The sequence below is a fragment of the Gorilla gorilla genome, chromosome 11 (assembly GCF_029281585.2).
Source record: "Gorilla gorilla gorilla isolate KB3781 chromosome 11, NHGRI_mGorGor1-v2.1_pri, whole genome shotgun sequence".
In the NCBI taxonomy this organism is placed as follows: Eukaryota; Metazoa; Chordata; class Mammalia; order Primates; family Hominidae; genus Gorilla; species Gorilla gorilla.
In genome coordinates this window covers 84,350,788-84,600,512 of record NC_073235.2, presented here as the reverse complement: position 1 = coordinate 84,600,512, position 249,725 = coordinate 84,350,788, and the positions used below count along the sequence as shown (strand labels likewise).

General features: G+C 36.4%; 2 protein-coding genes, 1 long non-coding RNA gene and 1 pseudogene across 9 annotated transcripts; 2 read left to right on the top strand and 2 right to left on the bottom strand.

Moving 5' to 3' along the window:
* Nucleotides 1-11,056: 11,056 nt before the first annotated feature.
* On the bottom strand, nt 11,057-142,121 carry PPP1R1C (protein phosphatase 1 regulatory inhibitor subunit 1C). The gene is made up of 5 exons (XM_004032912.5): nt 141,818-142,121; nt 140,117-140,198; nt 72,607-72,644; nt 70,293-70,353; nt 11,057-11,532 (listed from the first exon to the last, which is right to left on the bottom strand). Exons 1-5 carry the CDS (start codon nt 141,896-141,898, stop codon nt 11,444-11,446), a joined length of 351 nt encoding a protein of 116 aa, XP_004032960.1. The 5' UTR covers nt 141,899-142,121; the 3' UTR covers nt 11,057-11,443.
* On the top strand, nt 78,286-83,176 carry LOC129532128 (uncharacterized). Its single transcript, XR_008677756.1, has 3 exons — nt 78,286-78,661; nt 81,378-81,461; nt 82,065-83,176. It is a non-coding gene; the product is annotated as an uncharacterized lncRNA (long non-coding RNA).
* A 23,140-nt stretch (nt 142,122-165,261) lies between the features above and the next one.
* On the top strand, nt 165,262-166,690 carry LOC101140227 (keratin, type I cytoskeletal 18-like; annotated as a pseudogene).
* A 30,347-nt stretch (nt 166,691-197,037) lies between these two features.
* Nucleotides 197,038-236,168, bottom strand: ITPRID2 (ITPR interacting domain containing 2). 7 transcript variants are annotated; one of them, XM_019022570.3, is made up of 18 exons: nt 235,621-236,168; nt 235,240-235,285; nt 231,815-231,864; nt 230,930-230,986; nt 228,963-229,002; nt 228,770-228,868; nt 226,982-227,190; nt 225,413-226,113; nt 217,915-217,987; nt 213,955-214,043; nt 211,463-212,674; nt 208,932-209,009; nt 208,725-208,852; nt 208,161-208,311; nt 206,953-207,018; nt 205,203-205,667; nt 199,184-199,301; nt 197,038-198,215 (listed from the first exon to the last, which is right to left on the bottom strand). In XM_019022570.3, the coding sequence occupies exons 1-17, from the start codon at nt 235,829-235,831 to the stop codon at nt 199,197-199,199; spliced, it is 3,780 nt and encodes a 1,259-aa protein (XP_018878115.3). In that variant the 5' UTR covers nt 235,832-236,168; the 3' UTR covers nt 197,038-198,215; nt 199,184-199,196. The 7 variants fall into 7 exon arrangements, with proteins under 7 accessions (XP_018878115.3, XP_030864526.2, XP_030864525.2 ...); XM_031008666.2 differs by having other exon boundaries at nt 206,965-207,018; nt 235,621-236,166; XM_031008665.2 differs by having other exon boundaries at nt 208,725-208,840; nt 235,621-236,166.
* Between the last annotated feature and the right edge of the window lie 13,557 nt (nt 236,169-249,725).

The window sequence follows — 249,725 nt, the reverse complement described above, 5'->3', positions numbered from 1 at the left end:
CCCTGACAAGATTCTCTGATCTTCTATTGTATCATTCTCCACGTTTTACCGAGCAGAAAACTCGGTTCTAGAGTGGTTAAAGGACTTGCCCAATGTCACACAGCTTTGATAAAAAGGAGACGCTACCTTTTGCAATATTACCGTTTTATTTCCTTCCAGAAACTTATCATTATCAGAAATGATTTCATTACTTTATTAGTTTACATGTATTTGACTGCCTTCAACCACTAAAATATACACCCATGAGTTTAAGGACTCTCACTATCTTATTAATACCTAGAATCTGCAGCACTTAAACAATGTTTAGCATGTCATAGGTATTCATACATATTTATTGAATAATGAACTAGAATTTTGGTCTTGTGTTTGTAAAGGATACCTTTTAAAACTTCACCAAATAATCCTATGAAAAACAGCATAGAACAGTTAATAATATCTGACTGGTTCTATCCAGCCCGTATTACCTAATATATGCATTTTTAATTGACAAAAATGTCTACAGAATGTTAATATTTTTAACTCCTTGACAAATATGAATAGTCTGTGGTTCATTTAAATGCCTTAAGGAAGAAGAAAATCCCAAAACTCTGTTCACTTGGGAATCAGATACTGCTGAACGTTCAACAAATACCTATGCTCACTTTCACTATGAGAACCCTAATTTAGCTGGGACGTGGCAAGGCACCTGGTTAAAAATATTTACTTTCTCCAACACCGTTGCATCAAGGGATAGTCCGGTGACACAGTTCTGGCCTACGAGACATTAGTTCAAGATTTCTGAAAAAGTTTTGCTTCTTTGTTATTGGTTCTTCCCCTTTTCTTCCCACTGTTCTTTCTAGTTGGATCGACCAGATGCCTGGAGCAGCAGCTTGGTTGAGATGTGAGTTTACAACTCTGAGAATGTTAAGAAAAATGAAAATTGCCTGTTGCTTGTTGGTGTCTTGATTCACTATTCCAGTCCTAGACATTTTATTTCTTGACATAAACATATCTCTACACCGTTGTTTGCTGGTTTTTCTTTTATTTGCTGCCAAATAATTTTCTACATGACACAATTTTGAACTTTCTAAATGTAAATTTGAAGAAAAATTCTCTAGGCCTCACTTTTTCTACCTGTAAAATGAGGGCCATAGACCAGAACTGTGACTCATTTTCCAGCTCAGAAAATGCTAGCCCCTCTAGACTGCTCTCACCTCTTGAAAACAAAGTCATGGTAATGTGCTCCACAAACCTTACAAGTTTATGTCACCAAAGTTCAGCTGGACTTCTGGTAACTGTCTGCCTTGTAAGTTAACACTTTGTCTGAAGAATTATTTGCTGAATATACTCTAATATTCTGTTACTTTCAGGATTCTAATGTGGTAATTTTATATACTGCTGGGATTCTCACTATGTTCGTTCCTTCAAATTAGCTTCATTGTTACTGAAATTCAGAGAAAAGGGAAAACCCTGTTAAGTCATGTTTATAGCGTAAGAAATTAAAAACAAAGATGAATCCAATATCATTTTAATTTACTTCATCAAGAATTTTTCCCTTGTCTCCAAGTTACAAATTCCCTCCTTTACCTACTTTTCTCTCTAATCCACTCTCTTGTTCATCTTCCCTCTATACACCAAGTCTCCATTGCCTGCATGAAATATATTATTATATTCAGTAGGGGAAGTGGCTGCACCCCTACACACAATGTCTGTGTCCACAAAATAAATGTCAAGGAAACACCTACGGTTGAGTGGTAGCCTCTTTACAAAATGTCATCAGGCACCTATCATTCATGTAGATTATTTCAGAATTTACAGGACAATGCTGCATTGCTGTGTGAATTATGTGAGATGTTTGCATCTCACATATTACGTGAGATGTTTACTCACTTAAAATGTAATTTAAAACCAAACATTCCCCCTAGCATTTTTATAAAGCTCTTCTCTGATATAGTTCTTCAAAATGTTATGATGTTATAAAATCTAACAATTTAATTTTGTTAACATAGACAAAATAGACATTTCAGCAACATAGACATTTCTTATTAATTAATGCAACTAATGGAGCTTTGAGGACTGGTTTTTGGAATCACTGAGTTAGAAAATAAGTAAAGGCATTTCTTCTACATTCTGCTTACTCAGAGAAAGCAAATATTAAAAATTGTATATGTATATAGACACTTTAACGTAAGTAGACATGCTTTTTCTATTATTCATTTTGCAATTAAACTGTTTGCTTTTTGATAGTGGCCAAAAAAACATATAAAGACTTTTAAAAAAATACAATATACATGGTTTATTTATGAATGCATAAATCTATATCACAATTAAATGAACTCTGTAGTACTTACACTTAAGTTGTTTGCTATGACAATATTTAAAACCAGTGCTTCCCTAAATGCCCACATTAGAAAGTGGGAAAGATCTAAAATTGACACCCTAACATCACAATTAAAAGAAGTAGAGAAGCAAGAACAAACAAATTCAAAAGCTTGCAGAAGACAAGAAACAACTAATAGCAGAGCAGAAGTGAAGGAGATAGAGACACAAAAATCCCTTCAAAAAATCAATGAATCCAGGAGCTGTTTCTTTGAAAAGATTTTCTTTGAAAAGATTAACAAAATAGATAGACTGCTAGCCAGACTAATAAGGAAGAAAAGAGAGAAGAATCAAATAGACACAATAAAAAATTATAAATGGGGTATCACCACTGATCCCACAAAAATATTAACTACCATCAGAAAATACTATAAACATCTCTATACAAATAAACTAGAAAATCTAGAAGAAATGGATAAATTCCAGAACATATACACTCTCCCAAGACTAAACTAGGAAGAAATCAAATCCCTGAATAGAGCAATAACAAGTTCTGAAATTGAGGTAGTAATTAATAGCCTACCAACCAAAAAGCCCAGGACCAGATGGATTCACAGCCAAATTCTACCAGAGGTACAAACAGGAGCGGGTACCTTTCCTTCTAAAACTATTCCAAACATAGAAAAAGAGGGACTCCTCCCTAACTCATTTTATGAGGCTAGCATCATCACGATACTGAAACCTGGCAGAGACACAACAAAAAAAGAAAATTTCAGGCCAATATACCTGATGAACATCGATGTGAAAACCCTCAATAAAATACTGCCAAACTGAATCCAGCAGCACAGCAAAAAGCTTATCTACTGTGATCAATTTGGCTTCATCCCTAGGATGCAAGGCTGGTTCAACATACACAAATCAATAAACATCATCCATCACATAAACAGAACCAATGACAAAAACCACACAATTATCTCAATAGATGCAGAAAAAGGCCTTTGATAAAATTCAACACTCCTTCATGCTAAAAACACTCAACAAACTATGTATTGATGGAACTTAACTTATCTCAAAATAATAAGAGCTATTTATGAGAAATCCACAGCCAATATCATACTGAATGGCCAAAATTCTACCATTCCCTTTGAAAACTTTGTCTTATGCAAGACAAGGATGCCCTCTCTCACCACTCCTATTCAACATAGTATTGGAAGATCTGGCCAGGGCAATCAGGCAAGAGAAAGATAAAGGGTATTAAAATAGGAAGAGGGGAAGTCAAATTATCTCTGTTTGCAGATGACACAATTATATATTTAGAAAATCCCATCATCTCAGTCCAAAAACTCCTTCAGCTGATAAGCAACTTCAGTGAAGTCTCAGGATACAAAATCAATTTGCAAAAATCACAAGCATTCCTATACACCAATAATAGACAAACAGAGAGCAAAATCACGTGAACACCCATTCACAATTGCTACAAAGATAGTAAAATACCTAGGAATGCAACTTACGAGGGATGTGAAGGACCTCTCTAAGGAGAACTACAAACCACTGCTCAAGGAAATAAGAGAGGACACAAACAAATGGAAAAACATTCCATCCTCATGAATAGGAAGAGTCAATATCATGAAAATGGCCATACTGCCCAAAGTAATTTATAGATTCAATGCTATTCCCATCAAGATCCCATTGACTTTCTTCACAGAATTAGAAAAAAACTACTTTAAACTTGATATGGAACCAAAAAAAGAGCCCGTATAGCCAAGACAATCCTAAGCAAAAAAAAAAAAAAACAAAAAAAAAAAAAACAAAGCTGGAGGCATAACACTACCTGACTTCAAACTATACTACAAAGGTACAGTAACCAAAACAGCATGGTACTGGTACCAAAACAGATATATAGACCAAAGGAACAGAACAGAGGCCTCAGAAATAATGCCACACATCTACAACTATCTGATCTTTGACAGTCCTGACAAAAACAAGCAATGTGGAAAGGATTCCCTATTTAATAAATGGTGTTGGGGAAAACCGGCTAACCAAATGCAGAAAGCTGAAACTGGACCCCTTCCTTAAACCTTATACAAAAATTAACTGAAGATGGATTAAAGATTTAAATGTTAGACCTAAAACCATAAAAACCCTAGAAGAAAACCTAGGCAATACCATTCACGACATAGGGATGGGCAAAGTTTTCATGAGTAAAACACCAAAAGCAATGGCAACAAAAGCCAAAATTGACAAATGGGATCCAATTAAACTAAAGAGCTTCTGTATGGCAAAAGAAACTACCATCAGAGTGAATAGGCAACCTACAGAATGGGAGAAAATTTTTGCAATCCATCCATTTGATAAAGGGCTAATATCCAGAATCTATAAGGAACTTAAACAAATTTACAAGAAAAAAACAAACAACCCCATCAAAAAGTGGGCAAAGGATACGAACAGACACTTTTCAAAAGAAGACATTTATGTGGTCAACAAACATATGATAAAAAGCTCATCATCACTGGTCACTAGAGAAATGCAAATCAAAACCACAATGAGATAACATCTCAGGCTAGTTAAAATGGCGATCATTAAAAAGTCAGGAAACAATAGATGCTGGAGAGGATGTGAAGAAATAGGAACACTTTTACGTTGTTGGTGGGAGTGTAAACTAGTTCAACCATTGTGGAAGACAGTGTGGTGATTTCTCAAGGATCTAGAACCAGAAATACCATTTGACCCAGCAATCCCATTTCTGGGTACATACCTAAAGGATTATAAATCATTCTACTATAAAGACACATGCACACGTATGTTTATTGTGGCACTGTTCACAAAAGCAAAGACTTGGAACCAACACAAATGTCCATCAATGACAGACTGGATAAAGAAAATGTGGCACATATACACCACGGAATACTATGCAGCCATAAAAAGAATGAGTTCATGTCCTTTGCAGGCACATGGATGAAGCTGGAAACCATCATTCTGAGCAAACTAACACAGGAACAGAAAAGCAAACACCACATGTTTTCACTCATAAGTGGAAGTTAGACAATGAGAACATATGGGCACAGGGAGGGGAACATCACACACAGGGGCCTGTCAAGGGGCGGGGGGCTAGAGGAGGGATAGCATTAGGAGAAATACCTAATGTAGATGACAGGTTGATGGGTGCAGCAAACCACAATGGCACGTGTATACCTCTGTAACAAACCTGCACGTTCTGCACAGGTATCCCAGAACTTAGAGTATAATAATAAACTAAAATAAATAAATAAATAAATAGTGCCAGGAAAAAACAGAGACAACTCCAGAATGTAGGACATCTCACAGTACCACTGACCTAGTTTCTTGAACACTTCACCTACTTGATTTATCTAACAATATTTTTTCTTTTTTTTCTTGCTTGCTTTATGTCTGTTTTGGCTTACGTATTTAAAAGTAAATCTCACACATCATGCCATTTTATCTTTCCATATTTAAATATGCATCTGTTGAAATGGGTGCATCGTCCCTACAGAGCCAAAGTGGTTAGCTAGCAATCCCAATAAAATTATCATTTCCTCAAAAAAAAAAAAAAACTAGTGCTTCCAAACTTTCGTTCAATTATATATTACTTTTTTGATTGGGGGTACCACTTCTACTAAATTTTTCTTTAAATAAACCTAAAATATACTCACACTTTAAACTTGCCTCATCTTAAGCAATAATAGGTATGGAATCATGGATTTGGGGTTGCTGGATATGTATTTCTTCTAATACACATTATAATCATATTTGTAACTATAAAAAAAAGGATTTTTTCCTGGCCAACCTAAAATTATATTGTTCTCCATAATGTATAAAACATTGGCATATATTAAATTAACACTAAAAGTGAATGTTAAAAAAAATTAGTGAGTAATTTTTTTTATAAATACCCTTACCTTGGATAACTCTGGGAAGAATAAAGGGTTACAAAATTATCGTCCAATAGAAATAACTCTAGTCAAGAATCCTGCCCGACTCTGCCACAGTCTGCCTGTTCCTCACGTATAAGAGGGTAGAAAAATAACCCCTAACTTATTCACCTGACAGCCTTTCTTAGAGTCAGTTAAACAACTAAACAGGATCCAAAAGTGAGTGGCCAGGAGGAGAAGAGAAGTTTGGGAGGAACTGATGACATTTTATCAAAGAAATGACATCAGAATGTTCTTTAATATCTGGAGTTTTCAGAGATGAATCAAAGAAGCAGGAAAGGTGTAGAAGGGGAGAGTTTAACACACAGAAGAACAATCAGAACTTTTGGTTGGCTTGGAACTGGAGTTATTCAAGAATAAGTAGGGTAGGCCGGGAACGGGGGCTCACGCCTGTAATCCCAGCACTTTGGGAGGCTGAAGCGGGCGGATTATGAGGTCAGGATATCGAGACCATCCTGGACAATATGGCAAAACCCCGTCTCTACTAAAATACAAAACAAACAAACAAACAAACAAAAATCAGCTGGGCGTGGTGGTGGGCACCTGTAGTCCCAGCTACTTGGGAGGCTGAGGCAGGGGAATCGCTTGAACCCGGGAGGTGGAGGTTTCAGTAAGCTGAGATGGTGCCACTGTACTCCAGCCTGGTGACAGAGCGAGACTCCATCTCAAAAAATAAATAAATAAATAAAAATAAAAAGTAAAGTAAGTGGGGTGATTAATCACTTGTTCATGATGTTGAAGAGGATCATGAAGTAGATAAAGTTAAGATAGAAGGCCTCTGAGGTCCTTTCTAACTCTAATAATAATAATACCAATTATTAAATGCTCACTAAGCTTGGCTAAGTATTTTATAGGTCTTATCTCATTTAAGCCTCACAACAACCCAGCAGGTTAGGTATGACCGTACCTATTTTACAAATGAAGAAACTGAGTCTGAAATCTGGTAGAGCCTGGAGTTGAATCCAAGTCAGAATGACTCAAAGTCCAGCTACAAACAATTATATTATAAATGTGGTCTGGGAAATATAGTTTCTGTTTTGTTTTGCTTTGGTCAGTTTCTTTGCCCATTCTGCCAAACTGAAGCCAAGTTGGCTTCTAGAAAAAAATTTTTTTGAAAACTATAATTGTGTGAAAAGTAAAGTGAAAAGCTATTATCTCAACTGGTTTCCTTCAAATTTCTGAGGAAGTCAACATATTTCTCAAAGAAAACTTAAGCTTTTAATTGAATTCTCTTTGTGTTTTGAGAGTGGAGAACAGAATGGAAGAAACCACCACTTCCCAAAGAAAACTTATGCTCTTAATTTTGATTTCTTTGTGTTTTTTTTTAGGAATGGAGAACAGAACAGAAAAATCCAGAAGCTATACTGTATATTACCCTAAATGATGTTACAAAATCAGCAAAAGCTTTGGTTTCTTTTTGTTTGCCTGAGTCCCTTTGAAAAAGCATTTTAAAAGCATCTGTTCAAGGAAAGGGAAGGGCAATGTTATGTTTAGCACCTCAGGGTGTCTCAAATACTCTCAAGGGGCATTGAGATGTTTTCCAAACACAAGTAATTCAAAATCACTTAAAACAAATAAGGGCCTTAATCAGGTTTTAAGTAGAGAGAAACTTGAGAAATAAACAAAGAGTCATAGCAGGTGGTATAGAAATTCCAGAAAGTTTTGGCTTAACAAAGAAAAAGTCAGGGGATCGGTGGTGATATCCCCTTTATCATTTTTTATTGCATCTATTTGATTCTTCTCTCTTTTCTTCTTTATTAGTCTTGCTAGCGATCTATCAATTTTGTTGATCTTTTCAAAAAACCAGCTCCTGGATTCATTGATTTTTTGAAGGGTTTTTTGTGTCTCTACTTCCTTCAGCTACAAGGCTACAGTAACCAAAACAGCATGGTACTGGTGCCAAAACAGAGATGTAGACCAATGGAACAGAACAGAGCCCTCAGAAATAATGCCGCATATCTACAACCATCTGATCTTTGACAAACCTGGCAAAAACAAGAAATGGGGAAAGGATTCCTTATTTAATAAATGGTGCTGGGAAAACTGGCTAGCCATATGTAGAAAGCTGAAACTGGATCCCTTTCTTACACTTTATACAAAAATTAATTCGAGATGGATTAAAGACTCAAATGTTAGACCTAAAACCATAAAAACCCTAGAAGAAAACCTAGGCAATACCATTCAGGACATAGGCATGGGCAAGGACTTCATGACTAAAACACCAAAAGCAATGGCAACAAAAGCCAAAACTGACAAATGGGATCTAATTAAACTAAAGAACTTCTGCACAGCAAAAGAAACTACCATCAGAGTGAACAGGCAACCTACAGAATGGGAGAACATTTTTGCAATCTACTCATCTGACAAAGGGCTAATATCCAGAATCTACAGTGAACTCCAAAAAATTTACAAGAAAAAAACAGACAACCCCATCAAAAAGTGGCTGAAGGATATGAACAGACACTTCTCAAAAGAAGACATTTATGCAGCCAACAGACACATGAAAAAATGCTCATCATCACTGGCCATCAGAGAAATGCAAATCAAAACCACAATGAGATACCATCTCACACCAGTTAGAATGGCAATCATTAAAAAGTCAGGAAACAACAGGTGCTGGAGAGGATGTGGAGAAATAAGAACACTTTTACACTGTTGATGGGACTGTAAATTAGTTCAACCATTGTGGAAGTCACTGTGGTGATTCCTCAGGGATCTAGAAGTAGAAATACCGTTTGACCCAGCAATCCCATTACTGGGTATATACCCAAAGGATTATAAATCATGCTGCTATAAAGACACATACACACGTATGTTTATTGCGGCACTATTCACAATAGCAAAGACTTGGAACCAACCCAAATGTCCAACAATGATAGACTGGATTAAGAAAATGTGGCACATATACACCATGGAATACTATGCAGCCATAAAAAATGATGAGTTCATGTCCTTTGTAGGGACATGGATGAAGCTGGAAACCATCATTCTCAGCAAACTATCTCAAGGACAAAAAAACCAAACACCACATGTTCCCACTCATAGGTGGGAATTGAACAGTGAGAACACACGGACACAGGAAGGGGAACATCACACACTGGGGCCTGCTGTGGGGTACGTGGTGGGGGGAGGGATAGCATTAGGAGATATACCTAATGTTAAATGACGAGTTAATGTGTGCAGCACACCAACATGGCACATGTATACATATGTAACTAACCTGCATGTTGTGCACATGTACCCTAAAGCTTAAAGTATAATTTAAAAAAAAAAAGAAAAATTCATGGGAGGGGTGGAGAAAGACAGAGAAGGAGAGGGAGAAGGGGAGAGAGGGAGAGAGAAAAGGAAGAAAGAAAGGAAGAGAAGGAGGGAGGGAGAAAGACAGAAGAAAGGAACGGAAGGAGAGAGAGATGAATCTAGAATAGTCATTTATACATGTGGTATGCTTATCAACGGGTTTCACACTTATTTTCTTGGGGAAAAATACTAAGGAAAATGGTTGTCAACTCACTGCATTCTCTTATAGCTCCATAAAACTCTCTTAACTTCTGCATTACAAAACTCATATTCAAAATTAAAAGCAATCATTTTACATATTTGAATCTTGATATTAAGATCCCACAGTGGATTACACATTTGATTTTTTCTTCCTGCCTTTATTTGTCATTTACTGACTTTTGAGAAATCTTTTTATTTTTTATCCATGATACATTTGAATTTCATTAATATTATTAATAAAGGACCAAACTGAGTATTCTTCCATTCCCCCTAAATTTTGTAGTTTAGATACTTTGCCTTCACAAATGATGTATAATTAAAATTGTTCAGAATGCCCAGAATTCTAAATTATGAAAAAGCCATATTCAATAAATATACACTGTCATATAAAATCTTGCTTTATGCTAATGCTTTATCTTTTCTGCCAGTTCTATAGGGGTAACAGTATCTTTCTTTTATTTTTATAATTCACAGCATAGTACCTTCCTAGGGATAAGCTCATAAAAGATATTTGTTTAATTAATGAATAAGTGACTATATGCATGAATTAATGGAATTTCTTATTTTATGATATGGAAGATTTATAAACTGCTAATTATTTATCAAAATGCAATAGGAAATAGATGGCCCAAATTTCAAGTAATAGCTAAAAAAGGAGGTAGGAAGATTTGGCATAGATTTTTGGATTTATCATTCTTCTTTCTTAATAACTACAGAAAATGCTGGGAAATATATATCTTGCAGCTTAGAAAATGAAGAGAATTCTGTAGTTGTATAATCAACCATTAATGTGTTGTTGGTGGGAAAAAGATGTTGAGTATCTAATATTGTGGTGTATTGAATCAAGAAAACTGGCATTTCTTCATCATTTAAAAATGAACATTGTGGCCGGGCGCGGTGGCTCACGCCTGTAATCCCAGCACTTTGGGAGGCCGAGGCGGGCGGATCACGAGGTCAGGAGATCGAGACCATCCTGGCTAACACGGTGAAACCCCGTCTCTACTAAAAATACAAAAAATTAGCCGGGCGTGGTAGTGGGCGCCTGTAGTCCCAGCTACTCGGGAGGCTGAGGCAGGAGAATGGCGTGAACCCGGGAGGTGGAGCTTGCAGTGAGCCGAGATCGCGCCACTGCACTCCAGCCTGGGCGACAAAGCAAGACTCCGTCTCAAAAAAAAAAAAAAAAAAAAAAAAGAACATTGTGTTCTGTTCTGAATACAGAAATATGATCAATGCAAATCTTAAGCTAAAAGCTTTATTAGATATTTCTCTTTAAGCTAACCCCCCCCCCACACACACACACTCATGTCTAAATGTGTTTACTATTTATTTTTTACTCTTAAAGTGATGTTATTTACATGTGTTGTTAGAATGCAAACCTTACCAGTAGGACATCAAGGATTAAGCTCTGGCAGTATTAAAGTTAGAACAGTCACATGTATGCAAATTTTTACATAGTTAAAAAGAAGAATCACTGTAAAATAAATGCTTATTCTTTAATTATAAGTGATGTGGAACAATGTGTACTTAGTTCTAAAGTTCAGTCAAGGAGACTTCCAGGATGTGCATAGCTACTGTATGAGTGTGGGGTGCAGAGATGGAGGATGCTTCTGGAAGTCAAGCAGTGGAATTCCATGGTATACTCAGAAAAGTTAATAGTTCAGTTATTTCCAAGAAGCCTTCTTGCTGCAGACCAGTAATTAATGGTCCCGCTGCTCCTCTCTTTCATTGGTGCCTTCTTCTTCTTCAGGGAATGCTGATTCATTCTGGCCTTTCAGATGCTTAACCCCTGAAATTATAAAAATTATGCAAAATTTAAATGATTTTCATTTCTGGAATATTAACCGCTTTGCTGCAAAAGATAAAGAAAAAAGTGGAAAGTTTTCATTTGGTGTTTGTATGTTTTTCTCCAAGAATCTTAACAATGTAATCCCATATAAACCTTTTAATTCGCTGAGCAATAAAAACATACCCAGCTGAATTTCCATTAGAGGCAGGCTATCTTTCATAATTAAAGCTTCTCCATTAGGGATTGCATCACAGCCTATTAAAAACCTGTTAACTAAAAATCTGCTCACAGATTCTTATTATAATTCTAATGTATCACTTAGTTCAAATATTGCTTTTGGCATCCCTCAATTCTATTACAACAAGAACTATTGAAACCCCTAGGAACAAAAGGGTGTGCGTGCCATTTCTGTAACTTATAAACAACAAAACAATCAGAATATTGTGAATCTTCTTTCAGAACCTAAACATACCAAAGTGATTATGGAACTTCTCTATTCAAAATTCTTCAATAACTTCCCCCACAACCTATACAGTGGGAAAAACATTGGCATACATTTGCCTGCTATACAAGGCTCTTATAATCTGGGCTCTCTACCATTTCTCACCAGCCTTTCCTGCTTTCAGGGTAATTTACACTTAACAACACTAACCTACTTTTCCCCCGGGCCACTCCAGGCTCCCTCAGGCTTTCATACTTTTCTTGTTCTGTTCTCATTGCCAGACATCTTCATCCTACACACACACCTGATAATCTCCCACTCACCCTTCTGGTGTCAGCTTGCCTCCTCTCTGATGGCTACCCCAATTCCCCATGTAGATAGACTTTCTCATATTCCCCCCTGCTCTTAGAACATCTATTGTCAATTACCTTATAGAACTGTATTTGTTTACATCTCTTTCTCATCAGAGAAAACTCCTCGATGCTGAGAAATATGTAATTTCATTTTGGAGTCCCAGGCACAGTGCCTAGCAAACAGTAGGTACTCATTAATATTTATTGTCTAAATGATTGATTGAATTAATGAAGTAACAGTTTGGTATATGCATTTGGCAGTTCTACAATAATCTATCTTTAGATTTTTTTCAAAATTATTTCAAATTTAGAGTATAAATCAGAAGACAATTACAACAACCACACTCAATCTACAAAATTATCTTTCATTTCCCTCGAGTCTATTCTGTTAAGATATCAGAGTAGCTGAAACTTTCTGCATATAGTGATAGTTAATGTGGGAAATTTTACACTTTTTTGTATCTTATAAAATTAGTTTATGAGATTTTTAAAGTATTACTAAAAAACACTCTAGTAAGAATTGATAAATGAAAGGAAGTCATTCCTCATGTTTGCTATAAAACAAAGAGTCTCAAGAAATGTGTAAGTTTGCATGTACGGCTGTCAGCAAGCCTCAGAGTGCTATTTGGCAAACAGTGACATCCTTGGACTTCATGGATTGCAAAAATATTTTATCACTTGTAATAATATTTAAATACTTTAATTTCATCTGAAAACTTACATTACTCACAATTCTTCTTGATTTAAGACTGTAGGGAGAAATTTGTTGCTAAGACATGGAATTCACTTCACATTATCATAAATTACCTGAAAAAGAGGTCTCAGTGCTCAGGGAAAGGGAAGAGGGTTTATTAAGTGTCCAACCAGTCACTCTGCTTGAGTCTTACATACATGAGTCACTAAACCTCACAACTCCTTATGGTAAACACCTGTCCAGTAAAATTTAGACTTAGAGAAGATAAATGATTTGTACAAGGTTGTAAGAGTATTGTGATGCTAAGAGAAGTTCTGACACATCATAGTCTCTCAATATATACTGAATGAATTAATGAGGGTATGAATGAGTAAGTCATGAAGTTCCATTATTAAGAGACACTGATTCATTTTCACCTTTAGCTTTTTGGCTGCTGACCCAAACTTTCCATCATTCTCTAGGATTTATCATAGGTTTGAAGTACCAATTAACCTGGCACCAAGGTCTTGGGGTTCCCTTTGAAATATTAAGACACAGTAATCATTCAGCCACCTGCCACTCTTCTTCCTTAGCTGAGGTTGACTATATCTTGCCAGGTTTGCAAAGGTTCTAATGACTCCAGAGCTCATCTTTTTCATTCACAAGGTAACTACAGAGTAATAAATCTGTGTTTGAGATAATGTTCTTTAAATAAGAGGTAATAATCTAATGTCCTTATTGATTTGTCTAAATGAGGGGATTAAATATAAAGGAAAAAATCAGTAATTAAGATGTTTAACTCATTAATCCATTAATCACCCACTTTCCACACTTGAGAATAGGTCTGCTTGTTTACCCTGATCCACATTTAATTTATTTTATAATAATAATAGTCACAAAGTTATATGAAAAAGCCAAACCTTTTTCAAAGCAAAATCACTCGCTTGGACAAATGTTAGAAGGTCTTCCTTAGCCCTATACAATTGTGGCATTACTATTTCCAGGTGAAACATTTTGATGAGGCAGGAGCAGGTGACATGTTACCACAGAGCTGTTCAGCAGAATATCTACCACAAATTATTTGATTCCCAAAGCAGTTTACTCTAATACCATCTTTCAATTGGATAATGAACGATTGGTTGATGTGTGCCTTGAAGCAGCCTTCAAGGCAATCTCTCTCTTTTCCTGTCATCAATATTCATCTGATTATAGATGCAATAATGCTGAGATTAAAGTGAGAAGCCTGCTGAGGACTATGTAATAATTTCTTTCTCCCTACACCTCTTCTGCATCCCAAAACACACGTATAATTTGTGTTTAATTTTCTTTAAACCCCCATTTGATGTTTGAGGAGATTTACATTTGATGTAATTCTAGAGATGGATGAAAATGAATTGGTCTGGGGGTGTTGTTGAAATTCTCAGAGCTTCGTCCTCTGCCAGATGCTAATAAGCATCAGGGAAATCACTCCCCTGCACAGGGTTTGAGGCTTGGCACAGGGCAATCAGCCTCAGGAGCAAGTGCAGACTCAGCTAGGGCTGCATATGGGCGGAAAACCATGGAATCCCAAAAAACACATTGAAGGTTCTTTTCTTCGAAGCAAAATGAGCACACAGGAAAAGGGACCGTGTAGAAGACAAGGATATGCCATACGAAAATGTGAAGGAATGAAGAAAAGAAAGCAGACAATAAAAGAAGAAAAGGAAAAGAAAGAAATTTTGACCCTAAGCAGAATGTAATACTTATTCTTTTCTCTATTCTGTAGATCAAATGGTTAAATGTGGATTCAACAAAGTTGTGAAGTAACTGAGTGAAGAATTTTGAATACTGAATCCATAGAGGGAGGTTTATATTTGGCAAACCACAGGTCAATATTTTTAATCAATTAATCTGAAGCCAAAGACAGGAGGCTCATTACATTTGTAGATAACACAAAATTTGTAAGAAAAGATGACACGAATGGCAAAGTGAGTAAAGGTTTCCCAGAGCTGGAATGATGGCCTAAGCAATTAAGGTAGAGTTCAACAGAATTTTTGTTTTTAGAAAGGTTAATTTAGTTCTAAAAAAAAAAAAAGAGTATAAGGGCAACCTTAATTAATTATAGTTAGGGATTTTAGGTGACCACAATTTCACTTGACCTGGTGTTTCTAGGCACAGAGCTCCTGGCAGTGTTGGTGGTATTCCTAGTGGCGAAGTTGGCAGTACAAGAAACGGAATTGCTCTCTAACCACGTGTTGGTCAGACTTTTCCTGCAACGTGCTGCCTAGTTCTCATCTGCATTTTAAGAGGACTAGTTTAAGAAGGGAATTGAGATAAAAGGTAGTTTTATGACATCACTTTTCTGGAGGAATTATAGATGAAACTGGAATATTTAGCATAGAGGAAATTAATAGAGGACAATAGAGGCTGACTTTGAATTACTAAAATACTGGAAAAGGAAATAAAATTAATCTATGTAGCTTCCAAGAGCAGAAATAGAGTCAATGGCTGACATTTATGTGTATAGGCAGATTATAACTCAATATAAAAAAGGAAATTCCCAAATTCTTTATGTTTGCCCAGAAATAAACAAATGAGTGAGTTCCTCATCACTGTACATGTTCAAGTCAAAGCTATAGTTTCATCTCTGAGGCAGGTTATAGATAATTCCTGCATTGAGTAGCAGGGTGAACACGTAACCTTGCAGATCCTAGGATGCTATTAATCCACAAAGGAAATATTCTGTACTATTGAAAAATTAGCTCTGTTTTGAGTACTATAAGTTACAAAAAAGTAATTATAATGTCAAATGATATAATGGCCCAAATACACATTTTAAAACTAATTCACATAGGGAGTAGCAAATGTAAATAGATTTATTTTATTTTTTTCAACTACATATTTTAGACCATTGTAAATCATTCTAAAGTCCTTTAGGGAATCCATGTGTGGATTTTAAAGAGCTTCTGACCTTCTTGGAATTCTATTTATAGTGTATTTGTGCTTTTTCAGGGAAGGAGGTCAATAGTTTTCAGCAGAATCTCAGTGGGGTCTCTGATCTGCAAGTAATTATGAATTTGAATTCTAATCTCTTTAAAGATGAAGAAACAGTTTCAGATGATAAAGTGACTTGCTTAAATTCCCATAGTGGTTATTGGCTGAGCTGGGAAACAAACTTTGGCCCTTAACTCCTATTGGGGGCTCTTTACCTGGGTTCCAAGGACCTAATCTTCCACTGTTATTGATTTCTTAGAAAGTTAGAATTTGAGAAAACTATAGTGACTCAAGATCATGAGGCCCTTTTCATTATCAGAAGATTTTACATCATGGGTAGATTTCGGTATAACTTTTCAATCCTTTTGTTATTGTGGTTGTCATTATTTTCAATAGAATTTGGAGTCAGAAAGATAATAGAATTTAATCTTGCCCATGAACACTCCCAGGATAAAACCAAGTTAGAAATAGCATTTAGATCAGTTCCCAAACCTGGACTGAACTCTGGGAAACACAGAAAAAAATATTGTGGTCTAGTCTGTAGAGATGAGACATAGTCGTCAAGCAGTATGCATTAAATATAATAAAGCCCCTACTGTGTGCTGAGCATGAAAAAGAAACAGCTACAAATCAGATGGGAAGGTCAGCCAAAAGGTGATGGTGTGCATATAATGAAGCTAATTCAGTGAAGAAGCGCTATGGATCAGTAAAACAAATGGTGCATTAGGAAAATTCTGATAATGAAAAGAAGAGCTCTGAGTCAATGGATAGTAATTTGGACTGTAATTTATTGAGCAATATACTCATTAGATTATGAGAAACAGCAAACCTGGTGCCTATCGCAAAAACTTTTTGCAAAATAGATTTAACAGGCATTGGTTTTCTGAAATCCTCCTAAACACAAAGGAGTGATTTCAGTGGGCTTAGAAAGATGGCTTTCTAAGGGTTCCTTGAGTATTGGCACCCTAAGGTTTATCACAAAAATAATGCTAGGAATATAATTTCTATATAATTGTATGTATAGTTATATATATTTATAATTTTATGACTCAATATAATTTAATCTATAATATTTAATCTATAATATTTAATCTATAATATAAAACAGAAAGGCCCCTCAGTAAAGGTCCACCATCTCTCAGATTTCACATTTCTCAAAATGCTTTTATATTTATTGTAATTGTTCAATCCTCTTGTCATTCATTTATGATAAAGAACTATACATTAATATCCTGAAGGTCACAGACAACAAGGGACATATTGATTTTAGTTCAAAATTAAAAGCATATTATTTCCTGAACTCACCATAAATGTATCCCTTTCTATTTTATTTGACGTAAATTATATGTAGACAGCACAGTTAATCTGTTCTAATATAATGACTTGCCAATTAATATAAGCTGCAAATCAACACATGATCCTTTAACTCCCCATTACTTACGGCATCATTTCTTTGCAGAAGAATAAACGTGCAATATGATTTTCTCTTCATCATCCATGGAAATAGGGACAACATGTTTATGTGATATTCATAAGTATGTTTTGTATATTTTTACCTATATTTTACCAAAACTGTTACCCAATAGCAAAGCTGAGATAAAAGGTTTAGCAGTAAATACTAAGAAGGTAGGGAAGAAGGTACTATTACATATTAATATTAGAAATATGAATTCAAACAATATCTTTGGAAAGTAATATGGTATCACTTATCAAAACGTAAAGAGCCCACATCTTTATCATCTCTCTCTCTCTCTTTTTAAAAATGTCGCAAGGATTCTGCTGCTTGGCCCAGGATGAGAATTACTTTAATAGACTGATTGCCGCTTTTGCCCTCCACAGTCATGTGCCCCTCTAGTACCCATTTTTCTTCTGAAGCTAATGCATTCCCCATGAATTTAGAAGTAGAGTTAAATTTTTAAGCCTACACATAATGGAGCTAAACAATGTTTAGGCAATTTCACTTTAGAAAGAGACAGAATGGCTCCCTAGCCTCAAGACTTGACTGCAATTGATTGAACACAATAGCATATCTGAAATAAAGAATGAATCGATCAGCAGGAGTCAGTGGTTAGCCTTGAAAGCATTAAAAATAAAATAACAAAAGGAGAGTTGCATTTACAGCCACAGAAGCAAATGTTGTGTGTGTTTCTTCTACCATGTCCAGAGAATAACATCCTGTGCTGGCATTTTAAAGGCTCTGTCCTCCGCGCAGGGTACTTCCCTATTAAAGCAATGGTTACCACAGGCTACCACAGACTGTTGCCAGTGTATGCCCCAGTCACATAATTCAATCACCCAGCTCTGACTCTGAGCTCACCAAGGAAAACCTCTGATAGCAACAGAGCTAGCATACAAGGAGAGAAGGCTCTGACTAGAATAATATTGTCTTCACCTGATAGTAGTCATTTATTTTGAATTGATAAATTAACATTTTGGTTTTATATATCAGTTTTTAAAGTTATATTTTATTTTAATTAACATATAACAATGTATTATTTATTTTAATAATGAACCTTATTAAATTTTATTTTTCATTAATTTTAATATAAATACGGAGTACAGAGTGATATTTTGATACATTTATTTTGAAATGATCAAATCAGAGTAGATAGTATATCCATTACCTCAAATGTTTATTAATAATTTATTTGTGGTAAAAACATTTAAAATCCTGTCTTTTAGCTGTCTTGAAATATACTCTGTATTATTGTGAATTGTAGTAAACTTGCTGGGCAATAGAACACCAGCTTGCTTACTAGGAGAGAAGGCACTGATTAGGCTAGTCTTATGTTCACCTGACGATGATGTTTCTTATTTTGAATTAATAAATTTGCATTCTAGTTATATATGTCAGTCCTGATATGCTTTTTATGAAGCACAAATATTACAACTTCAACTGACTCTCAGTCATCATCAACGAGATAATTTGTGAACATGCCCAGTGGTGGCTGAATCTGGCCAGCAGCTAAGGTGGGAACTTGAAGGGACCTCTGGAGGTGGGGAACTGATGCTACTTTAGTTTAAGACTTACCATAAAACTACAGTAATCAAGAGAGTGTGTGGTGAAAAAACAGACAAAGAGAACAATGGAACAGCATAGAGAGTCCAGAAACTGACTCATGTAAATGTAGTCAACTAATCTTTGACAAAGGAGAAAAGGGAATACAATGGAGCAAAGACAGTCTTTCCAACAAATGGGAACTTGAACAACTAGACATCCACATGGAAAAAAATATAATAATCTAGATTCAGACACTACACTCTTCACAAAAAAAAAAAAACAAATTGATCCAGACTTCAATGTAAAACACACATTTATGATACTCCTAGAAAATAACATAGGAGAATACCTGGATAGCCTTAAATATGGGGATGGCTTTTTAGGTTCAACACCAAAGACATAATCCATGAAAGAAAAGAAACTGGTAAGCTGTTCTTCATTAAAATTAAAACATCTGCTCTGTGAAAAACAATGTAAAGGATGCGAATACAAGCCATAGACTGAGAGAAAATGTTCGCAAAAGACACACCTGATAAAAGGGCTACTATCCAAAACATACAAAGGACTCTTAAAACTCAACAGTAAGGAAACAAACAATCCAATTAAGAATGGAAAAAAAAGGTCTGAACAGCCAAGGAGATACATAGATGGCAAGCAAGCATATGAGAAGATGTTCAACATCATCTTTCATTAAGAACTGCAAATTAAAACAATGAGATACTACTGCACACCTATGAGAGTGGCTGAAATCCAAAACACTGACAACACCTGACAAAACACTGAGAAATACTAGCAAAGACAGGGAGCAACAGAAATGAGAAATGGTACAGCAACTTTGAGAGAGAGTTTGGCAATTTCCTACAAAAGTAAACATACTATACAATCCAGAAATCACTGCTTTGTATTTACCCAAATGAATCGAAAACTGATGTCCACACAAAAAACCTGCACATAGATATTTATAGCAGCTTTATTAATAACTGCAAAACCTTGGAAAACAGAATCAATAGTATTTGCTGGAAAACTGGATATGGATTATAAAAAAAGAAGACAGTCAAGTATGTCACCAAAGTTTTTGGCCAAGGTAACAGAAAAAATGGAATCATCATCAACTAAGATGGGGAAGATTTAGATGAAGAAAGTTTTATATGGAATATCTGATGCCAAACATAGTAAATTTGATACTTACAACGTATACCCAAATGAATATATGGTTATTATGTGTCTGAAATTCAGAAGAGAATTCTGGGCTCAGGTATTAATGTGGAAGTCATCATTATGTAGACAACATTTAAAACCGTTAAACAATTGAAGATCACCGAGAAAGGGAATGAGTAAAGAAGAAAACATGTTCAAAAGCTGAGCCCTGGAGTACTCCAACATTAAGAGTGCAAAGAGAACAGGATGGCACAGAAAAAGAAGACTGTCCAGGAGTCTGAAAAGAGAAGAGATGAAAAGAGTGAATGTACCCAACTACTCCAAGAAGTTCTGCTGCAAGAGAGAGCTAAGAAATACTGTATTAGCTATAGGAACAGTGAGGTCAAATAGAATTTTTTCCTATTTTATTGAGGTATATTTGAAATACAATAAACTGCACATATTCAAGGTGTACAACTTTATCAGTTTTGACAGATGTTAGCATCTGTGACACCATTACTACATTCAAGATAACAAACATTTCCATCCAAAGAGGAATTTTTTAACCTAGGAAACAATAGAGGATACTTGTTTGCTGATGGGTATGATCCCATAGGGAGGAGGAAAACTATGACATAGAAAACAGATGGAAGAATTTCTAGAGCAAGGTTCCAGAATGCAGGTGGGGATAGCTATATTGCACAACTGAAGGAGTTGCTGTTAGAGAAAAGCACAAAACGTTCACCTACAATAGCAAGCAGAAAGGCAGGCTATGAAAAGGAACAGATGTGGTAGGCAAGAAGACCTCATGGTGGGAGTCCAGAAGTTCTCTTCTCATGGCTTTGGTTTTCTCAAAGTAGAAAGCAAGCTCATTAGATAAGAGTGAGAAAGAGGAGGATGTGCTGGAGGTTTGCAGAGAAAGGATACACTGTAATAGACAGAGAGTGGAAGAGAGAAGGAACTAAGGAAAGGTAGTGTGTCTGTCAGAAAGTACTAAGTGCCCATCAGAGGTTCTGTAGTCATGAGTTCAAAATAAGACCATCAGTAAAGCTGTGTCCAGTTGCATAAGAGAAGGTGAGGAGTAGGCCAACCCTAGGTCTCACCACTTGTAAAACCTTGTTAATTTGTTTTTCGTTCCATCTCTACAATGTTTTTGTATTTTTAAAAGTGTTTTTATAAACATTTTTCTCATATCCATGACATCTCCAGGAAAATAAGGCAGGAATGACTCTCAGACAAGAATGTTTGAATTTTAAACAATGGCAAGGATGGGGACAATGTTTAATCTGAAAGAACTGATGAATTTTAAGCATTCTAATACCTAGATTAGAAGAATTCTGGGCAAAAACACTTCATTGGAATCATGCAAATCCTGACATCTCTTTATTTAAAAGTCAATTTTTGCTCAGACCATGAGATATTGAAAGATTACAAATTTTAAAAATTAATAAAGATTACCAAAGTTTCTGGCAAGTTCATTTTCCCCTGGCAATGTATTACCATTGGAAGAATTTAAGGAAAGCCCACTGTTATAGATTGAATTGTGTGCCCCAAAAAGATGTTGAATTCATAGCCCTCAGTATCTGTAAACGTGACTTTATTTGAAAATAGTGTCTTAACAGTTCCTCAAGTTAAAGTGAGGTCATAAGATTGGGCTCTAGCCCAAAATGACTGTGAAATGGGAGGAGTTTTTCCTTATACCCCTCGAAGGGCATGCAGTGGGGGTGTGGCTTGCTTCTTCTGGTGTCCCCCTGCTCAAACCTCTATGGTGAGCATGCACACTGGCAAGTCGTGGGGCTCCAACCCCACATCAGGGTCTAGGATTGAGTGTTTACAGCTCCTGAAGCCCTAGTGGTGCATATTACAGTGTGCTTTTTTAGTTTTTCAGTTTTTTAGTTTTTTAGTTGTGCTGTCTGCAGGTGGCTTGTGTTAATCAGCTCAATTAGGCCCCATGCCTTATGGCAAAGACAGAGGGCTTTCTGTATCCGGGGATTCTTGCCCTAGTGTACCAAAAAAGAAAAAATTGGATCACATATGGGCTTGGAGAATGAGTTCAAGGTTTTATTGAGTGGTGGAGGTAGCTCTCAGCAGATGGATGGGGAGCCAGAAGTGGGATGGAGTGGGAAGGTGATCTTCCCCTGGAGTCAGGCCACTCAGTGGCTGGGCTCTCCTCCGACCACCACCCTCAACCAAATTCCCCTTGGTGTCCACATCATCGATGTCCTGACAGCGTCTGCTGGTGCTTGTCCGTGCACTTTTTTGCCCCTCTGCTCCTCTAAATATCTAGCTGCTCGTTTGTATGCCTGCTAGGATCTCAGGGTTTTTAAAGGCACAAGATGGGGGCGTGGCAGGCCAGAGTGGTCTTGGAAAATGCAACATTGGGGCTTGAAAGCAGGAGTGCCTGTCCTCACTTAGGTCCCCTGGGCACAAGCCCGAGGGTGGAGCCCTTGCTAGGGACACAGCCCTTCTCTACCCAGTACTTCCCTGCCCCACTCTTGTATCAATTGCATCCTTAAAAAAGGGAGAAATTTGAACACAGAGACAGTTTTGTACAGAAGGAAAACGATATGAAAACACATAGAGAATACCATCTATAAGCCAAGGAAAATCTGAGGCTACTAGACACTAGGAGAGAGGCATGACACAGATTTTCCTTCAGCCCTCAGAGGAAACAAACTCTGAGGACACGGTTGTCTCAGGGTTCTGGTCTCCAAAACTGTGAGACAATACATTTCTGTTGCTTCAACCACCCAGTTGTGGTTGTTATGGCACATTGTGATGGCAACCCTAGCAAACTAATACATCCATAGCGTCGAATTGTGTATGGGAAATCCCCATCCTCCCCAATACCATTGTGATATACCCTCAGTTGGATTTAAAACACAGCTACTGAGTTTCTCCTGCTGCCAATGAAACATTCAGCTTCTTGGAAGCACCTGCTATCAGACTATATCAAATCTTCCTTTCCTTTATGCAGTCATCTACCAACCTCATGATCATATCAAATTCTCTGGAGATTATAGCACTTCCCTAAATTTCTTTATACCAGTTCTCCTAAAATCATTCTTGAAGACTTCAGTCTCCACCAAGATGACCCATTCCCTCTCCCGTCACTATAAAGCTTCCTTACCTAGATCCCCACACCTTTGCCCTTCTCTCTTCTGTGGTACTCATCTGACAAACCTACAATTGTGATAAAAATCCACCTCTCTGTAATTACAGGATGCCTGAACCCCAATGGAGAAGCACAACTGACAAAAGCCTAAAACTATGCTGACTGATGTCACATAAAATTTTTGACCACAATTTTTAAGTGGGCTTCAACATTTCCTGAAAAATCTACTCTATTTCCCTCTTTAAATCAGTCTTAAATTGTCTCAGAATGCTATTCACTCCTCAAATCTTCAACATTCCCACACCTTCCTCAAACTCAGCTGATTTTACATAGTAAAGCAAAGCAATCATTAAAGAAATGACATCAGCCTGGCCAAATCTACTAATATATTTGAATCTGCACCCATATATCTGCCTTATCTCCTAAGATTCAACCTTCGTTTTTTTTCCACCCCTCATTTTTTTTTTACAATATCTCTTCCCCTTTCAAAGAACACTCCTAAAATTTTAGCCACTCTCTTTTGCATTGTCAGTTTCTTCCATTCTGCTAAAATATTTCTAATGCCACGAAAACATGTTTTAAGATCTCCCATTTCAGGAAACCCTCTTGACTCTATGTTCCTCTCCAGACATTGCCCCCTGCCTCTTCTCCCTTTCATAGTAAAACTCCTTATAGTGTACTAAATAGATTGTCACTTTGAAACCTTTTCTTAACCGAACCCAGTTAGACTTCTATGCCTATTACTCCATTAAAATAGTTCTTGTTAAATTTTCCAACAAAATGCATCTAAGGAAATCCACTGGTCAGTTTCACATCCATTTCTTGGCAGCTACATCACAATTGAACACTTCTCTTTCTTGAAACACTAACTTTAAGATGACCAAACAATCCTGTTTTTCCACTACGTCATTGGCTACACATTCTGTCTTTTCTGCTAGATAATTTTAATCATTCTTTTTTGTTTTCTGTTTTTTGTTTGTTTGTTTGTTTGCACACTTCGCCCAGGCTGGAGTGCAGTGGCGCGATCTCGGCTCACTGCTAGCTCTGTCTCCCGGGTTCACGCCATTCTCCTGCCTCAGCCTCCCGAGTAGCTGGGACTACAGGTGCCCGCCACCACGCCCGTCTAATATTTTTGTATTTTTAGTAGAGATGGGGTTTCACCATGTTAGCCAGGATGATCTCGATCTCCTGACCTTGTGATCCGCCCGCCTCAGCCTCCCAAAGTGCTGGGATTACAGGCATGAGCCACTGCTCCCGGCCTGATAATTTAAATCATTCTTATCCCTTCATGTCAAACATTCCCAGGGCTTGGTTACTGGATGTATTATCTATTTACACTAACTCCCTACGTGATCTGATCCAGTATCATTGCTTTAAATATAATCTATAATTTTTTCCAGCTTTTTTGAGGCATAATTTGTATTGTCCTGATTAGTGATGCTGAGTACCTTTTCAGATACCTGTTGTCCATTTTGTATGTCTTCTCTGAAAAAAAGTGCTCATTTTTTAATCAGGTTATTTGGTTGTTTTTTGCTATTGAGTTGTATGGGTTTCTTACATATTTTAGATGTTAACTCCTTATTAGATATATAGTTTGAAAATATTTTTTCCATTCTGTAGGTTGCCTTTTCATTTTGTTGATGATTTCTTTTGCTGTGCAGAAGCTTTTCAGTTTGATGTAATCCCACTTATTTAATGTGTGTTTTTGTTGCCTTTGATTTCAGTGCTGAATCCAAAAAAATCATTGCCAAGGCCAATGTCAAGGAGCTTTTTTCCTCTGTATTTTTCTATAAATTTTACTGTTTTAGGTCTTACACTTGAGTCTTTCATCCATTTCAAAGTAATTTTTATACAAGGTATAAGATAAGGGTTCAGTTTCATTCTTTTGCAAGTGAATATCCGGTTTTCCCAAGATCATTTACTGACAAAACTATCCTTTCTTTCCCCACTGTGTATTCCTGGTGCCCTTGTCAAATATTAGTTGACCATATATACATGGGTTTATTTCTGGGCTCTTTATTCTCTTCCATTTGTCTATGTGTCTGTTTTTATGCCAGCACCATAGTGTTTTGTTTAGCTTTGTAATATATGTTAAAATAGGAAGTGTAATGCCTCAAGTTTTGTTCTTCTTTCTCAAGTTTGCTTTGACTATTCACGGTCATTTGTGGTTTCAAACAAATTTTAGGATTGTATTTTCTATTTCTGTAAAAATTGTCATTGGAATTTTGATAGAGGGCGATTAAATCTCTAGATAACTTTGGGTAGTATGAACATTTTAACAATTTTAATTCTTCCAATCCATGACCATGGCATATATTTCCATTTATTTGTGTTTTCTTCAATTTTTTTAAATCAATGTCTTATAGTTTTCAATGTACAAATATTGGACTCCCTTGAATAAATTTATTCCTTAGTATTTTATTATTTTATATATTATTGTTAGAGATTTTCTGATTTTGTTTTTCAGATAGTTTGCTACTAGTAAATACAAATACAACTAATTTTTATATGTTGATTTTGTATCCTTCATCTTTACCAAATTCACTGATTAGTTCTAGCAATTTTTTGGTGGAGTCTTTAGAATTTTTTATATATAAGATCATGTTGTCTGCAAACAAGGGCAATTTAACTTCTTCCTTTCTAATCTGTGTGACTTGTATTACTTTTTCTTGCCTACTTGCTCTAGCTAGGACTTCCAATACTATGTAGAATAGAAGAGGTGACAGTGGGAACTCTTGTCTTGTTTCTGGTCTTCCATTGAGTATGATGTTAGCTATGGGGTTGTCATACATATATGGTCTTTATTAGGTTGAGGTATACTCCTTTTATACCTAATTTGTTAAGTGGTTTTATCATCCATTTATTATGAAATGATGTTGAATTTTGTCAAATACTTTTTCTGCACCTATTGAGGTGATCATATGGTTTTTATTCTTTATTCAGTTAATGTGGTGTATCACACTTATTGATTTGTATATGTTGAACCATCTTTGCATCCCAGGCATAAATCCCAGTTGACATAATGTGTGATCCTTTCAATGTGCTATTGAATTTGATTTACTAGCATTTAGGTGAGGATTTTGCATCTATGTTCATCAAGGATATTGGTTTGTAATTTTCTTTTCTTGTGGCATCCTTTTGTGGCTTTGGTATAAGGTTAATGCTGGTCTCTTAAAATGAGTTTAGAAGTGTTCCCTCATCTTCAGTATTTTGGAAGATTTTGTTAAAGTTTGGTATTAGTTGTTTAAATGTTTGGCGGAATTCAGCCGTGAAGCCATCATGTCCTGGGCTTTTCTTTGAAGGGAGGCTTTTTATTACTGACTCAATTGCCTTACTTGTTATTAATCTGTTCAGATTTTCTGTTTCTTTATGATTCAGTCTCAGTGGGCTTCTAGAAATGTATCCATTTTTTCTAGTTATCCAATTACATGCCAACTTGTTGGCATATAATTGTTCATAATAGTCTTTTATGATCCTTTTTTCCCCCATAGTGTCAGTTGTAATATCTCCTCTTTCACATATAATTTTATATGTGTCAGGCTTCTCTCTTTTTTATTGGTTAGTCTAGATTAAGGTTTGTCAATTTTATCTTTTCCCAAAACGAACTTTTAGTTTTGTTGCTCTTTACCATTGTCTTTCTAGTCTCTATTTCATGTCTTTCTGCTCTGATCTTTATTATATTATTCCTTCTGCTAACTTTGGCTTTAGTTTATTCTTATTGTACTAGATCCTTGAGGTGTAAAGTTAGGCTGTTTATTTGAATGTTTTTTTCTTTTTACTTAATGTAGGCATTTATTGCTATAAATTTCTCTTTTAAAACTGCTTTTTCTGCATCCCATTAATTTGGCATGTTGTGTTTTCATTTCTGTTTGTCCCAAGATACACTTTTATTTCTTTTTTGATTTCCTCTTTAATCCTCTGGTTGTTAAGGAATGTGTTGTTTAATTTCCACATATTCATGAAGTTCCAAAATTCCTCCTGCTATTGATTTCTAGTTTCATACCACTGGGATCAGAAAAGATACTTGATATTATTTCAATCTTTTAAATTTTGTTGAGACTTATTTTGTGACCCAATATATAATCTACCCTGGAGAATGTTCTAAGTGCACTTGAGAAGAGTATATATTCTGCTATTATTAGATGGAATGCTCTCTATATATCTGTTAGATCCTTTTGGTCGACAGTGCGATTCAAATCTGCTATTTCATTATTTATTTTCTCTCTGGATTATCTTGTTAAAAATGGGGTATAAAAGTCCCATACTATATTGTACTGCTGCCTATTTTCTCCATCAGTTCTGTTAATATTTGCTTTATATATTTCAGTGCTCTAATGTTAGGCATTTATGTATCTACAATTGTTATATATCCTCTTGATTAAGTCACCCCTTTTCTTTATTGTTGTATAGTAATCTTTTTCTCTTGTGATAGATTTTGATTGAAAGCCTATGTTGTATGATGTAAGTATAGCTACTTCTGCTCTCTTTTTCACATTTGCATGGAACATCTTTTTTATCCCTTTACATTCAGCCTGTGTGTATCCTTAGGTTAAAGTGAGTTTCTTGTAAGCAGTACATTCTTAGATTTGTTTTTTAATCTATTCTGCCACTCTGTCTTTCAATTGGATAATTTAATCCATTTACATTTAAAGTAATTATTGATAGATAACTTGCTGTCACCTATAACCTATAAAGCAGTGACTTCCAGTTGTATAGCATCAGTCCCAATTCTTCACCTAGACTCAGATTCATGTATTCAATAGCCAGACTGTATTCTGATAGTTAGATGTTTAATAGACATCTCAAACTTAGTGTATCCAAAATATGATCTTGATTCTGTCCCCTCTTCAAAAAAAAAAAAAAAATGAACAAACAAAACAAGGCCCTGCCCATTACTAACCTACTCTTCTCCAAAATTTATCAGGCCTAATGTATGTCCTCTTTGCATTTCATACTTCTCTTCCAATCCATGATCACATTTTGAAGTTTCTACATTCAAAATGATATCCCAAACCTAAAATTTTTCATTAATTCCAGCATTATCACCTGAGTGCAATGCACCGCTAATCTCTACCTAGAGAAACTCAATAGCCTTCTAACTGGTGTTCTACTTTCTCTCCTACCCAAAGTCAATTCCACAAACAATCTACAGAGTAATCTTTTTAAAAATAAATCAAGTTACATTAATCCCCTGATGAAAACTTTTGATAACTTCTCATTGTCCGAAGAATGAGATTCAAACTCCTTATCATAGATTTTAAGATTCTTTATGATTTGTTCTGTCTCCTGACCTTATCTCCTCTCAAATCTCCTCTCATTTGCCTAGCCACATTGATCTTTTACCTGAAGATCTCTTCCAGCTTCAGAGCCTTGTCCTCTTAAATGCTCTTTACTGGGTTTCTCCTCCTCCAAGGGACACATGTGGCTTCCTTCACCTCATTCAACCAGTCAGGTCTCAGCTCAAATGTTATCATTTCAGAGAGGCTTCCCTTGACCATTCCATCTAAAACATCCTGTGCTTCTTTCCCTTACTCTCTATCCCCTTATTATGATCTGTTTCATTTTTTCCCTTTCTTCAGAGCATTTATCACTCCCTGTTGCTATATTTATTATGTTTATGTTATTATACTTATTTGGGGACTTGTGGTATGTGTGCATACCCCTACCCTGAATGTTTGCACCATGAAATCAGAGCCAATATATTGTTTTATTCAGTGACTGATCAGCAGAGGCTAGATCAATACCTGAATCCCATAGATGCTCAAGGCATTTTAAATGAACTAAGAACTGACTTCAGTCTCACTTTCGTTAAAGCTATCCCCTATTCAGAGTATGAATAATTTTCAACCTGGTAAAACCTTTTTCAGATGAGGGAAGTTTTGCCCAATCAATTTAAGTCATACTAAATTGCATTTGCAAAAATTGTAACAGTGAGAAAATCATGACCATGAAAGAGATCTGACCTAACTGACTCCATTTTACTTCTAACCTCCAAGCTATCCTTGTTTATTCTTGGGCATAGGCCAGACTAACTTTGAGAGGATCTTACATTATAGTTTGACTTTGAAACAATGATGATAATAGTCCTTCTTAGCTGGGTAACAGAGTGCCTTTGCAGGGCTAACAAATTAACCACAAGATTAGAAATTATGGTTTAAGAGTCATGCAGTTAGAGGACACAGGGTTATAAACCTTTCCAATCGCTCTTAGGGATAGCATCACTATTGTAAAACCTAAGTTTGGTGCTCGATATATTTTTCAGATCCTGCATTTGATGGATCGGCTGGTGCCACCCAGATCAATAAACTGGCTCATCTGGTCTTGTGGCCCCCCAACCTAAGAACTGACTCAGTGCAAGAGGACAGCTTCAACTCCTTATGATTTCATCCCAACCTTACCAATCAGCACTCCTTACTACCTGGCCCCCTACCCACCGAATTATCCTTAAAAAACTTTATTCTCCAAAATTTTAGGGAGACTGATTTGAATAATAATAAATCTCCAGTCTCCTGTTCAGCTGGCTCCACGTGAATTAAATTCTTTATTGCACTTCCTCTATCTTGATAAATTAGCTGTATCTCGGCAGTGGGCAAAATGGGCCCATTGAGTGGTTACAATGCTTCTATGATAAATAGAAAAGGGTTAGAGTGTTTTGGTCTAGAGTTAGTTTGTTAATCTTGGTCTTCTATACTATTTTAATTTACCAGTCTATACTTGCATAGCAATTATGATCCTCAAATTTTACCTAGTGGCAAGAAAAAGCACAGTAAATCTTAAAAATGAAAATAAGGAATGGTGCTTTCCCTGACAATGATTTCTGATCACCAGACACACTTAATTAATCCCATTGGGTCCACAGCTTTTACAAGTAAGTGATGACAATGGATTTGATTAAGTATTTTCGTCCCCTCAGTGATTCTCCTGTTACTGAAAATTTTCTTTTATCGAAAGTGTGAATCCTGATGAGTTTATAGTCTCAAAATCTGCTCGATTCCCTCCATATCCTGAGGCTGTTTGCTTCTACTTTCTCTGTGGAAGGCCTCCACTCAGTTTGTTTCTGATTACTCAGCTTGCTGGCCGCCAGGAAGTTTCTTGAATGAGGAGATTGTTCTGCTTTTCATCCTCTGCTTGACCTGAGGACATGCAGTTTACACTCTGAGCTTTGCAACTGTTTTGCTCTGACCCTGCTTTTCTATCAGATTTACCATTATTCACTTAAGCATTCTTGTTCACAGGCAGTTTTACTCTCTGACCATCCTTTTAAATAATAGCAATTTATTGTTCGCCAGGGGGCTCACTGGCCTACTTTCTTCTTTCATTTGCTGCCCTACAGTTGGTCTGTTTTAGTTGTCTTCCACATGTAACATCACAGCCTCTCTTCTTTTTACATAGATTTTAACAAACTCCATAGATAAGCTAATACCTCTTCTTTAATTCTGCCTATTTACAAAATTTTCTGAAGAATACTTAAAGCAAAGGAGCAATGTATTGCTCAACTTTTATAAGGACTAGCAATTTCATACAGATTACATGAAAGAGAAAAAATATTAACCAAAATTCTTGCTTAAAATGATAACTTTTTGTTATTTCCACTCTATTCAAATTTAATAACTAGGGGAAAAAGTGTTTAATTTACTTAGTTTCTCAACACAAGTATCACTAACTTGAGTTTTTTTTTAAATAACGAAATCAGAACCTCCCCCCAACCCTTAGACATTATAAATGAATTGCTTTAAGATCACGGCTTGGCCGGAAGCAGGGCTCACACCTGTAATCCCAGTAATTTGGGAGGCCAAGGCAGGTGGATTGCTTGAGCCCAGGAGTTTGAGACCAGCCTGGGCAACATGGCGAAACCCCATCTCTATAAAAAATAAATTAGCCGTGCATGGTGGTGTGTACCTGTAGTCTCAGCTGCTTGGGACGCTGAGGTGAGAGGTTCACTTGAGTCCAGGAGTGCAGTGAGCTGTGACGGTGCACCACTGCACTCCAGCCTGGGCAACATAGTAAGACCCTGCCTCAAAAATAAGAAAATTAATAAAATATCATTACTTCTAAATTTTCAAATGCTCCTCTAGGTAGGGAAAACAACCTTACTTTCAGCATACATATATTACATTTACCAAAAAAAATCTTTGTATTACAAAATTGTTTAAACATTGATAAAATTGATGTATTTTCAAAATCCCATATTGAATTTCATTTAAATCCACAATTTGAGAGGAATAACTATCCTGAACTTGTGTCCATGACTTATCACACTGCATATGATTTATAATCATTTCAATTTTTTTCCCAAAGTAATTGTGCAGCTAGTCTAGTTATCTTTATTTGGATATTTATTCTTTTATTTCTTCCTCAAATGATAGAAACTACTCTGAGAAAAAAATGGAATTGATAAGATAACCAATCACATGATTAGGGAAAATGAGATCATTGAGAATGTGCAGCACTGTTATTTCTGGTTTGATACTCTAACTAGAAATAGTCTACAACTTTACTAACATGAGGGAAGAGGGCATCTCACAAAAGTTACTAAAAAGACCCTTTGACTAGGGCTTCATACAAAAGTGGCCATAAATTAGGTCTTTGATGCTATCTCCAGGTGAGTTCATAGATACAATAACAGACATATTTATTGACAATATGTTTTCCATGTCTCTCATAAAACTTCACACACACACCCAATTACTGAACTACTTTAGATTGTACCATAAATGATTTTTTATAAATATTATAGTCAATTCTTAGTAGCTCAATTATATCATAATTTCTGTTGTGCTAATTTGTCAAATGAAAATATTCACAATTCCATAATTTTTACAATCTTGTCATTCCTTCATTTATTAATACAGGGAACCTCAAAAAAGGAGAGTGGTGAGAAACCCCCCTTGGCTTTACTAGGGAGGCCTTCACATAGATCAGCAGACATTGAAGGAGTGCAGCCTGTTTTCCTGAGCCGCTCTCTTCTAGTCTCCTCCCCACCTAGTTACTGGCCCAGAGGGCAGCCTTCCCTTCAGCAGTAACAGGGCTATGAGAAAGTGCTTTTCTCAGCACAGAAGCATGACTTTTTAGGGTGGAAAGAACTTCAAAAGGTAGTGCTGAATTTAAAAGGCAGTCCACCTGGCTCCCAGCACACATATATGCACACGTACACATACCAACACCATATTACAGATGTGAAAACCAAGGCCTTTTTTCTGAAGTCACAGAGCAAGAAGCAGTTACTCAATCTACAACACAGGTTGTCAGCCTTTTATTCCATATTCTCTGCGTCAGAGAGCAACACAGAAAGCAAATAAACTGCTACTTCCTGGGAGTCCCAGCAGAGTTCCCTTTCATGCTTTATCTACCCAACCATGACCTGATGCAGTAAAAAGAAATCACCACTAGGAGGTAAAATGTATTTCATGGTACTCAGAAGCTGGACTCTTGAGAAAGATTCTCTTATGGATATTTGGTGACATTGAAATGGACTGTTAGTATAATAATTTAGGCATATTAAGGATTCTGCTCCTATAAACTGACCTAAAAGCAAAAACACCATTGGTAGCATTGTTTCTATGTATTCTCAGATCCAAACTCCTTACAAGTCAATTTTGGGAACACAATTCTTTTCTACAATTGGAGGCTGCCTGCTCGGGAAATTCACCAATGGTACTACCAGAACATAATTTGAAGTAGGCAGAAATAAAGGGTATAATTTTCTAAGTTTCTAAGGAAGGCTTGTTTATTTCTCACCAAGTAACATTATCCCCTAGATATTCCTAATTTGTTCTTTATGATGGTGATCTACTGTTTAGTTCTTTCAGCAGTGCTCTCCACCTTCCCTTTCTTATAGGGAATTACTTTCCCCACTCCCCTTCTTTCATGAACCGCTCTCCTCATGACCCCAAACATGGGAAAACAATCAGCCCTGCCTGCTTCTTATGTAGCCTTGTCCTCTGACCATTGGGACAATCGCGATCCTTCCTCCATGATCTTGCTGTCTAGAACCAAGTCATCATTACGGAGTTTTTGAATTGTAAATGGCATAAGATATTGTTTTCTCCTGATGACCGTGTTTCCTACTTAAGGTGGCAGCAGCTGCTGTGGAGGCTGAAGTAGACAGGCAAACAAAGGGAACAAAGGGAATGGGAAAGAGGCAGCCTTTATTTCCTGAGGTTCAGCAGGCTGCCTCCTTCCTTTCCTGGATGTTGGTTTTCCCTTAATAATGGAAGTGACCAAGTAATCTTTCAATAAATTTCCCTTTTGCCTAAGCCAATTGTACTTGATTTTTGATGTGTCAAAGTATCCTAACTTTTGCATTCTCCCCGTCTTTTTTTTTTTTTTTCCGAGATGGAATCTCGCTCTGTTGCTAGGGGGGAGTGCAGTGGCGAGATCTCGGCTCACTGCAACCTCCACCTCCCAGGTTCAAGCGATTCTCCTGCCTCAGCCTCCCGAGTAGTTGGGACTACAGGCACGCACCACTACACCCAGCTAATTTATGTATTTTTAGTAGAGACGGGGTTTCATCATGTTGGCTAGGATGGTCTCAATCTCTTGACCTCGTGATTCACCCGCCTCAGCCTCCCAAAGTGCTGGGACTACAGGGGTGAGCCACTACGCCCAGCCTCTCTCTGTCTTATATCTTCCCTGGAACCTCCTTTTGAGATGGAAGACAGAAAAGGGAAATGAAAGGCAACTTAAGTACTTTTTTCTTCTGTATCATTACCTCTGAATGACACTTATGATGAACTGAGAAAAAGAGATGGGAAATATTTCATTGTATCTCAGGAGTATCTTTCAAGTTACGTCTAAACATTAGACTTGGTACCACAACTGAGGTAATAGAGAAAGTTTGGGACTTTTTTTTTGTTAAGTCTCTAATCGTCTCCCTATGGACAAGGCACCAATTTAAGGGATATATATCATAGACTTGCAGGTCAGAGGTCAAAATCTTCACAGCTGATTTCATACTTTCCTTGGTTCCTGAGGTGATAATATTAATACTACAAAGCCCTAAGCATTTATGGTCAGTCAGCTTTCACTGTGCCACTGTTACTCCTTTAGTAAATTATGGATAAAACTGTATCAGATACTGACATGCATGATAGCACAAGACTTTAAAAGCAATCTCCTAAAGTCTCTAGGGAAACATAGCAAAGAAAAATTGTTTAAATCCTCCAATAAATTAGTCTTTGAGCTTCCTCCTTGTCTAACACATTATTTCAATTTGGCTTTGAAAATATAAGTAACCAGGATCCATGATTCTATAATTCTTGATGCCATACATATTTTTATTGTTGTTGTTTATCTGTATTCTCCCACTTGCCTAAATTATCCTTGCATTATGATCACAGCCAATTCTAGGTAAGAGTGAGGTTTTGTTTAAGCATGACTTACCTCATCGTTCCCATGAGACAGCTAACCTGTCTTGTGGGGGCAGGAGGGATGACTTTGGAAATTTCATCCTCCTTCTTTCCTTTGCACCTTCATTCTATATTATCAATATTTATGATTAGCATTAGCCAACCCAAAGTCGATTCCCTTCTGCTTCCCCTATTAGTTTCCTGATCCTAAAGCACTTTTCAATTTTTTAAGGCAAAAATCAAACTGGGAAGTACTACTGCTACTAACTCTATTCCAAAACTGGAGAAATTGTGGCTGCTGAAGATTACATGAGTTGCCCATGATCTCTTGACAAGTCAACATCACAGCTAGCATTGGAACTCAAAGTACCTGAATTCAAATCTAGTTTTCCCCCACCCCAGGGTATAATTTCTCATTCTGCCAGGATCTTAATTTTTCTAGTCACAAGTTATTACTAATTTGGTGACCTTCCCCATCACCTTTGCAATAAAAAATCGTAAACATTTTAACAATATTTTTCTGAAGAATACAGATTACTTTCTCATACCTGAGAAGAAAGGTTCAAGTAATGGCAATTTTAGTCCAGGCATTGAGAAAGACTATGATAGGTAAAGATAATGCAAGGCATAGGACTTTGTGCTGTCCCTTAGATCATAATATTTAGATAGCTTCCTGTTTTCTATTTGTAGGGCTTACTTTGGAATAAGGCAGACATATTTCAAAGACAGTACTAATTTCAAGTGTTCTGAAGTACTTTTCCCATACATTATGGAAATGTCCCAGGAAATCCAATATCTGAACTACTTCTTGCATTAATATTATTACAAAATTACAAATATTCTTAATTCTGATTTTTTTCTAGAAAATATGATCACTAGAAGAATGTAGGGAGACAGATTACATCTGTTGAAGAAGTAGATTATTAGAATCACATTTTTCATTTTTCTCAACAAAATTATTTTAGAAAGCTTGTGGTGCTCTCTTAATTATTTTAGATATTTGTTCTTAAGTTAATACTCTTTACATAAATAACTTTAGTGTGTGTTGAGACAGAACAGCTTGTGCCTTTTTGTTATATATGAAATATCATCATAAGAAACCACATCCATCACATTTGAAGAAAATCCAAAGTTAATGAGCATTTTTTGTTTCTATTACTCAAGAAATCTCCAAATTAAAATGAGTTTCTGCTTCAAAAAATACATGTGGTGCAGAGAACTCAATCTATATTTCTACAAGTACAAATGCAACAGTGTGAGGATTTTTTTTTTCTAGGCTGCTGGTATACAAATCTTCTAGAAGGAAAGACCTACATTTGCTGTTTCAATAAACTTGTTCATGGTAGAGGCCAGGGGTTGGGGGTGTCTGTTATCAATTGTCATCTAGGATATGGAGACATGGTAGGATTATTACACGTGTGAAAGAAAAGAAACACTTTTTCTTTTGGAAGAGAAGAAGAGAAGGACTAAGCAGAAGCTGAGCAGTGTCTGGGGGAAGAAAAGAGGAAGAAAAAAACATCTGTTTGATCATGTGAGAGGTAAAAGAGACCTGAAAGAAGAGATATGTCTCAAGATGATTTTAGAAGAGTTTGCCTTGGAGTATTTGATATGAAACCCTCTCTTCAGTTTATTCTTTAAAATGATCAGTATATTATAAATTGCTCATGTACACCTGTGTGCAATGATTTATTGAGAGAGCAGGAAGAGAAGAAGTGGAGAAACATAATCTAGGTTTTATGAGAGTCATTCTGGGAAGACTGAAATAGCTACTTAACACATAAAGATACAGAAATGCACAACCAACAGATCCATTTCAAGCCAAATTAAGACAGGCCTTGTTTCTGTAACAAAATACATTCCAAGTTAAATGGGAGGTGCCAGAAACAATTTGTTTAAATCTCACCAGTTTCATGGAAAGACTAAAGGGGTGAACCAATGATTCTTAGTCCCCATCCCAGTAGTAAACTAAGTTTTTATTCCCCTGTCAATTCACTTAGAACTGGTGTGTATTTGGTTGTTGGTGGTGGGGGTAGCAGTGGGAGGATTCTCACTCATTTGTTCTATACAGAAGCGATTCCCAATACTTATGTTTTCTATAACTTACTTGAAGACACATCAGAAGAGAGAATGTGTGATGTGTGAGTGTATGTGTTCAGGAGTGAGTCTGTGTTTTAACCTAGCACATTAGGGGTGGCAGGTAAATATTTCAAGTACATTAATGAAAACTACCACTCGAGGACTAGTTAGTGAACATTTAAAGGACTCTAATGAAAAACCTCCTCCAGAAAAGCAATATTTGTAACTCCAATCAAGACCAGAAAGTTTATTAATTAGCATATAGTGTGCTAGAAATAATTTTTCTTTGGAGAAATGAGTGGTATCAGAGATATGTCTGTTAGCTGGACATATCAAATAGGTACCCTTGCATTTGCATAAATGGGCTTAAAAGTCTAGTAATAGTGTATGTTCTTCAGACTGCAACCCAGTTTTAGGATTCCAGTCTGTTCTGTGTGCAGTCTTTGTCACCTGATTCTGACTAAAAGTTTAAATTAATCCTGACACCAAGAAATTGTCAGCTCTTTCTTGAGCAAGCTTTTCATGGAAGTTAGAAGAACTTGAAAGGACAGAAGGCTCAGTTGTATTGAAATTTCAGAACAACTTGCATGGTTTTGACAGAAGGAGCTACTTGATAACAAATGTGTGTGTGGGTGGCAAAATTAGGACAGGAATCAGGGTTTTGTGGAAAGAGAACTATGGCCTTCACTCTCACTGTTGGGAGATAACAAAGGAACCAGCCATGTTAATCATCTGGAGGAAGGGAATCCCAGTAAAATGAACTGAAAATATAAAGGCTAAAAGCTGCTTGGCCTATTTAAGAACAAGAAAAAGGACCACTGAAGATAGAAAATAGGAGCGCATTTAAAGCCAGGTGTAGATTTGCCAAGGGAGGTCACAGAAGTCGGAGCCACCAGATCACGTAGGGCCTGATTAGCTAAGCTAAGAAATTTAATCTATTTCTAAGGGCATTGGAAAGCCGTGTAGGGACTCAGAATACAATACCCCAAAAGATGGCACCTTAACGAATCAGAAATCCACAGAAGCAAGGTCACTCTGACTTTCTCCTGCCTTTCTCCACTGAAACATGGTCATAAAGAAATTCTCTGACCTTCCTTGCCTGAAAGTAGGGTCGTATGACCCTCAATCCAGAGAAGTCCCACCCTATACCCAGAAGCCAAAAAGGATCTGAACAAACAAGCCTTGCTAAATTCCCCCCAGTTTTTACCATTAAATTATAGCCCTTTTTGTCCAATTATGTTTCCCCACAACTACCTACTTCTTTCATCAGACAGCATAAAAATACACAGTTTTCTCTAGAATTTCGGGTTTCATTTCTGAAGGCTTGTAAAACTGCGTTTAAATAAATGTATTATGCTTTTGTCTTTTTAATCTGTTAACCTGTCTTTCTTTATGGGGTATCAGCTACTACCTTTTTTTTTTTTTTTTTTTTTTTTTTTAGAGTTTTTGTGTGTGTGTGTCTGAGACAGAGTCCTGCTCTGTCGCCCAGGCTGGAGTACAGTGGCGCAATCTTGGCTCACTGTAATCTCCACCTCCTGGATTCAAGAGATTCTCCTGCTTCAGCTTCCTGAGTAGCTGGGACTACAGGCACAGGCCACCACGCCCAACTAAGAGATGGGGTTTTACTGTGTTGGCCAGGCTGGTCTCAAACTCCTGACTTCAAGGGATCCTTTTGCCTCGGCCTCCCAAGGTACTAGGATTACGGCATGAGCCACTGCTCCTGGCCAGCTACTACCCATCTGATGGGTAAGGAAAAGATATTACTTTTTCTCCTCTACAGCCCCATTGGAAGACAACTTATTTATACATTGAAAACTACCAATATTATGGATTATAGACACTACCACATAAAGAGGCCAAGGGAGTGACAGAAGTGATAAAGGAGCCACACTAAAAGACAATAGCGCAAGCTTAATAATAAAAGACAACTGACATTAAACTTAGGGTTTAGGGATACAATAATGAATGGTTGGAACTTTGTAAATGACGACCATATGGCTACATCTTCTTACTTTCCAAGACAAGCCAAATATCTAAAATGTCATGTTAAATAATGTTTAATGATAGCAGCTAATTTTAAAAAGATTATATAGGGTAAGTAAACCATGTCACTACTTTTTTTTTAATTTTTTTTTATTTGAGACGGAGTCTCGCTCTGTCACCCAGGCTGGAATACAGTGGCATGATCTCAGCTCACTGCAACCTCTGCCTCCGGGGTTCAAGAGATTCTCCCACCTCAGCCTCCACAGCAGCTGGGACTACAGGTGCATGCCACCACACCCAGCTGATTTTTTTTTTTTTTTGTATTTTTAGTAGAGATGGGGTTTCACCATGTTGGCCAGGTTGGTCTTCAACTCCTGACCTCATGATCCACCTGCCTCGGCCTCCCAGAGTGCTGGGATTACAGGCATGAGCAACCACTCCTGGCCAACATGCCACTTCTTAAATGGGGTTCATGAGCTTCCATGAATGACCTTTGATCTATACATAGATGCTCCTTGGCTTACAATGGGGATACATTATGATAAACCCATGGTAAGTTGAAATGTCACTAGTCAGCAATGCATCTAATATACCTAGCCTATTGAAGATCATAGCTTAGCCTGGCCTACCTTAATCCATTTATGCCTACTGTTCCATTATTGGGACGCTAAGCATGTGGGAGTTATATATATCCTACTGCTCAAGGTCATCGCAAGGTCTGATTTTTTACATGTCTGCAATTCAAAAAAGTGCAACCTCCAGCCTAAACACTTACATTAGCCTACAGTTGGGCCAAATTGTATCACAACACAGTTCACTCTAGACTATCGGTTGTCTGCCCTCCTGACCATATATGGCTGATCCAGAGCTGTAGCTCACTGCCACTGCCCAGCATCGCAAGAGACTATCATACTTCCTGTCATTAGCCTGGGAAGAGATCAAAATTCAAAATTTAAAGTACTTTTTCTACTGAATTCATATAGCTTTCCCACCATGCTAAACTTGAAAAATTGTCATATTGGGGACCAGTCTGTACTGAATGTTTAACTTTCAGTATATTTGAAATCTCTCTGATATGGTATGGCTCTGTGTCCCCACCCAAATCTCATCTTGTATCTCCCGTAATTCCCACGTGTTGTGGGAGGGACCTGGTAGGAGATGGCTGAATTATGGGGGCAGGTCTTTCCCGTGCTGTTCTTGTAATAGCAAATGGGTCTCTGATGGTTTGAAAAATGGGAGTTTCTCTGCACAAGCTCTTTTTTTGCCTGCCACTATCCACATAAGATGTGACTTGCTCCTCCTTGCCTTCCACCAAGATTGTGAGGCCTCTCCAGCCATGTGGAACTGTAAGCCCAATAATGACTAGCCTACTGAAGATCATGACTTTCTTTTGTAAATCGCCCAGTCTCTGGTATGTCTTTATCAGCAGTGTGAAAACGGACTAATACAATAAATTGGTATGAGTAGAGTGGTGCACTGCTAAACAGATACCAGAAAATGTGGAAGAGACTTTGGAACTGGGTAGCAGGCAGGAGTTGGAACAGTTTGAAGGGCTCAGAAAAAGACAGGAAAATGTGGAAAAGTTTGAAACTTCCTAGAGACCTGTTGAATGGCTTTGACCAAAATGCTGAAAGTGATATGGACAATAATGTCCAGGCTGAAGTGGTCTCAGATGGAAATGAGGAACTTATTGGGAATTGGAGCAAAGGTGACTCTTATTATGTTTTGGCAAGGAGACTGGTGGCATTTTTCTTTTGCCAAAGATTTGTGGAACTTTGACCTTGAGAGAGTTGATTTAGGGTATCTGGCAGAAGAAATTTCTAAGCAGCAAAGCATTTAAGAGGTGACTAGGGTGCTGTTAAAGGCATTCAGTTTTATAAGGGAAGCAGAGCATAAATGTTTGGAAAATTTGCAGCCTAATAACGGAATAGAAAAGAAAATCCCATTTTCTGAACAGAAATTCAAACTGGCTGGAGAAATTTGCATAAGTAATGAGGAGCTGAATGTTAATCCCCAATACAATGGGGAAAATGTCTCCAGGACATGTCAGAGGTCTTCTCAGCAGCCTTTCCCATCACAGGCCTGGAGTCTTTTTCCTGGAGGAAAAAGTGGTTTCATGGGCCAGGTCCAGGGTCTCCATGCTGTGTGCAGCCTAGGGACTTGGTGCCCTGGGTCCCAGCTACTCCAGCTGTGGCTGAAAGGGGCCAATGTAGAGCTCAGGCTGTGGCTTCAGAGGGTGGAAGCCCCAATCCTTGGCAGCTTCTACGAGCCTGATAGTGTACAGAAGTCAAGAATTGTGGTTTAGGAACCTCCACCTGGATTTTACAGGATGTATGGAAATGCATGGATGTCCAGGCAGATGCTTGCTGCAGGGGTTAGGGCCCTCATGGAGAACTTCTGTTGGGGCAGTGCAGAGGGGGAAATGTGGGGTCAAAGCCCCCACAAAGAGTCCCTACTGGGGCATCAACTAGTGGAGCTGTCAGAAGAGGGCCACCGTCCTTCAGACCCCAGAATGGTAGATCCACTGACAGCTTGCATTGTGCGCCTGGAAAAGCTGCAGATATTCAATGCCAGCCTGTGAAAGCGGCCAGGAGGGAGGCTGTACCCTGCAAAGCCACAGGACAGAGCTGCCCAAGACTATGGGAACCTACCTCTTGCATCAGTGTGACCTAGATGTGAGACATGGAGTCAAAGGAGATCACTTTGGAGTTTTAAGATTTGACTATCCTGCTGGATTTTGGACTTGCATTGGGCCTGTAGCACCTTTGTTTTGGCCAATTACTCCCATTTGGAATGGCTGTATTTACCAATGCCTGTACCTGCATTAGATCTAGGAAGTATATAACTTGCTTTTTATTTTACAGGCTTATAGGTGGAAGGGATTTGGCTTGTCTCAGATGAGAATTTGGACTGTGGACTTTGGAGTTAATGATGAAATGAGTTGAGACTTTGGGAGACTGTTGGGAAGGCATGATGGGCTTTGAAATGTGAAGAAATGAGATTTGGGAGGGGCCAGGGGCTGAATGATATGATTTGGTTCTGTGTACCCACCCAAATCTCATCTTGTATCTCCCATAATTCCCACATGTTGTGGGAGAGACCCGGTGGGAGATGGTTGAATCATAGGAGCAGGTCTCTCTCATGCTATTCTCATGATTATGAATAGGTCTCACAGATGTTATGGTTTTAAAAATGGGAGTTTCTCTGCACAAGTTCTCTGTCTGCTGCTAACCATGATTCTGAGGCCTCCCCAGCCATGTGGAACTGTAAGTCCAATAAACCTCTTTCTTTTGTAAATTGCCTGGTCTCGGGTATGTCTTTATCAGCAGCATGAAAACGGACTAACACACTCTCTCTAGCCCTCCTTCCATGCAGCTTAATTATTCCTACTTTGTAGGTAAAAAATGCAGACTTTCAGACTCATCCCTACATTTTTTTAAATTCTACAATCCAACATATTTTTATTTAACACATAATTATTGAGTGTCACTATGTTCTAGGTGCTTAAAATATAAGAAAGAACAAAAGACAAAGATCTGTGAACTTTATAAAGCCCTGGGAAGTCAGGTGCATGTAAAGGGTAAGTGGAAATGGTGGGAAATAAGAATATCCCAAAGGAGACTGAGGGTGGAAAGGTAAGTGAGAGAAAGAATAATTGAAACAAATAGGTGAGGTATATAGCACTATTGAAGGTAATCAGTGCTACAGAGAAAAGAAAAACAAGCAGGGCATGGGGGCATTGGAAGTGCTGATGGTGCCGGGTGGGATGGCCATACACATCCTAACTCCAATCTCCTCAGGGTTTCGTAGAACTTCTTTGTATCCTCCCTACTCCCTTCTTCCCTTCAGTTTACAAAACATAACTCAAGTATCTTCTGTCCTAGAAATAAGCAAGCAAATAAAAACATCCTTTAACCCTGCACATTCCTCTTACTACTGTATTTACCTTTTTATTTATTTTATTTACTTTTTAAGAAAAACAGCTGTCTTTGCAGCTGGCTCCACTTTCTGTTTCTCACCGCCTGTTCACTCATCCACCTATCCAGTGTGATTTACCCCAATCTCTTTACTGAAATTGTTTATAGATAGACTTTGATTCACTTAACCCAACTAGTGTTTTTTACATTTTAATATTTCATCATATTTCAGTCTTCGCCACTGTTAAGCATTCACTTTTTCCTGAATATTTGACTTTCCTTGGCTTCTGAGATATAATTCTTCTGGGTGTGGGGCAGTCTCCCTACTACTTTTAATTAATTCTCCTTCTCAGTCTCCTTTGTGCTCTGTTTTTCTGCTTTTCCTACTTAGATTTAAGTGAAATTATTTGCTCAAGGTAATTTATTACTTCTTTAAGGTTGAAGAAAAGTCCTTCACCAATACAGGCACTATAAACTCAACATGTCCAAAACTATTAGCTCATTTATTCTCTTTTAATCCTGGTCTTGGTTAACAGTTTTGATTACTTGTTTCTGGAAAAGGAAGGTAGGACTAGTGGACAATTCCACTTGCCCTAGGAAGTAGATTGTCTATTTTTATGCTCAAACTTTAAAGTTTTTATGTTTTTAAGTAATGGTTTATATTCTCATTCAACTGTGAAGACTGTACATGTGTAAATGGAGAGTTTGGTTTCTTTTCATTTTTTGAAAAAGCTTTTTAAAAGTTTTTGTTTGAAACTTTAGATGTTTTGGAAAACTTACTAGTTATCATCTGAAAACATTTGATGTTCAAAACCTGGAATATTCTCTGACTTTATTCTCAGGGAAATTGCTGGAATGTCATTGCTGGAAGATTGCATCTGGAATGTTTTATTTATTTATCCTAGACTAATATTTCAAATAAGATGTAGCTTAAATATTAAGCACAGCATTTAAAGAAAACGAACTCATCTAGTCATCAAAGGTTTTAAATGCTCTGTTCAGAAAGTTGTAGCAGAAAGAAATTCTTGTCTGGTTTTTACCAGTTATAAATAGAAAATATCACCTAATTTACTACTTGTTTAAGATTGGGAAAACATTCTTTACCAATTACCTCCCCACAGCCTTATTTTAAGAAAGCATAGCGAACTACATAGCTTCATCTCTTTCTGTCTCTCTCTCAGTTTTTCTCTCTGTCTTGCTCTCTGTCTCTCTCTGACACACACACACACACACACACAATTTATAGTTCAAGAGAATTGTTTAACTGTAGTTTGACATAATATCAGGTAATAAAATGAATTTTGGCTTTAGTTCTAAACTGCTGCCCAATTAGAATTAGCATTCATCTGTGTACAGAGTATTTTTGTAGGATAGGTTTGTTAATTCTACATAGATAGGAATGAACAAATTAAGTGTACAGAACATATACTAAAGGAAAATGAATCTATTTCTTGAGAGACTAAATATTTATATTTGAAAAGATTTGCTTTTGGTTAGACTTTCAGGTGAAAACCAAATTCAAATATATTACTTATGAATATGTAAGTATAAAAAGATAATATATTATAAGCATTTAAAAATTGAATATATTTAAATATATTAAAATTGCTTTAAAATATTTGTGCCATTAGAAGATAATGATGAGTACAGAGTAAAACTTATGAGGCTTATTTACCTGGAGAACAAAATTATAAAACCTAATTTTTAGAAATTGATATGTACTGTTGTTTATCTTATTAATAACAAAGCATATGACTGAGACAAAATACAATCAGATTAATTAACAGTGTAGTGATGATTATTGTGAATAAAGGAAACTACCCTCTAGTTATCTACCATGTTACTCTCTGAATATTGTTGTTTTAAATAATACTTGTTTTGTGCTGTGTAATGAAAATGAGACTTTAGCTGTGGAAATGTCTACACCTGCTTGCATTTATAAAAAGATAAAGAAGTTAAATATGAGACAAAATACACAATCCATAAACAATTATGATTATTGAAGATATACATGAAACATTTAACTCAAAGTTAGGAAAATCTGAAGATTTCCTAGAAAAGGGCCAGCTTTTCCAACTTTGAAATATGCCATCTAAGCATGCTCATGCTTGGAACAAATTTTAGATACCAAATGGACTGTGGTAGTTGGGCCAGTTAAAACCACAAGTAAGAATTAATCTCCCTAACCTGCACAATGTGCACATGTACCCTAAAACTTAAAGTATAATAAAAAAAAAAAAAAAAAAAAAAAATTAAAAAGAATTAATCTCTTCCTTTTACTACCCTTTCCAAGCTGCTGCTAAGTAGGGGTGGTCTTTAAGGATTTGGCATTCTAGCTACCTACAACTTCAAATGAGAATTTACTACTGATAGTGCTTTCAGTGGCAGCATTTAGTTATTCTCGGGTTCAGATGATCCAAACAGCTGGGATCTATTTCAGAATTGTCTGGCTCCAGCTAGACATGCCTTTGAAAAAAATTCTTGAACAGAGCTGGATTTCCACTGTAATCACAGGATTTAGTTTACAAAACCAAGAAATAAATGGTGGTCCTGCACAGGGCCAGTTTGACCTGGCTGTCTAGATAAAAGAAGGTCCAAATTTCTATTTATTCTTCCTCTCTAGCATTTGAGGTTATCTGACTCTGTTTAAAAGGCCTAGAGTTTCTAGTTCCTATTGGGATTTTATTAAGATAGAGTAAATGAATTTGAATAAGGAATGTTGCGTGCACCAGGGAATGATTGTGATTCATTTAGGCTAAGCATATTTATAGTGTGCTTGCTACTAGTAATCCTATTAGCAAATTTGTTTGTATTAGTCTTAATTACATTAAACCAAACACATAGGACTAAGGGAAGAACACATTACTAAGAAGTAGAGAAAAAGAAATAGTCAATGTAGTTGGAATACCGATGCAACTTTCCAGGGCAAAAAGAATCAAGTGATAAGAAAACTGCCAACCCCCCCATTAGCCTTGCCTCACTGCCAAACTCTTACTAGTCATGGAAGTCACCAACATGTATTCCTTGGTTACAGCCTCATTCTATGTCCCCATCGCCTTGACTGCTACCCACACACTCTGATAACCAAGGAGAAAAATAAACTCCACATACGGGGCTGCTTAGATGAGCATCAACAATCCTCTTCCCAAATTTATCCAACAATGGTTACTAGTTTAGTGATGGTTCAGGCTCTTGAAATTTAATCATTGACTAGGAGATTTTCACAGCAAGAGGTCCGAGAACATGTTAGAAGTATTTGTTTTTAATAGCCTAAAGCATTGAGCTCAAAATCTACTGATAGTAAAGTCCCTGAGTAGGAAATGGAGAATTGTTATAAGATTTGCTTGCATCTTCACTGGTTATCCCAGCAAACCACAGAGGGAAACATTCAAGGCAATTACCTAAGAGATCTACCTGTAAAGCTTTAAATACCATGCAGTGTCCGTCTGCAGATGGGAAATGGATGTAGGCTTTACATTTTTCAAAATAAAAACTCGGGGGGATACTTCCGTGAAAGTTAAAAAAAAAAACTACTGAAAGCTATGAAAAATAATCTTATTACTTAAAAGAAAGCCAGCAAGAGATCATTCTTCTTCTGGAAGATGGTGACAGCATTTGGATCAGGTCATTTTCATTGCATAATTTGCAGCACTAGAATGCCATCGCTCCACTTCCTAGCCTATGGTTATGCCCTGTGAGAGCTCATTAACTATTATGCATTACCTTTGTGTAGCTTATAAAGCTTTGTAAGTATTTCCAATTTTGAGCAACAAAGAAAAATACATGATATTATAAACTATGGACTCTGATCAAAAGTTGTGTCATGGTTGAACAACCCACATCTAATTCTCCTTCATTTATTCAGTGCCGAGTGCTAAATAGTGTGCTGGGATCTGGGGATCCATTAATGACCAAAACAGACATGGTCACTTTTTCAAGGAGCTTATAGTCACAGTCACTCAGAGTCCATTCATTCACTCAATAGATATTTCCTGAGTACCTACTGTGTGCCAGGCATACTTTGGTATACTGGAATATGCACACACACAAAAAAACAAAAATTCCTGACCTTATGGAGTTTATTTTTAGTGGGAAAGTCCAGATAATAAGCATCATATGTGATTAATAAGTAAATGACAAAATTTGTTAAAAAGATGAAAGTAGCATGGGAAAATATAGAGCAGAGGAACGGAATTCAGCAGTTGTGCAAAGACCCTAAAGGCAAGTGGGTGACTGGCATTTTTAAGGAACAACAAAGAAGCCAGGTGCTTCAGGCAGAGCAAGCTGGTGGGAGAGTGGCAGGCAAGAGGTCAGACAGGTCACAGGCTACAGCTCCTGGGCCTTGCAGGCATTACGAGAACTATAAAGAATCACTCTGTTGTATTAAGAATAAACTGCAGTGTACAAAGGTGTACAATACGGCCCATTTAGAGGTTACTGCAGTAGTCCAGGTGAAAACTATCGACAGCTCAAACAACAATGATAACAACTGGCTTTGTGAGAAGTAATTGTATATTTTTTTGAGGGTAGAGCCAGTGGGATTTCCTGGTAGCTTGGATGTGAAATGTGAGAGTTAAAAAGAAATATAAAAAAGACTAAAGTGTTTGGCCTGTGCAACTAGAAGGATGAAGAGGCCATTAACTGAGAGAAAGAAGTGTTTTTGTTTTTTTTTGGTATTTTCTCCCCTGTAGTGAAGATACTGGTAGGGGACAGAAGAAAATCTGGGTTTCTGTCAGGGACGTGTTAAGTTTAAGATCTCTGTCAGACCAATCATATAGCAGGTCTTACATAGATAGTTACTGTGTTACTTAATGAATTTATATGTTTCATATCAGGGATACATATATGTATTCATTAATATAGTGTACATATATAGAGCCTTATAGTTTTAATTCTTAAGTTCCTATCTTGGTGTAAAACAGTCTCTCATACTGGTAACTATTGTGCATATTCGCTGTATTTTCTTCCGTTTTCTCTACAAAATTGAGATCATACAGCAGATAATACAAATATACAGGTAATTATGAATCCAGCTTTTTTCACTTAATGTTTTATGGTATGCAATTTCCTCACATCACATTTATAACAGATTCATAAATGCAGAATCCTATAACAAGAGGTCATTCGTTTTTCTGTTTCTTGAAAAAGTGGTATCGATTTCCATTTCTGTAACAATGCATGAGTGTATCTTTTCCCACACTCTTACAAAGTTTGAGTATGATCCTTTTAAAGAAAAATTCAAAATTGGTAGATTGCTTTGCTTTATATTTTTTCAATTATAAATGAGATTTAACTTTTTTATTTTGGGAACACAAGTCTTTTTTCTATAAATTGCCTGTTTACAACTTTTATTCATCTTTCCTTTAAAGTGTTAGCTTATGACAGCTTAACTTGTGACAGCTCTTGATATAATGATGATAACATTTTTTTCTACTTCTTTTCTAGTCTGTCATTTATCTTTCAATAATGTTTTAGCTATTGCAATATTTTCCTCTTGGTATCTATAATCCTGTTTCTCGTGTTTTTTTCTTTATAAAATCTTAACTTTGCACTTATATTTTAAACGCATTTTGTAAATATATTTATATTTCCAGATCTAATATCTGATTAGTATACATATTTCTTCTGTGTTATTTTGTGATATCATTTAAAATTTTTTACTTTATGACACATCTAGGGGTTTTCTCATGGATTTATCAATACACTTCCATTTGACCAGAAAACTAAGATATTCTGGAGGGCAAAGTAGAACAAACATGTGTGTTATGTGATTAGCTTTCCTATCTGTTCCCTGCTCACCCGCCCCATTTTAAAAGTTTCCCCCGTGGCATGTTGCAGTGTCATTTCTTCATTGAAAATAAACTACAAATATTTGAACTTCAACAAATATAACTAGAATAGATCCTGTTGTATAGCCAGAGCAGACAGTTGCCTTAGGCAGCAAAAACATTACATGCAGCAAATTCTTTAGGGTTTGTTTTTAGTGTGAAAAGCTAGAGGCAACAAAAGACAAGACATTTCCCATTTTGTCTAAAGTAAACTGAACCAGAATTTAATTATCTTCTAGAAGTACCATCTTTGGCACCCATATTCATGTTTATACTCGAATGGGGGCTGAAGGGTAAAGCTACTTACACTTTTGATAAACATTTTAGAAAAAAATTTGTAACTACACATTTTCTACAATTAAAGGATGAATATTCATAACATTTTACTTTTTTAGAGACTAGTGTGTGTGTTTATGTGTATACAGATGGATGTACAGAGGGAAAACTTGCAAAGTAAAATAGATAAGAAAAAAATAAGTTTTACCTTCAGGAAGTCCTAGCCAGAGCAATTAGACAAGGGAAAGAAATAAAGGGCATTCAAATTGGAAAACAGGAAGTCAAACAATCTCTGTTTGCTAATGATATGATCATATACCTAGAAAATCCTAAAGATCCATCCAAAATACTCCTAGATTTATATGAATTCAGCAAAATCAATGTACACAAATCAGTATCACTATACGGTGCAATGTACACAAATCAGTAGCACACCAACAATGACTAAGCTCAGAATTAAATCAACAATTTAATCTCTAACAATAGCTGCCAAAAAATAAAATAAAATACCGAGGAATATACTTAACCAAGGAGGTAAAAGATCTCTACAAGAACTATAAAATACTGTTGAAAAAAATTATAGGTGACACGAACAAATGGAAATACATCTCATGCTCATGAATTAGAAGAATCAATATTGTGAAATGGCCATACTACCCAAAGCAATCTATAGACTCAATGCAATTCCTATCAAAACATCAACATCATTTTTTCACAGAATTAAGAAAACAATCCTTAAATTAATAAGAACAAAAATGAATAGCCAAAGTAACTCTGTGTAAGATGAACAAATCTGGTGGCATCACATTAGCCAACTTCAAATTATACTACAAGGCTATAGTAACCAAAACAGCATGGTATTGGCATAAAAGTAGATACATAGACCAATAAAACAGAATAGGTAACCCACAAATAAAACCAAATACAGCCAGCTGATCTTAAACGAAGCATACAAAAACATAAAATGGGGAAAGGACACCCTATTTAATAAATGGTGCTGAGAAAACTGGATAGCCACATGTGGAAGAATGAAACAGGGTCCTTCTCTCTCACCATATATAAAAATCAACTCAAATTGGATTAAAGACTTACATCTAACAGTTGAAATCATAAAAATCTTAAAATAAAACCCAGGAAAAACTCTTCTGGACATTGGCCTAGGCAAAGAATTTATGACTAAGACACTTAAAGCAAATGCAACAAAAACAAAAATAAATAAATGGGACCCAATTAAACTAAAAAGCTCCTGCACAGAAAAAGAAATAATTATCAGAGTAAACAGACAACCCACAGAATGGGAGAAAATACTTGCAAACTGTGCTTCCAACAAAGGACTAGTAACAAGACTCTGCAAGAAATTCAAACAAATAAAATAAAAAACACAAATAATCCCATTAAAAATTAGGCAAATGACATGAATAGATAGCTCTCAGTAGAAGATATACATAAATGACCAACAAACATTTTAAAATGTTCAACATCACTAATAATCAGGGAAATGCAGATTAAAACCACAATGAAATACCACCTCACCCCAGCCAGAATGGTAATTATTAAAAAGTTAAAAAGTAACAGATGCTGATGTGGATGTGGTGAAAGAGAACGCTTATACACTGCTGGTGGAAATTTTAATTAGTACAACCTCTGTGGAAAACAGTATGGAGATTTCTCGAAGAACTAATAGTAGATCTATCATTTGATCTAGCAATCTCACTGATGGGTATCTACCCAAAGGAAAAGAAGTCATTATAGCAAAAAGACACCTGTACACATGTGTTTATCACAGCACAAAATTCACAATTACAAAGATATGGAACAAAACTAAGTGCCCATCAACCAATGATCGGATAAAGAAAATGTGGTGTATCTACACCGTGGAATACTACTCAGGCATTAAAAAAGAAAAAAATATCCTTTGCAGCAACTTGGATGTAGATGGAGGCCATTATTCTAAGTGAAGTGACTCAGGAATGGGAAGCCAAATACCATATGTTCGTGATTACAAGAGGGAGCTAAGCTATAGGTCCACAAGGGTATACATTATGCCACAGAGTAGTATAACAGACATTGGAGACTCAGAAATGGGCAGGATGAGAGAGGGGTGAGAGCTAAAAAACTACATATCGGTTACAATATACAGCACTTGTATGATGGCAGCATCACAATTTCAGACTTCACCACTATACAATTCATCCGTGTAACCAAAAACCACCTGTACCTCTAAAACTATTGAAATAAAAATAAATATATATGAAAAAATTCACTTTCAACCTAATTATTCAAATCTTTGTTTTGAAGACTGAAACCAAAAACTTGTACACAATTGAAAGTATGACAATAATCTAATCTTTCTTTTGTAACTTGACTTCTAGACTTTAGCAGCCTGGAGAATTTATGAGATTCTAATATCACAAATACCTCAAACTTCTTTTTGACTCTAGGACTCACCTAAGGCCCCTTTAAGAATCTATTATGCTCTGGTCATGTCCCAAGGCTTTTCTGAGTATACATATCTAACAGTGTTCCCAAATATCTGTATTCCAGTTGGGCTGTGTTGATTCTATCCCACCGGGTACTGTGGTCTCCCGCTGGGTATTATTAGACTCCACCAAGTGCTGCAGCTTCACAGCAGGTACCTTTTTGCTCCATAAAGCATTGCTAACTGGAATCCTTCTGTGACCAAGTCAAAGGGTAGTCTGAGGCAACACAGGAAAGGATGCCCTTTCTGCCTGTATGTTATAGTTGATCAGAGAGATCCTCTAGTAATATTACTTACGTCTTCAATGTTTAACAGTGCTTTTGTTAAAATAGATCAATCTTGAAATTCTTATATTTCTATTGCTGGAATAATCAACATATATTCAGTACTTATTGAGTCTATGTTCTTCCGCAACTCAGATGCAGAGCCAGCGAAGGCAGGGCAGTAAACAAATGCAAGTGACAGAATTGACCCAGTCTTCAGAATCAGGCCTCCTCCATGACCAAGGCTGTCTTACCAGGCTGAGCAGAAACTCAGAAAACCTTGTCCGTTTGACCTTCAGGGTAACTTTCCAACCTTGATTTTATGTCAGACACATGCACACATGCTTTAGAGACAATGTCCCATGTTTGTCAAACATAATTTGAAACCTGCTTGAAAACCAGGTGAGATATTTTCTTTTGAGAACTTTGAGTCCTGAAAGAAAATATTATCCTAAATGCATCCCCTCTGTTTACCTAAGTTCTATCACTTTAAATGCAAATGACTTCCAATTTCACATGCATGCATTCATCTGTTGCTTTATGAGTTTGTTTCTATTCTTTGCATGGGTGAAGTGAGAATTCCTAACTAGCTCACAAGATTAAGTGCAAAAAATGTCTTTGTGTCCCCTTATGGAAAACAGAGCGGTAGATAAAGGGAAATATAGAATCCTGCTCAAATCTCATTATGTTGGTGTCTGCTTTGTCAAAGTAATAGCTTTTGTTTATTTCTTTAAGCTTCAGGAATAAAAAAGACTTTTTTAAAAAAAAAAATTAGGCATAGGCATATGTAGTCAGAACTTGGTATTTGCTTTCCCATTAACTACAAAGTTTCTGCACATGAAGCTTTTCTCCCTGATATTTATGACTTTTTATGTGGACATAAGGAATTGGTAATATGCAGGATAAACAAATCTATATCCATAGTGAAATGGGCACAGCCTTTTATGCAGGCAGGATATGAGGGGTACGTGATGAGTGGTTGAAGTGGCTTTTCAACCACACACATTAGACATAGTTAATGCAATTCCTGCTAAGTGCAGGAGTTTTTATTATGACATATTTTAATATGACACAATACTTTTTTTTACAAAAGGCATCCAGAAGTTATCAAAGTTCATTTGTAAGTTAACTCTGATAGCTGTATTTTAGAATTAAGTTTCTCTCATTTGCTTTACTAAATGATTACTTTTATCTGATCAATGCTTTTCAGAATCAACACTCAATAGGTGCTGAATATATGTTGATTAATCTAGCAAAAGAAATATAAGGATTTCAAATTTTCTATCACAATTTTCTACTCTTCTCTGTTTAGCTACTTCCTATAACTACTGCAACTGCAATGTATTGAATCTTCTCTTTGAAAGAAGACTGAAAAGAGGTTAAGGCACTTATTTGTATTCACCCGGAAACTGAAACTTGAAAAAAAATTATACAATACTGATAGCCGCTATTTGTTGAATGCTTACTGTGTGCTCTTTCTCGTTCCCTTTAACCCCCTTTTGTATAAATATGGACACCAGTTGGCACTATGCTCAGAAAGAGTATACTACTTACCTCTCCATTTGCCCAATAGCAGCTAAAGATGTAGAAACCAAATTCTTCCCAACAACTGCACACACTGAGCAAAAACCTCACTCTCTTGTTAAAATGCAATCAAACCTGGAAATATGCTTTAAACGAAGTTAATCATCAAATGAAGCAGCAACCAAATAAGTGCAAGAGTTTTAAAGAGTTTACGTCAATATGATGCTAAAATTATATCTAATAACTAGTATTTCTTGACCTTGGATGAGGGGCATAGTACTATGCTGAAGCATTTTACATACAGTTTTTTCATTTCATTTTTATGAAAACCTTATGAGTATGTATCTTTATGATTAGGGAATTTAAATAACTTTCTCAAGGTCATATTTTACCAATAAGAAAACTGAGGCCAGAGCTATAAAATGGCTGAACATAATCAATGCATATTAAAATGGCTTTATTTAAATTTTGTGGGTTAGAAGCAGTTAATATTTTCCTTTTTTTCCCCTTAAAGCTTCTCCTTTTCTGCAATGAGTCAGTTTGTATGCAGGGCCACTAAATAAGGCCAACTTACTGGATATTTCATATTTCTCTTTGTCATTAAATAGACATATAGTCTGAATTAAAGGAAATATAGTTCTGTTTCTATCTGAAATATGTGTGTATGTGTATTACGTGATGTATTGTGTTACGGTATTATTCTGCTTTTTATCTGGGTGAATGTTAAGGAAAGCCTGACCTGGAAAAGGAGAAATGAGAATATAACAAGTGAACTTCTCTCGAGATCCACTCTACAGGACCAAAAGGTTGATTAGCTATGGCAACAAAGAAGACGAAGTCATTATAAATGATGCTGAGGCTTTGAATCTGAGCAAATGGGGGATAGTGATACCATTTACAGGAATTGGAGGATCCTCTGGTTTTCATTTGGGGATGAACGAAAGGCAGTTTTAGATGGCTTAAGTTTAAGATAGAGCAGGCTATTGGGGGTTGTGCTGTCAAGAAGATATGCAATGGGACATCTGTAACTTAGGTGAAACTGGAAGTGGCTTGAACTATGCATGGAATTTTAGAAGTCACCTTAACTAAAACTCCTGCAACAGGCATTGTTCTAGTGTTTTACGTATAGCAACCTATTTAATCCTCAAAATCAGTGAGGTATGTATTGGGTTGAAGAGTGTCCTCCAAAAATTCATGTCCACTTGGAATATCAGAATGTGACCTTATTTGAAAATAAGGCCTTTGCAGATGTAATTAAAATGAGGCTCGACAGGATGAAGTAGCCAATATTCTAAATCCAATAACTGATGTACTTACAAGAAGAGGAAACAACACACAGAGACACAGAAGAGCAGGCCACGAGAAGAGTGAGACAGAAACGAGTTCCACTCCCAGAAACACCTGAGGACTTGCTGAAGAACACCTGGGGCCACCAGAAACTGGAAGAGGCAAGGAAGGAATCTTCCCTACAGCCTTCAGTGGGAGCATGGCCATACTGATACCTTGATTTTTAGACATCTAGCTTCACCAACTGTGAGAGGAAACATTTCTTTTGTGTTAAGTACCAAGTTTGTGGGAATCTATTAAGGCAGTCCTTGAAAACTAATACAAAGTGCACACTTTTATTACCTCCATTTTAGAAGCAAAGAAAATGAAGCACAGATGAGGCATCCAACCCACTCTCTCAAGGTCAGACAGTTAAATGGAACTAGAATTCAAACTGAGATTCTCAGGCTTCAGATTTTTGCACTTAGCCACTGCTTATACTTGCTCTATTATTTTTTATTACCTGATAATAAAGAATGACCTAACCTGTGTATAGGGAACAAGACACAGCGCAGCATTACCTGAAGGCAAACTGTTGTTCAGAATACGTAAGACATTAGGCTGAAACCATTTTCCTTTATCTAGCTATTAGATTATAAAACCATTGTTTACTGTCTTGTCAAAACCTAATATACTAAAATAAACACATCTGCTATGTAAGTAGCAATAGAGAGCTATCAGAGACATGAATTTATTTGTAATAATCTATGACAACCTCTACAACTCATTATCTAAATCCTCTTCATCAGAATATAGTGTTTACATAGCTTCTTTTATAGCCTGATTTAATGGTTTCTGGAACCTACAATTCTGTAGAGTCAACTATATTTCTGATCTTGTCTCCATATCAAAAATAAATAGAATTTGATTGCAGATTGTGTAACTATGGAAAAGTCACATCACATTAACTTCTTTAAATAAAAACTATGTATTTTATATGATTGACTGTATGTTGCCTGGCCATACTTTCAGAATGTTTGGAAGGGAAATGATTTCTCTTTGACGTTCTCTGTGTCATTCTGTTGGTTGGGGCAGAAACCCAGATTTCTCAGGAGTAGTGTTTACTACAATTAAAATGTACCTGCTACATATTGGGCACTATACATATATTACTTTATTTTTCACTCACATGACTCTCTGAGGTTATCTTCAAATTATAGATGTGAACAAGAAAGAGTATAAAGGTTAAATAACTGGAAGAAGACTACACGGATTTGAATTGTCAGAGCTGGGATTCAAGCCCACATTTCTCCTACTCCCAGTTCTCCTTCTTTCTGCTATTTTTTCCCATACCAAATGAAGGCGGTTATCAATATCAGAAAGATGAGATACACAGGATTTTAACTGGTCAGTCTGAAGAAGATGTTCATTTCTTTACATCTTTCATTTGCCACTCCTTCATATGGAGTAAAAGTACCTTAAGGACCCCTATGAATAATAATCTGCCTTATGAAGGAATAGAGCTGTTAATGTGGGGCTGATAGACTCATGAAGCTCACTTTGGTTACGGTTGTCCTGAAAAAAATACCTGCCTACTCTACCTAGAGCCTGCTTTTTACTGCAAAAAGTAAGACATGACAGGAATACATAATGCTTGGATGATTAAAGACAGATGGTGAGTAAGGTGGCTCACAATTTAATAATCATAAAAATAAGAAGACTTTCTGTTGCTTATTCCCTTAGTTTAACCCCATTTCATACCAAAAATGACATATTTTTCTCCTAAGGGGCTCAGGTTCTTTTCACCCAGGCTGGAGTGCAGTGGCACGGTCTCGGCTCACTGCAACCTCTGCCACCCAGGCTCAAGCGATTCTCCTGCCTCAGACTCCGGAGTAGCTGGGACAACAGGTGTGCGCCACACACCCGGCTAATTTTTTTGCATTTTCAAGTAGAGATAGGGGTTTTACCATGTTAGCCAGGCTGGTCTCGAACTCCTGATCTCAAGCCGTCCGCCTTGGCCTCCCAAAGGGTTGGCATTACAGGCGTGAGCCACCACGCCCGGCAAGGGTTCCACTTCTTAAACATTATTTTCTACTTGTACTTTTTAAACTTTGTGAACCAGCAGAGGGAGCTGTAGGGTCATAAGCACTGTGTTCTTTTTAAAATGATCTAATAAGCACTGAGTGTGAAGCGCTTCTGTTTCATTGCCAATGAAGAAAATACTGAGTCAACCCTCCTTGCCTATGTAGTGTTTATTCAAGGGATAAAAACTCTCCTAGGAGGCTCTACTGGCCAATTATCAGGGGTAGAACAGAACATTATTTATACAGCACACACTGCAGTGGCTCCATGGGATCTGCTCTGGTCTATTGAGTAATTACATAATTACGTGAAAAAATATATTTATCTCAGAGATCAGAAGACATTAAAATGCCTGTCTGAAAAGCTAAGGATGCTGATATAGGTGCAAAGAATTCTTTGGTTTGGCCTTATAAGTAAAACATGGGACATGTGGTGATTCAACAATTAATTAATCTTAATAAAATGAAATAAAGCTTTGACATTGCCAGTGAGGCCCTGTGATATTTTTCAAAACATTTATATGTTAATTAAAGTTGATTCACATAAAAATTAAGACGATCAGGTGTTTCTCCTTTTTATCATGGTTCAGCTCTCACAAAATGTATCTTAATCCAAAAAAAGTAAGTTTATGACATTTTATGTTACTTTAAAACAAACAGTTTAATGTAGCAATGTTTAAATATCTGAAACTTGAAACCTATTTTGCCATTCTTTGAGGTTCTTTGAGGTCATAAAAGAAAGTTTTCATTTTCATTTACACAAATGAGTATTCACGTAGTACTTCTCTAAAAATTTGAAGGTAGACTAGAAGTTTTCATTATGTCTAGGACACATTTGTATGCCCAAGTAACTGTAAAAAATTAATTAATAATAATCAAATGACACTGCCTACCATCTTCTAAGAAAGGCCCAAAGAAAAACTAATTCCATTATTATTTTTACAAAGTTTAGGATGAGTAAGACTGGTACAAAGGAGTATACAGGGATCAACATCAGATAGGCTAAGAATCTTTGGCAAACAACACTCTTCCATATTTCTTCGTGGTAGGATTTACAGATGTGTTATTTAAAATCCAATTAAGTTTGTTAATAGTAGAAAAATTAAAATGTTGAAGAAAATAGCATAAGCAAGATACTACAGCCATACATAATTGAGAAAGATTAATAGAAAAGTATTTTGAAGAAAATTATTGTAAAAGTACTAATTAACTTATTGCACAAAGAGGGAATTACATCAAGGAATAATGGTAGAGTTAGGAGGTTTGGGGGGGGTTCTGATTGACTTCATTAACCATCAGGACTTAAAGCATAAATGAGTGCAGTGTATGAAATCACAGATCCAATGCTCTTTCCCTCCATTCTCCTGATTTTTACATATATTATTTCTTCAATAACATCAAAGGCAGGAACAAGTACTTCTTGCTTGCATTTTTAAAAAAGATGAACAGACAGTAGGAGAGGATTTCTCTTTCGGTCCCTTTTTTCTATTATAGAAGTTCATACAAAAAAAAAAATTAGTCGGGCGTGGTAGCGGGCACCTGTAGTCCCAGCTACTCAGGAGGCTGAGGCAGGAGAATGGCGTGAACCTGGGAGGCGGAGCTTGCAGTGAGCCAGGAGACAAAGCCAGACTCCGTCTCAAAAAAAAAAAAAAAAAAAAAAAAAAAAATTCAAAATCCTTGATTTATAGATAACTTTAGAGATATTAAGAACTGTTCTAAAAGATCCAGACTAATTCCTACAATCACAGAGTAAACTTTTTCAAGGCAAAAATCAACATAATAAGCTGTGGGACTAAATGTAAAACTTAAAGATAAAATAATACATTATAAGCATATACTAAAAAAACATTTAAACTACTTTAATTTTTTTATTTTTGCCACACAAAAATATGTTTTGAGACCTATTTTTACATAATGTGAGCATTATCATCCAGTGACAATTTTTGATACATAAAATATATTTTTTCACAGAAGTACTGTAAGTTGAGGCAAAGCTTATCATCTCAAGATTATCAACTGAAACCCAAAAGCAAACTCCAAAATTTGAAGTGAGATGCTCAGACTTCATAGTTTAACCTGAAATGGACATAGAGTAGTGCATAGAGTTAATTGTCAACAAGAATTTAAAAATGCTTTTGAAAAGTGGGATTCAAACCACTTTCCTGCCTTTTAAAATATGCATTACAATAGAAATAGTGTAATTATTTTCTTAGTGACTGAATCATTGTTTTGATCATCTTTGTCCTACGCAGTGATGGTGTGTAAATTTTATGTGTTTCTGCCTCTGCTCATCAGGCAGCCTGCTCTCATATCTCCTGCAGCCATCTTGTGCCTTACTTCTACTTCCTACTTCCTTTTCATTTGTTCTTAGACTGCCATGGTCTAAGAGGGCCAACTGGCTTTTAAGAATTAAATATTTAGTAATAGGCTGCTGATGGCCTCAGATTCAGAAGGCAAATGATAGCCATTTCAAGCTCTCAGAGGCTCTATAACAATTCTAGCTTTAGCTGTATTTGGAACTGAGTTGTCTTGTGGGTATTACATGGATGAAAGCATGGGAGAATCTTTTCCTCAGATCGCCTGTTGGAAGTCAATTAAAATCATTTTAAGTTTGGTTTTGAAAATAAAATATGACAAATTTATACATAAAAAAGAATAAAATGATAGCTTCAGTATACCTACCAAGGATAATGAAAGTACAACATAGCTCCCATTGGTAATTATACCAGAAAGGATGCAATGTAGAATACAGATCATAAATTCAATGCTTATCACGTAATTTTTATATTGTGCACATAGTACTTTCCTGAAACTCTAACTTTTGAACATTCTTATCCTGCTTGGTATTTTTTCTCTTAATGAAAAATCCAAAACTGTAAACCTTCCTCAAAATTTGACCTAGGGTGTTTAGAATTTGGTAGTTAATTTGTTTAAAGTAACACAAATCTCAGAATGTTGCACAGAGTACAAGTTTAATAAATATTTGTATACTGTTTGACAGCATTGCTGGTATCTTTACTGTCCCACAGAAAACACTCAACAGAAAGAGTGCATCTAGTTCTGCCACAACTGAGGTGTTGCGTATTTTGTCATTACAGCCTATTGAGAAAGGAATTAATAAAACTGTTCTTAAAATTATCTTGCAGATCAGGCTCCTTTTTGAAGTTCAGGCAAGAATATAAAGTTTTAGGAGGGAAAATGTTATAGACCAGGACAAGTTTGTGAAGAATGTAATCTTATCTTAAGTTTGCCCCACTAAGAACCAATTTCTCAATTTATCTTGACATTTTTATATTTTAACACATTTTACAAGGATTTCAATTGATCTATTCTGGAAGATAATATGATGAGTATTTTGACATATCAAAGTCATAGCTACTACTTAGAAAGTCTAAATGCATGAAAGAAAAAGAAAGATTGGTGCTAGCAGTTGTCCATTCTTGTAGAAATAAGAGCACTGGGAACAAGCAGATAAACTGAGGCAAATACAACTTATCATAGAAGAATTTTTGGCTGGGCGCAGTGTCTCACACCTGTAACCCTAGCACTTTTGGAGGCCGAGGCGGGCGGATCATGAGGTCAGGAGATGGAGACCATCCTGGCTAATATGGTGAAACCCCGTCTCTACTAAAAGTACAAAAAATTAGCCGGGCGTGATGGTGGGCGCCTGTAGTCCCAGCTACTTGGGAGGCTGAGGCAGAAGAATGGTGTGAACCCGGGAGGCAGAGCTTGCAGTGAGCCGAGATCGCGCCACTGCACTCCAGCCTGGGCGACAGAGTGAGATTCCGTCTCAAAAAAAAAAAAAAGAATTTTTAACTACTTTGTCCTTTTGCCCTGGTCCCAAATCTTCAAAGCACTCACAAGAAATATGGCAACGTGTCAAGCAATCTTCAAAATTATCCAAAAGTGCTCTATTGTCTCGGGATACAATCCCAACTTTTTTGCACAGGACACAGGAGACCTTTGACAAGTCCCCTGCATCTGTTCAGTGTTTTCTCCTCCACAGTTTCTGCCCCCATCCCACAGTGTTCAAAGTTCATGTGCCCATTCACATTCTGTGCCTTCAGGTCTGCCAAACCCTCTTTCTGGAATCCACCCCTGATATTTCTCTAGCAAAATCTCACTCATCCCTCAACTTACAGATGCCATTCATTTCTTCTGTACAGTCTTCCCTAGCTGTGATAGGAAGTGCCAGCTATTTCCTTCTCTGTGTTCTAATGTCATTGTCCATATCAATCTCAGGGAACTTACAAGTTACAATTTTTTAAATAACTTTCTTTTTCATTTGACAACATTTTTCATATAAACGGCGACTGTATTAGCTTATCTTGAACTAAAAGAGCCTAATAAATGACCTGGAAGATAGACAGTAAGCATTTTATTAGAGTCTAGAATGAAGGTGTGAGTCAGTGAATGAATTTATAATTTTGTTCAATGCGGCTAAAATTAAGCCAATGATGCTTATTTTTAAATCAGAAAGATTATTTACTCACTGATTCACCATTGACTAGGAGTCTTCTAAAATTCATATAGAAGACAGATCAGAATGCTCCTGGAAGACAAATAGGACATGGGCCCTGCCCTCAAGGGCTCCGCAGTCTAGCTAGAAGGAATTACAGATATCACATATATAGGTATATAAAATGCATTCTCAGTCTCAAAGAAGCACAGCTAAAAGGATTTAGAACTGGCAGGAAGGCGGACAAAGAAACGCCTCTATGTAAATAACACTGCAGAACAAAAGCATAGAGGCCAGAAACCACGTATTATTTTCAAAGAACTGAATGCAGCTCAGCATTGTTGCAGCATGGAAAAAAGAAGGCTGTGGCCGGAGGCGAGGCAGGACAGGAGTGAAGAGGCAAGGTCATAAAGAGACTTGTACATCATTTCCAGGGACTTACTCTAAAGGAATTAGTGAACACTTGAAGGAATCTAAAACAAAACAGTCAGATTTGTGTGGTCAGCTGTCTGGGAGAGGGAGAGAAGCTGGAGAGAGACAAGATTAAAGGCAAGCTTGGTTTGAGTACAAAACTGTTATTACATAATGATCAATAACACGAGTTTAAAATTATTAAAAACAAAGATACCAAGCATTTTGTAAAAACATTGGTATAAAAAGATCTTGTAAAAATTTTCCATCAAGTTATAAGGTTGCATGGTCTCTGTATTTTAGTTAGGGCAAACAGGATAGATGGGCAAATGGAAAAAATGAGGCCCGTTGCTATTCTAACAAAACTTCATAGGACACCCTAAAAAAAGGCTCAGGTCATGACTTAGTTTTGTAAAGGCGAAGGACACTTAACATGGGAACCCTGCTCCTCTGTAATCCACACTTTCCTCCAAAATAAACTATTTTAGTTACCTTTCATAGTTTTCTATAAAAGCCAAATAATTATACAAAAGCACATTGTATATGTTGAAGCACTACACTACACAACTGTAAGGTATTATAAACATCTTTTTTAAAATCTTTGATTTAAGTAAAGCAAACAGCTAAGCGTCAAGAAGGCTGCCAGTCTATTATTAATTCCACATTTATAAAGGGATAATACAAATCTCGTCTCAGAAAACATCAGGGAACACTCCATTAGGCATAAAACAAAGGAGAGCAAGTCCATAAAAATGGCATCTGCCTATTCTAGTAATGAGGAATTGTTTTTACTTCCTGAGATTCCTATTAGCATTAGTATGAGTGGAGTGTGTACACCTTAGCATACTGATAGCGCCTACATTAATGGACGTGGTATACACACATTTTTGCAAGGAGATAGATTTCTCCATTTTTAGCAACCACATGCTTATTCACACATATATTTTGTAGAATACTGACTCAAATAGGAATTCAAATTATATTTGAGAGCTCCTTGGAGAAAAGGCTGATTCTAGGACTGGGACAAGAAATACATAAAATGAGCCTAGAGAATCTTGTAGTCCCAGAAAGTAAAGATATGCTAAAACAAACCAACATCCTGACATTAATGGAATATGTCAATGGGACACAGAAGTCAATGGAAAAAGTTCCCAAAGGCCAAAACAGGAACTATTTGAGCAACAAAATAAGTAATATAGTATTGAGTTATAATCCAAAGTATAAAATGAATATCCATGTGTCCATAATGATGAAAATAAATGAACAGATAAATCAATGGAGGAGGAGAAACAAATCTGTGCAGAAGAATTTCAAATGATTTATGTGTGTACAGGACATTTCCTTCAAGGAAGTAGAGTGCAGCTTCCCACTCTTTAAATGGGTACTACACACAGTGACTTCCTTCCAAAGAGTACAGTATGGAAACGGAGTGAAAAAAGGATAACTTTACAGTGAAGAATCTCCAAAACTACTACCTCAGCCAGGTGATCAAGGTCAAAATTAACAGCGATAAACCATATTGGTAGTATGTGCCCCTCGTATCATGGGATGAAATGTTACTTTATCTCTGCTGTCTTTCTTCCCAAAACCCACTACCTCAATATAATCATGAGAAAAACATCAGTCAAATCCCGGTACAGGGATATTCTAGAAAATACCTAACCAGTATTCCTCAAAACGTTTAAGGTCGTCAGAAACAAGGGACGTCTGAGAAATTGTCACATCCCAGAGGAGCCTAAAGAGACACGAAACCACACATAATGTGGTATGCTGGATAGATTCCTAGAACAGAAGAGAAGACATTAGGAAAAAAAACTAAATAGATACCAAGAAAATATGGGCTTTAGTTAATAACAACGTATACATATTGAGAAGGTGTGGATCTGTGTCCCCATCCAAATCTCACGTACAATTGTAATCCCCAGTGTTGGAGGTGGGGCTTGGTGGGAGGTGATTGGATCATAGGGGTGGATCCTTCATGAATGGGTTAGCACCACCCCCTGAGTGCTGTTCTCTTGATAGTGTGTGAGGGAGTTATTGTGAGATCTGGTTGTTTAACAGTGTGTAGCACCTCCTCCTCCCTCTCTTCCTCCTACTCCAGCCATGGAAAGTGCTGGCTCCCCCTTCACCTTCTGCCACGACTGCAAGTTTTCTGAGGCCTCCCCAGAAGCCGAGCAGGTGCTAGCATCATGCTTCCTGTACAGCCTGTGGAACTATAAGCCAATTAAACCTCTTTTCTTTATAAATTACCCAGTCTCAGGTATTTCTTTATAGCAATGCAAGAACTGTTTTATACAACTATTGATTTACCAATTATAACTGTGCCATACTAACATGAGACATAAATAATAGGGAAAACAGGATATGGGGTATATGAAAACTCTCTGTACTATCTTCAAAATTTTTCTACAAATCCAAACCTGTTCTAAAATATAAAATCTAACTTTAAAACATGTAATTTTGGTTGGGATTTATTCTGTTTTAAAGGTAATATTATTAAGAAGAAAGACAAAGATGTGAAGCAGAAATTTTAAATTGGAATCAAATGAACAAGGACTTCAAATGCTTTGGAAAGTGATATTATCTACATAGTCCCATTAATGAGACCTATTTAGTCTTTGCATGGCAGCAAAGTTCTTTGTGATGGTCCATGCAGAATTTAACTGCCCACATTACAGCATCATCTTAAATGCTTCACAAGTGTGCATGAGCAGGAGGAATGATCATGGTATGAGCCATGTATTCCACTTTTCCATGACCTAGTCCATTTTACTCTCCAGACTTATGTGTAAATATGACTGTCCCTTCTGTGATCTGAAAGTGGCCTTACCCTCCTGTCCAGTAAGCCTATGGTGAGTCTCCTCCCATCTCCAGATGTCTTTGTCTAAATCCCTATTAAAGGACTTACCATGCTATGCTCTACCCACTTGTATGTTGCTTCCTCCAGACTGGTCTCCCACAGGGCCAGGGCTCTGCTTTTCACCTCTGCATCCACACCACTTTGATGCTGCATTCCACACATGGCAAAGGCTCATATGTGATTGTGGCAGTGTGTTATTAGTACTTACACAATTGAATGTTGCTATTTGCTTATTTGGGAAATATTTAAAGAAACTGATTCTTGATTCAGTTATTCAAACCCAATGCAAAAGTTTATCTTTTTCCCTGCTTCTCAAATAGAAAGCAATTTTAAAAGCTGTTATGTTATTTATACAGAGAAATATAAATTTAAAAGATTAATTAATTTTAAAATAGGTTAATATATATATATAGACAAATGAATGGAACCATATTGACAAATAGTGCTCTTCTTTTCAGATGTTTAAGTGGCATCACATGAGATTAATTAAGTTACTGGACTCTATTTTAAATTTGCAATTCAATTTGATTTATCTCAAGATCTTTTAGACCTTTTAACCTAATAATCCATGACAATGTCATAAAAGATGAAGTTCACCCATACTTGCTGGTATTTTCCTCTTTCTTCATTCTCTCTCAATGTTGACCTCCAAAAAAAAAGATACCTTAGTGACTTGCAAGAAAGGTACATTCTCAAATTGCTTCTCCAACCTGACTCCACCCTCCACATCCAAAGATGTGAGGAAAGATGAGCATAAAACTCAGTGGAAGAAATTAAAGAGAACCAGAGGAAGTGGGTCTGGAAATAGGAGCATACTTGGGTTTTTTTAAAAAAAAAAAGAAAGCGAGACTTGTATATATTTAGAATGTTCCTTGTTATCTAGAAATCTGTCAAAATGTTTCTTGAGCTGCATAAATAAGCCCCACCCTACACAGTAAACATACTGAGCCAGCACAAACAAAAAAGCCAAGACTTAGAAAGGCAAATGTGATGAATACCTGAAGAACACCCACAGAGGGACAGGAGTGTTTATAAAAGGAATGTAGTGTGGTGGAGATGGCCTGATGAGAGGCTAAGAGATCTTGCTGCCTTCTCTTCCTGCCTTCAATTTTCAATGTGCGACGGGTAATGAGAACAGGATATTACAGCTGGTCTATTCCTTTTGAGTTTTTTTTGAGTCATAATTATAAGGAGATTTGAAATCAGGAAGAGTGAACTGGTCACATTCCAATACAGTCATGGTTAATTTACCTATGTTGCCTAAGTGTAGGCTGCATTTATATGGTGTGATGATTTCCTTCTCATCCCTCTGGCAAGAAATACTTATTGCATAATCTGCTATAGCACCCCAAAATTCGACATCAGCTATCATTTTGTTTTTCAGCTTTTTTAAACTGCAAGGTTTTTTAATTGAAATATCAGTATCTCTTACAGGAATGTTATAATAGTCGGAAAATAAAGGACATGATGTCTGAGGACCGGAGCTAGGCGAAATGAGGGAAAAGCCACATTTGTTTAAAAGAAAGAAAAATGTTGAAGATAAACTTCACACACCTACCTGAGGCTTAGTGCTAAATAAAAGTGGAGTGAATGTTGCAAGCGTGGTAATCCACATGGATTTTACATCTAGGCATCTTAAACCTGACTTTTCAAGTCTCACAGGGATGAAAACAAAGCTATTTTATTCTCCTGGAAGTCCTTTCACCTCTCCTCTGTCTCTCTCAAAATCATTCCTTCATGCTGCAGGGTGAAGCAGAAACGGAGAAGGAGTATTCGCCACTCTCAATTCAGGGTTCAAATAATTATTCAAAATAGTTCCACATATTGTGTGCCTGATCTAAGCATTTTCTTTACACATTTTGTTTCATTCAGTCCCTACAGCAATCATATGTGGTAAACAACACTTTCATTTTCCCTATGAGAGAAGTGAGACAGGCTAATCCTGTGAAAGTTGCAGATACTAGGATGAAATCACTTTTTTGTCAGGCCCAAACACACTAAAGCAGAAAGCCAAAAGGAGGAGTTCATGCTTATATGGCTGAGATAAAGACTGTCTCAAGGACTTGCTAAAATAACCTCCCAAGAAATTCTTTCTTTAGGACTACTGCAATTCAGATAAGATGTTCTCAAAAGAATACCGGTTCAGTAATGGCATCTGCAGCCATTACTGGACAGGTATGTCCAGCAATGTAATTAAATTGCCATTCAATTATATTGGCAATTAACTGATGCCAAATCTGGCTCTGAGTGTCCGAAACTAATAAACTCTGTTTCCAAGTAGCTTACATGAACTTCCCTCTGTGCCAATAAAACTTCCCTTTACCCTTCCCACTGCAGATGCATATGTGGCTTGCCTTAACTGTGCGTCTTGGGTCATAATCTTCATTTCTACTTCCCAAATACATCCAGCATATTTGAATATATTTTTCTTTGTTGTTGTTTTCTGGGGTGAACAACCCATTGATTTTCTGAAGGTTGCACAGCTAATAAGTGGTGGCATTGAGGTTGGAACCGTGATGGCTTGTCCGCCAAAGTCCATCTCCTTTCATATTGAGTTCCAGGAAATCACCATGATCAGCAGTTTTCCCTGATTGGAAGATCATGTTTCAGTTGGTGATCTGAAGTATGTCTTATTCTTGCCATTATTGCCACTTTCATCTTCCACCCTCCAAAATCCATGTTAGCCTTCTTATTGGTCCAGGTTGATTTGCTCTCTGATTTATTCTGTATTTGTATTTATTTCTTTATTATGAGAAGAGGTTGAAAAAAAAATCAAGATCATAGCCATCCTTGGAGAAAAAAAAAGCTTCAGTGTTAAAATGCTGTAAGCTTTCAAAGGTATTTTTGACATATCAGAAGTCTGTTTGACTTAGAAGAAAAATATCTAGATACTGAAGTCTTTACAAGAAATTATGAAGAATGGGAGGAAAAAGATGTTTTACAGAAGTAAATGAAAAATCTGACTGGTTATGCATTAAGAATGGTAATGCAATACTAATAGGCCCTGCTCTACAAAGTCATTTTTAAGTCAGCTGCTTTGTTTAATGTTCAAATTTCCGTTTAAATCAATAGCACTTACTTTGCTTTCTTCAGTAGAAGGCATTTGCATTCCAGTAAAACACACACACACACAGACACACACACACACAGACACACACACAAAATTGGGATAGAAATGAGTCAGCCATTTCCTGTCCTAACATTCAAATCCACTTTTCTGAAAACATGATTCAAGCAGTCCAACAATAATTTAATTGGCTGTTCTGTAAATTACAGGGCTGACCACCATATAAACACCAGAGAAATGTACATGGGTATTAGTCATCAGCTGTCACTTTTCTGATAATCTGAACTTTCTGTGTATAATCATGAAACACAATATTACACAAGATAATGAACAAGTCTGTTTTCTATGCAAACTTCAACTTCTGTCATTTTTATGCACAATATATGTCATAAATTTATGACTCATGGTTAGCACAAGGTATCTGAAATACAACAATTTATCTAATAGGAGTGCTGATGATAACCTCTGATGAACGGATGGAACCCTGATATAATAAGTCTATTTGATAAATAGTTAAATGATGGTGACAAGGGGATCAATGTGAATTAGAAGGGGATATATGGGCTGCTGCAGGGCTCTCTTTTAGCTGTGTTTTGTTTCATACATTTATTATGGATCAGATAAAAATAACAAAATAGGTTTATCTTATCTATGATGACACACAATTGAGATAGCTGAAAATAGAATGAATAATAGAGTCAGGATACAAAATATAACATGCCGATGTAACAATCTGTCTCCAACATAGGCAATTCAATTGAGATGACAGTACTGTATTAGTTTCTGATATAAACAAATTTAAGACATCAGTATGGGGAATACATGGTGAATAATATGGAAAGCTGTACCTGTAAAATACTTGGACATTTTGATTTTATAGTCAGCTCACTATTTGCCAACAATGTGTAATGCTGCCACAAAAAGCTGATAAGATTTTGGGTTGCATTAATAGAATTAAAGTATCTGGGTTGAAGGAGGTTTCAGGCATAATTGAAGTCTCCACAAGTTTCTGATCAGAACACATCTTAACCATTAGGTTCATTTTGAATGATGGACTTCTAGAATGATACAGGCAAAGCGGAGCTTATTATAAGATCAAGAATGAAGGCAAAATAACTAAATAACAGGTATAACTGACATCAAGATATTTCAACCTGGAAAAAAGAAAATTTAGCATGAGACAAAGACCTAATAGATATCTTGAAATATTTAGATATCTGTCATTTAAAAATTCACAAATGACAAGATGTAGAACAAGGATCTGTGAGTACAAGTTCTTTTTTTCTTTTTAGAATGTTTTTTAGAGACTGGGTCTCACTATATTGACCAGGCTGGCATGCAATGGATATTCACAGGCATAATCATAATGCCCTATAGCCTCCAACTCCTGGGCTCAAGCCTTCCTCCTACCTCAGCCTCCCAAGTAGCTGAGACTATAAGCATGTACCATGGTGCCCTCAGCAAATGTTTTTACACTCAATAATTGCATGTTCCATTCAACTGCAATTTGAAGAATTATACATTTCAGAGCAATTGTATCATTATATTTAAGATCTTAATAACATTTCCTTTGTTCTTTCATCCTTTTTATAATTGAAGCCTCTTAATGTGCTCACAAGGTGCCATATGTTACCATTGCTTCATTTTGTCTTAAAATATTTATTTCTAGCTCTTAGGGACAGGTAAACCAAATAAAATATTTGCATTTAGCTTTCTCTTTTCTTTTATCATAAGCAGGGGACTTCCAAATCATTTCTGATTATAAATGAGAACCTATGTGACTTGTAGTAATACCCTGATATCCTCTTGAAACAATTACTGTGCTTTCTCAAGCCATTAACTTATGACCACAAATGATTATCATTAAATGAGTATCTCGGGGAGACTTGACAGTATAAGGCTTTATGCAAAAATGTGTAACAGGACTAACTTCTCTAAATGTTAGGATCCCACATTCTTTTGATATTTGAGAACTAAATATAATGAACATCATGGGCCCTTGAGACTTTCGGTTTAAGATTTTCCTTTAAAAATAATAGCATTATTCTCTGAGGACATGAGAACAGTATTACTTTATTTAGTTTAAGTGAACCTAAAATAGAGCAGAGGAAATCATTAAATGAGTGAACATATATTTTTCCTTGTTGTCCATTCATGCCAAAACTGATGTGTCTTGAAAGTACAAAATCACTTACAACGGGGAAAATATCTTTAAAATGATTAAACTTTTCTTCAGAGGGAGATGCCTGGTAGTCTCAATAATTACCCTGGAATAAACTACAATGCTGATGATTGTATTATGTTCTGCAGTCTTATGAACAAGCAAACATGGTGTTTTATAGCTGCATGAGGAAGGAAGTTTACTGAAAGTAGCTATTAATGTGTCCATTTATATCCCGCCTCCCTGAATAGGCCCCAAATCTAGAGCAAATACAGAGTGGGAAATTTCACTCCCAATTTAGCCCAGAAGAAGCTGCTCAGCTGGCCTCTCATGCAGTTGAAACTGAGCTGGACAAATTGAGTATGATCAACCACTGGGCCCACAGCCCAAGCACCAGACTGGAAAAAACATGAGAGAGTAGACTGGACAGACTCTACCTCAAATCAAGAACATTTCAGTGTGAGAAATAAGAGATGCTTTCCCTGGAACTGATGTTGGTCAAGATACTGACAGGTCTTCTTTTAGCAGTTCCAATTCTGGGGAAAATTTCAGAATCTGAACTAGATTCTTAGTTGTTGTTTCAGCAGTAGTTACATGTACAGTGAATAGCTGGTTTGATTGAGTTTCTTAGAGCTGCTCCTGACACAAGACAATGAGGCAACACTTCATCCTCAGTCTCCCTGAAATTCAAGTTATTCTGCTTTGCTTTAGCCAAGAGAAAAACAGTAATCATCTGCCAACACTGGCAAGAGTAATTAGGGCTTCTGGAAAAATCTCTTTAAGGAAGTATGCGAATAAGGGTAAAAAAAATCTTTGTTATTATTTTGGAAACTGAATTTCTAGACTGAAATTCTGAGAACCCTAGTTATTTCTTTTTCAACCCCATATTTTACTCTTGATGAAACTAAGTTTTAAGTAGATAAGATATGTTACTGAACATAACACTGTTAAGTTGCAGAGCTGAGACTAGATCTAGCTTATCATCAGATGTGTGGTCCTAGAGAACAGACGGCCGACCAGCCATGATTCAGCACTCATGACAACCCGAAACAGTACCTGAACAGTACCTTTTATGGTGGGTGGTGTGTACACACTCTGCTTCCTTTGCTTAGGGGATGCATTCTGTAACTGTGGAGAAAGAGAAAAAAGTAAAAGCCTTAGATTTGGATACAAAGTACGATGCCATCAGACCTGTGAGGGAAATAAATACTGTGCCATGTTACGAAAAGCTTTCTGATTTCTCCCTGTCATGAAATAGAATCTAATTAATGAGAAATTATATACATGTTGGTGATATCACAGACTTAAGAGATACATGGAGTTGTAGGGTCTACTTAATCATAAAATTCTTCATTCATGGCAGCCTTGAAATCATTTTACTTTCCCACCTAATAACATTAATTTATTTTAAAAAGAAAGAGAAAAAGAGACACCAATCCTTTTCATTTGAGAGAAAAACAGTCTGAGTTCCATGACAAAGTCTATTCCAAAAGCTGTGTCCAGGGAATAATAGTATCTGTTCGTGGGGTTATTGAGTGATTCAAGAGGGACAATGAAGATCCTTGGAAAGTAATAGCAATCTTTAACCCTCTTGAATTGACGTATTCAACTATTACCTCCATTTACTTGGAATTATAATGTTGAGGTAACATTCTTCATATGTTTAAAAGATAAGTCCTTTCCTAATAAAACTGTTATGTGACACTCTTACCTAAGCATTATTGGATCAGGATAAAGTCATTGAAGAGATTTTGCATTTCAAAATGACAGAAATAAGAACTTATTTCAGGGTCAAAATACAGATAAGGATACAGAGCTCTATATAATGGATATACATATTATTCATTTAATAAATTACATGGTCTAACCCCCAATCGGAAAATGCCAAAGACTCCGTTTTAATAGCATGTTGATTTATGTTTTAATGTGGCAAGTGTACAGGTCTTAATCAATGAGTTTTTACATCTGGGGCAATTATTTTTGCTTTGAAAAGCTCAAGTGTAAATAGTTACAACATACTTTTTGAAGATTGTTCCAGGCTTGCTATGCACATTAGCAAGAACATAATGTACAAAGTTTAAACTAGAAACCGTTTTACAAAGTTGTAAATAGAGCTTGAGGCCTCTTTCCTTGTGCTTGCTAAAGATTAACTGCCCTCAAAGGTATCATCGAGATGTTATTTATCTGATGCAAAAGCAATCAATTAAAAACTAAACCTTTCAACAAAACAGTTACCAAATCCATATCAGATGAGCAAATAGTATAAGCAAATTTCTCCAGAATAGAGTTTTGTGATACCTACATACTGTGCACAGGTGTAGACAGGGTGACTTTACATTAATGTTAAATATGTGGATGATTGACATTTCTGGGGCACTTCTACTGTTTCAGTCACATCTGGCTGGTTTTGAGAATGAGTCAGTTTAGGGATTTTCAACGTTTACTTCCATACACATATTTAAAGATCAAATAGAAAATTAAATCTACAGAAATTTTTTTATTCTTGTTGTTTAGTAACACAGTGTAAACTTACTAATAAAAACTAATTTATATTTACGTAAGAGTTTAGTTTTGAAAGCTTTTCCACTTTTACTATCTCACAAAATTTTCAGAAAAGTCTTGTGATATACTATTTGATATTTTGTCCATTCTACATTTTTCTCTTCAAGTATTGCTGTATGCCTACACCTGTGATCAAGGGAATTGATTAGGTAGCCCTGCACAGCATCCTATTCAATATTTATTTCATTTCTGGGAACTAGTTTATTCACTTTGTGTTTCATATATTCTATATTATATGCTCTCCTAGCCTCTCCTGGTTTCTATTTTCTATATAAACTCCTACACATGTATGTGGAGGGAATAGAGAGTGACAGTGTTCATTCAGACAGCCTGCTGAATTTAAATATGAGTACATTTCTAGGTGAACCCGTTGGATCTGTTTACTCAGGCTTTGGAGACTTCAGTCCCCCTAGACTCTGGCCTCAGACTTTTGGCTCCACATACCAGAAGACCCTGTAAGAGGTGTCATCCCTCCAACCCCATCTCCTTGCTCTGGGGTTCCAGCATTACTTGGCTTAGCCTGTGGTGTGCATACATAATCACTCAATAAATTGAAGTTGTCAATACCATATTTTGCCATTAAAAGTGATGTTTTATTTTAAAAGTTTTTTCAGGGGTTAGCATTACATAGGTAGAGAATAAAGGTAACCGAGAGGCAGAGATTTTAATGACACTATATTACTGTTTATTCAGTCAGAAGGAGCAATCTAAAGTTTTATTACAGTTGTATCATATTATTTATATCACATTGAATCAAGCAAATTTTTGCATTTTTAATTGATTTGAACACATTTATACAAAATATTTTTAAAAACTTACTTCCCCTTGTGTGTTGGGCACCCTCTTGTCATCTATTTCTGTAAGAGAAGTAGGTATAATGTATTAGGCATGTAATATTCTTTCTTGTAATATATATATTAACATTTTCAACAACACAGATAAAAATGATTTAATAATTGCCTCATACAAAAACTACAACTTACAGCTAAGAAGGAGAGGAGGACAGAGGTGGGTGGTTTCCTTTTGATATAACCTTCTCCCAAAGGTTCAAAAAAGGTATAGAAAAAGCTTTCCTCTTGACATCCCAGATTTCTCACCTTTCAGCAGTCCAGAAGGGGGACCAGGCAAGTGACTCTTGGAACAAAGTTAGGTGTCATCAGCCTCACAGTTAAGGTGTCAGGAACCTCCTCTCCTCTGCCACTATCCATTAATGAGAGCCTTTGTCAAATTTCCTCGTTTGTCACTACCCAAATCAAATCTCCTTTCCCACTCAGTCCAATCACCATGACTACAAGGAAGGCAGTATCCTCTCTATACATGTATCTGGAAAGAACTAATTGCTCCATCAAATATTTCTTATGACAGTGCTTGGGTGGCTTCTTATGATTGTGCTGTGTATGAAGGGTTGTGAGGAACGGTGAGGTGGAGGAAGAGTGCTTACACATGCCCCTTCCACAGCAGGAAGATGTTCTGGGCTGGGTTTCTTTTTTACCTCGTCACCTACATTGTATGGCGTCTGCCTCTTGGCTTCTTGACCTAGTTCCTCTTTCCTGATCCTTATGCTAGGCCCAAGGCTCAAAGACTAACCCCATGATCCAAAAACTGAATGAGAAGTTCATCAAATAATATCTGCTTAAAGACAATGATGTAGATCTGTATTGACATGAAAGTACATGCTATATAAGTGAAAAATATTTCAAAACTAAATGAATGGTATTTTTATTTAATAAAGGATAGATATATGTAGATAAAGTGATATATATATGCATAGAAGACTACCAATATGTTAACTGTAGTTATCCTGGGGTGATTGAATAACATATTCTGTTTTATCCCTATCTGTACTGCTTTTCTTTTTATAACAAGCATGTATTACTTTTATAACAAAAAAGCAGCGTCTACGTATGTATGTGGATATACATATATATGCACACAAATATATACATATATGTAGTAGAATTTCTCTATAAATCCAACCATGCCTGAAGTTGATATTTCATATAGTAAGAGAACAAACTGGCTAAACAGCTAGAATGGGAATAGTATATGGAACCATTGTTTATTCTAATCTGATATCTTGCTTACTAAATGTTAAAAAGTTATGGAAACTTCTGATACATTGCACTATCTTTAAATAAGGGAGGACAGACAGTTTAGTATGGCAATCACAAGTGTCTGATGCAATAACTGTAAGTATGTGGGGCATTTTCAGGCAGCTATGAATATACTAAATTGAACAATCCTGTCTATCAATGTGCACTATTTTTTTGCTATCACATTATTATTAAATATCAAATATGATCCACTGTAACAATGTACTGTGATCCATTGGATGATTAAATGCCAGTGGGGTTCCTTAATATTTTGCTTTTGATTAGGAGTTTACAAAATCCAACCCAGGACCTATAACTTTATGTTTTAGAAACACAATGGGATCTGATCATTCAGATTTTTACTTTCCCTACTGTCTCACTACAACGCCCACTAAAACAGTGTTTTCCCAAGGCAATTATGAGGGCCTCACTGTTAAATATTTCAATGAAAAAAGGTTTGTTTTGTTGTTGTTGTTGTTGTTGAGTTCTGCTGATAAAATCAATTCTTTATGTCGTGAAGGCAAGGATTAAAAAATTCAGTCTTATATTCTTGTCTTGAAATTGAAAAGTGAAAATTAAATAACTAACTTTTCAGGTCAAATTGACTCAGACAAAGGTACAACGGAAGCCAATAACAGATCATAGTTGCCAGCTCTTTACACAAAAACATCAAAATGTTCTTAATAATGTCTCCTTTTCTTTTCCTCAGGGCCTCAAATTCTGACCCCGTTGGCAGTCCCAGAAGTCTTTAGGAAACTGGATCGCACATGAAGCATAAGAATATACCCCTGTCTTCAAATATTGTTTAGCTCTCTCATCAAACCAGAAAACAAAAAAAAAAACTATTTTGGAGTAGGGTTGAACAAAATCAGTGTGTTAGTAGATTACCCATAATCAAAAACTATAAATTTTCTGAAAGAGGCTTTTGTAGCTATTCCAGCCATATCTTGTCTATATTTCTCCATTTCTCAAGGACCACTTAGTCTGAAAGAAGAAATTTCTTGATTTGGGAGGAAAATGTAAAACTCATCTAAGTATAACATTTTAAGAAATATTGTCATCATTAAAGATGAAGATAGAAACAGAAATTTCTGTTTTGAGTATTGATTAGTTAGAATGCTCTTAAGATATTTAAATTCATGAAAGGAACAGGACAAACTGAGGATGCATGTGGATACACACGTGAACTACAAACACCCAGCGTCTCCTTGTCTTTGTCAATGAGATCTCATTCAATTTTGGAAAACTAGTTGTAATAAAAAATTAAGTGCCTACAAAAATGAAGTGTAAGAGCAAAGGAAACAAAAAGAACATGGTCAAAAAATAAGGAAAAGTGAACTATAATAGAATGAGAACTATAAAAACTAAGAAACGGGCAGAATGCAGAGACAACACTAAGGAAAGCCTGAAGAGACATGGTTGAGGCTGGCAGAAAAATCTGTCTTGGAGAAAGCACTGTAGAGCATACATAATGTCTAATACTGTTTCTTCCATTTGTCTGTCGTGACCACACTTAAGCCACATAGAATTCCTGAATTACAGAGTTTTCCTCATGTGTGAAATGGGAAAGAGGAAGCATAATAATTCTTACTCTGCCTTCCTCGTTTTCTCATAAGTTTGTTTTGAGGAATAAAAAAATGAAAAAATGAGAGCACAATTTCCCACTCCTTAAGTACAGACTATAACTTCCTTCCAAAGAGTGCAGTATGGAAAAGGAGTAGGAGGGAATGAGTATCTTTATGGTGGGAAACTTAATTCTGCCAGGTGACCAAGGGCAACACAAGTCATAAATCGTGTTGATCCCTTGCTACGATGCTATGAAGACGAGACTTTATATCAATGATCTTCCTCCTCAAACCCCTTAAGCCTAGTCTAGTCATGAGAAAAACATCAGATAAATCCCAATACAAGGGCATTGTACAAGATTGCTGACTAGTACTCTACAAAACTGTCAAGGTCACGAAAAACAAGAAAAGTCTGAGAGACTGTCATAGCCAAGAGGAGCCTAAGGAGACATGATAATTAAATGTAATGAGGTATCCTAAATGGGATTCTGGAACAGAAAAAAAGGCATTATAAAACTATCTCAATAAACTATGGGTTTCAGTTAATTAAAAAAATCATTATTGGGTTATTAATTGTAACAAATAGTAATGACTTAGAATATTAAGAATAGGGAAACTATGTGTGAAGAAGGTGCTCCATGGGACTCAATGTGCCCTTTGTTCAATTTTTCTGTAAATCTAAAACTCTTTAAAAAAATTAAGCCCATTAATAAAAACTTGAAAGATAAAAAATCACTAAATCCAAATAAAATCACCCTAAGAGTACGTTTTTGTTTGTACTGTCAGAATTCTGCATGTATTTTGAAGAGCAACAGAGAGTCATGATTAGAAAGTAGACAATGTAACTAAAAACAAGGTCATGAAAATATCATTTAAAAGTGTTATATAGGGCCAATTAAAGAGGTATAAGGAAGGGCAAGAGTGAGCTTACAAAGGGAATATTTCAAAGTTTAGTTGAAGTTGTCGAAAGCTGATGCAAGTAAAAATGTGTTAGAGGAAAAAATGGGGAGTTAAACAATTTTCAAATAAGTCCATAATGATGGGAGCACTTTACCTTGATTTACTTACTGACTGAATGTGGGGAGATAATGGAACAAAGTATAAAATAAAATACCACTAGTATCTGTTTGATTATACCTATCCCCCAGCTTGCTGCTTCTGTGCATTTATTCCCCATATCCAGAAAACTCCTGCCCTCATACCAAATACTACTATCCCTCAGAGTTCTGTTCAAACAGCATTTCCTCTGGGAAATCTTTCCCAATTCATGTCTCTCCTATGCTCAACTGGAACTCATCTCTTCCCCAACCAACACCCACAGCACTTCCTTTACTCCTGTCTCATAGAACTTATCACCATATTCCCTATATCATGTCCATTAGTGTTTTTATCTCCCCAGGCAACCTACAAAAGAATGAGGATTATCCTCTATGTTTGATTTTTCCACATCTCTGAGCACAATAGCATAGCTGACACACAATAACAACCTGTCAAATAAATTTATCTTAATGCCTATGTTTCATAAAACCAGACCATCTGTTTGCTGCTTCTCTGCATTCCAAATTACAATAGTAGTGCAATTATTTGCTCATAGTAGGTGCTAAATAAATACTTTTAACAATTTTTAAGTGTTCAGTTTGCAAACTTTTTAAGGCAGAATCCATTACTTCCATTTTTGAAAATCAATGTACTAGGTTCAAATGCTACAGACACTCAAATTCTTATAAATATTGCCTAAGTGGCTCAAAGGGAATCTTAGAGGAAAAATAAGGATGTATGACTTCCCTCTGTTGGTTTCTAGAGATTGAGAAGATATCTATTTCAAGGACAATATGTATAAGACAAATTAAAAATAAGCGGTAGGCAAGGTCAAATCAAACATATAATTTTACAGAAACTAGCCTTAGACAATAACTAAAACCATGGAAAGGAATGATTTATTCTGGATATTGGCTGCTAAAGAGCACTGACCCATATATAGAATGCTTTGGTAAGAAGAGACTCAATTTCTTAGACTAAACCCCAAAGATACAGACTTTTGATGAATTTAGATAACAGAGGGTCACTTGAATCTTCGTTTTAGGCAGCTATTTTGGAAATGTGAGGGAAAAAGTCAGTTTAGTGGAAATTGGAGGGCTTCCAATAAAAACAGTCTTGTAAATTCATTCTTTGAAGACTCTTCTGCTCAAAAGCAATAGCAATGGCAGATTAAATACAAAAAGAGATGACTAAAAAGATAGAGCCACAGTCAAAAATTAGTTAAACATCTCCAAGGACCATAAATACAAGAAAAGCAAAATGCAATAAGCAGGTTGGAAACCATGGGGCCTGAAAGTCTTTAGATCCAAAGTCAACTGAGGCAACTAGAACTTCTAATCTCTCAGCAGAACTGACTTCGTGTGAAAGACAAAGGCCAGACTTGCTGCCTGGAAGTGGAAGCAGGGCTCTCTCATCTGTGTTGAGAAAGGCACTCATCTGTGTATCTAGCGAGACGGGAGAAAGTGGTCATTTTAGAACAAGACACCACAAGCTAGGTAAGTGCCTCTGCTTTACTTCTAGTATCATCATAAAACAGGAGGCCTTGATGTCCCAATTAGGATCTCATTCTAGATGACAAGTATATAGTATTGAATAAAGAAAGACTCAAGAACATTAACAAGGAAGAATGAGCATAAAGGAGAGAAAACTCCCATTCACAAGGAGTTGAAAATTAAAATTACAAAACATAAGAAGAAAACGAAAATTCTTTTCTAGGAATACTGCTTAAAAAGCAAGTGGAAGATGAATTCTTCCAGGTGAAATGAAAACATCAGAGCGATTTGAAAACATCAGAGCAGTTTTAAAATGTCTCTAAAAATGCATATATTTTGGACTTACAAAGAGATGAAGAAGAAAGCATAATTTCTCATGAGAAATCATGAAGCCAGAAGGAAGCAGCACAACAGTCTTCAAGTACTGAACAAAATGAACTATCAACTGTAGAATTTGATATTCAGTAAAATCATCCTTTAGGAATGAAAGAGAAATAAAGTTTTTCTTTATCCACCATTAGACAAAGGAAACCAAGAGAATTTGCCACTAGCAGATATACCCTCACTAGCAGATATACCCTAAATGAATGGCAAAGGAAGTCCTCTATAACCAGAAGAAAAAGGATTGAAAAAAGGAGTCTTAGAACACCAGGAAGAAAAGAAGAACAATGAAAAAAGCAAAAATGTGAGTAAATATCATAGATTTTGCTACCTCTCTTGAATTGTCTACATTATGTTTGCCAAGTAGATAAAAAATTATGGTTCTCAACCTATATAGAGGGAATATTTAAGACAATCATATAAGTAAGAGATGGTAAAGAGACTTAGAGGGAAGTAAAGACACTTAGAGGGAAGTTTCTATACTCTGATAAAAGTTGACACCAGCAAACTGTGATAAGTATGTATGCATAATAGCACAATTGCTAAAAATCCATACAAAGAGATACACTCAGAAATGTTATAGATACATCAAAATGGAATTATAAAAATGTTCAAGTAACCTAGGCAAAGATTAAAAAAAAAGCAGAAACTAAAAACAAAATGACAACTGGAAAACTAAAATGGTAGATGTAAGTCCTAACATAGCAGTAATTATATTAAATATAAATGGCCCAAGTAAACCAATTAAAAAACACACTGGGCCAGGTGTGGTGGCTCGTGCCTGTAATCCCAGCACTTTGGGAGACCAAGGCAGGTGGATCACCTGAGGTCAGGAGTTCGAGACCAGCCTAGCCAACATGGTGAAACCCTGTCTCTACTAAAAATATGAAAATTAGCCAGGTGTGGTGGCACACACCTATAATTCCAGCTACCAAGGAGGCTGAGGCAGGACAGTCACTTGAACCCAGGAGGCAGAGGCTGCAGTGAGCTGAGATCATACCACTGCATTCTAGCCTGGGTGACAGAGCAAAACTGTCTCAAAAAGAAACACACACACACACACACACACTCACACACACACATTGGCACAGTGGATAAAAATCAAAATAATCTAACTATACACAAGGGCATTATGTTGAGTGAAAAAAAAGCCAATTTCAAAAGGTCACATACTGTGTAATTCAATTCATATAACATTCTTGAATGACATTTTGTTATTCAAGATGGAGAAGAGATTAGTAGTTGCCAGGGATCAAGAATAGTGAGAGGAGGAAGGAGTGAGTATAAATATAAAGTAGTAGCAAGAGGGAGATCTTTGTGGTGATGGAATAATTCTATTTGATTGCCATAGTAGGTATACAAATCTACATAAGTGATAAAATGCCATAAAACTATAAGCACACATTGTACTCATGTCAATTTCATGGTTTTGTTATTGTACTGTAAATGTTACCATTACAGAAAACTCAGTGAAAGGAACCGGGAACCTCTCCAGGCTATGTTTAAAACTTTCTGTGAATCTTTTATTTCCAAATTAAAAGTTAAAAGAAACAAATTATGACAACAAAAATTCAAGATTGGAAATAATTTGAGAAAATTAATAAATCAAAAATGTTACTGAGAAATTTACTCAAATCCAATACCAAAATATAAAGATATAAAATACATGAAACAAAGGTAAACAGACATAAGGAAGAGATTAAGAATCTGGCCGGGAGTGGTGGCTCACGCCTGTAATCCCAGCACTAATCCCAGAGGAAAATATAAAATTAGCCGGGCGTGATGGCAGGCACCTGTAGTCCCAGCTACTCAGAAGGCTGAGGCAGGAGAATCACTTGAACCCGGGAGGCGGAGGTTGTGGTGAGCTGAGATCACACCACTGCACTCCAGCCTAGGAAACAGGAGCAAAACTCTGTCTCAAAAAAATAAATAAATAAATAAATAAATAAAAATCTGCAAAATCATATAAAAGAGCAGATTTAGAATGAGAGGATAAAAGAAATGTTAGAAAAGGTTTTATAAGTGAAGAGATACATAAATATTATAAATAAAACAGATGCCAAGAAAGTTAATGAAAATAACTCTACGCCCAGACCACGGAAGTAAAAGTTTATAACATCACATTTAAAGAGAAATCTCGAGGGTAACGAGAGCTAGAAAGGACAATTATTAACTGTGGAAAAATCTCACCTGCAATGACAAATGGCAAAGGCAAAGGCATGGAAGTAAACAAAACTATTTTTCTACCCACTAAGTTGTATTCAAAAAGGACAAAATACAGCCATTTTCAGACAATCGAAAAAGATCAATAGTTACAATGACCTTTATTTTATCAATGAGTAAGATCAACTTATATTTATACATTCCAGAGTGTTTAAAAATAAAAGATCAACTATTCGCTCAAAGTGAATGAAACAAATATTTGTACATTGTATAAACCCTTTAGCTGAAAACATTTTCACCACAACTAGATTATACATCTTCAAACAGAATGGAAGATGGAGGAAACTGCAGACAATTGTTTCCAAAGCTAATTTTGTCCTACTCTAAGAGCAGAATTGGTTTGTTTTTCTTACTAATATCTTTCTTGAACGGATGAAATTATCAACATAAAAGTCCTTTCTTTTAAAAACATACGCTTTTGTTTTGTGTACTAAGCCTGTTTTTCTTGGTTCCAAAAAACTTCAATTTCCTCCTTATTTTGAATTTTTGGTGAGTACCAAGAAACAGAAAATTTCTTTTTAAAAGGGAAACATATTACTACATTTTGTTTAGAATTCAAACATACGATTTTTTTTTCTTGGCTCACTCATTTGGGAGCTATTCTAATGAGCTGACAGGAAGTCAGTCTATTTTAGTCATCTGTCAATAAATTATGATTTTATTTTACTAAAAATATTCGAACATGTTAATAAAAATTGTATGTTTTGTGATTTCGATTAATTTTACAACAAAAGGTTAAAACACAAATACTAACCCTAAGATTAAGTGGATAATATCTTTTTCTTAATTTACAACAGGGCAAGTTGAGCAGCGAAGTGGCAGCCTGCTGTGTTGGGGCGATGGCCTCACTTTTGTCATATTAATGTGAGATACATAAGCAGGTGAGTGTCAGAGGAGAAAGTAGGATTGTGGGCAATCCTAAACCAGTTAGTTAGGTAGAATTCACTGAAATCTAATTAAATTTCACAAAACTACCATCGCTGTGTGGGATGACATGACACACAAAAGAAATAAACTTGATTATTTCACTTATCAAGGCATTCCTTTGGCATTGTCTAAAAATAACTATTAGCTGATAGAGCCAAGAATGTCTGCTCTAACAGGAGAAAGGAAATTGAGATTTCCCAATATTCTTTTCTTGCCATGACAGAGACTAGATTTGTGTTCAATGATACGTGTTTTTCTCACCATTCCATTGACACTTTTTTAATCTGATGATTAACTTTTATTCCATCCCTTAAAACTAATCCTAGGAAAGAGGTTAGAGAAATTTCCTGAATTACCTGGAGCAACAAAGAAAAACTAAAAGCTAAGTTTTTATTTATATTGCTAGCATTTTTGTTAGATACAATGGTATTTGATACCTTTTAACTTCTATCAAATTTATTATTTAAAAATCATCAATCTACAATTGATGCGTAATAATTTTGTCAAAAATATTAAGTATTAATCATTGTATTATCATGATTTTTTTTTTGAGACAGAGTCTCACTGTGTCGCCCAGGCTGGAGTGCAACGGCGCGATCTCAGCGGCTCACTGCAACCTCCGCCTCCTGGTTCAAGCAATTCTCCTGCCTCAGCCTCCTGAGTAGCTGGGATTGCAGATGTGCACCAGTATTATCACAATTTAAAAAAGGGTTTTGTAAAATATTAACTCTCAATCTCCGCTAAACCTAAAACATCTCATATACACTCTAATATCAAAAAACAAATGGTTTAACTGTATTTAAAGAGTGGGAATAAACATAGAGAGGTCATTATGTCAATATCAAGTTCACTCTAATGTGCGAGTAAATTTTATGATTAAGAAGTGTTGTCTAATTGTTTTCTAAGGCAGTGGGACTCACCTAGCACAGCTGTGAAAATTCCACATCTTTTCACACTGAAGTTTAAATTGAAAAATAGAGGCCATGTAAGTTTATGAAGTATGGTGATAAAGTTATTTCATGACCGTTTTTTTAAAATGTCTATCAATGGAAATACTGTAACTGATGTGGTGGTAATATTTAGCTACCAGAAAAAACCATGGCTAAGCCTTATGAATATTATCACTTCTCCCTGTATAGGCCTGCACTGGAAAAGTCATTCATTAAACTACAGTATTACACCTCTCATGGTAACCATTACTGGAGGCTGATTCTTTACCTCTCCACCTCCTTTAATCTGTAAAAAGAGAGTGATGGCTACAATTCCACAGACTTTAAACACTGGTCAGCATTTAAGTTTTTCTTCTATCTTTCAGGAGGCACTAAGAACATATTTTACACAAAAAACACTAATAAGATTGCAGAATAAAAGTCTCAATCATTCATATATTCTTTCCCCACTTCTTTTACTCTTCTGTTGAGTTAGTGCTTAAAACAAATACCGCACCTTTCTCCATCAATTTCCTCCATGAAATTCAAAGTATTCCGGTGAGGATAGGTTATTTTCACATCCAGCCTGTGTATCTCGCTGGATCATGAGAGGCTCAGCTGCTGCTGTCGTTTTGTTTTTGTCTGAAGGCAGGATGTGTTTGATTCTCTTTTTAAAGTTACTCAAGAGAAAATGTTGACTGCTGTAATAAAAATCTGGATGAAATTGTAGTACAATGTGTTCTGAGACTCATACTCTAGGAAATGTATGCAGAGTACACTGAGATTAATAAATGAAGTGGAAAAATCTTCTATATTAAAATGTTTTTCTTTTGAAATTTCCTGTCAGTTTTGCATGTGTTTTATACTGTGCTTTTTGCCAGTATTGGCTTGTGGATGACAGGTGAACAGATATGACTGAGGTAAGATTAGTGTTTAATTTGGCTAGGATCTGGAAGAATCAAATAAATAGGCAAGGCTGTGAAATCAATGGATGACTTATTGCTACAGTGTGACACTATGATCAGAGAACCAGGTAAGGCTGGCATCTGAGCAGGTAGTCCTGACATGCTGTTCAGAATTAACACATGAACAGAATACACAAGCAGAGGCTTGGAGGGTGCAGAGTGGGCAGCAGAGGCAGCACTTTTGTATCCAAAAGACCAAACTGAAATAAAGTCAGCAGATGGAGTGGAGTTCTGAGAGATAATTTAGTCCTAAAGACCAAAATTAGGCTTTTTAAAGAACAGTACAAGATAGCAAGGTGATATAAACAGATGGTGAAGATAAACTTCTATGAAATCAAGCATTAGCATCAGAGACACAGCCACTGACAGCCTGGCTGTGAGAGGAGAATAGTTACTAGAAAACTGAGTAGAAACTATAGGGGATAATCTATATAAAACTAGGAAAGTAAACAAACAAAAAACTTGCCTTGATATTAAATTTTGCAGTTTTGCTTGAAGTAGTATAGATCGGTTTACAACAGGCCAATGATATTGCTTAACAGAACTATAAAAATAGGATAAATTATAAAAGACAGCAAGACCTGATAAAGCAAAGAAAACTACAGAAAGCAGAGACATTCAGAACTAGAGGCTCACTATTCAAATTTGGCCTCTGGCAGAGCCCCACTATAGGAGAACAGAAAATCCACAAGATATTTTGGCAATTGTGTAATACTAGAGTGATAAAATTGAAGACTTCAGGGAATTAAAACATGCAATTTGTCTCTGCCTTAAGACATTTGAGAGTTTCTGAAGCTATACTGGGTAAGTGAATAAATAATATGGAAATCTCTTGAAAACAGAACGTAAATTTAAAAAATACAAAGACCACAGACCATTAGTTGAAAGGCCTAGAAAATATACAAATCAGAGGTAAACTGAATTGTATTAAAACTAAAATTGGGACTTTCCTAGCACAATTTATTATTGGAATACATGATCAGTTTCCTATTCTGCCTCACAGAGGAAAAGGTAAACCCCTGCATGTTTTGGGGCCTGAAAGAATGCTTAGCATATCTCTCAGTTTGATGTTCCACCCCTCTGTGTAATAAGTTGAATAGTATCCCAGTTTGCAGCCAAGGGATTATATTCAGCCAAGGCTGCAAACTGGGACACTATTCAAAACCTTAGTATATTTTCATTAGCTTTTGTTTATAATCTTTTCCTGCACTATTTTGTGGGAAAAAAATAATTGTGTAGAGAAGTAGCAACAGAGAAAAACAATTTATGTTCCTCTTTTTGAGGTGCCTTAGAGAGATTTTTTTTTTTTTTTTTTTTTTGAGATGGAGTCTCATTCTGTTACCCAGACTGGAGTGCAGTGGTGGCACGATCTTGGCTCATGGCAACCTCCACTTCCCAGGCTCAAGTGATTCTCCTGCCTCTGCCTCCTGAGTAGCTGGGACTACAGGCGCCCGCCACCACACCCAGCTCACTTTTGTATTAGTAGAGATGGGGTTTCACCATGTTGGCTAGACTGGTGTCGAACTCATGACCTCAGGTGATCCGCCTGCCTCGGCCTCCTAAAGTTCTGGGATTACAGGTGTGAGCCTCCATGCCTGGCCTGCCTCAGAGATTTAATCATAAGGACATCGGTGCTATCTTTGACAGTCTCCGAAGGAATTTACCATCAGATCTCTGAAAACAACAGTGAAATCTCAATTATCACATTTCAGCAGATTCTCCATTTTTGTATCCAACATGTTTCCCATCCAACTACTCACCAGGCCCAACACTGCTTAGCTTCCAAGATCAAATGAGATGGGGCGCTTTCAGGGTGGTAGGGCGGTAGACTGTATCTAACATGTTTGAAGGTAGAATCTCTTTCTTTACAGTGACCTTTGGATTACAACTATTGACTAGGTCATCTACAGTTGAACAATATAAAGAGGGGACAAAAACAAAAAATTCCATAGAAGGCTTTAGATCTACTAATTCAACACAATCATTGACCCATGAACCTTCAGAATTGAATGGGAATAAATCAAAGAGAAATGAAAGAAATTGTTATGCACAGCTCAATTTCATTTTGCATGTATATTTGCCATTTCCTTGTGTTATTAGCATTCTAGCATAAAATCATTCTGTTCAAAGTGCCAGAGAAATCTATCATGTATTTCTTACCTATAGCAGAGGATTAGAATTATAATTTCTTTTTAGTAAGGCTAAATGTAGTAGGGCTATGAAAATCTCCTAAGCCAGCTGTAGTGAAGCCTGTCTTCCTGACTTATCAAACTCTCCTCCTTTCCAAAATGAGCTGTGTTTATAAGCCCTTTGCTGGGCTCTGTTGAAGGCCTATCATTTGGGGCTTCACGTTAAGCCACTAGGTAGTGGTTTCAGTTGTGTTTTTCTTTGAGTTCTTAGAGTTAGTCAAAACTGGGGCCCAAACTGAAACCACCAGAATAACAAAGTTATATGCACTGGAAAGGGGAATGTGGGGAAAAGAAGAAAATGGTAAGAATAGTTTTATCCTGTTGTGCCAAGATTCACACAGCTGTATTTTTCTTTCAATATTATTTATGGCTTTCCATTTTAAATGATGAAAGTGGGAACATAACCTCATTACTTAATAGATTTTTATCTCTCTGAACCCCCTAAAATGGCTCATTTTAGGGGATGCCAATAAGAACCTGGTATAAGATATTCTCTGTGGAAATAGCGGTGGAAATCACAAAGAAAACACAAGATGGATTATGTTGATTTATTCAAAAAGAACACTCAACTAGTAATTATCTCATGATTCAGGTTGGAAATCTTCCAAACTACCTTTCTGCTTATATTTCATAATTTCTGTTGCCACTTCCAAGCACAGTAAAAGAAGAGCAGAAAAAGCAGATTATTTGAAACCTCAAGAGTCTGCTTTTCATTAGTATTCTCAATTTTTATGAACTTAGTTTCTCTTATGACATATTTTATCCTACCACACAACCATTTTATATGAGAGCCAAACAACTATTGCATCATCTTATCAGTAGTGATTTTTCAATCACTGGTACAATTTTTTCTGCCTTCTTGGAGTTTGAATTCACCAATTTTCTCCAGAAAAATAAGTTGGTTCACTTAATGGATAGGTTTCTTTGGGGATGACATCAGTTTAAACAGCAATATTTATTCCAGTAATTCTAGTTTTTTAAAAAAGTGTATCTTCTTTTGAGTAGAGAACTGATTGTAAACATACTTTTAACATAACTTTTACAGATTAGAAATAATTATTAGATGTTTTAGGCAATGTTGGAAAACTAATGATGTAATTATTCAATGTGCATTTAATCCTTTCCCAATAATATATTTTTATGTCATTTTGATCTATAGATTCCTTTAAATAGGATTTGAATAATTTAGGTATTAGTCATTTTAAAACACTAATATTTCATTTTTCTACATAAGATATCACAAAAGTATTCTCATCGGAGTCCCCAAATAAAGTCTTATGACCAATTTCCTTACAAGTAGAAGTAGGGGAAATAATTGAGGTGAGCATGAGAAAATTATTCAAAGGTTAACAGTTTGAATGATGATGACAGGAAATTTTGAGAGCATTCACTTTAAAGATGGTTCTGAGAGGCACTGGAATTAGAATAGAATTAGCTGCTTACCACTATTTGAAATATTTAGTTCTCTTTTTACTTCACAGAAACGTTTTCTTTTTTTTCCCACATAGGTCGCTAACATTGACAGTGACTTACTAAATCTGCTTTGTAACTTGCATTAGTCAGCCAGAGCACATGTAACAGATTTTCATTTCTAGAGAAGATATTGGAATATAAAGGTAAACTTGTAAAATATTTCTTTATATATTGTACATTTAATTACTTGCCATGATTGTCCAACTTAAAATTATTATCAACGTATTTCTTTCTTTTTTTTTTTTTCTTGAGACAGAGTCTCGCTCTGTTGCCAGGATGGAATGCAGTGGCGCAATCTCGGCTCACTGCAACCTCCACCTCCTGGGTTCAAGTGATTCTCCTGCCTCAGCCTCCCGAGTAGCTGGGATCACAGGTGCATGCCACCACGTCAGGCTACTTTTAGTTTTTTTTTTTTCTTCTTTTTTTGAGTAGAGACGAGGTTTCACCATGTTGGCCAGGAAGGTCTCGATCTCTTGACCTTGTGATCCGCCTGCCTCGGCCTCCCAAAGTGCTGGGATTACAGGCGTGAGCCACTTCGCCTTTGAATTGCTAGTTAATAATTTCTATGACTAATTTGGGGATTATCATTCACGTATAAAAACTGAAGCAAAGCTATGTTTAACATTGGGTTTCACAGAGAGTGGAACACTGGTTACTAGGGACGGGGTAAGGGCAGGGGGAATGGGATGATATAGGTCAAAGTACAGAGTTGCATTATGTAGGTTAAGTAAATCTAGAGAACTAATGTACAACAGGAGGTCTATAGTTAATAATGTATTCACACTGGTACTTTGCTAAGAGAGTAGATTTTAGGTACTCTTACCATGAAATAAAGGAGGAAAGGAAGGAAGAAGGAAGGAAGGAAGGAAGGAAGGAAAGAAATGTAGGAGGGGAGAGAAAGAAAAAAGTAACTATAAGAGATACTTGGTTTGTTAATTTGCTTGATTGTAGTAAACACTTCACTATGCATATGTATATTAAGGTAAGTATATCAAAACATCATGTTGTATATTTTAAATATATATACAGTAAAAGGTAAAATAAAATTAGGTTTCAATGTATTCTTATAAAGCCAAATATGATTGGATATTTGATAATTTTGAAGCTTTTCTACTTTGATCAAATTGCCAAATCACAGAATTGCTCATTTAAGTCATATTCTTATTTTATAGCTATGCTATTTTATATCTTCCATGGAGGAATAATTTATTTTTTCCAAACCCTTTTGCATTTTGAACTGTGTAGATATAACCATTGCAAATTTCAAAATAATTGTATCTGAGTATCACTATTATGAGAAAACCAACCATTATAAAAATCACATAAAATAAAGCAACATTCTCTTTAACTAGAATTCTGTATAACAAGAGGAAAACTTTTATTTTTTAGTTATAGATGGAAAATTTATTCTTAAAATCACAAGATGTTACTGTACACATTAAACACATATGGATGATTATAAACAAAGTGGTAATCTTTTCATGGCTTAATCAACTGAAGGCATCCTATCATCAATGGAAGTTTTATTTTTGTTACTAACAGAAAGAGAGGTCAATGGAAAAATATCCTTAAAATCCTATTTCACTTTCTATAGGTTTTTATCGACTTGAAAAATACAGAAGTTAGTTTTTGTCACTTGATCATCTGAAATAAACATTCACTTTTCATCCTAAATAACATGCCTCAAAAAAAGCAATGTTTTATTTATTGAGTTTTAAAGATTGAAGGATTAAATATCTGTGTAATTGGATTCTGTTTTCAGCTCTTGATATTTTTACCTATCCTGAAAATCTTAACCTTCATGCAGTTTCTCATTTTTCTTGTCTCAAATGTAATTTACTTGAGGGTTGCACAGTGTGTTCTAAACTGCAGTGATTATTTCTAGTAGCTATATGGAAGAACTGTGAAAGGACAGACCTGTGACCAGATACCAGCTCAATATGTTTGGCACCAAGTTCAGATAGGAAAACAGAATATACATATATCTATAGATAGAGAGACAGAAAGATGAAGGAAAAGGAACTTTATCTTTGTATAAGCCTTAAACTAACCATTTTTTTCTCATAATGGTGATAAAAGAGAAAAATAGAATAAAAACACATTTAAATGCAGTTTGTAGATTAACGCCTATGATAATCTGTGTCTTATATGTAAGGTTGTCTGTCACCATGGATCAAAATGTGCCCAATATTTTAACAATAATTTATTGCATATATACTCTGTGCTATGCATCCTTTTAGGAACTGAGGTCCCACCCTCCTAGGGAGTTTAAACTCTATTGAAAAAGACAGATGATTAAAAAGCAACCACAGTACAGTATGATAAATAAGTGCTGCAACAGACGAAGCACCGAGTGTGGGAGAAGCATATATCAAGGGCATCTATCTTATCATTTTTTTCCTTAAAGGAAATAAATCTTTATAAGCTTGCTGCTGAGATGGCCAGCAAAGGTGAGTGGGCAAGGAAGTTGGGTGGGGTAAGACTGGAGATGAGAAAAGATTTTCATCAGATGAAACAGCTTGTGGGAATGTCTCTGAGGTGTGAGAGAGCATGACGTTTTTTTAGAAATTAGAAAAAGCTCAAATATTTGGACTATAGAATGCCAGGGGTGAGTTCAGAGAGAAGGGGTTGAAGATTTAGTAAGACTAGATGATTCAGGGATTTGAAACTCTATGAAGTTTGTAGTTTATTCCAAAAGTGATGGAAAACCAATGAAGGGTTTTAAGCAGAAAGAGGCATGACCAGATTTCTTTCATAGAAAGATCATTCTGACAGTTATGTGGAGAATGAATTGGAGGAGTCCATCCTGGATACAGGTAGCTCAGTTAGGAAGACATTGCAGTTATTCAGGCGATGGATGATGAAGATGGAACCAGGTGAGAGAGATGCTTAAGAGAAAGAATGGACTTGACTTGCACACTGACTCGACATGGGTGAGGGTGGGGGAACAGGTGACAGGAAAAGTGAGTCAAACATTACATGCAGTTTCTGGCTTAGATTTTGAGTTCATGGAATTGTTCATATTGTGGTACTTATTGATTATCCAAGTGGGTAGAATTCAGATATAGTCACTCTCAGTAGTGAAAGCGGAGCTGAAGACACAGATTTAGGAGTCTTCAGCACCTAGGTGGTCAATAAAGGCATGAGAGAGGATGAGAATGCCCAGGAAGACGGTGGAGGACTAGAGAAGCAGAGGGCCAAGGTAGCAACTCTGAGTAATAGCAACAAATAAGGAATAGACTGCAGGGAAGAGGCCTGTAAAAAGACACTAGAGAAGCCAAGGATTCGAGGGGAAACCTCATGGTAACCTATACAACTTACGTCAGCATACTCTTCAGGGTAGGCATGAAGTTATCCTGGATCAGCTACTCCACATTTACATGAGTGGCACATGTGTAAACTGCTTACACATGGCGTGCTGTTTAGGTAGATCATTTGTATCATACCATGTCTGGGCATATATGTGGTAAAAAAAAATAGATACTTTATAGAGCTTTCTCCTATTTTTTTCATGTTCTATGCTCGATTTCAACATAAATAACATTATGGCAGATAAATCAGATATCCTTTTGCTTGTTATTTTGCTTATTAAAGTTTTTAAATAAGTATTTTGAGTTCAGTATATAATAAACATATTTCAGACCTTTTGAGGAGGCTTGGCAGGAAGTTGAGGGTATCACAAGACTCTTTGGAAATCTGTTCTTGTAAAATAAAATTTTGGTGGTTTAAGAAAATAATTCAGAAACAGATGGATCAAATTTACTTCCACACACATGAATTTGAATACGAAGTGGTTGACCAAATGCATTTTGCATTCATCTAAATATAACTCTGTGAGTACTGAACTGGCAAAAATGCTGAGTTGTGTGCTCTTTTGCTTTTCTAATGTTTGGCCATTATGTTTTAATAGTCAATTTTTTAAAAATTTTTCTGGTGGCTCATTGTTTGCAGTTGCTTACATATTTTTTAAGGTTAAGGAGAAAGTTTTTAAACAAATATTGTTGTTCAAGTTTTTTAAGGATTCTTATTGTAGCAGATGTTTCAGATGCCCTGCATCCAGAAAGGCTCACAATCATCTCTAGTTGACCGAACCTATCTCATTTTCTGTTCTTCTCTTAAAGCTAATACCTCCAGCTTCCCTGGTACCTTTTAATGTGACTTGGTTTCAGTACCACGTTTTCCTGTTTGTCTCATGACTTGATGCCACCTCTTAAAAGCTGGTGCACAGAACTGAACACAACATTCCAGACCAAGGTATCAGGCATTACAATTCTGCTATTGTAGCAGAGGACTAATAGGCTCTTGTTTACTTCATTCCACCTCAACCTCATGCCACATGCATCTTTCCTCTTTCTCCCTAGGGCATTCTCTGACCCTAGAAGAATCAAATGCAGGTGAAGTTAATGCTCTTGGGGGACAGTTCACAACCACTAGAGGACAGAAGCCAGTGAGTGAACACTTCAGCCTCCTGTTTTCAGGTGGGCAGCCCCAGCAAGGTAGGCTAGATGCATCTTAGGAGGTCCCAACACAGTCAAGCCTTCATTTCACAGCAATGACCTTGATATTGAGTCTTTTATTTACTCCTTCTCTCACTTATTCTTGCTTTCTGAAATTCCATCCCAGATAAAGTACTTCCATCCAAATCTTTTTCTAGTCTCTGCATTCCAGAGACTTTGTCACTCATTTTTCATATTTATCTGTGACATGAAATAATACATCCTTGAACTTCATTGAACAAAGATCAAGAAGTATTTATTCTTCTTTAATGTTAATTGAAATTTTACCAAATAAGTAGAGTAAAAAAAGGAGTCATACTTTCTATTCTATTCCAGAAAATCTTCTTCAGTGAATACAACTACATAATTCAATTATCACAATTCAACGTAAGATGTGTTAAATACAACATATACTGACAGATAAGTGGAAGAGAAGTAGCTACATACACAGAAAAGGAAAAAGTATGACTGACCCAGATTACCAGAAGTTCAAAAAATAGTTGGAAAAATGGGATACAAACACATGTATGAAATAACCACATATTAGATCAAACGAATGTAGATAAATACATTATAAATTAAACTTTAAGCACTATAAAGCTGCCAAAAGCAGAATAAACAGAGGTTATCAATTTGGAGAAGGAAGCAAACATGATGACATTTTGTTGCTGGGTAAAGCGCAACTATATTAACACATGAAAGAACATACGGACGTATGTTATATGACCCCTTTGGTCTACTATGATAATTTTTTTGTTTTTCTTTTCTTATTTTTAAACTTTTTTGATTGCATTTTCTTAGCTCATACAGTTTATATACCGAAAGTGGCTACATTTGGGACAATTTTTTTTTTTTTTTTGAGACAGAGTCTCTCTGTTGTCATCCTGGACTGGAGTCAATGGCATGACCTCAGTTCACTGCAACCTCCACCTCCCGGGTTCCAGCAATTTTCCTGCCTCAGCCTCCCAAGTAGCTGGGATTACAGGCAGCTGCCGCCACACCTGGCTAATTTTTGTATTTTTAGTAGAGAGAGAGTTTTACCATGTTGGCCAGGCTGGTCTCAAACTCCTGACCTCAGGTGATCCACCCGCCTTGGCCTCCCCAAATGCTGGGATTACAGGCGTGAGCTACTGCGCCAGGCCTGGAACAATTTTTAGTAAGAGAAGTGCTTCATAAGAAGTTCATATCTAATGTTGATGACATATTCCATTTTTTAAAATTGTGAAGAAACTTAGATTAAAACACATCCAATGCAATTCCTATATATCAACATCATTTTTCACAGAATTAGAAAACAACAACCCTAAAATTCATATGGAACCAAAAAGGAGCCTGAAGAGCCAAAGCAATCCTACGCAAAATGAACAAATCTGGACGTATCGCATTACAGGAATTAAAATTATTCTACAAGGCTATAGTTACCAAAACAACATGGTACTGGTATAAAAGTAGACACCTAGACCAATGGAACAGAATAGAGAATCCAGAAATAAAGCCAGTTACTTACAACCAAATAATCTTTGACAAAGCATACAAAAACATAAACTAGGGACAAGACACCCTACTCAATAAATGGTGCTAGGAAACTGGTAAGCCACATGTAGAGAAAACTGGGTCCCTACCTCTCACCATATATAAAAATCAAGTCAAGATGGATCAGAGTCTTAAATCTAAGACCTGAAGCCATACAAATTCTATAAGATAACCTAGGAAAAACTCTGTAAGACATTGGCCTAGGCAAAGAATTCATGACTAAGACCTCAAAAGCAAATGCAACAAAAACAAAAATAAATAAATGGGATTTATTTAAACCAAAAAGCTTGTACATGGCAAAATAACAATCAATTGGAATAAACAGAAAACCCATGAAATCAGAGAAAATATTTGCAAACTATGCATCCAACAAAGGACCAATATCCAGAATCTACAAGGAACTCAAACAAAACTGCAAGAAAAAAAATAGATAATCCCATTAAAAAGTGGGCAAATGACATGAATAGGCAGCTCTCAAAAGAAGATATACCGATGGCCAATAAATGTATGAAGAAAATGCTCAATATCACTAATCATCAGGGAAATGCAAATTAAAACCACAATGAGATACACCTTACTCCTGCAAGAATGACCACTATTAAAAAGTCAAAAAACAATAAATGTTGGTATGGATGTGGTGAGAAGGGAATGCTTAAAAACTGCTGGTGGGGATGTAAACTAGTGCAACCTTTATGGAAAACAGTACGGAGTATTCTCAAAGGACCAAAAGTAGATTTACTATTCGATCTAGCAATCTCACTACTGGGTATCTACCCAAAGGAAAAGAAGTGAATATATCAAAAAGCACCCACATGCATATGTTTATTGTTGCAAAATTCACAATTGCAAAGATATGGTACCAACCTAAGCGCCCATCAACTAATGAGTGGATGAAGAAAATGTGGTATATACACACCATGGAATACTACTCAGCTGTAAAAAGAATGAAATAATGTCTTTTGCAGCAACTTGGATGGAACTAGAGGCCATTATTCTGAATGAAGTAACTCAGGAATGAATAAAACAAATATTGTATGTTCTCATCTATAATTGGAGATAAGCTATGGGTACACAAAGGCATACAGAGTGAAATAATGGACTTTGGAGACTCAGAACTGGGAGAGCGTGAGGGGGGTGAGGGATTAAAAACTACATATTGGGTACAATGTACACTACTCGGATGTCAAATGCACTAAAATCTTAGATTCCACCACTATACAATTCGTCCACGTAACCAAAAACCCCTTGTGCCAGGAGTGGTGGCTCACACCTGCAATCTCAGTACTTTGGGAGGCCAAGGTGGGAGGATCACTTAAGCCTAGGAGTTCAAGACCAGCCTGGGCAAAATAATGAGATCTTAGCTCTACAAATACACAAAAAACTAGCTGGGCATCGTGGCACACGCCTAGAGTCCCAGCTACTTAGGAGGCTGAGGTTAGAGAATTACCTGAGTCGGGGAGGTCAAGGCTGCAGTGAGCTGTGATCATACCACTGCATTCTAGCCTGGGAGACAGAGTGAGATCTGTCTCAAAAAACAAACAACAACAACAACCCAAAACCCACTTATACTCCAAAAGCTACAAAATGAGATATCTCTAACAGGAAGCTGGTTTGAGCAGTACCATTTGCAGATTACCTCTATGACACTTTCAATCAAAATTATATGGAACAATCAAAGATGATAACATAGGAAAGGAATTCAAAATAGGCCAGTAACAAGTTCATATTTCTCATCCTAGTGGAAATGTTCCTTCTGCTTAACAGCAACCATAGAAAAGGAGATCAATACTTATATAAATTGAAAAGTAAATGTTGCAATATTATGGACAAATAGAATATACAAGTTTAGAATTGTGTGGAAGAACATAAAGAACATCTACTCCAAACTCGTACTCAAAGCAAGGATCCTTTCTGTGTGTCTTAACAGACTTTCAATAACAGCTTACACAGTTTAAATAAAAGGGAGTGAATTAAGGACTTTTGAAACAATCTCTTATAAAAAAATGAAATAACAATTAGAAAATTATTTTCTATTCTAAGCTAAAATCTACCTGCCTGGAGCTTCTGCCCACATCCTTGTTACTTATAGCAGTTGATGACTCTTAAAAGCTGATCCTTAGAACTGAGCACTACATTCCTGATGAGGGTGTGTCATAGCTCTCTTAATGTCATGAAGGACTGTATCAGCTGCCAAACACATTAGGCACACACAGCCTATTGCCTTTTTAAATCCATGGATTTGATTCACAAAAACCCTTTTCCTTTCTTCTGTATGCAGTCGACTTTAACTAGTTAAAAACAAGATCTTACATTCTTTTCTGATACAGCTAATCTTGAAGGGTTTCAACCTATCTAAATGGCTTGTCAGGATCTCTTCAGCTTTGATCCTACCATTCAATGCCTACATATATCTTTTCAGTTTGGGGGTATTAACAAGACTTCACTTAAAGTCGTCAATAAAAAATATGAAACAAATATAAGGATGCAAATATTGAGACAGAAGAAGCAAACCACTAAGATAGTTTACTCCAGGTGCCCATGCATCCACTAATCTATAGGGATAGTTAGTTTAAAAATTATGAATAAGGCTGGGTGCAGTGGCTCGTGCCTATAATCTCAGCACTTTGGGAGGCTGAGGCGGGCAGATTGCTTGAGCTCAGAAGTTCAAGACCAGCCTGGCCAACATGGTAAAACCTCATATCTACAAAAACCACAAAACATTAGCTGGTCATGGTGGTGTGTGCCTGTAGTCCCAGCTACTCGGGAGACTGAGGTGGAAGGATGGAATGAGCCCAGGAAGTGGAGGCTGCAGTGAGCCATGATCAGGCCACTGCACCCCAGCCTGTGCAACAGAGTGAGACCTTATCTCAAATATATATATAAAATAAAATACATATAAATATAAATAGAAATTGCCTGAATATATTAATATTATAACCCAATTATTCTCCACAGTAAATATAGAGATATCAGGAGATATTTTCCAAATATCTTACTGATATATATGTGGTTTCAGCATGACTTTGATCAATTAATAGAATAATCTAATAAAAGTGTAGAAATAAAGTTGTGAGGAAGTGATTTGCTTTTAATGAGCCTACTCTTGTTTCTAGGAAATGACATTTTAGGTTACTGAGATGTCTGTAATAGATTTTGCTTCAAATTCAGGTGAAATTAACAGTTCATAGTTTCTAAACTCTGATGTTTTCTTGTTCATAAACATCATGATTACTTGCAGCTCATTTATTTCACCTGTATCTTTATAGGTTGCCATCAATAGCTTGTTGATTATAATTGCTATTCTTTAATTGCTTGGTGTTACACTTTTTTTTTTTTTTTGAGATGGAGTCTTGCTCTGTCACCAGGCTGGAGTGCAGTGGGGTGATCTCGGCTCACTGCAACTTCTGCCTCCCAGGTTCAAGCGATTCTCCTGCCTCAGCCTCCCAAGTAGCTGGAACTACAGGTGCCCACCACCACACCCAGCTAATTTTTGTATTTTTAGTAGAGACGGGGTTTCACCATGTTGGCCAGGATGGCCTCAATCTCTTGACCTCATGATCCTCTGGCCTTGGCCTCCCAAAGTGCTTCCTGAGCCTAGAAAGCTGAATAACAAGCTCTCCTATTTTATTACTGAACTTAGATTCAAGTCTTCTTTAACAGTATTTATATTTCATCCTCACTTGGAGGAGAATTTTTCTTGTAGAAAACTGTGAAAGAAATATGAGTCAACGACCTCTGCCTTTTTTGTTTGTTTTTGTTTTTAATCTAATATTCTGGCATTGTAACAAAGCAACTGGGAATGCCCTTCTTCTTTTTGCTCCTAGAGAATCTAAAAGCTATTTTATGTATATGTTTAATGGTATGTTATTTTCAAGCCTCAATCTGTTCTAGTATTTAGCCTCTCTAATACAATTCCTACAAATCCACTCTCTCTTTGAAATTCACATGTTGTTATGTGTTCCTTTTTTTACCTTTGTGTTGTTTCTAAAAACTGAACATCTAAGGTCTTATCTTTATTGAAACATGCTAATATAACAGAAGGGTAGGATAAAAATCCAGGCTTCTAGTGAGTTCACCTTGAAAATGCAACTTACAACTTACAAATGTGTCATTTAATAGTATATGTATTATACATACACATACACACACATATTACGGTGGTGCAAAAGTAATTGTGGTATTTGCCATTACGTTTTATATATATATATATATACACACACACACACACAGAGAGAGAGAGAGACAGAGAGAATGTATATATCAGGTTAAGTTATAATAATAACAGTTTCTATTCTCAATAAATTTAGAATTATGAAATGTTGATAGTAGAATGCAGAGATACCTTAGAGATCACCTAGATAAATGTTTTAGTTATTTTAACTATCTAAATACTAAAAATTATGTTTATGCAGAAAAGCAGAATTAAGTATTAGTATACCTGTGTAGTAATTTCATGTTTAAAAATGTTTGTGCATTTTAGTTATATATATGAAATAAGCAGCAAATAATAACAGTAATAAACCAGTAACTACTATTTAATAAGTACTTAGTTTGTATCAGGACTGTGCTAAGCATTTTAACATGTTATATTCTATTTAATCTCAACAAAACTATTGAGTGGTTATTATCAGCCTCCATTTACAGGCAATAAAAGAAGCAAGTCACATAATTAATGGATAAATCAGGATTTGAAACCAGTTCAAAGCAGACCAATTGAGTCCTCAAGAGGAGAAACTATCTAAATAGAGTTACAGAGATTGTAAGAAGGAAAAGGGCTTTTTGTGTTACCAAATAAATTGAAATCAAATTCAGGTTGAATTTGTAGTTTCAGCCTTCTAACTCACTTTGTTGAAAGGACTTGTTTTGGAGAGCCCGTTTTCTCTTCTGCTGCTCAGTCACAATCCCTGTATGTGGAAAAGCAAATGTGTGTGTGTGTGTGTGTGTGTGTGTATAAACACACAATGAAATGAGGGAGTATAGCATGCATAGCATGAGTCTTTATAGTATAATCATTCTAGGATTAGTCATAAACAATTAAGCTTTTTCCCCTTGGGATATTTAGAATGGCAGCAAGAATACTGTATTAGTCTGTTCTCACACTGCTATAAAGCACTACCTGATACTGGGTAATTTATAAAGAAGAGAGGTTTAATTGACTCACAGTTCCATAGGCTGCACAGGAGGCATGGCTGAGGAGGCCTCGGGAGACTTACAATCACAGCAGAAGGCAAAGGGGTAGCAAGTGAATCTTCACTTGGCCAGCATGAGAGAGAGAGAGTGAAGGGGGAAGTGCTACACACTTTCAAACAACCAGGTCTCATGAGAACTTTGTCATGAGACAGCACTTGAGGGATGGTGCTAAAACATTAGAAACCACCCCCATGATTCAATCACCTCCCACCAGGCCTCACCTCAAACACTCTGGATCACAACTTAACATGAGATTTGGGTGAGGACACAGAGACAAACTATATCAAATGCCAAGAAGTAAATTCTATGAAGAAACAAATTATGCATAATTCCTCATGGCAATTTCTTTTAAGTAAGGCACTTACATGATTTGTTAGAGGCTTACAGTTGAAAAATTGAGAATTAAATAGTTACCAAAAGCTGATGAAATATTGTGAAAAAATATTTTACTTAGGCATTTGAATGTTTGAATGTAAAACCAGCTTTGTGTAATAACAACCATTTTTGCCATTCATTCATGCTATAAACTTTCACTGTGAATTTGGCACTCTATTCAATGATGGGGATGGGAGGAAGCAAGGTGATGTGGCGATGAAGAGCCCAGATTCACAGTCAAGACTACAGAACTATTTAACAGATGTGCACATGGGCATACAGTCACTTCCCATTCCCTCACAAAGCATTTATTGAGCAACAAGGAGGTGCCAGGCACTGGGCTAGGTATTGGGAATAAAAAGTGCAATCAGATAGAGTCCTTTCTTTCAAAAAGAGACAGACCCAAAATAATCACAATGTAGTGCATTAAAGGTGTGTAAGGAGCCACAGGAGTACAGTTCAATCCATAAAACATTCATTGTATTCCTAATATGTGCCTAGGACCATGATAACTGATGTGAACATTTGCTGATTTTGGTGGCCTACCCTCCTATTTTCTTTCCAACAGCAACCTAATAACTTCTGAGGAGTTACATTTTTCCTCTTTGGATAAGTTTGATGAGACTGCCTTTTAGACACCTGGATCTATTTGTGGGCTGCCCACTTATTGACATTCACACATTTCTGACTTAACATCCTTCCAATTTAAGCCTTCTACTCAAATTGACCAGAATTAATTCGAATTCGAATAGGTATGAGTAATTAAAACATCAGTCAAACCAGTCCTGCCCTTAAAAGTTTATAGTCTATTTGTGGAGAAACAGTTTTAATATAAAAACATCAATGTGTCATGTCATGCTGCTTTTTCTGCCACCTCTCTGATCTCCAGTCTCAATGACCTTCTTTTTGTTCCTCAAACATGTTATTCTTCTTCCCACCTCAGGGCTTTTGTACATATTTTTCCTTCTAATTAAAAAATATACACTCTATCTCTTCTGTATTTTGCACTGAAAATATTAATTCCATGACTAAGCCCTCTTGGACCACCTAGACTAAGCTACATCTGTCTTGTTATATACTCTGATGCCACCTTTTAATCCAACTTGATAACATTTATCACGATTATCATAAATTAAACATTTGTGTAGTGATTTATTTAACTTTGTCTTCCTGTCCTAAATAGCACAATGTATAAGAAAATGATTTTGCCTCTATTCTGAATAGGGCAGTTTCTTAGACATAGTAGGCCCTAAAAAATATTTCATTGATTGAATAAACTAATAAATAAACGTATTATGGTGTGCTCATAATGGGGTCAAAAAACACTACACATTCTAGAACATTCTAGAAGACACATATTATAGCCTGGAGTTAAAAAGGCTTCTTGATTCTAAACCTGAATCTTGACAAAGGAGGAATTAGCCACTGAAAGATCAGAAGAGTTTTGCAGGAACAGAGAATATCATGAACACAATGACACATTTCTAAAACTTTTCTGCATCCTGGTACCTAGAAGCAGTTCAAAGCGATTTAGAGTAAGGATGAGATTGAAAAGGTAAATAGGAAACATTGTAGTGGACCTTTAATATCACACAAATGAGCTTGGAACTTTTTCTGCACTTCTTAGAAAATTTTTGAAGGGCTTCATAAATAGAGGAATAGTGTGGTCATATGTGTATTTTAAGAATATGACTGTTGGAAAAGAGAAGGGTAACAGCAAAGTTGGCACAAAGAGTGAGACAAGGTTATCGTAAAAGAATGAAGATGATAAGGACCTGAGTTAAGCAGTGGTCATAAGGGAGATGTGGGCCACATTTGAGAAATATTTTAAGAGACAAAATGGGTAAAAATTGAAGATTAGTTGGTTGTTAAAGAATACATAACAGGGAGCAAGTTTGGAAAGTTAAAAGAAGTGATAAATTCACTTTTAGACATGTTAAGTTGATATGCCTCTGGGACACCCAGAGTTAAACATCCAGATGATTTTTAAACATGGACGTCTAAAGATCAGGCAATATTTTTGGCTCAAGACACTGATTTGAAAGTTATCAGTATATGACTGACAGTTTTAGACTATGAGAGTAAATAAAGTTAAGAGAGTAAGTATAGGTGTCATGAGGAGAATAGGTACTACAAGCTCTAGAAAGATCAGTCTTTGTGTGGTAGGAAACTTAGGAGCAGAGCAAGATGTGGCAAGGAAAGGAGGACATCACAAAAATCAGGGAAGAAAAGAATTGCAAGAAAGTTAACATAGCTAACAATGTTAAGTAGTAGAGAGGGATCAAGGACTTGAAAAATGATTACTGGATTTGGCAATTATTGGATAATTATTAATAATAACTTTTAACAACGCAATTGGAGTGGAGTGAATTTGGGGGTAAAGTCAGACTGCAACAGGCTAAAAAGAAATAACAAATAAAGAATTTGCAACAACTCTCTCAAGAAGTTTGTCTCTGAAGGGCAGAAGATGAGGTAATGCCTAGAGAGCTAAAGAGAAGTTTTGTTTTTAAAATAAGAGGCTTGAATATATTGAAACTTAAGGAGAAAGCATTAATATTTATCGAGCACTTAGTATGTTGGGCATTATTCATCCCATCATGCTATTCTAATCCTCATAATAGGTAGTGGAATTATTAACATTTTTATAGATGAGAAAATTGAAGCTCTGGCATTGTATAATCCAGGGCAGCTCACACAGCTTGTAAGTAGTGGAACTAGAACCTGAACCCAAGCAGTCTAACTTTGAGCCCACCCTGCTAACTATACTGCCTTTCAGCACGAATGGAGACACTGAACATAATGGAAATAAATTCATCAAAAATAAGTATGTGGTGGGGCCCACTATGTATCAGAAACTGCTCTAGGCTCCTGGAATATACCAGTGAACAAAAATCTGACAAAGATCTTTTCCCCTTAGTAATGGAGACATAAACAATAAACACAATAAATAAGTTAATTATATGGTATGTTGGATGGTAATAAGTATTATGGAAAAACGAATCAGTAGAGCAGAGTAATGGGTTTGCAAATTAAATATGGTAGACAGGGTAGGTCTCATTGAGAGACCGACATTAAAGCAAGGTTTGAAAGAGGTGAAACAGTTAACCATGTCTAGAAACAAATGCAATAGTTGATGTTCAGTTCTGATGAAACCAATACGTTAACTCTTCTTTAGATTGGATTAGCTCAGTTGAAAGGGATGGCCCCCTTGAGTTTTGGCTGAACTATGAACATTTCAGAAGGCCAGTTCCCATGTTTATCTGCTATGATTTGTTGGTGTATTACATCACTGTAACCACAAATTTAAATGTTTAAGAAAGAACAAGTTACCTTCTACCGATGCAAAAATAAATACTAAACTTTAAACTGATACCCACAGGACTTCCCCAGGAAGGGGCACCAAAATTTCTAACTCTCTCCAACAATCTCCCGAGTCTAAGATTGGGCTATGATCTGGAATGTGGAAAAAATAAGATATGGTACAATTTCTTTATGATACATACATGCTTCCTAAGTGAATATCAATCTTTTTTTCTTTTAACAAAATCTTCTAGATAGGTTTGGTTAAGTACTAGAATTACTCATAGTAGAATATATAAACCATAAATTATAGAATTTATAAATTTTGAAGTTTCTATTAAAACATTTCAGCAGCTGTTGATCATGGGAAAACAATGTGTGTGGTCAAAGAGCTGTATCAGTGTTTATATTGCAATGGGACTAAAATGGTATTTGATAAGAAAATAAGAAGTGAGGCTATTGTAATACAAATTATGCCTAAGTAATTACAGCAAGGCTTTTGATTTCTCCTTTAACATATTGTTGAATTCTTTTAAAAAGTGTGTTTGAAGAAATGATGACATCATAAGTCATAAATACAAATTCTCCAGGCTATAACTAAGCTAAGTAAATGATTTAAATTTTTTTACTTTATTTTTGCCTCCAAACATTTTTATCCGAATGTTTGGCAACTTAACGACTTTTTTCTTCACATAAAAATAATGTCCACTTCTTAAAATTCAAGCAAAACAGTCCACTATAGTGAAGAAAGCCACTCAATATTACTATCCAAATATAATCATCATTATCAGGTGAATCTTATGCCAGATAATTCTTGTTACATAAACACATATAGAAGAATATATTAATTTTTTAATTTAATGGATTTCTACTATCCACAATATTGCTAGTATGTTTGTTTGTTTGTTTTTTGAGGCAGATTCTTGCTTTGTTGCCCAGGCTGGAGTGCAGTGGCGTGATCTCGGCTCACTGCAACCTCTGCCTCCTGGGTTCAAGCAATTATCCTGCCTCAACCTCCCGAGTAGCTGGGACTACAGACTCATGCTGCCATGCCTGGCTAATTTTTTGTATTTTAGTAGAAACAAGGTTTCACCGTGTTGCAGGCTGGTCTCGAACTCCTGAGCTCAGGAAATCTGCCCACCTCGGCCTCCCAAGATATTGCTAGTTTTTAAAGGTTCTATAATACTTCTTCAACTTAATGAACAAAAAGATAGTGATGTAAATTTCTAGAAGTTAGTAAATTTCAAATAAATATTTCTTCACCGAGAGGTAACAGCTCTTTAAAGATAATTTTACATTGTGAAAAAATAGAGAATATTATTTTAACAATATTTCAAGTATACGGGTTATCAATTGACTGCGCTCTGAAATATTTTAAAAATTAGTACTTTAATTTGTCCTCAAACTGTTTTTGTAACCCTTAAATTTTTTGGTTCTAATTCTTATATTTTAGGATATAAAGTTTACATTCTCTTCCAAAACATAGTTATTTAACCTTAATTCTAAGGATAGATATATACTCACAAATACTGTTTGTATCACAGCTTCTTCATCCTGAGTCCTTTTTAACTTGCTCAGATTTAGCTGAATTTCATCATTAATTATTTTTTAGAAAGCCTCATAGAAAACTGTTTTTTAATTCTTACATGCTTGAGAATATCTGTACCTTGAAATACAAAAATAATTTGTCTGGTTTAAATATATGTTGGGTCACACTTTCCTTTAAAATCATGTGGATATTGCTCCTACCATATTTTGTAATTTAGCGCTATTATGAGAAGGAGAAATTTGCTTTTTATGCCTGTACATCTGAATAATTATTATTAAATTTCAGGGAGGGAACGGTGACTCATACCTGTAACCCCAGCACTCTGAGAGGCCAAGGTGGGAGGATTGCTTGAGCACAGGAGTTCAAGATCAGCCTGGCAAAACAGTGAGACCTGGTTTCTACAAAAAAAAATTAAAAACAATAAATTAAAAATTAGCCAGGCATGATGGTGCATGCCTGTAGTCCCAGCTACGTGAGAAGCTGAGGTGAGAAGATTGCTTTAGCCCAGGAGACCAAGGCTGCAGTGAGTTATGGTTGTGCCACTGCACTCCAGCCTGAGGAACCAGAGGAAAATTCTGTCTCAAAAAAAAAATCAATAATTTAATAATAATATTTTATCTTAAGCACACTAGGCAAGTTGTTGTTGGATCATCAATGTCCTTTCAACTCCAGTATTATAGTTTAAAATTTGATACTATATAATTTGTTTTTTGTTGTTTTCTTTTATTGGGGGGTTGGGGGCAGTGGTCAAGGGTGACACCAATTGTCCTTACGTTGGATTGTCTTTGCCCTCACTCTTTTTTTCAAGTTGTTTCCATGTCTTTTCCCTACACATGAACTCAAGCTTTTCATCCAGATCAGTAATTTCACTTTTAGCTTGCCTATTATATTTTCCTTTTTATTTGTAATTTATTCATCAATTCAGTAGTGGTACCATTTTGGTATATTCTCTCCATTTTATTTCACTGTTTCTTCTTATCATCTGAAGTTTTAGCTGTGGGATCATGAGAGTCATGTTGTTACTCAGTATTTCTGCATCACTGAGCACTGACAAGTAAATTTTTTTCTGTTTCTTGCACGATAATTTTTCCATATTGCCTACTTAATCTGCCTGTAGCAAGCTACATTGTGGTTTTTTACATTTGTCTCTATGTGTTATATTTACAAAGTTGCTATTCCATTTCTTTATGTTTTGATATGATAAACTATAGATCATTCTTGCTATTATTTCCACATTAATTTATTATCTTCTTGCCACAAGTTACAAGTGAGAATTGGGTATTTCTACATCCACTTTTGCATAACCTAAGCATATGTCTAAGGATGAGTGGGGAAGGAGGGCATCACTGGTCTTGGCTCTGATATTTCTTCAATATATTGTTAAATTTCTTGCATTAGGATTCACTCCACCTGTTAGCAACATTCATTATTTATAAGGGAGATACACTTATTCTTCTCATTAATTATGGAAGCCTGGCCACGATGATTTCTAATGGTCTCTCAAGCTTCTACTAAGATCCTGAGATTCTACAGTAGTGGTTAATAGTTCCTACTCTTCAGGGTTTAATTGTCTCCTGTAAGATTTGGAAATTTGTATAGAAATCACCTTTAATCAAAGTCTTTTCAAATTGGATGTTTTAAATAAAAATTCACAGAATTATTTTGTGCTACATATGTGTGTGGGGATGGAGTAGGAGTAAACAGCCACTCTGAGTTGGGATAGAGTCTATTTCTTTCCTTCACTGCCACATTTTAAAGTTCATGGCATGGAGATTTACTTGTTTGCCTCTTTTGGTGCTGCTAGCTTTTATCTTATTACTTTCCTACAGGTTTTACTTTTTTAATTTCACAAAGAATGAAGGCAACTTTATTAAATTGTCTATACCCAGATTTATGAATTTTGCTTTATCTCCGATTTCTCCCCAGAGCCTTGCAAAGTAGTATTTAGCCTGTGCTCACTAAATATTTTTTAATTTAATTGAAAACGTAAATTGACTTCAGGTGAAGATGGTGTTAACCAAAAAATTTTCATCAATTTATGTCTTACAGCATGTGGTGGTTTCTTTAATTAAATTATTTGTTTAATTTAAACAACAGCACAAGTTAAGTAAACACTAGGTACTAATTCAGTTTGACATTTCTTAAGAAAACATACAATTTAGATCATGACTGAAAGAAATATCTACTCATAAGTGGTTCATTGCCAACGCATTTTAGAATCTTTCTTGCTTTTTAACTCTGATTGTAGCCCTATTGGCTTAGAGCGTTTCTACTGGGGTCTCTCCTCCCCCTGCTATTTCTGGTTGCCTCACAGATAAGTATCAAGCAATGTGTCAGGTGATTAGCTCTAATGTCTAAAGTGTTAGTTCATTTCTTTAAAATGACCACTTTCTGTTTTGTGTAGGAAAGGATAAATATATGCTGATACTTTCTAGACCGTATTAGTTGCTCCTTTACCTGCCTTCCTTTAACCTCTTTAGCTCTTTTCTGTCTGATACTTTTTCTTTTCAGGAGCAGTTTTTAAAAGGCAGAGAGAAATTACCATCATCTTCTTTCTTATATTAAGGAACCTAAAATCTTAAGAAAATAACCATTTTTTTTGGCTGGGCGTGAGGCTCACGCCTGTAATCTCAGCACTTTGGGAGGCCGAGGCGGGAGGATCATGAGGTCAAGAGATAAAGACCATCCTGGCCAACATGGTGAAACCCTGTCTCTACTAAAAATACAAAAATTAGCCGGGCGTGGTGTCTCGCACCTGTAGTCCCAGCTACTTGGGAGGCTGAGGCCGGAGAATTGCATGAAACCAAGGGGCGGAGGTTGCAGTGAGCTGAGATTGTGCCACTGCACTCCAGCCTGGTGACAGAGTGAGACTCCATTAAAAAAAAAAAAAAAAGAGAGAGAGAGAGAGAAAGAATAACCATAAAATTTGATGACTTGGGCCATATGAATAGCTTCTTATACCCCAAAGAAACTTCACAAGGGTCTACTCCTCACTTCTTCCTAAACAATTAAGGACTCTTTCTACCACATGCATGAGAGACAACAATCTAGATTCTGCCTGAATTACCGAAGATTCATTTACACTCCAGCCCATTCTTTCCCATGATGGAGGGTAGGAGGGACAGGGGCTACCAGCCAACAATATTAAGACAGAGAAGTCACCCAGGCTATTACAGAAAAAGAGGGCGTGGGATCATGAAAACAAAGGGTGGAGAGAATTTCAAGAAGAAAACTGTCAGCATTTTCAACAGAAGCTTAGATATCAAGACAGATAAGCACAGACAAGTGTATTTGGATAAAGTGACCTTCTAGAGAGGAGATTTAGAGAAAGCCAAATTGAAGTGGGTTCAGTGACTAATGAGAATCCAAAAACAAAGTCAGACTAACCTTTGGAAAGCTGACTCATAAACAGCCAGAAAGAAATCAAATACCATATAGAAAAGGTTGGGGAAGGTCAGAACAAAAGTATTTTCTTTTTCTTCCTCTTAAGATATGGGCTCCTACTCACTTTAAAAAGCAGAAGAAAGGAAGACAGTGGGAAAAGAGAGGATCAGGATACCACAAAGGGTAGGAATTTAAAACCCTTATGGAAAGAGAAGAGAAAAAGAATCGAAGAACATTAGAAGAAACTTCATGTTGAGAAGAGTTGTGGTTTCTTCTGAGGCTGTCAGGGAAACAGATGCAAAACAGTGTTCAAAATGTGAGGGGCCTCTAGGGAACGACTTATTCTACTCTAAGCTTCTGCAAACATTTACCTTTACCCTTAGGCCCTTCATGCTCAAAGAGAATCCTCATGTGGCTCTCAAAAAGACAAAGGGATAGGAAAGTACAAGTTGCACAGTCTTTCTCATTCTCTAATCCCCAATTCCAGAATGCATGAACATGTCTAATAACATATTTTATCTAAGATATTACTCTTCTTTCATCTAATTCTATGCAGTTATAATGTGGGAATTAAAACATATAATCTGTTTACCTCAGATCTTTCTTATCAGGAATCACAGTATGAATATTTTTAAATATAGTAAAATAGCTTACCAAATCAAAATGATGCTACTTTAATTTAAATACACATAGGGCACTGTAGTCCTTTAAATCTTTACAGTCATCAGCAATCTCCTGCTCCTCTGAAAACTAATTATGTCTCTAATGAGGCTTCAATATTAAATGTCAGACAAATAGTTAACTGGTTGAAACCAGTTTCAAATGGTCATAGTTTCAGGGAACTGATTTCTTAAGCATCTCATTTATTTAGTATATCTGATGTTCTCAAGTCGCTGTTACAGAGATGGATCTATATGCCACTGCTTACTCTGAAGAACACTTTATCAAATTAGTTGCTAAGCTTGGCTTCAGCTCAGGAATTTCTAGTTAATATGTTTTGCTGATTTGATAAACTTCTGGATCTGATCCCTGGAGCTTATTTCAATGCTGTCTTATGAAACTGGATGTCTTTCATAAAAATTTTGTGTTTAAGAACACTGGATTTGTGATCAGATCTCTGAGTTCAAACTCTAGCTCTGCCACTGATTTGTTATATGGTATCAGGCTCATTACTTAACCTCCCTGAACTCATTTTCTCTTCAAAAATGGGGAAAAGAGCTATAAGTAAAAACTGAATGAGACACTTACCCATTCTCTGTAATAAACCTGCCCTAAGTATTTTGGGATGCTTCTAAAGGGTTAATAAAAAGAATAATCATTTTTGAACAAACAGCATAGTACCATTGTATCATCAGCAGGCTCAGAGCTGAGGGTGGCCACCAACTAAGAAAATACGTGCCTTCTGGTTGAAAAGGCATGAAGTTGTAGCAGCTGTGCCCAGTAGAGCTGTAAAAATCATGGGAAATTGTACACATGTGATACTCCACCCAAGGGATGGCAAAAATATTTGATGAGAGAAAGTACTTTGCATGGGGCTGGAGGGCCCACATTAGCAGGTAATGGCTACCATGCAAAGAAACTTCAGGAATTATTGTAAATAAGACCACATCTAGCTCCACAGATTGACAAGACTTAGATAACTTCAAGCTGTATCTATAATGATACAAACCTTTACTCTTTCAAATAATCTCTATATTTGGTCTTATTTTTGAAGTTGAGCTGTTGTGTATAAGAATTTTTTCATGGCATAAATATACTTATAATAACATCTCAGTAATGTAATGTTGCATTCACTATCTGTGTTTAATATGTTATAATATAGATATATATGTTCACTATACTTTTGTAAATGACTAACTTAATTTTCACCACAAAAGTATTTTCCTTTTCCAGGTTTCTAATTCCCCAATTATCCATACTTAAGACTCCTGCTTGACTCTCTCATCATCCTCATTTTATACTCAGTAGGCAATCAATGATTCAAGTCATCAGTTGATTCATTTTTCTCAGTGCCTCAGAAATTAGTCTTTTTCAATCGATTGCTTTCCCATCCCCCAGTCAGATCCTTATCATTCGTTCCTACACTATTCCACTGGTCTCCTAACTGACTTTCATGACACTCCATGTTTCAAATTGCATGCTGCAAGACTGAACCTCATTTAATCACATCATGTTCTAGCTCATAGAATGACAATAATTTTTATTTTGCAAGAGAAATTCAGAATTATTCATCCTGAACCCTCTGGTCCCCACACACATAAATTCTCACTGATCTGTGTTAATCATCTGCTCTAGTCTAACTGGCCTGAACAATCTAAACTTTATAAGGTCTCCCTCCATGATTTTCCACAAGCTATGCCTGGAATGTAACTCCGACTCTTCCATGAAGTCAATTCTAAAAACATCAATCTTCTTAGAGTTCTCACTCTTCCAAACACTTACAGCATTTACTGTTGACATTATTAAATAATGAATCATCTACTTATTGCAACTCCTTTATATTGTTTCTCATTTCTGTTAGCTGTTCTAATTTCCTTGTCTTGTTTCCTTAAACTAGTTTGTAAGCTCGCTAATCAGAGTTCTGGTTTATCCTAACTCATCCAGCATAGAAACTAGACTTAGGAATTATACTCTCAATGTTTTTATTTGGTCTTAGTTTAGGTAGATCATTATAGCTGAGAGCTTTATAGTGTAAAGTCGTTTTTTCACATTACTGTCCATTTTTTGCTTTAAATATTTAAGAAGACAGGATTACAAATATAAAATTTGAAGGAAGTCAATAGAAATAACTATTATTGATTAGTCTGAATGTATAATACATAAAGTCTCAAACTATAACTTAAATTATAGCCATGTTCTTTTATCTGACATTAATTTAGAATAATGATCATTCCTCAATATAAACAGCACATTGTTTTACATTGCAAAACAAAAAAGTATGATTTTTCCCTTTGTTGCCTTATCCCAGAAATCTAGAGCTTTTTCATCATACATCTCTTTTGAGACTAACAATAGATGTACAATATGACAGTTCCATGAAAACAACATGTTCTGCAGTAAACTCCTATTAAATACATGGAAGTAAATGAATGTATTTTGACAAATATAGCGCTATACATTTTAATTTATTTCTCTTGCTGACAAAACACAAACTCACAGAATAAATTGTTTTCTTCATCACTGCATCTACAGTACCTAGAACATGTAGTTAGTGCTTAATAGTTATTAATTGATTGAATAAGTGAAAAATTATTTCAATTCACCCCATACTCTTTAAATGTTAACATTCTACTGTGCAATTGGACTGCTAGCCTCTTACCTAACTCTAAAATCACTCATTTTTTGTTGATATACAAACTTCAAGCCATATAAGCAAAAACAATGAGCAAGGAGAAATAAGTATAACTTTTGAAGTAAGTTATATAAAAATTAGAGTGAATTTAAAAAATTCTGGTGATAGTGATTTAACAATATGAAAAGGTAGCTGGATAGTGGTTATAGAGTTAAAATATGGACTTAGACCAGTCCCCAAATATAAATTAATAACTCTAAAATGTATTGATAAATTTTGATTATATATATACATACATATATGAGTGTGTTTCCAGAAATGTAATTTTTATAATCAGTTAACTTATTGCTAAATGTATACTTAATACATGCATAAATAAATAAATGCACTAAAGATATAGTTGATTCACTTAGAATGTCTACTGTTAGAAGAAACTTATAAAGCCTGTTGGCCTACCAAGTATTTGGCAAAGACTTCAAAGATGGCTCAACGTCTTCAAAGATGGGTAAACTATATACTATCATGAATTTGTGATGACAAGGAAAAATTCCTTTTGGATTATGGATTAAAATAAGATTGAAACTTTACTCCTGTAATTGGAAATTTGGCTATGAATCACACAAGTTAGATACTTTAGGGCCTACCCTATAAAAATGACATAAAACTTAAACAGATGTCTAACCACTTTTAAGTTGCTATAAGTACAACTGACAATAAAATCAGGAACTCAGACTCACAGTTTGTTATCAGAAACAAGGACAAAATTAGATGTGTATTCTGACTAAATGGTTCCTATGTTTTATAGAAGCTGTAGTATTATCATATTTCAGCTAGAAAAGACTAGAAATCAGCTTCTCTTTCAAATATATGCATAACTACTTGTATAAAAATACCAGTTCAATGGACTTTCATGTTTAAAATGGAAGGAAAAAGAAAACTTTTATTAGACAACTACCATGTGCCAATAACTGTATTATTTCATTTAATCTTCATATTAATATTTACATAAAGTGAATAATACTACACTATATTCCAGATAAAGAAATTGCATTTCAAGAGGAAGCAGAGCAAGATGGCCAAATAGAAGCCTCTAGTAGTCATCCCCTCCCCACCTGTAGGAATACCAAATTGAACAACTATCCACACAAGAAAGCAACTTCATAAGAAAGAACCAAAAATCAAATGAGCAATCACAGTCTCTGGTTTTAATGTCATATCACTGAAAGAGGCATGGAAGAAGGTAGAAAAGACAGTCCTGAATTGCTGATGCCACCCCTCCCCCATTCTCCAGCAGTGACCACATGGTGAGGAGAGAGAATCTGTGTGCTTGTGGGAGAGAGAGTTCAGAGACTGTGGGTCTTCGCATTGGATGCCCATGGAGGGGGCATTTAGACCAGCCTTAGCCAGAGGGGAAGCACTCATCCCAGTGGCTGGAATCCTGAGACTCAGGTAGCCCCACCAACACAGGCTAAAGCACTCTGGGGTCTTAAGTATGTTTGAAAGGCAATCTAGGCCACAAAGACTGCAATTCCTGGGCAAGTCCTAGTGCTGTGCTGGGCTCGGAGCCAGCACACGCACACATGGGGTGCAAATGACCTAGTGAGATACCAGCCAGGGCAGCCAAAGGAGTGCTTGAGTCATCATCCATCCCTTAACCACAGGCAGTGAAGCTCGCAGCTCTGGGAGAGACCCCTTTACTCTGCTTGAGAAGAGGAGACAATAGAATAAAGAGGACTTTTTTACGACTTAGATCCAGCTCAGCCACAGTGGAACAGGGCACCAAGCAGAACCCTAAGACCCCCCATTCCAGGCCCTAGCTCCTGGATGACATTTCTAGACATACCCTGGGCCAGAAAGGAACCCACTGCCTTGAAGGGAAGGAACCAGTACTAGCAAGATTCATCACTTGCTGACTGACATTTTCTTGGGCATTGAATAAACATCAGCTGGAGCCAGCAGTATTCACCATGGGCCTTAGGTGAGACCCAGTGCTGTGTCAGCTTCAGATGTGACCCAACATAATCCCAGCTGCAGGGCCTAATACAGAGGGAGAGACTCTGTATTAGTCCATTTGCACACTGCTCATAAAGATAGAGACTGGGTAATTATAAAGGAAAGAGGTTTAATTCACTCACAGTTCCACATGGCTAGGGAGGCCTTGCAACTATGGCAGAAGGCAAGAAGGAGCAAGTCACATCTTACATGGCAGCAGGGAAGAGAGAATGATAACCTTATAAAATCATCACATCTCATGAGACTTATTCACTACTACGAGAACAGTATGGGGTAAACTGCCCCCCATGATTCAGTTATCTCCCACCAGGTCACTCCCACAACATATGGGAATTATGGAAGCTACAATTCAAGATGAGATTTGGGTGGGGATACAGCCAAACCCTATCGGACTCCTTCTGCTAGAAGAAAGGAGAGGGAAGACTAAAGGGGACTTTGTCTTGCAGCTTGGGTACCAGTTCAGTCACAATGGAGTAGAGCACCAAGAGGACTTCTAGGGTCCTTGATTCTAGCTATGGCTTCTGGACAGCATTTCCGCACCTGCCCTGAGCAAGATGGGAGCCCACACTGCCCTGAAGGGAGAGACCCAGGCCTGGCAGCGTTCACTACAAGCTGACTAAAGAGTCCTTGGGCCTTGAGTGAACATTGGTGGTAGCCAGCCAGTACTCACCATGGACCTGGGGAAGCGGTAGCCACAAAAAGAGTCTCCTTCTGCTTGAGGAAATGAGATAGAAGAGTGGGAAGGACTTTGTTTTGCAGCTAGGGTGCTAGCTCAGCCACAGTAGAAAGGAGCACCAAGTAGGTTACTAAGGTTCCCTGTTCTAGGCTCTGGCTCCCAGACAACATTTCTAGATCTATCCTGGGATGGAGTAGGGTTTGCCGCCGTGAAGGGAAGGACATCAGCCTGGCTGGATTCGCCACTTACTGACTGAAGAGCCCTTGGGCCTTGAGTGACAACTGGCAGTAGCCAGGCAGTGGTTGCCATGGGCCTTGGGCAGGACTCGGTGCTGTGCTGGCTTGGGTCTGAATGAGTGCAGTCCCAGTGGTGGCCACAAGATGCCTGCATCACTTCTCCTAGAGTTCTACACAGCTCAGCACAGAGAGAGAGAGATTCTGTTTGTTTGGGGGAAAGTAATGAAAGATAACAAGAGCTTCTGCTAGGTAATCTAGGAAAGTCCCTCAGATTTTAACAAGACCCCCAAGGCAGTACCTCTATGAGTCTTGAAGAATCACAGAATTACTGGGCTTTGGGTGCCTCCTAATGCAGATACAGCTACAGTGACCAGACAGATAACAACACTCAATGCCCTTTCAATACTTGGAAAGCCTTCTCAAGAACAGGTACAAACAAGGTTAGACTACAAAGACCACAATCAACACCTGATTCTTCAGTGCCCCAAAATCGAAGAATATGAACAAACATCAAGACCATCCAGGAAAACGTGACCTCGACAACTAACTAAATATGGTACTGGGGACCAACCAGGAGTGACAGAGATATGTAAACTTTTAGACAGTGAATTCAAAATAGTTGTTTTGAGCAAGCTCAATGAAATTCAAGACAACACAGAAAAGGAATTCAGAATCCTATCAGATAAATTTAACAAGAGATTGAAATAATTTTTAAAAATTAAGCAGAAATTCTAGAGCTGAAAAATTCTATTGATATACTGAAAAACATATCTGAGTCTCTTAATAGCAGAACTGATCAAGCAGCAGAAAGAAATGGTGAGCTTGAAGATAGGCTATTTGAAAATACACAATCGGGGAGACAAAAGAAAAAGAATAGATAAGAATTAAGCATGCCTGCAAGATCTAGAAAGTAGCCTCAAAAGGGCAAATCTAAGAGTTGATGGCCTTAAAGAGGAGGTGATGAAAGAGATAGGTATAGAAAGTTTATTCAAAGTAATAATAACAGAAAACTTCCCAGACCTAGAGAAAGATATCAATATTCAATTATAGGGAGGGTATAGAACACCAAGCAGATTTAACCCAAAGAAGACTATCTCAAGACAATAAACTCCCAAAGATCAAGGATAAAGAAAGGATCCTAAAAGCAGCAAGAGAAAAGAAACAAAAAATAACATACAAAAGAGCTACAATATATCTGGCAGCAGACTTCTCAATGGAAACCTTACAGGCCAGGAGAGAGTGTCATGACATATTTAAAGTGATGAAGGGGGAAAAAACACAAACTTTTACCCTAGAATAGTATATACAGTGAAAAATCCTTCAATCATGAAGGAGAAATAAAGACTCCCTGACAAACAAAAGCTGAGAGATCTCAACAACACCAAATCTGTCCTATATGAAATGCTAATGGAAGTTCTTCAGTCTGAAAGAAAAGAACATTAATGAGCAATAAGAAATCATCTGAAGGTACAAAACTTACTGGAAATGGTAAGTACACAGAAAAATGGAGAATATTATGATACTGTAACTATGGTGTGCAAACTATTCATATCTTGAGTAATAAGACTAAATGATACATCCATCAAAAATTATAATTACAACAATTTTTAAATACATAGAAAGTACAATAGCACATAAATAGAAACAATAAAAAGTTAAAAAGCGGTGGGGGTGTATGAAGTTATAATCTACAGTTTTTATTAGTTTTCTCTTTGCCTGTTTCTTAGTTGTTTGTTTTTGCAATCAGTGTGATGTTGTCATCAGCTTAAAATAATGTCTTATAAGATGTTATTGGCAAGCCTCATGATAATCTCAAATCACAAAACATACAAAAGACACACAAAAAATAAAAAGCAAGAATTAATGCATACTACCAGAGAAAAATCACCTTCATTGAAAGGAAGACAAGGACTGAAGGAAGACCACAAAACAACCAGAAAACAAATAACGAAATGGCCATAGCAAGTCCTTATTTGCCAATAATAACATTAAATGTAAATGGACTAAACTCTCCAGTCAAAAGACATAGAGCGGCTAAAAGGTTTTTTTTAAAAAGACCCAACTATGTTGCCTACAAGAAATACACTTCACCTATAAAGACACACATAGACTGAACATAAAGGGATCAAAAAAGATATTCCATGCCAGCAAAAACCAGAAATGACATACAATATAGGCTGTACTTACATCAGACAAAACAAACTTTGAGAGAAAAACTATAAGAAGAGACAAAGAGGGTCATTATACAATGATGAAGGGGTCAGTTTAGCAAGGGGATTTAACAATTGTAAACATATATGCACCCACCCGTGAAGCACACAGATATAGAAAGGAAATATTATTAAAGAGAGATATAAATCACAATACAATAATACCTGGAGACATCAACATCCACTTTCAGCATTGGACAGATCATCCAGACAGAAAATCGACAAAGAAACATAACACCTAATTTACACTATAGATAAAATGGACCTAATAGATATTTACAGGTTAGCCAATGACCATAAAATACACCTTCTTCTTCTCAGCAGGTAGATCATTATCAAGGATAGACCATATGTTAGGCCACAAAACAAGTCTTAACAAATTCAAAGAAAATGAAATAATTTCAAATATTTCTCAGACCACAGTGGAATAACATTAAAAATCAATAAGAAGAGAAACTTTGGAAACTATACACACACACATCAGAATTAACTAATAAGCTCCTGAATGACCAATGGGTCAATGAAGAAATTAAGAAGGAAGTTGAAGAATTTCTTGAAACAAATGAAAATAGAAACACAACATACCAAAACCTATGGGATACAGCAAAAGCAGTACTAAGTGGAAAGTTTATAGCAATAAGTGCCTATATGCAAAGTAGAAAAACTTCAAATAACCAACCTTACAATGCATCTTAAGGAACTAGAAAAGCAAGAGCAAACCAAGCCTAAAATTAGTACAAGAAAATAAACCATAAAGAACAAAGCAGTAGAAAATGGAATTGAAACAAATAAATTAATAAATAAAAAATCAATGAAATGAAAAGTTGGGTTTTTGAAAAGATAAACAGAATCAACAAACTTTTAGCCAGATGAAGAAAAAAAGACAGAAGATTCAAATAAATAAAATAAGAGACAAAAATGGAGACCTCATAACCAATATGGCAGAAATTCAAAGGATCATTAGAGACTACTATGAATGGCTATATGCCAATAAATTTGAAAACCTTGAAGAAATGGATAAATTCCTAGACACATACAACCTATCAAAATAGAGTCCTGAAGAAATCCAAAACCTGAATGGAGCAATAGCAGGTAATGAGATTGAAGCCATTATAAAGTCTCCCAACTAAGAAAAGCCTGGCACCCAATAACTTCACTGCTGAATTTTACCAGTCATTTAAAGAACTAACACTGATCCTACTCAAACTATTCTGAAAAACAGCAGAGGAGGGAATGCTTCCAAACTCATCCTATCAGGCCAGAAGGACCATGATACCCAAACCAGACAAAGACACATCAAAGTAGAGAAAACTACAGGCCAATATCCCTGAACAATGATGCAAAAATTCTCAACAAAATACTAGCAAATGGAATTCAATAACACATTAAAAAGATTATTCATCATGACCAAGTGGGATTTATCCCAGGGATGCAAGAATGGTTCAACATACACAAATCAAACAATGTGATACATTATAGCAATAAAATAAAGGACTAACACCATATGGTCATTGCAATTGATGATGAAAAAGCATTTGATAAAATTCAATATCCCTGTATGATAAAAACCCTCAGAAATTGGGAATAGAAGGTACATACCTCCACACAGGAAAGCCATATATGACAAATCCACAAGCTAGTATCATACTGAATGGGGGAAAACTGAAAGGCTTTCCTCTTAGACCTAAAACACGATAAGGCCGACCATTTTCACCATTGTTATTTAACATAGTACTAGAAATCACAGCTAGAGAAATTAGATAAGAAAAAGAAATAAAGTGCCTCCAAATTGAAAAAGAAGCAGCTAAATTATCCTTGTTTGTAGACAACATGATCTTATATTTGGAAAAACCTAAAGACTCCACCAAAAAACTAGTATAACTGGTAAACTAATTCAGTAAAGTTGTAGGATACAATATTAACATACAAACATCAGTAGCATTTCTATATGGCAACAGTAAACAATCTGTAAAAGGAATCAGGGAAGTAATTATCTTTAAAATAGCTACAAATAAAATAAAATACCTGGGAATAAACTTAATTAAAGAAGTAAAAGATTTCTACAATGAAAACTGTAAAACTTTGATGAAAGAAAATGAAAAGGACACAAAAAAATGCAAAAATATTTCATGTTCATGAATTGGAAGAACAAATATTGTTAAAATATCCGTAGTACCCAAAACAGTCTAGAAATTCAATGTAATACCCATAAAAATACCAATGACACTTTTCACAGAAATAGAAAAAAAACTATCCTAAAATTTACAGGAATCTCAAAAGAGCTAGAATAGCCAAAACAATCCTGAGCAAAAAGAACAAAACTGGAGGAATCACATTACCTGACTTTATACTACAGAGCTATAGTAACCAAAACAGCATGATCCTAGCATAAAAACAGACACACAGACCAATGGAACAGAATTGAGAACGCAGAAACAAATCCACACACCTACAGTGAATTCATTTTTGACCAAAGTGAAAAAAACGTATAACAAGGGAAGGACAGTCTCTTTAATAAATTAGATATCCATATGCAGAAGAATAAAACTAGACCCCTATCTCTCACCATAAACAAAAATCCAATCAAAATAGATTAAAGACTTAAATCTAAGATCTCAAATTATGAAACTAAGAGAAAACATTGGGGAAACTCTCCAGGATTTGGTCTTAGCAAATATTTCTTGAATGATACCTCACAAGCACAGGCAACTAAGCAAAAATGGACAAATAGAATCATATCCAGTTAGAAAGCTTCTGCACAGCAAAGGATACAACAAACAAAGTGAATAGACACCCCCACAGAATGGGAGAAAATATTCAAAACTACTCATATGACAAAGGGATAATAACCAGAATATATAAGGAACTCAAGCAACAGTATAGGCAAACACCATAATAATCTGATTTAAAAATGGGTGAAAGATCTGAATAGACATTTCTGAAGAAATACAAATGGCAAATAGGTATATGAAAAGGTGCTCAAAGTCATTGATCATCAGAGGTATGCAAATCAAAACTACCATGAGATATCATCTCATGCCAGTTAAAGTGGCTTTTATCCAAAAGTTAGGCAATAACAAATGCTGGTGAGGATGTGCAGAAAAGGAAACCCTCATATGCTGCTGGCGGGAATGTAAATTTGTACAGCTACTTTGGAGAACAGTATGGAGGTTCCTGAAAAAAAATAAAAATAGAATTATCATATGACCCAGTAATCCCATTGATAATTTGTACCAAAAGAAAAGAAATCAGTGTATTGAAGAGATATCTGTACTCTCATGTTTATTGTAGTATTATTCATAATAGCCAAGATTTGGAAGCAATCTAAGTGTCCATCAACAGATGAATGGATAACAAAATGTGATACGTAAACACAATAGACTACTCTTCAGCCATAAAAAAGAATGAGGTCCTATCATTTGTAACAACATGGATAGAACTGGACATCATTATGTTAAGTGGAATAAACACAGAAAGACAAGCTTCACATGCTCCCGCTTATTTGTGGGAGTTAAAAATTGAAACAAACACATGGTGATGGAGAGTAGAATGATGGTTACCAGAGACTAGGAATGATAGTGGGGACTAAACGGAGAATGAATAAAAGCTAGTATTTGATAGCACAACAGGGTGATAACAGTCAACAATAATTTATTGTGCATTTTAAAATAAGTTAAATGGTATAACGAGAATATTTGTAACACAAAGAAATGGTAAATGCTTGAGGTGATGGATATCTTATTAACCCTAATGTGATTACTACACATTGTATGCTTGTATCAAAATATCCCATGTACCCCATAAATATATTCACCTACTATATGCCCATAAAAATAAAATTTCTAAAAAGAAACTACATTTCACAAAAATTATGTCGCTTTTGTAGGATCCTTCGATGGCTAAGTAGTAAAACTGAGATATAAACCCACATCTATCTCACATCAAAACCTTCTTGCTTTACACTACTACCTTCAAAGTAAATTTATCAGAAAAGTCCATTTTCTGTTTTTTTTATTGGAAGCCATCAAGAATGATAATAAAAACATTATTTTAAAACAGTGAATATAATGATGAAGTGTTAAAGATGGGAGGGTCCTTTGAAACTATTGAGTCTGTCCCTCTCTACCAGTTTGCCTTAACCAAAGGCATTGGCAATGACCTTGAGGGGTCTATCCCATATTACATCAAGCATAATACAATTCACTCATACCTCACACTAAATGTAATCTGTTTATAGACATTTATGCAAAAGTATTGATTTCTATTTTATTTTATTTTTATTTATTTATTTATTTATATTTTGAGACGGAGTCTCGCTCTTTCGCCCAGGCCGGAGTGCAGTGGCGCGATCTCAGCTCACTGCAAGCTCCACCTCCTAGGTTCACGCCATTCTCCTGCCTCAGCCTCCCGAGTAGCTGGGACTACAGACACCCACCACCACTCCCGGCTAAGTTTTTTAAAATCATTTTTAGCAGAGACAGGGTTTCACCGTGTTAGCCAGGATGGTCTCGATCTCCTGACCTCGTGATCCACCCGCCTCAGCCTCCCAAAGTGCTGGGATTACAGGCGTGAGCCACCGCGCCTAGCCTTGATTTCTATTTTGATACATTTTTACATATACTGAATGCACTGAAAATTTTCAGGCCTTACATTTTTTGATAGATCTAGATAAAACTCCTAGTCTCCAGGCACTTTGCCTCTGTTGCCTAATGGGGAAAACATGGCCTGGGAAAAGAAAGACAAATTGCCTTACTAAGGTTACTTGGTTAGTGGAAGTCAGGACAAAATCCGCTACTATCTAGTTCTCTTTTATTCCACCACCATATGCCTTAATGTGGCGTTATTCTCAAAAGCATAGAATTCCAAATAAAGCACTATGTACAACACAGATTTGGGGATCAAAATTCAAGTGGTGTCTGCTATGAAATGTTAGGCTTAGAATGGAATTTCAATTGGACATTAAATATAATTTAAATGTAGAATAAAATGTAACTATAGAATTAGTAGTATGTTAGTATTCTTACTGATATTGTAGAAAATAAGCAAGCCATAATATACAACCACAGGATGAAACATCATAAGAAATCAGTTATGCGGTATGTTAGTGTATACGTAGATAGACCTGTGTGTATGTGTGTGTGTCCAACAATAACTAAAATTGTTAAATTTCAACACAAGGATCAAGAATGTCATCTTATCAAACCTCTTAATTTCATAGATTCAAAAAATGAAACTCTAAAGACATGAGGCAATTAGCCCTTTATCTAGCTAGATCATGGCAGACTTGAGATTAAAATCTAGATTAGTTATTATTGTTTTAGTTTTTTAAGTATTCCCTTATTTCCTCCGCATAAATAAACAAAAACCAATAACAATTTTTATAGCTGAAACATGAGAATATATAAAATAACCCAACCAGTTATTCAAGGAAATATCTACTACATCTTCATTTCGAAGACCCACATGATGAATACTCTGAAAGCTATCAACAAGCAGTAAGAAGGCAGATTAACCAGTTGAAATCCTAACATTACAATGTCCATGATTGTCACTTTGATAATTGCTCAAGACTTTAGGATTCTTGCTGTTTTGTAATAACTCAAATACTTCGATAATGGTTCATGTACAGGGTTGTGTTTCAACTTCTTTGTGTTATACTCCTAATGGCACATGGCTTCACACACATGTTTCAGCACATCTGCCTTACAAGAAGAAACTGCTTAAAACTTAAGACCATTGTTAAAAAGGAACAGACCAGCCAGAAAACATGTCTAGAGATTCTTCAATTGAGCCATGTGATTTTGCTAAAAATTGTAACCACATTCAGCAGCAACACTTATCCTTCGGGTCTGAGAACCAATGTGTATCACCAGAAATTATGGACAAACTGGCTGAAGTATCACTTCTTTTTCTTCTTAGGAAATCTTGTTTCATCAATGCTGTATATCATATATGCCGATCTGATTAACTTTACATCCACATTTAGTCTCTCTCATCTAATCCTTATTTTCTGGCTAAGAAATAAAAAGGCGATATTTTTAAGAGTCTTCAAAGGTTCTAGTGAAGATCAAAGTGTATGTCTTTGATCTTTTATAACCAAAGCCTCACTTCCATATATCATGAAGTCTTTATTTAGTAAGACCATGGATAATAATATAAAATTAACCCAAATTCTCTTTCATTGACTTTTAAGTTGCTAGTTCTTTAATTTCAACTACTGGTCTTTGGGGACCCTTCATCCCTCAATTCATAAAATCACCATCAAACATAAATAACAAATGCAATGATGAGATTGGCAGAATCTCCAGCTGAGGAAAGAAAAAAGAATATTCTTTTTGTTTCAACAACTTCCAAACTATTAATGTTTTATTTACTGTGACTACTTTTGGCTTTAATACTGTGATGCCATAATGCCAAACATTTTTATTTATTATTTTCATCTTTTAAACTACCCTGTGAGGTAGGCATTATTAGTTACATTTTACACGTAAGTAAACTGAAGCTCATAAGATTGGGTAGCTTGCTTAAAGTGACAGACCTAGTAAATGACATTCAAACCTAGGTCTTTTTGGTTCCAACGTTAACCTCTTCTGTTATACCACACTACCTGGCAAGCAATATAATTTTTCTAAGATTGGCACTGAAGAGAATAAGAAAATGGTTAGTGTAGTAAGCTCATATTTGAGACTTGAAAATAATTGTATAAATAACACAAATGATGCAAAATATGTGTTTATGTTGTATATAACAGATGCCCCTAGTTACAGATAGAAACAATTTGCTACTTCTAAGTCACAAATCTTCAAAATTCCAAAACCATATTTAGATAACTTGTTCAGTCACACATGCTCACTTTCCTAAAAATTGAAAATGAAAGATATAAAACTCATCAAAGAAGAATGAAAAATGTTGCTCCCTTTAGACTTTGAATATGAATGGATATATTGAACTGAGGCCATACATTTTAAGATTAGCTATTCCTTAGAACCCCTATATGTGGAGCAGTTGTCAGAGCGGAGATAATACCCCATGCTCCAGATTTTCTGGCAGCATGTCAGTGACTCCTCAGCAGATCAGTAGATGTGAGTAACTAATCTAAATTGCTTAGCTAATGATGTACATGTCTAATTGAATTTCTTTTAAGCCAGTAATTGTTTTTAAGATAGTTATATTGAGCCTATAGTATATATATTGCCAACGTTATCAAAGTAATAATTACTAGGTAAACATTTCTGTTTTTAATAAGCACATTGTGCTTACTCTAAAAACATCTAGTAAATTAGTTTATAATACTAGCAGCTCCATTATTGAGCCATTACTTCCAGGAATGTTATGAATATTTCATATGAGATTAGAATGAGGGCTATTTTATCTACCATGTCTAGAGTAATGGGTTCCATTCTGAATTCATTACCATCCCCACTCTTCCAAATGGCTTCTGTCTTGTTAGAAAAGGCCCCAGCATCTATAGCTTTAATTCAGTACTCCAGTACTCTTTCTTATCACCACCTCCAATTTTGCCATCCAATAAATCATTAAGTTCACTAAATCTCTATGCACTCAGGTTTCTTTATCTGCAGCCACAGGGACCTTCTTAAAATAAAAAATGAGCATGTGAGCCCTCCTGCTGGTGAGCCCTCCTGCTGAAAACCATCTCGTGGTTCCTAATCCTAACTCTTTAGAGATGTTTACAATGCCTGCCAACATGGCACCTGCCAAATCTCCACCCTCCACCTAATGGCACACCATGGCACACATAACAGGCTCCATTCATAGCATTGAATCTCTAATGCCTTGTCATGTTTCTGGGCTTTTGCCTCTACTTTTCTTTGTGTCTTGGATAGTCTTCCCTGCCTTCACCCTAAGATTTCAGCATACTCTTCCTTACCCTCCCTATCATTGACTGGGCTATGTGTTCCTACTGTGTGCTTTTAAACCATCCTATATTTCTGCCATCACAAACTCCATCACCTTTCATTGTGAATCCTCAACTCAGCACATACCTGGCCTCAGTAACTATCTGTTAAATGAATGAAATTTTGGTGCTATACTGAAAATCTGTGTATTGCTAGGGAGTAGAATAATGAGACATCTAAAAATATTTCATAATTGTAAAGTTAAACATACCTGCAAATTTTAGATAAGACAGGACTGAGAGCAAATGAGATGTCTGCCCCTAAACACAGGAAGGGTGTTCAACTGGAAGAAGTATTACACTTTTTCTGAGATCTTTTAAAAGAATTGACCAAGACTAACAGGAGAAAGCTTCAGGAAAGATATTTTAACTAGGTATATGGCACGCCATTCTAACAATTAGAGCTCTCCAGTCAGAGCTGGGATGCTTCAAAACCAGCCAAAATCCTAACCACTGGAAATGGTCAAGTGGAATCTGACTAATCATCAGTTGAAATTCCTGGAGAAAGTATCCAGCATAGAGCTGAGATTAAAACTGGGCTATGTGTTCCTACTCAAGCTTTTTATCAATTTTACTGTGTACCTGATTTGTTTATGAAACAATCTATTTCAAAGTTAATGAAAAGGGGATGGTTTTAGTGGGAGCTTGGGAGGCTATTGAGCATTCTTTTAATAATTAAATTTGTGCAAAGTCCAAATGGTAGTGTCCATTTTACATACACACACACTACACACACACACACACACACACACACGTTCAACAAAAATCATAGAGGCTGACTATTGAGTTTATTAGCTTGGAGATGCTACAAGACTAATTTATGTCCACTTTTGGTAGAATGTAGGAAATTCAGAGATATAAACTGCTACCTAACTGTACTCTACTTAGTGATATTTTTTCAGCTCTGAGCTGCAAGAAAACATATTTCTTGTACGTCCATGTTCAAAAATGAAATAAAATGGAATCTGAGTATCTTAAAAAATGCAAGTATTTAGTAAAATAGGGTACTGGTGAAGGCATTCTAAGTAGAAAAAAAATTCTATCAAAGGTTTAAGGTAGAAATGGTTAGAAGACAATTAGCCAGTCTGACCAGAGATGCAGGTCCAGGCCTAAGAATAAAGCAGAGTTACAGGTTTTGTATTTCTTCAGACTAAGAAATCTAAGCGTTACAGTTGTAGGAGCAATGGGTGAGCAAAGGTAGTGAAATACAAGACTACTGTTTGGAAAAGATGAGGCAAGATTATGCAGAGCAGATCTCAAATGTAAGCACAAATTGCAAATATCTTTATCACAGTAGTTTAAAAATTGACAATTTATGTGACTCCTTTGTAATTCAGTGGGCCCATTTCCCCTATATGTTGATAGTTCGGCAGAATGTTGTTAACCTCCATTGCTGAAGGAAACTCCCTGTGGTTTGCTTGACTATGGGAAAGAATACGGGTCAATTTTCTCCCAATATAATAGTTGATGACAGTTCTGGGGGATTTCACCGTTTTTTGGGGGGTTTTTATGGCATCACTCTTGGTGGTATGATTCTACCAGTTATGGAAGACGAAGGTGAGAATGACTATGTACAGATACTAGAGGGTGATCTTATAAACACAAATTTCAAATATATCTTTCTGCTCTCAAATGTTTGATGGGATTTCATGAGGGTATTAGAATATTTAAATTTGGAGATTTTAAAGCATGTAAATCAGTCTAGATCATGAAGCATATTAATAAACAATGTCATGAAAATCCTCTAACATTTTGTTTTTCAGTTCTTTGAAATATCATTTTGGTGCATTAGTCTTAGCCATTCTTTTCTTTATCAGACATTTAACCAAGATTATTAATAAAGAGCTGGGATTCAAATATTCTACTTTAAGCCCAAGGAATCTTGCTCATTATTACATAATAATTTTTATTAATAAAAATATAAATCCAATAACTTCTGTGGAAACAAAGGTTGGTTTTTGTTGTTATTGTTTGGTATTATTTTGTTTCAGTTTACATATATTTCTTAGAGTATAAAATTTGGAGCAGGTAATCATTTTTTATTCCTTCTCAATTTATGTCAGTTTCAAGTTTATATCATATCTTAAAAAGTTATTTTCTCATAAGCAATTTCATACTAAAGTTTTTCAGATTTTTTACTGGAGTGAAAGGTAGACCTATAGTTCTAAAAACAATGAGACAATTGCAAACTCTAGCTACTACACAGAAAAATTTTAATACTGAAAAGAAAAAAAAATACCTTGATGGAAAGTGGGTTGTAGTATGTCAGGAAAAAATGCTAAGAAGAATATCAACATTCTAAGCTGGAAATAAGGAAAGGGAGCTGGTGCCTGCTATAAGCTCATTGTTATACAATATAACAGCAATATGTCCACAATGATACACATGTTAATAAGCACCCAGATAACAGAAATACATAGAACATAATCTTATCTGACTCAGTCAGAAAATAATATAGCAGCTGGAATGTTGTAATGTGAAGCTATACATATATGACTGCAAATAATTCAGTAGGGTAAAAGTAAGTTGTTTCTATAGATTCCTTGTGTATAAGGTGAGGGAAAGGAAGGACATAGTACAAAGTCCACTCTAAAATGATTTCTCGTACAATCATTAAGTTCTGCTTACATAGAAATCTTACCAGAAAACACATCAAATGGATTTTGGAGTGAAGTTGTATAATTTTAAATGCATTTAATATGTAATGAACTGTTTGATTTTCAGTACTGACTGTAGGGTTGCTAACTATTCCCTGACAGTTTATTGCTAACAAAGGAAATAATTTAAGTTGTAAAATGTTTATTTCACAACTCAAAGGAAATGAAAATAAAACCTAGCCCCTATTTATCTGGGCACATACCAAGTTCACATAGAAGGAAAGTATATGACCATCCAGTAGGACAGAGATGGTTACTATTTGATGGCATTGAATTGGACTCTTGAGCTCCTATATGCTTAGAAGAAAGCAGCCAAATTGATTGTGTATTCAGTTTTCCAGCATTACCATTTTATTGACACTTTAAAATCAGATGTGAATAATTTAAAGACAGCAAAAGAATAAAATTGGTCATTAAACAAAACACGCTCAGTCTTTCAATTGTCCTCTAAAACTCAAAGTCCCAAAATCATTATTATGAAAAATTGTCTATGCATCTGCAGTCACTAATTACCTGTGATGCCTACTTCAAAGCATGTCTATACAAAACAGTGGAACAACCAGCTCAAGTCTTCTACTACTAAAATTCATTCTTGTTGAGATGATTCCAAAACTTTGGTCAGCCTGTGTTTTGTGCTTCAAAGGCCACTTTAAATTATGCCCATAAATATATTATGTAGGAGCTCATAATAATCCAATGGGTTATGCATCAGCAAGTGTAGGTATCTGTGAACTGGGAGGACAAGAATAAACCTCATGGAACACTCAGGTTAGTTTTAATGACCTCTATTTTCCTTCCACAGTGAGGGTTGCTCCATCCTCAGAGCCTTATTTGCAGCCATCCTATCCAGAGAGGAATTATAAGGCCTCATATACATGGATCTTTCTTCTTTCCATCCACATTAAATTTTATTAATTCCAAGATCTATTCCTTCAGGGCACTATGAGGTGACAGAAAGGCATTGAGCAATCGATTGGAGCAAACGTATTAATGGATCCAATCACTGAAACCGAGGACTAACCTGATTAAGCCCACCAAGCTTAACCTGCCTTGTTCACCTTTAATGGCTTACTTCTTGTTGGTCTTAAAACCTAGATAGCTAAAAGTCACATAACCAAATAATACATAACTAAACTTTCATTAGCTTCCTTATAGATAATATCTCTAATGTGTATGTCTCTATGGTAACTGTTGCTAAAAGTTGTTTTTCAGGAGCAAGGGGGCAAACTCTTGTCCAATTCCAATTAGTTGAGATTACTGATCCTCCAACTTGGCCTGCCTGGTTGCCCAAAATGTGACCTTTTGATGTCAGGAGGCCAAAAACTCCACCCTCAGATCATGCTAATGCCACTGTTTTTGGAACATGCATCCTATGAAGAGCCATGTAGATTGATTACACTCGGACAGAATCCTGATTATCTCACCTTTCCTACCCAACAGTCACCTTTCCCCACACTTTAGACCAACCCCGTTTCTATCCCATAAGTACTACCAAGCCCTGATTTCAGGGAGGTGGGTTTGAGATTTGTTCTCTCATTTACTCTGCCAGCAGCCTTGTGAATAAAATCTTTTCTGTTTTGCAAAGGCCACCATCACAATGATTGACTTACTGCTAGCTGGCAGAACAAGCCTGGTTTGGTGTCATGACATATTATGCTTACTCGTGCAAAACCTTCCAGCTGGAGTGGTCCAAAAAGGTTTCATGAAGGAAGGGGGATTTGATCTGAGTCTCACAGGACAAGAAGAACTAAAGTGGAAGGGAAGGGAAGATGACTGTATGTGCACAAATCGGTCATGTTTTGAGTTAACTAGAATCCACATGTCCCTCAGCCTCACAACTAATGATGATTTAAGTCAAGATAATGATTTCTTAAAATAAATGGATACATATAGGTAAGCAAACACAGAGATGAATACATACCGGGGTTCAACTCTAAGAGGGAATAATGGATGATATTTACTTTTTTCTATTTGGTTATCTTTTTTTTGGTTTTTAGCTTATAGAATAAAATATCTAGTATAAGCAATGCTAAAGCAGTCTTCTTAACTAATAAATACAAAAGAAGAGAAAGAAAAAAGTATAGAATTACCACTTCAAAACCAACTCATTTTGGAATAAAGATGAAATACATATTGGGATATATTATATCAAACAGAATCTCACATGGCCAAGCTACAAAGAGGAGCTTGCTTATATTTTATTCCATGAAAAAGACAAATAAAATAGAAAGAGTGCTGTGTTTCTTATTTACAGAAATAAAGATGTTATTAATGTAGTAGGAAGTACATTGACCTTGGTTACACAATCTATGTGTACATTACAGACCTACTTACTGAAATAGCTCTTTTGACCTTGAACAGCTCACCCATCACCCTCTCTCTGTAAAATGGAGTTTAAAATATTCATTTGATAGAGTTTGTAAGGACATGTATTATAGAACAAATGGATTTGCAAACTGTAAATCTACCAAAAGTAAGATACATTTCTGTAACTCCCTTTAAATTTGCTTTTGAGTTGGTATGTTTTTCTTTTTAAATTATTTTACTTGTTGCTTAGAGGCATTTTTTCTCTTTTGTGTCCTAAACATGTTTCAAAATATATTTTGAATATGTTGCTTATTCTGTAACTGTCTAAATGAAAAGTACAGCTGGTGTTTGTCTTGATTCCAGTGATGGCTGTGTACTGTAGATCTAGAATGTGTGAAAATATTTGCAGACATCTCCAGACCCTTAAGTAAAAAATTGTCCTTTATTGGCTAAGTGAAGCAGGAACTCTGGGCTATTCACCAAGTAAAATGACCTGTGGTAGAAATTGAGATGATCCGTTTTAGTCCAATCATTCATGCTGTTTTGCTTCACTGAAATGTGATGGTGAGTGGGTCTCTGGCATTCTTTCTTGAAAACCTTTTAACCATTGGAGGCAGGTGAGAAGTGCTTAAAATTCACGAAGAAAGAGTGGATATTCTTAAAAGTGTTTTGGGAAGCAAATCCAGCTTAAGCGTGTTCCTAGTTGATCGGAAATCTTTACGCATTTTGAAAAATTATTTTAAATAGGAAGTTCTCTATGGCAAATAAACAAGGCCTGTGTTCTGCTTTATGAGCCCTCCACAAAAATAAAGGAGGAAGTTAAGTGGTAACATTAACCATAATCTAACAATCATCTCCCTTTCTTCTGTTCGTTTCCTTTTAATCAAGCCTCAGCTTTAGTGCAGTTGTCAACAATTTGTGTAATAAGATTCTATAATGGCTGACTTATTCAAAAGAGGGAATGAGAATGATGTGTATATTATGATGAAATAGATGAGCTATTCATGAGAAGACTCCAGGTGCCTTATCTTAACTAATTACAAGCTAGGGCAGATAAATCACAGGATACAAATTAGAGCTTACGACAAATCAATTATGAAAGTAAAGCTGCCATAGTCAATCACATATCATATAATTATGTCTGCCAAAAGCCTCTCACACAAACCAGAATGGGCAAAGACCGAGCCTAGCATCAATAGTGTTGCCGGCATGCATGATCTCACTTGATTCCAGCAACACAATCAATGCCAGTGTTACCAGGATCCCTGCTTCCTGGAGGAGGAAACTAAGACTCAGACATTTACTCATGCCACAAATGAAACCCATGTTCACTGATTCTAAGGTTAGGCTCTTAGTCCTACACAAAATGGCCTCCCACTGTCAAAGTCAAAGAAAACTAGTTTGAAAGTTACTGTGTGAGTTCAGAATAAAGCAATATGTGTCACAGACACAGCAGAAACAATAAAAACACATAGGACAGGTTCAACCTATAGAATGGAGTTAACAGAAAAAACATTGCTACATTTAAGACATGAAGGAGAGATAGAGGAGCCAGAGATGATCCTAACGTTGTGTGGTTTAGTGATTAGAAGAATGGGGATAAAATTAACTGTAATGCTGAAGTCAATAGTTGAAAAGTTGTCTTCAAATATGGATGATGCATTTTAGTTAGACATTGACTTTCAGGTGGTAGCTGGAGGAGCTCAATTTCTACATCTAATTATAATACTTCTGTCCATAAATCATGAAAATGGGCATATGAAACCTACTCAAATGAGAATATAATCTTGAAGTATTGTTAATATTCAATACATGCAATTTATTCTTTAAAATGCTTTTTACTTTTTAAAAAATAATTTAATCAATCTCATTACTTGAATCCATGCCAATAATTTCAATGTTTTTTATTCAAGGTTGGATTTTAAAATAATACAATTTGCTTTTAATCTATTGGTTTTTAATTCAAGATGTTACAAACAAAAAAATTATTATTAGCTTATTCCATTTAAAACCTGAATTTTCAAAGCTTTTCAAGACACTTTGGCAGGTTCAGGCCTCTTTTGTAAGTCAGGTTACTTAGTGGATATGGATTTATTACTTGGTTAAGTAGTCCACGTGGGGTCTTTTTTTTTCCATACAGTTGGATATCTACCTCTGTGTGTATCATGTGTACGTGTGTTCATGCATGTAAATATTTGTGTATATGTGTTCTTTTTTTTTTTTTTTTTTGAGACAGAGTCTTGCTCTGTCACCCAGGCTGGAGTGCAGTGGCGCAATTTCAATTCACTGCAAGCTCCACCTCCCAGGTTCACGCCATTCTCCTGCCTCAGCCTCCGGAGTAGCTGGGACAACAGGCGCCCGCCACCGCGCCCAGCTAATGTTTTGTATTTCTAGTAAAGACGGAGTTTCACCATGTTAGCCAGGATGGTCTCGATCTCCTGACCTCGTGATCCGCCCGCCTCGGCCTCCCAAAGTGCTGGGATTACAGGCGTGAGCCACCGCGCCCGGCTGTGTATATGTCTTCTAATACTCTGTTATTTATCATCAGACAGGGGAAAAAGCATAAAATGATATTGAATCATTGAGGCAAAGTATTCTAAAAATTGGATTCCAAAATAACTTCTCATTCTTCTATGTTGTGCATCCAGTTCTATTTTCACAAGCAAGTCAATATGTATTTATATGTAAAGAGTGTAATTCTGAAAATTGTTTTCCGTAATGATGTAAAATTGCTCCCAGAGAATGAAAAAAACATGAAAGATTATAAATTCTCTAGCTTTTTAGTTTGCACAGTCCTTTTTTTCCTCAGCATTATTACCAAGGTCAAATTGTAATTGTGTTCTAATCAGATTGTCAATATATGTCTTTCATGATGTGGATTTTGGCAACTTATTTCACAAATGGCTTTGTTAAACACTAATTTTTACTATATCAAATTATTCTAAATGAAGTAAAGTCACAAAGATAATATTCTACCCAAGCCAGAGAAGACTCACAGATATAGGTGTAACATTTTCCAACATGTGCTGGGAACCCCTGAAGTATTAGGGAAGATCTGAAGGGACTCGAATGAGTATGGAGAGGGCAGAGACCGCACACAGACTGGGAGGGAGAAGGTGAATTCTGAGCCCCTTGATTGTCACAGCTGGGACATTTGTTTTAGGACATGCCTTTCCCTCCACCTCTGGCTTTCACAGGTCCTTCCTGAACTCCAGGTAGGCAATTTTTCTAAGGTGTCAAGGACAACGTGTTATATCTTCAGAGTACTTGTGTTTTAGAAGTTATAGCAACAACTGCAAAAGGTAAGATTTCAGGTAGTATGGAAACTAATTTAGGGAGATACTTTCCAGTATCTCTAAAATCTTACCACTTAGGTGTTCCAACCTGTTATAGTGCTTTCTCAATGTCCTTTGCAGTTTTATCTGTTTAATTTGAAAGCCTTGGATGGAGCTTGTGTTCTCCAAGTAGACTACAGTCCCCACCACGGCCTACTGTCCTTCTTAGGGCCCAGGCTCTCATCTATGTCACCTGCCCAGGTCCCGGGGCATTTCTGCTTAAGCCCCTGGTAAATTCTGTCTGGAATTGTGTCTGGAATTGTGGAAACTGTGTCAGATCACTACTTAGTGGAAGTGATGCCTAGAAAATGATGAGAGAAAAGACAGAAAAATCCCAAGGCTCCAGGGCTTGCTCCTGAATAATTCCAAAAAAAAAAAAAAAAAAAAAGAAGAAATTTAGAAGTAATCTTTTTCCATCAAGCACACAGCTTAGCTAGATTTATTGTTAGAGGTCCACTAATTTATGGTCTTGTGGAATATGACTATCAACTAGAAGCAATTAGAAAGAACTGTTAGTAATTTTTTCTATCAAATTTGAAACTGAACAACTGTTAAGCTACCCAGAACAACTGACAATGATGTCATCTGTGTCTATTACTATGCAGACACCTATTTATTCAATGGACTCAGACTAGAGTTCTTTGAAATTAATATATTCTATATTTAGTGGTGTGGGAAAACACATGTATTTTGATGACACATGAGCCCAACTACCTCATGTGGCTTCTTGGGTCTTAGGAGGATGCGCTATTTTTCTGAGGAAACTCAGGCAGTAAACAGCCATCTAAGATTTATATGCAGACCTGAGTGATTCCAAAGCCTCTACTCTTAAGTATTACATGTCTGCCTCCCCAAAGTAATCATTGTCATTTATCAGGCATCTAGTCTGTGTACTGTACAACATTTTAATCTAATCTTTAAAGATCCTGTGATAGACATTTCTTTACTGAATGAAATATATTTTGTATTTTTGGCATATACTATTGGTTTTACTACAAAAATGCATATGTCAGATTGTAAATATGTCTCAGATAAGTTTCTCCATGTGGGTAGCGTTGATAATTAATTTACCTGTTTTATCCCCTAGAAGAGTAACATTGTGCTTTAACCAGAGCTGGTGCCAAAAAAAGTTTGAAGGATTGACTTTGAATCGTTCACAGGCATTTAACATCTACTCTACTAGTAAGTTGGAATAAACAGTAAAATTTTAGCTCTGACCTCAATCCTCAATAGCTTAAAGCCCAGAGATCAAAATAAGTCATGCAAATACTTTATAGACTAGGAAGCATAATAAATAATGCCTCTATGCCTTGGCCAGAATTAGCTTTACTGTGGTTTCAGCAACAGGGATTTCTGTTATTACAGTTGTATCATGGTACATCCAGACATAATATTCTCTGTTACCTAGACCACATGTTCCCAGAGGATTTAGAATAAGGACTCAATAAATCGAATTGAATGTATAAATCAATAAACAGCTTTAAGAGTAGAAACTAAGAGAAGAATATTAGACTAACATGACCAGACAATGGGTCAGATTATTCAGGGAAATCTTTTGCAATTTAAGTGAGTCTTGTGCTGAAGTTTATTTAAATAAGAGAAATTTGTGAAAAAGACAGAGACTGATTTATGCAAGCGAGTCAGTCTAGACTAAGTCTTAAAAGTCAGCATGACAGAACTGCTTCAATAAATAAAGAAAGGTTAGCCAGAATATAGAACAGAGATGATGTATGAAAAGAAGTGAATAAAAAATGGAGTGGAATGAAAATTGAGCAATAAGAGTATTTGATAGATATCTCTAAAAGATTTTTATACTCAATCCTCAAATTTTTTTTCTTTCTACATACTGTTGGAATATGAATTTCATTTTTGGTCAAACACAAATTGGCCACATATATGTCAATTATTTGCAATAATGTTTTTCATAACCTTATGAAAAACCTAAGCATTAGTAGCATGCTTATTTTAAAAAAATCTTAAGAACTCATATTCCACAAAAATTATATTGGCAAACAGGGCATGCTCAGTTAAACCAACACTACAATATAGGATACATAATACTTCCACAATTGTATATTCCTCTCCTGATGAATTAGGGGGTACTATAGATCTTTTTTTTTTCTTACCCACTACTACTGTTTTTTGGGAAAACTATTTGCCAATGACTAACATCATCTGGATTAGAAAAAAGCTGGGCCATCTTTGAATAAGAAATGCAGGTCCCTTTCATTTTTTTTTTCATTTAATTTGAAGATTGGACAAGTTACTTTGAAAACTTACAATGTAGCAAGCCTTGTCACTATCAAGAACTGGAACCTCATCTTTGGCTCACAATTATTCCAACTGATTGGGCTATTTGGCTGCACATACTGAAGAGTTAAGGGAAAATAAGTCAATTAATTGTACAGTACATGAATCACTGAAAGCCACACGTGTAACTTTTAAAAAAATCATTCAGCATTCAATAACTCATAAAAATAAATCCTGAGGGAAAAAAATAGGCTTTTTTACAATTTCTTAAAAATTAATACTAGCTAACACTTCAATGATCTTCAAACACTGGATCATTTTTTTGTATTATATTGTCATTAATACAGACAAGGCAAAATAAATGCTGAGCAATCAGCAAGGATTGTGGATTCAAATGAATTACAACCACATTCAAATGAGACCATTTAAAATGCAATGTAAGTATGTGGAAAATGGGCCAGTATAGCGTTTATTTGAATACATTTAATTGGAGGTCCCTGGGGGTGGCTGGTACCTCAAGATCTGGGCCTGATAATGTCTTACTCATCTTTAAGAGTCCCCAGAAACTTCTCAGTATGGTCCCTGGAGCCCAATTTTCTCTTGACAACACAATCATTCATTTTGCAAAATAGAGGGTCTCCATGAAAAGAGATTTTGTGCATGTGATGCCTTAATACTGGAAATAAATTTCTACTTTCATTTTGTTGACCCTGAAAAACTTCCTGTTATTTTTGGATTAAAAAATAATCACCAGAAATTTCTGGAGCCCCCTTGCGTTTTGAACAATTCAATCTTAGTCCAGCATTATTTTCTAGCTATCATCCAGTGTCTCAGGAATCCAATCTAGAGGCGTCAAAATCTGTTTTTTTAACTTAGTTTCAGAATCCTGAAACGTATGCCTCATTTAGAAAGTAATATGCTACATACAGTATAAACTGTGGATTCTTTTTCGTTTCTGGAAATGAATAGCCAAAGCAATTGCACATCTCAGTTCTCTCTAATGATCAGGCCTGCTATCAAATTTGAAAGGAGATAGTATTATATTTAGTATCATGTATCTCTTATGTCTCCTATTAACTAACTTTTGGGAACCTGAGGCATGTGAGAACAACCTTTGTTTTTATTCTTGATTTCAAAGGATGTTTGACACTAAAAGGATCAAAGATAAAGTTGATTTCCCCAAAATTTGGCTGTGATAGGAAGTTCAATAAATATACTCAAAAAACTATTTTACCTTATGTTTCGGATTCCACTTTTTAGATGTACAGTGAGCTTTTAAATGACGTCAAAACTCCTGGGTACTTACCCAAATCTGCACTTATCTCCAGGCCTCATACAGCTCACTCATGTTTAATAGGCATCAGGTCCATTAAATATAACTGTAACCATATTGTCTCTGCTTAATGGTAAATGGAAAACAATGGATGCCACAAACTTTAATATTCAGAAGACCTGGTCTAGGCTGGCTTTTTACTGGAAGACTGTGTCCAGCTCTGGGCTTCAAAGGCAGAGCAATAGGGAGAATTTGGATAGAGTTTATTAAAGCCCTTAGGGAGATTGAGAATAAAAGAAAATAATCATTCATTCATATTTTTTTTTTTTTTTTTTTTTGAGACGGAGTCTGGCTCTGTCGCCCAGGCTGGAGTGCAGTGGCGCAATCTCAGCTCACTGCAAGCTCCGCCTCCCGGGTTCACGCCATTCTCCTGCCTCAGCCTCCCGAGTAGCTGGGACTACAGGCGCCCGCCACCACGCCCGGCTAATTTTTTGTATTTTTAGTAGAGACGGGGTTTCACCATGTTAGCCAGGATGGTCTCGATCTCCTGACCTCGTGATCCGCCCGCCTCGGCCTCCCAAAGTGCTGGGATTACAGGCGTGAGCCACCGCGCCCGGCCTCATTCATATTTTTTAAAAGGTGAGAAAATGACTTTTTATTGCTGAGAACAAATGAAGTTATTTTAGAATAAAGTGGGGAATTTATATTTAAGTTTGGTATAAGAAATCATTTTCTAACATCTGAAATTATCAGAGCTGGAGTTGAAAACCCCGGTTAATTATGGATTCTTCTCTGAGGTATATAAAATGGAGCGAGTCTCAGGGACTTGGGTTGGTTTATGTATGTCTGTCATGAAGATGTGTGGTTAAAGTAGGTATTTTCTGAAATTATTTTCCAACTCTAGATTTCAAACGCTGGTAGCCAAATATACAGTCTTTTCATAAGTCTACTTAAGACATTACTTGTTTTTAAGTAGACTTAAAATATCTATAGATGTGATGGAAGAAATTACAGAAAGTATCTTTGCCATTTATTTCCCTATAGAGAGGATTTACACATAAGCAGCTCTCTAGATAAAATATATAGGAACCAAACCAGTTCACTACAGATTATGCAAAAGTAAAACAAACAGCACACAGTATAAGAATAGATAATAATTCTCTCCTGTGTAGCTTCAGAGAGCTTATCATAAAGAGGCCCTTAATCAGAAGAGGAACTGAAAATACAGAGAGGCAGTTTGCTACACAGGTCACTCATGTTGGTAGCCCCAGAAAACATTTGAAAAAGACGAAATATAGGGATCTTTGGCGATTCCCTACTTCCCCTATCTCAGTTTTTCAGTATCTTTTTGCTGCCACCTGACTGTTGAGAGTTACTCCTAGGAGCAAATACATTGTTTCTGCTTTTTCTACCCTAAAGACACACTTTTGTTACTAAACTTTCCCAGACTCATGCCTTCAATTTAAAAATTTTAGTTTCATCTCCCACTATTTTGAGTTAAACTGATTTACTAACCCATGCCAGAGGGTGATATATCCTTAACAGATTAAGTATCTGTTTACATAGTGCTTCTACTGCTGAGAGTTCTAGGTTATTTGTTAGAAAGGGACTGATGGGATATTATGCTGCCCCTAGAATACAACTAATCAGGTGCCTATCTCATCTATGTGTTTAGACCAGCATAGATGAACTAGCAAACAAAAAATCTGAATATACATCTTGAAATATCTTTCTATTTTTCCTCTACAAAATATAAACAGAATATATATAATCATTCTTTCAAATACTCCTATAATTTACTCTTCCTGCAAACACTTCAAAAGGTTAAAAAAAAAAAGCAAGCTATGTCTAATCCATTTAACAGTGATTGCAGTACACTGATCTTGTCATATGAATTGGAATGTTTTATTACTTACGTTTCTATAATGAAGAATTTAATTTTCTTTGCTTTATTAATTGACAATAAAGAAAGATTTGCAGGGTTTTGAATTTTAAACAGCATTAATGACAGGTGAGTCCAAGAACAGCCAATTATTCCCTGGCCAATTTCAGTGAACTGAAGAGATTTGTTTAGTTTTATCAGAATGTAAAGCTGCACCCAGCTTTTGTTTTTCAAACAACATATTGCTTTTGGGGGACAGGAGAAACAGTTGCTTAAAAATGGTCATTTAACACTTATGAGTGTTTTTGTTGTTACTCTGATTTGTTTTGTTGTTTGATAGAGAGTGTTCAAATAATGTGTGGAAAAGAAACTGTTGGATAGCGCAGAAATATTTAGAACAGATGAGATTATGAAGATTCTGTTTTTCTTGTTATATCTTTGTTCTTAAATATCATATGCAAATATTGTATTCCCGAACACATCAGTTAATGATACCTAATCTTTGTTGCACTTTGCAATTTTTAAGTCATGTTCATGGTAACTCTTTTGATCATTACTACAACCCTGTGAGGTTGAAAGAAAGAACACTATGATCACTATTTTATAGATGAGAAAATAAAGCTTGGAGGCCGGGCGCTGTGGCTCACGCCTGTAATCCCAGCACTTTGGGAGGCCGAGGCGGGCGGATCGCGAGGTCAGGAGATCGAGACCATCCTGGCTAACACGGTGAAACCCCGTCTCTACTAAAAAAAAATACAAAAAAATTAGCCGGGCGTGGTGGCGGGAACCTGTAGTCCCAGCTGCTCGGGAGGCTGAGGCAGGAGAATGGCGTGAACCCGGGAGGCGGAGCTTGCAGTGAGCTGAGATCGCGCCACTGCACTCCAGCCTGGGCGACAGAGGGAGACTCTGTCTCAAAAAAAAAAAAAAAAAAAAAGAAAAGAAAGCTTGGAGATACCCCTTTCCCAAGATCACATCACATGGCTAGTTAAGACCAGTATCCAAGTTTGATTTGGTTTAGTGTTCTTTTTTTGCTGTTTGTTTCTTTGTTGTTGTTGTTGTTTTATCTTTAGAGTTATTTCCCCAGTAAGCTTGGTGCTAGATCATTTTTACTGGGAAAACTATAAGCTTTTAAGGGTTTTACTACAAAAATCCATCACTAGTCCAAAATCTCTAGTTGCCATGCACACTTATCCAAGTCCTATACACAGCCAAAAGCTGATTAATTCTTTGTAGACTATTCTAGTTTCCATAAAGGGGGATGAAGATGCAGGCAGGTGATGTACTAAAATAAAGTAGTTCTCTGTGAGATGCTGTTTGCATCTAATTTGTCTCCAGTGGTGCTTAAAAAACAAAGAGAAGTATGAGGTCAATTAGAGAAAAGGGACAATGCCATCTAGTAATTGGGAGATCTGACAAAAAAAAGGTTTCTAGAGAAAAACTGAATCTCATTCCCAGGGATATTTAAGTACAATTCCTTAATCTACTAAGATAAGTGGTCCAGAAAATGGATTTACTTTGTTTGGATTTGCTTGTTTATAGGGCCTGAATGACTAGTCACATTATAAAGCCTTCACCATGTAGTGCAAACTGATATTTTCAAAGCCAGTGCCAGTGGAAATGTATGGGCTTCAGTATCAGAATTACCGCATTTGTCTCTGGAATCTGTCACTTCTAGTGGAATAGCCACAAAAATCACTTCACCTCTCTGATACACACTTTCCTCATCCAAATGGCACATATTTGGCACTCAAGACAATGTAGCTGCTATTTTGGGAGTTCAAATGAGAGGATGAAGGTCACTTACATGACTTCACTATGTTCAAACAGCAATGACGCCTATAGACCTCTGAAAACTGCTCTCCAGGAGATAGAACACCTGGAAATCAAGTTGTGCAGTACACCTTAAGGCAGGCATAGGGAGGAAAGTTTTAGGACATTACAGAAATGTCTGCTACCGTGAGCAAGGCAGTGATGGAAAATTGCTATAAAATTACCCCTCCAAATTGAGAAGACTTCATTATCTTCATACTTGTATTTATTTTAGAATTATAATTACATATCATTTGCACCTCTTATTTAACCAAATATAAGTAAGTTAACATTTATTGAGATAATATATTTGAAAATAATTTTCAATGCAATGGCACTCTAAAGTTATAGGATCAAATTATAATTATTCATTTTCAACAGAAATAAATTAGCTTACTTATTTTCCATCACCTGGAAATTTTCTTGGATTTGGGCTAAATGATGAATAGCCTATTAGTTTACTTTCTTTTTATGTTTCTCTAATTAGAAAAGAGTCTGAAAAAGTCAAGGACTATTTCACCCTGATATTCTTAGATCACTCACTACAGTCTATTATTAGACATATTATGTTTCCACTGTTTAAACTCCTTTTGTCCACCCATTATTGTTTATACCTGCAAAAAATCCAACACCAAGTTCTGCCTGGTTGCAAATTAATGCCATGACCTTTCCTATCCTACTTGTATATCCAGAAGCAGCACTTCAATGTGAGACTAAAAATCACCCCGCTTCAATAAGTAAATAATGTTTGTGGATTACAGATCATAGTCTTTTATCAGGAATAATAATGCAGTTTTCATTTTTACAGGAAATGGAAAATAAAACCTCAACAAATGGATTCAGCCATTCAGAATGGCTCTCAAATAGGCAGTGCTGAAAATTGATCTGGTTACTTGTCAATTGCATTATTCAGAGATGACATCAGCAGCAAAGCTGAAGCCAACGCTGGGTCATTGCCCACCCCATGTCAACCTTTTCCATATAAAAAACTTACTCTGTAAAGATATAAGCATCTCTAGGGCTGTAATTTGAGCTTTGAAACCTAATTAAACAGCTTTCCACCAGCCTCATTAATAAGCAGTAATCCAGGTTCCATACAAACACCTGAACATATGACAGCCAGTGCTAGCAAATATTTCATAGCATATCATCACTTATGATATTCTAGAGGAAATACAGGCTGTTGCTTGAGATTATTCCTGTAATATTTATTTCTGATTCTGTTTATGATCCATTTTATAGATTAGCTTTCTAGAGTATTGCTAACTGTGAAATCCTAAATTGAAACTTTTCAGTAATGACATGTACTTTGATGTTCTTTAAACAATTCCATTCTGTTCCATCAGTGTGAAACACATCATGCTTCTTTACCTGGGGGGTTATGCTCATTGAGAATCACAAGTGATGCTGGCGTAGGTCTTCTTTTCCTGATCTGTGAACGACAAAAGCCCAGCTAATATCAGTGAGTATTAGACACTGCTCCAGGTTACTCTGCAGCTTGCAAAGCTGTCTCACCCTCATCTTTTCCCCACATGCAAAAGCAAACTTCTGGAGGACACATGGAAGGTGCTCACTAATTTTATTTTGAAATAATAGAAAGCCACAGAATTGAACTGTCTGATAGAAGTATCACCCTCTTTGACCAAAAAGCTACATTTCCACAGAAAAGAAATAATTATATACAACTGAATGATACAACAGAAAATTAATTTACAGTGAAGGTACAGGGTTGACCTGATAATGTTAGTGGCCTGCTTGGAGCCTCATAACATCGGTGATGCTTTCAAGATTCATTACCCTTATTTTTAAACAGGATAAGGAAGAGCTTCGAAACCTATTTCTAGCAGGTACCAGAGTTAAATTAACAGCATAAGCTTTGAATTTCAATTAATTTTGTTAACTTTTTTATTTTCTAGTATAATATTTAGAACAAATAAACAAATGAAGAATAAATATGGATCTTATGAGAATATGTAACTTATTACAAACTAGTTTTTTTTTTCATTTTAAGAGTTACAGGAGCATAGTATTGTCAGAATCCCTTGAATATAATATCCTTTATTTGTTTATTATATTCATTTATCGGTAAATTCCCAAAGTAAGTGTCAGTAGGATAGATAATAAAATTTATCAATGACATCCTGTCCAAGATAGAAGCAACATCCCATTCAGCATGGATAGACACATGTTCAAGGTTACATTTATCTGGCCTGAGTCTAGGTGCATCTACCTCAGATTTCAAAGCATCCTGAAACACTATGAGTCACGGATTAAATAATTATTTTTAAGACTTTATATCAAATACTTGGAAAAGGATTCAAAAATAATTTAAGTTTTAAGAAATGAATGGATTAGGTTGATGTCCTCATAAATTTCTTTGCTTTTGCCTCCTCACAGTTGCAGTTCTAACAGATGCCATTGCATCAAGAGTCTAAGTAAATCTGAATATGAAAGGTGATACAGATGTAAACCAATATTAGACATGGACAAAGAATCTAGGAAATGTTAAAATACTGTTTGTAATGTCTGAACAAAACGATTTTCAAATTGTACAAAAAGCTACAAATCCTAGCTGTAATATATTATATAAAGTTATAATCATTGTTTTGTGTCCACGATAAAAAACATATGAAAATAAAGTATTAGGCCTATAGTCTCAAACTATTGCAGGATTTAATGATTTTATTGCTAAATCAATCATTTTATTTTATAAAAAATGAAATAAAATGTTGCTCATTTTGATAATTTTTAAAAGTTGCTCTAAATGTTGAAACTGTTATTTTAATGAGCAAAAATGAACAGATTTATGAATCCATATCTGAATTGCTTACAGAGCCATTTTCCCCTCAGAGGTGCTAATTTTGTATCAAATGAAGTGTTACATTTTAGACAATAGTTCTCCCAATGCAATTTAAATACAAGTATGTATAAAAACCAACTTATTTCTTGTTTACATATCTTGAAAGTCAGAGTTAGCAAAATCAAAAGGTAAAGAACCTTTCAATTAATAACCAGAATGCATGTTCATATTACCTTATGTACAGGAATGGTTCCCCATGCAATTTCACATACCTGCTCTGCTGCTTCAGGTGCAATCTGACTCTGGAATACAGGCACGGCAAACTGTATCTTTTTGGGACTGTTGGGCTCCATGGTAATGATGATAATTAGTCAGAGATGTGAAGAGCTCAGAAAGACTAACCCTAAGTGGTGTCCGGGATGTGTTTCCTCAGACACACTCCACTAAGCCACACAGAGTGCTTCGTAATAAATAGCTGTAATTCCAGATCGAGCAAGTGAAGATGCCGAGGTTTGACTAACCCCCTTCTTCAACATCCACAGCGATGCCTGGCTTGCCTGTTCCCCCACCAATCCCTTGGATCCTCTCAGCACAATACAGAAAGGAACAATACGCTAATTGTGTGCCTCTTCACTAATACACATGCCAAGCATTCACTCAGCAGCTAATTGAAAATGCAATGCTAGCCTTGAAGGACCCACTGCCCTGGGATTTGAAAGAAAGGCTCTATCCACTGTACATTACTAACCGGCTGCTCAAAAGTGCAATGTAAGCTCCCTCTGAGTATTGCAGGGATGGGCCATTCATTATTGATGAACATCAAGCAGGAAGTTTTTAGAGTTGGGGGCAGGGTTTGGGTATGGAATCATTTCTCTCAGCAACTTATAAGTCAGATACCTTTGCTATTTCACATTCAGCCATGAAAACAGTTGAATGGCCATGGAGGGTAAGCCACAACCAATAATATCAGCTATGTTTATGCTATAAGATCTGGTTAGTTTAAACTCATCCTAGGAGGCAGAGCATCTGTGGTGTAGTGAGGGCAGCATTACTGCAGGGCTGAGCAGATCTTAGTTCAAGTTCCATCTTCATAATTAACAAGCTCTGTGGCCTCCAGAAACTTACTGGCTACGTCTAGGCCTCCACACTTCCATCAGAAAAATGAGGGGGTTGGACTCAATGACCTTTAAAGTCCCATCCTGTTCCAACATTCTAAAATTGTAGTTCACAGTTTTCATTAGAGTGGAAAGTATTGTGCTGCTAAATTTAGCAAACAGCTTGGAAGTCACTGCTGCTTCAGTGACCTCTATTTTATTTCCTGGTGGAGCCAGTTACATTCTCTGACTTGGAAGAATACAGAAATGACTGGAAAACATTAGTAGAAACCTAATGGTAGTCAACATTATGGCTTGTTGTCAACAGTAGAAATGTATGCAAAGATAAGGACTTGAAAAAAGCATGAAGTGGGTAATGTTCAGAGGGTTGATATTGGCTAGTGGTCAGGGAACAGTGGGACACTAGCCTGATTGCCACATTAGTTAATGTCAAAGGGGAGGTAGTAACATAGCCAGATGGCCTTCATGCATTCGAATACTTTTATGAGGGAAGTGTGAAAATGAAACTGCTTGAGATCTCTGCTTTCTTGAGAGGCATTATGTGATGAATACTAGATTTGTAAATATGTTTTTGGATTTACTTAATACATTTAGACATCGACTATGATTCCAGGTATTTACAATTGAAGTTTTTATTTTTTAAATTCTGATTCTGTACTAGGAATCCATCTTAATGATTTAAATAGGCAACATTCTGTTGAAGGAATATAGAAAGGAATATGCATTATTGAAGTAGTTTTCTATATTCACTAGGGGAAAAAGCAGAGATGTGGATGTGAAAGCACTTTTAGTGGAGAACAGTGCTGACTAGCAAGAAATCTTGTGATGAGTTTATCTGTGTAGTGTCGAAGGGAAATTTATAAATTACATTTCATGTAACAGTTTACAAAAGTCTCCAGAAATAAAATCTAAATTGATATCATTAATGAAGTTATTTCTTTGAATATATCTTCAAATTATATAAAAGGAAAACAAGACAAGACAGTATTTTTAGTGAGGAGTTAATCCAAAACTTCACATAATGTAATAATTAAGAACATGCACTTGGCAACCTTGAGTTCAAGTTCTAGCTCTGCTACTTACCAAGTTTATCAGTTTGGGCAGTAAGAGAACTTTCTTCTTGTGAGGTTTAGATTACTCAATTCCTGAAAAGAGCTCATTACAAGGCCAGCATGGAATCACTCAATAAAAGATAGCTATTATTTTTCTTTCAGCCAGATTTTTCAAAAGGCTTAAACATACACGTTTTCAACCAGAATCACTAAGAATATCTATCTACTGGGAATAATTTGATTCCACTTAGAATAATAGGTGATAAAGTGAAATTTCATATATGTGTTTGGTATAAATACCAATAAAATGGTTCTCATTAACTAATTGCCCTATTTTGTATAGGTTGATCAGAAACAATATTGTAAATGGGCTATCTAGACCCTTTAAGCTTCTTATTTTTTATGAGGCCAACTCCTGTGTGTCCATTAAGATTCAGTTAAGTATCATTGCTTCCAGGAAGCCTTTGTAGATTTACTGTTCTCCACATTGGGTTTAAACTCACCTCTCTGTATTCTTAAAGAATGAAGCATAACTCTATTTATCCTAATAACTACCTACATGTCTTTTGAATGTTTAGTATTTTGCAACTTTATTTATTCACATAGCAAATATTTGTTGAGTAGATACTACAGTCTACTCCACACCAGGCCTTTTGCTATGGCACTACACTAGAGGAGAGATTGTGTTAAAAGGTATCTGAAGTCCTTTTAAAGCTAAATTGTTACTTGAAGAACTACTTAAAATGCAACTTAAATGTAAAATAATCTAAAAAATGTTAATATAGAGTTTGCATGGGGGTATAATTTTCCTAAATATTAGGTGCACATTTTTGATCCCTATTAGAGATGAGAGTAATAATTAACCCTTATATGATACCATGTGCCAGGAATTATTCTAAGTGCTTTATCTGCATTAATTTATTCCAACAACTCTTTGAGGTAGATATTATTGCTATCCTCAATTTAAAATTAGGTAATCGGGAGTCAGAGAGTTTAGATAATTTGTCCCGGGTCATCCAGCTAATATATGGCAAAGCCCAGTTTCAAACCCGGGCAATTTTGCATAGGGCTTGGGCTTTTAATCACAACAGCATCATGATGGCCACTATAATATAAGGCCGGTAGAGAAGTCAGTGGAAGTCAACAGAATCTCCGCAGTGGTTAGAGGTTCTGACCACATCAATTCCTTGGTAAAAGATCTTAAGATGACGTGGTCTATGAATGAAAGAGAAGCAAGTAGCATGACTAGGATACTATTAATCAAGATACTCAATCATTGCAAATTAGATATCAATATAGAATGGAGAGCCTAAAGTCGGATGTTGTACCACCAAACTGACTGAAAAAGGAATTCTCTCCGTTGCTCTTTAAAAGTAATGGGTTCAATCATTAAAGATTAAAAAGGCCTCTAGAACAAGCAACAACTATAGTCTCTCTTCAAAGTAAGTGATACTGGAGTAAAGATGGAAAAACATTAGGAAAATAGGCCATTAGGGCTTCCTAATTTTGCACTATAATATCTATCTTGCCCTACTTTGCATGATTCCTCAAGACCCTCCTACAGGCCGCCACAGTTCACCTTACCACCAGTCTTTCTGTGGCCTCCCCTACCTCCCGGGAAGCCATCCTGCCTCCCCACTCCCTTTTTTAACCCAAATTATATTCATCCTCTAATTCCACCTCCTTAGAAAGAGACCTTCAGGTTCTCCACACAAGAAGAATCAATCAATTTGTTTCCTCTCCTGGTATTTAATTATATATAGTTTTATGTTATTCTATAATAATTTCCTATGTGTTTCTTTTGCCTCTTCTCCTAGACTGCAAATCCCATCCTATCTTAAACATAAACATAACAAGCAAGATGCTGGTCATCTAGTAGTTACTAAATAAGTCCAATTAGGCTTTATCTAATACTATCAAGAAACGTAAGGTTCCAATAAACTGAATTTTCCAAAAGACTATGGCTCACCCTTTCAAGCCCTACACCTTGCTGTTAGTATTTCTTGCTATAGTAACTGCCTCCAAATACCATAGATACATAGTTCTTATGACTGTTTTTAGAGTTATTTTTCTTCATCTGGTAACTGTCAATACTTGTTTTTTAATTGTTACCAGATATTAACAAGCGCTTTCTTTGAGGGAAGAGAAGGGAAAGAAAGGGGAAGAGAGGAGAGGGGTAGAGAGGGAAAAGCAAATTTTTAAACTTTTTAATGTATTTTCTATTCAAGGCTTTGTTTTAAATATCTTGAATTCATGAATCTTGAAAGTTATGCAGATACATGAGACATGACTTTGTTTAACAATTGGTTGGCTAACTAAATGCCATGAAAAATAAAAGCAAATATGTATTACGCATGACTACATTAAATGCTGGAAGTACAATAATGAACAAAAGCAGAAAAAATACAATATCATCTAGATATGAGTCCATTTCTAACCCTAATGCAATGATTTTCTGTCTCTTCTATTTAAAACCCAAATGCTGGCAGTCACATTTCAGATGCACTCCCTTGCATGTCCTCCTTCGATTCTAGTTGTAACTTCATTCATTTCCTCCATCAAAGAAAACAGATGCATGGGAGAGTGACAATATTATTGGGCTTTCATAGAATTATCTCAATTATATTCAATGTAACCTGTTGGAAAACTCCAAAACCTTCATATTAATATTAAATTATTATTGAACCATTGATACCTAATTGAGACAAAGAGGCCTATCTATAAAATGTGGTCGAATCACAGTAATATAAGTGAAATGAACCACTCTTTCCAAGTGCTCATTTAAATTAAATTTCCCCCACGGAAATTATTAGCCATATTTTAACTCTTTCAGAATGTCTTATAAGTTCAACTATGCAATTTTAAATATGATATTTTTTCAGATCTACAGCTATAAGAAGCCTTACCAGACTAAGCTCACTATATTGCAATCTCATATTAAAATCTGAATTCCCACAGCACTTAAGTATAAAATACTTGCAATCTCTATCATGCTTAAAGGCAAACATCAATGATTCATTCATTCCACATTTATTTAGTGCCTACTGTGTTCTTTAAAACTTCTCCTTATTTGTTTTGTGACTGCATGTTCTCATCTTCACTAACTCTAACAATTTTGACTTACTCTGGAATCCTCATATCAATCAGTAGAGTGTACATGAGTGCTGAATTGAACTGAAGAATTATTAGTGTGTTACATAAATACTCAGTGTTTTTTTCCCTAACCATGCAGACACTATTTTTTAATGTATAATTTTCCTGAGTAGTCACTCAATTATGTTTAATCTCTATTCTTGTTGAGGCAGTTTCACTAAAGAAAGCCATAAACCCATGAAGAGTTTGTAGCAAGTCCATATTAGCCATGATGCTATAGCAGTGAGTTGACATCAGAGAGAGGGAGCTACAGAGATTTGTAGAGCTGAGGCACTGTAGGTCTTTACTGATGCCACTTTGGGGAAACAGCTCAATGGACAGCCCAGGAATAGGAGTGTCATGGGGACACAGTCAATCACAGCCCAGTGTGGACAGTCTTAGAAATTTTAGACCATGTAGACTTTTAAAAAGACTTTAGCTCAAGTCCAGCAAAGGCACAGGAATAACGTGAGGAAGACTTGGAATTCGCTCTCACCCCTTGTCTACCTATCTCCCTTTTCATTTGTTTTGGTACCTTTCACTTTTATGGATTTCCATAGCTTAATGTTAGCCTCTCCCTGCTTTTTGTTTTGGAGAGATGATTACTAAATGAAGTTGGACTTGTAATTGCTGAGTATACCTAGAAATATATTCATTTCCAAAATGCTTTCATAAATATTATTTATTCATCCAACAAATATTTATTGAATATCTCATTCTATGACAGACACAGTGATACAAACACAAATACAATAAGATCCCAACCTCTAAAGAACATACAGTTGAGAGAAGAAGGCAGAATCCTGTAAAAATAAGCACCATAGAGCTGGTGACGCCATGATCAAAAGGAGTTATAGGAAGTGGAAAGGGGACCTAGGTAGGAGGGTGATGTCTGACTGTGAGCCACAGACATTCTTTTATTTGCCTACAGGTGTTGTTGTTGTTGTTAATTGCTACCACGTTTTAAAATACACAAAAACACACAAAAATAAAGATATTCAGCTTCTCAATAAAATAGAAAGTCTTGCAAAGCTGGGCCCTCATATCCAAAAGGTCACAGAGCTGCCCTCTCTATGCAAAGAAGTGATTTTTACATAGAGACAGGCTCCATCGCCTCTAACACTACGTACACTCTATTCACACCCAGTTATCGTCACTCAGTCCCTGACCTAGAGGAAGAAATGACAACATTGCATGCCATGCACATTTCTTTGCAAAAGTAGATACCCTGATACCCCCAACTGAGCCTAGCTTTTGAGTCATTCTTGCCCATGCAAAGAAATGTGGGATTTACTCTGAAGGCAGTGACAGGAACTAGAGAGATTCACATAACAGAGTATGGTAATTTGATTTAGGTTTTTAAAAGAATGATCACTGTGGTGCCCATGTAGAAGTAGATTGGAATGGGTCAAGACCAGAGACAAGATTATCTGAGGATGTATAAAAATCTACTCAAGAAATGAAAAAAAGCCTCAAATAAAGTAATAGCAGTGAAAATGGAGAGGGAGATGCATAGAATATTGTTATTTAATGAAATTGGATGATAATAATGGAAGAGAGAGTTGGAACAACGATGAACTATGAATTCAGACTTAGCAGCCTAGTATATGGGGTCATATCACTCACTAAATGGTAAAATGTAAGGATAAGATGTAGAACAACAATAAAAATCAATTACTCTAGACTTGGTTTAGTCCAAGTATGTCATCTAGATGGAAATACTCCTTACGTTTTCTCATTGTTAAAATTAGTGAATATTAAAATTTAAAATAAGGATAAAACTCTTAACTATTTCATAGAATTGATATAAGGATTCCAAGAGGTAATTCGTGAAAACTGTTCAGCACATTGCATAATTGTGACTCAAACAGCTGGAGATGACTTGAATAGCCAGGGATTAGAATGCTCTGGAGGCTTCTTTACTCACATGCCTGACACCTGGGCAAGAATGACTCAAAAACTAGGCTCAGTTAGGGGTATTGGGGTATCTATTTTTGCAAAAATGGAAGAAACAATCTCTCTCATTCCACATATTTTTCTGAAATGGCCCTTACTATTCTCCCACCAAGAGTTGTAGTCTAATTCCCTTCAAATCTAGGCTGGCCTAAGTGACTCATACGTAAACTATAGAACACAGAGGAGGTGATGCTTCCTGAATACTGAGGCTGGTTCATAAAAGGCCATGCTCATTCCACTCAGTTCCTGTGTAACACCCCTCTCCAGTCCCTCCAGCTGGAACTGCTCCCTCTCAGAAACCAGCCACTGCACTGTGAAGAAGGCAAAGCCACATGGAGACCACCTGTGAGTATTCCAGTGCACACCCTCAACTCAGCCTGACCTGTGAGTCATTTTTGCCCAGGTGTCAGCCATGTGAGTTAAGAAGCTTCCAAAGCATTCTAATCCCTAGCTATTCAAGTCATCTCCAGCTGTTTGAGTCTTCTGATCTGATGCCCCAGACATCATGGTGCAAAGAAAAACACTCTGGCATTGCTCTGTCTGTCTACTCTCCAAATGTTCTGTCATGAGGCACATTCAGAACCCAGGAGGTATGCAGTGAAAAGCCCAAGTCACATGCAGAGGTTTGGCTGTGTCCCCACCAAATCTCACCCTGAACTGTGATAATCCCCATGTGTTAAGGGCAGGGCCAGGTGGAGATAATTGAATCATGGGGGTGGTTTTGCCATACTTTTCTTGTGGTAGTGAATAAGTCTCATAAGATCTGATGGTTTTATAACTGGGAGTTCCCCTGCACAAGCCCCCTTGCCTGCCGCCATATAAGACATCCCTTTGTTCTTTCTTTGTCTTCCACCATGATTGTGAGGCCTCCCTAGCCATGTGAAACCATGAGTCCATTAAACCTCTCTGCTTTATAAACCACCCAGTCTCAGGTATGTCTTTATTAGCAGCATGAAAACAGACTAATACAAGATGTCACATGCTGATTCCTGTCAACAGCCCCAGTGGAGCCCAGACTTTGAGTCATCACAGCTACCCCATGAGACATGTGAGTGAAGAAGCCTCCAGGTAATTCCAGTCCCCAGCCACGTGAGTCAGCTCCAGTTGTGAGAGTTCCAACTGAGGCCCTCAACATAGTGGAGCAGAGACAAGTCATCTTCACTTTGCCTTACCTGGATTCTTGACCTACGGAAACTATGGACATAAAAAATGGTTGCTGGCCTCCAAAGTGCTGGGATTATGGGCATGAGCCACCACACTTTTTAAAGTGTCCTGTTAGGCACTTTAAAAATCATTAGTATTATTCTTACAGTTTTCTATTTTATAACACAGAAGAGTGGTCTGTCTTGAAGGTACACACATAATATATGAGTCCTTGTCAAATAAGCCCTGAACGACATGGGGATAGATAAATTAATCCAAGCAGTTTGTGGAATGCAAAGATAAGAAAAAAGTATAGAATTCTGATAAACCCAAATGTTAAGGGGGAAAAGAGGACAAAATGGAAACAAACACACACACAAAAAAATACAATCAGAGAAGTAAGAAGACCAGGAAAGAATAACAACATGGAAATAAAGATTGAAGAGAGTTTCTTTAGGAAACATGCGATCAGCATGTCAAAACTACAGAGGATGTAATTACAAACATCTAAAAATTATCCATTGAATTCTAGTAGTTATATTGAGGGAAAGAGTGGGAAATAGGTAGGTGAGAAAAAATTAGCCTAGCTCTTTTTTTTTTTTTTTTTTTTTTTTTAAGATAGATTCTCACTCTGTTGCCCAGGCTGGAGTGCAATGGCACGATCTCAGCTCACTGCAACCTCCACCTGGGTTCAAGTGATTCTCATGCCTCAGCCTCCAGGTAGCTGGGATTACAGGCATGTGTCACCATGCCCAGCTAATTTTTGTATATTTAGTAGAGACAGGGTCTCGCTATGTTGCCCAGGCTGGTCTTGAACTCCTGGCCTCAAGTGATCCACTTGCCTCAGCATCCCAAAGTGCTGGGATTACAGGCATAAGCCATTGTGCCTGGCCCATAATTTAGGCAAGTTCTTTAAAAAACACCTTGACAGTTAAAAGAAAGCCTCCTTCAAACATGGGACCTTACAGTAGAGAGCAAGAGCAAGAGTGGAGTGGAGCTTTTTAGATTTATTTTATAGATGAACCAGACTTGAATATGTCCTGGGCTGCAAGGAGGTAGCCAGAGGGGAAAGAGGTTTAAAATACTCAAGAGACAGAGAGGAGTGAGGAATAGATAGATACAGATATAGATATAGATATAGATATAGATATAGATATACAGATATATAGATAAAATTTATATTAAGGTGAGGAGAATTACTCAGGATTCCTGAATAGTAGGCCAGTAGCCTTTGTAGGAGATTATAGGTATGATCCTCTTACTCAACAATATAAATAAATAAATGAATAAATAACCCATTTGCAAAATTCTTCACATTTTAAATAGTTTGGTAATACAATCGAAGAAAATAATGTTATAAGATTTTATTTGGTTTGGATTCAGAGTAACTTCTAGAACTCTGCTGTTGGTAGGGTTTCCAAATAATTTTCAAAAATTTCACACAATGTTTAAATAGTATAGCTGTATCTAGTATAATTTCACTATCGATTTGTATCCATATATACACATGCATGTACTCATGCATTAAACACCTACTGACATATACATACACGCTTACTTATACTTTTGTGTGCGATGTGCGAAAAATGTTTGGAAGAATATATTCTGAGATGTTAATGGAGTTGTCTCTGGATGGTGAGTTTATAGGTTATATATTTTCTCTTTATGATTTTCTATGTTATACAATGAGCACATTTGAATTTTTTAATAAAAAATTAACAGCCAGAATAACAAAGATAATTTTAAATAATATTTTAAGGTTCTTTTGCATTTTGATGCAGAAAAAGATTTTTCACACCCTCTCTTAAATCAGAGAAATTAAAATAGAGCTCTTTTTCAAAAAAACATGCTTTGTCTTCTAATGAAGGACAAGCTACTTTGGATGAGATCATTATTTCCAAAATCATATTGAATTTACCTCCCTTACTTAATGCAAAAGAACACTGTTCCTAACATTCTTACATTTACCTATAAGAGCAATATTATAGGTACACAGAGGGCCTTTCAATATGCATTGTACTTGACATATGTAATACAATGGAAACGAACTACAATAATAATTGTGCACATGTACCCTAAAACTTAAAGTATTATAATAATAATAAAATAAAAAATAAAAAGAGAAAGGACCAGGAGAGTGTTTTCTTATAGCTTCCTGTTAAATAGCTATTATTTTGTTGGTTTAGCTTTGTTAATTCTTTCTTTAAGCTATGGATAACAAGTGCAACATATTCTTATTTTTTTACATAGTTAAAACAGAATAAATGAATGTGTTGTCTGAGAGAGAAAAAAGAGAGAGAATAAACACGGTCGAAGATGAAGCTCCATAAATTTGAATGAACTTCACATCTTCTACTCAGAGGAAATGTTCAAAATATAAACAGTATTATGCACCATCACTGATGTAGGCAAAGCATGAACTATATTCTAGCAATAGTTATCAATCAGGGAAGGCTTGAAAGAACAAATTCTCTCAAAGTCTTGCCCGGTCTTACCTTTTTAGATGTCTTTCAAAAGAGAATCTTGAAGAGAGAAAACATTCTAAAAAAAAAAAAAAAAATAGGCAACAAATAACTACCAGGCTGATGTACTGTCTCCAGTTTAGTTCTTCAAAACATTTCATCAGAAGCATTGATCTAAATTACCCCCAAAATTTTACATTATAATTTTTCAAAGCAGGGTTTTAAGAGTCCCTTAAGTCAGTGCCTTGTAACCCCATATGTTTGATGTCTGACACAATCTTGACAGTCATCAGAATTTTAGTGGACTCCTTTCATTTATTTTGCAGGTGTCAGGAAAAGCATTTGGGGTACTGCCTTTATTGAGAGACATTACAAATGATTGAAGATAAGAAAGACTGCACTCCTAATAATGGTGAAGCACTTTAAAATATGTATAACCTTTTAAAGGATGTTCAGGTACAGCTAGTGGAAAATCAGGTAGTTCCAGGCAGCTACTGCTGCCTAACTACTCTCACTTTCTCTGGAAACCAGTGAGAGTTCTGATTTATAGTTCTCAGGCAGAGGGTGTTTTCCAACCCAAAGTGACTGTCTTCTCCATTTCACGCCTTTACACCTGAACGTTCTCAAATTGTTTCTGAAAATCACATAGCACAATTGGAAAATCTGAGTTCCTCAATTCCAGGAAGGGTCCACTGTATATAAGGTTGACATGGAGATGCTTCAGATTCATATTTATTCTAGAAGAATCCAATCTCAGAATGGATACCAAATCTTTGTGAAAGGGAGTATGATCACAGTCTTTTCCAATTACAGTTTGTGACAAGACTGGAATATATATTCTGTGATAATATTAAAGTGCAGTTAAGATACTTTCATTGAATTTCTGGTTGTTTTGTGAAATGTTTTAACAGCATCTTCTGTTCAATTCATTTGCACCTTCAAATATACTCTATGGAATCCAATTTGGAATTTATGTAACATAGATAAATATCAAGTAAGAAATATTCTCAGAGTATAATCTTCTGTATGTTATTTTAATTAATATTCACAACCATCTCTTAGATTCCTGTGGGAAAGAGGACAAACAGCAAATACATGATTTAAGTCAACTCTAGATATTGGTTCCATTTCTCTTTCCTTAATGACTTTTTTTTACCTATTTTTTTTTTTACCTTAAAGTCTCTACCCACCCATATATAAAGCCTTATAAATACTCCAAGGTAGCATAATTGACTGATTTAAATTTCAACTCTTATCTCTCAATCTTGGTAAAATGCTACTATTTAACATAATGTTTAAAAGGCAAGATGCAAGGAAAAAACAAGTCATCAAATGTCTGCATAACCCACAAACTAATTAATCAATCCCCAGAAATAAAAAGTTGGTGCTAACAGTAATTGATTAGACAACCTTTTCAAAATATTTTTTAAAAAGAAAACAGGGATGTAAATTTAAATTAAATATAAATATAATTTGAAAGTTTCATAGAATGTAGATGTCAGTGGGGCCATACATTACATGCTGTATTTATCCTGAGTATGCCTTTATTTTTTCAAGAAATGTATTTGATTAGAACATCTCTGCAAAAGGCAGCCAATTGTTTTTTGTACTAAGTGTTACAGAAAGATCTGCTTTGCCAAAAGTCCCTTTTCTTCCGCCTTTAATCTTCAACAAATGATCAGCTCTCAGTTGACACTGAAACGTTCATTTTGCCTTTTTTATTATCACTATAAAACTTGACAAACAGCTCTCTCCTGTCTTGCTTCTTCTGCTTACCTCCCTATCTGCTATGTAAATGGTATACACACATTTAGTACTTTGTATATGTTCTCTGAGTTCTAACATCTATTTAAACAAAAATAAGTTCTTTATAAATGATTTCAAGTTTTGGCCTTATGTTGCTTCAGTTTAGCAATCTTCTGGCTCTGCGTAAACTCTGCAAAAGAGCTGTTCTTGAGTGCTTGCCTATGTTTCCATGCAGAATGTAGGCTTATTCATATCTACAAATAACGGAGCATTAAAAATAAAATAATTTTCTGATTAGGATGAGTCACTTCCAGTAGAAGCAAATGTCTCAGTAAGAACATGAAACCTATATTGACTGTCTGAGAGCATTTGCCTCTGTGTCTTGGTCATGGTGGTCTGGGGTGGGTCTGGTCTGGCCTATGAGTCAAAGTTGCTTACTGATCATATTTATGCCACAGCAACCTGTTTTGGGGATCACCAGTGCCATCCCATAGTCTCTGCTTCTTGAGATTTTGAACTGTTATACATCTTTTCTTACGATTTCTTAATGATCCAGTTTTAAAAAGTGTAACATATGACTCATTATACTGCTTGTGTAATATATGCATAATGAGTTTGGAAGCAAACAGATAATTCTTAATTCAGAAAGAACATGAAATTTCTAGCAGGTTGTAATGTGCTAAGCTTTATTTTCCAGTTCAAACAATGAGTCATGGAACAAAATGAATGATAGGAGTAGGTAATTAAGAAAGTATGATAAGGAAATCAATTTAGCTCATCATCTGGCACTCTATAGAAAATAGAAATTAAAACTTTATTTTCTAGGCGCACCTCAGGCCATGTACCCTATAATCACCACTGAACTTACTCTTTCTTGAATAACCCAAGTCCTTTCACTTTGTACACATGGTCACTTGTAGTGACTTGGAGCACCCTTCCACCCTATGTTTGCTACTTAGCAAACATCTCTACTTTTAGGACCAAGTTCAAATGCCCCTTCTGCTAAAACAACAAGTGCTTTGTTGCTCCATCCTCTGGACTTTGTTGATATATTGTGTTTTTTTTGTCCTATTAAAAAGTAATTACACGAATAATTTATATAATGGATGAATACACATTTATTGTCCACATACACCTCCAAAGAAACAAGATGCTCAGCATGACCTTTTCCACAGGCTTCACTCATCTGCCACAGTGAAATCATCTATTTGTTCGCCATTTTTCCTACATCACACATTTTGTCTTGGATTTATTCTCTGACTTACTGAAGTATATTCTTTAGTAAGCTTTATAGAAATGATTCATAGGTATTAAACTTTCCAAGACTTCGAATATCTAAAAATGACTTTCTTTCCTTTCCCACATTAGTGAATTTGGCTGAGTAAAGAACTCCAGATTGAGAGAGGAGACAGAGAATGATAGCCAAATAAAAGTCTCTACCAATTGTCCCCTTGGCAGAAACACCAAATTAAATAACTATTCACACAAAAGTCCTTCATGAGAACCAAAAAAATCATGTGAGCAATCACAATACCTGGTTTTAAGTTTATATCACTGGAAGAGGCACTGAAGAGGGTAGTAAAGATACTCTTGAATTGCAGACACCATCCCTTCTCCATCCCCCAGCAGTGGCCATATGGTGCAGCAAGAGAATCTGTGCACTTGAGGAAAGGAGAGCAAAGGGATTGTGGGACTGCATTGGAACTCAGTGTTGCCCTGGCACAACAGAAAGCAACATCAGGCAGAACTAAGCCGGCACCTATAGAGGGAGCATTTATATGAGCCCTAGACAGAAAGGAATCATTCATCCCAGCAGTCAGAACCTGAGTTCTACCAAGCCTCAAGACCATGGCCTACAGTACTCTGGGGCCCTAAATAAACCTGAAAGGCAATCTATGCCTCAAGGACTGCAATTCCTTGGCAAGGTCTGGTGCTGTGCTAAGTGTGGAGTGAGGGGACTTGCAGGGAACGTGACCTAGTGAGACACCAGCTGGGGTGGCCAAGGGAGTGCCTGTGCCAACTCCCCAACCCCAGGCAGCACAGCTTGTAGCACCAAAAGAGACTCCTTCCTTCTGTTTGAGGAGAGTAGAGGGGACATTAAAGAGGACTTTGTCTTGCAACTTGGATACCAGCTCAGCCACAGTAGAATAGGGCCACAGGCAGAGTCCTGAGTCCCCCATTCCAGGACCTAGCTCCTGGACAACATTTGTAGACACACCCTCGATGAAAAGGAAACTCGCTGCCTTGAAGGGATGGACCCAGTCCTGGCAGGATTTGCCAAGTGCTGATTAAAGAGCCCTTGGGCCTGAATAATCAGCAGTGATAGGCAGTACTCGCTGTGGGCCTTGGGTGTAACTCAGAGACGTGCTGGCTTCAGGTGTGACTAGCACATTCCCAGCTGTCATGGCTGTGGTGAGAGACTCATTCTGCTTGAGAAATGGAAACAGAAGAGTAAAGGAGACTTTGTCTTGTGGCATGGAAACAGCCTGGTCACAATGGGGTAGAGCACTAGGTGGGCTCTTTGGGCTCCTGATTCCAGGCCTTGGCTCCTGGATAGCATTTCTGGACCTGTCCTGAAATAGAGGGGAGCCCACTGACCTGAAGGGAGAGCCCAGGCCTGGCAGCATTCACCACGAGCTGACTAAACAGCCCCTGAGCCTTGAGTGAACATCAGTGGTAGCCAGTCAGTACTCTCCGTGAACTGGGGCAGTGGTGGCCACAGAAGGAGTCCCCTCTGCTTGTGGAAAGGAGATGGAAGAGTAGGAAGGACTTTGTCTTATAGCTTGGGTGCCAGCTCATTTGCAGTAGAATAGAACATTAGGTAGATTCCTAAGCTTCCTGACTCCAGGCCCTGGCTAATGGACAGAATCTCAGGACCCACCCATGGCCAGGGAGAAATTGCCACCTGAAGGAAAAGCCATAAGCCTGGCTGGCTTTGCCACCTGCTGATTGTAGAGACCTAGGCCCTTGAGCAAACATAGGTGATAGCCAAGCAGTGGTTATCATGGACTTTGGTCAGGACCTAGGGCTGTGTTGGCTTTGCACAGCTCGGCACTGAGAGAAAAACTCTGTTTGGGGAAATGTAAGAGAAGAGAAGAAGAGTCTCTGCCTGGTAATCCAGATAATTCTTCAGGATCTTATCCAAGACCACCAAGGTGGTACCTCTATGAGTGTGGAAGATTCACAGCATTACTAGGCTTGGAGTGCCCCCTAATGCAGATATGGCTGCAATGACCAATATCTTAGACCACAACATGCAAGTCCCTTCAAATACCCTGAAAGCCTTCTCAAGAAGGATGGGTACAAATAAGCACAGACTGCAAAGACTATAATAAATACCTAATCCTTCAATGCCCAGACACCAATAAACAACCATATGCATCAAGACCATCCAGGAAAACATGACCTCAAAGGAAAAAAAAAAAAACTAAATAAGGCACAAGACACCATGGACCAATCCTGGAGACAGAGAGATATGTGATATGTGACCTTTCAAGACAGAGAATTCAAAATAGCTGTTTTGAGCAACTTCAGTGAAATTCAAGATAACACAGAGAAGGAATTCAGAATCTTATCAGATAAATTTAACAAAGAGATTGGAATAATTAAACAGAATCAAACAAATTCTGGATTTGAAAAATACAATTGACATAATGAAGAATGCATCAGAATCTCAATAGCAGAATTGATCAGGCAGAAGAAAGAATTGATGAACTTGAAGACAGGCTGTTTGAAAACACATAGTCAGAGGAGACAAAAGAACAAGAATGAAAAACAAGCATGCCTACAAGATCTACAAAATAGCCTCAAATAGTAAATCTAAGAGTTTTTGGCTGTAAGGCAAGGTACAGAGAGAGACAGGGGTAGAAAGTTTATTCAAAGAAATAACAGAAAATTTCCCAAAACTGGAGAAAGATATCAAGATACCAGTACAAGAAGGTTATGCAACACCAAGCAGATTTAACTCAAATAAGACCACCTCAAGATATTTAATAATCAAACTCCCAAAGGTCTAGGATAAAGAAAGGATTCCAAAAGTAGCAAGAGGGAAAAAGAAAACAATAACAAACAAAGAAGTTCCAATATATCTGGCAGTAGACTTCTCAATGGAAATCATACAGGCATATAGGCCAGGAGAGAGTGGTGTGACATACATAAAGTGCTAAAAGAAAAAAATATGTATCTTAGAATAGTATAACCAGAGAAAATATCCTTCAAACATGAAGGAGAAATAAATACTTTCCCAAACAAAAGCTGAAAGATTTCATCAACATTAGCCCTGTCCTACAAGAAATGCTAAAGGGAGTTCTCCAGTACGAAATTAAAAGACATTAATAGCAATAAGAAATTATCTGAAGGTATAAAACTCACTGGTAATAGTACACAGAAAAACAGAATATTATAGTACTGCAATTGTGGTGTGTAAACTACTCATATATTGAGTAGAAAGACTAAACAATAAACCTATCAAAAATAATAACTACAACAAAGTTGGAAGGATAAGAAGTACAATAAGACACAAATAGAAATAACAGAAAGTTAAAAAGCAGGGGGATATCAAGTTAAAATCTACAGATTTTATTAGTTTTCTCTTTGCTTGTTTATTTTTGTAATCACTATGAATCCATCAGTTTAAAATAATGTGTTGTAAGATGATATTTACAAGCCTCAAGTAACCTCAAATCAAAAAACATACAACAGATACACAAAAATAAAAAGCAATAAATTAAAGAAAATTTAATTTAAAACCAGAGAAAATCACCTTCACTAAAAGGAAAGAAGTAAAGAAAGAGGAGAAGACCACAAAACAACCAGAAAACAAATAATAAAATGGCAGTAGTGAGTCCTTCATTATCAATAATAACATTGAATGTAAAAGAACTAAACTCTCCAATCAAAAGCCATAGAGTGGCTGAACGGATCACAAAACAAGACCCAATTATCTGTTCCCTGCAGGAAACACACTTCACCTATAAAAATACACATAGACTGAAAATAAAGGGATGGGAAAAGACATTCCGTGTAAATGGAAACCAAAATAGAACAGGAGTAACTATACTTATATTAGACAAGATAGACTTCAAGATAAAAACTATAAAAAGGACAAAAAGGTCATTATATAATGAAAAAGGGGTCCATTTTAGCAAGAGGATGTAACAACTATAAACGTATGAACCCAACCCTGGAATATCCAGATATGTAAAGCAAATATTACTAGCGTTAAAGAGACAGATGGATGCTAATACAATAATAGCTGGAGACTTCAACACCCCACTGTAGCACTGGACAGATCATCTAAACAGAAAATCAACAAAGAAACTTTGGACTTAATCTATGCTACAGACCAAATAGTCCCAAAAGATATTTACAAAACATTTCATCCAACAACTAAAGAATACATAATCTTCTCCTCAGCACCTGAATCATTCTCAAGATCAGACAACATGTTAGGCCACAAAACAAGTTTTAATAAATTAAAAACATAACTGGAATCATATCAAGTATTTTCTCTGATCACAATGGAGTAAAACTAGAAATCGATAACAGGCCGGGCACGGTGGCTCATGCCTGCAATCCCAGCACTTTGGGAGACCAAGGCGGGCGGATCACCTGAGATTGGGAGTTTGAGACCAGCTTGACCAACATGAAGAAACCCCATCTCTACTAAAAACACAAAATTAGCCAGGCATGGTGGCTTGTGCCTGTAATCCCAGCTACTCTGGAGGCTGAGGCAGGAGAATTGCTTGAACCTGGAAGGCGGAGGTTGCAGTGAGCCAAGAACGTGCCATTGCACTCCAGCCTGGGCAACAAGAGTGAAACTCCATCTCAGAAAAGAAAGAAAGGATGAAAGAAAGAAAGAAAGAGAAAGAAAGGAAGGAAGGAAGGAAAGAGAGAGAGAAGGAGGGAGGGAGGGAGGAAGGAAGGAAGGAAGGAAGGAAAATTGATAACAACAGAAACAGAAACTTTGGGACTTTACAAACACATGGAAATTAAAGAATATGCTCCTGAATGACCAGTGGATCAATTAAAAAATTAAGAAGGAAGTTGAAGAATTTCTTGAAATAAATGAAAATGGAAACACATTGTACCAAAACTTGTAGGATACAGCAAAAACAGTACTAAGAGGAAAGTTTATAGCAATAAGCACCCACATCAACAAAGTGGAAAATCTTCACATGACCAACCTTACAATGCCTGTTAAAGATGTAGAAAATCAAGAGCAAACCAAACCCAAAATTAGTACAAGAAAAAAAACCCCACAGGTATCAGAGCAGAAATAAATGAAATTGAAACCAAAAAAAAGAGACTAATAAAGGGAAAATTTGGTTTTTTGAAAAGATAAAACCAACAAACTTTTAGCCAGACTTACTAACAAAAAACGAGAGAAGACTCAAATAAATAAAATCAGAGACAAAAAACAAGACATTACAACAAATAACACAAAAATTCAAAGGATGATTAGAGACCACTATGAGCAACTATATGCCAATAAATTGGAACACCTAGAAAAAAATGGATAAATTCCTAGACACTTACAACCTACCAAGACTGAAGAAGTTCAAAACCTGAAAAGACCAATAATAAGCAACAAGATCAATGCTATAATAAAAAGTCTCCCAGTAAGGAAAAGCCAAGCACCCCCCATGGCTTCACTGTTAAATGTTACCAAACAATTAAAGAAGGACTAATACCAATCCTACTCAAACTATTGTGAAAAATAGAAGAGAAAGAAATACTTCCAAACTCATTCTATGAGGCAAGTATTATTACCCTGAAATCAAAACTAGACAGACACATCAAATAAAGAAAATCACAGGTCAATATCTCTGAATATTGATGCAAAACCCTTAACAAAATACTAGCAAACTGAATTCAATAACACATTAAAAAGATCATTCATCGTGAACAACAGCGATTTTTCACAGGAATACAAGGATGGTCCAACATACAGAAATCAATGAATGTGATACATCATATTAGCAGAATGAAGGACAAAAGCCATATGATCATTGCAACTGATGCTGAAAATGCATTTGATAAAATTCAATATCCTTTTATGATGAAACAAACACTAAAAAAACTGGGTATAGAAGACACATACCTCAATGCAATAAAAGCCACATATGACATACCCACAGCTAGTATCACACTGAATGGGGAAAAACTGAAAGGCTTTCCTCTAAGATTTGGAACATGACCATCATGTCCACTTTCACCACTGTTATTCAACATGGTACTGGAAGTACAAGAGACAAATCAGATAAGAAAAAGAAATAAAGTGCCTCCAAATTGGAAAGGAAGAAGTCAAATCATCCTTCTCAGCAGATGACATAATCTTATATTTGTAAAAACCTAAAGCCTCCACCAAAAACCTATTAGAACTCATAAACAAATTCAGAAAAGCTGCAGAATACAAAATTAACATATAAAAATTAGTAGTGTTTCTATATGCCAACAGTGAACAATCTGAAAAGGAAATCAAAAAATAATTACCTTTACAATTGCTACAAGCAAAATAAAATAAAATACCTGGGAATAAACTTAACCAAAGAAGTGAAATATTTACAATGAAAACTATAAAACACTAATGAAATAAAATAAAGAGGAAACGAAAGAGTGCAAAAATATTTCATCTTCATGGATTGGAAGAGTTAATATTGTTAAAATGTCCATACTCCCTAAAGCAATCTACAGATTCAGTGCAAGCCCTATCCAAATACCAATGACATTCTTCACGGAAATAGAAAAAACTATCCCAAAATTTATATGGAACCACCAAAGATCCAGAATAGCCAAAGCTATCCTGAGCAAAAAGAACAAAACTAAAGGGATCACATTACCTGACTTCAAATTATACTTTAAAGTTGCAGTAACAAAAACAGCATGGTTTTGGTTACTGGCATAAAAACAGACACAGACCAATGGAACCAAACTGAGAACCCAGAAACAAATATACTCAGCTACAGTGAACTCATTTTCAACAAAGATGTCAAGAACATACATTGAGGAAAAGACAGTTTCTTCAATAAATGGTGCCAGGAAAACTGAATATTTATATGCAGAAGAATGAAACTAGACCCCTATCTCTTGCCATGTACAAAAATCAAATCAAAATGGATTAAAGACTTAAATCAAGCACCCCAAACTATGAAACCATTAAAAGAAAACATTGATGAAATCCTTCAGGACATTGGAGTGGGCAAAGATTTCTTGAGTAATATCTGACAAGCACAGGCAACTAAAGCAAAAATGGATAAATAGGATCACATCAAGTTAAAAAGATTCTGCATAGCAGAGGAAACAATCAACAAAGTAAAAAGACACTCCATAAAATGGCAGAAAATATTTGCAAACTATTCTTATGACAAGGGATTAATAACAAAAATATAAGGAGCTCAAACAACTCTATAGGAAAAATATCTAATAATCCAATTTAAAAATGGAAAAAAGATCTGAATACAGATTTATCAAAAGAAGATATATAAATGGCAAACAGGTATATGAAAAGGCACTCAACATCATTGATCATCAGAGATATGCATACTAAACTACAATGAGATGTTGGGCCGAGTGCGATGGCTCACGCCTGTAATCCCAGCATTTTGGGAGGCCAAAGTGGGTGGATGACCTGAGGTCAGGAGTTTGAGACCAGCCTGACCAACATGGTGAAGCCTTGTCTCTACTAAAAATACAAAAATTTGCCAGGCATGGTGGCAGGCTGTTGTAATCCCAGCTACTCTGGAGGCTGTGGCAGGAGAATCTCTTGAACCCGGGAGGCGGATGTTGTAGTGAGCTGAGATTGCACCACTGCACTTCAGCCTGGGTAACAGGGTGAGACTCTGTTTCAATGAATGAATGAATGAATAAATAAATAAATAAATAAATAAATAAATAAAATAAACTACAGTGAGATGTCATCTCACCCCAGTTAAAACAGCTTTTTTTCCAAAAGACAGATAATAACAAATCCTATTGAGGAGGTAGCAAAACAGGAAACTTTGTACCCCATTGGTGGGAATGTAAATTAGTATAGCCACTACGGAGAATAGTATGGAGGTTCCTTAAAAAACTAAAAAATAGAGCTACCATATGATCCAGTAATTCCACTGCTTAGTGTATACCCAAAAGAAAGGAAATCAGTAAATTGAACAGATATATGCTCCCTCATGTTTATTGTAGCACTATTCATAACAGTCAAGATTTAGAAGTAACCTAAATGTCCATCAACAAACCAATGGATAAAGAAACTGTGGTACATATTTTCTTTGGAGCACTATTCAGCAATGAAAAAGAATGAAATCTTGTCATTTGCAACAGCATGGATGGAACTGGAAGTCATTATGTTAATTAAGTGAAATAAGCCAAGCACAGGAAGACAAACTTTGCATGTTGTCCATTTTTTGTGGGAGCTAAAAATTAAAACAATTGAACTCATGGCAACAGAGAGCAGAATGATGGTTACAAGAGGCTGGGATGTGTACTTGTGGAGTGAGGGAGTAGGGCTGGTTAATGTGTACAAAAAAATATTTATATAGAATAAATAAGATCTGGTATTTGATACACAACAGGGTGAATACAGTCAACAATAATTCATTATACATTTAAAATAACTAAAAGTTATAATTGAATTGTTTCTAACACAAAGAAAGGATAAATGTTTGAGGTGATGGATACCCCATTTACTCCTAGTTTATTATTATGCATTGTATGCCTGTATCAAAATATCTTACGTACCTCATAAATACATACACCTACTGTGTACTCATGAAAATTTTTTTAAAATTAAAATTTAAAAAAACAAGCAAAAAAGAACTCTAGGTTAATATTTTTGTCTTTCACAACTTCAATATCATTCCTTCACTTTCAACATGGGAACTCTATCATTAGCAATCTGGGTTTTTTTCTCTTGAAAAACTTTTGGATTTTTGTTTGTTGGTTTGTTTTTTGAGACAGAGTTTCTCTCTGTAGCCCAGGCTGGAGTGCAGTGGCCCAATCTTGGCTCACTGCAACCTCTGCCTCCCAGGTCCCGGTTCAAGCAATTCTCCTGCTGCAGCCTCCTGAGTAGCTGGGATTACAGGAACGCACCACCATGCCCAGATAATTTTTATATTTTTAGGAGAGAGGGGGTTTCACCATGTTGGTCACGCTGGTCTTGAACTCCTGACCTCGTGGTCCACCCACCTCAGCCCCCCAAAGTGCTGGGATTACAGGCGTAATCCATTGCGCCTGGCCAACTTTTTGAATTTCATATTTATCCTTGGTATTCTGAAATTATATTAGGGTATGTTTAAATGTGGACAGTGTATTTTCTATTCATGCTACTCAGAAACATTTTGGATCTTTTAAATATTTTTAATGACTTGCTTTTATCCTAAATTTATTTAGCAAGTTTATGGTTTGGGGGTTGCTATTTATAATGATCTTTATCAAACGGAATTGTTAGATAATGTTTGTATTGTATTTCATCAGATCATATGAGACCCTCTTTTATTGTCACTCAATATAAGCTCTGAACATAGAAACTTGCCTTGAATGTTTGAGAGGAGGCCAGACTGATAAACCTCCAGGGTGTACAAATAACTTCTATTTAGAGTCTTGGGGATCGGCAGCCCTGCTCTGTGTTGTATATTACCTTGTATACTACCCACCCTGGGAGTATCCGTGTCTGAACTCCTACTTCAGAGTTCCCCCCTCTCGAATGTGTCCTGCAGACAAAGGGAATCAGTGATTCTCCTTTCCCCTGTCTTCATGTGGATGTGAAGGTCTGGTTAGCTCAGGCTCCGCTTTCCTTTATCTCCAGCCACAGCCTCATACAAAAGGGACTCTCCTAGGAAAACTCACTGTATATCAAACAAACACCCCTCTAGGCTTCATTCTGGAGTAAACACTGCTGGGGTCAACAGCTGCTTATTGAGGCTAGAGGGTGGGACCCAGATTATTCAAATAAAGTCTTTAATTTATTGCCCTGATACTTGGCCCAGGGGCCCCTCCCGCTCTTTATTTTGTTCGATCTGAGCTTGATGTTTCTCTGCAGCTTCCTTAGAAAACTACTATGACGGGTCGTCGGCAAAGCCTGAGTCCTGTCCTCTCACTCTCCTCCCTGGATAGCATGAGCTTCACCACTCGCTCCATCTTCTCCACCAACTACCTGTTCCTGGGCTCTGTCCAGGTGTCCAACTACGGCGCCGGTCAGCTGTGTGGCCAGCATCTATGCAGGCGCCGGGGGCTCTGGTTCCCGGATATCCGTGTCCCGCTCCACCAGCTTCCGGGGCGGCATGGGGTCCGGGGACCTGGCCGCGGGGATGGCCGGGGGTCTGGCAGGAATGGGAGGCATCCAGAATAAGAAGGAGACAATGCAAAGCCTGAATGACCGTCTGGCCTCCTACCTGGACAGAGTGAGGAGCCTGGAGACCAAGAACTGGAAGCTGGAGAGCAAAATCCGGGAGCACCTGGAGAAGAAGTGACTCCAGGTCAGGGACTGGAGTCATTACCTCAAGACCATCGAGGACCTGAGGGTTCAGATCTTCGCAAATACTGTGGACAATGCCGGCATCGTTTTGCAGATTGACAATGCCTGTCTTGCAGCCGATGACTTTAGAGTCAAGTATGAGACAGAGCTGGCCATGCACCAGTCTGTGGGGAGTGACATCCATGGGCTCCACAAGGTCACTGATGACCAATGTCACTTGGCTGCCGCTGGAGACAGAGATGGAGGCTCTCAAGGAGGAGCTGCTCTTCATGAAGAAGAACCACGAAGAAGAAGTAAAAGGCCTACAAGCCCAGATTGCCAGCTCTGAGTTGACCGTGGAGGTAGATGCCCCCAAATCTCAGGACCTTGCCAAGATCATAGCAGATATCCGGGCCCAATATGATGAGCTGACTCGAAAGAACTGAGAGGAGCTGGACAAGTGCTGGTCTCAGCAGATTGAGAAGAGCACCACAGTGGTCACTACGCAGTCCACCAAGGCTGGAGATGCGGAGATGACGCTCACGGAGCTGAGACGTACAGTCCAGTCCTCAAAGATGGACCTGGACTCCATGAGAAATCTGAAGGCCAGCTTGGAGAACAGCCTGAGGGAGGTGGAGGCCCGCTACACCCTGCAGATGGAGCAGCTCAACAGGATCCTGCTGCACCTGGAGTCAGAGATGGCACAGAGCCGGGCAGAGGGACAGCACCAGATCAGGGAGTACCAGGCTCTCCTGAACATCAAGGTCAAGCTGGAGGCTGAGAGCGCCACCTACCACCGCCTGCTTGATGATGAGGACTTCAATCTTGGTGATGCCCTGGACAACAGCAACTCCATGCAAACCATCCAAAGACCACCACCCGCCGCAAAGTGGTGTCTGAGACCAATGACACCAAAGTTCTAAGACATCAAGCCAGCAGAAGCAGGGTACCTTTGGGGAGCAGGAAGTCAATAAAAAGTTCAGAGGTGAAAGGAAGGAAGGAAGGGAGGGAAGGAAGACAAGAAAACTGCTATGATGATGTGACACACGCTCCTGTTACAGCCTTTATTTTGCAGTTGTCCCTCTTCTGATTTCTCCAGCAAAGTGATTCTATCTGCCCTTTACCTTCCAAGAATCACTCAAAATTTCTGGTCTAAGTCCATCTTTTAAAATCAGGGTATATTGTGGAATTGTCTACTAAAATGTTTGCTGTCATTTCAACGCATTTCAATGGAATTTCTGTAATTCATACGGGCACAGAAGGGGAGCTAGAGCATGTTTTGTTTCCTAATTTTCATGATTTGATTATGTTGTACTTTAGAGCAAGTGTTCTTTGTTTACATGAGTGACCCCCACAAGAAAGTGATTCCCAGATGGCAGCATCAACATTTCAGCTGTCCCCACTGCCTGACACAGTTGCCTGTAAGTGGGGAGACTGCATAAACAAGGACACAAACATCAAAAAACACAAGGGCGCATGGCAGAGAGAATTCTGAGTTTTGTGTTAATGGAAAACACTAATAGAAACTGTTGAAGAGAGGGGGAGAGAGAGGTGTTTGGAGAAATAGGTGGAAATGGAGGATGGAAAACGTTTCATGTGACATTGAGGTTGTTTTTCACTCTTTGCAGAGCTCCAGTTCTCCTGTTTGGATGAAAGAACAAAAACTACAAAATTGCCAAGACTCTTTCTCTTTTACTTACTGTATGCTTCTGTGAATTTGATACTGGAAATCAACAGACATTACCAGACCATTGATCTCAGAGTGCCTCCAGATAGAAGCCATATGGTTTGTGCTCATCCTAAAATGAGCAGAGGCAGGCTTTGGAAAAATTGTGGAAAACTTATTATTTTTAAAATTGTTGTTGTTTTCTGTAATTTATAAGCAGATCTTCTTTCCCTCTAGACAGTTCTCCACTATAATTTTTGGTTTTCTTTCTTTCAACCATCACGTCTTAATGACTTACTCTGTAGCTAACTCTACAAATCTCTGATAAGGTATTAATTTATAAAGCAGGTGTTAGCTGATAAGGATTGAGGGCAGATGCTTTATACAGGTATCCACAATTTTTGAGGCAATATTTACCTTTTATTTTGTAAGACTTTTTTAGTTAGAAGGAGAAAAATTAACACAAGAATCACATGGTTGAACAAATTTGCCATCTAATAAAAGCCTAATTTTTTTTAGATCATTGGAGCCTCCTACAATGGCTTCTTATTTTGCAGCATGGCTACTACCTAAGTTAAAAACATTATTAACTGGATACTGCAGAGTCCTAAAACACTTAAAAAGCTAAAGTCATACTAGTAAAATGATGTATAGTGACAGTGATACTGGAGGACAGGCATACTGCTCAAAGCTTTCTCCAATTACAGTCCATGCATGGACAGACAGCCACCTCTCTCTCACCTGCTATCAGGTTTCAGTCTACAGAAAATTACAACTTTTAAAAATAGTCTCATACACCTAAAATGTGGCTTTTTTTTCAGCTGACACTAAAATGACTCATTTCCTACTATATACATACACACAGATGTCAAAATATTCCCACATATTTTGCTGGAATGTCTTAATTTTAAATTGGAGCTAGAAAGTTCTAGGCTAAAGACTAGCCAACCTAAAATGTTTTTTAAAGATATGTATTAACTAGTTGATGGGTTATGTAGCATGAAACTTTGCTCTGTATAAAGCAAATTTAAATAGACATAACCATTTATTACTCACAACACACAATATGAGACATCTTGTTGATTCAGATCCAAATGCTTAAAAATAAAAAAACAAGTTTATCAGTTGAGTAAATTAATAATAATATTTAGCACTCAGCATATGTGTGGGGAGAGTAGTTATTTACTAATATTGGCATTTCTCAAAATGAGGTTGCTAATATGAAGGGAAATTTCCACAAAATTCTTAATCGTAGGTTTTCAATTTACTGACAGTTTAAAAAACAAGCTATGCATTTAGAATGACTAAAATTTACAGACTGAGGCTCCCAAGTATTGTAGAGAATGTAGAGTAATTGAAATTCACATATACTGCTAGTGGGAGTTAAAATGCTATAATCGCTTTGGGAAACTATATGGCAATATCTATTATACTAACGCTTAACATATGTGTAGTCTATGCAGTCAACTCTACTGTCAGGTATTTACACATTTCTTGCAGAAATGCAAACATTTGTGCCTCAAAATACACTTAAAAGAAATTTATAACAGCATTACTCATAATAGCCCCAAATTGGAAATAGCCCAAACACCCATCAGCAGTAGAATAAATAGTGAAACAGTTACATAATTGAATACTCCACAGCAATGAAAAAGAATGACCACCCTCTAGATGCTACAATGTGGATGCATCTCAATAAGTCAGATATAAAAGACAGACAAAGAAGAGTACATAGTGTATGATTTATTTACATAAGGCTACAAAGCAAGCAAAACTAAGTGTAATCAGAGTACTGATTACCTTTTCAAGGGGTCTATTGATGGGAAGTGAGTACAAGAAAGACTTCTATATCTTGATCTGGTGCTGTAATTACCTTCAGGAAGAAGGACCCACTGCCCAACTCATGGCTGCATGGATATTGTTCATCCACTCTGTTCCCTCTCAAGTTCCTGCCATTGCAGTATATGCAGATGGTGTTTCATCCACATCCCTATGGATCCTCCTTATGATTCCTATGCCCATCCCCAGCTTTTGTATTTGTACTTCTAACGGCTCACAGTCTCAAAACCAAGGGGACTGTCCTTGGTTTACTACAGGCTTTTTGGCCATACTTATAGCAGGAGGTGCCAGGGAGTTTATGGCCACCACAGGGCAAGCTATGGAAAACGACTCCCTTTCCTCAAGCCAGGACAAAATCAGTAATGTAATTTCCTTTGCACAACTCTCTGCAGGATCCGGCTGAGAAAGGGAGTTGACCTGAAATTAGTCCTTGCTTAGCTACTTCCACTTCCCTGTTCTGCTTCCATTAAGCCCCCCTACTGATTTTTCTTGGGAGCACTTCCTTAGCATATCTCCTGCTCAAATGTTCTTATATCAAAGTCAGCCTCTGAGAATCAGACTGAAAACAGCTATATTGGAAACCCAGTTATCACATGGGTGTAGCTTTCTTTCCCTCACTACCCTTCAAAATACTCCAATCTACTTTCATTATTACTCAGTCCCTCTTAGGAATTAAGCCTTCGAAGCCTTCCATTAATTAAATGAGTACACACTCTGGGAGGCATGACTCATGAATCATTTATCAATTATTTGCACTTTAGCGAAATGCAATGGCAAGATTAGCAATGCAGTCATCCAACAAGACCCTCAGCCACCAGAAGAATCAACATTGGCTGATGAGTATGGGGTAAGGTGTGGTGTTCAGAAAAGTCCAAAGTACAAGCCTTGCAAGGAAAGGGGAGCTGAGTGGGGCATGGGAGACAGATTCCTAAGGTATGCAATGGGCATTATCAGATTTTGATTATTTGGGCATAAGAAGAAAATAAAGAATACTCAAAACAGAAACAGTTTTGAGCAGAAGACACCCTAACTTCACAAATTTTATCTAGGACTACCCATTAACTAATATTTAGTAATTTTATGTATAAACAATGGAATGAATGTCTGTTATGATTCAGTAAGTTAAAGGGACTTAATAATATTTCTAAATGGTTGAGAATGGGTAAATTACTAACTGTCCCAGAAGAAACTGAGATGGCTTCATGAATTGAGTGGAATTTCAAGGGCTTGCTTGATAAGAGTTAGCACAATTTTTTTCTTCTCTTTTTAAGACAGAATCTCACTCTGTCACCCAGGTTGAAGTGCAGTGGCGCTACCTCGGCTCACCACAACCTCCACCTCCCGGGTTCAAGCAATTCTGCCTCAGCCTCCTGAATAGCTGGGATTACAGGGGTGCACTACCATGCCTGGCTAATTTTTGTATTTTTGGTAGAGACAGAGCTTCATCATTTTGGCCAGGCTGTTCTCGAACTCCTGACCTCAGATAATCTGCCCACCTCAGCCTCCCAAAGTGGTGGGATTACAGGGCGTGAGTTAGCACAATTATCCAGTGGCAAAGCACATGCATACTTATTTAAATTAAAACAGCTGATGAAATTTTTCTGGTCCCAAATCAATTTTAAGGTTTAACAGTGTGAACAGCTCATGGTTTGAGCTTTAGAATTAATTACAGAGTGACTCAACAAACAAAATTATGTAACATTTCAGATGGAAATTTCAAAAATAATACATTTAAATCTATACTTCACAATTTCAATTTACTTACAGTATCTAAAATAATCTTAAATTGCCATTTTTTAAACACATGCAAAAATATGTTAAATATTACATGACTGACTTAATTGGAGTGAATGGTAATCAAAATTTCCAAAAGAAACTGTAATATGAAGGATATGAACAGACACTTTTCAAAAGAAGACATTTATGTGGCCAAAAAAACATGAAAAAATGCTCATCATCACTGGTCATCAGAGAAATGCAAATCAAAACCACAATGAGATACCATCTCATGCCAGTTAGAATGGCGATCATTAAAAAGTCAGGAAACAACAGATGCTGGAGAGGATGTGGAGAAATAGAAATACTTTCACACTGTTGGTGGGAGTGTAAATTAGTTCAACCATTGTGGCAGACAGTGTGGCGATTCCTCAAGGATCTAGAACTAGAAATACTTGACCCAGCAATCCCATTACTGGGTATATACCCCAAGGATTATAAATCATTCTACTATAAAGACACATGCACACGTATGTTTATTGCAGCACTGTTCACAATAGCAAAGACTTGGAACCAACCCAAATGCCCATCAATGATAGACTGGATAAAGAAAATGTGGCACATATACACCATGGAATACTATGCAGCCACAAGAAAGAATGAGTTCATGTCCTTTGCAGGGACATGGATGAAGCTGGAAACCATCATTCTCAGCAAACTAACACAAGAACAGAAAACCAAACACCACATGTTCTCACCCATAAGTGGAAGCTGAAAAGTGAGAACATATGGCCACAGGGAGGGGAACTTCACACACCAGGCCTGTGGGCAGGGGTGGCGGCGGGGAGGTAGGGAGGAGATAAGGGAGGGATAGCATTAGGAGAAATACCTAACATAGATGATGGGTTGATGGGTGCAGCAAACCACCATGGCACATGTGTACCTGTGTAACAAACCTGCACAACTTAATAAAAAAGAAACTGTAACACAAAATGAGATTAATAAAATTTAAAAAGAATATAATATTAAAACATGCATAGACAAAAGACTAGACCAAAGCACACCAACATTTCAATGTCGCTTATCTCTGTGTGCTAGAATTGAAGATCATTTTATTTACTTCTTAATAATCAAGAAAAGTGTTATTTATGAAAAAGATAGTGTATAAGGTCCTCCCACTAATTTAAATTTCCCCCAAAAAAGGACTTAGTAGACAAATGTTACTTCAGAATGGACAAGTTTTGAAAATATATTATTATCAAGGCTTGTATGAATTGAGGTGGAGACATTTACTTTGATCTCTTTGAATTACCACATATTGCCTAGAAAACACTCTAAAATAGAAAGCCTCACAGACTGTAATGGAACAGTTTTTGTTGGTAGTGATGAGATAAAACAATCAGACATTTTAGTAACACTATTTCCTTGATTGACAAAAATCAAAAGGGAAACGATAATTACATTTAAACACACGCACATGGCCTTTACCTGGTGGAAAAAAAAAATTGTATTTGTGCCGGTCTCCCTTAAGTAATTGTTCAATGGTCCCCTTTCAAGTTATAAATGTCAACCAATTTGAAAGCATGGTAAAGAGGAAAGAAATATGTAAACAAATTTCATAGGAAAAGTACAGCTGATGAAAACAAGAATCTAATCAAGGGAGTTTTCAAATATCAAGTTTCCATCACATTGAAAGGTATTTGTTGTGACTCAGAAGGATGATTTATTTCAGATTTGGCATTTCCTGTGAGTCACACTTTTCATCTGGCCATCTTAGAATATTTTATAAACACGAACCTCAATAACATCTGTATTATTCTCTTTGTTTTATAAATGGACTAATAAGTCATCAAAGAGCTTATAAAGTTGACAGAGGTCACCTAGGATGAGATTGATTTTTGTATCAGCACCTTTCCCTGAGACAGCCCTCAGTTAGGATTTGAGAACTCCACAGCTCCTGTCCTAGCCATTTTGAAACATGGAACCCATGTTTTTAACTTTTAAAAATATTTATGTATGGAGACACGCCTAGGGAAAAAAAAATCTCTCTTTAAACACGTACATACTGATATATATCACCTATCTATTCATATAGATACGAAGATATCATAGAAAGAGTTCATAACCAGTAAAATGGCAATAAAATGTTAACTGCCACAGCCCAGCTCCTGATCATGGAAGTCTGTTTCTGTTTAGGCAGCCAAAAATATAATGGGGAAGTCTGTAGGAAATAGAAATGTTTAGAATTTTTTCCTAACCTTTTGTCAGTTGTGATGATTCTGACGTCTCTTAACTCTTGATCAGATATCAGAGGTTTCTGAAGTTTCTTGATTCGTGGCTCTCCAAGGTCTCGGTACATTTTTCACTGTGTCCTTAGGCCAAAAGGAGTACCTAGCAGTTCAAAGTATAAAGTAACCGTCAGGTCGGAACTTAACAAGAGTAATTGGCATGATGTCCGACAGATGACGCTGTGCTTCCCCTCGAAAATTTAAATTACTCCGCGGTGCTCTTAGACTTCACTGCTGGAGGGGGTCGGGGGAATGTATGTGGAGGTCGGGGTGGTGGGGCGGGGTGTGTGTGTGTGTGTGTGTGTGTGTGTGTGTGTGCGCGCGCGCGCGCGGGGTGTGTGTGTGTGTGTGTGTGTGTGTGTGTGTGTGTGTGTGTGTGTGTGTGTGTGGCGGGAGGCGGTTAGCGGATGGGGGGCGCGGGGGGAGGGGTCCCTGCCTGGCCACCTGAATTCAGTTTGTAAACCCCAGCTGTAGATCACACATAAATTAGGTGAAGTTTGCAGAAGAACTGGGCTTGGTAGAATTTGAAAACGGATGAAAGACATTCCGTGGAGGTGCCTTTCTCTCATTTGAGAAACACCAGAAAGTTATCTGGTTCTAATAAAAAAGTCTATTGGTGTCCTTTGAATCTAATTACTATGGTGCTTGCCGCAATGAAGAGGGAAAAGAGCTGTCTCTTCTACTCACACATAGGAAGGCTTTGTCAAGCTTTAGCTATCTCCCTTCAGACAAAAGCCTCCAAAATTACAAAACCACTAAGTTGTTTTGTTTGACTTAATCTTTTCCTGTTTCGTTGTCTATGAATCCTTCTCCAACCCACACAGTCTTAAAGATAACAATATGAATAAAATTAATTTCTGCTTGCATCTGAAACACACCAAAAGAAATACACAGATTTTTGTACATACAGTAACTTTGTTTGGGACAGTCAGACTTATAAGAATAAATGAAATTTGTTTCCTGGAACATTGAAGAGATACCCAGAAGAAATAGGCAGTCTTCTGACCAACAGGTACTAAACTTTGCTAGTAAATCTGTGTGCTTGCCAGTTGGATGAGAGCAGTTGCATGTATTAGGATGCTCTGGACAGAAGAAATAATGGTTTTAAATGAATCTGCTGGTGAGAAGTTATAAGAGTAGAATCCTTATTTTTATTGGTTTGAAGTTACAAGAGTAGAATCCTCGTTTTTGTGTGTGTGTTTGTTTTTGAGAGAGCCTCTCACCCTGTCACCCAGCCTGGAGTACAGTGGTGTGATCACAGCTCACTTCCGCCTTGACCTCCCAGGCTCAAGCAATCCCTCAAGCAATCCTCATGCCTCAGCCACCTGAGTAGCTGGGACTACAGGTGGGCAACACCATGCCTAGCTAAATTTTTAATTTTTTTGTAAGGACAGGGTCTTTCTATATTGACCAGGATGGTTTCAAATTCCTGGCCCCAAGCAATCCTCCTACCCCAGCCTCCCAAAGTGCTGGGATTACAAGCATGAGCCATCACACCTGGCAAGAGTAGAATCCTTTAAATTGCAGGTATTGATTTGCTGTGGAACTCTTTCTCCTGCAGGCAACTCCATGAGGCATGTATTTGGGAGAAGAACAGCAGGAATTTATTATTTATTTATTTATTTATTTATCTATTATCAGTGATTAGTCTCCTAAGCCATACCAGGAATGCCAGAGAGTTTCTAATGAGAGTAAAAGACTTTGCTCAGAGATAAGTGCTTTTTTTCCAGAACTATAAGTGGAGTGTCTGCTAAGTACCAGGCACTGTCTAGGTTAAGGGGAGGATCAGGGGCCATGTTAGGGGCTGAACTAGGATGACTCTTGCTGTCACTGAACTTAGCCTGGTGGTTAAGAACAACAGAGATTTTTACATCTCAGAGGAAACAAAGATATCAGGGAAATTCGCTTTACTCTCTTACCTTAATTTACTCTTTTTAAATGAGAGGGTTGGAATACATGATCTCTAAGCCCTAATGCTCTGATTCTAGCACCATACAAAGTTCACTTCAAAGTCAGTGAAAGAGTTGCAGCAACATAAATAGACCTCAGGGTATAAACATTATGTAATCCAAAGGGAAAATAAAGATGACAGACTACATGTTTTAAAATAAACTCACTGTGGTTTTTAATTCTCATTTCCAACCTTGAGTTTTATGAGTATTGATTTCCTAAGAAAAGAAAGCCTACAACTGCTACCTTCCTTAAGTACCTTTATATTCATTTTAAATAAGGCCATTAAAAATTTCAGGCCTAGTATATATAACTTTCAGTTTAAATGTTCTCTTACCCTCACTTAAAGGACTTTTTATGTAACTAAAATGAAAGGTTTAATTTTGGGCACATACAAAATTAAGCTTGACATCTACTGAGCATTTATAAGAATACCTTTTTTTGCTTAAAAAAAAAATCTTCCCTGTAAAGTCCTTCAAACAGTGATATAACATGTCATTGACAACACAATGGGGTGGGCAAACTGAGGAACAGAGACATGACATTTGTAATTTGCTTAAGGTCACACAGTTATTTTATAATTCTGTATCATATTCATCTTATTTTATTTATCCTCCACTGTGGTACTATGGAGTAATTTTTTTACTCTACAGACAAGGAAATTGAGTTTCAGAAATAGTATATTCTTATAGTAGTAATGGATTTGAAACTAGGTCCACCTCTCTAAAAAATTCTTGCGGTTTTTCCCTATACCAAGTGAGATGTTAGCACATAATCTCTGCTTTCCAAATCATATGAAAAGGATATCTTCCTTTTTTTCTCAAAGAATAAGAGGCAGTTGCAGAAGAGGGAGTAAGGTAAAAAGTAAAGAATTACCATTCTATTGCCCCACAGTGTTTCCAGACTTCTCTTTCCCTAACCCTTCCTCGACCTTATACGTATCCAGATTAGACTACCACAGTTTGTAGACTACACCCTATCCAGCCTCAGTTTCTTAGTTTAGTCACTTCTGTCCTAGAATTATTTTCCTCTCATCTCTGTTTGCTAAAAACCTACTCATCCTGAAAGTCCATTTCATGAACCATTCCCCTTACATGAACACTCCTTGTTTCCCCAAATTAGATAAAATCTTGCCCACTTTGAATTCTCAAGTTCTTTGTTAGTCCTTGAGGTTCAGTGCAGCGTGCAGGAAGGGAATGACTGTTTGACTGAAACATTCATGTTTCATAGCCTTGTTCTTTTGACTGTTGGTTGTGGGACCTTAGGAAACTTACTTAAACTCTGTGAGCTTCAGTTTCCTTAATTACAGAGGGAAGAAAATAATTCCTACTAAGATAACATCTACCCTGCAGATACATTAATATGATTATGTGATACCTCCATCAGTGATAAAATGTGAAAAGAAAATGATGTATTATTTCTCACTATTAAAGATAAAACTATAGATAAAGTCCATAGTTGGTGTATTCATTCTTAGGTAATGTTTTGGCATTAAACATATCAGCTACTCTAATAATACCCAAGCTAGAGTTCAGTTCAGTAAAGAAATAGAATATCTAAACTCTTATTCAGTGTCAAGCTTTCCTCATTCCCAGAATGGAGGCTTAAGGTGGGGTGGGGATGTGGCTGGTTTCTTAAGAAGTTCCTAACTCTGCCTCCTCCCACACTGTGTAAGCCACGGCTCTGGCTTCTCCAAAGTCAGACTAAGGAAAGAGGGACCAGAGGAAGGAGCTGGGTTATGCAGCTGATAAAATGTGGCTTTCGTGCTCTCTGGACAGCAGATGCATTGCTGAGTCTTTCTTGGTTGGACACTTTTGTTGCTTCTTCAGAGCTTCTCACTCAAGATCTGCAATGCAGTTTCTTTGACCTTGGCAATGCCTTCTTCTGGATAGCTCCATTTTGAGCACCCAGTAACACACTATTTTTTCATGTATACAACCCACTGAGGTAGTCATTTAAGAGTTTCTGTTTTAAGATAACCCCAGGTCAACTCTCTTTTGCAGGGTTAGGGGAGGAGAGGGTCTCTCTCTCTCTTTTTTTTTTTTACCAGGAGCCAATTTGAGTGGAAGTGCAGCCTACTCCCAGTGCCCCAGTGGATTCCTTTTATATCCCTTGACTTTAGACTTTTCAGACTTAAGTTAAACACTACTGACTATGTCCATTAATCTCCAGGATACAGATATCAAAATCTCCTCACAGTCCCCATGAAGCCCTACACATTGGCTTGAGCTGAGATAAAGCATCCTGCTATTTCCATGAGGAGGGGCAGAGGAGACCATTCAAAGTTCACACAAAAACCTCTGTTCTCCAAGTTTTCCCTGTTATACTAGCTGGGGTACATGACCATGCTGACAGAACCATCCTGATTATCCCTTAGCAAATCATGCGCAGGCAGTCTAGCAGCCCCACTTTAGCTTATGAGGCATTGGGTAGGGAGAGATAATTATTCCTTGGAATCTATTATATTGTTCTTTATCTTTGTGCCTCATTTGAAAAACCTGTTGCACAGATAATGGGCCCAAGGTGCAGCTGAACCATGAATGTGAAAGTCATCAGGAACCAAGGATGCTTTTCTTTGTCTTTGCCTCTTTGGGCCCAAATACTACCTTAACTCTGCTCACAATCCATCCTGTTTCTCTGTGCACATATAAAAAATGGCCACCCCAAGCTTCTAGTGTTCTGTTTTGGAATGTATCTGGTCTGCTCCCACACACCAGCAGAAACTGACTAGTTTGAATCCCACCTCAAAATTTCTAGAGACGATATTTTTAAAATACAGTGAAAAAAAATCCTAGGGAAGATAATTGGCTTAATCTGGACCAAATAACTATTCTTAATCCAATCAACTTCATCAAACAAACAAGCTATAATAAGTCCATCCTTTGGTAAGGGAAACTCTCAAAGAAAGGCAGTAATAGGCTAGACAGACACCCTGAGCAATTTCAGAAATACGTATGTAGAATCTTTAGCACATATGCTAGTCCCTGACACAAAGGTCATATGATACGGTTTGCATATGTGTCACCACCCAAATCTCATGTTGAATTGTATCTCCAATGTTGGAGGTGGGGTCTGGTGGGAAGTGATTGGATCATGGGGGCAGATTTCTCATGAATGGTTTAGCACCATCCCCCATGATACAGTCCTTGCACTAAACAGTGAGTTTTCCTGAGATATGATCCTTTAAAAATGTGTAGCACCTCCTGACTCACTCTCTTGCTCCTGCTCCTGCCGTGTAAGACATGCCTGCTCCCCATTCACCTTCTGCCATGAATGTAAGCTTCTTCCTCCATAGATGTGCTTCTCCGCATTGCTATGAGAGTTGGCACAACTATTTTGTGACTACAAAGTAGAGCCAGCTTCAGAAGAAGCTGACCCTGCCAGAGGCAGAGAGGAGATAAAAGGAAACTGTTGAGTAGCTGACTCAAGCCAACCCTAGAGCCAACTTACATGTCAGCTTCCAATTATGGGCCAATAAATCCCTCTGTCATTTAACCAGCTTGAGTTGGATTCCAGAAATTCCTAATTTGTATATTCACCCAAAATTCTAACATGTCAGGACAAAATGTCAGTGGGTATATTTGAGAAAGATTCTGATGATCCCCAAGAAGAAGTTGTAAATGGACTCCAGAGGAAAAAGGGAATCAAGAACTAAAACTCCAAAAACAAGAGGATAAAGGCAATACCAATGCCTCTCAGAGAATATGCCAGATATCTACAAAACTCCAGTAGCCAGGTTTGGTAGCTTACATCTATAATCCCAGCACTTTGGGAAGCCAAGGAGGGAGGGTCGCTTGAGTCCAGGAGTTCAAAATCAGCCTGCTCAAAATGGCGAGACTCCATCTCTATTAAAAAACAAAACAAAACAAAATAAACCAAAACAAAATTAGACAAGCACAGTGGTGCACCTGTAGTCCTAGCTATTTCAGAGGCTGAGGCTGGATGATCCTTTGAACCCAGGAGTTCAAGATTGCAATGAACTAGAGAACATGTCAAAAAAAAGCAGAAAGAAAGAAGGAAAGAAAGAAAGAAAGAAAGAAAGAAAGAAAGAAAGAAAGAAAGAAAGAAAGAAAGAAAGAAAGAAAGAAAAAGAAAGAAAGAAAGAAAACAAAATAAAACAAAGCTCCAGGAAAGGAACATCCAGATGTTTCCATTGAAACATAGGAAACTGGTTGATTTTGCAGTACAAGGTGATACTTTGAGGTGACTCAATCAAATGCCATATGAATTGTCCTCTGACTCTGCCTATGAGGAATATTATTCTAATTTCTCAAGAAATTAAAAAGGATACAAAACACTTATGACACATGGGATTATTAATAGAATCTGAGCAAATGAAAAAGACTGCTCTACACAGAAACCACACACACAAAAAAATACTACTGGGAAGTATTATTTGCTAGAAGAGCCCAAGCACACCCTGGGACTACGAGAGATGGAGGGATCTCAGCAAACCCCAACATGACACTCCAAGGTATGATATAGAAGACGGTAGACAGGCAGCAATCCAGAGACCAGTGGAGTGAGGGGGAGCAAATGCACACTAGCTATAAGGAATCCATACCAGAAACTCTGCCAAGGAAGAAAATGACTTCAACATCTGAGTTCTAGCAGTTCCATGGACAAGGAAAAGAGAGAAAAGTAGCTTAGAACTCAATACTGCTATTTTAAAACAATTGTTTGTGGTTACCTAGTTCTTTTTTTTTTTAATGTGTCAGTAGAAAATCTTGTATTCTATTTGTGTAGTGAGGTAATACTTTTGAATACGTTACTATGCTTTTCTTTTTGGCAATTCCTTGTATCTTTTTAAAATCTTATCCCTATTCAATTAGAGATATTCATTACTTCGGGAAGAATAAGATTATTATAGTTAGAATATATAAAGTTTTTAGAGTTTGGCTTTTCACTTTCAAAAACAGACCCCTCAAATTAGTTTCAGCAAGAAAATTCTTAAATTTATTTTCAATTTCAAGAGGTAAGCAAGAGATAGAGATACAGTTTGTTTTGTTTTTTTGTTTGTTTGTTTTAAAAATTCTATAATTTTTCCTTTCAATATCAAGAAACAAAACCTGGAAGGCTGAGAAAATCATTTTACTAAAAATCTTTAAATATAAATGATACAGGAAATTACATGAGAACAGTCTTCCGGCCCAAAGAAAGGAAACAAAAAAATAACAAACCTTCTTTGGTATGAAAAGAATCTTGAAAATAAGCAGAGCAGGTAAGTGAGTCATAGGTGAGTTTACAGAGAGGCCCCTGCCCTGCTTCCAACTCAGGTAGGGAGAAGGGTGGGTTGGACAGTAAGCTGCATGACAAAAAATGCCCAAATATCTCCGAACTATGGGCAGAAACAGCTTTTTTTCACTCTGGGCCTGGAATTCTAATTGGAAGCAGCCTCAAAGAGTATTCCATACTAGATGAGGGTGGGCACCATATAATGGAAATGGCATAGGGCTTATTTAAATACAGAAGACCTATCACAGTGCTTGTGTTCCAGTAACCCTTATTTTACTTAATAATGGCTCCAAAGTACAAAAGTAGTGATGCTGGCTATTGGATATGCCAAAGAGGAGCCATAAAGTGCATCCTTTAAGTGAAAAGCTGAAAGTTCTTGACTTTAAAAAAAAGGCAAAAAATATATGCTGAAGTTGCTAAGATCTACATTAAAAATGAATCTTCTGTCCATGAAAGTGGGAAGGAAAAAGAAATTTGTGCTCATTTTGCTGTCTCACTTCAAATTGTGAAAGTTGTTACCACAGTGTGTGATAAGTGTTTAGTTAAGTTGGAAAAGACATGAAATGTGTGTGCAGAAGACATGAACAGAAATGTGTTCTGACTGACAACAATCAGGTTCCTACCTATTCACAATTTTAGGCATCTACTAGGAGTCTTGGAATATATCCCTCCAGGATAAGGGGGAACTACTATATTAGGAAGAAAATCTTTAAAGTAGCCAGAGTTGAAGGGTAGGCAGTGGAACTGGTATTATTTACATCTTACATTATTACATCTTGAGACATTCCTAGAGAGTAGTTGCACCACTTCAAAACCTTACATGAAACAATGGTGTCCTCATTTAGAAAGCATCTCTTTTACACCTCCACAATACTCAAATTGGAGTTAGAGGTCACACTATTCTGACTAAAGTCAAAAAGTGTTTTTCAGCATCTGGAACAATTTACACAAAAGTAACCTTGTCACTTAACCACATCATCATTCACAGATTTTGTTTTCTTTTGTAATTTAAAATTGAATAATGTTATTTCTTATGATTAATTAAACTTTTAGCACTTTTAGAGTATTTGATTTAATACTTTGTTTTTCTAAATTTTTTGTTGGTTTATAATAAAATGATAGTGTTTGGCATTTATATTTTTATAAATCATGATTTAAATTATATTTTGTAACATATTCATACACTTTGTATTTAAAATTCATTAAGCCTTTAGTTTCATTAACCATTTTATTTTAAGACTTCTGAATGCACTTAAAATTTTTTTAAATCAATAGTGGTTCACAGTTTTGCATGAAATAAATGCCAAAATAATTGATATTACAATGTACCACCTTATTGTAATTATAAATCAGAAGAAATTACCCTGTACTTCCCAGTTTGAGAGAAAATATAATTAATTACATCAGCACATTAAAAGGGAAAATCCCAAAGTTGAAAACAGATAACAGGTTGATTCTCTAAGGGTATATAGCTTTCTTTCAACTTACTGTTTTCTATTAATTAAAGTATATTACAATTCTAAAAAAGGAAATGTTAATTTGTAGAAAGCTGACAGAAATTCAAATAATTTTTGTTCAATAACATTTCAAATTAATTTTGCTCTGTAGAGATATAAATAAGTTCTGATAGACAAGAGTAAAACTCAATGTTTTAAATTTTAATGTAATCATCTTATTTCAGTATTTTTTCCAAGTACTGTAATATTTCTGCTTGTCCTGTGCATTTTGCAATTAGCTTTACTATCCCTCTAGTTTCCTCGATTATTAATTCAGTCTTTGACATTTGTTGATTTTATATTTGAATCATGTTTTTAATTTTTTGAAATTTATACTTTGATAAGCACCAAATACAAATGGACATGATGAACATCAGTTTTAGGGAAATAAAAAAATTTCATTTCTGCACATTCAATTCACATTGAATGAATTAAATACCCACCTCATTTGTGTTGTAGGATCAGTCAAACAGCATGGGATCAACAAATTTTCACCAGATGAGAGTCCCTCTTTTTGTACCATTCTTTGGACTTTTCCCCCAAGAGTGTCTAAACACTGGGCACAGTTTCACTACCTGATCCCTGAGAAAAGTACTGTAGCCCACCCCTGACCCCTCATCCATGATTTTGTTCTTTGCAATTTGAGTTACCTGTAGTAAATGGCGATTCAAAACTATTAAATGGAAAACTCCAGAAATAATTAACAAGTGTTAAATTGTGTGCCATTCTGAGGAGCATGGGGAAATCTCAAGATGTCTCTCTCTGTCCTGCCTGCCATGTGAACCACCCCTTTGCACAGAGTATCCACGCTGTACATGCTGCCTGCCCATTAGTCATTGACGTTATCTGCTCCTGACATCCAACCATCGACAATGTCATGGCTCCATGATGCAAGATCACCCAAAAGCAGATGATCCAAATGTAGCCTACCTCTATGTCAGAGTGCCTACATCAATCATCTCATTTCATCTCATTATGTAGGCATTTGTCATCTCACGTCATCACAAGAATGTTGAGTACAGTAAGATATTTGGGAGAGAGATCCTATTCACATAACTTTTATTGTAGTATATTGGTACAATTGTTCTATTTTATTATTAGTTATCATTGTTAACCTCTTACTTACCTAATTTGTAAACTAAACTTTAACATAGGTATCTAAGTATAGGAAAAAGCATAGCGTATAGGGGGCTCAGTACTATCTGGGATTTCAGGCATCTTCAAAACCTCTTGGATCATATGTCCCAGGCATAAGGGGGAAGATGCTGTGCAAATATCTTTTTCGATGTATGTTTATCACTGATGATCATTTTGGGAAAGCAGAAGAACATTAAAAAGCAAACAAACATGGGAAAACTACAAATTTAAGAAATCCCCTAAATTCTTTTGTCCCTTGTCTTTTGTCTAAAGTCCCTAACTTCCTTCTAATCCAGTGACAGGAAGTTCTATTAGATTATTTACTTTAAAATGAACTTTGAAGTTCACAAAAGTTTGTCCCTTCATCTCCCTGAGAACTATCTTATACAAAGGGTGTGTGTTCTTCTCTCTACAGGAAGTTCTTTTTCTCTAAGAGTAATCTGAGTTGAACAGCGAGTGTCTCATCTGAGAATACCCAGCCTGTACCATACCCGGTTCTCCAGGGACCCTGACATATTAAGGTTGTTGTTGCTGTCTGGTGGTGCTGGTGGTGGTGGTTTTTCTCAAATAACAGTTAAAAGACGAAGGTCAGAGTGGAGTACTGTGGAGCGCCTAGTCTAGGATAGCAGCCTATTTTCCTTTGATATTGGAAAATCAGTCCTGCATCATAACCCTGAGGCAAGCGATTGTAAGGCTTGGCCTTTGTCTTCTAAATAGAGTGAGCAAAATACTAGGAAAACAAACATAAACCAGCATGAAAAAAGTTATCCTGCTATAGTAAATCAGAAATGAAGACCTGACGTTCCCTCTGTTATTCGGTGCAAAAGTAGACTAATTAAATGATAAGGAACTAAAAAGTGAGATTGCACCATCAATTAACATTAGGTCTTTAGTTAATAATTGGAGCAAATTGAGTTTGTTTCTTTGTAAGTAAATAACTTTGAATCCAGCAAAAGGGACTGGTTGTTCAAACAGTAGAAAGCCACTTGTATAGAACATGAATAGAATTGTTAATTCACAGTGACAAATTCCATGTATGTCCTTATGAAGCTTGGGAAACACAAACAAGGAAAGCTCATTCACATTTTTAGGTTTTCATAAACAAAGATGACAAAGAAAAAGATGGGCTGCTGATGTTTTTCCATTTCATCTTGTGAACACTTCACTCTGGAAATTATCACCAGGGCTAAGGTCTTTGGGTTTGCCATAATAAGATTGTTTCATGAGGAATGTAGCTCAACTGGTACTTAGTTACTCTTGACACTCCAAATGCATACTGAACAGGGAGAGACATACTTCACACAAGGTCTGAGACAATTCCAAATATGTACCTGTTGCAACACCATCTTCCAGTCCCCAAATGCCAAATGCAAAAGGAAATGTTCCAGATGTATTTAGGCTCCACTTCACCTCCTCAAACTCAACATCATTGAAGTGAATAATAGAAAACACAGAATAATCTTTCATCACTATTCAAACAGGATTCTGCCAATATTTACTGTTTCTACCAACCACATTTGGTAAGATATGTGCTTCCTACTTTATTTCCGATAATCCTTAAACTGTTCCTAATCTAAGCAGTTAAAACGGTAACCTCCTTGTTCTGAGATGTATGGCCAAAGATACTTATGTAATCTTCCAACTATACCATATTTAGTAAAACAATATAATCTCCATGATCATCAAAAAGAGTACTACTGTGGTAAACAAACATATAACATTGTTCTTAGCTGGCAAAAGCAACATACATCTGTTCTGAGGCATTAGATGTAGTCCTGGCTGATGCATTTTAAGAAATAGAAAATAAAGCCAGAAAATAGATACAAGGGAATCATAAACTGTAAAAGGGATGTTGATAATAGGTAGTGGGTTGGAAGAGACCTCATTCTGAAAGAAAAAAATGTCTAGTGTTTTTCTATCTGAGTCAGAGTGATAGTTTATTTGAAGCCCTTAAAACCTACTAAAGTGACGGATTGGAAACAACATCTTGTTCCTCAAATCCCAGTCATATTAGAAATATGAAATGCCCTTTGAAGACAGAAACATGAAGACTTAAGACACATACAGGAGAATGATTTACCCAAGCAAGGCAATGCATAATCTGATGCCACAAAACAGTAGTGTGAGACGGCCTGCTTCCAAACTCTAAACATTTGAAGATCCAAAGCCTTCTTTGTTTTATATTGTTTCCTCTACCTTCAGCTCAAGTTAATAAATTCTTTAAAAATCCTTGTAGATTTCTGTGTATCAATTGATAACCAACTCCGTTAGACAAAAACCAAATTTGCAAAGCTCTTCAAGATAAGCCCTTATCTATTTGGGGTTTTCTTGAGACTGCTATGGGAATATATCCTTAGGAGTCTTGGGCACTTGAGCACCCAATTATTTAACAGAGAAGAGATGGCCAGGCATGCCTTAAGATCCATAAAAATACCTTTTTCTGTTTGAAATGTTTTGTGAGCCACTCTCTTAAATCTTTCTTAAGTACTAACAAAGAATCTTATGGATCCACCCTTGATTTTATCTTTTCCAGAGCCATTTTTAATTTAGTAATTGTTTTTAGAGGATCAGGGTATAAGACACAATTTTATTTCAAACCTGGCAAGTTCTGACTCTTTTATATTTAAAGGTTATTTTTAGCTCATCTCTCTTGTCTCACATTTTATCATAGGTGATGAAAAAAAAATCAGGTGGCATTTTGAATATTCTGCCTGGAAATCTTAACTAGATCATTGAGTTTAGCAGGTATATTTCCACTTTGCCACATTAACACAGATGATTATGTTGGCAAACTCTGTGCCATCACCCAACAAGGTTTCCCACTCCTTTAGCTTCCAATACCATTGTCCTCACTTTCCTTTAAACCTTCACTGAGAGCCTCCTCAAGGTCTTTCAGGTTTCCACTAACAGTCTACTTGAGAGCCTTTGGTTTTCACTAAGCATCTCTTCAAAGCCCTTCCAGCTGCTTCCCACAGTCCAGGCCCAAAGCCAATGCCCAAATATAGGGTTTTGTTATGGCAGCATCCTACTTCTAGATACCAAAATTTGTCACAGATATCTATGGGCACATAAAGTATCCTGAAAGCTTAGTGTCTTGAATCAACAGCAATCATTCATTTTGTTCATGAATTTGCAATTCGGGCAGGGCTTAACAGGGACAACTTGTTTCAACTCAACATGATATTACCTGGAGTGGCTTGACTAGCGGTGGAGAATCCACGTTCATGATGACTTTTTCATATGATTGGTGATTTGGTGCTGTCTGTTGGCTGGGAGTTCCTCCAGGGCCAAAGGCCAGAAGCTTCTGTCTTCCTCCATGTAGGCCTCTTCCCAGGCTTCTTGGTCTTCCTGACAGTATGGTGTTTGGGTTCTAAGAACAAGAATTCAAAGAGAATCAGATAAAAGTGCATGGCATTTTTCATGTTCTAACCTTGAAAGTCACAGGTTATTACCTTCACCACAGTCTATTTTTCATATTGTTCAAAAGCAGTCACAGAGACCAACCAGTTGCAAGAGGAGGAAGACATACAGACTACAGTTCTTAATGAGGAGATTGCAAAGTTTTAGAAGAGTATTTGGGATAGGAGATACTTTCGGACCTATCTTTAAAAAATATAATCTGCCACATTAAGTAAACAAAGAATTGCATAGAGACATTAATAATTCAGAGGATATATTTTTTATCAATGATGTCAAAATTATGGAGAAGAATTAAACACTCCATAATATAGCTCTTCTTCTTCCCTGACAGTAAACAAAATATATCTAGATGGATTATAGATCTGACTGAGTTTGGAAATCCTTATGTTCATAAAGTGGACATACTCTTGTAAAACATTATCATACTAAAATTTAAATAATTACATATCTCAATAAAAATAATCTGTTGTTTTTAATAATGGAGGAAAAGCCAATATTTTCCATTCAGTTTAACTCCATTTAACAAATATTTATAGAACACTTACTACATGCCAAACACTGTGCTAGGTATATGATAGTAGGTAAGGCATGTTTCTGTCTTATTATAATTGGGAAGACTAAATGGTTAATTGCAATATAGTATAATAAATGAAAAAATTAAAAGATATGTACTACACACACATGAAAATAAATAGAACTGGACCACTAACTTACACCATGTACAAAAATTAACTCAACAGGAATAAAATACATTAATTTAAGAGCTAAAATAACAAAATTCTTCGATAATAAATAAGAGTAAATCTTTATGACCTGGGCTAAGCAATGGTTTCTTAGATATGACACCAAAATGCAGATGCAACAAAAGACAGAAATAGATCAATTAAATTTTGTCCAAACTAAAAGCTTTCAAGCTTCAAAGCACACTATCAAGAAGATGAAAAGACAACCCATAAAATAGGAGAAAAATGTTGCAAATCCTGTATCTAAGGAACTTGCACCTAGAAAACTTAAAGACTTCACATACTCAATAATAGGAAGACAAATAACTCACTTTAAAAACAATGGTTAAATGATGTAAGCAGACATTTCTCCAAAGAAGATATATAAATGCCCAATAAGTGCACAAAAAGATGCTCAACATCATTCAGGGAAATGTACATGAAAACCACGATGAGCTACCACCTCACACCTGCTAGAATGGCTAGAATAAAAAAAGACTGACCACTACAAGTTTAGCAAGGATGTGGAAAAATTGCAACCCCCATACACTACTGATGGATGTAGAGTTGTTCAGTCACTTTAGAAGACAATCCTCGGCCGGGCGCAATGGCTCATACCTGTAATCCCAGCACTTTGGGAGGCCAAGGTGAGTGGAACACGAGGTCAGGAGATCAAGACCATCCTGGCCAACATGATGAAACCCTGTCTGTACTAAAAATACAAAAATTAGCTGGGCGTGGTGGTGTGTGCCTGTAGTCCTAGCTACTTGGGAGGCTGAGGCAGAAGAATCGCTTGAACCCAGGAGGTGGAGGTTGCAGTGAGCCAATATTGCACCACTGCACTCCAGCCTGGGTGACAGAGCGACACTCCATCTCAAAAAAAAAAAAAAAAAGACAATCCTCAAAATGTTAAACATAGAGTTACCATATGACCCAGCAAATCCACTCCTAGCTGTCTACGCAAAAGGAATGAAAACACGTGTCTTTAGAAAAACTTGCACATAAATGTTCATAGCAGCATTATTTATAATAAACAAAGAATGGAAAGGACCCAAATGTCCCAAATGTCTATCAGCTGATAAATAGGTAAACAAAATGAGGGCATATTCATATAATGCCGGCATGTATATATAAGGGAATATTATTTGGCAATAAAAAAGAACAAAGTACTGAGGTATGCTACAACATGATAAACCTTGCAAACATTATTCTAAGTGAGGAAACCAGCCACAAAAAGTCACACATGGTATGATTCCATTTATATGAAATGTCCAGAATAGGCAAGTCTATAGAGACAGGAAGCAGATTAGTAGCTACCTAGAGCTATGGTGGGTGTGGGTTGAGGAGAAATAAGGAGTGACTGCTAGTGGGTACTGGGAGTTTTAGGGGGTAATGAAAATGGTTTAAAATTAATTGTGATGATGGTTGCAGAACTCTGTAAACATACTAAAGACCGTTGATTTGTATGTATTATTAAATGAGTGAATTTTATGATCTGTGAATATTTCAATAAAGCTAATATGCATCTGCACACACACATATGTACACACACACATTTAAATGTATGTTCTAGGTACATCGGAAACACAAAGTGGTGATTTCTGCTTGGTGGGTCACAAAGGGCTTCATGGAGAGATAGATGTTTGAAGCATGGGTGGCATTGGAGAAAAAGGAAAGGACTTCCAAGCAGAGAGGGCAAAACTTGCAAATACAAGGAAGCATGGAGCAGCATGGTTGAGTATGACTGAAGCGCAGTTGCCTATTGAGGGGTTCAAGAAATGAGGATTGGAGAAAGGAAAGGGATGCATTTGGCTGGGCGCAGTGGCTCACACCTGTAATCCCAGCACTTTGGGAGTCTGAGACGGGCAGATTGCTTGAGCCCAGGAGCTTGAGATCAACCTGGGCAACATAATGAGACCCTATGTCAACAAAATTACAAAAATTAGCTGGGTGTGTTGACACGTGCCTGTAGTCTCAGCTACCTGGGAGGCTGAGATGGATGGATGATCTGAGTCTGGGAGGTTGAGGCTTCAGTGAGCGGTGATTGCACCACTGCACTCCAACCTGGAAACAGAGTGAGGCCCCATCTCAAAAAGAAAAAGAAAGAAAGGGATGTATTTGGACTTTAACTCAAAAACAATGAGACATCCATGGATGACACTGAGCAATAGGAGTGAGGAGGTGACAGGATCATATTTGCATTTAGAACAACCACTCTAACAAAATGGGAAAATATGGGCTTACTGGCAAACTCTGGTAGGCAGAAAGGCCCAGGTGGGAAATAGTGCCATAATTCAAGAAGTAAGAGGGTGGAAACTAAGACATTAACAGTAGGGACAACTGGATATGAAGGAGTTATTATAGAATCTCAGGACTTGGTGAAAAGAAGCCAAGTACCTGGCATACAATAGATAAAACATATTTGCTAAGTGTAATTGGACCTTAGTGGAACTTTTACTTAGCTGTTTCAACAAGGGAAAATGTAAAAAGTAATCCAAAATGGCTAATGCTTCAGATGGCATGATCTTTGTATATAATATCCCCTTGAAGGGAAAGAAATTACTTACAGTGTAATCTATAAATGTACTTTTATGTACTTAGAATCTGTAGAGAGGGGCTCAAGTATATAAAACCACTCACACATTTCTTCTTGAGGAGAAGCCAAATACACAGTTTAGTAACAAAATAACCACCAAACCAGGGGCTTTTTATGGATATTGTGAAGCTTTCTTTATAGTTGTATTTATAGATCAGCACCTCAATTAAAAGCCTCTTAATTTTTAGGGAGATAGCTGTGAAGTTTCTCACCAGCAACCATAAAAATAGATGGGCTGAGAAGAGGCACTTGCTGCATACAGAATGTTTTTCTAGCATTGTACCAGAATATTTTGGAGATGCCTAAATGTTCCTTGTTTGAATAAGAAACAAAAAGTTGGCAGTGGCCGTCACTTCCCCTAAGTGCCTCTTCTTTTTCTTGCTTGTAATGAAACGACAAGGTCACAAAATACTGATGTCCACACTTCCTGATTCTCAATCTCTTAAGATACACAAGTCATAGTTAAGTAAGTGTTCCTCTCTCAGCAACCAGCTCACCCAGAGCTGTACATTCTTCCCTCTAGCAGGAAGATGCTGCCTGTTCCACAGTAGTGTTTTAAAAATTGTTGTCCAAATTTTCCGTAATATCTAGCTATTGAATATTTATTCAACTTTAGATTGTATGTCTTTCAGAATTAAATCAAGTTGAAAATCACTTGGCTATCACACATCCATTAGAATTCTAATGTTCTGAAGAGCAGAACCTTTCAAAAGTAAATATTACAATGAACATTGGATAGAGTATATTTTATTTGTAATGTTTCTATGTTGATAACAAATCAAACCACTTAATTCTGAATGCTAGCAAGTATAAATGGCTTAATTTGTTAGAAAGTTTGTTCTCAACTTTTAAAAAACCTATATTCACCAGCTCAGGAAATTTTAAAAGGCTCTTTTCTATAGTTTGTATTTCAAAAAAGTATTTTCTAAACAAAAAAATCACAAAACTGAATAAAAACGACATGCCCATACATATGTGTGTACATTCACACATGCAAATATACACACACAACACATACTCTGATAACTGCCCTTGCCCCGCTGAGAATCACTATGCTAGAAGGTTTTTAAAAGCTCAGTTCAATTGTTCATTAATTGATTTTTAAAAATAAGAAACACGGAAGAGAAACAGGATAATCATCAGAGAATATTAGTGTCAAGGCATTCTTATAAAAATACACTAAAGGGCTACAAATAACCGAACTAAAAATGCCAGTTTTCTGAAGCTCCAAATCTCAGTAAGTGATACAGGATGATGCATTTTATCATTGGCAACTATCCTAATTGATGATCCCAATTAATGGTGCCAATTAAGTGTATTCCTCAAAATAGTTAGAGAGACTTCTGAAAAATGTAACTCACATTGAACTTTCCCTGAATTAAATAAAGATTAGGCAGGACTAATTACATAATTTTTACATTTAATGGTTTAACATAAAGTTGGAATAAAATCAACTGTATTTTCTCTCGTTTGATTCAGATAACCAATGCAGTGTATCATCTTGATATTTTAATATACTGCTATATATTTTGTATTTTTCTTCTACTATTATTACCTCTTGCTAATAGCTAATATTTATGGAGCTCTTGCCATATGCTAGGCAGCTAAATATCCCTGTGCTATTACACTTGTTAATCTCCTCAATAAACCAAAGAGGTAGGTACAATTGTTACTTCTCATTTTACAGGAAGGTGAGACTTAGACAGGTATGAAAGTGGCAATGCTAGGTCTGGAATTGAGGTCTATCTGCCTCTAAATTGGACCCGTCAATGTTTACATTTTTCTACTCCCTTCAGTTATGTATGTTTTCAGCACTATTTTCTTTGAAAAAGAAGTGAACACAGATGTCTTTGGTGTTTAGCAGGCTCAGTACACAGACTCAAACATACAGGTCTGATCCGATCAAGAACTAGCTTGTTTTACACAACCTGAAATTTCAAGGGAATTTCTTGAAGGGCAAGAAGAAAAGAGCAGAACGGTAATGCTGAAATTGAGAACACACTATTAAAAAAATACATATAGCTCTAAGAGTACCAGTGGTTGGAATTTTTTCATAGTAGAAGAATTTTTCTCATTAAAAGGTCTAAATTTAGCCTGTTACTAATTCTCCCAACTGCCTCTTCCTCTTTTCCCTTTCCTTTTGTTATTAACTGGAAAGTATAAAGTATTTTAGAGAAACTTGTTTTGCAGCCAGCTTTGCCATAATGCAGCTAATCCATCAACCAAGAAATAATATAAATGGACTGTTAGACACAAATTCAAAACCTGTGGGAGGTTAACCCTGTTTGGGAAAAATTGCCCTAAAATCCTGAGTAATGATTACAACTGTATACTATAATCCATGTACACTTCTGATGATGAATTAAGTTTCCTTCAATGTTTCTATGCTCCTCTAAAAATAATTTCTGCCATAATATGTATCCAGAATCTAGGGAATTATGAGCCATTTCATTCATTTCTCTTTCCCATTATAGAGCAGAATGGACCAACCAAAGACTTCTAGAGAATTATAGCTACTCTAAAAAATGGTTTAGGAATATACCTGATGAAATCATGATGTTATTTGCGTTCTGCTTTCAGCTTTTTATACAACAATTGAAAAACTAATAAGTTATATCAAAATAAAAATTCACTTTTGTGAATTTTGAAAGACTTGACTCGAATGCTAGTAAAATTAGTAAATTAGTAAATGGTATAATCAGGTCATTAAAAATTTAATTTTGTCATTAGTTCCTTATACTCAATAGTTTATTAAGTGTTGGTCGAATGAAATTAATTGTGGTAAGATTTCAGAATAGAACAGTTAAAATATGAATGCTCATATCTGTCATTAAAATGCATGTCTGTTTCTGAAAGTAGGAGGGAACAGTTTGGTCCCACACCATGTTCCTACTATGATTCAGCCAAGGTAGATTTGAATGAGTTGATTAAAATGGGGGCATTTTAGCAGAGAGCGAGAGAGCTTGCCAGCATTAGAGGAGAAGAGAGGATAGGAAGGACAGCGAGATGTCTGCCTCAAGCGCTTTCACCCATGGCCAAGCCCCATGGAGATGTGTCTGAAAGCAGAAATGACCTAAGATTCTTTCACAAGGGATTCATATGAGAAAGCTGGGTTATAAGCAATGCTGCTATGCTGCTAAGGTAGTAAGGGGTAATTCAGCAAGAGAAGCACTCCCTCCACTTCCATACAGTGTGTTATCATCATAACCTTGGCTGGCCGATTGAGGACCCCAGCAGAAGGGCAGGGGAGCACTGGGTCCCTCAACAGAGAGAGCAAGAGAAGAGCAAAGCACTTAGAATTGACCTATTAGGACTGTCATGAAGATGTATGAATAACTCTCGGGGAGCCCCAATATTAATGCATGAGATTTAGGAGAGGAACATATCTTTCAACACATGATGGAAAAAGAAAAATATATCTGTCATAATTAATGCATTCCCATTTGTCATCACAGACTAAAGAAGATTGGGTAAACACATCATCTTACTGAAATGTCTATATTTTACAGATATCAATAGGTTAATAACAATGCAAGTCCTTTTTGACTACACATAAATCAAGACATTCACAACTGAGATTTAACTGATGACCCTGCTGATTCTATCAAGAGCAGTCTCTGCCCAGGCACAGAGTTCTAATAGATATTTGTGAATCTACTCCTCAGATGTCTGCTTTATACTTCAGGGGCCTTTTTCTTTTTTATCTTGGACTGCTGAAATGATAAAATTATTTGAGATGTACCGAAGCAAAACCATGAATCATCAGTACATGGATTTACTAAACAATTAACTCAGGAACACGAATAAGAAATTAGTGTGCTCTGCAGAGGTGAAATATCATGAATCTCTCTGAAAGGAATGATAAACTCCTTCAAACTCCAATGGCTATAAATAAATTCCATATCCCAGATCCGATCTCTTTCTGCAGCATCTCTAGACTAATTCTTTTTTGGGTCTCATTCTGGTTCTTGACTGGTTGATTCTAGAAGCACTCAGATGGTCTTTGCATTTTCTCAACATCCAATCTACACAATATAAGGACTTAATATTCATTGCCATCAACAGCAATCAGCAATTTTTTTTCTTTTACTGTGATCATTCCTTGGCCATTGTACAATTCCACAATGCCTTGGGTGGGCCCTCCTGAGGTCTCCTTTCTATGTGCTTTGCTTACATTTGTTCTTCATTTTGAACTTTGGCTATAATGAAAAGTTTCTTGAAGGGGCCTGTAAGATGATGTACCCTTGGAGACTAAAATCCTTTTCCTACTTAACAAGTTCCTTCCTTTGAAGCATCTAGCAGACAGGTAGTGAAGACCTACTATCCTAAGTCCTTGCTACTAAAGTGCAGTCCACGGCAGCACCATCACCTCACCTGGGAGCTTCTTGAAATGCAGAAATTCAATCCCAGAAGGTAGGACCCAGACCTCAATCAGAATTTTCCTTTTTACAGATTCTCAGGTAATTTGATTTGTATGATTAAAGTTTGAGAAGCACTGTTCTAAATGGTATTCCATGACCAGTTTTTTGGTTTCAAATAACAAAATTTCTTGAAAATGTTAAAACCAGTAATTAATGTTCACCTGTTATATCATAGAATCTGCAGTCTGGTACCAGTTCCTAGTTCAACTGCTTGAAAGAACACATTAAAGTTGAAAAGGTCAGTCCTGGATCTATAAGTCCATATTCTGTCCTTCCCATTTAATGCTTTGACTTGCCAAAACTCATCTACCTGTCACCTACCTTTACCCATCTTTGCTATCACCATAACAGCTAACTTACTGAGCTGTGCCAAGCGCTGTGCTAAGTTCCTTTACATTCTTCTCTATCAATTGAGAAACAGGTACTAATACTACCATGGTAGAGTGAGCAAATAAGCTCATTGTTCACAAAAATTTAAGTCTTTCTCCTTTGGGTGTGCAGAAAGACCCTTGTGAGGAAAATGGACTCTGATATTTGTCTGATATGCATTATCTTTTAATATATTTGTAACTCCCTGCTGAGCACTGACATTCTGTATGCAAGTTATTACTTATGATTTGTGACAGTATTATTTATTACACTGACACTGTATGTAAACTGTTATTTACTCAATATGACTAATGGAACATCAGTTGTGGAAATGCGAACAAAAAGGAAAAGGCCTCATTCAATAGCAATACATAGAAGAAACTGTATAGGAGAGGAACTATTAATTAGTTATGACATTTTAACTTTATACATTTAGAATGCAATTAGAATAAGTGCTAATTAAATGTTTCCAATATTCATAAGTAACTCTAAGTGATGCTTAAAAGTGTAGACCCTCAGCTTCAATTAAAAGGTGATAGGATGTTTCCTCTTCCCACTTCCTAGGAGTGCTATAATTTCCTTCTTTCCAGGAGAGGAAAAATTCTAGAACATACACTTCAGTTTTGCTTAATTCCTTCCCTAAGACCACACACTCCCATTTGTACAGGTGAAGAACATGGGCAATACAGCATTTCTCCAGAAACTGCCCAAACTTACGTTCTCTTTACATTCTTTTATATACACTCTACTGCACTCTCATGTTCCTCTGAGAAGGTTGAAGATGGCCAGCTGAGCAAATATTCGGTACTTTTAAATGTATGAAATTCAACTGAATATATTTAGAGGAAAGAAATGTACTTCAAATCTGAGAATTTTTCAAATGTACTTCAAATCTGAAATGTACTCCAAATCTGAAATGTACTTCAAAATCTGCCTATTTTTCTCATGGTATATCATTCATAGCAACTCCAAACATCGAAATCACCATTTCAACTTTCTTTCTCTTCTATGCTTTGTACAAGCTCTTAGCACAATACACACAAACTATGAACCTGGCATTTAAAAAGTATTGCTTTGATCATGTACACAGTAATTCAAACTCTACGTATTCTTGATAACTTTTGCTAATGTTCTTGACTACTTTAAGACTTTACTCAAATCTCATCTCCTTGGTAGGCTTCTCTGACCACCCCAGGCTATAGTCTCTCAAATTATTTTAGTTATTCGTTGACACTTCTAAACGTATCCATAAATTAAAAGATGCCTTGACTTTGTCTTTTTTTTGACCCTTTCATTTTTCATTTCCACATAGCAGCTAGCATGGTGGCTTGAACTTGATAGTTTTCAAATGTTAAGTACACAATAAAATGGGGAGAAGGAACATAAAACTCTTGATAGTTGTTGAGACTCCTCTTATTTCATTCATATACTATGTAGGTAATTTGCTGACTGTCTCAGCCTATTATTGCAACTGTTATATTTCTAATTTTGATTATCAAAATCTGGGTATCTTGTGTTGTCAAAAATTAACTAAAAGTGACTTCAAAAGGAAATAGTTAAAATCGTTGACTACTATATTTCTATTAATATGGGGCATTTGGGGGTGGGATTGTAAACTAGTTCAACCATTGTGGAAGTCAGTGTGGCGATTCCTCAAGGATCTAGAACTAGAAATACCATTTGACCCAGCCATCCCATTACTGGGTATATACCCAAAGGATTATAAATCATGCTGCTATAAAGACACATGCACACGTATGTTTATTGTAGCACTATTCACAATAGCAAAGACTTGGAACCAACCCAAATGTCCAACAATGATAGACTGGATTAAGAAAATGTGGCACATATACACCATGGAATACTATGCAGCCATAAAATGATGAGTTCATGTCCTTTGTGGGGACATGGATGAAGCTGGAAACCATCATTCTCAGCAAACTACCGCAAGGACAAAAAACCAAACACTGCATGTTCTCACTCATAGATGGGAATTGAACAATGAGAACACATGGACACAGGAAGGGGAACATCACACACTGGGGCCTGTTGTGGGGTGGGGGAAGGGGGGAGGGATAGCATTAGGAGATATACCTAATATTAAATGATGAGTTACTGCATGCAGCACACCAACATGGCACATGTATACATACGTAACAAACCTGCATGTTGTGCACATGTACCCTAAAACTTAAAGTATAAAAAAAAAATTGGGGCATTTGGTTGACAGGTGTTATTATTGCTGTTATTGAACAAAGAGTTAAATAGTATTTTAATATCTATTGTTTGTAGTTTAATAGCTTATTTTTAAAGAGAAGTTTTATTTGACCTCTGATGGTAATTATCATGACCACAGAACTAGATAAGCCAAAGAGGCCTCAATCATGCCCTCTCTCCAGGGTGGTCTAGTCTTAAACAGCATTTTTTAAAGCATCGTTTTTTTAAAGTATCATAACACTTCCCTAGGAAAAGAGAGTATCACTCTATTGGGTTATATGCTGCAATTCTTTTGGACCTCATTTGTTACCTATCAAATCTAATTCAAAATCTTCATGTTGCAGTTTAAGAAACCACTAAAACACTTTAGGCAAAATAAATACTTTATTGTTTTAATATATATATATATTTTAGAAATCAGCCTTTGTGTGATATTTCAAACATTTATAAGCCTTTTAGAGATTCTTTCAAAGAACACTGTTAACAACTCAACCACTTTTGATTAAAATATCACACACAAAGAAACACAATAGGAGTTGAAAAAATTATAAATGCTAGAAGAAAAATTCTAATAACATTTGGTGGTTACTTTACACATTTATTTAACACATATAAAACCAAATGGGAAACCATTTTCCTTTTTTTCATAAAAACAAAGTTTTCACTGGTTAAAACTGAACTAAAATCATTTTATGTATGAGGAGAACAAATCTAAATTACTTCCATTTTGAAAAAACAAACACCAGCTTATTCATTTCTATTCATTCAAGTCATAGGCCCCATTATTTGGATGATACTCTATTTAGTCTAGAAGACAGAAAAAGAAACATCTCCATCTAATAAAGAAGTCTGGACAATGCAAAAAGTAAAAGTACATAGTGTTTAACATAAGGCACATTTCCAAAAGAAAAATACTACATAAGCAATGATAAAATTACATTTGTCTTGGGTAAAGCAACAAGGCTTACAGTGTAAGAACATTAAGTAGTTGTAGGTAACCTCATAAAATTCTATCCTACTGCTATTAGTAACCTCCCCAAGAATTAAGAGCAATAATATTTTTTACAACAGAACAGTTTTTCTTCTTGGAAGTGACATTAATTAACAGCAGTGGAGGGAAAAATCATTGGTTGCTTCAAGCTCTGAAAAAATGAATCAGTTATTGCACAGTAAATACCTCATAGAGGTCAGTGTTTTAAGATGTTAGTCTGAAGAAATATGTTATTTATAAGTTGGATAAGTCTGGAAGTCTTCAAGTTTTATAATTAATTCTAATAGGGAATCAAATGAAAAATATTGACATACAAATAAATATTAGGCTTTTCAAACTGCTAGAGTTTTTGATAGTTTAGAAAAGAAATAGCAAAGTGCCTAAGTTTCTATGTACGTCTTTTTAAAATATACGGTTGAAGAAATACACATTGTACACTGTATACAGTAGCCCAGTTCAACAGCAAGTATCTTCTAAAGCACAAATAACACCTCCACCAGTGCATATCATTGATAATTCCAGTATTACACAGCTAATAGGATCCATGCCAACCTTAAAAAAGAAAAGAGAAGTCAGTTTTAAACCTCTTTCAAATACTATTATTAAAAGCTTCTTTAAAGGGAGATGAGAATTTTATGCAAATATATATACACAGAAAGATGATTATCCTGTAATCTCTATACATCTTCCTGAGAGTTAATTCTTTTATCCCTGGTTTTAAAAAAAATAATTCCTATTAATTGCTTTGTGACATAATTTATTAAAATATTTTCCAATTTCCTATATCTGAAATTGTATATTATACTTTTCAAATTACATTTGTTTCTCATGTCTTATTCAATGAATATTTTTAGTTCTATTCTACTCAACTTATTCTTTCTTTTTGCATTCACCAAGAATTATTATTAATATATATTATATAAAATGAAGTTAGAGCTAAAGCAGGAGGATTGCTTGAGGCTAGGGGTTTAAGACTAGCATGGGCAACATAGCAAGACCCCATCTCTACAAAAAAATTTTTTAATGTAATTAGAGCTATGAGATAAAATGAAAGTAATTCGTTTTACTAAGACAGACATATAAAAGAGTTTTTTGAAATAAATTATTATTAGAAATGAATCTATGGGATAAGTTTCTTTAAAAGATAAAAATAATTAGGAAAGATACTTAGAAGTTGTGATTAATTCACAAAATCTTGTTCTTTAAAACTATACATCTGAAATACCATTATAATCAAAATAAGATTCAGGTTTGACGGTCCAATTCCAGGATTTATTACTATAATGAAATTTCAGTAGAATGACCCAATATAAGTAATTCCTTGGAGATTTGTATTATGGGATTTGACTTATACTTCAAATAGGCTTGTGTGAAATTTTCACACTGTAAAATAACATATTACATACATTCTAAAACTCAAAATTTAACTAGAGAACCAAACCTATATACTAACAAAACAAAGAATAAAATGCCAGTTACTATTTACTTTTAGCTCAACAAAGAAATTCAGAAAAATTTACCTATAATTTCTGTTTAATGATTATCTTGCTTAGAATTAGACGCTTTACTTGAAGATACTGCTGCCAAAAGTCCACTTACAATTTCCCGTCTGATTTCCCCAACAATAGACTCTTTAATCTAGATTGGAAAAACAATAAAACAAAAATTTACCAATATGAATTGAATTTTTTTTTCCTGTTTTTGGAAAAAAACAAATAGCATTCAATTTCTTAATTTCACCTTCATGTGAATCTCCCTGCAATACAGAGAGGGAGTGGGGAATCGAGTCCATCTATCATCCAACCCAGATCAGACTCCCAAGGACTGGTCTAGAATCATTCAGCTAACTAGATTACAAATATCACAATTCATAAGGTGAGGACATTAGAAAATGTTATTTCATAAGTTAAAAAACTTCTAGTAAATACTTTACCTCATGTCAAAAAAATAATCTGGAAGGACTTCTTAAATGTTTTTAGTATTGTCTAACTTTGTAAGGTAATCAGCAGAGACACAAGTGCTCTCACTGCTGAGAAAATCTTTTAGAGGCAAAATAGTATACAGGTATACTGCCTGTTTATGCCAACTGACAGCAAGGTATCTAAAGACATATTGTTCTAACCTAACACATTTAAAATGGGAAGAAGAAATTATCATTTAGTACAATTTATTTTATAATATAAAAAAAATCCTCAAAACAACCATAAACTCTAAAGAAACAACTTTTTCTTTAGTTGCATGGTATCATTGCCAGCCATCTAAGCTTTTGTTTCCAATATGCATATAGGATATGAGGATATACATCTCATTTTATTGTTGGAAAAGGCAAACAGACCTGAGGCAATGACAATTCCATCAGGATTTTCTTCTACAGATGTCCAAACACTTACATATGCCTATCTCCACCTTTTCTCTCTAATGATACAGCATCACTTTTAAATAGCCCTTTGTGAAAGCTATAAATGTGTATTTCCTGAAATAAAGTGATAATGTGTTCCCAAATAAGCACTCAAGATACTCTCAACAAGCTTTTAAAAATTCTACATTTCCAGTTTCCTGTCAGCCAAATTGATTTATTTCCTAAAATGTTCCTAAGTACATCTCAAACACATCTTAACTATAATCTTTCCAAAAATGGTCCTGTATTAGTCTATCATGCAAAATTGGTACACAATACATAGATTTATACATAGTTATTTAAAGAAACAAAACACTCCTTAGCTACCAACCATCCGTACTGGAATATATTTAAATACTATAAGCTTTTCACTTTACCTTTTATCAATATTTCTAAACTTTAAACAACATCGAAAGATTCTGAAGCACACAGCACTTCAGATTTACTTTTCAAACAAGTATGTGTTGGATACAAATATTATAAAAACCAGAATCTCTTAGTCACAGTATATAAACAGAAACACAACATACATGAATTAGGACCACTGCAAATCTATATTCACAACAATGAGTATAGTCTTTCCAGTCCTGCTACCAATGCAGTATGGCCATTTTATTATATCTCATCATTCTTCATCACTCAAAAAACAAACTAGCCAAAATGTATTCTCTTTTTTTTTTTTTGAGATGGATTCTCACTCTGTCACCCAGGCTGGAGTGCAGTGGTACAATATCGGCTCACTGCAAGCTCCGCCTCCTGGGTTCACGCCCTTCTCCTGCCTCAGCCTCCTGAGTAGCTGGGACTACAGGTGCCCGCCACCACGCCTGGCTAATTTTTTGTATTTTTAGTAGAGACGGGGTTTCACCATGTTAGCCAGGATGGTCTCGATCTCCTGACCTCGTGATCCACCCGCCTTGGCCTCCCAAAGTGCTGGGATTACAGGCGTAAGCCACCACGCCCAGTCGCCAAAATGTATTCTTGACAAACCAGGAATGTGTGCCAATCTTTTTTGGGAGTACAGGCATTATTGGAATAAAGTATAAAAGAATCTCTACCATCAAGCATGATATAATCTCAATGGACACAAAATGAATACTGTTTCATAAAATATATTTCTTATTTATTTATTTTTGAGATAGAGTCTTGCTGTGTCATCCAGACTGGAGTGTAGGGGCGCAATCTCGGCTCACCGCAACCTCTGCCTCCCAGGTTCAAGTAATTCTCCTGCCTCAGCCTCCTGCATAGCTAGGATTACCACCATACCTGGCTAATTTTTGTATTTTTAGTAGAGATGGGGTTTCACCATGTTGGCCAGGCTGGTCTCGAACTCCTGACCTCAGGTGATCCGCCCACCTTGGCCTCCCAAAGTGCTGTGATTACAGGCATGAGCCACCACACCTGGTCAGTTTCATAAAATACTAAAGGAAAAATAATTCATTGATTCATTAATGACATAAGAACAAAAAATTTTGATAAATGAGAGACCAGTGTGGGACAAAATTATCAGAGAATGGCAGCTTTTACATGGTATGTTACAACAAAGAAAGAACAATTTCAGAAGACAGTGGAGATAGAAAACTCTGTAGCAAGACGGTCTCAAATAAGAGGGGAGTATAATGGAGCCTGACTGCCAAGACAGTTCCCTCTAGAGAGCAGAAGGGAATCAGAATAGGAAGGGTGAGGTCAGATGGAAGGTGTACTGTGAGCTCCTTCAGCGAGCAGGTCAGGTCTCATTTATCAGTGTATCTCAACATACAGTAAGAACTCAGTAAGTGTCTGAATGAATGAATGAGAGAGTGAGAAAGCACAAGGGTTAGAGACAATATCAGACACAAAAAGGAAGAGAAAGCAGAAAAACGAAAGCAGACTACAGATAAAATGGCCCTGAAAATGATACGTCTTTATTAATTTATTGAATGAATAAATGTATGGACAAATAATTTAGTTCTAAAGTCTTCCATGCTATGGAGAGGTTGGAAGGATTAGAAGTGTGGAAACTACCCTGGGATGGATGGTAAAATTACCTTTATGAGCATAATTTCCAAAAACATGTAGGCTAAATACAGACTACCTGAGATTGAGAAAAGTCATGCTCATTGACAATACAAAAAGACTGACTACAAGTCTGAAGTATGTGGGAACACATCCACTTATTATGCACTTATTGAGTGCCTACTAAGTGGTAGCTATTACAAGTGATCACTAAAAGAAATTTCCATAAGAACACATGAGCAAGCTGTGTATTTACCAAAATACATGGGTAAAACATGTCAGACGTGCTCTAATAAAGATCCTAAAAGGCATGAATCAAGTCTGTGAACTCTAATTAACAAATAACTCTCTAAACACAAAGCAATCTACGTTTACTCCTTGACATTTAATTTTGCTGAATTGGCTTCTGTGTGCATGTATTCATTCATCCTATTAAGTAATCTTTTTATTTACACACATTTATACATTTTTAAAGTAACTGCAAACAGTTTCAGGCCACTGATCACATACATCACAGATGACTTGGGCAAATTTTAAGACAGTGGGTACTTTTTTCCTAGTACAATGCACATGCAGAAAAGAGGTATCTTTAATATGACAAAAGTTTAGCTATGTAATTAGTGTATTAAATATTTGTCTGAAAAGACTTTCAATGTTGTCCTTCAAAAAAAGAATTCTACTGTATTAACACATTTAAATGATGAAAACCCTCTTTTTAAAAACCTCACTTAATGGTACAACGAAAGAAACAAAGGCCTGACAGATACCATTGTTTTCATGCATCCATGAATGCAGTAAGAAAACTTTCCTGAAAGTGCCTGCCAAACATGCTTAATCCTCACCAGCAAAACTGTTCAACCCAAGATTAAATCTTGCCTTCCTGAATGGTGGCTTTGTTAATGGGATTAGGGGCTCAGATCTGCTAGGAAGACAGAATCTAATTTAATTTTCTTGGTAGCTGTACACCAAGATTTTAAAAAATTGGAATTTAGTACAGTATGTATTTAGGTAAAAAGGTTACCAATTTGAATGACTGGAATAAAAACCAAACTAAATTTTAAATACTTTATAAACAGAAAACTATTGTAACTAAGAGAATATTAACATAAATTATTTTTTAAATTATAACTGGCATTAAACTAATTTATTAAATATGCTTTTAAAGTACTTCAAAATAATTTGTTTTCTTAAGTACAACAATACTCCTCTTTTTTTTTTTTTTTATTATACTTTAAGTTTTAGGGTACATGTGCACATTGTGCAGGTTAGTTACATATGTATACATGTGCCATGCTGGTGCACTGCACCCACTAACTCGTCATCTAGCATTAGGTATATCTCCCAATGCTATCCCTCCCCCCTCCCTTACGCCTTGTTTGATCTATACATATTTTGCTGGGTAGGTCCTTTGTAGACAGTAAAAGAATAAATGTTAAACCCAATTTCCTCAAGCCTATGCCAAATTCAGAACTAAGTAGTTTCTAATTAATGGTTTAAATAACAAATTCTGAAAAATTCTTTGAACATTTGCCTTGCATACCAGCTTAAGTGTTTGCAAATTATAAAATATTTCATATTTAATGAGAGGTTCTTTTAAATGATTAATTCTCTAGGACCAAGGCAGCCTAATGGGAATAACTAAATTTTCTATATGCTATGTCTTATAAACCAAAGAATCAATGTTCTAGTCTGAAATGAACACTTTATTCTTAGGAAATCACCTACAGGACATATCAGGCCATTAAAATTCTAAAAATGAGGATTCAAGTGTGCATTGAATGGAGTATTTGTGCTAAAAGAGCAATATAAAGTTTTCAAAGAAAACTTTCATACCAAAGCAAGCTAAGGGGAACAAAACCATCACATTTCTAGAAAAAAAAAATTACCTTAAAACCCGCTTCCTCAGTTAGCAAATATAGTGTGGAGAAGAATAATTACATAATTTCACTCAAAAACTGATCTTTGATATAAAACATGTAAACAGGAATGGATTATTAATCATAGACACACCTGACCGAGTAGGGTGAATGCTGAGTTTGCTAAACATTAGGCAGCCAAAACCAATTTACAAAAATAATTACATTTGTAGGAAAAATAAATTTATAGAATTAAGACCTTTTAAACATTTAGTTGGTAGAGTCATATCATGAAAATAAATTACAGATATGAAGTCTTCTGCTATAATGCTTGTTTTGAAAATGTGATTTGATTCAACATGATTGAAACACTAGAGAACTGCATATACAGCAAATTTCACATTTGCTTATGTACAATTTAATCCACAGACTACTACTAGGTAAACAGAGATAATTGCATTGAGCTGTTTAAACGATATATTCTATTCCTTCCTATTACCTGATCTCAGTGCAGAAAACATTTATTTTACTAATTTTCTCAACTTTTGAACTTTCACTACTAATCATATGTAATTTCCTTTTGCAGTTCTTTTGGTCATCCACAACTATGGTAATTCTTCAAGTTCTTATGCTGCTATCACCTAGGGCAAACCCTCTTTTCTTATTATATTTTGATTTTTGAACAAAAAACACCAAACCAAATCAATCTATTTATACTTATTAAAATCACAAAATCATTTTCTCATATCAATTGAAATTATAAAATGCAGTTTCTTTTTTTTTTTGAGATGGAGTCTTGCTCTGCTGCCCAGGCTGGAGTGCAATGGCATGATCTTGGCTCACTGCAACCTCCGCCTCCCGGGTTCAAGCAATTCTCCTACCCCAGCCTCCCGAGTAGCTGGGACTACAGGCACATGCCACCACGTCCAGCTATAAAATGCAGTTTTTAATCCTTGAAGAGATCTAAACTGTAAATCCTCATTTTGTAGATGTGGAAACAAGAGGTCCAAAGAGTACGTCATGTTTATTTTGAGTCCTTCACATATCTTTTTCACCATAGTGAACACAGAGAATTGTAATTATTTCACATTAGAGTATGAAATTTGCAGAAATGCCATTACAAATATATCTTAATTGACACAAACTTGATCAACAGGAAAGCTAATTTAAAAGCTCTGTGAAAATTACTGAATACAGTGAATCAAAAGAACATTCTGTAAATAATTAACATTCAGACAAAATCTCCCTAACATATACCTCCAAATAAATGAATGAAACACAGATTTTACCCACCTCCCGTATGACTTGCTGCAACTCATCTTGCTCCACATTTTTATGCATTTCCTCAGCAGCTGGCATTGATGGGAGTTTTCCATGCCCTTCTTCCACTTCAGATTTAGGTCCTACAACTTCTGGGGCTTCTTCAGCTGCATCAACTTCCTCATAACTTTCCAAATCTGGAGGTGTCTGCACAGAGCCTGTTCTAGAAGGAGCTGTTGGCGTTAGAGCCACCGATGCTCGGAACACTTTCTTCCTTGCCACTAATGGGGTTTTGGATTTGCCCACTGAGGCAGTAGAAGATACTCCAGTTCTTCTGTTAGCATGAGAGGGACCAGAACATACAGAAGATGATTCTGATGTTGCTTGGGAAAAAACAGATTCTGAGCTTTCTCCAGGAGGAATTTCAAATCCCATTTCTCCAAGTCCCAGGCCCAATTCAGACTTCAGGTATGACTGCTCCTGCATCAGTTCAGTGACCTGGAGATTATAAAAAAAATGTTATTCTTCTCTCTTGGAATTAAGATTGGTAGCTAAAAAGGTTAAAGTCCTGGTTGTTATTATTGCCTAAAATCATGTAATTTGTAAAGACACAAATCTATTCTGTTAATTTAATAACTACTCAATTTTATTTGCAAAAATGGTAAGTAAAATTTAAATTCCTATTGAGATGAAGCAACGAAACAGGTAAACAGAATACATAGTGGGATGAAATTTTACTTGTTACCACCAAGGTGTCCAAATCACTTGTAAAGAAGAGTAACTAGTGAAAAATAGTTATTCATAGTGCTTTTGCCCCCAAATGAACCAATCTGTCTAACACAATAAAGACAGATTTCTGTTAAAAACGTGGTCATGTTACAGCTCTAACTACCTAAAGAACCAGGATCAAACTGTGAAAGCACATGTCTCCTGAAATGTAAATTAAAAATCAATTTTTTTTTTTTTTTGAGATGGAGTCTCACTCTGTCACCCAGGCTGGAGTGCAATGGCTTGATCTCGGCTCACTGCAACCTCCGCCTCCCGGGTTCAAGCAAGTCTCCTGCCTCAGCCTCCCAAGTAGCTGGGATTACAGATGTCTGCCACCATGCCCAGCTAATTTTTGTATTTTTAGTAGAGATGTGGTTTCACCATGTTGGTCAGGCTGGTCTTCAACTCCTGACCTCAGGTGATCCACTTGCCTCAGCCTCCCAAAATGCTGGGATTACAGGCATGAGCCACCACACCTGGCCTATTATTTTTTAAAGACAGGGTCTTGCTCTGTCACCCAGGCTGGAGTGCAGTGGCACAATCATAGCTCACTGTAGCCTTGAGCTCCTGGCCTCAAGCGATCCTCCTGCCTCAGCCTCCTGAGTAACTGGGACTACAGGCACATATCACCATGCCTGGCTGATTTTTAAATTTTCTGTAGAGAAAGGGTCTCATTTTGTTGACTAGGCTGGTCTCAAACTCCTGGCTTGAAGCAATCCTTCCACCTCAACCACTTAAATAAAGTGCTGGGATTATAGGCATGAGCCACTGTACATGTTTTTATGGTGCATTACCTCCTTTAGTCAGAAAGATAAATCACTATTGCAATTCAGGTGGCTTTCTAGTGGCTTCAGACAGCAATGGACTTTCAAAGGTGAAAGTCACTTCCAATCAACTATAATTTATCAAATTATGTATTTAAAATAAACATATATTTCATCTAAACTAGGGAAACTATGTGTCTGAAATGTTGTATCATTCCCTTCCCCAGTGATTTAAGAGGAAAGAAGCTTACTGGTTCCATTACATTCAATGGAGAAGGGCATGACAAGTTATCAGCGCTTCTACTGCCACACATTCCCTGAAAAGGTAAGAACAATATATATATATATATGTGTGTGTATATATACATACATGCATATATAATTATAATGTACATATATATTTTTTCAAATCGCAAGACTTTTATAATAAAATTAATTGGCTAATTAGTGCCTGGAAGCATCCCTTTATGTCACAAAGGTTACCCTCAAGTGTCACAGATCCCATAAAATGCATTATTGTGAGTTAAAACTGATACAATATGCAAAGAGGATGTTCTAGTTCTCCCCTGTCACCATTCTCAGAATGATAAATCAAAACCATGTTGAAAAGTACATTCATTAGCAATACAGAACATCCTTAGTCTATGCTATACATATATGTGTTTATACACAAATGTTTATTCTACTTCATTTATAGTATGTACACACATAATTGTATGTGTGTATATTCATCCATTTCTTTTTAACAAAATCAAATACATTGTTAAGGTAACAATAATTCACTATTTCAGCATTTCAAAGCAACATATTCTACAACTTCAAAGATATTTGCAAAAATAAGAATACAACTGTTGAAGTTCAAATGTCATGGAAAGAAACATTAGAAGTATGAAAAGTGGTACAAAAACATGTTTCTTTTTATTCTCTTGGATATATATCTATATATTTAGGAAAATACATATATATATGTGTATGTATATAAATGTATGAAAATATACAGGTATCATTTGATTCCTTTAAAAATAAATGGAAAAGAATCCAAAATAAAGAAAAAGTTTAAAAGGAACACTTTTTATTTAAAGGCATGAAAGAAAAAAAAACTGAGCAAAATACGCATCTGTGTTCTCTGCAGTTACATGCAACAATTAAAATTTACATTAGTCATATGTTAATTCACTATCATTTTTCCTTTAAAAACCCTCAACTTTCATATAAGCCCTTATTCTTTCCTGTTATTAAAATTTATCATTAAAAATTTTCAACATATTTCTAAATATACTATTTATGACAATTATTACAAATTGTACATTCAACTGTTGTGGGAAAGCTCCTTAAACAGTATGCATGCTTTTAATACCATTAAAATAAATGACTTGAAATGAAGGCACACGTCCTAAATTATTGGAACATTATCAATAAACCTTTGGTGAAAACTCCGACCACCCTCCAGGTAGCGTACCATGAGTGCGGAGGAGCGGAAGGGTGAAGGCATGCGCACAGCACGAAGCTGCTCCTCCAGGCCCAGCAGGCGCTCCTCCAGCTGCAGTTCCAGGTCCTGAAGTTCCATTCGGACTGAATTTCTCAAACCCTGGAGCTGATCAACTTCAAACCTATTGGTATGGTGAAGGGCACAAAATTTGAAAAATGCAGTTTGGAGATTCCTAATCACAAATCTTTCAACAACTACTATATGCTAACAGAAGGTATGGAAATCTCAGGTTCTAGAAATTAGTACAATATCAACTACAATAGGTGTATCCACAAGGACATTGGTCTTTCTTCCCCTATCCTCTCACAAATATCTCAAACAAGGGAAAGCAGGTTACCACCACCCTTAGGATACTGAAGGCATACAAGTTTACTTAGTAAAACACTATCTATGACTAATCTTATCTACACTGGTTCACAAAACAGATACAAGGTACACAGCAGTAGAATCAAAACCTAATTTTAAAAAATATAAGTTGAGAAGACTTTGAATGAAAAGCTTTTTGAGGTGTGCTAAGACAAAATGAATGTTTACCTCTCCTCCTCAGTCATATGATGATAAACCATGGTTTGCTGACGCAGCATTGCCAATTCTAAATCCATCATTTGTGTTCTAAACAAATTCAGACTCCGCCTCATTACCTGGAGCTCCTGAAAAGTATTCTAGAATGAAACATAACAAAATTACACTTCTAAATTCTACAAATTATTTTGGAACACAAAGATGTAAGAAAGAACTTACTTCATAAAGAGGTAGAACAGATGATTTCTGAGTACTATATGGAGCAGCAGCAGGATCAGGTCCTCTCATCATAGGGTACTTCAAAAAAGTAAAAGTAGGATTCAAACCAATGTTAAAGTGAATACTTCCAAATCACTTAAGGGGTTAAAAGGCAGAATTTGGGGCCTATATATTTTTCTCTTTCAGACAAAAGGATCCAAAAAACCTTCATATTGTAAGCAGGAAAAAAGAAATCAGTCCGCATATTCTCACTCATAGGTGGGAATTGAACAATGAGATCACATGGACACAGGAAGGGGAATATCACACTCTGGGCACTGTGGTGGGGTGGGGGGAGGGGGGCGGGGTAGCATCGGGAGATATACCTAATGCTAGATGACGAGTTAGTGGGTGCAGCGCACCAGCATGGCACATGTATACATGTGTAACTAACCTGCACAATGTGCACATGTACCCTAAAACTTAAATTGAAAAAAAAAAAAAAAAAAGAAATCAGTTCCCAATGACACCTAGTACTGCTAGCTGTTCCAGGTATAAGTCAATCTACGTGGGAGGAGGAGGTGAAGGAACATAGTTCACATCTATTTCTTTCAGGACTTCCCTCTTGCGAAACTAAAAAAAACAAAATCAAAACACAAAAATGTAGAAGCCATTGCAAATATCATCATGAGATTATAGTGATTATTAACTTTGCTGGAGAGCAAGCAATCATTGTCGTCTTTCTCAGACATCTTAGCATTTCCTATATGCCACTATTTTAGGCAGTGAGATAAAAACATAAAAGGTATTCCCAGCCTTCAGGTGTTCTCACAGTGTAAGGAAAAATAAAGGAAATTTTTTAAAAATTCTAATACTGTGGAAGGAGTGCTATGATGGACACAGAAAAATTCAGATTACGTGAACTTTCCCAAAAGTGGTAACACTACTTGAACTGAGTCTTAACAGTAAATAGGGCTTGATTATGCAAAGAAAGGCAAAGGCTGGGTGATCTCGGTTAAAAAAAAAAAAAAAAAAAAAAAAAAGTGGCTTATAGTCCCAGTACTTTGGGAGGCCAAGGCAGGAGGATCACTTGAGCCCAAGAGTTCAAGACTGCAGGGAGCCATGATTACACCACTGTCTCCAGCACTCCATGTGGGCGAGAAACAGAAACTTCATCTTTTTATTTTAAAAAAACAAAACAAAACACAAAATCAGCATGTGCAGATACCTAAGAACACACAACTGTTTAGAGACCTGTGTACAGTCCTACAGCTAAGGAATGAGGCTGAAGAGATAGTCAGAGACCACATCATAGAAAGCACCTGTCCACTAGTGTAGGGTGGGGTAGGCATGGGGAGATGTATTAGCTGAGTTATTGCTGGGATATCCAGGAGAAAGAGACCACAGCTGGAGCAGAAGAACCAGGTGGCCTAGAAAGAAAGATGCACCACGGTACTGGTGGACAGGGCCCTGGAAATCCCCAGCTTGACATAATCACAGCTGCAAGTTCCATCACAGACAGAACTATATTTTGTAAGGAGGAATAAGAAACACCCACATTCTGTTTAAACAGAAAACCGTTAGGGGACAATTGTCATGAGGATAAAACTTACAGTTAAGAGGAGGTATATCTTATTATAACTTGAGAAGTTACACCTTTGATTTTTACTTTCCAAGTGGCTCCCTGTCTACTATGTCATGATAAGAGATCTATTACATTCATTCTAGGCCTCCTGACTCTTTGTTGAATGCTCTCATGACTATATTACATTGTCATTTTCTTCAATCCCTCAGTTGTCTAAACATGATTCGTTCAGAGAGAATGTTCAAGAAAATGTAAAAGGCAAAACTGAAGACAACGTACTTATTTTCAAAATTTTTTTGGGAAAATTACTTCCAGTCTACTAACAAATCTGAGAATGACTTTAAAAGTGACAAGACATACAGAGCATTTTAAATCAAATTCACACTTTACCTGATTTGTTATTTTCTGGTCTGGAGTAGTTCCAGTCTTTGAGTCCAGTGGAAGCAGACTAACTCTGTGCACAGCATCGAGGGTCAGTAGGTGAAGGGGAAAGCTTAGTCAGAGAGCTACGAGCAGAACCAGGAGAACGTGGTGCCACAGAAGCCAACAGGGAGAAAACTTGGAAAAGGAAAAGGTAGTCAACATGTTCAAATAGCAGAGAGAAAGAGAGAAAGAACTTTAAGAGGGAAGATTTTTTAATAATAGAAATGACAAAAGATTCTAGACTAAAACAAAGACAGTGGATGATAGACTAAAAATGGGAGGATACTTAACGAGCAAAATCTCTCCTCTTGGAAAGGAGACAGACTTATGAGCAAAGAAATCGACTTTGATCAGGGTTAGTTACAGCTTCTCCCTTGAAACAGGAGAGAAGATAGAAAAGGAAGGCAGATGCAGATTAAGTTTAGACATGTCAGAAAATAAAGCTGAGGTAGTTCATACTTGATGTGCCTTGCTTCTCTGTGAATTAAAAAGTGCTCAGAGCAGTAAAAGAAAAAAGCTAATGAAAATATACTTTTTCTCATACCTGTGAAAGATTCTGCAGTGAGTTTCTAATATCATGTAATACTCTTCGCAACTGCATTTCTATGGATGAAGGAGGATTCACAGAGCACACTCGGTAAGGGTAGGTGGCATGTCTATGTGAGTAAGGACACCCAAAAGGGGAAGCGAAGGCGCTACAAGTAGCCCCTGATATGTTGGGAACACTATGAGTGCTCAGAGTTCTTGTGTGCTCACACAGGGGCCTTTCCTGCCACTCAGAGTGGATGGAATGAAGGGAGCAGGTAGACTGAGACATTGGTGGTGGAGCAAGCCGTGAACAGGTAGGAGTCCTTCCATGATGGCATTCCTCCACCCGCGGCGCCTCACTCTGGGGGGCTTCTTCTTTCTTCACAGATGATGGAGAGATGAAAATGGTCGATTTAACTAAAGATTGACCATCATGTTCCATCACTCGCTTTTCCAATTCCTGCTCCTCTTCAGGTGTGTACTTATAGGTGAAGGAAGGTGGGCTGCATCTGGTCTCTTTTCCTGGAGATAATCGAACATTGACAGAGGACACAACCCTTACTGGGCTCAATAAGGTGGTTGGTAAAGACTGAGACCTTCTTAGAGGATAGCCAGCTTTTGCAAATAAGTACCTTTGTTTTAACAAATCTTTTGATTTTAGCAGGCTACGCCCCATCCTTTGATTAGACAGACTGCAAACCTTCATTTGAGCTCTTTGCAAAGCTGTATTAACTCTGTCCATGGAAGAAGGAGGCCCAGTTGTATTTTCAGAGCTCATATCACTGCATTTAGCTTCAATAGAAGCCAATGATTTCAGAATATGGTGTGTGGTATACTGAGTAAATTCACTTTCACTGCTTTTATCCACATCACTTTCAGCACTTGCTTCCCTCAGTAGCTCTACTGTCTCTGCTGGAAACAAATCCTCTTCCACTTCAGTCATTTCAGTGATATGATCCCCTGGACTACAGGTGGACTGTTTAGTTCCTGGATTCTCAGTGGTGTTGCACTGAGGGAAGTCCTGGCTACCTGATTTTCTTTTGTCTGCAACTGCTGCTGCCTTCTCTAGTCCCTTCTGAAGAGGGACGAGAGACTCCTCCTCTGATTCATTAAAATAAGGCTGGTCTTGTGCTGTTGGTGTGGCAAGGTCTTCACCAAGTGACGTAACTGTTGTCTCACTGTCACAACTATCAGCACTACTCCCCATAGCCTGCAAGGACTCCTGAACCTGTGAAAAGAAAATAGGTGGAAAGATGAAGAATATACGTAAGAAGAGTCACTAACAAAATACCAAACCAACATGGTGCTTCTATAATTTCACTGTTTCCACTGCGGTTGTGGCCCTGCTGTTGCTCAATTGTTTTATTGCTCCTGAGCAGCAACCACATCCCTCCTTCCTCTCACTTTCTCACAAAGATTATTTCAGAACTTCACTGTTTTCCTAAAATTCCCTTTCCAACAACCTCCCCTTTTCCTTTCAATACAACACACTGACTCATAGAGAAAATGGACAAACACTTCCTAACATTCTTCCCCAACATCTAAAAACTTCCTTGTATCTCCCCCAATCATTCCCTCCTTCTCTCCATTCTGAAAGGAAACTCAAAGCGAATCCCTCCAACCTGGGTTCCTGATCATATCCTCTCCAAGACCAAGGTATCTCTCCAGTTTCATCCCGGATTTTTCTAAATCAATTCTTCTCTTACGGTTATTTCCCTTAGCTGAACACCTTCCCCAAGTCATTTCATGTTATTATAAAAAGACAAAAAGACCTCTCACTCTTAAGCTATCATTCATATTTGATAACCAGTCAACATTCCTATCTTTTCTTCCATACCTTCTGAAAGTTTCTCCTCCATCTCCCAGTGTTTCTGTCCACTTAATTACTCTTTCTCAGTGAACTTACATATGCCTCTTGTCTATTTACCCCTTAAATGCTATGTTCCTAAAGGCTCTTTGGGAGTTTTCTCATCCCAATTTTCTTTAGAATTTGCTTAAAAAATGTTTCATATGCTTTTTCTGTGCATTCTGTGTACTCTACGTATAGACTATATGCTTCTTGAGGATAAAGATGTGCCTGTTCTCTGGGTTATCTCACACAACCTAGTGTAAAAATCAGTATAACACTCAGCAAGCTATAGGTCCACAATTAATGTCAGTTATTAAACAGGCAAAACAATTACTGTAAAATACTGAAATATAATGATGGTTAAAAAAATAAGAAAAACAACAGACAAAACAGATTAATGATCACAATAATCTCTGTTTACTGGTGGTCCAAAAATTAAGGGGAAGATAGATATTTTTAAGAACATATTCAGAGAGAAGAATTAATGAAATCTAAAATTTATAGTCAAATGCTTAGACAACATCTACATGCCAGGAGTTTTGTTCTGTCACTTGAAAAATAAAGATTACACAGACTCAATATTAAAATATATAGTAATAGAAAAACCACCTTAAAATGAGGAAGTTAATCATAGTGCCTATTAGAACAGAAAATTTTACCTGAAGATGATTAAGGGATAGGCAGTCTGTAGAATCTTCAGCAAAACCACTGCTATCGGAATGCTGACTTGCAGTACGTAACAAATGATCTATGAATAAAAAAATGTGGCTATAAGAAACAGATGATCTATGAATAAAAAAAGTGGCTATAAGAAATTACTGAGAGCAATATTACTACAGAGATATGATTCCCAGCAGATATAAGATACACAATATTTGACTGCTTCTTAGAAAAATATGCATTACTTATGCAAAATTATGTCTTCAAAGTACAGGAGGTAACTCAAATTCAAACAAAAACTGTATCAGATCTTCTATTAGAATCTCTCGGTATTCGCTCATTAATTAAGCTCTAATTATAATCTATTTTGGTAAATCCAATCAATGTTTTATCCTTGGAGGAAAACTGAAGTAAAAGATGGCTCTGATAAAAACAGAAGTCCCAAAGTAAACCATTTCCATTATGTAAATATGTAAAGATATTTAGGAGGTAAATTTAGAAGCTCATATAGAGAGCATAGTGTGTAAAGATTTCTATTATCTTCCCAATTTAAAAAACACAGTTAGGGCTGGGTGCGGTGGCTCATGCCTGTAATCCCAGCACTTTGGGAGGCTGAGGTGGGCGGATCACGAGGTTAGGAGATCGAGACCATCCTGGCTAACACGGTAAAACCCCGTCTGTACTAAAAATACAAAAAATTAGCCAGGCGTGGTAGCGGGCGCCTGTAGTCCCAGCTACTTGGGAGGCTGAGGCAGGAGAATGGAGTAAACCTGGGAGGTGGAGGTTGCAGTGAGCCAAGATTGCACCACTGCACTCCAGTCTGGGCGACAGAGCAAGACTCCGTCTCAAAAAAAAAAATAAATAAATAAATACAATTAAGGCCAGTAAATTAAATAATCTGAAATGCAAGCATACTTAAATGTCTCTGGTGTTTTATGATGTTTTAAATGATGCAAATGTATAAGGTATGAAACAATTGTTTCATAAAAATTACATAAAACTCAACCAAATAGGTTCAACCACAACATAATATTGTTAATCTTATAAAATCTTTCTGCTTATTTTTCTGCCTCAAAATTCTAATTCCTGGTTAGTATGATCTATAATGTTTTACATAAGTAAAAAGGCCAACTAAGCATAGCAAGTATGTTCACATTCTATCCACACTACAACTACCACAATGGGAGAGACTGTACAGTTCTTACATTCATCAAGGCAGAAGCTTCAAGAGACAGCAAAGTTCTGCAGAACTTCAAAAGCAAAAGGCTAAATAAAGTGTGTTTACCAAAACCATATTCATTTAAGATATGAACCACATAGAAAAAGAGCCAGATAATATAATTAAATGAAATTTAAAATCTATTAAAGTCAACTTGGTTTGAAAAATACCCCACTATAGACTCAGTTTCCACGGAATACATTTTTCCCATTAAAAATTTAGAATAATTTTGTAATATCATTTTGATAGTAACAAGACTGCAAAATGAAATATAAGGAATTATTCCATATCCTTGATAAGCCTAGGTAAATTGGAATACTTGTGAAACTGAACTGCAATAAGCTGTTACCACCAGTACTGATAAGGCATTATATTCTTGGTAAAATGATTAACATCTTATGCTATAGCAGTTATCACTATAATTATGTATTTTCATATCTTTAAACTAGATTGTGAGCCTTTTGAAGGCAGAAACTATTCTTCTTTGTATCCCAGTACCTAGAATAAGCTGACAATAAATGTTTGCTGACCTCAATCAATGATACCTATTTCCTTAAAGCAACAAAAGAATAATGCAGTCATTTAAATGATTTAGAAGTGAAACTGTCTATCTGGCTAGGCAAGGGCAGGTGCCTGAGAGTGCAGGGAAGACAGAGTGAGCAGCTCTGACTGGTTCTCTCTGCTAAGGTACGTTTTATCTGCAAGAGAGTACAGTCTGCCAAGTTCACCTCACAGTTGCTAAGCCCTGTCTAAGTACACAGTTTAGGTCATAATGCACGTAGACTGCTTAGACTTCAGCACAGGTTTGGGGCAATGGGTAAAACAAGGAGGCCTGGGTTCAAGTTCTTGCTGTGTTTCTGGTCATAAGCAATAGCTTCTCTCCTCTGCAAAACGAGATAATAATAATTCTTCTATCTATCTCACAGGGCTACTTCAGAAACTAAGTAGAATGTAGAGGAAACTATTTTGTAAACCATAAATCACAATCTAGGTTCTTTAGTCAGACATTTCTGTTTCCAAAAACACAGTTCTCAACAGAAAAAGATGGAACTATAAAAAAGGATTAGATCTCTGTCCTGAAGATACAATATATGATTTCTAATTAAAAACTAGGAAGTTAGAGGAAACATTAAAGTGAGAAAAAAATCTGGAAACTTTGTCTAGTATCATCATAAAGAAACCAAACAACTGTCTATCTATTCTCTGCTAGACTAAAGAAAATATTGTATGTCTTCTTTAATAAGAAAAATGTTGAACTTTTCTCAACATAACTACCAAATGCTAACTTGTAACAAACATTAAGTCACTAAACCTCTCTGGGCTTCAGTATGTAAATCTTGGACTGGATTTGAGATTAAGATAATTTTGATTTCAAAAGTCCTATTATCAAACTGCTATATGCATTTTTCCTAAACTTTTGAAGTAAATATATTACCAGTGTTTCTAACTCTGCAGTTATGATCAATCTAAGATACTTACATAGGATATAGGATACTTTTCAAAATGATGAAAACACTATGTTGTTCTCTCTTCTCGCTCATGCACACAGACACACGAACCATTTTACTGTTAATTTATAAAAATCTGACTAAGAAAAGGAAAAAACCCAGATATGAATATAAACCACATCTAATCATTCCTACCACAGGGATCTTGCTCTTAAAACACCTTAAAGTAATTTTATTGTTTTCTTATCCTCCTTTTAATGCATGGCAAGCTGCTTTTTCCAATGTATCCCCTGTCTACCTATCTAAAGCAAACACTTCTTGATGACCATGAACTCAGCTCAGAAACACATACATAAATTTATGAACTTACAAGGGGAAGAAAATTAAATAGTAAAGTTCATTTTGAGTCTAACCAGAGCTACAGTGACCGAGTGAGAGTGAAGCTCTTGTTTCTTAATACCATATTGCAATAAAAGAAAAAAATTTATGCAAATTGTCTCCTGTGAAGTAATTTCAGAGATCAGGAGACAACAAACATGTAATTTCCTATTCTAGGAACATACATATGAATCTTCGTTTAAAAAAAAAGCAGGGTGGTTCAGCATGTGTAAAGTTTCAAAAATAAACAGTCCTACCTTCAGTGGTCATTTTCACTTCTTCCTCTTTCCCTTTCTCTAAAGCTCAAAAGTTTTGTAAATCCAAAGATCACACATTTTTGTTGTTGTTGTTGTTGCAAGTTAAAAGTGAAAGGAATGGATTCAAAGGTTCTTTGGTCAATAATTAATAATTTAAGAGAGGAACAGTATCTACAACCACTCACCTTCGACCCATAGTTTGAATTTAACTAGCTTTAACTATTGCTAAAAAATTGGTGGGTTTTGCTAGAGGAATATTCATGTGTTATACCTAGGAGCTATATTTATATAGTGAAACACCAAAGATAGATAATACCAGTATATTTTTCAGTCATAACAATGTAAAAGGTAGTCCTAATCCATTGCTCTATCACTTCCCAACTAGCTGTTATGCAATAGTGTAAAACACTTACAGCACACAAAATTGTGTAATGAGGTCATTCCAGAATAAGCAAACTAATTAGCAAACTAATTTTTAAAAAGTCTTTTAAAAAATACAAAAAAGTTCTACAAACAATAGTGAATCATGCCTACCTGTGTGTGTTCTTTACCTTTTCACACTCATAAATACTACAAATACTGATACATAAAACCCCTTTTCCAAATCAACTAATATTTGATAATGTGCTCAGAACTAGTGGATACCGGTCCACTTACCTCTTTTCGACTTCGTAAGACCTAGCTGGTACGTGGCTGGAACATGAGGAGCTTCTCCCTCCGTACTTTGAACCTTAAGAAGAGTTTTAAGTAGTCAAAACCAAATGAATCTAAGGCAAACAAGTATAACTTCTCGAATAACCATCTATTAAACAAATCAACCTAACTCAAGTGCACCAAAACATTATATATATATTCAAACTTTAAGAAATCTGACCTCAAAATTATTAGAATGCTCCACAACTAAATTTTCTGATCTATTTTCCAGTTAACAACAGCACTCAAGTTTGCAGCAAAGAAAAATAACTGATGGAAATTAGTGCATCAGACGTGCACTAGCTTCCATCATTTTACCCTGTAACGGTTACTTCTTAAAATAGTAAAGAACATCGTAGTCAAGTGTGCAAACTAGCCCAACATATGGGTTTTCAACCTTGAATAAATTTTAATAACTGCTTCATTCAAAAAAAATGTTGCTATTATATGAAAAACAGATCCATAAAGAAAAGTTCTCTAAACTTTAAACTTCAAAGTAGGGTAAATCCCAGGAGAAACACTAATACACTCACTACAGCACATTACGACCAACACACAGTTGAGGTAATTATAAGTCTCGCATCTTTGAAAATAGAACACAGTGCTACCACTGCAGAATTTCTAAATTCCCCCAAACTTTCAGGTATCAAAAATTGCTCATGTGTAAGACTGCTTTGTCCTGAAATTCTTTCAAGACATAACTTGGGAGCTGTATGTGGAAAAGCAGGTTTCATTACAGAACTAAAATAATGAAAGATATTAACCATAAATCTTCCCTGAAAACACTGTTCAAAGAACATATCAAACTTAGCTGTCTTTTTGTGTTTATTTTTCTATCTGCACAAGTACATAATTTAGAAATTTTCAGATTCCTAAATCACCACCTCCACCCCACAAACACTCTGTCTATTCTAACATAATTAACTCTATGTCAACATTAAATACATAGGGAATGGGCAAGATGCACAGTAATTTGTTACTTTACTCTGTAATGATTGGTTCTTAAATCATAAAGAACATCCTAGTAAAGTGTGGTACCTAGCTGAACATATGGGTTTTCAACCTTGAAAAAAAAAATCAAAGCGCTAATAGTTAACACATTTTAGGGAAAACTCTGGTAGTTTTTAGTTATGAAGCTATTCAAGAATAAGAAATATTCCAAACGAATAAGAGTGAAATAACCAACATTTTTAAAAGCCCAAAGGTTAAAGATAGTATTACCCAATTTAAAATTTGCTCTAATTTGTGATTTCTTTGCTCTATATAGCTCCATTAACCCAAGTTTATGAATCTTTTGAAAACTGAAAGCACACTGCTCATGCAAAACCATCACCTGTAGATCAGATATATAAAAAGATTTTACTATTCTTTGTTATCTTGTTAAAATTAGAATAATTCTTCAAAGCAGCAGATACATGTTCAACAGGAAAACCATTGTCTTGTATGCAAGGGAACAATGTGCGTTTTCTTTTTATATTCAACAAAATGTCTATTATTAGCTTCTATTCAGGCTCGGTCTACTTCAAGTAACTTTCTGTAAAGTAAATATCAACCAGATCAAAAAATTATAATAGAATTCCAATGCCTCTGCATTTATGTTCTAGGAATACTGGCTCAGGCACAGCATTAATATACCAAATCTCTCACTGTCATATTTTTTTAAAATTTAATCTATTTATTTATTTTGAGACTGGGTTATGAGACTGGGTAATTTTTGTATTTTTGGTAGAGGTGGGGTTTCACCATGTTGCCCAGGCTGGGGTCTCAAACTCCTGGGCTCAAGCGATCCACCTGCCACAGCCTTCCAAGTGCTGGGATTAAAGGTATGAGCCACTGCACCTGGCTGCTCACCTTTAAACACAGAATTATCACATATTCTATTTCCTTAGACTTATGAAATTAATCACAAAATAACATGACTTTAATAAACACATATCATCAGCGTTCTATTCTTCAAGATGCTACTCAATGGCAAAAACAAATCTACTCTCTCCTTTTACTACAAACTCCATAATTAATTGCAAGGAAGGAGCACTTCAAAAAGCTGAGACAGTCACATTTTACTAATAAAACTAAAGTCGGGATTCTTCTTGTTTACTCAGCAAAATCAGAGTACCCACTTGCTGAAGAGAGAAACATACATGCTAGTGATAATGGGTGAATTTCTTATTTTATTATTGGTCACAATTGTGCAAAAGAAGGCAGTCAAATTTGAGATGGGGTACACCACAGAGAATTATGAAGCAAATATAGAACATAGAATTTAGATTTATGTGACAAGATTTTCCCTATTCAGTGGTTTCGAATGCTCCATAGAATTCTGGTCATTTGCTATAAGCAGCCTTTCATAATTAACAAGAATAGCCAAATAAAACTGCATTAGAATGATGAGTAATGGGTGTTCATGACATTATTTTCTCTAATCTTCAGGTAAGTTTGAAACTTTTCATAATAAAACCGTTTCATAACATAAAAAAAAAAACCACTAAACCAAAGTGATAAAATTGCGTGGTCTCAATGTTTTGGGATTTAAAGATGAAAAACAGCTTTAGAATAACCCACACATTTGGGTTACTTCATTTAAAAAAGTTTTCATGAAACAATGACTGTATCTTTCCAAATCAATGTTCTGCTAAAATGACAGGCACTCACTTTGGTTTCTTTCTCTTGTTTAAAAAATGTACTTTTTGTTTCAGTGAACCACTTTGGTTTCTTAACAGCTGTCATGTTTACCTTGACTAAGAGGGATCTTCTAAGCACAATACTACTGTATTGTACTGCACAGGACAGCAATACATGGATGTTCTAACTCAAATAACCCTTCTTCTAAAGTTTAAAAAGAGACTGTATAGCTGTCATCATTGAATAAACATTGTATATCAAAATGGTTTTCAAAGAAAATCAAAACTAGAGCTTTAGAAATTACAATTCTGTCTAATTTTTAATGACAGCTCAAAAAAATGTCAGAGGAAATCATTCTTTTTCCAAAGTAGTAGCATGGTGCTGTGCATCAGATGATTAGTTCTTGTACAATGCCTGACCATACCAACATATCTGACCTTTAGCAAGTTGTATAGTATAGTCACAAGTAACGTGAATTCAAGTCTTATTCATGCCACTTACTGGCTAACGGCCTCTGACAATTATCTGCGATAAATATCCATATTTTTTTTTCTTTTTATTTTATTTTTTTGAAACAAGGTCTCGTTCTGTTGCCCAGGCTGGAGTGCAGTGGTGGAATCATGGCTCACTGCAGCCTCAACTGCCTGGGCTCAAGTGATTCTCCCACCTCAGCCTTTGGAGAAGTGGGACTACAGACATGCACCACCATGCACAGCTAATTTTAAAACTATTTGTAGAGACAAGTCATGCTATGTTGTCCAGGCTGGTCTCTAACTTCTGGGCTCAAGTGATCCTCCTGCCTCAGCCTCCACACAGTGCTGGGATTACAGGTGTGAATCACCATGCTCAGCCTCAAAATTAAAATTAACAGCAAAATTAAAATTAAAATTTCTACCTCACAGGTCCTTGGGGTGATCAAATGTAACTGTAAGTCAAAGTACTTTCAAACAGTAAAGTAGTAAGAATGTACAACAGGAGCTCCTCCTCTGCCATCCTCTACTGACACCCGCTGTGCTCCTTCCCCCTGTGAAGCACTGATATCAAAAGGAATATTATAGCCCTCAGGAAGATGGTGAAGAACCACTGCTATAAAACAATATCAAATGAGGGAGGGGATGCCTCCTCATTTGTAAAGGGAAGAAACTAGAAAATGAATAAAGTATCTCTTTCCGTACTAGTTTATGATTCTATAAATTACTTGCAAATGTTTATCTTAAATACTATCGAGTTTTACACATACACACAAAAATATCATTTACTTTTACTGTCAGGTAAATTTTTAATAAAAATTAACTAAGGTCTTTCAGGTAAATATCAAATAACAAAACAGTGGTTAATTGGGCTTTAGAGTAGCAGATATCTGTGCATGTCATATGTTAGAGTTCATATTCCAGGGCAGGCTTATCTTCAAAACATACACAGTTACATTTAAAAGGCCAAAGGAACAACTTAATTATCTGTCAAATATCTGACTGATGTGGGATTATTTTAACTCAGACCAATAAACATAGAAAAATCCTAAAACTTAACAGCTAAAAATGAGTAGTCAAATACATTAGTTAAATCAATAATTAGTATGAAGACAGGATTAGAAACAGTTACTAACACATCAATAGCTTAAAAAAGATTATGTGTATATCCAATAATGGTTATATTTAAATAAAAATTCATTTATAGGTCAAGAAGACCACACAGTCAACTTCTTACAGAAATGCTGAGATAAAAGTTCTCCTTCTTAAGTTTTTCCTTTACATCTAAAAGATGAACATCTGCTTGAGAAGGATCATTTTGGTTTAACTTGTGAATCATTCACACTACTAATCTACGGCTTCAGAGAGTTACCATGACGTATTCAAAATAAGCCATTCAAGAAGAACACAAGAATTAACGAAGCAAGTCATTTGTAAGAATTAGAAATTCACGAATAGGATTTAATAACTTTTTATAAATAGTTATAGGCTGGGTGCGGTGGCTCACACCTGTAATCCCAGCATTTTGGGAGGCCGAGGTGGTCAGATCACGAGGTCAGGAGTTTGAGACCAGCCTGGCCAACGTAGTGAAACCCCATCTCTACTAAAAATACAAAAAATTAGCTGGCTGTGGTGGTATGTGCCTGTAATCCCAGCTACTCAGGAAGCTGAGGCAGGAGAATCACATGAACCCAGGAGGCAGACGTTGCAATTAGCCAAGATTGCACCACTGCAATCCCGGGTGACAATGCGAGACTCCGTTTCAAAAAAAAAAAGAAAAAAAGAAAAAAAGAAACATCGTTATAAACATTCATAACTATTTTAAACAGTCTACAAGACACTTTATAAGGCAAGTTGACTTTTAACTGAAAGTCTCTGTCCTTTTCTTTTTCTAACATAAGAAATAGACACTTCATTGTACCAGGCCAGGATCAGTCTCATCATCTATTTAGCTCTCTTTACATTTAAGTATTTTGTCTCTTTGCTTCTGGTGACTGTGGGATCTTACCTCCTGTCTCAGATGGATTAGGCAGCTTCATGCAGTCAACATATCTGCAACATTTTCTCCTTCCTAGCTTCCTAAAGCAGCTCATGCTCAGATAATGTTTCTGAGAACTGATTTACTGAGACAGAGGGAGCTCTAACTTATATTTACTCATGGTTTTCACAAGAAGAAAATTCCCAGCAAGAATCAAACCTCATGGAAAGAGGTCCAAAAGAAAAATAGCAACAAACTACACTGAATAGGATCTAAAAGTCAGTTTCAATAAGATTGTTCTCTTCATTTGTCAATATGATTCAAGTGTTTGGGAGAAGAGGAAATTAAAGTTAACACATTATTTCCTTTCTTTATCCATTGTTCTACAAGCTCTCTTTAATGTTCCCTTAGGGATGAAAACACAATTCCAGGAGGTTTTTATCCATATTTTAAATATATCTGAAGATACATTATTTTCTTTAAAATTCCCCATATTTACAATGTAGCTGTGGTCGACCATAAATTCATTTAAAAAAAAATCTCCCATTATTCTTCCACCAATGCATGTAATCTTGTACTTCAAAAAAATGTTCAAGTCAATGCCACATTACTTTCTTCATTAACCTTTTTTGCCAGTAGAGGGGGCAAAAAACCCCCAGACTATCATTAAAGGTTAACTTGCCACAAAAGTACATCTAGCACTTTATAAGTGTTTAAAAAACCTTTTGTGTATGGCATCTTAAAAAATTTTAAAAACTACAGCTTAGAATTCAGGAATTTTAGAAATTAAAAATAAACTTCCTTGACTTCTTTGAAGAGTGACTTACTTGAAAATATGAGTGTTGTTCATTCGGAGTCGCCAATATCAGATTTGCAATTACCTAACATAATTTGTTTAGATCTTTATGCTCTGCTATTGTATTAAACAAGGAAATTAACTGCCATATCTAATTGTCATAGAAGAGGCCCTAATGGTAGGCAAAAATTTACACTTCAATTATGAGTGCTGGAACAAGTTTAGACCAAAACAAAGTCAAAAAGTTATCAGAGTGAAATAGAACAGAGGTTTTAATGTAGTCATCACAGTCATCTTCCATACTCATTACGATGAGAAATAAATTATACCAGGAGGTAAAAAGATAGAAGAAATATAAATATATACAAAGAAATAAAAGAAAAAAAGCTCAAAATGTAAAATATTCCAAGGTGCTGCTCCTACTCCCTTTTTATTTTACTATTCAGTTGTAATTAAAGTATTAACAGACCACAAAAAAGGCAAAAATCTGTATCAGCAACTGAAATTTTACAATAAATGAAAAATCTTCACTAATGTGAGGGAGGGAGGGAGAGAGAGAGACACTCACCTAAGAGAACATTTATGAGCTGAATCAATTATTTCATTTTCTAATTCCCTAAAATAATGGTGTGTGATGTTAAAACTACTGTGAACTATTACTAAAACGCATCTAATGTAATAAATTACAAAAGACAAATTGCGCATTATATAATTTATAGCCACAACTCTTCATCAGCATACATATGCCTCAGTTTCCTCATGTATAAAATGAGACCACTACTATGTGCCTCACAGACTGCAATGAAGTACTTCAAGAGCCAAGAACAGTGCCCAGCACAGGGTAGATGCTTGGTAAACATCAGTTTTCCTGCCCCAAGCTATTCAGCTCCTACTATTCAGAAGCAGTTTTAGCTGAACCTCATTCAAAATACTTATCTTTTATCTTTTCCAATTAAAAATTTATGTTAACTATCAGGTATATTACTGGACACAAATAACAAGTAACCAGACATTGGTCTTTTGGGCTTGCAGAAACCCTATTCAGTGGCCTTTCAAACCTGCTTATTCTAGGGTCCCTATCCTCCCCATGCAGGTACGTAATATCTTCATGTTCTTTCCAGTCATAAAACAAGAACTATCCCCAAAGCCTTCTTCACATATCCTTACCGCTGAGATATGTTAAGAAAAGCTTGCCCATAGGCATACAGTCATTCAGTGGCAGACAAAACTCAAAGCCCCGTTTGATTTCAAAGCCTGTGTTTCTAACTATTATGCAATATTGCTTTGAATTTAAATATACTCTCTCAGGGCTTTCTTGAGCATCAAAATCTTACCCTTGAGAGAGAAAAGAGGGTTAAGGTTCAAATATCAACTAGTGGATAAAGATCTGGAGGAGCTACTGAACTGTCCCATTACCTTGACATCACATAATCCTGAGACCAATTCTTGGTTTGTGAAACATAAACCTGGAAAGTCAAAATTAGAATCAATTTTTCTAGTATAAATCTATTGGCTACCTCTCATTTTATAAGCATTTTTGGTACTTTTTTTTCCTAGTCTGCAACTTGAAACCAGTCTCAGTAATTTTTTACTTACCTCTTCCATTTCGAAGGAGTCCTTCTGCTGTGTCATTATATTTCTTATGGATGGTATTGTCAGTGGTGCACAAGGCTCTTTTTCAGGTGTGGATATATGGACACTTTTCAGCTCACTGCTATTTTCCAGCTCACTGTGGCTGGGTATGTTGAAATCACTATCTAATTTGGATTCTACAATACCAGATTCCTCACCCAGTTTACTCTCATGACTTTGAGTTTCTTTACTTTGTTCATTTTCAGTTCCTTGGTTAAAATTACTATTTGCTTCATCAGAAATTCTATCACTATCAGCATTCTCCGTAACAGTTGCTGAACTACCAGAGACTTCTTCTTTAACTGTAGCCAACATAGAAGATGACTCTTTCTTCTTCATAATTTTCTGAGACTTTTGATCGTTTTTATTGCCACTTTCTTCAATCACTGAAACATTTAGAATCTTTCCTTTTTCAGCTGATGGAGAAGGACTACTACTTTCTCCTTTCTCTGTTTTATCAACACATAAATTCAGTTTTGAGAGTGTTTTCATTAAACGATTTGCAGTGTTACTTCGAGTTAAAGGTGGAGGTGAGTCTGTCTCCTTGTTAGAGGTCACTGAGGACATACTTCCAATTCTCTGCAGGGGAGTCCCGGAGACTTGAGAATATAAAGAAGAAAATGCATTGGCCACAGTAGTAAGCACTTCAATTTGACGAAAACGGCCTACCAAAAGAAACAATATTAATGATATGTTTATATTTATATATATACATACACATATATTAAATGAATATTATTGTTTAGAATTCCAAAAACTATGCTTAGATCACAAAGATTATAAAACCCTATTTTTTCCTAACACTTAAACCTTCTCTACATTCACTGGGTGGGAAGAAGGAGCAAGATTTTTACTCTAAGCACTAGAATTTGTATTTTTAAAAAATCAGAAATAAGCACAAAGCATAATGGCAACACTGAATAAAACAGAAAGAACTAGCTATTGAATCTACAGTTGTGATTCTATTCTGAAGTCTTGAACTCCATTAAGACTCTTTCAAAATTCTCCTAAGAAAATGCATGTAAGCATATATTTTACACCTAATTTGCAGGGGGAGGGATTTATTGATCTCTTAAAACTGATCCATGAACTACGCAGGATTGGAATCCTATTTTTGGAATCTTTGGCTAACAGAAAGAAAACAAGCAAAGATATGAGTGAAACTGATCAAATTAGCCAGACTAGTTCCTGAAATAGACTGACTTCATTTAAGATTAACAAGGCTCCTCTCCTACTTCTTTTCTTCTTGAATAAAAGCAATCTGTAGACAACAATAAGGTTCTGCAAATAAGTTATGGTAGCACTTAAGTCAGGAATTGGGGAGAAGGGGAAAAATAGGCAAATTAACCACTATAAATGGAGTAATAAAATAGCTTAATTTTAATTTTAACATGTAAAAATGGCTTTTGTGTTAATCAATCTCTTTACTTTCCAGTACTATTCCTGAAAATTATTAAGGCTTTAAAATAAGACCATCTTGCTGTAGATGCTATAATTTAAGAAAATAATACGACTAACACTTAAAAATCTTACTTGTTAAAGCATAATTTGGGTTTTCTACTTCCATCCGTTGCATCTGAGCACTCAAAAATACTTTAATATCTATCCCTTTGGCAAAGGATGATGAATTGAAAAATCTGGAAGGAATTTTAGAAGCAATATCTGGTTCATCACGTCCAAATCCAAGATTATAAAGAATTTCTTCAGGATCTTCCTCATAAAGTTCCAACAATTCTGAAACACTACACAAAAAGGGGGCAAAAAAGGAAACATGAAAATATAAAATAAATTGATAGTCCACACCACATTATAAATGAATACATATTACTGCTTTCCTGTGATAAAATCTTTTTTCTCAGCTTCTGCTCTGGAAACCATTATTTATTTTACCATGTTTACACATGTGTACTGAGGAATAAATAGCCTTTATAAAGGGTTCATTGTCTCAAGTTGCTAGAGTTGCAGAAAAGAGCTAACCCCAACGAACACAGTCAGAGATTCCCTACGTGATTCCTCACCTTATTTTTTTTGTCATTTTAAGAGATTCCCTGTAAAGCAGGTAAAACAAGTAGAAGACAGATGATGAAGAATAAGGAATGAACAGATTAAAGAAGAAATGAAAAGGAACTGAGGGACATTTTGTGAAATCTGAGCTTTTCTGTTATCCTTGTCCTAGGAGTGGCAATTGTCCTAGGAGGAACAATAAAGATAACAAGCTGATTTCAGAGAAGTGAGGGAGGAGCTTACTTTCAACTTCTCTCCAACCACTTCCACTCAGGAAGTAGGAGGAGTAAGGTACGGAGAGTGTGGGTTACACAAAGGTTAACTACTCTAATCCTACTGGGAATTAAATATTTAGTATCCCTTCTCTCTCATACCAGTGATAATCCAAGCTTTCTAAGACTCACTGAAGAAAACAGGAAAGTTAGAGATGGAACTTCAACAGAGAGACGTTTCAATTTGTTTCAGACAAAATGCTCAGATTCTAATATTATAATTTGGATAACAGTTTAAACTGGATTCCATAGGCACATGCACTGATGTATTTTAATATACTGTGTGTGCGGGCGGGAGAGGGGCAAGGGTATTTTTTTGTTTGGCTTTTTTGAGACAGCGTCTCACTCTGTCAGCCAAGTTGAAATGGAGTGGCACAATTATAGCTCACTGCAGCCTCAACCTCCTGGGTACCACTTCAGCCTTCCAAGTGGCTGTGACTACAGGTGGATCCCACCACACCCAGCTAATTTTTGCATTTTTTGTAAAGACAGGGTTTCGCCGTTTCGCCATATTGCTCAGGCTGGTCTTGAATTCCTGAGCTCAAGTAATCCACCCACTTTGACACTCCAAAGCACTGGGATTACCGGTGTCAGCCACTGGGCCTGGCTATACTATATATTTGAAAGATCTTTGGTTTAATGTGTTGAAAAAAAGTATGCTTAAATATCAAGCTGTAACTTAGAAAAATTTATTCTGATTTTTGTGTCAGAGTTAACTCAAGTCCTTAACAATGAATTTTGGTTCTCTACAACTACAAGTTACTCCGCTATGGAGTTCCTCTTTCAGGCTGTTGAGAGGGCTCAAAATACTCATTTATGGGTTCCAGCAGCAGTATAAGCCTATTTATTGCTTTTTATTTAATCTCAAAGTAAAACAAAACAAAACAAAACAAAAAGCTCCTATCAGTTGTGCTGGTCCAGGAAACACTCTTTTTGTGTTCTTTCTGATTTCATATGATCAAGGTCAAATCCAAGATTGAAAAAATGATAAGAGTAGGTCATCTATAACACAATGTAATTCCAACACAATTTCAGAATAAGTTACCTTGAAACTGTCCCACTACTTTTCCCAGATCCAGTGGAATTCATACTTCTCCCTTTCTGATGAAACTGTAATCTTCTCTCTTTGGCCAAGATATTATTGCTACGAACAAAATCAGATTATATAAAACTTTATAACTTTATTTTCATTAATGGTCTTCATTTTTTAAAAGAAATAGAACAAAACAGCTACATACCAGTTTTCAATTTGAGCATCACTTTCATGGAGGTGGTTGGCTACAGGTAAAAACAATAAATGTAGAGCACAATTGTTAGTAGGACTATAACTACTATGATACAATTATCAAGAAATCAAATTACCTACAATATTAGAATTAAATGCCTAATATATTAAACACTTATCTTGGTCTATTAAATCTGCATTATTAAAAGTGATATACAGGTAGATAAGAACAGGGCCAGGAGCTTTTGAAGGGTGTTTTTGTGTTTTGGCAACATGAAACTAACTACTCTCACTTGAGTGCTTAAAATAAAAAAACATATAGGGAATCAGTTAAATTTCTTTAACAGGTTAGAAATAAGTAATGAGGAAGATATGTACCATATATGTGGTACTAATTATTAAATTTAAAAGCTATTAATGAATAATATCTTAAGAGGAAAACATGATTTAACATTAAGTGTGGCAATAGTATATGTCAGTTTCTAATGTGGATTTTTTTTTAAGGTTATAACTGATTTTTCACACATATAACATGAAAATTTCTACTTATTTCAATATAAATTTTCTTTTAAAAATTGCCTTTCAACTTTATGATAGAACTTTAGCTTAAAGTTCTAAACAGATAAGTGTTAATGTTTAAAGTTAAATTTATTCATTTAACCTTTATAGACAAATACAAAGAATAAAATTAATTATAAACACATCTATTTCAGCACACATGAATTGCTTTTCATTTCTGATCTACAAAGTTATGACAATTTTGTGTTTCTTTGTACATCCACCAGAAAGGCGCCTAACTCACAGCACTCAGTAGTTATTTACTTAATGAATGGAAATGGCCTTGAAATAATTTTCAGTAAAACAACGTAATAGATTTACTCTTTTATGAGACTCCTTTTTAGGTTCTGGTTTCCAATAAAATCATTCAATATTATCAAACTACCAAGGCAAATATCAAAAGTGCAAAGTGCATTTTAATAACGGATTGACAACATGTTCAATTGTACTGAGTGGGAAGCAGTAAGTTTAAGCTCTTTATAGAGCTTGAAAATATATGAACAGAAATAATAAGAACTAATATATTTGCATATTCCAGAGTTTTAAATGTTAGAAGGTTCTAAATAAGTAATTTACAGATGCATTTGAAACAGGAAAAAATCAAGGATATTAAGTTCAATGTATAAATTCACTATTCACCAACTTGTAAGCTTTAAAGATTTTTTTAAAATCCTTGTTTTTTTAAAAAAGTACACATTAATAACTGAGCTATATAGCTATGAATAATCTATTCAATTTGATCAATGAGCTATAAAATAGCTTTTAAAACACCAGTAAAATAATTAAAAATTCTTATTTTTTTGTACAAGAAAGCTTTATTATAAATCTACTGGAAAACATTACATAACTTGCAAAAACTTTTAAATAGCACAACACACTTTTTAAAATCTAATGTTTTCTGGAATAAACACCAGCATGATTTCTAATAAAATTCTATTAGCTCTGCTATTTTGTCTTTCCCCTTTAATCTTCTAAAAATCAGGAAAATGGGGAAAAGACAGGAGACACTTAAATGCAAAGAGAAAGACAAGCTGCAGCTGTAAGTATGACATAAGTCTATTTTGCGCTAAAAATAAGCTTCAATTTTGTTTTCCCATGTATAAATATTTAAGCGTCCTTCCTTTTTCAGGACAATTCTTCCCTCAGTTATATTACCACGGTTTGTTACAAGCTGTTCCTTTAAGCATTTAGTCCAAGAAAGACAGATGGACACTTCACATAGTTTTTCAGAGTCATTCCTACGTGTATCCTACAGACTATGACTAGATTATTAACAAAGAAAGGTAATGTGAAATGTGCCTGAGCCATTTTCAAGACCTTTAAATTTAGCTTGAGGATTATAAACCTGAAAGCATTCAGCTTTCTCATTTTTTTTTTAATTTGAAAACTACACAAAAATACAGTTCTTCCAAACAAACATACCTTCAGCTCCCAATGACAAATCATCTTCAAAACTTCCTCCATTTCTCACAAGCACACCTGAAAGACACATTTGAAAACTCATCCTGGTGTTCTGTTCCTCCCCACCCTCATATAAAATCACTGTTTTAGTTAAATTCACCCAGCAAACTATCTTATACAGTAAAATGTTTCAGACTTGAATGTACTCAGACATTATTCTGATTATATAACTTCAAGAAGCATGTATAAGCTTTTACTTTAACATAAAGAAACCACTTTTCCAGCAACATAAAGTTCTCAGAAGCCAACCTATAGGCTGTTTTAAACTTATATTTTTGAAGATGTTCAATCAGACTACATACCAAGAGTTTCATAGAAAACCAGATCCTGGAGCAAATATTCTTCTTATCCATCTCATATTAAGTCAGGAGCTGGATTTTCCTGACACTGTAAATGTTTTTTTATATGCCTTGCCACTGCCTGCACATGCTTGTTGTACTTTGAACTTTAGAATTCTGTCTTGAACAGGTGGTAAAATTTTAGGTGTGGCAATTTCAGTAAATGTAAGCAAAGAAATGCTGCACGAAAGTTGACTCAACTTTTGTTCACTCAATAAGTATTTTCCTTATATTTGCAAATCATATATTCATATTTAATTAGTCTTTATAATATCTAACTGGACAATAAAGATGTAAGTTTCACGTTGTGAAAAGGCTAGGCAATTTGCTTAAACTCCCTACTGTTTTACGGTTTATAACAAAGTTTCTCCATTTTGCTTCTAGCTCAGAATAGCATATACTATAAACATGAATATCACTTTTATAAGTCATATATACACTTTTACCCAGAGGACAAAGAAGTAGAACTGTCATAAAGAACAGATTTAGAAAGGCAACCTTCTCTTACCCTTGAGTGTACTACTGCTTTGTTCATCCAGTGAGGCTCCCAAAGGTGTACTGAAACCATATAAACGTATAAGCCTTAGTCTTGTGAAAGGCTATTTGGAAAGTTGTCATTACACAGCCTTACTTAAAGAGTTATAGCTCAACAAGCTTCTAATCACAGTTAAACTCTCCTCCAAAAACACACAAGGAATGCAAGTAGATTACATAAGTAATATTCACTAACTAAGCAAATACCTGTCATCAGGTCAGTTCAGCAGGAATGATTTAATCATGTCTGATGTGCCAACAATTAGGGGCAAAAATGGCAATGACAAATGATGTGAATTGGCATTTTTCTTTGCAAAAAAGAGAGAATGACTGACAATAAGCATTAAGAAAATGTTCTTCTCAACCCCTTCCATCAAAAAAGAAAACAGAATTAGAAGAAAACAAATCTTCAGTCATAGGTAACTTAACCTTAATAAAATTAAAAAGTGAAGAGTAGTTGGAAATGAGGCCCAATAGTTTCCTTAAACCTCATCTGTTAATCTATCACTAGCATTTCAGAGCATTACCTAATGCCTCCCCCTTGCCCCAACAACTATCTTTTTCTTTATGTAAATGTAGAAGCTTGAGATTCGCTTTCTGTTTTTAAGCTAAAAAATACATATATTCTTCATTTAGCTTTGAAAATTACTAAAAAGTTGACTTGAGAATCAACATTAAGATTAGCCATTGCTAAAATTTTTTCATTCTTGTAGTTCAAATACAGATGAGAGAAATATCTTTTTTTCAAATACAAAAATAAACACTTTTAATTCTCTGAAACCAAGTTATAGTAAGAAACATCCTTTTATATTGGAAGGTCTGTTTTGTGATACACACCTTTCTTCAGTAACAATTTATACCTGTTAAAAATTCATGAGACATGGGATCAATCATGAAAATATCAGTTTCAAGGAAATGTTACTGAAATGCCAATTAAAGGTTAAAACTTTCTACAAGTATACTAACAATGACAGCTCTTTAAAACTTAATGCTTTTGAAACGTAAAAGAATCATAAGCAATTACCATAAATATATTAATAAAAGCTTTAATCTATTTTTTGCATATATTTTAATAAAATTCTAATGTATGTCTTTAAAAAGTCATCCTTCCCTGATGGCTACTTTCTTGGATGTAAACATTGTATTACTCTGTCCACAGATCTCTCTACTGGTCTATGCACTAACAGAAAATGGTAGATAAGCAGAGTAACAGGAATCCTCCTTCGAAAACAAATATCTTACTTTTATAGTTGCTCCCTTCCAAATTCTATCAAAATCTCTATCATTTCTTAAATGTTAATTCAAGCAGTTTTCACTTAGTCCCCCCACAAATGGTTATCAAAATAAAGACTCCCTTTAAGGAAAGAAAACACGGTATCTTTATTCAGGATATGGACGGCACTAAGAAACAAAGACTATTTGAGAACTTATCAAGTGGGTAAAATGCTGTCTTCAGGTCATTTGTACATAATAAACAAAATACATAGATGCCCAACTCTGAGAAGGAACTTGAGTTGTTATTTAAAACAAAAATACAGATGCAACATATCCTAAGTCGAATCTGTGATAATATAGCCAAGATTAAAAGACTACTTGTTCTAGCTTTCCTGGATACAAATGAATGCCACTCTTGTGTAGAATAGGTGCAACTGTAGGAACAAGAAGGTAATCCATGAGAGAAGGAGCAGCAGACTACAGAATCTGCCCACATAAATCAGTATTGGCAACAAAACTTCCGAAATTGTCAGGGATTGACTGTGCCCTGGTGAATGTCAACATTTGCCTACTGCATTTGTCTCAAAAAAGATGCACTTATTTACTGTCTAATTGATAGGATCTCTTACACAATCTTAAATCCTATATGTCATTAAACTATAGTGTGGTTCTTCTCTTGTTCTTAATTTTCAAAATTCTTTTGAATATGCACTTGAATTTAAACAATAAAACATTATAAATGTATTTGTAATGCTAAACCTATTTTAAGAAACCTAAAGTAAGCCAATACTGTACTTAGGACTGTATTTAAATAAAGAGTCAGATTGGAGGCTTTAAAAGACTTAAGTAAAAGTAACAAAACAACCTCTCAAACACATTTCTAAGAGGAAACCTGAAAGATACTAGTTTCATCAGATCTCACCCAAAAGGTCCTGAACATGTACATTCAAAATTTCAAGCTTTTAAATTATAGACTATTTTAGTATTTAACAATTAAATGAACCAGTAGCACATTAATACAATTTATTGATCCATACTTTGAGTGAAGTATCTAATATCTAAGGCTTATTTGAAAACCGGGAGATTGATTTACAGCTAGATTGTAAATCTGGGGTCCAAGGACTTCAAGCAGTGTATTTGCCTCTGTGCATCTTTAAACAGAAGTTATTCCATATATGTCATCATATTTCAGAAGGGTCTATGACACTTCCAATAAAGGGTACGAGTTCTGTAATAAAGAGTGTTCAATAAGGTTCCAGTCGATTCATCAAAACAAGGCATTAATATCATGGTAGCCAATATCTTGTCTGTCTTTAGAGGAGGCAAACTGGCATATGAATCACTTTCCATAACAAAACAAAACAAACAACCTTAACTCTAATACTTGAACAAAATATTAAGAAAATCTAAATTAAGAAAGCAAAAATATGCTCGAAAGCAAACACCAACAAAAGTTTAAAGGCTACATTCCTGATTTTACAACTAGCAAATAAAGTGGAAAAAATAAGAAACAAGTACATTTTGCTGTAGTCAGATTTACGTGCAACATGATTCATCTCCTCTGTATTTTATCAAACATTTTTGTACCAGTTGCCAAAGCATGTAATTAAACAGATTTATGCAGTCTGAATGCTTTTAAAAGTTCTATTCCCTGAGAATTCCAGTGCCATCTGACAATTCCATGTTCAAGAAGTAAACTATAAGTACAAAGTTAGCTAGTTTTAATAGCTCCCCAAACAGAAACAAAATTAAAGCCCATTTAGTGTAGTTAGGTAAATTAAACTCGTCTAAAACACATTTGAAAGGAAAACGATTCCGTGCCAGTTGTACAGATGCCAAAACTAAAGCAAAACAAAATATCCTGTGAGATGTGAGAATTCTTTCAGATAAAAACAGAACAAATATGGCATGATTATCTGTTCTGGATTTCTGATCTCTGATGCTAACACGATGCGTGAGTAGCTCAAGTCCTAACTGTAAAGTCAACACGGTCACCAAATAATCAGCGGTCACAGCACTTCCATTTCTAATCGCTTAGAGGAGGAAGCTATCCGCCGGCTCACTTTCCGGTTTGTAGCTTACAACGGTCGCGGGACCCACAGGGACGCGGCCCGAGTGGCTCTGCTCCGGCGTCCCGTCCGCACGGATCTCCCCCGGGACGCGGGCGGGACAGGGAGCACTCACCGGCAGTCCTTGAGCCATATCGCGATCTTCTCGTTGGGCACGTTTCCTGGGGGTAGAGAGAGGGGACAGCACGTTACCACCCAGGAGCACTACGACGGCGGGGTCACCCTGGACCCTCCCAAGTAGGAAAATCTACCACGGCAAATGCAGCCTAAGCGACACGTCTCAGTGTCCCTTGGCAGGGAAATCGGATGGCACCCAGTTGTCTGTGTTGACGCTGGGGGCGCCTCGTCCAGCGCGCGTTTGAAGGTCGGAAGTGTCCCCTCTCCCCTCGGCCTACCGTGCCCGAGGCTCTCCCAGAACTCGTGGCAGGCGCCCAGGGCGCACGAGACTCTCCCCAGCCCGCCAGCCTCCCCCCGGAGCCCGGCCGGGCGCACCGACCTCTTCCCCCCGCTGCCGGCAGCTGCGCGCCGGGGAGGTCCTCCTCCTCGTCCTCCTCCTCGTCCTGCGTCGTCGCTTCTGTGGACAGATCCTCCGTCTCCGACGCCTGCCAGGAGCTGCGGCACTTGGCCCAGGCCTTCCTCCTGCGACTCGCCACTTGCCACTCCAGTTCCTCCTCCGCCTCCGCCAACGACGACAGGGGCCGGTCCATGGCCGCACTGGGGGCTCCGCTACCCCAGCCGGACCCTGCGCGAGACACGGCGGCGGCGGGGACCCCCGCCCTTGCTGTCAGCGCCCGGCCGGGCAGGGGGCCCCGGGGAGCTGAAGCGGGCGCCGGAGGAGGAGGGGACAGGGAGGGAGGGAGGGAAGGAAGGGGAGGGAAGGGGCGGAGGGCCGGCGCTTCACATGAAGGCGGCCGGGCGCGGCGCGGGAGCGCTAGTGGCCCGAGGGAGCGCGGCTGGGAGCCCAGCGCCCGCCCGGCCGCTGCTCCCCACCCCCTGCCTGACGCGCCCGGAGCAGGCCGGCCGCTGCGCGTCTGCGCGCCTTCCCTCGGCGGCGGCCCACGCCCCCTTCCGGCCGGGGGCGCGCGGGGCGCGGTAGGGCGGGGCGCGCCCGGCGCGACGCGGAGCAGGCCAGCCCCCCACTACTGTCCGCGGAATGGGCAAGATTAGTTTGTTAATAGTCTTTCCTCCTCTCCTCCTCCTCCTCCCTCACCTAAAAATAGAACGAAAGTGGGGAGGCCAAGTCTCACAAAACACCCCCCGCGAGAAAACAAGTGTCTGCTTGGGCACCCTGAAACATACACTTGAAAGAGTCGCCTGAATGTAGACTCTTTTGTGTCCAAGGAATTGGGGTAAGGACGGAAAGAGGTGCTTGATTGGTGTTACCAAAATGTCAAAACTGCAAAAGACTAAGCTTCCTGGAGTGCTACTTTCATACTTAAAGTTATTTATCGTGTTTATGTTATGAATGAAAATGAATTGTGAAAGGATATTTAATCTGGAAATTTCACATTGAAGTTGGACTTCGGTGAGGGAGAATAGAGGAAACAATTGGGACAATGTGGAGATAGTTGCTTGGATTTTGGTGAGACAGCATGATACAAGAAACAAATGATGTCAGGGTTGAAAACTTTTTAAAGCCAGCTTCGGCATTCCGTTTTGTTATGTTTAAACTCTCGTTAGCAAAAAGACTCAAATTCTATCCAAAACCAGACACAATGTGACAGACCTATCAAGCAGCATTGTTCCCCTAAATGTTACATCTGAACTATACATATAAGTAAGGCTTCCAATATTTTATTGTACTTGGCTATGCTCTGAAGAACAAGTTAGAACACTTTTTAAAATCTTAACGTGATTGAAAAGAATATTTTGCATAGACAAAATATTTTAAGGAAGGAATTATTTTTCATTTGAAATTAAAATCAAGAGCATAGTAAAATTCCTAATGGAAGCATTCGAATTACAAGGTAATTAAGTGCATTGTCATTGATAGCTACAGGAAACCATAACTTTTGGAGAATTTGGAATGAAGAATGCTCTGGAGATGAAATAGTGCCTAGTTTTTGTCCAGGCATTTACACATAAGTCATAGACTACTAAAATAGCACACTGATTTTCCTGCCTTCATTCTTTCCTATCTCCTTTCTAGCGCATTGCTCTAGATTTACAATTCCAGGACATCTTCTAATGGTTTACTAATATCTCCAAGATCAAATCCAAAATCCAGACTAGCTTTCCAGAACCATCATAATATTCTCCTGAGTCTCATCTATGTACTGCCAAATGTCAGGGGAGTTAGAACAGTGATATTAATATCTCTATGGCTTGAAATTTCACTACTAGAAAATCTTTTCTTTGAACCTATGAGACTTTCTCAGCCTTCAAGGGTCCTGTAGTAGGATGCAGCTAACAGTTTAATGGCTCTCCAAAATAGGCCAGAGTCTCGCTGCCTGTGTGGAAGATGAAAAAGAGAATGAATAAAGAAGGTACCTAAGAAGAAGCATTGAAAGGGTTGGCCAAGTGCCACAAAATATGCTGCCTTCAAAGTTTTATCCAGGGTTCTTACGTACCCACCCTGTTCCTCTGCTGCTGCCAGCTTCAATTCTATCATATCTAAGTGCTGTTGCCTACTCTGTCTTTGCTAATTAATTCATTCCTGTTCTTTCTGTCCACTACCTTCATGACTTTCAAAATCTAGCTAAGCCAGAACTTTTTGACTCCACCATTCCACCAGTCCTGATCACACCCCTCCCACAGGGATCTGATATACAACAGCATGTCTACGTCATTTATTTGGGGACTGGATTGTAGAGTAAATAATATGACTGGCCCTGGAAGGTATGTTTGGCTTACTAGCCAGAATGTAAATTGTGAGAGATGATAGAACATTCTTCAGTATTCTTGCACCCCTTACACTTTTAAATGCTGATCCCACAAGGGATAATGGGTCTTCTTGAGGTAGTTTCTGTTTTCTGTGTTCTTCAAAGAGACACCTAAATTGATTATTTTAAAATTTGCTTCATGTTATTTCTATAATGCTTATATTTTATTTAGGTTTGCAGTTGTTTAAATACACTTTCAGATGACAACAACAAAGAATTCTTGTGAAAGGCAATAATTAACCATAGTTTAAAAAAAAATCAAACAACCAGAGTCAAGTAATAAGGGGGAAAAATTACCAGCAGGTAACAAAGTAGAGTACATACATTATTCAGTTTCCGGTAGCACAAATGTGTGTTTTCTTCTACATGGCATTTTTTAATGAAATATGTTGAGGATATAGAAGTAATAGAGAAGGAAATCCTTGAAGTAGTATGCTATTGCCTTGAAAAGTAAGGTTTTTTCATTGTATTCTCAACTTTTACAGATGTTTTAAAATGCCCAAGGTATTTCATTTATTCGATAATGAATACTACACATGAAGAAAGTCTGCATGTTTGCTTCTTCGAGGATTTTCTCCCAAACAAGTACTATGTTGTACACCAACTGCAAATATACATTGCAAAGCTCTACATAAAGAGTATTGTCTGGGCCAGGCATGGTGGCTCACACCCGTAATCCCAGCACTTTGGGAGGCTGAGGTGGGGCAGATCACCTGAGGTCGGGAGTTTGAGACCAGCCTGACCAACATGGAGAAACCCTGTCTCTACTAAAAATACAAAATTAGCCATACATGGTGGCGAATGCCTGTAATTCCACCAACTTGGGAGGCTAAGGCAGGAGAATAGCTTGAACCCAGGAGGCAGAGGTTGCGGTGAGCTGAGATTGTGCCATTGCACTCCAGCCTGGGCAAAAAGAGTGAAACTCTGTCTCAAAAAAAAAAAAAGAGTATTGTCTGAATCAACGATGTTTGCAAGGTGGAAAAAGAAAGAAATGTATGTTAAATGTGGATAATTCCATCCAGCATGACATAGTGGAAGCAACGTGGTCTTTGGTGTTAGACTGAAGTTTGAAATGTTTCCCTCTTTTTCTAGCTGTATGGTATAAGGCAAGACAGCTAATATCCCAAGGCCATGACTTTTCTCATCTTTGAAATAGCAATCATGATAACTACCTTCCCAAATTGATGTGAATCTCACATGAAATAATGTAGGTGCTCAGTATAGCTATTAGAATGATTATATTGCAGAAAGCAAAAATAAATCAATTTCATATGGGGGAATAATTCTCATATTAGCAAATGGCATCTATCATCATGCTTATGCAGCTGTATTTTAAAATTGGCATAAGTTCAGGCAAGGATAGAAAACATATACTTTGGTTAAATCAGGCAGTTTTATATGGGAAAGCATGAATCATAAGGGAAACATTGTTCTTGGTTTAATTAGATATTTAAAATTACAAAACAAGATTTACTATTGGGTAGGCTAAGCCATTTTGGTTCTAGTTATGGTATTGTTTCTTTAATAATATTTATATGCTCAAAAATTGTATTTTGTGCATCAAAATCTTAATTATTTAGAATCTGATTAGAGAGTGGTAGAGTTGCAGTTATTTCTTCAAATTCTCATCTTTTGTTAAGACAAAAGGGGGCTCAGAGGTATAAGGTTAAGTAGAATATCAGGTTAAATGAACAAAGTAGCATTTTATATTTTGATAGTATTGCCTGGAGAAAAAAATTCTATATAAAATAAGAATGGAAAACACTGCATATTATACCCCCTCCTCTTCCTCCACCCCAGCCTAGTCACAATGAATGTTAAAGACTTGAGACGTCTTCAAAACTTGTTTCTTAAAACTGTTTAATTTTTTAAACCCAATAGTTATAAAATTTATTTCAACAGTAGATCTTTTTGGCCCCTCAATGTATCCATTAACATTTCCAGGGATACCAGTGAAATAATTTGCAATAGCATAAAAGAGAATAAAAGAAAAAATATTAATAAATAAGAGTAAACACTTCAAAAATTTTCAGAGATTTATTTACAAATCATGTAATTGAACTATGAGGAATGCTGGTTAGTCTGACTTAGATTGGGTTATTGATATATTCCTCTATTATTGAAACCATTATTAATTATTAAAGTATTTATGATTTTAGTATTTCTGGTTATTGTATATATGTAAAGCAATAAAATTACATGTTTAAAGCCTATAAACCTTTGATCTTAGAGTTCTTCCACATTAGCAAAAATTCAAGGATTTTTAGATTAGTTTCTTTTCCTCATAAGGAAGCATTAATATGTAGAATAGTCCGTTATTTTGATTTCTCTTATTTTCCCGAGTACAGATAAGAAGGAGAAGCAGGTGTTAATACCACTAGAATTTTGCCTTGCAAATTATTTATACAATCTGGGTAAATTATCAGTTTATATACTTTCTGATTTTGTGCATGTTAAAAGCTTGTCGTTTTATCACTCATTCTCAGATCACAATTTATTCAGTTTGCCACATAATGCTAAATTTACTCTTTTCTCAGTGAAACCTTGTGGCCAGTTTGTTTTCTTTTCAGTGGCTCAATTCTCTGGTGTTTCTGAGCAACAGGTAAGAATGGCTCATCTATTCTTAACAATGAAGTGAAGCAAGATTATGTAACAGAATAGACTATTTGTTCTGTTTCACGAATTCATAAAACAACTCAAAGGAGGTTTTGAAATCCTTTTTACTGAACATAGTTACACATGAATTACAAACATCTTGGCTTTCTATCTATGAAGCCTCATTCTCAAGTTTGGATCAATCCTTTTACTTTTTCTTCTCAGCCCTGCCCTAAAATGTTGCTTTTAAAGGTCTCTGACATTTTGAATCATAAAAGCTTTTAAAAAGGTATATCTGTCCATATGAAATGCACAGTCTATACCCATGCCAGATGATATTAAGAATTTTTCTGCAACACACAACCGAACAGGAGGATGTCATTATTCCCAGTGTTAGCACTGTCCTATTATATAGTTAATTTCTCTTCCATATTTAAGATTATATTCTAGCTCTTTTGTTTATGTATATGATTACTTTCTCTTTGGAGCCATTTAGAACTTTAAAAAAATTACGGCTCACTATGCATATATTTGAAATTATATATTTTCATGTAAATTTCTCTTTCTGTATTTTATGAAGACCAGGAAAAGGAAGGTTCGTGACTAGATGAACCATACATCTATCTAACACTGCTGTACCTTGAAGAGCTTTAAATGGTACACACCTTATAACGGTTCTTTAGCATACACACACAAGTCTTTGAAAAAAAAAATAATTGTGGTATGTGCCTGAACCTGAATAAATATAAACTGCACCGGCCTCTCCCAGCACGTTTCCCTTCTCTAATCTCCCTTCTGCAGCTCCTTTATGCCCATCTCAGAACAAATACAATCTGCATTCAGAACAGGACCGTTTACAAGTTGAATGGAGTTATTTTGGGTGAGTCACTTGAAAACACAGTACAAAACCTTTCCTCACTCACCAGAAATGCATTTTAAAAATAAAGCCAAAGCGAACAAGGCTTGGCAAGTTTGAGGGTGGACAAAATGGGGAGAGAACAGGTCTTCTGCCACACTCAGACAGGATTCTGGTAAACCAGTTTTGGCTAGTTCTTTACATTCAACTCCACCAAATCCCATCACCAACTAAAAAGTACTAGGTTGAGCAGGTAGGACTTCAAAACAAAGACACTTCATTTTACACCGTGATGATGAGCAGATACACAAGAGCTAAGCAACAGTTTAAGTCCCCCTTTTTGTCTCTAATTCAGAAGCTATAAAACATATACATTTAATAACCCAATTCTTTTGATTAAATGTGTATTTGACAAATAGTGACCATAGGCAATTAGAAAATGTTATATAAATGCAATATGCAATCCTCTCAAATTGCTTTTAAAACAAGTCTCATGAGAGTCAATCAAATAATAAAATATTAAAGGAGATAGAGCTATGGAGATTGAAAATAATAAGCTACTTTTTAAGAAACTTTAAAAATTGAATTATTATAATTAAAACAAGTCTATACCATGGCTTGTTGAATTTTAGATATTTAACACGCAAATATTACAGATTTATATATCAATGTAGATTCTTATGTGTCTATGGAACATAAGACATATCCTGTATCCTGCGGATAACTTTCTAGCAGAAATATAGTGATTACTTTTCCACAACCTGCTACAGATCAGTTGAGGCTCACATCTCATGAATGGAAAGAAACCTGGAATCATTAAGAAGAAATTCTTAATCACATAATGGTAACATAGAACACTTGCTATAAAATTTGAGAGTCCTCAAATAATCTTTAGCATAAGTTGACCCAGCAGATTATTGTGAGCCAATTAACAGGTGTTATAGAGGTTCCTACACTTAGTAGTGTTGCCTGTTTACAAATGGTCCATCCCCAAGTTGTGGGAAGAAGCCAGTTACTACTGATTTAATTAAGCAAGTAATCTCAGGTTTGTCAAAGATCAGATAGTTGTAGATATGCGGCGTTATTTCTGAGGGCTCTGTTCTGTTCCATTGATCTATATCTCTGTTTTGGTACCAGTACCATGCTGTTTTGGTTACTGTAGCCTTGTAGTATAGTTTGAAGTCAGGTAGTGTGATGCCTCCAGCTTTGTTCTTTTGGCTTAGGATTGACTTGGCGATGCAGGCTCTATTTTGGTTCCATATGAACTTTAAAGTAGTTTTTTCCAATTCTGTGAAGAAAGGCATTGGTAGCTCGATGGGGATGGCATTGAATCTGTAAATTACCTTGGGCAGTATGGCCATTTTCACGATATTGATTCTTCCTACCCATGAGCATGGAATGTTCTTCCATTTGTTTGTATCCTCTTTTATTTCCTTGAGCAGTGGTTTGTAGTTCTCCTTGAAGAGGTCCTTCACATCCCTTGTAAGTTGGATTCCTAGGTATTTTATTCTCTTTGAAGCAATTGTGAATGGGAGTTCACTCATGATTTGGCTCTCTGTTTGTCTGTTGTTGGTGTATAAGAATGCTTGTGATTTTTGTACATTGAGAAAAACAAGCAATGGGGAAAGGATTCCCTATTTAATAAATGGTGCTGGGAAAACTGGCTAGCCATATGTAGAAAGCTGAAACTGCATCCCTTCCTTACACCTTATACAAAAATCAATTCAAGATGGATTAAAGACTTAAACGTTAGACCTAAAACCATAAAAACCCTAGAAGAAAACCTAGGCAATACCATTCAGGACATAGGCATGGGCAAGGACTTCATGTCTAAAACACCAAAAGCAATGGCAACAAAAGACAAAATTGACAAATGGGATCTAATTAAACTAAAGAGCTTCTGTACAGCAGAAGAAACTACCATCAGAGTGAACAGGCAACCTACAAAATGGGAGAAAATTTTCGCAACCTACTCATCTGACCAAGGGCTAATATACAGAATCTACAATGAACTTAAACAAATTTACAAGAAAAAAACAAACAACCCCATCAAAAAGTGGGCAAAGGACATGAACAGACACTTCTCAAAAGAAGACATTTATGCAGCCAAAAAACACCTAAAAAAATGCTCATCATCACTGGCCATCAGAGAAATGCAAATCAAAACCACAATGAGATACCGTCTCACACCAGTTAGAATGGCAATCATTAAAAAGTCAGGAAACAACAGGTGCTGGAGAGGATGTGGAGAAATAGGAACACTTTCACATTGTTGGTGGGACTGTAAACTAGTTCAACCATTGTGGAAGTCAGTGTGGCGATTCCTCAGGGATCTAGAACTAGAAATACCATTTGACCCAGCCATCCCATTACTGGGTATATACCCAAAGGACTATAAATCATGCTGCTATAAAGACACATGCACACGTATGTTTATTGCGGCATTATTCACAATAGCCAAGACTTGGAACCAACTGAAATGTCCAACAATGATAGACTGGATTAAGAAAATGTGGCACATATACACCATGGAATACTATGCAGCCATAAAAAATGATGAGTTCATGTCCTTTATAGGGACATGGATGAAATTGGAAATCATCAATTCTCAGTAAACTATCGCAAGAACAAAAAACCAAATACCGCATATTCTCACTCATAGGTGGGAATTGAACAATGAGATCACATGGACACAGGAAGGGGAACATCACACTCTGGGGACTGTTGTGGGGTGGGGGGAGGGGGGAGGGATAGCTTTGGGAGATATACCTAATGCTAGATGATGAGTTAGTGGGTGCAGCGCACCAGCATGGCACATGTATACATATGTAACTAACCTGCGCAATGTGCACATGTACCCTAAAACTTAAAGTATAATAATAAAAGAAAAAAAAGAAAAAAGCAAGTAATCTCCTTGAACTCCCTTGCAAATGATCAGTTTCCACAAGGCAGGCTGACAATTGTTGGTAAAGGGAATGAAAACTGTTTAAAAGTTAATGTGACTATGGAAGTACAGGGTCATGATAAACACGCAGGTATTTCCTGCTATAATTAACAGCAAAGCAAGTACTCTGGTTTCCTACATTTTGGGGACTTTTTCTTCCTTCCCTTTTATGGTTAAGTAATTGTTTTAAAATTGTAAAGTAACAACTTATACAGCCTTCAAAAATTCTCTCACCAATCTAGGAATGACTTTATCTCATTTGTTTCTATTTAAATTTAATCTACATATAATCAAAAACTAAGGAGACTTAATATTTATTGATAGGAACTCAAGAGCTTCTCCATAATCTTTCAAAACGAACTGAAAAGTGAGGCAAATTTTCATCAAAATTTCTTTGGGGCAAGAAAGTTTATTACAGCTGTTAGGTAGCATATTTGGCTTGGATTGCATTAGTATTAAAGAACTAAAGCTGTGTTTATTAATAGACTGTTATTAAATAAAAGAACCACAGGGTAAAGGTCAGCACACAGGTTGTTTTGCTTAATTGTTAAAGATCCCCCGAGCCCATGTCTTTCCAATTATTTTTAAACAGGTCAGCCCAAGTTGGCACCTTAAAATCCTTTAAGTACTATAATTACAATAGTACTGATAATCAGTACTTCTGTACTACTAGAAGAGCAGTTATTTCAGTGGAGCCAAGGAAATAACAGTGTTAAAAATTGATGCTTTTGACTGAGCACTTCTATTGTGTCAGACACAGTATTTTGGGCTGGATTTACACTGTCTCATTTGATACAAAAACTGTAAGTGTTTGTATTATTCTCACTTTATAGATTGGGAAACTGAGCCTCTGAAAGGTTAATACTTGCCCCAGGCTACATACTAGAAAGTGACAGAGAAGAACCAGGACTTACTCTACACCTAAAGCCCATGCTGTTACCTACCATATGCGATGGTCTCATAGTATTTCAGCCCCACTGTTAGAGAAACATTAGCAGTCACTTAGTCTCACCATACTGAAAGGATTCTTCACTTATAGCTGATGGGCAGAGGGTCAGTGTGACCCTTAAGTGAATGGAATCCTGGGGAGGGAATTGCCTCCTACAACTCCATTTTACAGGGAAGGAAAACTGAGCTTGAAACTTTAAGTAGCCTGCCTGAGGTCAGCCAACTAGTTAGTGAGAGAATTAGGAGCAAGAATCCGTATCATCAGTTCAGTGTGCTTCCCACTCCACCACACAATACTTTCATCAGGAAGGTATGGGCAGCAATTAGGGTCATATGCCACATAACAAGGTTTTGGTCAATGATGGACCACATATATAATGGTGGTCCCTAAGATTATAATACTGAAGTTTCACTGTACCTTTTTAATGTTTACATATACAGATACTTGCTTCTGTGTTACTATTGCCTACAGTATTCAGTAGAGTAACATACTGTACAGGTTTGTAGCCTCGGAGCAATAGACTGTATCATCTAGGTATGTATAAGAACCCCTTATGATTTTCACACAAAGACAAAATTGCCTAAGGATGCATCTTCAGAATATATCCTAGTCACTAAGTGATGCATGACTGTATAAGAATGTTAACACTTTAACGTTAACATAATAGTGTATATCATAAACATTTCTCTCATATATACTTTAGAGAAACCTGATATGAGTGAAGACATTGCAGATAAAATCAATACATTTTAAAAGCATTAATCAACAAGTAAATGATATTATAAACCAAAATCATTTATGCTGAGAGTATGAAGCACATATTCTCAGAATATTTGCAACAATCACTCAAAAGGTTTTTTAGGAGACTTAGGAATATCTGTTGGTTTGTGATCAGGGAAGTTCTGGTTAAATGCAGGCAGACATGTCTCTACTGTCTCCTTGACAATTTAAAAGAAATTAGGAACCTAGTATACACATTCTCACATGGGTCCAAATCTAGCTTATGAACTGATGGGATACCATCATGCATATAGTTCTGCTCACTGGATATATGTCATTTATATTTTTCATTTTTCACTCATTCATTCAACAAATGTTTATTGAATATGCCAGCTACTGTAAAGCCTCTGTGTTACCATAATGACCAAAACAGGCTTGTCCTGCCATTCCATCCTATAATGGAAGACCTTCTGGGTGATCATCTCATCCCTCCTCCTCTTCTTCCTCCTCCTCTTCATTCCTTCTTCTTTTTTCTTTCCTGTTACTTTCTTATTTTGCTTTTCCTCTTCCTAATATGGCACAGCTAGTTCGCACTTTTTGTATTACCATAAATTATACTCCAATCTTTACTGTGTGCCTCATAGAGTAGAAGGAAAAAACTGTGAGTAAAAATATTCATTCAAGTCTTATTTATGTAGGAAAATCAAAATAATAAATAATAAAAGAAGGTGTAGTTACAATATGATGTAGCTGCTCTATAAAATATTTTATGGCCATTATGAAATAAATTTTACAGACAATCTAGCAGTATAGTATGATGTGTCAACTTTTCAATCTCGTTTGAAAGATTCCGTCCTACTGTACTCTTTCCAGGCCTCTGACTACACTAATTCAGTCACATGGGATGGCCTTTGGAGCAGCTATGACCAGAGTTTAAACGAGAGGAAACATCATTTTCTGCTATACCTCACATAGCCATTTTAAAGATGGTAGGGGTGAGGAGTGGCATGGTGTAGCTGTGGTTAAGGGAGGAGTGAACTAACTCTGATGTAGCCCATTATGCTAGTGCCCATAGTGGAGATATGGGTAAAATTTACCACAGATTTTCCACACAGTAATATGCAATACCACGAGCCTTTATTCATAAGTTGGTTATTTGATAATCTTCCACTTCATATAGAGATATCGCATTTAATAGTCAAGTAGTCATCCTATTCCCCTCTGGGAATCTCTGGAAAGGACTACACTAGACCTGCACCATTCCTGTCAGATGATTACATCTGCCTTGAGATATGTACAGTGTTGTTTAAATATCTTTAAAATGTCACCATGTATCTAAAGTTATATGCATTTCAGCAGAGAAAATGAATGTGTAAGATAAATCATATCTAGGTTGTAGTCAGAAGGATTTTCTTTTCATATGAACAAGGTATCTGAACAGCCCTAAAAACATAAAGCCAAATATTTTTAAACTGCTTTTATCTTAACAAATCTTCTCAAAAGCTCAGAAAATGGAAAAATAAAGATTTTAGTATCCAGGTTTCTTACCAGCATGCATTGTTAACATTCCTCAGTGAAGCTGATACTTCAGGTCCAAAATTTATAGCTCTATCTAGCCACATTTCTGGAGAAGACTCAGGACTGGGGACAGAACCTCTATGAACCTGGGTATGTTATTCAACTTATGTTTTAGTTCTCTTAGGATAACATCCTATTCTCCACAAGAGACAAAAGCCCAAGACTGTAACATCTCTGTCCAGCCACATTCTCAGAAGACTTCCTCAAAGGGAAACATGTTCATAATCAGAAAGTGAGGATTTTTGCTTCTCAACCTAAACTCTGGCCTTCCAAGGAAGCATCCACTGCCAGATATAAAACCTGGAGTTTTAAGATTTCATGTAGGAAATATTAAAACCATCTCAAATGGTATCTTAAAGAAAAACAATATTCAGAAAGTTTTTCTAAAGGATAACAATTTGGCCACTACTGGAACTTTAATAGATGAATGCCTTAATAATATCAAATGTTTTCCCAAAAGATGGCTTTTTCAAAAATCATTCTGTGATTTGTGCAATGGCACTTGCCTGTTTTGATTATCAACATGAGCAAAGACATGAAATAAGAATGTACTATCTCTAAGAAGGAATCTACCTACCTGAACGTTGATGGTATGTCACCCTGTATTCTCTTTAGAAGGATCTCAAGAGAAATTTCTTTTGACAATATTTGTTCCAAGAATGATTGAAATTACCAGAACATTTTTTTACATCACATGGATACTGGGGATTGGATAACAGACAAATTTCTGTTTTCACATTGACTGCTGGAGAAATTGAGAACCAAATGTGGAGCTCACCTGTGGGAGATGAGTAGGTTATCATGGTATACATCTTAAACCTTATTCATAGATCCTTTTTGTCCCCATCTCTGTTTTATTCTTTCTTCTTCCATTTTCTCCTTTTCTCAAAATAATATTTTGTTACTTTTGATGTTCCTTTTTTGCAACATGACAAGGAATAGCCAAATAAAATATATGAGAAAATTATGCAAAATTTTATATTTACTATACAAATGTGTACATCCATAGAGGAATATTAAGACAGAAATGAACAAATATGTTCTGTTAAAGTGGCAACATTATGGCTGGCTTTTTTTCTTTTCCAAACTTTTTGAAATTGTATTTGCAATTTAGGGACAAAAAAATTATTTGAATTTTGAAATCTCTAGTTACTTATTCCAAAAGCAGGAAGAATGTGCAGAGGTATGCACATAACCCCATGCAATGTTTGATTATACCAAGACAAATGGGGAACTGTCATAAATTGTGTGAAAAATCCGTAGTAAATTTTACCCATATCTGCACTGTGGGCACCAGCATAATATGCTACATCGGAGTTAGTGCACTCTTCCCTTTACCACAGCCACACCTTGCCACGCCTCTCCCCTACCATCTTTAAAATGGCTATGTGAGGTCTAGCAGAAAGTGATGTTTCCTCTGGTCATAGCTACTCCAAAAGCTGTCATCACATGTGATTGAACTAGTGTAGTCAGGGGCCTGGAAAGAATACAGTAGAAATGAAGTGAATCAAATAATACTGAAAACATGACATATCATACTATATTGCTAGAATGCACAGAAGTATGGGCATAACTCCATGCAATGTTTGATTATACTAAGTGGGGAACTGTCATAAATTGAAGTCAGAATGGTAGGTGAGAACCAGTTTCTAAGGTCTTAGTGCACTACTCTAAGGGATTGTCTTATTGCCAGTAGGAAGTAGAAAGCAGCCTTCAGTTTGTAACGAAAGTGTTTTATAGACAGAAAACTAGCAACTGAATAACTGAAGGAGTAGGACATGGGAAGTCCTCAGACAAGAGAACTAGTTAGGAAGCTTATGAGTAGGGGAAGGAGGTAGGTTGATAAAGACTCAGTGGAGACAGAAGCTACAGTCAGATTTGACAGATTAGAAATGGGTGAGGAAGAAGAACTAGAATGACCCCTAAGATTTGTTTTCTACTTTAGATCAATGGGTAGGTATTTGTGTCATTCTACATGATAGACAATTTACAAGGATTGAGTATTTGGGGTTAATTTGGTTGAGAGTAAGGAGAATAAGGTGGAAGAAGGGAAATTAGTACATCACTGGACATACTA

Bases quoted from the DNA above. Each gene is read 5' to 3' on its own strand.
- PPP1R1C (XM_004032912.5), bottom strand. From the start codon at position 141,898: ATGGAGCCCAACAGTCCCAAAAAGATACAGTTTGCCGTGCCTGTATTC. The intron at 70,354-72,606 runs GTAAGTTTTTAA...CTTTCTCCACAG, and splicing joins TGCCCAACACACAAGGGGAA to TTACAGAATGCATCCCCTAA. The intron at 11,533-70,292 runs GTACTGTTCAGG...TTATAATTTCAG, and splicing joins CACACCACCCACCATAAAAG to GGGTTAAGCATCTGAAAGGC.
- ITPRID2 (XM_019022570.3), bottom strand. From the start codon at position 235,831: ATGGACCGGCCCCTGTCGTCGTTGGCGGAGGCGGAGGAGGAACTGGAG. The intron at 230,987-231,814 runs GTAAGAGAAGGT...TGTGTCTTTCAG, and splicing joins AAGCAGTAGTACACTCAAGG to GTGTGCTTGTGAGAAATGGA. The intron at 229,003-230,929 runs GTATGTTTGTTT...TTTTACCTGTAG, and splicing joins TTTGTCATTGGGAGCTGAAG to CCAACCACCTCCATGAAAGT.